Genomic DNA, 277276 nt, shown 5'->3' on the forward strand with positions numbered 1-277276 from the left:
CCCAACACACAAGAGTACCCCATTCCATCACCTAACGGTCCCACACAAACCACCAAGGTTACACAAGAAGGCAGAGGCCAGAAGGCCTTCCAGGAGACAGAGCCAATCGACAGCCAGGGCCTGCCAGGCCAGCTGCCAGTGAGGGAGTGGTGCGCCCAGGTGGAACCTGAGGGGACGCAGGAAGGGACAAATATTTTCATGTAAAAGGTGAATTTTTACCCCCGGGAGGTATTTCACTCTGCAAAGGGAACCAACAAAAACATCATTTTATTTTTATATTAAAAAATAAGTCTTACATATATAAAAACTGGCCAGAAAAAAAATTCACTTGTTACATAAGAACGTCATCTTATAGGTGGAGTCCATCCATCAAGGAACCTCTGTCCTGGGGAAGGAGTCAGGAACAGGGTCCCGGTGTGAGAGGGGGCACTGGGGTCCTGGCGGTGGGGACCTGCCTCTGGGCCCTGGAGTTGACAGCAGCAGTCGGCAGGCAGGCGAGCCCAGGGCCTCCCACGCTGTACCTTTAGTGATTGGATCGTGCACAGTGGATAGATCAACAAAGACATTCAGTGTTGGCCTCTTCCCAGCAGTCAGTCCTCACCATCTGAGTCCCAGAGGCGACAGAGACAGACACCCGTCACTTGTGCAACGGATTCAGGACCCTCCCCAGTGTGGTCCGACCCGAATCCTTCAGTCTAAGGGAGGCCCTTTCCCCGAGCCCTCTGCCCTTTAGCGGGGCCTCCGCGTCGGCAGCGGGACTCTCGGCAGACTCGGGGCCCCTCTTGGGAACCCGGGCGCTGCTGGCCCGCCTCAGGCTGCTGCTGTCCTTGGAGGCCGCATCCTCAGGGCTGCCCTTCACCCTCAGCTGCCGCTGGGAGACCGTCCGAGTGATGCCGGGGCCTTTGGCCACGGCAGGGGGATCCGTCCTCTGGCACCGAGAGGAGGAGGCCACTGTGTTTCGGGCAAAGCTGGGGACAGGGGGTGGGACGCGGGGGACACTGGGGGCGGGCGGGGCCTTGGGCTCTTCTTCGGGGCTCTCGGGGACCTTATTCTCCTCGGGCTTCTGCCTGGGGATGTTCCTGAGGGGTTTGGCGCTGGGCTTCTTGAGGGAGCCCCTGTGCTGCAGCGGGGGCTCCTTCCCCGGCCGGGTGCTGCTGCCCCGGGACACTCTCTGCTCCTCGGCCACTGTGGCCCCGGCCCCCGTGGAGGCCCTCCTGGGCGACGTGTCTGAGGTCCCCTTCACGGAGCTGCGGCGCGACAGTGTGTCTGTGCTGCTGGGGGCGTCCCGCCGGGACGGCTGCTCCGGCCGCTTCCAGCCCCCGGGGGCCCTGCTGGCCCTGGATATGGGCACCACCTTGCGCATGCTCTCGCTCTCCGAGGCCGTCAGGGTCCGCACGGGCTTGGGCGCGGCCCCCGGGCTCCGCCGGGCAGCTCCAGGCTTGGCGGCCCCCAGAGATGCCTCTTTGAGCGAGTTTCTCTTTGGTCCTGTGGCGTCCTTCCCTTTGCTAGGTCTGTCCCTGGGAAGGTCACCCTTGGAGCCCGGCTCGCTCTTCATGGAGGTGGGAGAAGGAGCCTCCCCCGGAGTGCTGGAGGCAGGGTTGGAGGACACCTGGCTGCCCCCCATCTCCCCAACTCCGGAGGACACAGAGCCGTCCCCTTCCCTCTCCTCCTCGGGCTCCCCCTGCCCGTGTCTGGAGTCGGCTCCCTCGGAGCAGTCCAGGGTCAGCGAGCAGTCGGTGGTGTCCGAGACACACAATGGCGGCCCGGGGTCCTTGCTCTCGGGGTCACTGCTACCCACAGACGCCACAGCTTCCTCGGGGGCAGCCGGGTAATCCTCCGGGGCGGGGCGGGGTCCTTCCTGGGGACCTCCGCCCACAGGTGTCAAACTGTCACTGCCAGCACCGAGGGACGGCGGGTTCCCGTCACCCAAAGATGCGAGCTCCACGGGGCTGAAGTCACTCAGGGTCAAAGGGGATGTCTCCTCCAGGACCTTGGGACCCTGAAGGCTGAACTGGGCCAGCCCGGTCACCAGCTCATGCTCCTTAATGCCCAGGGCCAGTGGCGGGAGTGGAGGGGCCCAGACCGGACCCAAGCCCACGGGCTCGCTGTTCCTCTTCCGGAGGAGGCCGGCCCCTGCGCGAGCGGCTCGGGGGAAAGCAGAGGCAGGTTCCTCGGGCTGCGGGGCTGGAGGCTGGCTCTGCTGAGCGGAGGGCAGCTCACTGGCTTTCTCTTGGCCCTCTGGAGACCGAAGTTCTTGTGCCCCACTAGGGCCTCCACCCCGTGGTTCTCCAGGCTCCATCCAGGCTACCAGGGGCCGGGCCTGCCGGGGGCTCCTCCGGGGCAAGCTGTTGAACTTGTTGAGCGCCTCGGGGCTGTCGGTGCCGCTCTCCAGGAAGGTCAGCAGCTCGCGGTCAGCAGAGGTGCCCAGGGAGAGGCGGGAGCGGCGGGTGTTGGGGGGCCGGTAGGAGGGACTGATGGGCCTGGGGTGCAGGAAAGGGCTCAGGTCCTCTGCACCCTTCTTGGTCAGCAGCTCGACGTCGTTCTCACTGCTGCTCCGGGCAAACCCGAGCTCCCCGCTCGCCCAGGAACGCCTTTTCTGTTCCTGCTCCTTCAGCCGCTGCAGCTGCCTCAGCTCCTGCACCTCCCGGTCCTGGTTGTCCTGAAGGGAGGGAGAAGAAGGCAGCGTGAGACGCGGGGCCTCCTGCAATCGCCAAGCCACCTACCCTAAGACTCAAAGAGAGGGACTTGCGTGGAGGACAGCCCTAGGTCACATCCCACGCTGAGAAAGACTGCACTGCTTTGTGCATATGCAGGGGTGCAGGCGGGTGGACGAGGACCTCCCAAAGAAACGCAGGGATCTGGCCCAGGGATTTGCCACCCTGCTCCAGCCATCTGTCTACAGGTCTCATTCCTGGGCTCCACTTCCAGCTCTCCAGCCAATACACTGTCCCTTAAGCACAGGCTCCGATTCCACATATGGACGCCACCTCAACTCCAAAGAAAGCCAACTTGTTCCCACAATCAGGGAAGAGGAAGAGGAGTGCATAGGCTTTACAAATCCTTCCACCTTTCACCCAGCTGCAGGCCGCCCAGTCCCTTTCAGAGAAACTGAGTCAGAACCAAACACACCTCATCCACCTGTGCAGTTCATTTCCAGCGGTCCCTCGGCATCTGCAGGGGACTGATTCCAGATCCCCATGGGGACACCCAAATCTTAGTTGTAGGGTTTGCATATAACCCATGCACATCCTCACATATACTTTGACTAATTATAATGCTCAGTGCAACGGGGGCATTATGTAGGCAGTGGTTATGCTGCGCTGTTTAGGGAGAAATGACGACAAAAGGGCCTGCACTCGTTTGACACAGATGTGCACTTTACAGGAAAATACTTCCAACTTGTGGTTGGTTGAATTTGCAGCGGGAGAACTGTGGAGTGGAGGGCTGGCTGCATCCGTGTCACAAATCATGGATCTCTTTTGGGTTGGGAAAGCCATGTAATCATGCAATCACACGGATCTCATGACCCAATTCTGTTATTGTTAGCAGTTTTTACTTGAAAATCAATTTCCTCCTACAGTGGACTTTCCAAGTTTCTGTGAGGTTCTGGCTGGAGACTCTTGGCTCCTCCTTCAGCTCTGGCCTAAGCCTCCCCCAGGGTCCCTAAGCCTCTCCAGCCTTCTCCAAGGTGGTGCATGGTGAGGTGGGGCCAGGTCCTGGCTTTCAGGACAGCTGGGCGACAACACCACACAGGTGGCCTCACAGGCCTGTACAACTTGGATGGGAAGTGAGGGCCTCAGAATGTCAGAAAGAGTCAATCTGGCCTCTGCTACCCTGTCCCCCACCCCATGACCTCCCACAGCTGAGTTCACTGCTTGGACAGAGGACAGTAAACGTGGCTACCGGCTGAGACTCCTTCTAGCTGGATAGAGGAAGGAGCTAAAGTAAAGCTGGGCTTGAGAGAAATGTGACCATTTCCCCCAGGAAGCTGGCTGGGGACAGGTCTACATGCAGGGTAGGAGCACCAGGCTCTGGGTTCCATCCCCAGTACCAACTAAGTTAATCAAAATAAAATACAGGGCAAGAGATGACTCAGAAGTACCTGGCTCTCCATCGCCACCTAATAAGAAGGAATGTGAGATTCTGTTTTAATCAACATTTTGTTAAAAGCCTGACTTGCAGCCAGGCATGGTATTGCACGCCTGTAATCCCAGTGGCTTTGGAGGTTGAGGCAGGAGGATGGCAAATTCAAAGCCAGCCTCAGCAACTTATCGAGGCCCTAAACAACTTAGCCAGACCCTGTTTCAAAATAAAAAATAAAAGCGATGGGGACGTGGCTCAGTGGTTAAGCACCCATGGGTTCAATCCCTGGTACCAAAAAAGAAAGTCTGATTTGCACAGTCAAGCTACCCCGAGCATTTCCCGGCTTTCCATTTCACTGGAGATCACTAGAGGGGGTGGCTGAAGGGCACCAAGTGTGGCCCCTGTGCTCAGGGCAGCAGCACTCCTTATGGATCTGGGAGTGACGGTAGGCTTCGCTGGCCTTCGTCATGACACCAGGCATCTTCCAATCATCCCACTGCAACAAAAGTGTCCCTGAGAGTGGAAATTCTCTTCTGGGGAGGGGCTGAGTAGGGCATTAGGATCTTTGGTAGGAGTGTAAACGTGTGATCTCCATCATGAAGTTTGCTAACAAGATGCTTTTACTGTGGGTGTTGGTTAGGGGCCAGACACTTGGTGATATGGACCCTGCAGGTCTGGAAAGGCAGAGCCTGGCCCCAGCCAGCCCAGCCCAGGCCTGTCCATGCCACCTGGCCAGATGCTCCTGAAACCATGGAGATGCTGAACTCTCTTTCCACCACGGGGAGAGGACCAGGTCGGCAAGAAGAAAAATAAACATCCAAACCACTCTGGAAAGTGTGCAGACATCACCAGCCAGCCGTACCTTAACTGCTTTGTTGAATCTGGTACAGAAATCTCTGAATATCTGGAAGCACTCATCCAGTTTCATGGTTTCTTTGTCTTCACAGAAGAAATCTATAAGTGTGTGAGCCTCGCCCTGCAGCTCCTGTTTCCAGTGCTCCAGCTCGGTCAGCTTTTCCAGCGCAAACTGCAGAAAACAAACAGGAATGCACTGAAATAAACAGGGTCAGCCGAAGAGGCGGGGCTCTGTCTGCTGCCCGGGGAAGACCGGCTCCCAGGGCTCAATTTCAGGTCTTGGATAAGGGAAGGCTTATTGTCAGGCCACTGCACTCAGAGCCAAAAGGAAAATAAGTCAACCCAAACAAAGCTGAGCAAGCAAGGTGACCTGCTGCCTGAGACCTAGGGGCACAGAGCAGACTGAAGCTAGGTGTGCGTGGGGTGCGCCTCGGGTCCCAGCTACCCAGGAGGCGGAGATGGGATCGCCTGACCCCAGAGTCTGAGGTCAGCCTGGGCAAGACAGTGAGATGCTGAAAAAAAAGAGAAAAAGAAAAAAAGACTGATTTAAGACCTTTACTCTGTAGAATGCCACTAACAAGTTTTCACTTTCAACATTACTGAATAAATTCCTCAGGTGTACGGGTGGTTGTATTAGAAAAACTCAGTGACGTACATGCCTACAATCCTAGCAAATGGGGAGGCTGAAGCGGCAGGATCTCAAGTTCAAGGCTAGCCTAAGCAACTCAGTGAGACCTGTCTCAACATTAAAAATAAAAAGGACTGGGGGTGTAGCCCAATGGTAAATCATCCCTGGATTCAATCCCCAGTACAAAAAGCAAAGCAAAGAGAAACTCATTCTACACCAGTTCTTCCTTCTATGGAAACTGACTCGTGCTAGCCAAAGGTTTAAAGTGAATTTGTACTGACAAGGTGTCCCTTTTGCCCTGTCGAGAGGGAGTCTAAACTTAATTCCAAATAAAATCTGTGGGGTCTGTGTTGCAGGACTGAAGCCCTCGTGCCAAAACTAGGGGTGCCACCTGAGTCAGCTGGGAAGCTCTGCCAATCATCCAGGCTTGCACTCCATGTGTAGTTAATAGGTTTGGGGAGCACCCTGCACTGATGTTTTAGCAACAGTCACCAGGAGATTCTGGAGGGTCTCAGGGCTAGGAATTAGTGACCCATACAAACCCCCTTCTCACTGATTTAGTTTTCCTTGTGTATGCTTCTACAATACCCAGGCTCCAAGGCCTGATTCCAGTCGGCAGGAATGAAGGAAGCTTGCTTTTTCCAGGGAGGTCCCAAGCCTTTTAGGACAGGATCTGCCACATCAAAGGGTCACGGGGTGCAGCTCAGGGACCTCAGGTTGCGCTGTCATGAGAAGGCAGGGTGGTGAAGGGGAGACTGAGTACTTGGAATCCCACTGAAGCCTTGTGATCCTTTCTTATTTACTGGGTGTGTGTAAAGAAGGGATGTAGGAATCATGTTACTCCATGAAATCCCATGTATCATGCTTTGAAGACAGAGTCACATTTGGGCGACATGTTTTGGAGTGTGGGGGCCACAGGCCTCGAGGAAGGCGGTCACTGTCTGAGCACGCCTGGTGAGCTACAGACCCAAGAGAAATTCCTTTACGGCTTGCCACTTCCCACCCGTTCTAACCACTTTATCTGCTCAAGGCCCTTTTCTTAAACCAAACACATTCTAGAGATAGTAGGAAACCAAAACTATTTAGGAAACCAAATACCAGAGAGAACAACCATCTGAGTCAGTAGCTCAAGGCAGTGTGTCCCTTGTGCTGTGTTTTCCTTCATGGAGAGGAGGGTATTCATGCAGGGATAAATCTCCGCCTGTCATTCTTATGCGGAAGACAGGCTTCCCAACAGGAATCTACCCAGGGGCTCAGCTCCACCTCTTAAGGCTCATCTGCAGAGCCTGCAGGGATCCACAGACACTGGAAAGGGAAGGCCTCAACGTGCCCACGTCACCCCAGCCCTGGGCAAATGGACCACACAGAATGTGGGACCTGAAAAATCACCGTGGCTGAGTTGCACACCATGAGTTCAACATGCTTGGGGCACAGTTCAAAGTTGTGCTGGCAGAGGACAATGACAAAGACATCAGCAGTTGGAGTGTCAACCAACTTTCCATCTCTAACTTGCCTGCTATGGACCAGAGTCCCATACCAGCCTGTCTCACCCAAGGGTCAAAATGCTGATGGGATCTGCAAAAAGATGCATCCCTGTCACCTTTCCACTCAGAAACCTTGACTGGTCCTTCTGCTTAGCCTCGCAAGAAGCCCAAGGTTCTCAGACTGGTGCTCAGAATCCTGCACAGTCCGACCCTGACCTACTTAAGAATTTTCATCTCACTCATCTAAGAAGTTGAGTTTAAAAAAGAAAAAGCCATGGTTATGTGGCATTTTTTATTTAGAGATAAATACGGCTACCAGGCCAGGCGTAGTGGCGTACACCTGTAATCCCATAGCCTTGGGAGGCTGAGACAAGAGGATTGTGAGTTCAAAGCCAGCCTTAGCAATGGCAAGGCACTAGCAACTCAGTGAGGCCCTGTCTTTAAATAAAATACAAAAATATGGCTGGGGATGTGCTCAGTGGTCAAGTGCTCCAAGTTTAAACCAACTAAAAAAACAGCTACCAGGACTGGGGATGTAGCTCTGTGGTAAACACTCTACCTGGTGTGTGTGAGGCCCTGGGTTAAATCCCTAGAACTACAAATCAACACCACAAAAACTAAAACTAAAAACCCCCACAACCAGGAATAAGAGTTTAACTAGTTAAAACAAGGTTGCCAGGAGGTGACGAGAAGGAAGAGCCATACTTCCTTCTAGACCTTTCTACATCAGGATTTAGTATTAGACAGAAGCTAGGGATACAGTTCAAGGGAAAGCCTTGCCCTAGCATGCTCAAAGTCTTTGGTTTCACTCTCAGCATCACAAAAAATAGAAAAAAATTGGTGTATGATATTAATATTTAAGATAAGAACTTGGGGGAACAATCACACTTTTTATTTTGTTTATTTTTTGTGGTGCTGGGGATCAGACCCAGAGGTTTGTGCATGCCAAGGGAGGGTTAATCTACTAGACCACAACCTCAGCCCAACAACAGCCCACACCAGCACGTCTCACACAAGGGTCAAATCTTTTCTTCCTTCCTCTTTTTTTTTTGGGGGGGGGGGGCAGGTAGCAGAGATTGAACCCAGGGGTGCTTTATCACTTAGCCTTGTCCCCAGCCCTTTTTAATTTTGAGACAGGGTCTCCTAAGTTGCGATCCTCCTGCCTCAGCCTCCTGAATCACTGGGATTACAGGTGTGCACCACCAGGCCTGGTCCAACAACCAGAATCTTGATGGGTGAGGGTCTCATTCTTGGATTCCTGAGCTTGTTCTACGCAGCTGACAACACTTACTACTGCTCTGTCTCTCTGTGGTCCTGCTGCTGCTGGTGGTATTCGTTTTGTTTTTGCACTTTGAGAAAAATGTGAAGTAAGGGAAAATTAGCATTTGGTTATATTTGAAAGCAAACAGAGAGCACAGGTTGAGTGATAAAAAATAAGCTTGTAGGCCAGTGTTCGCCAACAGGAGCTGAAGCTCAGAACACTTTGACAAGACCCAATCAACGAGTGCAGGCCCTGGTGTCCGGCCTCGGAGCGCACTGCTCCTGTCTGCTGCGGAGGAAGCCCAGCCACAGGGATTCTGCCTTTTGCAACTCACAGCACCAACAACCTTTAAGGCAGCACCCCGGTTCAGAGAATGCAAAAGCGTGAGATGGTGCCACTTTTTTTTTTTTAATGAGGAAGATAAAAGAAGTATGTCAGACTATGTGATTAGTGAGTCACAATGAGCTGTCACAAACATGTCCACTCGGCTGTTTTCTGTTGATGTTATTCGGAACAGCTCCCGACACACCCTATGGGGTTGTTGTATTTGGGTGTTGATAGGCACGGGGACAGGCACGTGTATATGTATGCTGCTCTCATTAGAAATCATGCCAATATGCAGCTTGTCTCTTCCATATAAACGAGGGAAGGAAAAAGAGCCAGAGTCCTAAGTGTCTGGTTGAGTTCTGTAGAACTCTGTGCTGTTGTCCAAAAGCTGATTGGTTTCGAACCCAGACTCGAGTTGCCAGGCACATTCCAAACATAAGTGCCCTAAGCTGATGCCCACTCACTATAGTCAGGAGCAAGGGGGTCACACACAATGAACAGCCGTAAGCAGAAGCCGCTTTCCTAAACTAATACCGAGCTTTAGACCACACCAACATCTTCTGTAAGAAACAGGCGTCGAGAGATGCCAAGTTCCTGTACTAACTTGGGGGGAAACATGAACCTGCTGCATCCACAAATATACCACACAATCGTCAGCAGCCCTGGGGGGGAGATGAGATCTGAGGGACTGGGGACTGCCTGCAGTCACCTACGAACCTGGAGGAAGTCTTCCATCTGCTGACGGAGCTCCGCGTCCCGCTGGATGTTTTCCTTCAGCGATCGCGTCCTGACAAAGAGCGAGTGCAGTTCTGCCTCCGTGTTATCCAGAGACAATCTAAAGAAGAGAGCGAGAGTGGGCAGAGGGCATGAGGAAGCCCTGGGTCACGTGGGAACATCAAACAGGACCCCCAGCCGGCCAGCCCTGGAAGCAGGAGGGGAGAGCCGCCCTGGGTGTAGGTCTGGGAGTCCCCACATGTTTCAGGAGGCAAGTCCTTCCCAAGAACACACCCCGGCTCAGAGGAGGCTGTCACTCTGCGCTTACAGGGGAGACAACCAAAACCACAGGCCTGTGAAGAGGCTCACAAGCTGATGTGAGCACGTTCATGCAACAAACGTGAAAAATTAAAAGCCACCAGGGCTCTGGAGACACGCGCTCTCCTGGGGTTGGAAAGCTCTAACCCAAGAGGCCCAGCCATGGATGCTGACAGCCCCAACGTAACTCAGGGTCCCGTAAAGACACTAAGCCCACCTCTCCCTGCTTCACACAGCCAGGCAGCCCGAGCTCTGCTTCACAGAGAACTCAAACACAGCCAACAGCCCTGCAAGTAAGAGGTTATGTGGACTGCAATGCTTCGAATCCCTAGAGCAAATGAAGATTAGTGGAACACGAAAGAGGGTCTTGCAACCTGGCAAAGTGAACAGGTGAAATTTATAAATGAAGCTGCATTCATGCTTCCGTCGTCGACGCTAACTTAACTTTGTGCAATGAAATTTTCCACCTTAATTGGTCCTGGATGCCCATCTGAGATCCAGTTGTACTTCACCTGTGTATTCACCTTCCTTTTCATATAAACAAATCTCACTGAAAAGGAGTCTTCTACGACCATGTCTAGCTAAACTTCTGATCCAACTCAGACCAGAAATCCCCTTTCAGGAAAGGTGGCGCACACCTGTAATTCCAGTGATTCAGGAGGCTGAGGCAGAAGGATGGCAAGTTTGAGGACAGAGTTTGAGGACAAGTTTGGGTAACTCTGTGAGACCCTATCTCAAAATAAAAAAAAAAAGAAAAAGAACTGGGATATGGTGTAGTGGTGCAGAGTACCCCTGAGTTCAGTCCCCAGTACTGTAAAAAAAAAAAAAAAATAATGATGATTTCTCCTTGTATTATCTTTTAGAAGGTCTCTATAGTCAGAGTAAAAATATTCCCACGGATTTCTTCTAGTAATTAAAAAGCAAGACAGTTTGTGACTTCTAAGCTATCCATTCTTCTTGGAGAATAATCAGGTGATCTGTAAACATGAATTATGAACTGTTTACACCTTTGCACTGATAATCCCCCTTTGGGAAAGACATGTAATCTGTGGTTAGATGTTCACAGAGTCAATAACAGTGAGATACTGGCCAATGACAGGCTGTGAACTATGGTTCACTTGTTTATATGCATATGGCCCAGCTCTGTCACAGCTGACTCTAGTCACTCACATAATAAGCACACAGTATGAACGGGGCTGATGCAAGGAGCGGTGCACTGAGCCAGCTCCTGAGAGCCAGTGTGGGTGTCTCTCCCCAGCTCTGCATTCAGTGACTCTGTGTCAGCAGCCTGATATCAGCCAGATCCCAGTATTCATGGCATGGAAACAAGCAAGTGCTACAAACCAGGGCTTTTTTTTTCCCCTTAGAGAACTAGTTATCAGAAGCATTTACCTTGGAATGACTATGTCCTATATGTTGAAAAACTCAGGACTCAAGATGGTACACACACAGAGATTAAGCCTACATTAAAGAAAGCATGCTTCCTTATTAGGGTTAGAAGCAAATTAGAGTGATGTAATTAGAGCTTTGTTTGGGAGATACTTTCTCTGTGAAGTTGAGTGACTAGTTTAAAATCAAATCCTTTCAGAGTTCTTGGTATGGTTCCAAGCCCTTTTAATGCAATAGAAAATAAATGTACCATGTTAGATTCTACAAGGAACAGCGATGTATGGCCCTGAAAGTTTGACTGATACAAACCAACTCCCAGGGTAATAAGCTGTGTTGTTTGAACCCTATCTTTTGGGTGTGGAAGGATTTGAAGTTCTTAATCCATATATATTTTTTAAACTGATGACATTTCATTAGAATAGACTAAAAAACTTTTAAAAGATAAAGGGTAATTACTCAAAACCCCCAAATTCCAAGGCACACACACATCTCTGTTAAGCAAATAAAAAGAAGGCCTGCAAGTTTAACAAGGGAAAACTTTTTAAAGTTCAAACTTGAATCCCAAAGTTATAACTGCTCAGTAGTTTCCCCAGAAGGGAGCTGAACCTAGCAGTTCTCCCAGCTCACCGCCTGCTTCCCACTTACCTAGCAGTCTCCTGAACATGATGCAGCTTTCCAGAAAAATTTAGAAGGTTGGCATCTTTCTTCTGGGCTTCCTGAAACAAGAACAGATTTTTTTTTCTTTCCCTCATTGGATGGATAAAACTGGAAGGAAATCATCTTCTGAAGGCTTAAAGGAACTGTGAAATCATTGCTCATTTTCAGCTTGCAATGTTTAAAGCAATTCACTAACATATGAACTCCGATCCTCTTAGTAAGATTTTCCAGAAGTCTCAAGATACATTTAACTCCCCAGAGCAATCGATCGTGACATGAAATGCAACTCATGTGCACGGGGACTCAATGGAAGGAGGTGGCAGCTTAGCAGGGCCCTTTGTTTTTCAGAGAACCCAATACCTCCTGCCTAAATACCATCATACCTACGAGTAGCCTTTCCATGACTGGGATGCCTCGGCTGCTAAACCAGTTTGCAAACTGAGTTTAGTCAGAAGGTACACAGTCCTGGAGGCGGGTGGATTCTTCAACTGGGGGGAGGGTGAGCAGAAGGCAGGTGGGAAGGAAGCCATTACTGACCCAGGAGACTTGCCCTCATGGGCAGCGACCTAAGTTAGTCAGAGCCACTGGACGCGTGGATCTGACAGAGCTTGCGTAAAGCACCGTCTGCAATCCGTGCCAGAGAAGGAATAGTTTCTTCTTCTTTTTTAAAAATAATATGAGATGAAATGCAGAGAATTTTTTTAATATTTATTTTTTAGTTTTAGGGGGACACAATATCTTTATTTTATTTTTATGTGGTGCTGAGGATCGGACCAGTGCCTCATGCACACTAGGCAAGTGCTCTACCACTGAGCCACAACCCCAGCCCCCAGTTTCTTTTCTTAATGCCCTGAACTTCTGAATCATGTACTCAGGAGTAGGGGAGGTGCTCAGGGATATAGTGCTTGCCTAGCATGCACGATGCCCTGGGTTTCCTCCCCAGTGCTGCAAAAACAAAAAAATTAGTATTGAGTTAAACATGGCCCTTTGTCCTCAGAAGAACATAGTAACAGTACTGTGTGTTATTTACAGTACTCGTGTTATTTATGGAGTGCTGATAGTCAGCCAGGCCCTCTATGAACCTAACCTCCTTTGGTCCTCTCAATTACCTGTGTTTTTTTTTTATATTTATCTTTTAGTCATAGGTGGACGTAATACCTTTATTTTATTCTTATGTGGTGCTGAGGATCAAACCCAGTGCCTCATGCTTGCTAGGCGAGTGCTCTCTCTCTCTGAGCCACAACCCTAGCTCTCAATTGCCTGGTTTTGTGGGCACTGTCACTAACCTCATCATAAGATTGAGGGTCAAAAGATTTAAGTAGCTTGTCTAAGGAGGTTTAAGTAGCTTGTCCGAGGCTATTAAAGGACAGTCAGAACCCCCCATCCTATCTGTTCTATCCTGTACTGGAGCACACACTGCAAACATGCAGAGGGCTTCCTTCCCCAGATTAAAATTGTGTCGGAACAAGGGAATCAATGGAGGAAAACCAAATCATTACAGTTACTTGAGATCATCTAACCAAAAAGAGAGAGTCCATGGCTGAGTTTCTACATTGCACTTAGCTATTCTAACATCACAAAGACCCTGTCCAAACAAGAAGCCAGCACCGGGGTGTACTCGGTGGCACAGCATGTGCTTAGCATGCAGGAGGTGCTGCGGTTCAGTCCTCAGCCCCCAGAGAAGCCATGGATGGGGTCAGTCCCCATACTCTGCATAGCAGGAGGGCACTCTAACACACAGCTCACAGAAGAAAGGAAAAGGCAATCTTTTTAAACACAACTGGTGACAAATCTGGTCTAGTGCACATTGGGAGTGTGTGCATCTTCAGTCCTCTATTATCTATTCCTATGGCCACCATTCTCCCCAAATAACCAATTTCCACAAAGATGTACCCCTATTTCTAGTTCTCTCTCCTCTCCAACCCAGCCTTCACAGTACATTTTGTCCTGAAAAACAAAAATCTGATCATGCCATTATGGTGTGCACAAACCTCTGTTGGCTTCCCACTGCCAAAGCATGAAACCCAAATTCCCCATCTCTCACGCCTGACACCTGACACCTTCATGACACGCTTCCCAGCTCCTGGCCTCACCTGTTCCACTTCCCTCCAGCCCTATAATCCTCAGCTGAGGAATTCACACATAAGCAAATAAGCCTCCTGCAAAGAGAACCCCCTTAGACCTCACCATGCCCTTCCCTATCTCGGACACCATCTCATTGCCTGGGAAGACCTCCCAGCCTCCAGGGGGACTTCATACCTGGTCCCTCTCCATATCTGTCATTTCTACATACCTGTGCGACAAAGTGCAGAAGATTCATCCCAGGTTTGTTGGATTTTGTGTCTGCCAATTTGAGCAAAGAAGATAGTTTAAATCCTACCGCATTGCCGGCATACCTTCCCTAAAGAAGGTGAAGCAAGAGAGAGAAACCAATTATGCCTGAAACCAACATGAAAGCTGAGAACATAACATTTTAACTTTTTCTGGATCTTACTTACTGCATTCATGATGTTCCCAGCCTGGAGCACCAAGTGTAATATTGAGTGTAGCTCCTCACAGGACATCAGCTCTGTCAAAAAGAACACATCAGAGTGTCTCAGAGGACACTTCCTCCTCACCAGCACAAGACAGTGGCCAGGTCCAAGTTCAAGTGTGCCTGAAGCAAGTGCTGACCTGCAACTGCATACAAGGACTGAACAAACAAACCAAGTAGCACATTCCACTCCAAACCAAAGGCACACTTGCTACTGGCAACCCATGTCATCCTGTTTGACTAGGGATCAGATATGCACGACAGTTAAACATCACAAAAGGGCTCACTAAGGAAAAACTTCAAGCAGTGGAAAAGACAGAAGCCTAATGAAAGGCAGTCCTCAGTGTTATAGGAACTAACTTTCTTCTCCTCTGTAGTTAGTTAATTTTCTTTCCTTCATGTCAACTAGTTTTTGAGACTGTGTTTACGGAACATGAAAATAAACAGCAAGCAGCATTTTGCTTACCAATGAGGTAAGAAGAGATAAAAAAAATAAACAAGCTGGGATGACATGTAAATGACTTGCAAAGCACCAACCCCTGGGGCCCTGGCATTCAGGGCATCTTTCCATTTTATTCAAAGCTGTGCATTTAATTTGGATTGGATGAAGATTTTAAGAAGGAAGCTACCTCTGTAATATCCCGGCTAGAGAGCTCCCTATTACCACCAAATCTCTTATATAGTTATGGACAGAAACTCAACAACTAAATTTCTAAAATATATTTGAAAAGTTAAAGAGAAAACTTGATCCTCAAAATTACAGTATATACAGTCAGTCAAACGTTACCTGTGATATTTTAAAGTTAATATTCTCCTGTACAAGCTACTTTTGGATCACTGCCTATATTTCGTTATCTAGGAAGGCCAGTTTGGGAAGGTCACCCAGATAAGAAGCATTTCTGCCGTGCCCACAAGTTTGCAACGTTTAATATGAAAACATGCTTTTCCATCACTATTTGAACAGAAAGAACAAGTTCCTGCAACAACCTTGGTATAGGGAGAAATTTTAAAAGTCCTCTGAACTGGAGGAAGAATAATTCTTTTTTTTTTTTTTTTCATTTTTAGCATCCTCTCTGAAATGAAGAAAATACTGTGGGCTGAAGAAAAACCTTTATCTTAACACAGGAAAACCAAATAGGAATAGACAGCCCTACATCATCAACTAGTAACTCAGAAAACGAGATGGAGGAAATCAGGCTGGTGCTGAGGAACACCAGGAAACGGAGAGCCAGGGAGGGCTGGAGGGTGTGCCTGGAGCTGAGCAGGGGACAGCTACAGTGCTGTTGTGGGCTGTGTCCCCAGGGCCACACACACTAGAAATGAAGGCCCAGTGCCCTGTGAGACATCAGAACAACTCCGAAAGGAGTCTGGACAGGCAATGATTTCGAGTTGTTCAAGAAGTGAAAATGACCAACTTGCCCCTTTCGGACTTAAGTGGCCGGCCAGATGCTGGGTCTGGAGAGGGTGTGGGTGGGAAGAGACACCACAGACCAGCAACATCACGAACCAGAGGCCCAGAGAGAAAGTCTGCTTCTGGAAAAGCTAGGGACAGACACCCACAGAGACCAGAGCAGGGAGGAGACACAGCTGGGCCGGGGTGCAGGCCTTGTGTGTGCCCAGAGACGCTGACCAAGGAGAGGGACAAGAGCCAGTGGCAATCAGCCAGGCTTATTCTGAAGCTAAAGATGGAACACGTGTTCTTTAATGGGAAGATAATAGGCAAATTATTATTCATTAGGAGAAAAAAGGTAAATGGAAATGAACTTTAAATGTATCCCTCGTTAACAGCTCATTTCCCTTTTTACGGCGTACCAGAAATGGGACTTTCCATTTCTAATTTCAAGTATAGTTTTCTAAAAAATAAACTACCAGCAAAATTAATAAAAACAGGTTGTATGCAGGTTCATGTATTTACTTACCTTTTGTAGCAGTTCTTAAAATTGTTATATCTGTGTACAGGGAAGAACAGGAGGGTAAAAATTCCTTCTTTAGCACCATGGCTTCAATCCGAAGTGAATAGCTGAAAAATATAAAAGGTTAAACTGCTGAATTCGACATTGGTTTAAAAACCTTACTCTGCACAAAACAACCATCAGTGATTTCATCCTTACTTTGGCACCTGAATTAAGCAGTGCAGAAAGGAGTCTGCCAGGGAGAGCTTGGACACGTCGCCACTGAACGTTTTCAGCTTCTTCACCTGAATGACAAATGGAAAGAGAGTCAGGAAAAAATCAGTTATGATTAAAAGTCAAGATTATTTTAAATTTCATCTTAGAATACTCCTAAGAAAACAGGATTTCAGGGCTAAGTTCAAATTAATAAAAATGTAGACCTTAGGAAAGACAGAAAAGGCAATCATCTTTGCTACCACTTTGTTCTTTTATTCATTTATTTATTTTTTATTTTTATTTTTGCATGCTTGGTTCCCAGGTTTTGTGCCTGCTAGGTGAGTCCTGCCCTACTTCTTTGTTTTTTAAAAGAAAAAAAATGAACTCACAAACTTGAAGGACATGAACTAGTGTTGCTCGTATGGATGCAGATAAACAGCGCCAAACGCAACACAGAGCTGAGGCGCTAGAGTCCTCAGGTAGGTTACTACAGGGACACACTGGGAAGGGGTCTGTTCTGAGGATGAACATTCCCTGGGAGTAATAATCTGGACATGAGATCATTGTTTGGAAGAAGAAAGAAATGACTGGAGAGTCATTACAACACTTTAAATACTAAGTGGAAAAAAATCTTATTATCTTAAGTATTTTGGATAGAATACACTTGGCTGGTTGGGTAAAGTCTAACACAGATTGCTCCACGGGCCATTTCCACTTCACATCTAACAGCTTACAGGAAGGGACAACTGCGTCTTTTTGTTTTGTTTTGTGGTCCTAGGGCTGGAAGCCAGAGCCCGGAACAGGCTTGGCAAGGGCTCTACCACAGAGAGCCCAGCCTGGATTATGGTATCCTGAGGCGAGTAGGTGAAGACTCCCCGTTATGACGGCCCTACTCACAACAGCTAGAATCAGCCTAGGTGCCATGGAGACGGATGGATAAAGAAAATCTGGTAAACATACACCATGGAGAACTATACTGCCTTAAAGAACAAAATCCTGTCCTTTGTAGCAAAATGGGTGGAATTGGAAGACGTTAAGTGAAACAGGCCAGAGAGTATGTCCGCTATCACGTGTGGAGGCTAAAATGGGAACCTGAACATATAACACTGATTAGCAGAGACTGGAAATTGAAGCTTGGAAAGGGGGATAAAGGGAGCCTGGATTTGATTAGCTCATGCTGTATACACGTTATCACACTGAACACCGCTAATATGTATAACTAACACATCTTAGTCAAAAATAAAACATTTAAAAAAGATTTCCCCCTATGAAAAGTCCAGTATGCACCGTACCATTTCCATTTCAATAAATTTTAAAAAGGGTATCAATGACCCCCAACTTCCCATGCACACACCTACGACCCACACAGGAAAAAGATGAAAGCCCCTCATACACTAGGCAGCAGCCCCCAGGTGAATGCCACTTTCTTTTGCTGCTCATTTTTATTACCCAAAATATATATGCATTGCTCTTATAAAAAATCATGCTAAATGAAATTTTTAAACATACAAATATTCCTTCCACCATAATAAAACAAAGAAGAGGAGTTCTGACAGAGGTGTATAGCCCAACAGCTAGCAGGAGGATGTGTAAGCAAAGAGAAAGTTCTCCAAATACATCACTGAGAAAAATCATGCCTTCCCCACACAGAAAACTGATTGAGCCAATGGTAAAACCACTTCTAAGGCCACTGTTAATAGAGCCTTCCAAAAAAATCCTTTATGGTAAGTAGTACCTTAGTACTCTTGGTAAAGTATATAGTCTGTCTTTGTAGGTACCTGTTGCCTGTAAGTACCTACTACTTTAAAATTATTATTATTATTATTTTTTTTTTTGGTGCTGGATTGAACCCAGGACCTTGTGCACACTAATCACACTTTCTTACCAAGGAACTACACCCCAAGCCCTATTATTCCTTATAAAGCTTAGTCTCTTCCATTCCCTGAATTATGATTAATAATATGATTTTAAGTCCTTTCAAAAAATAGAAAAATAGGACATTCAAAAACAAACAAGTATTTTTCAAGCCAGGCACAGTGGTGCATACATATAATCCTAGAGATGCAGGAGGACTGCAAGTTCAAGGCTAGACTTTGTAACTTACTGAGACCCTGTCTCAAAAATAAAAAAACAAAAAGGGCTGGGGATATAGCTCAGTGGTTGAGCATCCCTGGGTTCAACCCCTGGTATCAAAAAAAAAAAAAAAAAAAAAAAGTATTTTCAAAGATCTACAAACTGAAACATCTACTTTAATCATTTGAAAATATAAAATGTAACAGTGCAAAGTCACATCCTAGTGTTATGTCTGATTCTTAAGACTTATTTTTCTTTTCTTTTCTTTTTTTTTCAGTGGTACAGGGGATCCCAAGGCCTCATGAATGCTATGCAAATGCTTTATCACTGAGCTGCACCCTCCACCTTGATTTATTTTTATTATTTATGTATTTTTGCAGTACTGGGGACTGAACCTAGGAGCACTTTACTATTGAGCTACATCCCCAGGTCTTTTAATTTCACTTTGAGAATAGGTCTCCCCAAGTTGCCCAGGCTGGCCTTGGACCTGAGGTCCTCCTGCCTCAAGTTCCTAAACTGCTGGGATTATAGGCATGTACCACCCACTACACCTCGATTTTTTTTTATTCCCAACGAGTAGAAAATACCCATTTGTAAAACTGCATCTGCCTTACCAACAGAGCTACAAAGTGAATTTACCATTTTTAGCCTTCACGAATGTCAGGGCACAGGCACTTCTGGTTTAGCTAAACCAAATCTGTGGCTGTTTTCTGAACTGAGAAATCCCTAGGATGAATTCTGATCCCTTCTGAAACAGAGTCTAACAAATTGCTATATATGGCCAGGGGCAGAAGGAGGCTGTGCCTTTTGCAAAGATCCTATATGCAGCACGTACGAAGCTTCTGGAAATAATGGCACAGATTTTAATCTGAAGTGTAAGAACAGGTCATGCTAAGTAAACTTGGTAAATACTTCCATTAAACATGTGCTAAACTGTATCTGAGCAATGAGGAATCCCCATCACTCATGTCAAAGGCTAAAATGTTTATAGATTTCAAGAGAATGGTGACGGAAAGACAGTCTTATTTATGCCAGGTGTACAGTCCCTCGCTCTATTTCAAAAAGAGATTTATGTTCATTAAAGGGATTACTGCACCTTCCCAACGGTAGGGAAGTAAAAGAGGTGAACAAACCCTATAATTATTATGCATTCTCGTCATTATCAAAAAGCATTTATTAAACACTGTTAGGCATAATTTTGTTGGCTGGGCCAAGAGACTCTCATTAGGACCCTGGCTGGGCCCAGTTTCTGTCCTATTAGCAAGACCATGCTCCTTATGGTCTCAAGCTTGAAGTGGTAGGACTCCCCACAAATGCACCCACCTGACAGAAGACCCTCCGCTTCCTCCCTGCCATCCCCTCCTAACAGCAGCAAAGTAATAAAGAAAGAGCAAATGAACACGTCCAGGTGCCGGGGTGTAGCTCAGTGGAAGAGCACATGCTTGGCAAGAGCAAGGCCCTGGGTTCTATCCCTGGCACTGGGAGGGGGGCCTGGGGAGAGGGAGACCAGAGGAGGCAACTCAGCATCTCCCAGAGAACACAGAAAGTCTCCAGCACCTTCCAGCCCTGGACCCTGACACTGAGATGGCGGATGGGGTGTCAGCCCCTTGGCCGAGGAAGGGCTCACCAGGCTCGGTGGGGGTGGTCCATGCCTCCTCCCACCCCCTCTGGGGCACAGGCAAAGGTGGAGCAGAGCCCTCAGGTGCGTTCACTCCTGGACCCACCTTGCTCTGCAAGTGTTAACCACACACTGGAGGAAAGATGAACAAACACGTCAGAGAAAAGATTTGTGAAGGGCAGAGAAATTCCTGACAACAAATTAACCTTGGCTTGGCTGGCTGGCTCCTCCGCTGAGAAGGCAGGAGAGAAAAGGGCTGTTTCCGCTCATAATTTCCAGCCTGCTGATAAGATTATAGCATTATTCGAATGACACTCACACCAGGGCTCTGTGACAGCAGGTGATGAAGAGGCTGGGAGGCCACAGGGTGCAAGGCACAGCTTTGACAACCTTTGCCCTTCCTTCCTCAAGGGAGGTGGTGGAGGGCCACAGAAAGAAGTGCTGCAGGGCCAGAGGGATCAGGGTTAAGTGCACCCCTCCTCTAGGGCCCAGCAGTCATGGGACACCGTCTAGCCCGTGAGAACCCTGGATTCTCGTTTGTAAAATGAGGAAGGAGTCTGTTAAAATGTCACTGTAAGATTTAAATGAAAAGATATATAAAATAATCACAACTATAATTGATTGACCTCCTGTGTGTGCCAGGCACCGGGCTGAGCTGAGCACTTTAAATACACTGCCACTTCATTTCATTTTGCTATGTCTGAGCCGGGCGTGGTGATACAGCCAGGGGTTGGGAGGCTGAGGCAGGAGGATCAAAGCCAGCCTCAGTAACTTAGCGAGGCTCTAAGCAACTTAGTGAGACCCAGTCTCTAAATAAAATATAAAAAAGGGCTGGGGATGTGGCTCAGTGGTTAAGCACCCCTGGATTCAATTCCTGGTACTCCCCCCAAATAATAATAATAATGATAATAATAAATAATAATAATAATTATTATTATTATTTTGCTGTGCCTGTGCCTGGCACACAGGACATTCACTAAAGGTTCAGTCCTACTTGGTGCTGAAAATGAGCCCAGAACGTCACCCTGCAGCCTTACTAAATGTGGATACACACACACTTATGCATTTATAAGCATATTTCTGCCACATTCCTAAACCTCCTTTGCTCGGCCTTGCCTCTTCCCTGGCCTCATCCTCATCCTCCAACATCCAGGGGACCAAAGACTTGGCTCTGAGTCTGGGTGGTGCCAGGGCCACAGAGTGTCTGCACCAAGGCAATTTGTCCTTGGTGGGGGCATCAGTCACAGGGTGGCTTCAGCTTTCTCTGACAGCGCAGATCCCAGAGTGTTTAGGGAGGGGCGTCCTGGGGACTGTCAGGGTGGGGAGGAAGCTTCCAGCTGAGCGTGGAGGGTGTGGTGAGCCAAGCCAAGAGTCAGTGACATAAACAAGAAGTGGGACTGAGGGTGGCCCTGCAGCAGGAGGGTGGGGGGACAGCCAGCTGAGGTCTGGTCCCTTGGCTGCAAAGATGGCTGGGAAGCCCCAGCCAGCGTCCTACTTCAGTTGGCTAAGTGTCAGGGCAAGAGGGCCTGGGGGACTCTGGCAGACCTGGGGTGGGTTTTCCTCATCTGGCCCTTAACATCCTTCCTTTCTAATTAGATCCTACATTCAACTAAAAAATGATTTTCTCAAAGTTTTAAAAAGAGTTCTTTAAAAATGCGAGGGGTTTGACAGCTCATCTGCTTCTTTGAAAAACCCCTTTGCATTTTCTAATCACTTTTTGAATTTTAAATGAGAGATGAAGATGTTAACTAAAATCAGGTTCCACCTCCCACCTCTTCGTGGCACGAAGGCGGCACCCTCCCTCACGCCCAACTTAATCATTTAGTTAGACATTTAGCGCGTTTCACAGGCACTGTCAAATTTGATTCTTGCTTGAAAAATAACAAAACCAAAAACCAATGAGGTCAGTTAGGAGGGGGTATAGAAAGCAGTCCTAAGGAGGAGTCAGGGAAAAAGCCCAAGCAGGAATAATATTTCGAAAGCAAATAAATCTCTTTTTGTTTTTCTTTTTCTTTTTTTTTTTTTTGCAGTGCTTGGGATCAAATTCAGGGCCTTCTGCATGCTAAGCAAGTGCTCTACCCCTGAGCTGCATCTCTGGCTGGAAAGCAAATAGATCATCTTAAAATTCACATTAATTAAGTTCTATTTTTCATCAAAAATAAAGGAAAATGTCATCATGGATTTGGAAGGTTTTATAAAATTATTCTGTTTCTTCCTATCAAGCACCTAACAAAGAATTACCAAAAAAAAAAAAAAAAAAGAAAGAAAGAAGAGAGAGAGAGAGAGAGAGAGAGAGAGAGAGAGAGAGAGAGAGAGAGAGATATTAAGGACTGTTGAGTGTGCCATGAATTAATCTGGAGTTAGGTTAATTATACTTAATTTGCAAACAAAAAACTTGAGGTAAAGAGTGAGCCTCAGATTATTAGAGATACCCAGATAAAACTAGAATCCAGTTACCCAGTAATCTACACTTGGCATTAACTGAACATCAACCAATGTAAAAGAAAAAGCACAGTTATATCTCTTTTCTTGTTATTAATGACATTAAAAGTCAAGTTCCATAAATCATGTCTGGGAAAAGGAGTTGGGGTGAGGAAGGGGGACCCAGCAGTCTGGGTGAAAAGAATAATTTATACAAAAGTCATCTCTTTTCCTTATAAAAAACATCACCCTTTATTTTTACTTACATAGAAAATATATTTGTCAGATTCTATGCTGTTTTATTTAAATGTTTATGAGCACATGTGTAATTTCCTATTGAATTTTTCATCAAAAATAAAGGAAAGTGTCATCACGATTTTGGAAGGTTTTATATATAAAATTATTCTGTTTCTTCCTATCAAGCACCTACCCACTCAATAATTAAGTTAATTTGATCCAAACAAAATAAATAACCTTTATATTATGGTACTTTTAGCTACGACAGCAATTTCTACTTTTCACTAAATTAGGTGACATGATGTACTAACAGTTCACACAGCTCTCCTAATTACAGAGCATCTTCCAAAAATGATTGTTTCCTTTTTCTCTTTTTAAAAAGTCTATGTATTATAAAATAACCCAGGTTCACCCTAGGCAAAGGTCATCTTTAGACGATGGAAAAGAAAACTCAAAAATTTATTGAGCTCCCATGTGCCAAGCACCAAGCTGGGTTTAGTCATCTCGGCAGCCCAGTGAGGTAAGGGTCATTATCCTTGTTCTACAGGTGAGGAGACTGAAGTTCACAGGACTTATGGACCTTGCCCAAGGTTCTCCATAAGGTATGGCTTGATCTGAACCAAGAGACTCTGACTCTGTGGCCTGGCTGTTTCTATTGGGTCACCTTTTATATTTATGGGGGAAAACTCTGGCTCTGGGCAGAAGAGTGCCCTTCCCACGTGAGTTCTGACACGCGCAGAAATGCCAAGATTTTCTCGTCATTCTTCACACCCAAAACACACGCTAAATTCCTTACCTCTTCCAACTCTGGCAAAAGCTTCAGAAATTCTCGCAACGTCTCTGATCCATAATGCTCACTCTTTCCTTGATGAATATCTTCCACAATGGACTGAGGAGACCTTGAAAAGATAATGAATCACATTCCATGTCACGTGCTTGGAGTGTCAAGAGGGAACAGGCCTGTGGAAATTAAAACACATCCGCCTCCACCGTCCTTCCCATCCCAGCTCCCTCCCAGGTTCCTGGAGTCTTCTTTGGGGGAAGTAAAACAATCCCCTTTGGCTTCCCCAGAATTCCTACAGAGCCCCCTCCTTGTGAGTGCAACAGCAATTTGCCTCCTCAGTCCAGTCTCCACTGAAGGAGCAACACTAAAGATGAATCTAGAACTTCCATGACACAACTGGCCTGAATGGTCAGTCCTGGCAATTCTCCTTACTTCAAGCAACTAGATTACACTTTGACAGACACTAGCGGGCTCATCAAGCACTGCGTCTAAAAAGGACCAGAAGGTGTGAGGAATGTCTTTCACTCATATTGAAGTTGAACTTCAGCTGGGTCACACCCACAGACTTTGATGTTGACAGCCTGGATACAGATGACTAAAGCTTGAATGTGCGCAAAGAAATCTTACTTCTTAAATTGCTTAAGAAATATCCCAATGTTCATGTTCCGTTTTGCATCTAAGATGGTAATCTGGAAAAAAAATAGAGACACAGAAGATTATTAAAGTACAAATAAAAAGAGGAAAGAAGAGAATCAAACCCTGTCAAGATACAATACTAATAAAAGAATAATTATCAACTCATCAATCTAGTGATTAATAAACTTAATAATTTTATGAATATATTATTGATATTATCATCTTTCCAAACTTTCTACCCTATATTTTTAAAATATAATAATGATTTTAATATTACATAGTTTTTAATATATGACGTATCTCACAAGGTAGGGTACCTTTTGATATAAATAAAATATGGTAAAGCTATTCTAATGTATCAGATTTAGGCTGCAATATTTAAACTGTTCAAAATTAATAATACGGTAGGATGTTATCAGACTAGAAATTAGAATCTTTTTTTTTCTTCTTTTTGGTTGCTGAATACTGAACCTATTTCTATCTCTGGAGGTAAATGCATGGAGGAAAGATAATCTACAATGATGAGAATTTTTTCCATTTGTTTTTTGGTAGAGGGAGACTAGTTAAAATAGGAATGTTGTTATAATCCTCTTCCTTTCCAAATGTATGTGATTCATTGTGAACAAAAGAGAGTCAGGTTTCAGACTAAATCTCTGGGTCTGCTTCTAAGTTTATAAGCAACAGCGAGACTGGAGACTGTTAACCTACATTAATGTCACTTCCTGGATATAAGGTTAAATTTTTACATGAGTATGGGTGCCTTCTTTTGAAGACTAATCTTAAACAATCACATTATTTACCAACCTACGGGTTTATTTCGTGTTAACATGATCACCTGCCAGCCATAAAAAAAACTCCTAAGTTAAAAGGACAGACTGCCTGGAATCCTACCCAGAGATCGCAGTTCAAGTTCAGTGTGAAGGGAGAGGACGGAAAGGGGGAGAATTTTTCCTGTCAGACTTAACAAGCTTTAAGGAGGAAAGTTGGTACCAAAGAGAGGAATTTCAATTTACAAAAACAGAAAATCATGCTTTTACTGTAGGTCATAAATTGAAAGATCACAAGTATGAGCATGCATATTGATATAATTATACACACATCTGAAAAACTTCTATGCATTCACTTCTACCTACAATGGAGAGAGAACTCGTTTTATATTTCTCTAATGAAATCAATGCCTCCTGCTATATATAACCCTTGCCTTAAGCATCCTCCCACCCCCACGGCTCCAAGCCCCACCCTCATCCTGTCCGCCCCTCAACACTCTGGGGCTCTGTACAGTTGGCTTAGGTCCATAACCATTGTTGCTGGAAAAGCGATGGAGAAAATTACTCGTATTATCCCTATTTGACAGATAAGGAAACTGAGCCTCAGAGATAACATTTTATAACTTCCCTAAAGCAGTACTGGCATAAGAGTGCTAGCCTGGGTCTCTCGGATTCCTTTTCACTGTAGTTTCTGTTTTAGTACCAGTGGGCTTCCTACATAGTCCCAGTCCCAATGGGAAGGTTTCCACAGAAATGGGGGCAAATTTATAGAAATTTGCCATCCACAGTGTCTGGCGAAGTCCCCTGGTGACCCCAGAGTTGTATCTGTGGGAATGTTCAGATACACATTCTCAGCAGGTGTTAAGACAGCCTCCAGGGGCACAGCCCACCATGCTCCACCCAGGGTAGCCATGGCTTGGAGGAGCAGTTGACTCCACAGCGCTGGCTGTGTTTCAGGAACCGGTCACCAGTTCCTAAGGAAAAACCCAGGCTGGCCTTGACCGAGTACCTTACAGAGAAAACAAAGCCTTGTGTGAAAATGAGACAACTGATAACATCCCGGGACAGTCCTGCTCTCTCCAGGCATCCTCAGGTTTGCCTAGTGCCTGAGAAGTCTCTTTCTCCTACCTTATCACTCTAGCCTTCCAAGCACTGTTGTAAAAGTGTTTGTTAAAAGTCCTTAAAGACAGTTATCACGCCATGACATATGTAAATCAGCTTATCTCACTCCCCAAACACTGGCTGTCTCAGAGCTGGGCCATTCAGCAATTAATCCATTTGGGATTGGGTGACGATGTTTGGGAATCGTGGAATCTGTACCTGGAATCCCACCTTGTTGGCTGTACAAATTGCCCCCAAATAGGGATGAGGCAACTTGGCCAAGGGCACTGTTGCCCATCCCTCCCACCAGCTCCAACTGACTCATAATCTACTCTTCTGGACACACCAGGGCGTGTAGATGGGGCTGATGGCCCCAGAAGTCAGTGCTGCACCAGCAGGTTCAGGAGATGCACAACAGAGTCCATCAGCTCTCCCTGCAGAAGAGTGAGAACGCGGCAAGTGCCCCCTGCTCACTTCAAGGATCTCCCACTAGATTGTGAAGGGGACCTGGCTTTCAGTAACAGTGCCCCTGAAACGGCCAGGATGGCCCGGGTTGTGGGACATCCTCTGAGGCACTGAGTGAGCAGCGCATGCTGTGCAGGGCAGGGTGTATGCTGTCTGTGAGTGGCTTTATTCCACCTCTTGCTAAAGCTTTGGAATGAGATCACCCGGTTTCTTCTGCTGCCATTCTTGCAGCTTCACTGCCATCAATCCATTGCAAAATCTGTCTCCCATATCCTCCACAGGAAGAGGAACGTGTTTAAGTTGAAGTAAACGACAAATAACATTCTCTATTGAGAACTTTTTTTTTTTGTACTAGGTATTGAACCCAGGGGCACTTGACCATTGATCCACATCCCAGCTTGCCCACCTTCCCTCTCCCCACCACTCTTTGTTTTCTTTCTTTCTATAGAAACAGGTTCTTGTTAACTTGCTTAGGGCTTTGCAAAGTTGTTGGGGCTGGCCTCAAATTTGTGCTTCTCCTGCCTCAGCTTCCTGAATTGCTGGGATTACAGGGTGCACCACCGCACCCAGCTATTGCAACCAATTTTAAGTGCTATTAAGTACCCCCACCTTGTGCAACCATGACCAACATCCATATCCAGAACTTTCTCATCTTGCAAAACTGAAGCTCTGTGCCCATTAAAAACTTACTCCCCATTCCCCGCCCCAGCCCCTCTCTTTTCAATCTGAGTCTGAGTACTCTAGATGCCTCTTATATGCAGAATCATACTTTGCCTTTTTTTTTTTTTTTTGGTACCGGGATTGAACTCAGGGGAACTCGACCACTGAGCCACACCCCCAGCCCTATTTTGTATTTTATTTAGAGACAGGGTCTCACTGAGTTATTTAGTGCCTCACTTTTGCTGAGGCTGGCTTTGAACTCATCATCCTCCTGCCTCAGCCTCTCAAGCCGCTGGGATTACAGGCGTGTGCCACAGCGCCCAGCTATACTTTGTCCTTTTATGACTAACTTATTTCACTCAGCATAATGCCCTCAAGGTAGAAAAAGAAACTTATAAGATTACTTCTGTTTCAATAATTCAAAGGTGGCTCCCTTATTCTAACACTAAATAGTGGCCACTTCAAATTCTGAAAGGGAAAAACTTTAAAAAAAAAGTTTTCCTCTATCCAGATATAGAACTAGCATTTGGTATTTGATAGTTTTTTCTTTTCTTTCTTATTTTTGATACCAGGAATTGAACTTAGGGGCACTCAACCACTGAGCCACATCCCCAGCCCAATTCTGTATTTTATAAGAAAAAGGGTCTCACTGAGATGCTTAGCGCCTCGCCATTGCTGAGGCTGGCTTTGAAAGCACAATCCTCCTGCCTCAGCCTCCTGAGCCGCTGGGATTACAGGCGTATACCACTGTTCCCATCGGTTTTTTATTTTCTTTGTGGCTGGCTGTCAACTAGAAACAGTTGCTTATCCCACTTTAGGAGACAAATTGAAACCCCCGTTGAAGCACATTAAAAAATAATAAAAATTTTGAATATTCTATGTCATTCTCCAGTTCTGGTTGAGAGCAGATCCCAGAACTTCAGAACACAGAGGGATCATCACAGCAGTTGAGGAGGAATGACGGATCCCTGAATCGCAGTGTAGGAGAATAAAACGCCACTGCTTGTAAATTTACAGAAAGCAATCATCCTTCTGTCCTTCCCTCCTCCTCTTCTCTTATTCCAGCTGGAGATTTTATTATTTTCTATATGGTCCTCGTATGTTCAGTGTCATGCTCCTGACATCACAAGTGAATGACAGTAGATTTCTCAATATTTGCTTTTTCTTGGGGAATCCTCATTTTGATCTGCTGTCACCTCAGAAGTGTGTCTGCTCCCTTGGTCCAGCTGACTATTCCACTACCTTTTGTTTCCTTTGGAGGATACTAACTGGCCAAGACATCTATCCTTAAGAGGTGGTCAACTTGCAGAGGGAGACACAATGCTATTAAGGGGACCAACCAAGGGACATCTGTGACAGATGGACAGGAATCTGGCAACTTCTCATGGGATAAGATCAGCAAACTCTGAAAAAAAGGTGAGTCTGAGACCTTTTATTATGATCCCCAGTAATATATCTGTGTTATCTTCAATTACTTTATTACAGTTTAATTACTATTGTATCATCACATCTGTAATCAGTCTCAGGTTAATTTTTAGGTAACAAAGATATAAGGATGGAACTATTTCATAGCCTTCTTCCCCCTATTAAATGTTCTAATTTGCTACTGTAAGTGTAGTTCTATGTTCAGCCATTCCCAAACCCAAACCTTCCCTATCTTCCAGCAAAATCTCCTTCTGGGGTTGAATGGAACTTATTTGTAATGCTTTAGAAACCCTTTAAAGTATAAGCCAATTGCATAATGTCAGCTGTTTCTGTGGGAGGTCATTACCCTGTGAGGGGACATAATCTGATCCTCTGCACGTCTAAGCCTCGAGAATTACGGCCTGTGTTGAAACGTGTTGATGCCTTGATCGTAAGCTCAGGACCCGTCCTCTGCTGAACACGCTGTTCAATGTTCTCCTGTTCTCCTGGACGGAGGGTGAGGACTGTTACTTTTGACCCTGGACTCCACTCACTGCAGGGTGAGTTGGAAGGTTTATTGCTGATCTGATGTCAGATTACAACTCTATTGAGTTATAACTTCTCTAGAAGAAAATCTAATGAGAAAAATAACATGCATCCTGTTCTTTCACTGAAAAAAGTATCTCTAATACTTCCGGCTATATTGGAGAAAACACGAAAAATAGAAAATCATGCTGGATATCCTTCAAGTGCCAATGTTACCTAGCATGAACTTAAATAGGTCAATCTAACCTACTTATACCTGCACACTAAAGGGCTGAGGAGTTAAGATTATCTTGTGATACTCAGTCATGCTGATTTAATTTTCCTTTATGGTCTGCTGCCGCTCAGAGTTAAGACCAACAAGTGTTGCAAGTACAGATCTTGCTGGGTGCAGTGGCACACGCCTGTAGTCCCAGCAGCTCAGGTGGCTCAGGCAGGAGGATCAAGAGTTCTATGTCAGTCTCAGCAATCTAGCAAGGCCCTAAGCAACTCAGCGAGACCCTGTCTCTAATAAAATGTATATATTTTAAAGGGCTGAGGATGTGGCTCAGTGGTTAAGCACCCCTGGGTTCAATCCCCCAACCAAAAAAAAAAAAAAAAAATACAGATCACATACCTGTATGTACTTCAGTGTTATTCACACAAGGCAGAAGCAACCCAATTACCCACCAATGGATGAATGGATCAAGAAAGGTACAGGTGTACAATGAAATGTTATTTGGCCTTAAAATTCTGAAAAATGCAACAACATGGATGAAACTTGAGGACATCATGCTAAGTGAAAGAAGGCAATTACAAAAAGATGACACTAAATGAGGTCCTGAGGGGAGTCAAACTCAGAGAGAGTGGAGTGGAGTTGCCAAGAGGGAGCGCAAGGCGGACCTGGGAAGCTTCTGTCTGACAGGCGCAGAGTTTCAGCTTTGCAAGTTGAAATAACACCGGAGACGGATGATGGTGAGGGACACACAATAGTGTGGATGTCCTGAAGGCCACTTAACTATAGGCTTACAACGGTTAAGGCGGCAAAGCTTCAATGTGTTTTGCAATTAAAAATATTTTAGGGCTGGTGCTGTAGCTCAGCGGCAGGGCACTTGCCTAGCATGTGTAAGGAAGGCCCTGGGTTTGAACTGCAGGACCACCAAAATAGATAAATAAAATTAAATTAAAATTAAACTATTTATAAAACCATTCTTAAAAACAGAAGGTCAAGAAAGAAATGGGGCTTAAAAAAAAAGAAAAGTAAAAACGTACATAGGGTCCAGGTGTGGAGGTAAGCAAAGAGAAAGATGTTTTTGCCTGAATTTTAAATCTGGCCTGGAAATGGCCGTTTCTGCTCCTGCCACAGCTGGGGAAGGATCTGCACCTGTGTCTCTTTCCTTCACCTCTCAGCGGTTCTCAATCTCTCTTCAATTCACAAACATAAAGCAGCATGTTCCCCTCCCTGGAGGGCCTTGAAATGCTGCAGTCCACAAAGGGCGCCAGCTGCTCTGGGGTGGCTCCTCCCTAGGGACCTGGCGCTAAACCCTGGCGTCCAGGCTCTTAACTGAGATGCATCCCATCTCCACATGCAGCCCTCCAGTGGCTACTTCAGGATCATGGATCTCAGCAAGGACAGCCAGGACCACGTACAATAAAGAACCTCTGTTGGGGCTGGGGCAAAGGCCAGGGTACTAAGGAAGTGACTTCTTGCTCCTTCCAATGCTGAAAGGATACTTTAACAAATAAAGGGACTGTGCATAAGAGGAAGAGGCAGGAAGCACTGCTGGCACCACGGTGGTTCTCCTGATGAGTTCCTTCTCCAGTTTATTTTACACCTAAAGCTCCTAATCCCAGCGTTCCCAGGCTTTCATAATAAACCAACTCTTGGAGACCTCAACAGGGGATCACGCAACCAGCTTTCAGGGGCCCCAGTGAGCCAAAAGGAGGAGTTATGTTCCTGAGCCAGAAAGAGAAAAGAGGCCAATAGTGTTGGCTCAAGAATTCAAGAATTCAATAATGCATACAGCGAATGCTTCATCGGGGCCCTGCCCACTCTCTTATCTAGTCACCTCCATCGCTGACCTATTTTTCTCTGCTCCTTTACAACAGATTAAACAATGAAGGATTTATGTTATGTTGCCTCTCTCCCCTCTTTCCTTTTCTCCCTCTCCCTCCACTCGCTCCTTCCTTCCTTCCTTCCTTCAAAGCCTTCTTTCCTTTTTTTTAATCTCTGACTTTCTAATTTCTCCTAGCAAGGAAAGGGATTGGCTTTCTTGTTTCAAAGCTGAGAGTACTGACAAATATAATTTTTGGTTGAGTTTCTATACTGAATGGCAGTGAGTTAATATCTTATAATTTAATAGCTTTTATTTCCTCTCAAAGTAAGGCATTGAGTGTGAACTGGAAATATACTTTTTTACAAAATCTACCCGAAAAGAGCTTTATGCTTTGGCTCTCTGGAAATCTCTCTTCCACAATGGTCAGAATTTAATTCCGATATTTGAGGAATAATGACCATCCCAAACCACGTGTTGAGGGAAACTGCAGAGGAAAATCAGGGTAAAATGCTAGCAGTTGATGTCATTTAACAAAAGGCTCTTGATCCAGTTCATCCCAGATAACCAAGTTCAGGAGCCCATTTTTTTTTGTTTCAATGAAGACTAACAATCCTGGACTCCGGCAGAACTTCTCCACCCAGGAAACCATCCCAGATGTGCTAGAGACAGGGCAGTGCTCAGAGGCCAGAGACCAAGGCCCCTAACTAGCATGCTCTCTGCATGAGGTCACAGTCCCCGGGGATGTCTGGGAGGACGCAGCATGCACGCTCTCAACACTTTTCCACTGCTGGCTCAGAGTCCTCATATGAGGCTCTCTCCATCATCTCCAGGCCACACCCCCTTGCCTTCTCTTACTTCTTAGTGACGTTTGGCAACTGTTTGAAACATGCAGGAATCATATCTCGAATGCAAACCAACTGGGCATGTGGAGGACTGCCCCCCCCCATTCTTACCTCTTCCCGAGCGTCCCTAAAGGATGAATTTAAAGGTCCTCCTCTCCTGGGGAGGCAAGACTTGGTGGTGTCTTCCTGCTGCCCAAAGAGCTCCTCGATCGTCCTGGCATCAATCTGGTAGTGATGCTGCTGCCTGGCGGCCAAGGTCCAGATGTTGGTCTTGCCACGAACTTGCTCCTCTGGAATGGTTTTCCAAAAAAAGCTTCTCATCCTCTTCTTACCCAAGGAACTGTAGCCATTCATGTGAGAAGTGGGGGGTGGTCCTGGAGGGGGAGGGGGGCCAGGAGGGCCCCCAGGGAGCGGAGGCGGTGGGGGAGGAGGCAGCGAGGGGGAAAGTCCTTCCCCTGAGTACAGACATGGTGGAGGCGGAGGGGGTGGAGGAGGAGGCGGAGGAGATGCTGGGGGTGACTCCTGCCCAATCATGAATCCAGCTGTCGTAGCGATATTCCCATTTTCTTTATCACTGGCCAGGGAGACACAATTCATAACATGCATAGTACTGTTGCCTTCTAAGGAGATAATTCCTTGACCTTGGAGAAGCAGACACAAACATCAACCTTGTGTCATGCTTTTTTGCCAGCAAGTTGGCGGCCAGGAAAAGAGGCAAGTGTGCAGCGTGTCATCTTCCAAACCTGCCAAGATAAAGCAAGTTTAAAAGCTGCGCTGGCAAACACTTTCATACCAGTTATCCCCCGCAGAGGCCAGAACCAGTCCTCCTACATGGGTGGGCATTCACGTCAAGGAAGATATCCCAAGGGGCGTTAAGAGGAACTAATACTTCTCTGAATGTGAACCAAATTGTACCAGGAAACACTGCCAAAGTAGCATCAGTTAAGTCCAATTTGGAAACCTTCCATTAATCAATACAGCGTATGTGTATTGAGAGCCTCCTATAGGTTCAGCAAGTACTGCTCGCTCTGTGAATCACTACTTGTTCACCAACTAGTTCATTCTCTTTTGGGCAATGGATACCCAACCCCTAGGGAAACTGCCCAAATTGCTGAAGCATTAGGTGTGCAGTGACCCTGCCTTTTTCCAGTCTGGACCTGTCTCCTACCAATCAGTGGGCCAAAAGGCATCTTCCACCTTGAACACAACAGGTGGGGCAGTTGGAGATGATGAAATAATGGCCTAGCTCATTTCCCCGGAGTCAGGGTCACTATGTTCCTGCTCCACTGGGTGATGTGGCCTTCCCTCAGATAGAGAAAAGAAGGCCAGGCATGAGCATTGCACATTCTGGGTCTAAAGCAAGCCTGACTGCTTACATTACCAGACAGGTCCCTCCACCTGGCCAGAGTTCAGTGTTCTCGTTTGTGAAATCAGGGGGATATGTCAAATAACCTCTAGCATCCCCTTCAACGCTGTCATCTTGCATTTGTTAAGCCACTCTGTGGAAACCATTAGAACATGTCATCTACCTGTTCTGCTTCATGACACTAGCAAAGAAGAGATACACACAAGGGCATGCTGTCCAAATCACATCTGCCAAATGTGTGTCCCTTATCCACATAACTCACTCTGCTGGGTCCTTATGGACCTTTAAATGTTTGCTCTGGGGTTGCTATTGATCTGAAACTGGGTCAAAACAACTACGGTTCTTCTGATACAAGGATGCGCGTGATGGAGTGGGGGGTGGGTGAAGGAAATAAGTGCAAGGTGTCAAGAGAGCACCCCAACTATGGGGAGTGTGAGAAAGGACCACCTCCTCCAGATCACAAAGGGCCAAACTTACACACAGGGCTCCTGGCTGCAATTATCCTTTTATAGCATCAGTTGTCGGAGCCCAGACTTGATGAACACAAGTTAGTCAAACAATGCTGGATTACCCGGGGGTAAACTGTGCGATAACACTAATCAAACATTACGAGATGTTTTACATACAGCCACATATATGTCAGCTAGGATTGGCTTGGAAGTGAGAGAGGAGACTCTAGAACCCAGGTCTGCTACTTCCTACATACTCAACCCGAGCAGAGATAGGTTACTTAACCTACATTTTAGCATTTTTATCTACAAAATGAGGATGTACCTGTTTCACTGGCTTGTATAAGAAATGAGCTACTACATGCACAGTTCTTACCAAGATGCCTGGCACACAGCCAGCTATTATTAAAAACAATCACAAGCTGCCCATATGTATATATGATTTTCCTTTATTTTCACAGGCATTCCATTGGCTTTGAAACATGTTTGGGGTTTACAGATAAAATGCCAAGTTATCTCTGGCTGCTAAAAAATATATTTTTAATATTCCCATTTTTGTCTATCAAAGTTTGTGGTTTATGAGATTTGTTCTTTTTCAATACTTAGTGATTGCATATTAAATTATTTCTTCATTATAAGAACAAATATTTTTATGAAACATTTGAATATTTAAGGATGCTGGGAATTGAACTCAGGTATGCTGAGTATGGGCTCTATCACAAGCTACCCCCAAGGCCCCTGAAAATTTAAGTTTTGAAAATTTCTTATAATGTAAGTAGGAAATGTCATTTCCAACTATTCATAGGATACTCTAAAAAAGCTATTTTAGTCATTTTTAATAAAATTTGGTTGCATTAAGTACATTCACAGTATAATGCAGCTATGAGCCCTGGATAACTTCTAAATAAGAAAAGTATGTACCCAAGTTGACTTACAGTTCACTTGAGATGCAACTGGCTTTTAGAAGGAGTTTTCATAATTATCATTAGGAGCATAACTAGGCTGTTTTCATAGCTGGCATCCCTAAAGCAATGACTCATTGTCAATTACAGTTTATAGTTATATTTTAACTCTTCTTTTTTCAAGACTGTACAGGTAATTTTGGCAGTTTATCCTTATGCATTTTAAAATACTTCTGTGCATAAAATATTTCATGTATAGAAAAACTGCAAATCCTCCAGTTCACCTCCAATTCCAGATATGCTGACATATTTATATATTTTCCCTCTAAGAATGGTAATAGCTATGGAGCAATTCAGTAGTAGAGTGCTTGCCTAGCACCCTTCAGGCCCAGGTGACAAGTTAAAAAAGTCTCCAACCTAGAAAGTAATAAGTCATTCAGTGCTGTACACATATGTCATTAACCCCCCCCCCATGCAAATGTAGAAATACTGATAGTGAGAAAGACTATACACTCAAAGTTTGTACAACATCACTTTTAACACCAAAGCGCAAAAAGGTGCACTTTTTTTTTTTTAAGAGAGAGTGAGAAAGGAGAGAGAGAGAGAGAATTTTTTTTAATATTTATTTTTTAGTTCTCGGCGGACACAACACCTTTGTTGGTATGTGGTGCTGAGGATCGAACCCGGGCCGCACGCATGCCAGGCGAGCGCGCTACCGCTTGAGCCACATCCCCAGCCCCGGTGCACATCTTTTGAGTATTGTGTTTTGCGCAGAGGAAGTACCGAATTAAAAAAAAAAAATGTTGTTAGCTAAGAGTTGTCACTTCAAACTACTGCCCCATCTCTTTCTTTTTAAAAGTTAAAAGAAGATGTATCACATTGTTTCTAATAAGTTGCCTGGTTAATTTTTTCCCAGAGTAACACACAAGGGTCCTAGCCCCCCAACAGCTTCTCATGAATCAGTTCACCAGTAATGATCAGCTCTGATGCTAAAGCTTTTGATGCTAATGCTTTTACTACCCATTAACTTCAATAATGCTTTCCCCTCAGGCAGTATTTCCAATGTCAAAGAGGTGGTAGGCAAAGAGAGTGCAGACAGAATTCTAACTCTTTTTGCAGTCACATGAGTTAGGAGAAAGGATACACAAAGAACAATACAGATGCAGTGTACACTCTCAGGTACACCTGGAAAACGCAGGTGAAGCCACAGCCCTGACAGATGACGCTCACCACCTGTTTCTCACATCTTGCAACTGCCAGTAGGGACAATGGGATTAGACCTGGTTCTGTCTGGGACATGCCAAGTATCCCATCAATCTCCCTAGGATAGGCAGAGACAGGCTAGTATTTAACATCTCACCTACAGTATGGGGACCTCAGCAGCAGGGAGGATGGTTGCTGATGCTGACAAAGAGACTGCCCTGAGTCAAATGCAGAGCTGTCATGATTAGGCTCTGAAGCTGATAACTTGCTTTCAAGTCCTATAGAGTGCTAACCATGACCCAGCAGAGGTGGGCTTAAGTGATGGATGCTCCAGGGGTAAGGGCTGTAGTTCAGCTGAGCATCTTTTAACCATGTAAAATTTCAATAAGGCAATACTATGATCATGCATTTAACCAGAAGCATTTAATCAGCAAGCAAAGGCTTAGAATGAGAATGTTGCCAGGGGTCTTCAGAGAAGCTCTCCGTGGCCTCATAACCACTCTTTAGCACAAGCCTGCACTGCTCTGTCCTATGCTTAAGAAACATCCTGAGGTTCCATTCTTTTGAAGGGAGTGAGCAGGAGAGAAGAAAGTAGAGTATGGAGGCTTCCTCTCACTGTGCCTTTCCTGAAAGAGGGTCAGGCCAGCACTGTTGTTCAGCTTGACACTCACCCCCTTGGCCAACAATAATCAAAAGGAAAACCAGTGCCAGAAAAATCTTTCTCCTCGACTCCTGTGTCACAGATGATGTGGGGGCAGGAAGGACTGGCCCACATGCTTCTGAAGATGAACCTGGGCACAGAGAGCCAGGTTTGGTGAGAACAATGCACACCTATTTTAGCTGGGAGAGAAGAAAGGATGGGGAAAGTTCAGATAATTTTAAAATGCAGAATTTTTGTTCTCACTGCACTTCGTCCTTAAGAAGTCTCCTTCACCAGGACATGTCTTTCAAACCCTTTCTTAATTACTAAACAGGCAATGTCAGTCTGAGCAACCACACAACCGATCCCACTTAGAAAGTCCAATTTAGCACTCGGGCCAGCAGTGAAAGAAATAAAGACAAGGGATTTCCAAGACAGCGTGTGTAATCCCTCGCATCACATAAACATTCACAGCTGCCCTGACAGCAACACCCCAGAGCACAAGAACGCCTTTTCTGAATGTGCACTTTCAGTTTCTTCTCTTACAGTCCCAAAACCGAGGTGGAGGGGGGGGAGCACTTGAGTGCCAAAGGATGCTCTTGAGAGAGGGAAGGAAGCGCTAGCTACTGATTCCAGGAAGACAACTGTAGGTCAGCAAAGGGGGTCACAGACGGCCGAACTCAAGGAGTCCTTTCTGTGCAAACACATGTTTGAACACTGACACGACTTCTGGACTTCCCAAAGTCAATCTGGACACACGTTTCCTAGGTCTTTGCTTGGAGAGAGGTTCACCATTTCCTCAGTCTCCAACCCGGCGCCCCCTCCCCTGCCCGAATCACTCACCAAAATGCCAATGGCTCGGTCACCTTCCTGCACAACCCCGATTGGCAGGGGCCACCTAGCCGCGCTCGTCGGGATCCCGGGGGAGCAGGGCTCCGGGGCAGCGGGAGAAACGCGAGTGGGCGGTCCCGGGCCTCGCAAGCCCCAGCGACGTCCTTATCTGGGCCTGGCGGGAGCGCGTCGCGGCACTGATAACCGCCCACAAGGGCCGCCCAGGCTCTGCGGCCGCTGCCAGGGGCCCCGGAGCCCTGGAGAGGGGCGCGCTGGCATTGCGGGGACAGGGGGCCGGGAAGGGCTCGACCCTCGCCTCCCCGGGGCGCGAGCGGTCGTCTCCCCTCCTCCCGCAGAAGCCACTGCGACGGCCGCCCCGCCGGCTCGCTCCTCCCCAGGTCCCTCCGGTCGGGGCGGGCCGAGGGGTCGCTCCGCCTGGCCCGGCGCCCCCCACCCACGCTGACCCGAGTGCCCGCCCCTCGGCGGGGGCCGCGGCCCAAAGGTCCCAGAGATGGGGGAGGGGGTCAACAGGGGAGGTGTCGGGGGCTTAAAGAGAAAGAGGGGTCTTCCGGTCCGCGGCCACCGCTCCGGGCTACGCCCCCTCCTCGGACCTCGGCGAGAACTCTTCCCGGGGTCCCCGGTCCGGGAGAAAAACCTCGCGGTCGCGCTCCGCTTGGCCCAAAGGGAGCGGCGAAGAACCGGCGAGGAAAACGCCTAAGGGAGGCCCCTGGCGATTCCAGCCGGGGAGGGGGTCGGGGATTAAACCCGGAGCCCGCGTCCCAGACCTGGCGACGTCCCGCGTCTGGAGGATGGCGACCCGCCAGCCCACCGGTCTCCTCCTCTCACTTGCCCAAGCAAGGGGCGCCACTTGGGACGTGAACTTCCAGGGCCAGCAAGCCGGAGCCAGAACCGCCGCTCCTCGGCCCGCGGCGTGGACTCGGTCCCGCCAACCCCGCACCCACGGTCGCAGGGGCCGCTCGCGGCTGCAGGCGCGTCGGGTGCGGGGCTTCGCTCTCCCCGACGAGCAGGGACACCCTACAGTCGTGGGGAAGCTCCCTCGGCCGGCCCGGATCCGACCCGCAGGCAGCCCGCAGGCGAGCCGGTTCTCCCGCTGCAGGTCCAGACCCGCGCGTCTTCGCCTCAAGCAAAGGGTCGCCGCCCTCTGCGGCCAGGAAGGGGTGGCCACCAAAGTCACCCGGGGTTGGGGACGGAAGGAGCTCGAGCCTCCCCCGTCCCCTCCAGCCTTCGCGGGGAGGCAGGAGAAAGGCAGACCGCGCGCTCCCCGCCGCCCGTCGCGGCTCCGAGTCCCCGCGGCCCCACCCCGCCCCCTGGGCCGGTGGGCTCGGCGCTCACTCACCGCGTCCGCGCCCGGCTCCCGCCGCAGCCTGCAGCCGCGGTCTCCCGACGCCGCCGACTCCCGCGGGTCACTGCAGGCCCCGCCGCCCCAGGACCGCGAGGGGGCAGGGCGAGGCGGAGCGGGGCGGGGCGGAGCCGCTGCCTCAGGTAACAATGCTGCGGACCGGGCTGCTCCCCGCGCCGGCCGCGAAGGGCAGCACGCCCTTTCCTGCTCGGCGGCCTCCCCCGCTCCCCTCCACCCTCTGGGCGCCGCCGACGCCGCCACCGCGCTCGCCTTCACCTGCCCCGGGCTCTCGGGTCTTGGAAGCCGCGCTCGCAAGCTGTTCCCGGCGCGCGAAGAGGGATGCGGACTGTGGAGGGAGGTCGGGGAGAGGGAAACGGAGATGGCGCGGCTTGGAGAGGAGCCGGGTGTCCTAGTGGAACGGGCGAGGGAGGCGCCACGCTGGCTTCTGAGCGGGCAAGCGGCTTCCACAAAGGAGCCTCTGCCGCAGCCTCCCGGACACCCTCCCCTGCGCACACGCGCGCGCACACACCGCACACACTTCAGCAAGCACGCCCTCCAGCACACTCACGCATCCCCGCGCGCCGCAGAGCCTGTTTCTCCCTGGAGCATTGGGCAGCACTCGGAGGACTGTCCCAGCCCGGTGGCCGAACTTTGGCGGGCCCGAGCTTCCCCAGCGGTCTGCCCCTTCCTGGGGCCTGCCAACCTGTAAGTTTGTAGTTTTGTTTTTTTTTTTTTTGTTTGTTTTGTTTTTTTTTTTTAAATCTCAATGATGGTAACAGAGGAAACTTTGCGTTTTATTAAAAACACGAGCAGAAAGCAAAAGTCTCTTCCAGGCCTGGTTGAACGGACTGACGCGGTCTGGGGAGCACTCCTCCTGCTCTTCACTGGGGGAAACAGAGAAATCAGTTTAATCTTTTTTTTTTTTTTCCCCTCCAGTGACTTGTGACGCCAGGCATGAGAAGCGAGTCGTCAAAGAAAACTCACCTGGCAGATCGGCTGGCGGAAGTCACCTGCCGGGTGGGGAGGCGCCCTCTGCGGGGATGAGGTCATCGCCACCTTTGACTCGGTGATCCCAGATAACCGACCAGGCTTTTCCAGGCTCAGGTGCCTGGGGACTTCCTCCTTCTCCACCTGGTCCCCGGTGCCTGAACCCAAAGGACAGAATTCCTTGCATGCTCCTTGGATAGAAAAAGAGGAACTAGTAGTGTAAACCAAGCGACCAACCAACTAGACCCCAAACCTGCTCACCAGTAGCCCGTTTCTTGGTCATGGGTCAGGTGTACACCCCTCCGAAACGGATGCTAGTAAGATCATGGAAAGGCTCAAGAGTCGGAAAAGGTGATTAAAGACAGCCTGTGTTTTATACTGATATTAATCCCAAATGAATATTGACTCGAGTGGCAAAAGTTGACTGACAGGGTGCCACAAGTGAGGGGCGGTTGGCATCCTCTACCTTTCTTTCCCTGCTGCGAGGGGGGTCCACACCTGCTGCCTCTTCCCACTCCTCCAGCCCTGGGAACATGGCCGCCCAGCACTGTACTGAGCATGCGCTCTGAATCAGTCACCTTAGCCCTGTGTAGAGGCTCACCTGTGATCCCAGCTGCTGCGAGGCAGGGTCAGGAGGATCACTTGAGCCGGGAGGTTAGGCCAACCTGGGCAATACAGCCAGACCCCTGTCTCAAAAAAAAAAAAAAAAAAAGATATCACTAAGTGGTCAAGTTGGGCGACCCACCCCGGCCTTTCCTCCCTCTGATCTCTGCAGGGTCCTGCCATCTGCTTTTCTGGCCCTCCCTGAGGACCCTTCTTTTCCTTTGAGAGTGGTCATAAGCCTCTTCCAAGTCTTGATCTCCCATCATCCATTATTATCCCAAGCCAATTGCCTTTCACTCCAACCTGGATGGTCCTGCTTTGGTGGGGCTTGAAGCCTACAACTTGTGAGGGAGGTTTTTAAAGCACAACAATAAAAACTTACAAACAAATGCTAGGTATCTGTCCTTGGAAGGGCCCAGGGAAAATGAGGGACATGGAAACGGAAAGGTCAAAGCAAATTCACTACCATTTGAAAATTAACCAGCTAGTCTGGACCTCAGAGACAGATCAGCCAGTGGCCTAAAGCCATTTCAAGGACAAACTCTATTGGAAATACAGCTATATAAATTTGAACATTAAATGTACTTTTTCCTTCTCTTTTTTAAAGCATATTTGTAAACTCAAAGCTGAGCAGAAGTGACTTGACTTCGAGTTTTGATACTGAGTTAACTATGTTCCTTCCCTCACCACCTCATCGTTCTACTTCCCATTCCTAAGGCAATAGATACAACTTAGGGTTGTTTTGTTGTTGTTGTTGTGTTGTTTTTCTTCATAACTTTGAAAAACTTCATGCCATGGATAGTTTTTCTTTTGCAAGACACCTGTTTATCACCTTGTTTAAATGTAAATGTTCCCCTATGCTTTTGAAATAAATTTCCTTTTGTTTTTTTTTAATTGATTGTTCAAAACATTACAGAGCTCATGATATATCATCTTTCATACATTAGACTCAATTGGGTTTTGAACTCCCATTTTTACCCCAAATACAGATTGCAGAATCACAACTGTTACATACTCACATTATTACATAATGGCATATTAGTGACTGTTGTATTCTGCTACCTTTCCTATCTCCTACTATCCCCCCTCCCCTCCCCTCCCCTCCCATCTTCCCTCTCTACCTCCTCTGCTGTTGTTCAATTCTCTCCCCTTTTTCCCCCCCTCCCCCTTGCCCCTCATAACCTCGTATAATTTTGTGTATCATTGAAGGTCTCCTACCATTTCCATATGCTTTCCCTTCTCCCTTTTTCTCCCCCCATTCGTCTTTGTTTACTATTAGTCTTTTCCTCATGCTCTTCCTTCCTGTTCTGTTCTTAGTTGCTCTCTTTATATCAAAGAAGACATTTGGCATTTGTTTTTTAGGGCTTGGCTAGCTTCACTTAGCATAATCTGCTCTAATGCCATCCATTTCCCTGAAAATTCTATGATTTTGTCATTTCTTAGTGCTGCATAATACTCCATTGTGTATAGATGCCACATTTTTTTATCCATTCATCTATTGAAGGGCATCTAGGTTGGTTCCACAGTCTAGCTATTGTGAATTGTGCCGCTATAATCATTGATGTGGCCGTATCCCTATAGTGCGCTCTTTTAAGGTCCTCAGGGAATAGTCCGAGAAGGGCGATAGCTGGGTCGAATGGTGGATCCATTCCCAGCTTTCCCAGGAATCTCCATACTGCTTTCCAAATTGGCCTCACCATTTTGCAGTCCCACCAGCAGTGTACAAGTGTACCCTTTTCCCCACATCCCCGCCAACACTTATTGTTGTTTGACTTCATAATGGCTGCCAATCTTACTGGAGTGAGATGGTATCTTAGGGTGGTTTTGATTTGCATTTCTCTGATTGCTAGAGATGGTGAGCATTTTTTCATGTACTTGTTGATTGATTGTATGTCCTCCTCTGAGAAGTGTCTGTTCAGGTCCTTGGCCCATTTGTTGATTGGGTTGTTTGTTATCTTATTGTTTAATTTTTTGAGTTCTTTGTACATTCTGGATATTAGGGCTCTATCTGAGGTGTGAGGGGTAAAAATTTGTTCCCATGATGTAGGCTCTCTATTTACCTCTTTTATTGTTTCTCTTGCTGAGAAAAAACTTTTTAGTTTAAGTAAGTCCCATTTGTTTATTCTTGTTATTAACTCTTGGGCTATGGGCGTCCTATTAAGGAATTTGGAGCCTGACCCCACTATATGTAGATCGGAGCCAACTTTTTCTTCTATCAGACGCAGAGTCTCTGATTTGATATCTAGCTCCTTGATCCATTTTGAGTTAACTTTTGTGGATGGCGAGAGAAAGGGATTCAATTTCATTTTGTTGCATATGGATTTCCAATTTTCCCAGCACCATTTGTTGAAGATGCTATCCTTCCTCCATTGCATGTTTTTAGCTCCTTTATCAAATATAAGATAGTTGTAACTTTGTGGATTAGTCTCTGTGTCCTCAATTCTGTACCACTGGTCCACCTGCCTGTTTTGGTACCAGTACCAAGCTGTTTTTGTTACTATTGCTTTGTAGTACAGTTTGAACTCTGGTATCGCTATACCTCCAGATTCACTCTTCCTGCTTAGAATTGCTTTTGCTATTCTGGGTCTTTTGTCTTTCCATATGAATTTCATGATTGCTTTATCTATTTCAACAAGAAATGCCGTTGGGATTTTGATTGGCATCGCATTAAACCTGTAGAGAACTTTGGGTAATATCGCCATTTTGATGATGTTAGTTCTGCCTATCCATGAACAGGGTACATTTTTCCATCTTCTGAGATCTTCTTCTATCTCTCTCTTTAGGGTTCTGTAGTTTTCATTGTATAGATCTTTCACCTCTTTTGTTAGGTTGATTCCCAAGTATCTTATTTTCTTTGAGGATATTGTGAATTGAGTGGTTTTCCTTATTTCCATTTCAGAGGTTTTCTTGCTGATATACAGGAATGCCTTTGATTTATGCGTGTTGATTTTATAACCTGCTACTTTGCTGAATTCATTTATTAACTCTAGCAGCTTCTTTGTAGACCCTTTTGGGTCTGTTAGGTATATTATCATGTCATCCGCAAATAGCGATAATTTAATTTCTTCTTTTCCTATTTTTATGCCTTTAATTTCTTTTGTCTGTCTAATTGCTCTGGCTAGTACTTCGAGAACTAAATTGAATAGAAGTGGTGATAGAGGGCATCCCTGTCTTGTTCCAGATTTTAGAGGGAATGCCTTCAGTTTTTCTCTGTTTAGGATGATGCTAGCCTGAGGTTTAGCATATATAGCTTTTACAATGTCGAGGTAAGTTCCTGTTATCCCTAGTTTTTCTAGTGTTTTGAACATAAAGGGATGCTGTACTTTGTCAAATGCTTTTTCTGCGTCTATTGAGATGATCATATGGTTCTTGTCTTTAAGTCTATTGATGTGGTGAATAACATTTGTTGATTTCCGTATATTGAACCAGCCTTGCATCCCAGGGATGAATCCTACTTGATCATAGTGCACAAGTTTTTTGATATGTTTTTGTATTCGATTCGCCAGAATTTTATTGAGAATTTTTGCACCCAAGTTCATTAGAGATATTGGTCTGTAGTTTTCTTTCTTTGAAGTGTCTTTGTCTGGTTTTGGGATCAGAGTGATGTTGGCCTCATAGAATGAATTTGGAAGAGCTCCTTCTTTTTCTCTTTTTTAAAGCATATTTGTAAACTCAAAGCTGAGCAGAAGTGACTTGACTTCGAGTTTTGATACTGAGTTGACTATGTTCCTTCCCTCACCACCTCATCGTTCTACTTCCCATTCCTAAGGCAATAGATACAACTTAGGGTTGTTTTGTTGTTGTTGTTGTGTTGTTTTTCTTCATAACTTTGAAAAACTTCATGCCATGGATAGTTTTTCTTTTGCAAGACACCTGTTTATCACCTTGTTTAAATGTAAATGTTCCCTTATGCTTTTGAAATAAATTTCCTTTTGTTAAAAAGAAAAAGCAAATTCACTCTTTATTTTCCCACTGTCAGGGACTCTTGCTTCATATTCTATTAGTTCTAAAGTCCGAGCTCAGTATATAAAGTGTACTCATCTTTCTGTCAGAACTGATCCTCTTCCCTCCCTGCTCTACCTAAGTGTTCTTTTGGGTTTTATGTCTTGTCTTGTTTCTGCGATTTGAACTCTGGGCTCTCTACTGCTGAGCTATGCCAACCTAAAAGCTGGTTTTTAAAGGTCAAATGCCAGCTTTTCGTTTGGGGTCTCTTTCTCTCTCTCAATTCCTTATAGCCATGCAGTTGTCAAGTTTGCTGTTCTTTCCCAAGTGATATCTGTTAGTCTGAGCTTTATACCCACTGTCACCACACTCCCCCAGTTAGAGGAAGGGGGAACTGAGGTGTTTTGGCTGTTGGCCATGTTTCAGGCATCTTGAGTCTTACAATCCTGGAAACCCCACTTCCTGTATTTTTTTTAGCCTAGGGAAGTTAAATTGGATGTCTGCACCCACTACCTCAGTAGTGTTCTTTCCCCTTCCCCTCTCTCCTCCCTCAATCCATCTTGAAACTGCTCTCAGATTACTCTTTTGTAATTTCATCACACGACCTACATGTTTACATCACAACAAGTTCCATAGTTCACATGGCACCTTCAGGAAAAAGGCGGCGTTCTTCAGGCTGATGGTAGTGTTCTGCCCTCATCCCCCACAATCTGGTGGGTCCCCTTTTACACAAGCAGCATGGCATGCTGCCCCAGAATGTGTCCTGCTTGGTTGGACTCCTTTTTTGTATTATACACATTCGGAGGACAAAAGGTACTTGAATGAAGCAAACAAAGCACAACTCTCAAGAGTTCTTTTTTAAAATTTTTTTTTTAAGAGAGAGTGAGAGAGGAGAGAGAGAGTGAGAGAGAGACAATTTTTAATATTTATTTTTTAGTTCTCGGCGGACACAACATCTTTGTTGGTATGTGGTGCTGAGGATCGAACCCGGGCCGCACGCATGATGCCAGGCGAGCGCGCTACCGCTTGAGCCACATCCCCAGCCCCCAAAATTATTTTTTAATTTTTTAAAAATTGAGACAGATTCCTTGCCATGTTGCAGAGACTGGTCTCCAATTTACAATCCTCCTGCCTCAGCCACCAGAGCTGCTGGGATCACAGGTGTGCACCACCACACCAGGCTAGAGTTCATATCTTGATGCGTTGGTTCTAAGGCTGCAAATCTAGAAAACAATTTATTCTTCATCTACTCAACTGTACCCTCCTCTCACCTAAGTTTGCACCTGCCAGAAAAGAGCTTCTGTCCATTCACATCATTCACATCACAAAAATGTGCCAACCTGCCACGCGTGGTGACGCCCTCCTGTGATCCCAGCAGCTCGAGAGGTTGAGACAGGCAGACTGTGAGTTCAAAACCAGCTCAGCAATGGTGAGGCGCTAAGCAACTCAGTGAGACCCTGTCTCTAAATGAAATTCAGAAATAGGGCTGGGGATGTGGCTCAGTGGTCAAGTGCCCCTGAGTTCAATCCCTGGTACCAATAATAATAATAATAATAAAATAAAGTGCCAACCAGCCTGAAAGCCAGAAGGCTTCTGAACGTGAGCCTGCCCGAAGCTGAGTGTGGTGGTGGGATTTACTTCCTGGCTGGGTGGTGGCTGCTGTTGCCAGTGCTCTTGAGCAGAGGGCAGTGTGGCAGCCCTCACTTTCCCAAGCAGGTCAAGCCTCTCCAAGTGTGTGTACTGGTTATGAGCGTGGCCCAGGCAACGCAGGCCTGCAGCACATCTGTTCCCCTCCTCCCTGTGCGCTGCTCTTCCCTCCCCTGGCTCTCCTTTCCACAGCCTGTCTCCTTTCCCCAGTTCATTTTCTTTCTTCTTGCTTCTCTCAGTCCTGAGGAGCTCTGGGTTTCTGTTGTATCAAGTATTTTGGTGTTTCTTTTCCTTTTTAAATTTGATTTTATTTTTTCTTTTTAGTTATACATGACAGTATAATGTATTTTGACATATTGTACACACATGGAATATAACTTCCCATTCTTTTTAAAAAATATTTATTTTTTAGTTTTAGGTGGACACAATATCTTTGTTTTAAATTTATGTGGTGCTAAGGATCGAACCCAGTGCCTCACGCATGCTAAGTGAGCACTCTGCCACTGAGCCCCAGCCCCAGCCCCTAACTTCCCATTCTTGTGGTTGTACGTGATGTGGAGTCACATTGGTCGTGTATTCATATATGAACATAGGGAAGTGATGTCCATTCATTCTACTGTCTTTCCTATTCCCATCTTCCCTCCCTTCCTTCCCTCCCCCCAATCCAATGAACCTCTACTCCTCCCTCCCCCTCCCTTCGCCTATTGTGAGTCAGCATCCACATATCAGAGAGAACATTCGGCCTTTGATATTTTGAGATTGCCTTATTTATTTTACTTAACATGATAGCCTACCCATTTACCGGCAAATGCCATCATTTCATTCTTTATGGCTGAGTAATAGTCCATTGTGTATATATATATATATATATATATATACCACATTTTCTTTATCCATTCATTTGTTGAAGGGCACCCAAGTTGATTTCATAGCTTAGCTATTGTGAATTGAGCTGCTATAAACAGTGATGTAGCTGCTTCACTATAGTACGCTGATTTTAAGTCTTCTGTGTGTATACCGAGGAGAGGGATAATTGGGTCCATGGTGGTTCCATTCCAAGTTTTCTGAGGAATCTCCATACTGCTTTCCAGAGTGGTTGCACCAATGTGTCGTCCCACAAGTATTTTGTATTTGAAACTGTCATTAGGAGCCACTAAACAAATCCTAAGCAGAAGAAATAGCTTTAACATACAACACAACAGCATATCACTTCTTTAGTTTAGCTATCATCAAAAACAATTGTGCAAAATGCATCAAATTTCAGGATCTATTCCAAAGAATCCCTTGGAGGTTTTCAACAGACTTACTTGCTGAAGGAGTAACTCTATGAGCTGACTCCAATGTGTCCACACATTGAAACCAGTTCCTTGACTATAGCAGTGAAGCAACCAATTCGTTTTAAATCTTTCTCCTTCCCTGCCTCCCTTCCCTCCCCACTTCTTTCCTCCTTTGGCCTCTTTTTATGATACAGACTGAGATTTGCTTTACCTCATCTTTTCATGTTTATTCTTCTTAAAACATACATCTGACGAGGTCAGTTTGTCCAGTATTTAGATTATAGGTTGCATTACCTCTTAAAATTGGAAACTGCAGAAAGAAACGAACTGGGGCTGGGGATGTGGCTCAAGAGGTAGCGCCACTCGCCTGGCATGCGTGCAGCTGGGGTTCGATCCTCAGCACCACATACAAACAAAGATGTTGTGTCCGCCAAAACCTAAAAATAAATAAATAAATATTAAATATCTCTCTCTCTCTCTCTCTCTCTCTCTCTCTCTCTCTTTAAAAAAAAAAGAAGAAAGAAACGAACTGCCAACGCTACAGTTAACAGACTCTCAGACAAACGCAAAGGCTCATCAATCCACCTTCCAGCAACAGCCACTGCCTAGAGAAACTTCTAGACTCTGATTCCTTCAGAGGGTGGAAAGCATACAACCAATAAATCAGAAAAACTGTTACTGTCACTAGTATTGGTGTGACTTATTGGCAGAATGCAAATGTCATATTCCTGTAGTTTTCCAAACCACTTTTGAACTGACAAAATGATATTTTATTTTTGCAGGCTAAGAAATTTAAATAATAAGTGGCCTTTAAATATAGTACACAATGACTAGGCTCTGATCACTAAGAGGGTAAGCTTTTTTTTTTCCCCCTGAATGCTAAGTAGTGGTTTCAGAAAGTTTTAAATAGAAAATGCTTTCACCCCAGATGGTAATATCCATGGCAGCAGCAATAGCATCTCTTTTGCCCTAAGTTCAAGTTCTTCTCAATAACAGGACCTGAAATCCAAGGCTAACCTCAGCAACTTAGTCACAAACTAAAAAATGAAAAGGGCTGAGGATATAGCTCAGTGGTCGAGTGCCCCCAAGTTCCATTCCCAATACAAAAAAAAAAAAAAAAAAAAAAAGGTGCCTGGTTTGTTTGAGAGTGGGAGAGATCGGAATGGGACAGTGAGATCCCTGATGACCCTTTTCCCCACCTGTCTAAATTTATTTGGAACAAATTGTCCATTTTCTCTTTTAGGATGTGGGTATTGGGTGTTGGAAGCTGGGGGTGGAAAAAGAGACAAAGGAAAGAAACACTATTTATAGCAGCGAGTCTTCATCCAGAAAACCTTCAGTTAGACCTCTTTAGTTTACCATCAGTTCAGCGCTTAGAAAACCACTGATTCAGTATTAGTCACCAATGTAGGGTCTGGCTGTCACACCACTGAGCAGAAGAATAGCTTTAACATGCAACACAACAGCTTACCGCTTCTTTTGTTTAGTCATCATCAAAAACAACTGTGCAAGTCTGAGGAAGAGGAATGAAGCTAAAGAGTAGGTCAGAAGCCAGTTTCTTTTGCTACTGGTTTTAACTGTTTTCAAGTTGTTTACCCTTCTAAGAAGTTAAAAGAGCAAATAGTAATTTGAAACCCTAACCCACACAGTATAAGCAGTCCCCAAACAAACCCAATGAATCAACAGTATTGGTGTGTGTGTGTGTGTGTGTCTCTCTCTCCCTGGAGGAAGGTGCAGGGCCTATGGAGGCAGGCGAAAGGACCTGTTGTGATTTTGCAACTTGGAAGCCCTTTTTGTGCCCTTGGGAATTGAGTGTGTACTTAGGTCAGTGGAAAAGCTCCTGACAATTTGGTTGCACAAAGTTTCTATTTTTATTAAGCAGGTAAATACTTCAGGTATAATAGCAAAAAGTGAGGCCAGCCCATAATAATCAGAGTTGTTTTTTTTTGTTGTTGTTTTTTCTGGTGCTGATGATTGAACCCCGGCCTTGTGCTTGCTGAGCAGCAATGAGAATCATAATATTTTTCAAGCAGATTTATAGAAATAATGAAAATGGACCATTTTTGGAGAAAGTAAAAGGGGTAAGCAGTTTGCTGGAAATACTGTTCGTCAAGTTATGACTGGCCTTGGACATGAAGAGAATCCCTATTAAACACGGTGTTGCAATTAGCTCATGTTGCACCCTTTCGTGGGCCTGGCCAAACTAAAATTAAAGGTGATTCCATTGAGGTTAAACCTAGGACTCCTTTCATCTTCACTCCTAACTTTCTGACCTCCTGCTGACAAAAAGAGGGTCCTGCATTTCATCTGAGAGGTTTGGTCTTAAAAACTTGACTATTCAAATTTTAACCTGGATGAAAAAATAATTCCCTCATATTTCTAGATCCCTTTTATGTAGTGCTTTTGCACATATGATCAACTTTGGCCTGTTAGAAATTAAATTCATGTTCAGTAATAAAGTAGCCTAAAATTTCTGTACAAAATATTAGATTGGTGGTGATTTCTCAGGAATAAGCTAGAAAAAAAGAGCAAACAGTTTTACATTTAATTTTTTTGAAGTGTAGCTGGTTTTCTAAGCAATCTCCTAGGTTCCTACTCATTCCACCCAGCTGTTGAAGACAAAAGGTAAACAAATTTCTGAATTTTGGTTTTGAATATGCCAGGCTTCCTGTGAAATGCCTGATAATGTCACTGAAGGGTAAATGGCATCTGTTACATGGCTGGGGAGAGCAAGGGCTGCAGGGGGAACCACGGAAACACGGGACATTTCACTGACACTGTAAATGGAATTATTTTTATGCTGGAAATAGCTCCCTCCCTCTGACACACACACACACACACACACACACACACACACTGCAGTTTCTCTTCCTGGGAGAATTGAAAACTCTGTTGTCATAGATCATTATTTACCCCAAATTAGGGGTCACAAAGGCCCATTCTGTTTGTAATTTTGAAAGGAGTCTGAGGAAAGAAAAGCAGAGAAAATTCTAAGTGCTCACACACACATCTTCCTTCCCACCCCCATGCTCTCCATCCTGAGGATTTGCACGTACCTTCCAGCTCCACATTCTTTCTTTTGCAAGTGTGCAGTCTTCACGGTTTGTCTCAATAAGAGACTGATTTCCGAGGGTGGCTACTTGCCCGCTGGGCATAATCAGGTTCACCTTATCTCTGGTTGGAGGGGAAGGCAGAGAAATGAATTCTCCTGCAGCTGCTCCCCTCCACTGACCACGATGGCGAAGCAGGGGGAGGCCTGTGATCCCATACTTGTGGTACTGAGGCTACAGAATTCATCCAACTTCCTAGGCCCTTCGTTTTGTGTGGAGGATGGGTAGAGAGAAATCAGAGGGACTAAATGAGGAGGCCTGGAGGGAAAAGGGACAATGGAGAGGGAGCTCAGGACTCTTCCCCATTTTATTAGCATCCAGGTTTTTAACAAAAGTCACCCATTATTCTACATTTAACCAAACCTTTGGAGAAAACCAATAAATGCTCTGTGTGTGTGTGTGTGTGTGTGTGTGTGTGTGTGTGACAACAAGCCAATTTCTTTGCATTAGGCTGCAAAATCAATGCTGCAATAAAGGATTGACCTGCCAGAATTGTTTCCAAGTTCCAGAAAGCCTTTCCCCCAGATTCTAAGGCTCCTCTGGGTGGTCCTGACACACCCACACACCCGGGTCCTCACGTGCCTCTAGTTATAATCCACACTCTGGGTAACTAGTGATTACTTTCTTTTCCTTCTAGAATATAACAGTGCTTACTTAGGCTGACTTCCAGATCAAAATGAAGGTCATCGGTTAGACAGCAAAATCTTCTAACCAAGAGTTCTCCCCAGGGAACATAGAAGGTTCTGAATCATTCTGCCACTTCCACTGTCCACTAGGTAAAAAGGAGTGAAGCTTTCTACGTTGGATGGACTGGTGGAAGGCGGGAATGTGGATTGAAAGTCTATGAAGAGATAATATTGTGCTATATTGTAAGATTTGATTTTTTTGAAAGGTTTAGTTTGGCAGCATGGATAGGACCATTGTGACAGATCAAGTTGCTATAGCAGAATGGTAAAATGAACCCCTTTGGCCATACACACACACACACACACACACACACACACACACACACACACAGAAACCCACATCAGTATAGAATCAAGACTTGTTGAGAGCCACAGCCAATCGGAATGGCCCCTGGCATTTTGCTAGAAGTAATGGTTGAGAGCCATTAAGATGATGCTGGATTGATTCAATTGTATATTAGACCTTTACTGTCCGATATAAGGCAGCTCTTGATGCCTCGGCCCCGCTACTTTGGAGTTCCCGTTGAGTTCTCCCCGTTCCGAGAGTGAATGCCCCCGCAGCCTGGTGGTGTTCCAGGAACTCCCGGGGGAGTTCCGGTTGGTGTGTGGGGTGGGTGGCTTTCGGGAGAGTTCCCAGGGAGTGTGCGTGGAAGTTCGGAAATAAAGTTTGTTCCTGCTTGAGTGGCTCGTGATTTGTGCCCAGCCAGACTGCGGCATCCTATCTGGAGTCAAAGCTTCCATAATCAACCAGAGTATGTTTGTTCTCCAGCCAGGCTTGGGGATACATGCCTGTAATTCCAGCGGCTCAGGAGGTTGAGGCAGGAGGATTGTGAGTTCAAAGCCAGCCTCAGAAAAAGCCAGGCGCTAAGCAACTCGGTGAGATTCTGTCTCTAAATAAAATACAAAATAGGGCTGGGAATGTGGCTCAGTGGTCAAGTGTCCCTGAGTTCATTCCCTGGGAACCCCCTCCCCAAAACAAAACAAAACAAAAAAAGAGAGTATGTTCTTCATACTGCTACCTCTCTCTCCCATACCATTTATTCCTATGATTTGTGTCGACTTTCTCTCCAATAAACCAAAAAGTATGCGGGTGAGGCTGCCTTCTTCATCTTCAGATCTCAGTATCCAGGGCTCTAAAAGTGTACGAGAGTCAGTGTGTCTGACATTCAATCCTGAGATCCTCATCACTAGCAAAGGACACCAATGGATCCCGGATTCAGTCTGCGCCCAAGGCCTCAGCAGTGTGTGAATCATTACTGAAAGCATGGAGTGCTTTTGACATGCCGGCCACAAAAGTGTTCCAAATGGTTCTTGCCCTCCATGAGCTTTTATGGTCCTGAAGGGACCAAAGATTCAAGCTCTTTGAAGCAGCAGGCAAGTGGTGAAGACAACAGCCAGGCGTGATCACATTTTATAGTGAAGGAAGCAGCATCAACGTGCACAGGCCGGTTAAGTGATGCCTGACCCAAAGCAGTGCAGCCAGTGTCGCGCTGAAGACCAACCCCAGTCTGACACGGTTTGGGAAGTGAGTTTCCTCTCCTGAAACTTGATAAAAGTGGAGAAGCACTTCAGAACCAAAGCATGTAGCTCGAATCCTCCACTTTTTTTTAGGGCTACATAAGAGTTGGGGACCTGATTTTTAAACCAGGTGAATCTACGTATGCCCTTGATAAGACAGCTGTCCAGCTCTGTCACCCCTTGGGCTAAGCAGACTCCATAAGCCAAGTTTACAAATTCCAAATCCTGATGAAAAAACAGCAGACTCAGAATTAGTCATGAACGCAGTTTTGCTTATTAACTGGGAGATCCCACTTCAATGCTAGGGAACACGAATTCACATAAAAACGAACTCAAAGGGCCAAACGGGCAGAGTTCTTCCTAGAATAAGTCAAGGTCAATGCTGAGGTCAGCGGCAAGGAAGTCTGGAGTGGCCCAGACTGAGGCCGCTTGTTTTAGGGGGAAAAAAGGGCTTGTTTCCACGACTCCAGTCATGAGCACAAATAGTGACTCCAAAAGCTCGAAAACCTCAACACAGCACAACAGCCTATTATGTCATTGTATTTTTTTTTTTAAAGGACAAAAGGGCAAGTTGGAACCAGAGCCTGCTATGAAGTTTTAATGTGTTACTTTTCCCTCCCTTGTGAGTTTAGGCAATATTTCCAAGGCACAAAAAAGTTTCTTTCTTTTTTTTTTTTTTAAAGACTACTAACTCTTCATTTGCCATCTCTAACTAATTTCTCTTATTTTATGACTGGCTTAATTGGAGAATGCTAACTAAGTGTCACAAAGAAAATATGGTCTTTATAGAGAAATAAAATTTTGAAAAAATAGACATTTAGCTTGTATTTTTATTATTATTAGTGGCGATGGGGGATGGAACCCAGGGCCTTGCGCATGTCAGGTAAGTGCTCTGCCACTGAGGAAAAACCCTGGCACCTTACATGATTTTTTCAGGCTCACACCACAGGACATCTAAATGATGAATTAAGGGTCTATCCTCAGGTGGCCAACACCAGTTCAAGGAGAAACTGTTGATGCCCACTTGAGGAATCAACTGGACCTCTCTGGGAGGTTAGTGGCATCAGGTGATGAGAATCAACACGGGAAGATGACCAGTCACTCAGCAAATACTCATGACCGTTTAAATTTACATTCTTAAAGAAAAACACCTCACCTGATAAGCAGTGGTTATATAGTAACCATTGCCATGGTTAAAACTCAATTCTCAAAACACTGCCTGGGCTTTTGCTGCTTCTATTATGGATATAAACTCCTTAGGAAGTTTGAATTCATTGTATGTTCCTTGTTCTTTTCTGAGATAGGGGTAGGGAATAGGAAACAATTCATTTGGGGGCACTTTAAAGATCAAAGCTATTTTATTAATTTAAAAAGTACAAATTAGGCCAGGTGTGGTGGCTCATGCCTGTAACTCCAGCAGCTCAGGAGGCCGAGACAGGAGGATGGCAAGTTCAAAGCCAGCTTCAGCAATGGCAAGGCACTAAGCAACTCAGTGAGACCCTGTTTCTTAATTAAAATACAAAATAGGGCTGGGGATGTGGCTCAGTGCCCCTGGATTCAACCCTGGAACCAAAAAAAAAAAAAAAAAAAAGCGCAAATTAGGAAGAATTTAGCTGTCTCATAATTTTTTTTGTTTTTGTACTGGGGTTTGAACCCAGGAGTGCTTTACTACCGAGCTACATCCACAGTTCTGTTTTTTTTTTTTTTTTTTTTGAGACAGGGTTTCATTAATAATTGCTGATGTTGGCCTTGAACTTGCAATGCTCCTGCCTCAGCCTCCCAAACTGCTGAGATTACAGGCATGTAGCCACTCACTGAGCCTGGCCTAAAATCTTTTTATATTAAAAATGGTATTAAGGGCTGGGGGTGTGGCTCAGGCGGTAGCGCGCTTGCCTGGCATGCGTGCGGCCCGGGTTCGATCCTCAGCACCACATACCAACAAAGATGTTGTGTCCGCCGAGAACTAAAAAATAAATATTAAAAATTAAAAAAAATGGTATTAAAATGACCAGTGTGCAAATGAAATTTATTTTAAGCAGGCTTTATATGAAGCTACAATTATTTCCAAGAAAAGGGTAAAAAATTGAGACACAAGAAATTTTAAACTAAAACACAGTGTTTTATTTTGGAGCTTAACTTCTTTGGTACTTTCTCACAGCTGCTGAGAAAACATCAATTTGGAAATGAGCTGAGGAGAGAAATGAAAAGGAAAAAACCCTGAGTTTGGTGAGCTCACCTATTCCTACGTGGAATGTGCTCTTCAGTCTCATATCCTGAACTCCTTCTGCTGTGTCATTTGCTGTTCCTGAAGTCTTTAACGACAAACAGAAAATTGCCTAACTTCCTTGAGTCTGTTTCCAAACACAAACTGATGTCTTTCCCATGCCACAGGGGGATCCTGGTATGTGCAGGAGTGGAGCAGAGAGGCACAGGCTCTACCCCAAGAAGCCGACTGCCACTCTGGGGAAGATGGAGGAAATCCTTTTGCCTCTCTGAACCAAAGAGTCTTTTTAAAAAATTAAAAATTTTATAAACATTTTTTAAAAAGATAAGACTATTATTCTGAAACATCACTTTATCTACCCACCTACTTCAACAACTGCTAACATTTTGCCATATTAAGGTATCTTTCTCTTTCCTTTTCTCCAGCTTTCTCTCCACATACAGCAGTGTGTATGTATGAATTGCGTACTTTGACTCAATCATTTAAAAGTAAATTGCAGACACCAGGACACTTTGCCTTTAAATTCTTCAGGAACACATCTAATGCAGTTTTTTCCTTTTATTACTATAATATACCGTCATAACTTAAAAAATTAATGAGCTGGGTGCAGTGGCGCAGGCCTGTAATCCTAGTGGCTCAGGACGCTGAGGCAGGAAGGTTGAGAGTTCAAAACCAGCCTTTGCAACCAGTGAGGCACTAAGCAACTCAGTGAGACCCTGTCTCTAAATAAAATACAAAAAGGGCTGGGGATGTGGCTCAGTGGTTAAGTGTCCCTGAGTTCAATCCCTGCTACCAAAAAAAAAAAAAAAAAAAAAAAAAGTCAAAGTCCCTAGTAGCATCAAACGTAGACTCAAAGTTTTCAGTTGATCTTCAAATGTTTTATATAGCTATTTTTCAGAATGTAAGCTGAAGAGCAGTTCTCATTATTTTTCTTTTGTGACAGACTTATTGAAAAGACCCAGCCAATTATCTTGAAACATGTGCCAGATTCTGCATTTGTCCAGCTGGTTTCACATGGTGTAATTTAACTTGTTCCCTAGTCCCCCGTATTCTGTACCCTGGAATTTAAAGCAAAAGGTTCAGTTTGATCAAGATTAAGCAGTTCCATCAGTGTAACTCCAAAGTGATGTTGCATAATTTATATTGAATTGTATCTGGAGACACAAATCTCTTCCTCTTCCATGATTAGTACTATGAAGAACAATTCTTTGGTATTATGGAAATATGGTTTTCCTTCAATCTTTCTCCTAATGAGTTTAGTACTTACTGGTGATGTCAGTATGAATCAGTTATTTTAGTGGGGGTGGCAAAATAATGATTCTTCCAATTATTCCTTTTATTTATTTTTGGTACTGGGGATGAGGCCCAGAGCCTGTGCATGCTAAGCTGAGCCCTACCATGAGCTATGCCACGCCCCCTTTTATAAAATATATTTTTAAACTGGCCATTCTCCTGTAAACATTCTAGTGTCTTAGGTAACACCTGATGTTAATTTAGAATAAGTGCCCTGCCTCTGTTGTAACGCATTGAAATGAGCTAATGGTGCAACTGAGTACTCGTCTGCGTTTAGATTTTGAGCTAAAAAATTGAGTATTTCTAAACTTTGTACTTGGCTCCTTTAAGAACTATGCAAGAAGCTGGGGATACAGGGTGAATAAAACAGCATCCAACACTATGCCTTTCTCAGAGCTTAGCGTCTAGCCATAGTAAGTATATACTCCTCAAAGGAAAGAATTGTAATTATCCGCTCAAAACTCTAGGTACTTTTTTTCATAAAAAGCTTCCTTGGGAAGAACCAGAAATCATGTAGAGGGAGAACACAAGCAAAACAGCATATATAAATAATTTATCAGGAATGCTTTATTCCTTATGCTAAAAACTTTCTCAGGAAGACTAACAGGATTGAAAAGTTACTTTCCCTTTCTCTACTCCATGCTCTCCACCCACTTGAAAACAAAACCAAAAAAAGTTGAGGTACAGGAATTGAACTCAGGGGCACTTGACCGCTGAGCCACCACCTCAGCCTTATTTTGTGTTTTATTTAGAGCAACTCTGAGTTGCTTAGCTGAGGCTGGCTTTGAACTCGCCATCCTCCTGTCTCAGCCTCCCCAGCCGCTGGGATTACAGGCTTGTGCCACTGGGCCCTGCGAGTTTGCTTTTCTTAGTGGAACTTCAGACACTAAACTCTAAGACAGGATGAAGAATCATATGGCTTACATTTTTCTTCCTTTGTGCCCCCATGCTGCCTAGGGGTACACTTCTCTCCTAAGTAATTTATATAAATGACACACACATGAACCAAAAGCAAAGCAATATGAAAGTCTAAGACAAGGAAAGTTCAAGGCCAACAGAATGGTAGCCTGTTCCTTTTAAAAACTTTTAAAAATCAACAAACAATTCATTGGATTACAGGTGCAGAAAGCTCAGTCTTTTGACTTCATGGCAAACCTTTACTTGGGTCCAAACAAAACAAACTGTTTTGGGGTTTTGTGGCACATTTCATTTGTAATGTCACTGAAATTCCCAGCTCTGGCAGCATATTAATGAATTAACTGCACAGAAGGAATTACGGTTCTCAGGCTGGGTCTAATTTCCCTTCCTCAAATGAACAGTCTCCTTTTTCCCTATCAGGGTTAATACAGGAATAACAAGTAGTTGTCAATATACATAAACTCTATGAATCAAACTTTATTTTACACAAAGATGAACTTCAGTTTCCTGTACATTAGGCGGACCACTTAGCAATTTATTATAAAGAACCATTTGTGGTAGGAAACCTGCCGAACAGGAAATGTTCAAGTGGGAACACAGAATTTAATAAAAGTCCTCAAAAGAGAAAAGTTGTTTCTATCGTAGTTCTATTTTAATAAGTTTTTAAAAAATATTTTCTTAGTTGTTGATAGACCTTTATTTTATGTATTTATTTATACGTGGGGCCGAGAATCAAACCCAGTGCCTCATACTTGCCAGGCAAGTGCGTTACCGCTGAGCCCCAGCCCCAGCCCTGTTTTTTTTTTTTTTGGTATTGGGGACTTAACCCAGGAGCACTTAACCACTGAGCCACATCCTCAGCCCTTTTTAATTCTTTCATTGTGAGACAGGGTCTTGCTAAACTGCTTAGGGCCTCGCTAAGATGCTGAGGGTGGCCTTGAACTTTTTATTCTCCTGCCTTAGCCTCCAGAGTTGTTGGGATTACAGGAGTGCACCACCACACCACACTTAATAGGTTTTGTTGCATTGTAAAAAATAGTTAAAGACCTGTGGCCTAATGCAAAATATTACTGGACTTTAAATCAGAATATTGCCCACTTACCATTGGACAGCCTCAACCGACCAAAAAAATTGTGATCTTAAAGGGGAATCAGGTTTTCTTAATGCCTACATTTGGTTAAAACAGTAAAGCAGGATTTCAGGTGGTCTCAACTTTTCCAGGCAACTGAACAAGTAAAGGAAAGAGCTACTGGAAAGACGTATTTAGGACTATTACAAAATACAGGCATTCTAAGTAGTACTTCACAAATATTAGGAAAAAGTACACACACGTTGTACTGAACTAGCACCTTGGATAATTTGCTTTTATTTTCCACACCTATGGTCATCTCCATTGAAAACTAAACGAGATGGCACATTTTGAGGTAAATTATTCTTCAAATTAACAATTTCAGGATGAAAAGAAACGTCATAATTTACATAATTTTCCTTTACATAACACTTTTCAGGCTCATGATTTCTTTGAATGGTCAGAAAGGACAAACGTCTTACATACTTTATACTGTATCTAATATGAACCCGTGTGGAGGTGGATGGGTTACCTTTTTCAACAGGAAAGACATTTAACACATATATTGTACTTTCCTTTAGAAGGAACTTGACACAATGCTTCGGTTTAATTACGCAGGTGAAATAGCAGGACTTAAAGAAGCATTCATGTTTAGTTGCAAGCACTCATCTGACATTAGACTTGAGGATGGTGGGCTGGCTAATTTTATATATTCTGAGGCCTTTATCTGTAAAAAAGTGTTAGACAATCTCTGAGAAACATTTTCATTTCACACTCTATGGTATAATGTCATCAGTGTACTATGGATATTAAAAAAATGCTTAATAAAGTTTCTATTTCAGATAAATTGTTTCTGTAAATCCAGGTCCTTCCTAGACCCAAGATTTAAAAGCATTTGAATGGACAGTTCAATTTCAAGGACTAGTTTTCTTGAATGTTTTTGTTTTTTCTTGAATATTTTCTATTTTTATGAGAAAAGTCAGCTACTTCCATCTATCTTTTGCTCCGACACCTCACATCTGAAAACTCCCCAAATCTTGATTGTTCAGGTCTTATCTGACTGACGGTTTTTCCTTTCCACCTAAAACATTTATAAAGTGATGTCCTGTTGATTCTATGGATTTTTTTTTTTCATTTTTTGCATACTGGCTTTAAATAAAAGCTAACCAGGCACATGTGGTATGCTCTGGGAGGTGTAAACTGGCATACTCTTTCTTGAAGGCAAACAGGCAAAATACAACAAAGTCTTAGGAGTGTGCATATATTTTGAGGGTCCATCTTTACTTCCAGAAGTATAACTTAAGGGAATAATTAGAAGAGTGCAAAGATGAACATACGCCTGTTAAAAGTTATCCAAACCTGAGATTATGATATAAAAAATTGGTAATTAAAACATCCAACTTCAGGAGGGTTAGGTGGTTCCGTGCAGTACTTATTCACTTAAGAAAGTGGTTGTTATCTTTCATTTTATGAAACTTTTCTTATTTCTTTCTACAACAAATATGAATTACTTTCCTAACAAAGCAAATGTACCTCTGGCTAGTATGTTACTTTTCTTATTTCTTTTGCACACGTACCCACTACTCAAGAGTCATTGACATTTTCAGTTTATTCTGAAAAATCATTAATCCGTATGAAACTAGTTAGCTGTTTTGCCAGTACATTGTTTACTGAGATGTGGTGAGACTGGACAGGTTCAGTTTCCAAAAGAGATTCAAATTGAAGGAAAAGAAAACTGAGCAAAACAATTATAAGTAACAGAAGCATTATTTCTTGTTGCTGTTTTTTTTTTTTCTTTTTTAAAGTTCAGGGGGAAAATGCTATGTTCTCAGAATTTCTAAATAGTTATTTCTTATTTAAAACTCTGAGGGCAAGAGAAACAAGATACTGCAGCAAACACTTTTAATAAGAATACAAAATTCACACCAGAGGCACGTTCTGGGGAATGTAAATGAACTATCACAAGTAAGTTATTCTGCTGGAAGAATAAAATAAGGCTCTCAAGAGTACAAATATACAGGAGGGAATGATTGAAAATAAGCTGATGATTTACAATCACATTACATTGTATTAAGCACTCAAAACAGGCATATTAATTAAAAAGCCAGCTAAAAGGCATTGAACGTATATAACAAATTTACAGTCCACAAAGTTCATGGATAACAATAATTTTGAGTACTTCATTTCAACACAATAGAAATGAACAGGTGAGACACCTCTCAAAATATTACTTTATGTCTATGACAAAAATCAAAAGAACTTTACATTTAAAGAGGATTACATTATTGAGGAACCATACAGTTGGACATGGGCCAACCACGAAGAACACAAAACCAAATGTGCTGCACAGCTGAGACAGTACTGGCCTTCCCAATCATCATCCTCTCCTCTTACAGCCACACTGTTCCATGTGACCTTTTCATTACTCAAATGAAAAAGCCCTTCTGCTGCTCATTTCTTAAAAGGACTCAAGAGAAACCAAACGGCAAACTCAAATGTTGATTCCACTGTAAACCTCAAATGTGGTTTAATGAGGCCAAAGAAACTCAATCTTTATACACGTGCTCCTTCCCAAGGAACAGACACATCAAACATTATCTGAAAGGGGTTTCTTCATGGATTATGTACATTGGTTGAACAAGAATTACTGTATCTGAGAAGGCACATATCTGTGATTTAAGGCTTAATCGGTATTGTTACATATGGAAGTCAATGAAAGCTCTCTAGGAATTTACGACTATCAAAATGAAATTTACCCAAAAACTAGTGTTCTAAGTACAGATTTCTACTCTAGAAACCATCATGAATTTCCATTCTCAAGTCCACCTGTAAAAAAAAAATCTCTTTTAACCAGGTTTCGTTATAAATCAAAAGAAATTGCTAACATAACTGCCCAGTGACTCTGGGTGATACAAATTCATAAGCTTAAGGACCCACCACAGAAAACAAGTGTTATTCCTGTGTCTTTAAAATAAAGATGCTGAAGAAAATTATAATGGTAAAGATTCATTTTTAAAAAGGTGTTTACCACAACTCCATGAGCCAATCAATCATTCATTAGAACTGCCACCTCTGTGTGGATGCTGCAGGAACGCCATATAATTTACTTTGCAAAATAGTTTCTCTTCTCTTTAAGACAATACATGAAAATGAATCTCTTAAAGATGTTTAATATATTCATATATAAAATATCTGATGTCGATACAAATCATGTAAACCTCCCTCTGGAAAAGTTACAATTGGTCCTCGATTCCAGGACCAAAAACCTCAAATTTTTATCTTGTCAGTGCAAATCTATATTAGATGTTTTCAAACTACAGAAATAGCCATCAACCCTCACAATACAAAAGGATTTCTCAAAAAGGAAAATTACTGTGTTTGGATTAGAGAATTTATGTTTACATTAAAACTACCAACCTTCCCATCAAATTTAACAGTTCAATTGTTAAGGTATGAAAAGGGAAAAATTAAAGCTTTGTGCAAGAATCACTACAATGGTTGTTAACCCTCACCATGTCCCCCAACTCTGCTTAATTCTTATCAGATTAGGTTGGTTTAGAAATTCCTTTTTTTTTTCTTCTCCAGTTGAGATTTTACTGTTCCTCAAGCCAAGACGGGGCATCCACTCCAGGGGTTTTCAATTTGATATGGAACTGTTTCAGTGTCTGTTCAAGCTGCTTCTGATTCCCAGCAAAGTAGGCGGCGATGGCATTGTGGAAAAGGACCAGCTGATTGTGCAATACTTTAACCTGGGGACACGGCAGAAGGACAAGACCAAGCATTAACACCAAGGACACGAGATGGAAGGTGACATACTACACCCCTACACCGTCTCTCTCCTCAAGAAAAGCCACTTTAATAGAGACAGCATTTCACACATACCAAGTATATGGGTCACTGAGCCTTTGATAACTTTTTAATTACCCTAAAGGAAAAAAGTCAGTTTTAAGATGCTAAATATATACCCCGTAAATCTTCAATATACCTCTATGCAAGTGCTCTACCGCTGAGCTAAGTCCCAGCTCTGTTAATAATTTTCAAACATTATTGAGAGCAGTAATTTAAATATCACTAAATTTACCCTCAAACTAAGTATATTCAAAATCATGTGAGATACCTAAAAGGGAAATTATATATAATTACTGTACAATAAATGCTATATAGCAGGTATGGACACACTGAAAGCTACGGTTTACATAAAACTGTGTAGGCTGGATACTTTAAAACACTGCATTTCTTTGTAAAGAATCAAGCAATGGGAGCAAACATTGTCCAGAAAGTCAATTTATTCAAAGTTCTTATGACTTGGTTATTTCCAATTGCTTTTTATTTTAGTGATATCACAAGTAAGTTTTACCAAGTTAGATAAGTTTTAACTACTTCTATCTTAAAGAAATAAGCAAACCACCAGTCGCAGTGATGCATGCCTGTAATCCCAGCAGCTCGGGAGGCCAAGACAAAAGGGTCGAGAGTTCAAAGCCAGCTTTGGCAAAAAGTGAGGTGCTAAACAACTCGGCGAGACCCTGTCTCTAAATAAAATGCAAAAAATAGGGCTGTGAATGTGATTCAGTGGTTGGGTGCCCCTGAGTTCAATCTCTGGTACCCCTCCCATCCCCAATCCTCCCAAAAAAGAAATGAGCAAACCATCAAAAAGATTTATGAATTACGGGCTGGGGTTGTGGCTCAGTGGTAGAGTGCTTGCCTAGCATGTGTGAGGCACTGTTTTTAATTCTCAGCACCACATATAAAAAAATAAAATAAAGTCCATTGACAACTAAAAAATATATATATTAAAAAAATTATGAATCATTTCCTGAGGTCTTATTTATAATAACTGTAAAATAAAATTATTACTATTATAATTTTTTTTGGTATTGGGATTTGAACCCAGGACTACTCTGCCATTGAGCCACATCCCTAGCCCTTTTTATTTTTGAGTCAGCGCCTCAATAAGATGTTGAGGCTGGCCTCAAACTTGAGATCCTTCTGCCTTAGCCTCCTGAGATGCTGGGATTACAGGTATGCACCACTGTGCAACTGCTAGGCAAGTGCTCTGCCATTGAGCTATAGTCCCAGCCCATAAAACTGAGCTCTAATAATTTTTTTTTAATTTTTTTATTGGTTGTTCAAAGCTTTAATAATTTTAATGATATAAAAAGTCTAAATGAAAAAAATGTATAAAATTTTATACATGGTATGATATCTGAATTCACTACTTTTCTTTCTCGATTTCCAAAAATGTTTTCTAAAACCAAGCTGCTCTCAGTTGCTCTGCCACTATGACTGGTTGCCAGGGAGGCTCAAAGGAAAGCACCAAGAGCAAACTGCTTCAGCCAAGGGTGGAAAAACTCCAGTTATGTCCTTGGAGGCTAAAGCATTCTTTTTTTTGGTACCAGGGATTGAACCCAGAGGCACTTAACCACTGAGTCATACCTCTTGCCTTTTATTTTTTTATTTTGAGACAGGGTCTTGCTAAGATGCTTAGGCCCTCACTAAATTGCTGAGGTTGGATTTGAACTGCGATCCTCCTGCATCAGCCTCCCAAGCCGCTGGGATTACAGGTGTGCGCCACAGTGCCTGGGCTAGATGCTAAAGCATTTCTTGAATGAGAATTTAAAAAAATCCTACATCATGAAGGAAAAGATCGATAAATTAAATTACAATAAAACTGAGTTTCTGTTCATCAAAAGGGAGTGAAAAGACAAGCTATAAACTGGGTAAAGGTATCTGCGTAATATGTAACTGACAAAGGATATGTATCTAGAAAATGCGAAGAGCTCCCATAAACCAAAAATAGCCCCATTAAAACAGATTAGGGTTGGGGATGTAGCTCAGTGGTAGAGCATTTGTTTAGTATATGTGAAGCTTTGGGTTCTACTCTCAGCTCTATGAAAGAAAAGAAGGAAGGAAGGAAGAGATAGAGAAGGAGAGGGAGAGAGGAAGGGAGAAAGAGGTAGGTAGGTGGTGAAGAGGGAGATGGGGAGAGGGAGAGAAGGAAGGAAGGAAAGAGAGCATAACATTGTACAAAGGAGGAAACGGGAATGACCAACTACATCCAAAAAGACATCCAGCTTCATTAGGAAACAGGAAGATGCAAAACTAAAACTAACATGGGGTACCATTTTACACCCTCACCTCAGGAAAATGTAAAACAATAAAAACTCATATAAATATATTGCTGATCAGTGGTATTAACGATATATAATGACTTTTGAAAACAATTATTAACAGTAAAGTGAAAGAAACATGCTACAGAACACCAATTTAATTCCTAAAACTCTGCCCTAGAAAAACGTGCACAGGTACCCCATGACACATGCTAGGCATGAGTTCTCCCACTGGACCACATCCCCAGCCCTGTTTATTTTGACAGAGGGTCCCACTAGGTTGCTGAGGCTGGACTTGAACTTGTGATCCACCTGCCTCAGCCTCCTGAGTAGCTGAGATCACAAGTGTATGCCACCGTGTCTGGCTGAACTTAACATATTTTTAATCATTAAAAGGAAAAGATTGTAAAAGATAAAGTCTGTCTATATCATAACTTTTCTGAGGTCCTGGAGTGTTCACTACAGACAGCCCCACTGAAATATTACTTAAATTCATTCATCCAATAAATATTACTGAGGTTCTGTTAAACATAAGATGCTATTCCAGGGGCTGGACATGCAAGCAATCAACAAAAGGACAAACATCTCCACTTGCAATAAGTTTATACTCTTTTAAGGGAAGAAAGAGAAACAAGATAGGTCAAATGTACAGTATGTTTCAGAGAAAAGTAAAGCAGCAATGGGAAATGTGAGATGCATATGTCAGTGAGCATTTCGCCATTTAAAAAGGCAGGCGGCTAGGAGACTTCATGTGAGTGGCAGCTGAGAAGACCTGAGAAGAGAGGGGTTGCTTCAGGATATCTGGAACAAGAAAATCTAGACAGAAAAAATATTATATACAAAGGCACTGGGGTGGGCAGTGTGCTTAAGAAAAGGCACTGAGGCCAGCTGGGCAGAGCTGAATAAGGTCTGGTAAGAGATGTGGTTAGATAAGAAGTGGGACTAAATGGTGGAAGATCTTAGAATCCTTCTCTGAATGAGAGGAAAAGCCACCGGGAGATTCTGGGGGGGGGGGAGGGGAATGACAATATCTGACTTAATTTAATAAATATGCACAGGTGGAAGTAGAGAGGCCTGTTATTGCCACTGGGTGACGGATAAGGGTGGCAGAGGTGTGATTCCAACACGACAGGAAGGCGGAACCAGTGGGATTTGTTGCCAAAGATGTGGGGTGTGGGAGCAAGAGAACAGCCAAAGATGATGCCAAGACTTGGGCCCTAAGCAACTGAAAGGATGACGCTGCCATATATTGAAATGGGAAGATGGAGGGGGCAGGTGTGGCAGAGGGGAAGGGGACGATTGAGAGAGCTGGGTTCTAGATGAGCAGGGCGGGCTGGAGGTAACTGAGAGTCACAACATACAGATGATATTTTAAGCCATGTGACTAGAAAAGCTTATTAGAGAGTGCGTAGATTGAAAAGGGATCCGAGGACTAAGTCATCAGCAGCAAACCCGTACACTTACACCTCAACCCAAAATGGAGCACGGGTCTAAATGTCAGAACTAAAGCAACAAACCTCCAGAAAAAAACATAGGAGAAAAATCTTAATAGTCTTGAGTTTGAGAAGGAGTTTTAAATAGTACACACAAAGCATAAATTATAAAAAACAATAAACTAGACTTCATAAAAATATTTTTTTCTCTTCAGAAGATTCTATTATAAAAATGAAAAGGTAAGCCACATACTGGGAGAAAATATGTATCAAAGAACTTGATTGTAGGAGATATAAAGAAGTCTTAGGGGCTGGGGATATAGCTTAGTGACAGAATGCATGTTTATCATGTCCAAGGCCTTGGACTAGATCCCCAGTACTTTAAAAAAGAAAGAATTCTTAGAATTGACAACCCAATAAAAAATGAGCAAAAGATTTGAACAGGTAGTTCACCAAGGAAATATTCAGATGGCAAGCAAGCACATGAAAACATGCTCAAAATCTTTAGTTATTACAAAAATCCAAATTAAACCCACCATGAGATGCTACTGCACAACCACAGAATGACTAAAATTAAGAAGACTGACCATAACCTATTGGCAAGGACACAGAACATAAAATGTACACCCATCTTGAAAGTTTGTCAGTTTCTTACAAAGCTAAGCATATACCTATGATCTAATGCAACCATTCCACTTCTTGGGGTCTGAAGTGAGGGAATGAAGCCTATCCACACAGACTGGACATCAATGGTCATAGTAGCTTTACTTGTGACAGCTTAAAACTGGAAACAACTCAAATATCAACCAAGAGTGAAGAGATGAACAAATCGGGGTTTTCCCATATAATGGAACACTACTCAGCAACGAAGACACCCATACATGCAACACAGATGAGTGATAAGAACACTGTTCAGTGAAAGGAGGAAAAGACAGAGTGTGAACTGTTTGGTTTCATTTATATGAAATTTAGAAGATGCAACATTTCCCCCTCTGTGAAGGCTTTCACACTAGTAACCTATTTAGGTCACAAAGTCATTTTCCACCTGTTCTAACAGTATTATTTGGCCAATTTTTGTTTTGCTATTTTGGATGATTCCTGGCTCATCCAAGAATTGTTCACTGTTTTCACATTTCACATGCTAATTGTCTTCACATAGTAACTAAAGGACTTCCTTATTTTTAGTGTGAAAGTTCAATTTTCATAAATAGACTCTGATCAGTTACTTTACTAGAGTCACAAAAGATTTTTGTTTCAAATTTCAATTCCCAGTGCTTTATAATTACAGAACCAAAGCAGAGCATATAATCACGTCACATATTAGACATGTAGACAATTACAGAGAAAGAAAGAAAGAAAGAAAGAGGAAAAGGCATCAGAAAATTTAACTCTGCAAATGTCTACACAAGTCAGTTTCTTTCCTCACCCACTGAGGTCTGTGGGGGCTGAACACAGAGGGCTGGGCCAGCTCCTCTGGTAGCTAAGGAAGACTTGGAGCTTGGTAATGAAGCCTCACACTGGGTGTGTTACCTAGCCCCCCCCCCCCAAGGAAACTTAATCCATGGGACATCAAAGACAGGGTGCTTTTTAGGTCTGAGTTCTAGTTTTCACAACAAAATGATACGATACTCATATTCACCAAAACATCCTCCCAGTAATTGTGAGAAGGTTGGTGAGTAGAGCCTTTTGAAATACACACACACTCTAGAGCAGTCCTTGGTATTTAGACAGAACAACTAGTGATTCACAGCTTGCATTTAAAATGTAAAAACACAAGGAAAAAACTCTAACTGCAAAGTATAAAATTTCATTCCCATTTTAATATCAGAAACTGTTTTCCTTTTAATATGCTAATAGTTTTCACTCTAACACTAAAACAGATAAATCAATTCATTTTTCTATTAGTACTGATTTTGTGAATACTCATATTTGGTTTTGATGGTAATGTTTTCAAAATCAGATACAAACTTAAGAATGTTGACTCTTGTCCAGTCCAAATATTACTAAATAAAAAATAAAGGGAAACTAAAGTAAGTTAATAAGCCAATTTTCAGTATGAAAATACCTTTCAAACTTCATGAGTTACAAATTAGAATACTTTGATTTTCTATTTTTTAAAAAAAATTTAGTTGCACATGGACAAAGTACCTTTATTTTATTTATTATTTTATGCAGTACTGGGGATTGAACCCCGTGCCTCACACATGTTAGGCAAGTGCTCTACCACTGAGTCACAACCCCAGCCCTTCTGCCTAGTTTTGATTTACTAATTTGTACTATGATGTACATTCATACAATGTCCTCAATGCAGTTCTGCCAGATATGTTACAGATAATTCTCAGGATGTTTTGGTTATTAAGTAAGTAGAAATCATTGCCACTTAAAAAAGAATAATTAAGTAATATTAGAAAAGCAGTTGCAAGACTCTTTTTAAAGCAATTAATTTTTGCAATCTTGGTACAGGTCGAGCATCCCTAATCTGAAAATCCCAAACCCAAAATGCTCCAAAATCCAAAGCTTTTTGAGTGCTAACACACTCAAAAAGTGTCAAATTTGAAATGAAAATTTCTACATCTGTCCTCATGTGATGGGTGACAGTCAAATGCAGGCACACTAAGACTACTTATGAAATTACCTCCAGACTGTGTGTATAAGGTTATGTGAAACAAATGAATTCTGTGTTTAGATATGGGTGTCATCCTCCAAATATCGGGTTTATGCATATGCATATATTTCAAATCTGAGGAAATCTGAAATCTAAAAAGGTCAATCTAGGAAAGATTCTGAATTCTCAGTAGAATTGGTGTAGGGAGAGAGATGAAGAAAGTGAGGTGAGAAAGGTCAGATCCTACTTTAAGGAAAAAGGACAAAAGCCAAGAATGCTCCAGGAAATATTTAAGTTTTCACACTATGAGAACTAAGGAGTACACATAATCAGGAAAAGAGCCACATATTTTTAGTAAACTATGCTTTAATAGGGTGGAGCAACACTAACTTTTGAGAAGCACTTTCTGTATCACAGATAAAATATTATTCTTGCTGGATGCAGTAGTGCACACCTGTAATACAGCAGCTTGGGAGGCTGAGGCAGGAAGATCACGAGTTCAAAGCCAGTCTCAGCAACTCAGTGAGACCCTGTCTCCAAATAAAATACAAAAAAAGGCTGGGGATGTGGTTCAGTGGCCAAGAGCCCCTGAGTTCTACCCCTGGTACCCTCCCCCTCAAAAACAAAAACAAGGGGCTGGGGATGTGGCTCAAGTGGTAGCACGCTCGTCTGGCATGCGTGCGGCCCGGGTTCGATCCTCAGCACCACATACAAACAAAGATGTTGTGTCCGCCGATAACTAAAAAATAAATATTGAAAAATTCTCTGTCTCTCTCTCTCTCCCTCTATCACTCTCTCTTTAAAAAAAACAAAAACAATAACAAAAACAAAACCCAAACATTATTCTTGAAGTCAGGACTGGACTGCAATAGTTTAAACAGGAGTCTCCATTGCTCAGAACCCAGGGAAGGACCTTGTAAGAAAGGGAAGACTAGACACACTCTCTTGGCTTGGTTTTCATCGTGTAGATACCGCTACTATAAATATGGTCAATGTACCTAAAACCTGAAGGACTTTGTAAAAAGTATGGCAAGCACAAGCCTCACAAAGTGACCCAGTATGAGAAAGGCAAGGATTCCCTTTATACCCCAGGGAAGAGGCTCTACGATGGGAAGCAGAGCGGCTATGGTGGGCAGACAAGGCCAATCTTCTGCAAGAAGCTAAAACCACGAAGAAGATTGTGCTAAGACTTGAAATGTGATGAGCTAAACTGTAGATCCAAGAGGATGCTGGCCATCAAGAGACACAAGCATTTAGAACCAGGAGGAGACAAGAAGAGAAAGGGTCAAGTGATCCAGTTTTAAACTTTTTGATTTTTTTTTTCATTTAATTTTGAGGGTAAAATATTAAAACTAGAAAAATTACCTGTAGGGAATTAGTCACCTACTATCACCTATAGTAATATATTCATAAAAACCATTATTCTTATATCTACTTGGTATATAGTATATTATCTCCATAGTAGAGGGAGAGAGGGCAGAGTGAGAGAGAAAAAGGGAGGGAGGGAAGGAGGGAGAGAGAAAGAGGGCAGCAGATACAGAAGGAGGGACGAACCAGACTCAGCTGAATAACCTGTCCAAGGTTAGACTGCTAAGGAGGTAGACAGGATTTAGGGAATTTGGAAGTGTCTCATCCCAAGATGGGTTCACGCTCTTTCATCTACTCATGACTTGCTGCTATTCATAGGGCAGTAAGCATTTTTAAAAACTTAAAAAAAAAAAAAAAAAAAAAGAACAAGGGCAGCAGAGCACTTACAGGAAGGGTAGTAATGTAGAGACAGACTCACTTTAACCTCATTCCTAATTTTGTCTAGCCTTAACGTTGCAACTTAACATCCTTGGAACAAGGATCTAACAAAAGGATGGGGTAGATGAAAGGAAAGTGAATTCTTTGTATATTTATGAAGAATAATACAATACTAGGCTTTCATATACTCTTCCATGTATACAGAGTAGGGAAAAAACTTGACTAAACTATTAATATCCTAACTGGGAAAATTTAAAGTGGTTAAAAGTACAGATAAAACACAATAGCAAAGCAGAGATTTCAAACAGGAGCAAGAAAAGAGGTAACAATTACAGGCAAAAATGAGATGACAACAAATTTGACAAATTTTCAAAAGCTAACATCAGAAACAATTACAGTAATTTAGAAATACACTAAATCATTGTGAGCTCAATCACAAAGAACTTTCATAAAGATCTGCCAAACAATGAGCAATCCAGATCAGATATAAGCAAAACCACTATAGCAACATCTGTTGAGTGACCTAAACATACTATACAATACCTTAATTGTTAAAGGGCAAAACAAACTCCAACACTGACTCCTAAGACAGAAAGACAAAACAAGTTTTAAACAGAAACTGGGTAAAAAGTTTAAAAGGAGGACTGACATACAGTGTCAAGTGGAAGACACTGAAAGCTTCCTTCTGCCTGCATGGCACCTAGCATTAGAAGACAAACACCTTTTACAAAGTCACCAACTGAAAAACTTCAGAGATAAGCAGTACTCTGTTGACATAAAAAACATACGAAAGGCTCATTATTTTTCCAAATCAAATTTAGATTACATACATTCTTATTCAGAGAATTTTAAAAAAACACACATTTCCCAGTTAAAGTTATTAGTTTCAATATATTCACAACTGTTAAGTTCTTCAAAGTAATCACTGACTCTCCCAATAATTCTATGAAATAGGGGTTTTTATTAAGTATAGCAAAATATTGGGGCAACAGGTTGATAAACATGTTGGTAAGCATGTGAAGAAAATGTAAAACAAATGGTTCTTTGGTAACAAGTCCCCCCCCACCAACAGGTAAAGCTCAACTCCGTTCTTTACACCTATTTCAAAATTGACAGTTATGTGCTTCCCTGGCCCCTGCTGATTCTTTTCCCAGGAAGCAAGAGGCTGGAGAATAATAAGCAGAAAAGATACCTGCCTTGGCCTTTATTAAGTTTGTGGAGTATCATTTTATTAGTTCAAAATAGCTTTGGAAATGCTTGTCATGTCAAAGCAGCTACTGGTTGAGAAAGAGAAACACTATCAAAAATATGGGTGTGGGCATTGGAAAGGCAACAAGAGAAGGAAAGACAAATAGGAACTGAAAGTGGAGGTGGAAGAATAGACTATTTTTCTGACTCACTGGGATAGGTTTCAACAAATCACTGACAGGTAGAAAATTAAAAAAAAAAAAAAAAAAAAAAAGTCCTGTTCCAGTCAAACCACCTAGCAGGTATTTTGGGACCACAGTAACATTTTTCTTCATTAAATTCTATATTTTTTCTTTTTCATGCTTAACTTAGCATTTTATAATGATAGACAGGATTAGGCATAATGATATCCCTAAAACAAGTACCTTACACAATGAAATGAATAAAAAAAAAAGTCTTGAAAATTTAAAGGCATAAGGATAGAAAATCAGAATACTACAAGTTTAAGAGGAACAAAGAAACCTTGTTATCAAATTTTAAACGTTTAATCAAATAAAGTATAGATGACTCATGGAAGATATGGGGTTCAACATGAAAGTGCTGAGTCACTACTGAGAGAATTTCCAGGAAAGGTTAAAAGGAATACTGCAAAGTCAAATTTTTCAACACTGTTATTGTCTTTGGAGGTTTTACTCAGAAATACTAATCAATGGTTTTACTTTTAGCAAGTAGAAGCGACTGTAACCTTAACTAAAAAAAGTGCAGTAACGACACAGCCACATGCTATGGCACTTCTGCAACAAACTCAACAAATATGCATGACAAGTGATCTGCTCAAATCTCATGCTGATGACTTAAAAACAAACCCACATCACAAAACATGTTCTCTTGTGGAACAAACATAGCACAGCAATTATGGTTAGGAAGTAAATTTTTGTTAAGTGAATTCTTTTCAAAGTGAAAGGCACACACAATCTCCTCCCTACTAACACACAACAGAAACCCGAATCTACAACCCTACCATGTCCACTTCTGACCAAGGATCAGAAAACATTTAAGTACTTAATGATTGTAAAAAGCCCAGTCAAATGTAAGAACCACCAATTCATGATTATAAAGATATCATTCTGGAAGGCTTTTAAATCTTGCATACAAAATAACTTCTTCAAAAGCACCTAGACAGAAATCTGAACACAACGGACAAGAAAACACTCTGGAGAGTCAGCAAGGCTCGCTCCTCCCCAGCACCCTCTCTGACTTTCCTTCCTTCTCATCCTCAGATGACTGCAAAGTACCCTGGTTTGGGATGGTATGGCTTGGAGGAGTCTAATTTCAAAATCAATCCACAACCTGAAATTCTCCCCCCTTCTCACTGTTCTTTTTGGTTTATATACAGTTAATTTCTTCTTCCGTGTAGGTTTAGAAAAAAAGATTAAAAGTGGTAGAATAAGTAGAAGACAAACCAGCAGCACAGTAAACACTGACCGAATGTGAAAACACTTTCTCATATAAATGAAGAGCACTATCTCATGTTATTTGTCATTTAAGAATGTCATTTAATAATGATGTAGGTAGCTCATGTCTTAGCAAGTTAGCTATTTTTCTATTTTCTCCAGCACAGAATTGATCATTGGATTTTAAAGCAAAGAGGAAAATTACAGACTCTGACAATGTTTGAAAAATAGAAATTAATTCTGAGCCTCATTTTGGAAAAACAAATAGGCACGCTATTTAAAAAACAAACAGTTTTCAGCTGTACTTAGTTTCCTTTCTTTATAAAAAACTTATTTTTTAATAGGTGGAACATCACATGATCCCTGATTTTCCCTTTACAACATATACCATAGCCTGTATGTATGTAATTGTTTGGTTTTATGTACTGTGTGTAATGCCTACTTGTATGTATGCAACGTCTATTTTCCCTACTTGATTTTAGGCTCTATGAAGACAAGACTATTATACCTCTATTCCCTAACCTATGGCTGGCACATAAAAAGCAATAGATGAATATTTACAGAATAAAGAACGAAAATGTCAAAGGTGCCCATTACACACCAATCTGCTCCTACTACTTCACATATATTTTATTTTACCTGTTATCTATTTATCTCTTGAAACCTTCAGTTCACTCCATTTCTACTATTATCACCTTAATCCGCTCTGAGCTCTTTTCTAAACTACTATATTCATTCTTAGGTCCTACTATAATCTGTCCTCTGTATTTTAGAGCTAGCATATGCTAAGAATTCTTTCAAGGGCTTTCCACTGATAATAAACCTCTTAGTGTGTATGGTTTTAAGTCCTGCATGGTCTGCCCTCACTTACTCCTCCAGCCTTGTCCCTATGAGCCAGACATATTCACTTTTGGAACCTAACAACACCCCTGCTACCACAGGACTGCTACACACAGGCTATTCTTTCTATCTGGAATATTTTCTGCTTCTCACTTATCTAGTTAAGATGTTAATGTTCAACATCACTTCCTCATGGAAGACTTCTCTACTACTCTGAACTAACCACCAGTCATGGCTAAAATTTTATACAATTTTTTTATGTGATTTAACTAAGACTGTTTCTCTTTGTAGGCTATTAGCTCTTCCGGGTAGAATTTGTGTTTACTTTTGTTCACCAGGTATCATCAATATCCAGAATACTTCCTAGCACAAAATATAAGTAGATACTTTGTAAATGTTTGTTGAATGGATTAAAAGAGAGAACAATAATAACATCAAATTACATGATGAAATAAATATACTCAGGAAGTAAAATTGCATGAATAAGGGAACATTTCCCAGGATCCAAACATGGATGATTATATTTGACACAGTGTTGACAGATGGTATTGCTGGACACAAAAGAAACTATCTCCATAGTTACCTATTGCACTTAGAAATTTCAATCCATTTATTTTTTTATTTAAAACTAAATAGAGTCCTTTTACTACCTCTATAACTTAATTTCACTTGACCTATACAAGCATCTATACCAAGTACCACTGTTTGTGCCTCCAGTTATGGATATAAACATGACATTAAATCATTAATATGAATATTTTGAAAGCAATCAAAAAGTAAAAAGTTAGTTAGGCTTGTTTTCTTTTGACAATGGGGAAAAATATTTTAAGAATGTATCTGCTTGTTCATATTAGGTAATGATTAACATGCTTCTTAAACTTTAGCATCAATTACCATTTTTTAAATTTTAGAGGTTGGACTGGGGGTATGGCTTTAGTGGTATAGTGGTTGCCTAGCAGGCTTGAGGCCCAAGCCCCCCATCACTGCAAAAATAAATAAATAAGATAAAAGTAAACAAATTCAGAGGCTTATATTTTTTCTTCTCAAAGACAACTATTAGTAAGAAAAGAATATCTCTGTCCTTCCTTCAAACTTTTCCAAACTTTTATAGTGTATTTAAAAAAAAAAATACTAGGCTTTGCACCATACTTCCTATTATGGTACTTATCTGAATAAAATCTTATACAACTGTATATTGCTAATTCACGTTACATCAGTATGTTTACCCTTCTTGATTTTCTATTCTTTTTTTCTCCTGTCTTACAACTATATTTAATTCACTGGAGTTTTCTCTGAAAAATTAAACTTATAATAAAATACATTAGAAAGAAATATGTATTTTAAAAAGGAAATGATGTATAAAATGTTAGAAAAGAAATTACAGTATTCAGGAATATTATGGTACTATGATTATATACAGGATATTGTGAGTGTAAACCACTCTTTTCATATCAACCTAAGATTCAAAATGACTTGAATTTTTAAGGAAAAAAATGTTTTTAATTAAGTAACTATACTAATACAGAATAGATCCTATCTGTTCATGACAAAAGTAGATCCTAAGTCTGTTTTTGCCATCCATTAAGTTACTAAAATATCAAATAATGAAATAAGCCTCAACTTAATGGTTATAGGTAATTAAGAAAGATTACATTAGAGTATATTTTATCAATAAAAATACAAAAAAAAATCATGACTTTTTTTATTTATACCCCAAACTACTTTATTGGCTCTTTTGAGGCACAGGTCCCCACTTTCCCAAGATACTTATAACCCTAAAAAGAGATTTATCATCCCCAATTAAAAGGCAGTAATCTTGAGGGGACATTATTATTTTTTTCCCACATTCTAAGTAGTTTCAAACCATATAAAAATTGTTTTTAAAAAAATCAATACCAGGCTGGGCAAGGTGACACACACCTGTAATCCCAGGGGCTCGGGAGGCTGAGGCAGGAGGATTGCAAGTTCAAAGTCAGCCTTAGCAAAAGGGAGGTGAGAAGCAACTCAGTGAGACCCTGACTCTAAATAAAATACAAAATAGGGCTGGGATGTGGCTCAGTGGGCAAGTGCCCCTGAGTTCAATCCCTGGTACTGCCCCCACCCCCCAAAAATGAACACATTGCTTCCATTTTCTATGCAAACAGTAAACTGCTCCAGACAAAAGAAGCATTTCTGAGACAGGAGTGAGGTAATCAGGATCCCCCCACCACCTCCTCCTAAAGTTGACTCCAGCTCACTTCCCCCTGTCCCTCAGGTTCCTGCAGCGCACTTCTAATCTGGGGAAGAACATCAATGTGCACCTGGCTGAATGACTATGATATACTTAGCACCACTGCCAGGCATCAGGAGGGCTGAAAAAGAAGGTATGATACCTATTCTCACAAAGTCTACAGAGCACCAGTAATGTCAGTCTTTGTCCTTACTAAAACAGACTTGAAAGGACAATAACAAGTAAACAAAGTGCCTTTACTCACAAAATAGCTCAAGTTACATTATTTAAAAGTCTCCAAAAGGAGAAAACTGATGAAAGGAGAAACATTAGATGAGTGTAATTAACCATTTCTTTATTGCTATACAACTCAATGTTGTGTAGTAAACAAACAAGAGAATTTCGGAGATTAATAAGGATTGTTGAGGGTAAAAGCAAACAACTATATAATGGGGTGAAGAGACAGAAAATACAGATTATAAATAGAACTCAAGTTTTTATTAAGGGTAAAGACAAATACAGATAAGTATATCACTCAGTATTAATACATGTACATTGACAGACACTTGTGTATCTTCTATTTTATCCCTCTTTGTTTTGCCAGAGGGAAGGAAAGCCAGACTAAGTACATACTATAAACACCTCAATTTCTAAAACATAGCTCAGAAGTTACCTTGGAAAGAGCTCCAGGAACCATGCTGGGAGAACCAACAGAGTACCCCTCCCCCTAACAAAGGCTATGAAAAACTGCAAAACTAGGTCTTTAGAACAACATCAAACATAAAACAGCACTCTCAATGATGTCCCAGTTTGTTTTTTAAAAAAATCAATATATAATACATAAGAAACAGGAAGAAAATATTGTTAAAATTCAAGTACTAAGTAGATTATCTGACATCTATGCAGAAGTGACATTAAGGTACACATTCAGCTATAGTTTAACAAAAGAAACCAAACCAAACCAAACCAGATTTGAGGTATTCCAAGCTTCCAAAGAAAGCAAATAGGGGCAATAGACAGTTCCTAAGCCTAAAGGCTTGCTCTTTCTTTAAACTATTAAAAATAAAAGGGTAAAAATTGCTCAATAACAATAGCCAAAACAAAAGTTCTCTTAGTCTTCTACAAAGTTCTCTAAGTCTTCATCCAAATTATAGTTATTGCTTAAAACAACAGATTGACAATATCTCTTTATAGTTTTGAAGAGTTAGATAAAAAATATAAAAGACCAAAGTTTCTCTACCGATTTTATTTTAGACATAGCTGATTACTGAGTTCAAACTGAAATGACAACTTGATGACAGCTGTGGAAAGCCTAAACAAAGGATATCTCTGGATATTTCCTGCTATCATCTGAGTGCTGTGTACCCCTTCTAAATTCCCATGTTGAAATCTTCACCTTCAAGGCGATGGCATTAGCAGGCGGGGCCTTTGGGAGGTGATCAGGTCCCACAGGATAGCCTCCTCATGGGTGAGAGTAGAGGCCTGAGAGAGATTGCTTCCTCCTTCCAACATGTAAGGGCACAGCAGGAACAAGCCATCCATGAGCCGGAAGGCAGCCCTCACTACACGCTAGATCTGCTATGCCTTGGTCTCAGCCTTCTGTCTCCCTATAAGCTATGCAAGTTATAGTGCTTTTATACAGCAGAACAATTGGATTACAGAAGCAATTTTCTATTTTATAGTCAAAAAGAAAATGTGATAATGACATTATTTTCAAAGCAATGACTCCCAAACCTTTATCTCTGAGACTCTGACCCTGCTTATCCAAACTCCCAAACACACATTGTTAACTTCCTACCAACTGTTTCCACTTGAATATTTTGTCACCATCTCAAATTAAACACTGGGTCAAAAAAAAAAAAAAAAAATCCCTATCCTTTGTCCTTACTCCCTGCAAGCTGAACCAGCTTCCTATTTTGATTTTCCAATCCTGTCATTCTGCCTCAACTTCATATTCTTTCCATTCTGTTGTTATTGCAATGACCCATGCTGGGGATGTCACTGTCTGACAGCAGAGCACCCAGAGTTAAAAGAAAGGCAGACTACACTAATGAGATGAGCCAGGCTTTACCTGTTGTCTTTTGATGTGTTCATGTTATATGAACACAATGTGGCAAATTCATTTCCTGTTTTATTCCTTCTAGTTTATGCTAACTACAGCCCTACACTGAACCTTTTAGCTATTCCTCATTCATCAGTTACTGGGGAGGATGCTGTAATTTCTCCTTGAAATCCATACCTAACATTAATGAAAAAGTTTCAAATTATTCAGAGGAGCATCTGTCATTATTTATTTAAATCACATGCTACTAACATCAATCTTAAAATTAAGGGTTGAACATCAAGTATTTTTTGCCAATTGTTATATATGAAAGACTGGACAATATAGTTGATGACTCTTCTGACAGAAAATTAATATTTTGTGTTCTTAAAACTCAAAACAGGGCAGATGGCACATGCCTGTATTCCTAGTGGTTTGGGAGGCTGAGATAGGACTTCGAGTTCAAAGCCAGCCTCAGCAACAACAAGGCGCTAAGCAACTCAGTGAGACCCTGTCTCTAAATAAAATACAAAATAAGGCTGGGGATGAGGCTGAGTGCCCCTAAGCTCAATGGCCAGTACCCCCAAAACAAAAAACCCCCCAGATGCCCTTCAATAGATGAATGGATAAAAAAAAAAATGTGGCATCTATACACAATGGAGTACTATGCAGCAATAAAAAATGACAAAATCATAGAATTTGCAGGGAAATGGATGGCACTAGAGCAGATTATGCTTAGTGAAGCTAGCCAATCCCTAAAAAACAAATACCAAATGTCTTCTTTGATATAATGAGAGCAACTATGAACAGAGCAGGGAGGAAGAGTAGGAAGAAAAGAGTAACATTAAACAGAGACATGAGATGGGAGAGAAAGGGAGAGAAAAGGGAAATTGCATGGAAATGAAGGGAGACCCTCATTGCTATAGAAAATTACATATAAGAGGTTGTGAGGGGAATGGGAAAATAAACAAGGAGAGAAATGAATTACAGTAGATGGGGTAGAGAGAGAAGATGGGAGGGGAGGGGAGGGGGGATAGTAGGGGATAGGAAAGGTAGCAGAATACAATTACTAATAGGGCATTATGTAAAATTGTGGATGTGTAACCGACGTGATTCTGCAATCTGCATTTGGGGTAAAATTGGGGGTTCATAACCCACTTCAATCTAATGTATGAAATATGATGTCAAGAGCTTTGTAATGTTGTGAACAACCAATAAAAAAAAAAAAACCAAAAAAACCCTCAAACACTGATTTATACGGAATTCCTTCTTGTAATTGTTACAATACAGAATTAATACAAACAAAAATCTATATATCTCTTCAGGGTAACTTTATTTTAAACTCCACAGAAAGAAGTTGAAAGTAAAGAATAAATTTACCTTATTTTCTTCTAGAAATTTCAGTTTAATGGAAACATCATTGCGCATTTTATCATATTTTTCCTTGTGTGCTTGGAACAGATGTTGTGACTGCTCAATTTTTGGGAGGGTGTTTGCATCGCGTGGTCCAAGATTCAGTTCTTCCAAATCAGTGCGATAAGCATCATATTCGATCCTAAAAAGAAGAGAGTATGTGATGTATACAACAAAACAAAGAAAAATATGTTCAGGAGACGGGCTAGAATGCCGCAGTCTTGGCTGGGCACAGAATCACGAGCCACTCAAGCAGGAACAAAACTTTATTTTGAAAAAGCCGCCAAGACTCTGTAGGCGCCGGCAAGCCAAACCCGGTCCTCCCACGCGGGCCTCTACCGGAACCTCCCGTCTCCCGGAACCGGGGGTCCCCCGGACTTCCCCCGGAATTTCCTCCTATTATCCTTCCCCAACCAATGGGAACTCTCCATGAGTCCCGTAACATGAGTCCGGTAGCAGGCCAGGGTGAACAGCGGGAGTCCAATTTCCATATGAATGTAAATCTTAACATAATCATCTCAGTGGCTAGCTGGCGTCACTTTACAACCAAAGGTGCCATACATCGTATATTTGCTTGTGGCTCCTAGCACTAGAAAACATAATATTTGGTCTCATTATGTGATGATATATAAAGTACTCATAAAGGTTCCATACCTTATGCTTTTGAAATTGTTACTCCTTAAAAACAAAGAGCTATTAAAGTAAGAATGTGGAGGCCTAGAGATATGGCTTAGTGGTAGAGTGCTTGCCTACTACGTCAGAGGTCCTGGGGTCCACTTCAGCACCACACACACAAACAAAAAAGGAAAAAAGGAAGAAAAGGGAGGGGGAGAAAAAACACCTACAATGTGGGGAAAAGGCTGTTTCCTTCTTTTTTTGTACCAGGGATTAGACCCAGGATTGCTTAACCACTGAGCTGCATCCCTAGTCCTTTTTATATTTTATTTAGGGACAGGGTCTCACTGAGTCGCTTAGGTCCTGGCTAAGTTGCTGAGGCTAGCTTTGAACTCGTGATCCTTCTGCCTCAGCCTCCTGAGCCATGGCTTCCACCATGCCTAGCAGAAAAGCTGCTTAAACTCAAAAACTACTCCTCACAGAGTACACTATTAGCCAAACAAGTAATTTCCAAAATTTAAAAACCAGTTTAAAAATATAGATGTCAAAATCTAACAGATGTGGGGGGCTGGGGTTGTGGCTTAGTGGTAGAGTGCTTGCCTGGCACGTGCAAGGCCCAGGGTTCAATTCTCAGCACCACATAAAAATAAATAAATAAAAATAAAGGCATTGTGTACAACAAAAATAAATATTTTAAAAAATCTAACAGATGTGAATACAAGATCAAGAGTAGAGATGGAGTCCCTATGTTAACTGATTAATATTGATGAGGCATAGTAGGTGAGGAAAGTAGACACTAGAATGCTAAACTAAAACCAACAGACAAAAGAAAGTTACACTGAGACTCAGCAGACCTCAAAATGTGGTTTAGGTCAGCAATGCAAAACAGCAATATAATGGGAGCCATAACTGTAATTTAAACTTCTAGTAGCTAGCTACATTAAAATGATAAATTAATTACACCTGCTTTTAAACAATATATTTTATCCAATATATTTAAATTATTATCATTGGAAAATGTAATCAATTCAAGAAATTGTTAGTAAGCTACTTCACATTTCAGAACTGGGAACTAAGTCTTTGAAATCCATTATGTATCTTATATTTCCATAACATCAAAATTTAGCTATGTGTTTCGAGCTCTCAACAAACACATTGAGTACTATATGTGACAACACAGCTCTAGCTAGATTTCTATAGTATTTCTATAGTATTCAGAATGTGACAATGCCACCTTCCAGAGTACTTACCACCTGCATTCTGTGAAATGCCTTACCGAGTATTCTACCACCATTAACTAAACTAGACCTACTACCATTACTCTGTGATCCCACGGCAAGCACCTTATAATACCTCTATCACAGAACTCTTGTTAAATAGTGATTCATCTATCAGCATTGACTATTCAGTACTCAGCCAAGAAGTAGCAGAGAGACCTCTAGTTTAATCAAAATCAGAATCACAAAGCACATGCCCCCAAACTAAAGCTTTTTATTCAGATAGTATGAGTCACATCTCCAGTTTGGGAATTAGGAATACTTTAAAGATCACAAACTATATTGTATGCATCACTTGAGAAAGAGTACTTCAGTCTTTCTCACTAAGCCTAATTTATTCTGAACTCATACTGAACTTAAGAAACTTGATTTTTCAGGAATAAAGGAGGATCATTTATTCATTAGCTGATATGTTGATTCATTCAACAATTATCAGGTGAGCACCTTCTGTTTCACTCACTATGCTTTAATGTAGAGCTGAAAATTTGAGCAGTGAGTTTATCCCCAAGAAGCCTGCAGTCTAGAAAAGGACAAGATTGCACATGATTACAAAAAATACTACCATGAGGGAGTAAGGAGTAATGGAGGTCCAGAGGAAGAATTAAGTAAGTAGGTATCTGGAAAGGCATGTCAGAGTAGAATTAAAATGCTATAATTAAAATCTGAAGGATGGTAAAAGCTTACTTGCTTGATTAGGGCGGGGAAACTGGTAGAGTATTCCAGGAAGAGAACAGCCATGTGCAAAGGCATAGACACCATTACACATTTAGGAATTAATTCAGCATGTTACATCCTGAAGTCAGAACATAATGAGAGGAACTAATATCAGTCAGGTAAGTAGGACTGAGATGAAGCAGCCCTATGACCCTGCTAAACAGTTCAGATTTAACCCAGTAGGACAGTTGATGGGAGGTCACTGAAGGATTTTGATCTGACGTGAAAGGAACATGATTCTATTTGTTCAGCATAGAAAAATCACTCTAGTGGTAGTCTAAGGAATTCAGGATGGACTAGAATAGACGATTAAGAACAGAAGCAAGGAAACCAATTAGATGACCATGGACACGCAGTGGAGCTAAGAAGACAGCTACAATAGATTTAATTTAATTTGTTAAATCAATGGATTCAGCAGCCAAACTCTGCCCTTTAATAGCTCTAATGTCTTTAGCTAGTACTGCATATCTTTGCGTTCGAATTTTTCATCTATGAATGGGAATAAAAATCTCCACAAAACCATATATATATACATGATTTTACATATATGTATGCATATGTATATGTGTGTGTATATGTGTGTGTGTGTGTGTGTGTGTGTGTGTGTATAAAGGACACTTGGTAATAACGAAAACCTTCAGAATGTTTATTATTATGGCAAATTAGAAGCAAGATAGCTATGGTATAGTCATTTAGTGACATGGGAAGGAAAATGTTTATAATTGACTATTAAATAAGAAGTGAGAATATAAATCTATAAACATGAAATTAAAAAGAGGGGTTATGACCAGGAGCAAACATACTAAAGACTAAGAAATAAAAGGAAAAGATGGAACTGAAATAAATGGTATTATGCGGTAATTTAATCTAAGAAGAAACATCCTTCAATAGCCTTGGAGCATATATCTAAACAGCAGTGATTAATTCAAACATAATCAAAGTTAAATACTGACCTTATATTTCTTAATTTTTACATTCAGAGTTTGTAGAAGGTAAAAGTTCCCATAAGAGCTTCTCTAACAGTATGCATTACCACCAAGAAGGGAAGGGCACTAAGTTTTCAAAAAGCAACTCTTCAAGGCTGCCAGTCTGTACTGGGTCTGTATTGGCACAGTTAGTGATGGTTACTCTATGGCTTATGTAAAACTTCTAGAGAACAGGTGTCCGCATCTGAAAAGTCTTGACTACAATTGACTCCCTTGTTGGTGCTGCTGTGGAGAAGGGTTGAATGGGCTGTTATAAGATTTTCTAACACGAAACACCAGAGGGCTAGGAAATACTTGTACACAACACATAATAGGGAGCATTAAAAAGCCACCCGGGCATTCGCCTAAATTACCATTTTTTGTGCTGATCAAATAGATGACCTTTGCCCTAGAAGTCAGTAAATTCTGGTTTTGACAGAGAAGAAAATTCAGATACTGAAAAATTTTAATCTTGGATTCTTTTTGAATATTATCCTTTGGTAACCAATGTTTCAGTGTTAAAAGTAGCCAATTCCTTGGTACTTCATAAAAAGTCAAATCCCGAGCTAAGCTTAATGAATAAGATCATATATTGTAATTTGAATTAAAAAAGGATAAATTATGAAGTGAGATTGCTGTTAGTTTGTAAAGTACACAAAGAGGTTGTCAGAGGCTTCCTTTAAGTAACCGGCTATCAAGTACATAGAACTTGATTTATAATTTTGTTTAGAAGTTTCAAACAAACCTAAATATTATATATGCTCAGATCTTATACCATATTATACTTTAAGTTGGGCTTTTCATTATAAAATGTGAAAATCATTTTTCCTAATTATATACAGAATTTCATTTTATTTTTTATTACTATCTTTTTGTTGCCACTGTTTTTTCTTTTTGCTATGTTGGGTATTAAAGCCAGGGCCTTGTGAATGCCAGGCAAGTGCTCTACCACTGAACTACACTCTCAGTCTAAAATTTTAGATTAATCTAGTTCAAGCTTAACATCTACTGATCAAATGTGAAAGGGTAAAATGGGTCCCTGTCTTGGCTTTGAAATTGACTACTGAGAGCAAAGCATGTAACCTGTAGCTCCTTACTTCTCTTTTGTAATAAAATATAAATTGTTTTATGTATAAACAGTGGCTTATCTGATAATTCTTGCTTTTTAAAATAGGGGCTAATATTTTTAAAGTCATATTAGAAATAAAGCTTGAAGAAAAAGTTAAAAATATATTTAAGGTTTGCAAAAAGGAAAAAAAAGGCTAAAGAAAAAAACACTATATGTTAAGTGACATATTTCAGTTACTATTTCAGAATAGGTAGACAGATAATTATGAAGTTGAAAAACTAATCAGATTCATATGATTCCTAAATGGGAGATGGTGGAGGTTACTTTTAGAATATTACAAAATAATTTTTTACCTTCAAAACTCATAAATATAAGAATAATCAAAAAGACTAGAAAATAAGAAGCTTAAAATGATGAAAGCAATAAAAAATATTTTTATGAACAAATTAAGTCATTATGTAAGGAAAAGATAAACTTAGAATAAGAAACAGAATTTATAGAACTGAAATGTTTCATTCATGTACACAATGTTTTCTTTGAAAAATAAAAAGTGCATGAAAGGATTTAGATGGAGACTGGAAAATCAATTACTAGCAGTGTTACTAAAGGGGTTTCCATTAAAGGTATCTTCTTGATAAATTCCTTCAGGGTTAATGAAAGATAATAAATTCCTTCTTTTTCTTTTTTCCCACCTTTTAATTTTAATACCATGTTAGTAAATAATTCAAACAATAAAGAAAAGCAAAAACCCAAGACCTAAACCTAAATAAGCCACAAAGTTCTAACCAATCACATCTGTTTTTCTTCACTTATGTCTAAGTCAATAAGAACTTCCTATGTTAATGTTAAACTGAAAGTTACAGATACAGCATGGGACAGAAGAATTTCTTCTTGTGAAATGATCAAAAAGCAATATTAAAGTTTGCACCCTTCTTTAATTAGGCTATGAAAAGTATAACAGAAAATAATAATTTTAAGTGTTCAGGAAGCGGGTGAACTCAAAGGCGACTAGACTGATACTTAACATAAAAGTGACAAGGCATGTAGGGAAAAAACTGAGCCTGGAATTGAAAGCTGAAAAATACTATTACAAGTTTGCTACTTTTTTGGCATTAATAAATACTTATTAATATGCATGCTGTGCACCTAACAAAATGGTTGATAGGGAAATTATATATATGTACATAAATGAAATGGAATGTATAAAAATGCTCATTATAAATAGTTATCAAAATATAAAATAAAACATGAAAAGGGTTTGAAGGTTGGTCAACCTGGATAAATGAAAATCAGGAGCAGGTATTCACACATGATATTCACAAAATCCTGGTGACAGAAATGAGCTTGTGTATTCAGGAGGAACTGACAGTGCAGGTCTAGCTGCTGTGGAGCAGTGGGACTGCTTACCCACTGGGAAACACAGGTAATGCAGGTGAAAGTGGTAATGAGGATAAAAGGTAATCTTAGGCCATGCTTTAAGGGGTCCTGGAAGGACACAGGGCCTGTGCTCTTCTAAGGAAGGTGGAGCTGGGAGATCCTCCATTTCCCTATTCCCTAGCAGGCAAGTTTAGACACACTACCAAGGCTCCACTGGACATTCCCAAGGCAATGAATCAAGTATTCAGAGGTCTATTGGAAAGTACTCTGGTAGCTGTGGTACCATCAAGTAGCAGGGGCATAAAAATCAGGGTACTGATCAGATACTCGTAGGCATTATTTGGCTTTGGTTCTTGCCTATTTCCAGAATTTTGTTTTCCTCCCTTTATGATAGCTCTGTGTGTTATCTTATAATCTTCCAGTATATTCTTTTTTTACCCTTATTAGACAGAGTTGGTTTCTGTTCTTTGCAACCAAAATTTTAACAGAATTATGTGCCATCTGTAAAATAGACAATATGGAGAAACTTTATACCTACCTGGCACTTTCATATTGTTTCACAGTCATTAATGTATCTTCAATTGTTTTATTCACCAACGTGTTCACACTAGCAATGAAAAAATTAATGGCCCCAAGAAGAGTCTCTCCATTTTTAGCCAGCAGCTTCTGGGTATCTGCATTATAGCCAAATTCTTCCTAAAATAAAGAAGTCATCTTAATTTACCGAGTGGTAAATTAGTAGACATGACTTTGAAAATCACAAACATATCACTAATGAGAAAATATTTTCTTTAGAAATCTAGCAATGTAAGTTTTTCTTTCAGTCTTAAAATATATAAGAATTTACATCACAATTAGCTATTTCATTATCAAAAAAGTTTAATAAGCCAAAATTGTCATCAGCTTAGATGCATAGCTAAACATAAATGATTTTTAAAAGTTAAACTACTTTGTACTAGAATAAGCACAGCTGTTAGGAAGAAAAATATAGCAGATTATTAATCAAAGAAACTAACTTTTACAACCAAATTAGGTAAAAATTGGTTAAAACTTTCAGACATAAAATATATTGTAATTTTTTATGTTTTGACTGAATCTCCTCAAAGTACAAATATTAACAAGACACATTTCTGTGTAAACTTAGCGACCAGTTGACTCCCAAGCTTAAGCCTATCTATGCATACAGCTGAGGAAGGATCACTCAACACCAGATTTAGTTCATTCTCTGAATAAACCACATCAGCTCAGCAAACATTACACACGACTCCTTCAGACACGGCAAAAACTAACCCTAAATATTTAGCAGAGGAAGCTTCCCAGTCCACGTTTCATTAAAACAGATTACTGAGGAACACACATCTGACCAAATTAAAATACTGATCATATATACATGTATATACACATATACATTTATATGTGTATGCGTACGTATTTTGTGATGCTGGGGCTCAAACCCAAGCCTCATACATGCTAGGCAAGCACTCTACCACTGAACTACACCCCCCAACTCCAAAAGATCATGTTTTATTGTATGATAAATCTTCATCTTGAGAATTCTCCAGTTAATTATAAAACATTTATCAATTTCACCTGAAAAAAAAAACCTAACTAAAATTATTTTTCTTATGCGAAAAGTATTTTCTATTTAAACTAGATCCATGCAACTCTTTACACTGGATTTGGTTTTCAAAACTGTATAGACTTTGATTGCAAATATTGGTAGATATAGGATTACATTAAAAGAATGTCAATTAGTACATGTAAAAACTAAAATGAAAGGTAGGACAGCTGAAGATTTGTGACAAGTTTCTATAAGCCAGATTATACACAAAGTCTAAATAAATGTTACTGGAAATAGAAGAGTACAGGACAAAACAATTTTACAACTTTTAGAAAATATTAACATGCCAGAGACAGTGGCAGATATCAGTAATCCAAGCAACTCCTAGCAATTTGGGAAGCTGGGGCAGGAGAATGGTAAATTCAAGGCCAGCCTGGGCCACTCAGAGAGGCCCTAAACCAAAAATAAAAAGGACTGGGAACTCAGAGATAAGTGCCCCTAATCTAATCCATAGTACTGCCCTCCACAAAAAAGAAAATATTAATAGAACATATTACAACTCTATTTCCTTTGATATTCATTAAAAAGGGCAAAATTCAAAAATCAACAAATAAAAGGATGAAAAATATGGAAGTTAGATAAATTCAATAGTGGATAAAAGGACCCTTTCTACTCACTGTTCAACAAACTATGTATCATTACATGATACCCCTCCCTGTAGTACTGTGTTCATTTCTAAAAAGTTCTCAATACCCACAATTACACATTAAACCTTCAAAATGCCACAACCCCAATTTAACCACAGGAAGATGTATATAACCTAGAGAGCTATTCTTTTATAAACAAACAAACAAAATCACAGGAAGATGAAATTTCAGCAAATTGAAAAATTATATAATAGAATTTGGAATCCTAAATTTACACATGAGAACAATGGGCCTAAATACAAAGCAGAGAGGAAGAGTAAAGTGACACTGTTTTATTTCATGAATATAAATCCCACCTGTAATTCTGGGAAATGTGTTTATAACTTAAGATTTTAGAATTGAAGATATAGCTAGTGGGAGAGCTCTTGCCTAGAGCATACAAGGCCTTGGGCTGAATCCCCACTACTATGAACAACAAAAACAAATACTTAAGATTTTAATGTATAATTTGAAACTTCAAACGGCTAAAATAAAAAGCTAATTTTTTATAATAAGGCACATAAGCTATAGTAGTAAATGATATAAAATAATTAGAACACAATAATTAGAAAGAAATGGATATACTTATGTATATACATTATAGTAAATAAACTTTTGGCACTGAAAATAAGAGTATGACTCAAACTTGAGTTGCTGACAATTCTTAGTATTCTCAGATAGGGATATTTTATATATTATTATAAGTTGTTTTAGCAATTACAAATAAACATAAAATAATCAAGCATATTTACATCAGGAGTAGGGCTATAGTTCTAATCTGCTACTTAAGATAGAAGGTTAATGCAATTCCTAGAATTAAAAATTTAATTTCTAAATACCAATGTACCAGTATACAAACTGATACACAGACCAACAGAAGAACTAGAAATAAATCCACATATCTAAGCCAAATGATCATTGACAAAGGCCTCAAAAACATATATTGGGAAAACATCAGTCTCCTCAATAAGTGGTACTGGAAAAACTGGATATCCATATGCAGAAGAATGAACCTAGACCTCTATCTCTTATCATATACAAAAATCAACTCAAAATGTATCAAAGACCTCCTGAAACTAAGAAACTACTAGCAGAAACCATAGGAGAAACACTTTTAAGACACCAGTATAGACAATATTTTGAATAAGATCTGAAAAGCAAAACGAGACAAATGGCATTATATCAAATTAAAACACTAAGAAAAGGAAACCATCAACAAAAAGACAACCTATAGAATAAGAGAAATTCTATATTCGCCAAGGGATTCAAATTTAGAATATATGAGGAACGTAAAACAATAACACCATCACCCAACTAATCCAATTAAAAAAATGGCCAAACGATCTGAATAGACATTTCTCAAAAGACAACATACAAATGGCCAAGGAGTACATGGAAAAAATGGGCAACATCACTATCAGGGAGATGTAAATCAAAACCACGAGTTATCATCTCACCCCAGTTAGAAATACTATAAGCAAAAAACAAAACAAACAACCCCACACAGAAATGCTGGTAAGGATGAAGACAAAAGAGAGCTCTTATACACCACTGGTGGGAAGATAAATTACTATATCAATTATGGTATGTAGCATGGAGGTTCCTAGAAAAATGTAAAAAAAGAACTACCACATAACCCAGCAATTCCACTGGGGGGGGGGGGAGGAATAAAGGAAATAAAATTAGAATGTCAGACTCAAAAGGTTACATATTATATAATCCCATTTATATCAAATGTCCATAATATGTCATTCCACAGAGACATAAAATAGATTAATGCTTGTCAGGAACCAAAGGAAGTAAAGAATGGATGTGCATTTTCATTCTGGGATGAGAAAATGTTCCGGAATTTGATAGTGGTGATCGATGCACATCTTTTTGAATGTACTGAGCAGAAAAAACAAAAATCTCTTAAAGGAGATAAAAATGATTTTTATAAATGCCTACTTTCTGAATGCAACTTTGTAAGGATAAACTATGGTACATGAATTATAACTAAATATATTATATTATAAAATTCTGGAACATATCTGTGGAACAGATATACTACATACAAATTTGCCTTCTCTGCATGCAATGTCTGTGCCAAAATTACTTCCATGTAGCTAAATTACATAATGTTCAAATCGTTTTTGATTTTGGGGAAGGGGATGTAGTCTTTAAGTTCAGCGGTAAAGTGTTTGCTTAGCATGCATGAAGTCCTGGGTTTGATCCCTAGCACTGCGAAAAAACAAAAAAAGAGTTGTAGATCTGGGAGCATTATGTATTTTACATTTTCAGATTAGGGATACTCAACTGGTACAGTATGCATGTATTCCAAAATCTGAAAAATTCCCAAATCTCAAATACTTCTGGTCCCATTTATTTCAGATACATGTAATAAATATAAAGTACCTAGTCTGTTCCATTTAAATTGTGTACTCAGTAATTGCAGCTGTTATTACATTCAGTTTCCCAAATATTATTTCTGCCTGTTTAATGGCTTAGTCAAAATTGAGTTTCAGTATTTTTCATTATTGTGATCTGAAGCGAAATTTTGTTGTCCAAGGTTTTAGGACAAAGGGATTTAATGTTTTAACTTATTGAATTCTTCAAGTTAGAAGTTTGTAGTTAAGGGATGTCTGTACCAGTAAGCTTCAAGTAAGAAACAAAAAAACAAAAACACCTAGACATAAAAGAGATCACAAGATATGCCCACACCAAAAAACAAAACAAAAACAACTACAACAAAACCAAAACACACATGACTTCTTTCTAGGCTGCTTGAATATCTTTCCTTCTCTCTTACCAAAGTTCCATTTTCCGAAAAACTCCAGCTGACATATAGTCTAGGGTACAAATGGATTACTATGCTGACTAAAGTCAGTTGGACAGTCTTAAAAAATTACATGAAATACCTTAAAAGAATGTCTCAAAATTTCAATTATATAAAGCCGGGGCTGTAGACCAGTGGTAGAGCATGCACAAGGCCCTAGGTTCAATCCCCAAAACCCAAACAAACTCCAACTGTATTAAGAATTCAGCAAATCATAAATGTAACAAATCACCTCTTGGATTATTCCCATTACCATTTTCTTCCATCTCTCTCTCTCTCTTTTTTTTTTTTTTAAAAGAGAGAGAGAGGAGAAAGAGAGAGAATTTTTTTTTTTAATATTTATTTTTTAGTTTTCGGCAGACACAACATCTTTGTTTGTATGTGGTGCTGAGGCTCGAACCCGGGCCGCACGCATGCCAGGCGAGCGCACTACCACTTGAGCCACATCCCCAGCCCTTCTTCCATCTCTAATAGCTATTTTAAATAATCTTACATGGAGTTCTAGAGACTTCAAACTCAGGTCAGCAAAAGCATCTCCAAGTTGCCTTTGGGTGTGCACCATCTGGAAAAGCTGGGTTGACAATGTCTGAGCCAGTCTTAGAATGTTTTCATATTTTTTCTTGTTATCTCTTAATATATCAATCTGAGCTTCAAGTTCAAGATCCACAGTTCTTGAGCCACGGCCTAGCTTCTCAGAGATAATCTGTCGAGTACACTAAAAATGGAAAGATGTACTTTGTTTAGGAGAGGGAGAGAAAAGGAAAAACAAATATAGCAATCCAAAATACAAATGCTAAACATGTAGCATAAGTCTTTTTGTTTTTGTAATTGTAGATGGACAGCATGACTTTATTTTATCTGTTTATTTTTATGTGGTGCTGAGGATTGAACCCACATGCTGGGCAAACTCTCTGCCACTGAGCTACAGCCCCAGCCCGTCTTTTGTATTTTTAATTTCAAGTAAACTAACCTAACAAACCGAAAGTTGCCAGCCCTTTAGCAATTTATCAGGACACAAAGCAAATTTACCAGACATGTCTAAAAACTATTACTAATCAGAGAAGTTTTAAGATTCATCTAATTTATATACTGTCAGATGAATTCTCACATTTAAGTTTGGAAAAATTATTGGACATAATAGGGATAGTTGGCATTGTTTTAAGAATAATATTAAAACTGTTAATATAGGAATAACAAAGAATACCAAAATTCTATGCTCTTATTGGGTTTCAAAGGCTTTGTTTTAGTCTGTCTTCCCCCTATGTAGTTCTTGTGTATGAGTCTATAAAGTAGGAATGAAGGGAAAGAAGGAAGAATGAAAAGGGAAAGAAGCAGGAGGAAGGGAAAGAGAAAAAGAGGGAAATTACAGATTACTGAGTTCTCCTTTTACTTAGCATGATGTTTAATTATGTTATTCTATTCTACACCTGAAATAATAATACAGAAGATATAGAAACTTAAAATGTTTTAAAATGTATTTAATTTCAAAATACATGAAAATAAGTTTCCAAGTAACAATTTTTTTAAAAATATTTTTTAGTTGTTGATTGACCTTTATTTTATTTATTTGTATGTGGTGCTGAGAATCGAACCCAATACCTCACACATGCTAGGCAAGCGTTATACCACTGGGCCACAACTCCAGCCCCTCCAAGTAACAATTTTTGATGGAAATAGAAAATTATAATAAGGCTTTCATCATTCAATAATACATTTTAAAGGTAACTGTGTAGCGTATCAACATATTCACCATTAAAACTTACCAAAAATATTTTAAAAATATAGTATCATAATTTAAAAATTTGCTCTTTATTATGTTTTTCAAAGGTTTGATTATAGAATTAATGTTGGTTATAGAAATTAAAACAATGCATGAAATAAAAGGTAAATTCCCTTTTCCTTTAATCCCATTAAATAGGCATCTATCAATAGTTTTGAGTATTTTAAATTCTAAACTCAATTATATTTAAACATATAATCAAACATAAAATGTTTGGAATAAATATGAGATTATTCTGTTACATAGAAAATACTCTGAATGTTTCTTTTCTATTAAAATATCTTAAGCCCTTTTGTCATACATAAACCTGCTAATCATATATTTTTCCATTTTAAATTAAAACTAATTTCCTGACACATTCTCTTTTTTCATCAACTAAGGATCTTTAGGAACAAACTTTTTATTTTTTTTTAAAGGAATTCTTTTTCTTAAAAAGTAGAAAAAATCTTAACTACATAGAAAAATTATAATAAAAAAGTATAATAACCAGGTATGGGGGAACATGCCTATAATCCCAGCTACCTCAGAGGCTGAGGAAGGAGGATCCCAAGATGAAGGCCAGTCTGAGCAACTCAGCAATACTGTATCTCAAAATGAAAAATCAAAAGGTCTAGGGATGTAGCTCAGTGGTAGAGTACCCCAGAACTGAAGGGAAGAAAAAAAAGAAAAAGAAAAAAAAAGTACAGGTTAAGAATAGAAGAGAAATAACACTATTACGGGGAAAACATACAAAATTGTCCTAGGAGATGAAAATCACATAAAGAGAAAAGTTTAACTGGAGGAGACATGATGATTTTAAGGAGGAAAAAAAATCAGCAAGAAATAATTGCTTGAAATGGTAATAACATAAAAGAACTAGGTCACTCATTCTTACACTTTTCTTCTAGACCAGGATGTTCCCTATCAGAGACACTGAATTTATTCCCAAACCAAAGCATGTGGTTCCTTCCATAGCAACCCAGATTAGTATCTGTTGAAAGTTAAGAAGCCAAAGTCCATTAAAGTAGATTCATAAACTGGGCAAAACCAAAGAAACGTCACCTGTTATTTTGAGTGGCCATTTCCCCCCAAGAAATAACAGTTACAGAAAGGCAGGAGGGCCAAAGGTTTAATGAGGAAATGTTTTTGTTTGCTTGTTTCCAGGAAGCTAGGGCAGTAAGATACTGATATGAGGCAAATTAAGGTAAATCTGGACACCTGAAACAAGTTTTGAAACTGACCTTACAGAACCTATATTCCAATAAAGGTAATCATATACTCTTCAAAAAATTAAATAATCTGGAAATAAGAATACTATACTGGCCTACAGGCAGCTTTGTGAAGAAAGTTGCAGTGAGAAGATATAAAGCTGTTAGGCATTTTGCCACTCATTAGGGTCTCAAAAGGAGTTTTTTACATAATCCCTAAAGAGTAAATTTTTATTTAAATCAATTTCTAATGTATACTGATATTAAAATGAAAATTTGTAGACTACTATATACTATGGAGGAAGTCTAAAATAAAACAAAATTAAGAATCTAAGTTCTCTATCCTTTGTTAAAGTCCTTGAAAATGGAGATTATTTGTAATGAGCTGGTAGTCCCATATAAATTAAGAATTCATTTTGAAGATAACAGCTTCCAAATGAAGCTAAGTTAAAGGACTAGAAGAAAGGCAAAGTCAATAGCTGACCCATGTAGATGTCCCAGTTGGAGCAGGACAGATGAAATAAAGTGACACATGGTGTGAAAATTACCCTGCATGTCACTGCATGAACTTACAAGATAGTGACTGTGCAAGAGTATTTAAATAGCACCAAGAGCTTTTTTCAAATGCTAAAAAATAAAGACATTTAAGTGCAAGCAAAAGAAGAAATACAGAGCAACAACAGACAGATTTTAAGGTTATTACAATGAAATATAGAGAAGGGAGCATCAAAGGAACTTGAACAGGGAAAATAGGCCAACCAATAAATGAATGAGGCAATATGACAAGAAAAACAGGCAGTTTACAAGGGAGTTTAAAAGATACTGCCTTAAAGACAACAAAGATTAATTAATAAGAGTATGAATAAAAATGGAAAATTCTTAAATATCTTTTAAAAAATTTTAATATTTAGGAAAGAATCAAACAGCTATAAATGCTGAAACTGAGATTAATGTTAAAAAAAGACTTCAAAAAGTACTCTATTGTAGACAAGGAAAAAACAAAAGTCGAAACAATATAAAATAGCTTATTATTTACAATTGTTTCTACAGATGAGAAGAATAAAATAAATTCTGGATTTGAATTTTATGAATAAAATCAGGTAGATTAAAATAATGCTTCAAAAGATGGGTTCAAGAGTGGAACTCAAAATTGCTCCTATTACATTAGCTGTCTTTTAATTACCAGCCTGGTCTTGGGGCTAAAATTAACAATGAACAAATGAAGAACTAGATCTTCTTTTTGAGAAAAGCCTTGAAGTATTTCTAAAGGACAGAAGAAATTAAAGACAGAAATCATGAAAGCAGGAAGATCAAAGTCATAAACAGAATCAAGTTATTCAAGAATAATATACAGAGGCTGAGGTGGAGGCTCAGTGGTAGAGAGCTTGCCTAGCATGTGTGGGGCACTGGGTTTGATTCTCAGCACCGCATATAAATAAATAAAATAAAGATCCATTGACAACTAAAAAATACTTAAAAAAAGAAATAATATGGATAACAATCATTGTCCTAAATCAACCCAATCAGAACAAGTTCCTAAAGCATTATCCATAACAATGAATACCCAATAACAGGTACAATTTAGATCAAAAAGGTGTAAAAGAGAACAAAGAGAATCATATAGACCCAACAGGTCATTTTACTCTGAGCTTCCTTTGGTTGAGAGCTGTTTGTCAGCCTAGACACACGGGGCAACAAGCTCCAAAAAATCATTTGAGTTAGAACCCTCTTTTTCTCTTGTGACCTTGGAATATCCAAATTAAGTTCTGATGAGAATATTTTTCATATAAAAAAACACAACACCTCCTTCCCATAGTATACCATATACACCACATTTTAAATTTCAGGAAAGGATAAATGTAGAATCTACATAAAATTAATATTATGAGACAAATGTAGAATCTTAATAACGATTCAACTCAGATTAGTGTAGAAGTAAGAAATGGAAGAAAAGGAACATATAACATTCACAAATAGGAACAATTAGATAAGGAACAAGAAAAAAACTAAATGAAATGAGAGGAGGGTTCAAAGGAACTACATTTAATAAATAAATGAATAAATAAATGGAGTTTAGTCTGGTATGAAAGAAACAAGTGAAATAAAGGGGAATTCCATGCAGTCGGCAGACAACAGCATCGTAAACGAAGTTACTCAAGTATTAGAAAGCATAGATTGCTTAAGGAAATCTTTGGGTAATTTGGTATGGATAGGATCCATAGACAGAAAAGAGGAGTAGAAAAAGTTGGAAAAGTAGACAGGGTCAGATTCATGCCATTCTGAAGACAACTGGGGATTGGCTGAAGGATGTTAAAGCAACAGTGACCACATTAGGCAGATGTAGTCCAAGAGAATTTGTTGAGAATTTATTACAGGAAGGGTGGGGTGGGGGGATAGTTTGTGTAACAAAGACAAAACTATGGCTGTGAAGGCTGGGATGCAGAAAAGAGGAAAAACATGATGGAAAACTAAGGAGGCAGAATCCATAGGATTTAATGGCTCACTGAGTATGTGGGATCAGTAAGAAGATGGAGGAGACATCTGTGAATATTGGGTAAGCAGTTGTGATATGAAGGAATAGGGTAATTCCAATCCTTGAAAATAGAGCAATGACTTAAGAGAATGCCCTGCATAAGCAGGCATCGCTGGCATTTCTCAGCTTCTACACTGTCCCAAGCTAAGTAACTTCTGGAAGTTACGTGTTAAACATAGCATGTTTCAGGGAACGTTTACCATCTGCAGAAAACCTGTAATTTTGTTGAGGATTTCAGAACATATTTAAAAAATAATTAACTGAAAAAATAAATTCACTGTTTTAAGACACAGAGGAGAGATCTACTCTGTATAAAGAAACACATGATTCCTGAACTGCCAACCAACAGATCGACAAGCCAACCAACAGATCGACAACCAATTCACAACTCAGAGTGTGGCTGGCTCATGCTCTACCCTAAGCTGCTGGGGCTTTCAGCCACTTACCTGTTCCATGAATTTACTACCCTATCCACGTTGAGTTTTCAAAATTACTAAGTGAATTTAGGGCTTGGGCTATTTATAATACATGAAATATACTATAGATTAAGTAATTTGCTTATTTATTTTAAGGAGAACATAAGGAAAATAACCAAATACTCAAGCTATGCAATAACAATGTGGATAAAATTTTAAAACCTAATTAATTTACTGTGCTACCTATGGCTAACACTTAGTAATTATAAGAAGATACAAGAATTTCAAACCTTAGAGAATTAATATGCTTTCTCAATCTTTGGTTACTATAAAGTATTTAAAAAAAAAAAAAAGGCCTGGCACATGCCTATAGTCAGCTACTCAGGAGGTTGAGGAAGGAGGAACACTTGATCTAGGAGATGGGGGCCATCCTGGGCAGCACTGTCTCTTAAAATTAAAAATAAATAAAGTATCCAAAATAGCGGGGTGGGGGAGGCAGAGGGGGCAAATATATCTGTAATAGCTCTATGGCTAACATAATCCCAAGGCAGTAAGTATATTTCTTCAAATATGTACTATTTGGCAGTTAAGAATTTTAATAGCTTTTCACTATTTTTACTGACATTTTAAATTATATGTAAAGATCGATAATAAAACAAGCATTTAATTTTCTAATTGTACTTTCAAATTTAGATGGTTAAATTCTTTTCTATATATTCATATTCATAACATTGCAATATAATAATCTGAATAAACATAAATGAAGATTCTTAGACCCATTTAAGAAAAATTAAAAAATTACAAACCTTATAGGTGTTTAGACTCCATTTTCTAACAAGTTCTAACTTTTCCATTGCAGGATTTTTAATTTCATCTGCTAGAATTACTGGTCCACTTTTTGTCTGTGTTCGTTGGCCACCTGTATGATCATAACAAAAAGACAAAAGCACCATCCAGATAAAGACAAGTAGGGAAAGAAAGAAAACAAAATATTGATGCCATTTAACTAAAACTACTTTACAATTAAAAAAATAAAAAGGTTCTCACAAATTGTAGAACTAGAAATTCCTAATCACTTAAAAACACTTCCGTCCATGAAACTTAAATGTATGTCATGTAGTCTGTCTGTCTGGGGTGTTTTTTTTGTTGTTGTTGTTGTTGTTTTTGGTACTAGGGATTGAAACCAGGGCACTTTACCACTGAGCCACATCCCCAGCCCTTTTTTATATTTAATTTAGAGACCCGCTGAGTTGCTTAGGGCCTGGCTAAGTTGCTGAGGCTGGCTTTGAACTTGTGATCCTCTTGCCTCAGCCTTGGGAGCTGCTGGGATTACAGGCACGCACTACTACCATGCCCGGCTGTTATCTTTTAAAAAAAAAACTCTGCTGCAATCAACCTTCTTTTCTATATTGTTGCTATTTTCTTCACATAAAATAAAATTTTCACAACTTATCTTATAACCTGCTGACCCTTTAAAGAAACTATTTTTATCAATGAAAATCCTTACAGTGACCTCCTTCCACTGCATATACTATTTAGACCAGTTGCTATGATTTTGGATAAATTTTTAAAAATGATTCAAAAAGTCATTAAAAATTAATGTCTTCACCATGAAGAACGATAAATGTTTAAGAACATATGTTTAATATGACTTAAACATTACACAATGAATACATATATCAAATCGATCACATGGTACCACCTTAAAATGCACAATTTTTATATCATCAGTTAAAAAAATACATTTCATTTAAATAATAAAAAAATCTCACCACCAGTGTAATATGCTGAGTTGAAAAAAGACCTACACTGTACCTTTTCCTCAAGAGCCTCTCCCACAAAAATCTTTAAAAAACAAGGCATAATTAATAAAGGCATTGGAAAGTCCTGATGATATATTGTCTCAGCAATTGAGATTTTATGACAAAAAAGCAACTCTACCACTATACAATTTCTAATCACAAAATATTTTTCATAGTAGAAAAAAATGTTTTATAAACATTTATAATATCAATGACTTGGGATAGAAACTTTAAAATAATTTTTAAAAGCACAATGAAACACTAAGGAAAAAATTAAAACAAAAATGGTTTTAAAAACTTAGGATTAAGGCTGGGAGGTGGTGGGTATATTAGTGGTAGAACACCTGCCTGACCTGTGCAAGGTCTGGCATTGGACCCCTCTCTGAGAAATAAAACAATTTTCTTCTCTCACTGATCTTCCTATAGCCAGCCCACCTTTAACCCAGCTTTATCACAAGCTAAGACTGAGAAAAGTATATAAAATCAAGCACATTTAGGAATTTGCAAAATTCTCATAGAAACAAAATATTGTCAACATTCCATACCAAAAGAAACATGGAATTCATTTTTCCTGTTTCTATAGTCCAGCAACATTAAAGTGCGGAGCAAATTTAAAATGCAAAGATGGAAATCCTTCCCAAGGATTTTTTTTTTAATTGGGCATAACTGGCAAATTGTATAGTATTTTATTGCAATCTGAAAACTATTTGTAAGTTGAGGAAGAAAATAAAACAAAATCTTTTCCACTTCCAATATTCTGTTCCCAATAATAACCACCCAACTGTTGAAACTTTCTTTTTTGTTTAACTGAAAACAGGACAGAGCTGCAAAGCTGGAAGGTTAGGATCCAGTCAGTGAACCTATATTGCCCAGAGCAAAGAAAGAATGATTTAAAGCAAATCACATTTTACTATGATTCTAACCTTTAAAAGGATTAAATTTCAGTGAGATGCAGCTTAATTACTTTGAAAAGCCAGAAAGATAGGCTATGGCTAGAAAGATTATTTCCCTATTGTTTAAAAAAAAAAAGCAGCAGCCACCAAAAAAGCCAGAATAACACACACCTAAGAACACAAAGCAAGTGATTATGAAACTGAGTGAGTTTTAGCTTCAGCAGTAGCAAGGAGGCTTTATCCAATCAGTGCAGTGAATACCTGCAGGAACAATTAAATCACTTCCTTGTTGAGCCAGTCGACTAGCTGCAACCCTGCTAGGAGACAGAACAGATGGCAAAGGTGGTGCTGGGGAACCTGAAAAGGGCAGGGCAGACATTTAACCGTGAATATCCTTTTCCTCCTCCTCATACTATACATTTTGAAATTAGGTCTATTGCTATTTCCTTTAAAATACGAAAACACTGAGATTAATGACTGGAATTAATATATTTGCTTTCTTTCAGAAAAAAACTAATATTAAATGGAGTTCTTATATAAATTTTTCATCAAACTATCAAAAGCAAACAAAACACATACCCTATATGAAGAAATTTGGCAAGATCATATCTAAACAAAATTATTTCACCTGGACTCTGCTATTTTCAAAACCAATTAATAGAAAGTGATTAAAATTCCACAGTTGAATGATTTAAAGCTGAAGTAAATACTTCATAATGTGCTACTCTTTAAAATGAAGGAAAAACTTTTCAAGTAAATATCTGAAGGCACACAGGGATATGAAAGCATGCTTTAATATCTCTTACAGAAATGTGAATGAACTATGTCCTTCACTCGAGTCATGCAGGGCACCCACAGCAATTAAGTCACCTGGAAGCCTATCTAGAAACACAAAATCTCATGCCCTGTCCCATATCTGCTGAACCAGAATCCCTATTATCACAAGATCCTCAGTACCTAGTTCCTTTGTAGGACTTGGAAGTTTCAGAAGTGCTGATGTATTTTCTGACTGACCACCACTTCCATAGTTTTTAAAACATTCTCGAGATACTTTATAGATCTAGTGATCGTTATCATTAGTGAAACAGGCATATGTTGTTTTTTAAAAGCCAGTTGATTTTTAAACACAATCAAGTTTGATAACCAGAGGAAACAATAAAACTGTTGAATGAAACACAGTTTTAAATTCTGACCCTGGGCATGAAATTCTGGCTGTTTACCACATAGTGCCAGGAACACATTAGTAGCAAATTATGTAATATCTATGAGCCCTGTCATCACAGCATAAGAAATACTGACTACTTAATATTATTGCTAATGCTAAGTAGCAAACCAAAGAAAAGGGAGTAATCATTTAAAAGATGTTAAAAAAAAAGCTGAGAATATTTACTGTCTGTAAATGTTCTTCCCTAGTTCTCTGGAAAATACATAATATATAAAATTCATAACTAAATTTTCTTAAGAAAGAATCAATAACCACTTTCCTTACTTAAAATAGTGGTAACTACATATTTCAGACACAGTAAGTTCTTTTTCTTTTTTTTGGTATTGGGGCACCTAATAACTGAGCCATATCCCCACACCACCACCATTCCCTTTTTTTGGAGAAAAGGACTCACTAAGTTGATTAGGGCCTCACCAAGTTGCTGAGGCTGTCTTTGAACTTGCAGTCGTCCTGTTTCAGCTTCCAAACTGCTGGGATTACAAACATGCACTATTGTGCCTCGCAACAGAAACAGTTATCAATTCTAGTACCATTCTGAATTTGGACTAGATCTCACATTTTTGCAATAAGCCTACATATTGTCACTACATTTCAAAATGAGAGGTACGTGTGCCCTAAAGTCTGTTGTACTATAACATTTAAAACTAGAAAAGGAGATGAAAATCAACTAGGCCAAATTGTCAAATTAAACTGTAAGAGAAATGGGGCTCAGATAGATTAAAACAGTTTCTTATTAGAGACTGAAATGTTCTGAATCCACACTATGATATCTTCATTATTAGATTCAATGCAGAAAACATTAATTATAAGTTACTTGCTGAGTTGGAGGACATTTTAATAGGTTATCAAATCTGACCACCATTTTAAACAAAGACTATATCACTACTGTCCAAGGCACAAGGGTTCCTATTATAAGGAAGCATTAAATAAAAGAAGACTACCATAGTTCCATGTCTTGATGATCCCAGGAACAGAACTGTAGTTTTAGTTATTACAGTTTATTAATCTTGCACAAGAAATAATATCATGACACAACATGATATGTGTAATATATATATGTAACTTTCCAAACTAAAATGGCAAACTATGGCGTTGTGCTAAGGTAATTGGGATTTCCGCTGTTTGCTTTACCTTCAAAGGTAATTATCACTCTTTGCATCTTCAGTATTCAGTATTCTAATCCTTTAAACTAGTTCAAACTAACCCAGAGTTACCAAATGGGTTACCAAAAGCATTCAGCAATACCCATTAAAAATAACAGCCGGCATGGTAGTGCATGCCTGTAATCCCAGCGGTTTGGGAGTCTGAGGCAGGAGGATTGCAAGTTAAAAGCCAGCCTCCGCAACTTAGTGAGATCCTGTCTCTAAGTAAAATATAAAAAGGAGTGGGGATGTGGCTCACTGGTTAAGTGCCCCTAAGTTCAATCCCCAATATCAACAAAACAAAAGAAACCTCTTAAAAATCTAGGATCGGGGCTGGGGATGTGGCTCAAGCGGTAGCGCGCTCGCCTCGCATGCGTGCGGCCCGGGTTCGATCCTCAGCACCACATACCAACATACCGAGAACTAAAAAAAAATAAATAAATATTAAAAAATTCTCTCTCTCTCTCTCTCTCTCTCTCTCTCTCTCTCTCTCTCTCTCTCTCTCTCCTCTCTCACTCTCTCTTTAAAAAAAAAAAATCTAGGATCTTGCTAACTGACTAAATTTGGGGAATTAGCTCCATTTCATCTCAACAACAGAAATCAAAGAAAGGAATAAATGGATTCAATGATTGAAACCCCCATTAAAACAAAACCCAGAAACGAAGCACAAGTCACTCTTAGGAGCTTTGATTTATTCATGAGTTCCACTATTACTAATTCTGCCACATCTTTGTTGTTAGGAAAATTTCAATAATAATTGTTGATTTTAAGCTGAATTTAAGTATAATTTCTTCTAAACTTGCTAAAGATAGTGATAAATGGAAAAGTACATTGTTAATATTCTTCCTTTTTAAAAATATTTTTATAGTAGATGGACACAATATCTTTATTTTATTTTTATATGGTGCTGAGGATCAAACCCAGTGCTTCACACGCTCTAAGCAAACACTCTACCAATTGAGCTACAGCCCCAGCCCCATTAACATTCTTCTTATAGTAACTGTTCTGCGTAATAGAGTCACTAAGTTATCTTTCATTCTTCCAGAGCTAACACAGCACTAAAATATCTAACATTTTTCATAAGACTTATTTTCTAAATTATAAGCATTATGTCGCTCTTTATCATATTCATATATAGAGAGAGAGTGTGTGAGACAGATATGTCTATGTGTGTGTGTATGGAAGAGAGAGAGAGAAAGAGAAAGAGAAAGAGAGAGAGAGGCAGGCAAAGAGGCCCTCAAAACAACTACCACTTTCCAGTAAACACTCAACTGATCCACTTATCCCAGTATGGCAGCATGATATTCTCTCTATCTTTTGAGACAGAATCTTGATATGTTGCCTAGGCTGGCCTTCAAATTGCAATCCTCCTATTTAGTCTCCCTAGTAGCTGGGATTATAGGTATGTGCCACCACACCTTGCTCTGATTCTCTTTTTAACACTGATCAACAATGCAGTTTAGGTTAAGAAATGTTTTATAAATACAGTTCAAAGAGACAAATTACTGCCTTTATATGAAACACATTCTTTTTTTAAACTGGGGATTGAACTTAGGGACTCGTTAGCCCGGAGCCACATTCCCAGTCCTTTTCATTTTTATTCTGAGACAGGGACCTGCTAAATTGCTTATGTCCTCATTAAGGTGCTGAGGCTGGCCTCAAACCTGCAATTCTCCTGCCTCAGTCTCACAAGCCACTGGGATTACAGGCATGTGCCACCATGCTCAGTGTGAAGCACGTTTTCAATTCCTATTTGAAGGATTGGGTATATCTATAAGTAAGTGAAACTGACTAGCATTTTAATGTTCATGCACTGCCAATTAGAATGGCCAGTTGATTTCAATTATTCAATAATCCTGTTTCACTTGAGGGGAAAAAGGTTAAATCAAATGTCAGCTAAATAATTTCATTGAAAACACTTAAAATATCTGAATATTAAATTAATTTTTATTCTATGCTGACATTTAAGTTTTGAAACTGGGGCTGCGGGTGGTAGAGCACTTGAATAGTATGCTAAAGGCCCTGAGTTCAATCCCCAATACCACAAAGAAACAATAATTAATGTAAAGTAAGCCTTGTACCTCTAAAGAGATAACAATGCCATTATGCTTAAAAATGAAGCAGAGGTGCATTTTTTTTTTTAAGACCGTGTCTACATATAGTATGCAGGGCTTATGTGTATACTGTTAAGATACTGATATGCTTGTTCCCTTTTATAGCTTTATTTTTATAAACATTAAAAACAGAGAGAGGGGGAAGAGGGGGGGAGAGAGAGAGAGAGAGAGAGAGAGAGAGAAGGTGAAATCATGAGACAGTCTATTCACTTCACTAATCTAGGACAGGGGATATTATACTGGATTATCCTAAATGCCTATTTCTAGGACCCAGTAGCAAAGAATATATTTTAAAATCTAAACTGTTCTTGAATAAAGAATTGGCCAATAATACACTAAAAATATAGCACATTACTATGTGCAAGAGGGCTAAGTATTGCAAAAGCATGGAGATGTTTTTATCTCATGAAATTACAAGGTAGTATTAAAATTAGTGTACTTCATGAACATTGATTACTTTAACTACAGCTCTGTCAAGAAAACAATGTATTTTTTCACATTCAAATAGTGTGCATGGTTTTTCTTTTACTTACGTGATAATTATTTTAGGTGAGAACTTTAATGTTTTGATATAGGAAATATATACTCCTACAAACCAATATTTATAGTTATAAATTTTATGGTTACAAACTAAAGTAATCTAAATCTACATTTTGATATAATTTTGAGTTTTTCAGTATTTTAAAAAACAATTTTTAATAGTGAACATATGCACATTGATCAATTTATACAAAATTATTAAGACACAGCCTAAAATACTTAAGTTGAAGAGAAAAAGGATTGTGTTTATTAGTGTTTTATTACAGAATTAAAGGTCTCAACTCTTGTTCTTTATTAATGGAAGTGCAGTCAGTAAACTTCTTCCCTCCTCCATCCCAGCCATCTTTACAAATATATGGGCTCTTACCTTGATATGCTCCTGCTTCAATAACCCCCTCTTTGGTACTGTCAAAGCCATGAGATGTAATTTGAGTTTCTGAGAGACCAAGTCCAGATGGTAATGAACGCTTCAAATCCTTAGTAACATTTGAATAAAAGAAAAAAATCTTTGTAAAAAATCCCATACCACACAACACTTCAGAATTAATTGTGCCCTTTTAATCACATCTTAGACTATTTTTCTCTCTTCTATGTATTCCCTTATGCTGTCATGACATTCTATAATGATATATAATCAGCAGCAAATATAGCAAGATTTGCTATTAATTGGTACAGTGGACATCAAACATAACATACTTTCTTTATTCTGGAAGTAAGCAGCAGGCAGATATTAAAATTCAGCTTAAAATTTTAAAACTACCAATCTACCATGAATATTATTTTAAGGAACAGAATTAAGATCACTAACTAGGTGTGGTGGCACATTCCTATAATCCCAGCAGCTAGAAAGGCTGAGGCAGGAGGATTGCAAGTTTTAGGTCAGCCTCAGCAACTCGGCCAGGCTCTCAGCAACTTAGTGAGACTCTATCTCAAAATAAAAAATAATTTTTAAAAAAAGGACTGGAGACATAGCTCGGTGTGGAGCACCACTGGGTTCAATCCCCAGTACATCCCCCTCCCCCAAATCACTAAAATATGATGTCTAATTTTAGACACCCACCAGTGTATATATAATAATATATCATTATTATAAGCTTAGTCAATGTCCAATATAAATAAATCATTCATGTGCAATGTTAATTTCCCCTCAATTCCAAGGTGAGCTAGGTAAATGGGGGTTTCTCTGATTTTAATCATGGCTAGGTAAAGGAAAGAAATTTCCTTTAATTCAGATATATATTATAAAAACTAATATCAGTCAACCTAAATATAAATTAGTTTAACTGTAATAAAAATGATATTCCACAGTGAGTCTTACAATTTAAAAAGAATAGAAAGCCAAGGAGCACAATGTTATTTAAAAGGCACAAACCAGGGGCTAGGAGTAGCTCAGTGTTAGAATGCTTACCTAGCACTTATGAGGCACTGAGTTTGATCCTTAGCACCACATAAAAAACAAAGATATCTTTTTAAAAAGGCACAAAGCAAGTTAGCTAGAAAAAATGTTGTCCAGACCTTGTAAATTAAATCTCAGGGCTTAGTAAATGTTAGGCAAACAGGTCAAGATAAAAGTGCCTAAAAGCACCAAAAACTAAAACTGAAGCTACAGTTTGCTAGCTCTATGGGAAGGAAATATATTAATAATGCAGATTAAAACCTAGCCAATCTACAATGTTAGCACTTCAGAGCAATTAAACTTAAATAAGGCATTAAATCTAAAAGAAAAAAAAATCACTTTTCTATTTATTTTTGTTAAAATTTCACAGGAATTTGAAGACCATGACAAATTAAAATTAAATCTACCTAATGACTAAGCTAAATTTTTATACAGATTTTAGACCCATCATATCTCTTTTAATGTAATGGTAAAGCACTGAGCCTACAGCAGGGTTGAGGATATTTCTCAAAGGGAGGAGTTACACTTTTTAATTAGAATGAGATATATTTGTGGAGGATTTGGAGTGTTGGAGAGAGGGAGGGGGCAAGAGAGAGGAAGAATACATTCTCACCCTATCATAAAAACTATTCCAGGAGAAGGCAGGAAGCTCAGAGCAGTCACTGCCATGTTACTGGCATAGCATGGAGGCCAGCAACCAGGCTCCCATGGTCAATGGGGGTAAAAGAATTAGGAGACCAGATAAAATACTAAGGTAGAAATTTTGACCCTGATTGAATTAGTAAATTCTAAATTTTGAGCAGCAATTTGCTTGACTTGGTGAAAGAACTGCTTTAAGAATACTAATTTGGAGCTGGGTATAGTGGCAAAACCTGTAATCAATCCCATCTACTTGGTAGGCTGAGGAGGATCACAAACTTTGGCCAGCCTTGGCAACTTAGTGTGGCCATGTCTCAACCTTAAAGCACACACAAAAAACCAAAACACTAGGAATGTAGGTCAGTGGAAGAGCACTTGTGGTGCCCTGGGTTTAATTTCCACTGCAGAAAAGGAAAGGAAAAAAAAAAGTTAATTTGGGACACATGTAAGAATAACTTACAGAGAAACTTTTGTTACCATTTGGTTTGCTGCTATATGCCAACACCTGAATAGCAGGTATGTACTAAATGTGCTGAATGAATGAACAAACTGGATTTGTTGAATGAACTAAAGGATTTATGACAACACCATGTAGATTAAGAAGCTGCAATAGCAACTGGTTTATTTTTAAATTTAATAAGTATTTGTTTACTCTTAATATGTTAGATTTTCTGGGGAAAGAAAAAGATACAGTCATTGGCACCTCACTGGAGAAATGAGATATATATTAACATAAAAGCTGAACTTGGTGTCAAAGTAAAGACAATAAGTATCAGAGGAATTCAGAATCCACCATAAAAATGACATAGGAAAGGCAAAAGCACTGTTTGAGCTCTGAAACATAAAGATTTATTTACTGAATCAGCATCTACTTAGAACTAACTTTAAGCCACTCACTGCTGCAAATACCACAGATGCAGCAGTGAAGAAAACAGATCAAGTCTCTGCCCACACCGACTCACATCCTAGATGACAGGAGGGCAGAGGAAGGAGACTGACAGTAAAACATATGTAAGGCAGTAATAAGTGCTGCAGATAAGTAATAAGTAATAAGTAAACAAGTAATAAGTTCTTTTGGTTTTTTATTTCAAGGCAGTATAAAAGGGCTAGGGAGTGACAGGCCAAGGTTACTACTCTACATGTGAAGGAGGTAGCATATGATCAGAGGACTAAACAGAGTGAGAAAGAGAGCTGTGCTGTTGGAGGACTGTGCTATTTATCTAAACTGTGCTAAATGAAACTGATGTATACTGAAACTATACAAAGCAAAAACTATATGTATACAACCTCATAATCATAACAGCAATAAATATTTTGTAGACTGTTATTGCTCCCATTTTACTGGGATGAAGAAGTGTGTCATTTTATTACTAGCAATATGGTTAAGGCCAAGCTTCAAGAAACAACATTAACTATAAGGTATAGGAAATGTAAAGAGCTATAAGCAATTTATTAGCAATTTACAATTCATTTTAACAGTATGTTTTCTGAAATATTTGTTTAAAAAATACATCTCAAATATTTCAGAACCTGTTCAACAGAACTAAGTTCTCAACTTGTAACTTCCTATTATAAAACACATGAGCAGCCTTTATTCCATTCACTTGTTTCCTAATGTCACTTAAAACCTCTTGTCATAGCACATCCTTTTCAGCTATTGTTTTGAAGAGCACTTAGAATAAAAAAGAAGACATTCTTTACACTCAGTTTTACTTACTTCCTATTTTTAAATCAAGTCTCTGAGTCTGCTCACTTGGCTGAATAAGACATTGAATTTTGCCACTTTGTATTTTAATACCTAAGTCAATGGTTTTTAGCTTTAAATGTTAGTATTCCTTTTGTTCATATTTACATTTTAACTAGACAATCTCCTCTCACCAAAAGACAAACATTTATTACAAAATAAAATCCTGTCAAACAACTGAGGTATTTTTTAAACTTTCTAAGTTTGCTCACTGAGGTCAACTATTTTTGGACTGGCTGTTTCCATGGTTGTTACCTTGTTAATTCCTAACAGCTTCTCAGAAACTTATTGTCCAGTAAAGACAATAGTTCTCCTTAAGAAAAAAGTATCAGAGACACCTCTCAAAATAGAAGGAATTAAAATAATAAACATTATCTAAACACACTCAAACTATGTTCAAATGGTATCTTCGATAGTTGGGCTTGGTTTTTCTTGGAGCTTATTTGAAAGCACATTAGTCAGCTTGCATGTCTGTAATCCCAGTGGCTCGGGAGGCTCAGGAAGGAGCCAGCCTTAGCAACTTAGTGAGACCCTGTCTCTAAATAAAATACAAAAAGGGCTGTGGATGTGGCTCAGTGGTTAAGCACCCCTGGGTTCAATCGCTGGTACCAAAAAACATATATATATGTATGTATATAATTAGTCATCTGAATCATTTTCCTGTCACAGAACATTGTGTAAATTGTTGGAAAGAGAAGTATTGGGGAGGAGGGTAGCTAATAACGGGTTAAATAACAGATAAGATAGATATCTCTGGTTACATAAGTTCTAAGGAAGTTATGGGGACACCTTCCACCTTGGCACGCATGGCCCCTAGAGAAGACAACTGGAGTGTTGAGGATATTTATTATACTTCACTCAAAACCCTCCCACAGTCACCAGAGTTCCTTCACTCAACACACAAAAGTTCTTCCAGAAAAGTTCTGTCCTTAACATAAAGCAGCTGTAAAATGTGAATAGCACCAAGGATTTCCTATACCTAATCTGCCTAACAGAAGGAGCCGGATCAAAAGGTGGTGCATTATATGAATTGTACTGCATTCTGCTGTCATATGTAACAAATTAGAATGTGAAAAAAAAGGGTGGTGCAAATTCTGAAGAGGATTATCATTTTGATAGGCAGCTAAGTGCAACACCAAATGATAGGGACCACGTGAGAGAAATGAATGAATGATTTGTGACATTACACCCAGGATTCTAAAGTGTGTAGACTTTTTTTTCCTTTCTTGTATTACTTATTCCCTAAATCATGTAATATGGCTTCACAGTTCACAAAAAATTTAAATGTGCCTTCTTTACAAAACACTTAAAAAAATGTTAAAGTGTCTCAGTCATAAAGCTGTGTTTAGCTCATTATCTTTAAAAAATATGCTATTGCATTTATTTCCACAGTTTCTGGAGTATATTTCAAGGGCAATTAGCCCACTTATAATCTACAATATAAAATTTCTAATTTGCATTTTAAATTGCTGGCATTCAACTCAAACTTTAAGACTTTGCAAGGCCAAGCTTAACAACTGTCTAATAACATGGAATAAACCTGAAGTCAACCTTCTATTGTAGCTAGTAAGATAATGCTGGAGTATTCAGTATTTTTTAAAAACACATTTTCAAATGACTGGGTTAAAACAAAATATAACACTTTTGGAAGAAGCTCCAAATAAGTTTCTTGTATACTTTCAGTCCTCTTCAAAGAATACAAAAGAATATTCACAGTAATAACTTTCATAAAGCTCTGAAGGGGTCTCTCATTTCAAACAAAAGGAACTTGTTTCCATTTTGCATATTGGTTAGAATAAGAATGAGGTTAAAATATAAGTTTGGAATTTACAATTTAGTATGATAATTTACTTTTAAAGTAACATTATTCTGGGCTGAGGATGTGGCTCAAGCGGCAGCGCGCTCATCTGGCATGCGTGCGGCCCGGGTTCGATCCTCAGCACCACATACCAACAAAGATGTTGTGTCTGCCGATAACTAAAAAAATAAATAAATATTTAAAAAGAAATAAAGTAACATTATTCTGAAACCAACACATAAAGAATACAAAACGTTCAGCAAATTTGCTTTAAAATACACATCTTTAGTAACACTCAGGATACTGGAAATTAGTTACTCTTCCCCTTTTACTTAGGGTTAGGGGGAGAAATCTCGAATAAGGGAGTGATTCTGAAAGCATATATTGTGACAACCCAGGATCCTTCAAGTCGTTTACAAACTATACCAACTCTCTTCTCCCTTAGCTGCCTAACTCTACATTCTCCCAGTTTTATTTTTTTATTCCTACCCATATCTTCCAACATAGCTTGGTGTGCTTCATTAGGTCTCTCCTTGTTGACAATTCTGGTTTCCCTTCTCTAGTCCTGTCAGCCTAAGAACGGAATCTTCAAACTGTAGCCAGAGATAACTTTCTAAAATGGGTATCTGAGTGAGACACCCCATTTTTATACCATTGCCTTTTAGGTAAAGTCTAAGTTCCTCAATATGGTTTTGAGGTTTTGTGAAATCTACTCTCTACTTCTCTCTCTAGTCTCATTTCTCATATACCTGCCCCCGTTTCTTCACTCCAGCAACATGAATTTTCAGTTCTGTGGTCCTGCACCTCCATCAGCTGCCTCTAGTGGGAACATTCTTGATTCTTCATCTGGCCAGTTTATCCTTCAACTCTTGGGTCAGACAGAAATTCCCCAGGAAATCTTTCCAAACTCCTAACAGTTCTCAGACCATGCTCTACTTGGCCTTGCATATCATTTCCCACACAGTACTCAAAATTAACTTGTCTGGGGCTGGGGTTGTGGCTCAGTGGTACAGTGCTTGCCTAGCATGTGTGAGGCACTGGGTTCAATCCCCAGCACCACATAAAAATAAACAAATAAGTAAAGGTATTGTGTCCATCTACAACTAAAACCAAAATATATTTTTTAAAAAATTAACTTGTCTGTAGTCTCCCCTCAAGGCAATATGCTAAGACAGACCAGGAAACTTACGTGTTTGGTTCCCTTTTGTATTCCTGACATCTGACAGAGTGCTTATTACTTCATTTACTAAGAAAATTTCTCAATTTAAACATCTCACCTAATTCTTCAAACTGGACAAAACCTTCCAAAGCTGCTATATAATTTTTTACAGAAACAAACTCAAAATTTTCTGTTAAATGCTCTACGAATTTTGGTAAACTAAAACCCACTTCTATCTTAACAGCTATCTATAAAGAACATCTGTCAGAGCAAAGCAATTATTCAAACAGGCCTCCAGATCCCATTCCACTTGCTGATACACTGCAGCATCATTACCCCCACCCAGTGGCCCCTCTGCTTCTCTCCAATTACCTGAGTCAAACTGACTATGCTCCAACTTCCTACTTACCAATACTCTACTGTTAGGAGTCTGGGTCAGCATTTTTTTCAGCTCTCCACTGGTACCTCTAAACTACCAGTTTTCAAACATTATTTTCAGTAAAAAATCATCCGAGGAGCCTGTTAGAAACACAAATTCCTCTTCAATGCCCCTTGTGATTCTCATGAAGTTCAAATGTGGAGCCCAGGAGTCAGAATTTCAAGCAAGCAAGTCAGTGACTCTGATGTGGGTGAACCTTGGCCTATTTTGAGGAACTCCTATAGAAAACCGTTTTTCTGTCCTTGTACAGCACGGATCCTCACCCCAACTCCCATTTTTTATGTGTCAGGTCCCCCCGCGCCCCTCCCGGCTGGGGTCTCATTGCCATCTTGTCCACCTCAACATTGCCATCTACCTTCGTTTCAGGCAATACCAAGTATTTGTTGAGGGCTTTGGCATAACTCACTCTTTTCAGTATTCTGAATGTTTCCAAGCTTTTGCAGGCTACTGGGCATACTTTCTGGGAAGCATTATGTATTCTGTTAGCACTTTCTTCCAAGCTCTGAGCTAAAAATTTTTCAAAGATTATCAAAAATAAAGTTCACGAAAGGCAAAGTATATAGTATTTTGCTATATTTTTAACACACTGTATAATACTTAAAATAAAATTAAATCTATTGCATAAGCCTACCTATCTATGCTGAAGCAGAATGATGGAGTATAATAATAAAATTAAGTATAGGTATATAATTTTTTTTCTCAGAATATTTGTAGGAATGCCTAAAATTGGCAATGTGAATTGTAGTTGCTCAGAGCCAAAAAAGGATAAGGGTAGATTTAAAAAAAAAAAAAAAAAAAGTTGTACTGGTCTAAATATAATATAACCCAAACTATACCTAGTCTCAGATTTGATTAACTCCTCATCTCCAATGCTGTTCATCTTTCAAACACCATTCCACTTAAGTATCCTAAACATCAATGGCCACTCTTTGGACTTTGTTATTTGACTCAGAAGCAACACTTCTTGAATCTCATTTTAAGTGAATAAGTCTAATAACATCACTTTATGACCACACTTCTTCTATACACTATTCTACCTGATCAAGATAATAAATTTGATTTCTCTATATTGTCACTATGCACATATGCTGATAACACAGATGTATGATTTCAATATCTCTCCATCTCATTCATTCATTCATTCATTCAATGAATTCAAAAACATATTAGCACTACCTTTTGGAGGTTCTATGCCAACCCTCTTGGCATCACCCACTCCTGCCCACTTAGCTACATTCTAAATAGTACAAAATTTCAATAAGCATGAAATAACATAAAATCACATACCAATTTTGCACCAAATAAATGCTGAATTCATTCAAACAGATAAAAATATCAGTATGTATCTACATTCAAAATAATTTCCCCTAGAGGTCAAAAACTTATTCATGATAGCTTTTGCTTATATAAGTAAGGGCACAAATTTACAGATTATAAAGATAGGGCTTAGTCTTCCATTACAAATTATATATTTTTTCACAGTTTTCAACAGGAATCTCAATCCAGAATTAATTTAATGTATGTGCATATAATAAACATAGATTTAAAATTTTCACTGTGTTTTAGCTTAAAAGTAAATATTAAAATTAACCTAAAGATTGGTGAACTGGGTAGTAAGATAGGAGGAACAAGGTCTGTCGTGCTACCACCACAGTAAGGTGACTATAATGATAATGTATTGTACATTTTGAAAGCTAGAAAAAAGGAATTTGAATGTTTTTACCACAAATGAAAGATAATTGTTGGAGATGGATATGTGTGCCTTATTGTGAACATTAGACAATATATACACATACTGAAACATTATGATATCCTACGAATATGTACAATTTTTATGTATCAATTTTCAAAAGTGAATATAGATTTGAATAGGGTTAATGAACCTTTGAAAGACATTCTCCATACCTCTTAAAGTATCCTAGATATATATTTGATCAGAACTGGTTTTCTGAAAAAGCTAATGTCAAATCAATGTTGCCACTGACTGAGCTACTGAATGTTTTAGGTATAGTATGGACACATAGTACTATATTTCTGTATGATATGGAGACAAAAACATCATTGCATACTACTCAAACTCTAGTGTAGGATGACAGAAATAGAACAGATGTCAAATTTTAAGTCCATACACTTGAAATCATCATTTTTTTAAGCAACTGCAGCAAACCATAAACTATGTTGTGTGCACACAGTCTATGCTTTAATAGTGATTCCAACTTCTTAGGAAAAGTAGATAAATAAATGATAAATGAATGAATGAATAATAAATGAATAAAAAGCAGATAAATAAATTATAACATTGGGTTGGTGAGGATTGGAGATGAAAGTATATCCAAACTGTTTCTTATCTGTATCCTTTTTTTCCCCCAATCTCCAGGCTGGGAATGGAGAAATTGCTTAGGTACACAGAGGCCTTAAAAGATTAAAACAATAACATTAAGAGTGCATACACATCAAAGCAACAACTAATGCAGAGAAATCAAGGACACAACTTAAACCACATCTAAGATTACAATCTCTCTTCCCCCTTTTCCCACAGAATCCTAGAAACCTTATTTTTAATCCGAGCCCTAGCATGAATAAACATTTATTCACTCATTCATTCACCAAACAGTTACTAAAAACTGGTACTATATGCCAAGCACTGATGGCCAGGCTCTGGAAATTAGGCAATGAATGATAGAGGCATTGCCCTCACCACAATTATAGTCAAATCACATAAGCTTTTGGTGTAGCTATGTAAGGTGGGTAATTCAATCATAACCTCCAGGGCCCTTTTCCTCTCTTGTAAAATAAAGCAGTGAGAGCCAGGGTACTCCTACAGAACCAGTATCCCCGTGATTTAACTCAAAACTTACAGACCAAGGGTTCTTAAGCCCCAGAAAATCTAAGAACCCAATGGTAGGTTCAGTAAGTCCTAAACTCCCTCAATTTAAATGCAAATTTTGGTAGTTCTGTTGGGGGGTGGGGAGAGAGTACCGTTTTGTTTTTGTTTTTGTTTTTTTTTCCCCCTAGAGAAAACGTTCACAAATGGAAAAACACTAAAATTATGAATTTTTGTTTTGGGCTTCCCACAGGAAAAGTTCCATTTCAGCTATGTCTAATGAGGTAGTTTCTCTAAATCTGATAACTATACCTTAATTATAAGAAGTCTCAACCATGCGGAGCTAATACTTGCTTCTTCTTTTTAACTCATGGTGCAAATGGTAAATTTCTAATTTAATATTTTAACAAACACTATAACAGCATCCATTATAAATAGAATGCAGTTTATAAGTCAAAGAGAAATTTGAAGTTTTTGATGAAACTTTACTAATCTTTAAAATACAAGAATTATTTTTTATTTAGAAATAGAAATATCTTTGCTACAAAAAACAAAACAAAACCCATCAATAAGAACAACAATAAAACCCCCAAGAAACCCTGAAACACTGGGCTGGGGTTGTGGCTCAGTGGTTGAGTATTCACCTGGCACGAGTGAGGCACTGAGTTTGATCCTCAGCACTACATCAAAATAAATGAATGAATGAATGAATGAATGAAGGAAGGAAGGAAGGAAGGTATTGTGTCCATTTACAACTAAAAAAATATATATTAAAAAACAAAACACCACCTCATGTCCTCTCCTCATCTAGCTGTTGCCCCTATCTTAATAAGAGAAACAAATTTAGAAATATTCATAGATGAGGCAATGGTCTGGTTAAACTGCTGACAAGGCCATTTCAAGCACGAGCGCTTCCATTGTAATTTCTATAAATATGAGTGTTGAGTATAAGTCTAACCAGTGCCTTGACTAAGAAAGGAAGTCAAATGAAAATCAAACACCTGCAATGAAAAACAAAAACAAAAACAAATTGTTTTTTTTTTTTTTATAATTTCATTGCCTATGCCACAGTGACACCAGCTGGCCAACCAAGTTATGGCAACTTAATAAGTACCAATTTGATTTTGTGACTCTACTTTCAAAGTGCATTATACAGTATGCATTAAATAAGTCATCTTCAGATTTTAAATCGAAATATATATAAAAGATATGCCAGTACATTTATAATGTATATAATGTAGGTACATAATTTATGATCCACTTTTACATATAAGATCACTTTACCAGTCTATAGTCTACTGCTAAGCAATATATTTAATACTTATTTCCCTCAATGATTTTTTATTTCTATTAAAATTCTAAAAACTGGATTTGAGGTTAAACACAATTTCATGTTTACTGCTCAGAAAATTTCCTGTTTACTGCTCAGAAGTCAATGTCTAGATAAACATGGCCAATGAATCTTAATATACACAAAACACTTGTAAATTTGAATTTAATTAAAGAGTAATAAATGTTTAAGAGACTCTCATGATATGCATTTTTCTAATAAAAAAAGGTACAACAAACAATTTTTTATACTGCTGAATTTCTATAGGGAGAAGAGTTGGGACATACTGGTTGAAGTGGATCATTGCTTCTTTGGGGGTTTCTCCCACTGATGAATTTCATATCCAACAAAGAGAGACCTCCAAGATAACATCCTTTTCTCCTTATCTACTTCCTAACAGAAAGTGAAATAATATTGAGGTATAATTTCTAAAAGGAGAATTTGATATGAACTAGTGAGTAAATTCTCAGGGCAGCAAATATTGGCTGCACATAAGTAAATAACTTTTCCAGTGACACTTAAAGGCAAAGATTCTTAAAAAAAAAAAAAAAAAGACTTATGAATAGGCTTAAGGTACAAGATAAACTTGAAGAAGAAAAACACTGAAGAAATTAGTTACCAGGTATCAACATTGGGGCGGATACCTGTTCCAGTCTTAATTATTATAGTAAGAAAAATACTGTATGGTATTATTTCAAGGATACATAAAAAGACCAAGAAATAAAGCAGAGTTCAGAAATGGGCCCAAACATATCTAATTATTATAGAGCAAAAGCCCCTAATGAAGGAAGGATGGACTTTTCTCTCCATTTTTAAAAAAATATCTTTGTGTGTGTACACACACACACACACACACACACACACACTTTTTTTTAAATTTAGAGGCAGGGTCTCACTGAGTTGTTTAGGGCTTTGCTAAATTGCTGAGGCTTGCTTTGAACTTGCAATCCTTCTGCCTGAGCTGCTAGGATTATAATAGGCATGCATCACCGTACCCAGACTTTTTTTTTTATCCCAGATTTACTGACATATAATTGACAAATTAACTGTAATGTGTACATTGTGATGTTTTAATTTGTGAATATACTGTTGAATAATTACCACAATCAAGCTAATTAAGATATTCATCACCTCACATAGTTACCATTTTTGTGTGTGGCGAGGATATCTAAGATGTACTCTCCTAGCAAATTTCAAGTACATAATACATTATTATTGACTATATCTACCCTGCTGTACGTTAGGTCTCCAGAACTACTTTATCCTATAACTAATTGCAGTCTTGATCAACATCTCCCTAACCCTCACCTCTACCTACTGTTCTACTTTGTTTCGATGAACTAGACTTCTAGATTCCATATCTAAATGAGAACACACAATATTTGTCCTCCTGTGCCTGGCTTATTTCACGTAATGTCCTCCAGCCCTATCTAAATTGTCAGAAATGGTAGAATTTTCTTCCTTTTTTTTAAGGCTGAATAATAGTCTCATCAGTGTGTCTGTATAATCACTCTTTTTATCCATTCATCTGTCAATGGACATATATCTTGGCCATTGTGAAGAGTACTGCAATAAACTTGGGAGTGCGATGTCTCTTTTGATATAATATGACTTTATTTCCTTTGAATATATACCCATAAGTGGGATTGCTTTTTCTCTATCTTTACTATCTTGTGGTAGTTCTATTTTTAATTGTTTGAGGAATCTCCAAACTATTTTCTATAAAGGTTATTTATATTCCCACCAACAGTGTATAAGGGTTCCCTTTTTTCCACATCCCCACCTAAGATATTGACTTTTTGATAATAGCTATCCCTAACAGATGTGAAGTAATATTTCACTCTGGTTTTGATTTGCATTTTTCCTGAGGATAAATTATATTGAGCACCTATTCACAACTGTTGACTATTTGTATTTCTTCTTTAGAAAAAAGTCTACTCAGTTTCCTTTGCTTCCCCCACCTGCAACTACTAGGGGATCGAATCCAGGGCCTGGTACATGCTAATCAAGTGCTCTGCCACTGCTATATTCCTAGCCCTTTTTATTTTGAAACAGGATCTTGCCAAGTTGCTCAGGCTGGCCTCTAACTTGTAATTGTCCTGCCTCAGCCTCCTGAGTAAACGAGATATATGTGCCACTGTAGCCAGTTTTTGCTCATTTTTTAATTGGGGTGTTTATCTGCTACTGAGTTGTATGAATCCTTTATATAGTTTGGATACTAATACCTTTCATTATATGATTTGTAAATATTTTTTTCATTCTTTGGACTTTTCATTTTGTTGACTGTTTCCTTTGCTTTTAGTTTGATGTAGTCCCAATTATTTGTGCATCTGATGTCATATTCAAAAAAATCATTTATGAGACCAGTGTCATGGAGTTTTTCTTCTAGAAGTTTTTATAGTTTTAGATCTTACGTTTGGGTCTTTAACCCATTTTAAATGAACTAGATAGATATTTATGCAAGGGGGAAAAAAACTCTACAACCTCTACACTTCATACCATACACAAAAATTAACTTAGGATGAATCACAAACCTAAGTAAGAGAAGCAAAACAACAAAATTTTGAGAAGAAACAGAATCAATATGCTGAACAGGCAAAGCTTTTTTTAAAAAACAGGACACAAAAATCACTAACTGGAGAAAGGAAGACTGATAAACTGGAATTCATTAAAATTAACAATTTCTGGCCAGGTATAGTGATGCACAACTGTAATCCCAGCAACTCAGTAGAAATCAGCCTCAGTAACGTAGACCTTGTCTCAAAATAAAAAACAAAAAGGGTTGAAGATATAGTGTGATGGTAAAGCACCCCTATGTTTAACCCCCAGTAGCACACATACACACAAAACTAATAATTTCTTTTTTTTTTTTTTTTTTTAGAGAGAGTGAGAGAGGAGAGAGAGAGAGAGAGAGAGAGAATTTTTAATGTTTATTTTTTTTTAGTTCTCGGCAGACACAACATCTTTGTTGGTATGTGGTGCTGAGGATCGAACCCGGGCCACACGCATGCCAGACAAGCACGCTACCGCCTGAGCCACATTCCCAGCCCAAAACTAATAATTTCTGTTCACCAGATAGTATTAATAATAGAGTAAGTACAAAAGAAAGTCACAGGCTGGAAGATAATATTGTAATATATCCATTCAAATGACTTAAACCCAGAATATACAAAAAATACAAAAGAATTTTTAAAAAGCACACACCCAGTAGAAAAATGAGCAAAAAACTTGGAAAGCTACTTCACAGAAGACAGTATCCAAATGGCCATTAAAAATATGAAAACATGCCCAACATCATCAGTCATCAGGAAAATGCTTAGTAAAACCACAACGGGATACCATTATGCCTCCATCAGAATGACTAAAATTGAAATGTAAACAACCAGAACTGCCATTGAATGCTGGTAAATTGTCACTGGTTCAACCACTTGCTAAACTCATGACCCGGCCAGTTTCACTCTTGGGTACGCACCCAAAAGAAACAGGTACTTGTGTACACCCAAGGCCTGTGAAGGTAGTAACAGAAGCTTTATTTATAATGGTCATGGACTGGAAGCAGCCTATCAACCAAAAAATAGATACACAAATGGAAAACTAAAAAACAATTAAAGGAATAAAATACTGCCATAAGCAGCAATATGAATGAATCTCATAGATACAACATTCAGTGAAAGCCTGTCAAAAAAGTACAGACTAGTTGGGCGCAGTGGCACACACCTGAAATCCCAGTGGCTCAGGAGGCTGAGAGAGGACGACTGCCAGCCAATTCAAAGCCAGCTTTAGCAACAGCGAGGCATTAATCAACTCAGTGAGACCCTGTCTCTAAAAAAAATATAAAACAGGGCCTGGGATGTGGCTCAGTGGTTGAGTGCCCCTGAGTTCAATCCCTGGTTTCCCCCAACCCTGCCAAAAAAAGTATAGACTGCATGATTCTAGTGATACACAGTTGAAGAACAGTCAAAAGCAATCTATTGATGATAGTTAAGATCAGTGGTGGTTACCCTGGGAAGAATTACATTTACTGCCCAGTAGAGGGCATCAGGGAGTCTTCAGAGGTCCTGGAAATGTTCTTCATCTTGATCTGGACGGTGTATACTTCACATCTGTGCTTTAACTGTGTATAAGCCATACTCCAACAATAAAGAGCAACAAGAAAAAAAAATAGGCTGAAGGTGGCAGGTGCCTTTCCCAACACTGACTACTACAATTTGCGGGGTGGGGAAGAGGTGGGGGTGATGGGGATTGAACCCAGGACCTGATGCATACACACGCTCTTAATACTGAGCTATAACCACAACCCTTGCAGCATTTTGTATACATTGCATTTTTCTTGGATAAAGGTCCTTAGCTTTCACCAGATTGTCTTTTGGGATATCAGCTCCCTGATGGCAGGAATTTCTGTCCATTGTTATATCCCTAGTGCCTTGCCTGGTATCTAGCAATACTAGAAACATTTGCCAAATACATTTGTAAAAGAGCAGTTACCAAAAATTAAATGAAGAAACCACTAACAAAAAGCTTGGTATAATGAGTATTTGAACAGAATTTTATAATAGGTAAAGGTAATGATGATAACTTGAGTTTCCTTATGTGTGTCTTAGACTAACACCTCAAGTGTTTGTACACTCAGAATTTAAGTCTCTTTCTTCTATGAATCACTGTTGTGTTTTTGTTTTTTTTTTTTGGGGGGGGGGTCCACAGATGTTTGTAAGTAAAATAAACCACTACAGTTTGGATGTGGTCTGTCCTTGCCAAAAATCATGGAAATGTGGTTGCCAAGGTAGTCGTGCTAGAAAGTAGTGCCTATGATAGGGACTAAGGTCTTTCTCAAGAAACTGGATTAGTTCACTCAAGAGGAGGTTACTGTGAAGCATGTGGCTCCCTTTTTCCCATCCCTCTTCCATATGTGTTCACTTGCCACTCATGCATGTACTCCTGCCTTAGCCATCATCCATCATATTATGACATAACATAAGTTCCTTGACAGATGCAGCACCTTATCTTGAATTTCCCTACCTTCAGGACTGTGAATAAGCCTCTTTTCTTTCTAAATTATCCAAGTCCTGGGTATTTTGTTATAGCAATAGAAAACAGACTAAAGCAAAAGCCTCAAGCTTGAAGAGGAAAACAAAAGAAATTCAATGGAACTTTCTAATATCAATTAAACTAATCTAAAACAGAGATAAGTTTCTTCCATCCTTGGGGACATTTAGCAATACCTGAAAACATTTTTGCTTACCAACAGAAGAGTGTTACTACAATTCAGTAGGAAGAAGATAGAGATGTACTAAACAGCCTATAATGCACAGAACAACCTCTCAAACAGAGAATTGTCTGACCAAGCTGTCAATGGTGCTGACATTGAGAAATCCTGAACTAAAGTATCACTTCCTGTTAAACTAAAGGATTTTATTCTTAAATATATAAAGCAAAGAGTCCTATCTAAACTATAAATTAAGAATCTTTCAACTACTACTTTAAGTATCTGAATATTATTATTTTTAAAGTCGTACACATGTATCAAATGTCATTAAAAAGAATGTTTAGTGTAAATACTTACAGAAATAAAAACTATCACTATCATTTCTAAGAGTGTATTATTATTATCTCATGTAATATTAATATCCTCATGAAAGTAAATTAAGATTTTAATTGTAGAAAAAAAGTAGAACAGATTAAATAAATACTAGCTCAAGATGACACTGCTTGAAATGATAAAGCTGAAGTTTGAACCCAAATTATCTCCAAAGCTATGGTATTCCCATTAAGATATATTAAATTTAAATTTCAACTTAGAGGGAGATCAAAATAAAAAGCACTGGGCTAGGGAAGGGGGTACACAACTCAGGGGTAGAGTGTGTGCTTAGCATGCATATGGCCCTGGATTCAATACCTAATATCCCACCTCTAAAATAGACGGATGAACAAACAAACAAAAAATATCCAAAGTTTTAATTTGTTTGAGTCAAGGAAACCACTTTAGAAAATGAACAGCAAAATCAGGAGCAGCTACTTAGGAATTAATGTATTAATGACATACAGAAAAGAAATTAAACAATGTCAAATTTTAAAAGGATAATATATATTTAATATTTTTCTTATGACAAATAAAATTAAGTAGTTTTATAAAGTTATATGTTAATCAAACACACGCTTTCATTCTGGTCAATTACTGAAATAAACATCAAAGCTTATGGCCCTGGAGCTTAACCATGACAAATCACATCATGGTCAACCTAGACACCCCTAAAATAAAATACATTATTGATGGAAACCAATTTAAGAAAAAAGCCTCTATTAGTTTTTTGGGGTTTTGTTTTGGTTTGGTTTGGCGGGGGAGCTGGATATAGGGGACTGAACCCTGGGGCATTCTACCAAGGAGTTGCACTGCCAGCCCTTTTATTTTTTGTTTTGAGAAATGGCCTTGCTAATTGCTGAGGCTGGCCTGGAGGTTATGATCCCCTGGCCTCTGCCTCCAAGTTGCTGGGATTACAGGCATGTGCCACCATACTGGCTTAAGTTCTGTTACTTTTCATCGCAACATTTAAAGACTTATCATGATTCTTTGCATTAACAGAAAGAAAAGTATTCTTACCCTATTAAAGCCATGTTCATGAGAGTCATCAACTTCTCCATTACTGGTCACTGGAATTTCTGCTGCTGAATTTTTGGGAGACTCTTGAGCCATGGTAGACTCCTTTACAAAAAAAAAAAAAAAAAGACATAATACCAAATCATAAAAGGTAAATATTCATAAGACAATATTCATGTTTATAGCATTTACTAGTCACAAGTTTATTAATTCATTTTTATAACTGCAACAATAATAAACATGACAGTAATACAATTAAAAATGCATGGGGCTGTTTTCATCCCAACCTAAATTTCTTGGGGCTGGGGATGTGGCTCAAGCAGTAGCGAGCTCCCCTGGCATGCGTGTGGCCCGGGTTCGATCCTCAGCACCACTTACAAACAAAGATGTTGTGTCCGCTGAGAACTAAAAAAAAAAAAATATTAAAAAAAAAAAAAAAAGAATGAGTTACTTGCCACACGCAGTGGCACACACCTGTAATCCCACTGGCTTGGGAGTTCAAAACCAGCCTCAGCAACTCAAGTGACTTGGCAAGACTCTGTCTCTAAATTTAAAAATATTGAAAAAAGGGCTGGAGGTGTGGCTCTGTGTTAAGTGCCTCTGGGTTCAATCCCCAGTACCAAAAGAAAAAAAAAAAAAAAAAAGAATTACTTGTTACAGTTACCAGGAGAGCAGGCACTATCTCTGTCTCTTAATAGTGTTATAATAGACTACCACTTACAAGCTGATAAAATATTATACAAAGTTAAATTTGGTTGTTAACAACAGAAAAAATAGAGCCACTGTGGTGAGTTATCTAGAGGGCTTCTAAGTGAACTTTTGTCAAAAGAAAATAATCTTCCTGACATAACAAAAAAAATTTAAATCTCTGTATGTGGAGAATTAAGTTTTATACCAACTTTAAATTACAAAATCAAAATATTCCTTAATTTTATAATTGCAGGAAATAAAAACTTCTTTCAGAGAATAACCAATAACAGAATTTCAATTACAGTTGGTAATATTCTTCTGACCCAATTGTGATTTTTTAAAAAACGGTATGACTACAAATTAAAGGGACAATTTCAGGTTTTTAAAGATCTTGAAAATTATTTTCTCCCACTAAAATTTTTAAGACTGAGTAAATAAACTAAGTCATTTATGCAACTTCTCACAGAGAACAAGCACCTCCTTCTCTCCCAACCCCAACCTTTTTTAAAAATCATAATGACTTTATATACATATACCCCAAATTTTAATCATAGTACTCACTAGAATAAAGGCCTTGATAGAAACATCTGTTAAGGAGAGAATCAATAACTACCAGCATGTTTGTTCTAATGCTCACATCTAAATCTAGCTGCTATCCCAACTGCACTGCACAGAATTGCCAAAACCAGGCTCAATAACTAAAATAAACGTGTGTGTGTGTGTGTGTGTGTGTGTGTGTGTGTATGTGTGTGTGTGTATTTACACTACAGACTAGAATCTACTGCCCAAAATATTAAGAGGTTCTTCAAGTATTCTCTGTAAGATTTTTTTTTTTTTAAGAGATTAACTGTTGGGACCTCAGTGAAAAGGTCTGACTCCCCATGGTCTCCCCAGTCTAAAAAATCCCCATCCCCTCTATTTCCAGAAGCCTGGGCAGGTGGAGACCTGACAGGACTTCAGTGTGAGACTCCCTGAAAAGACAGGTCCTGTGAGGTGGATGTCCCTTCTGCTCAGAACCAGCCAACCTCTTTCCAATAGGGAGACTGTGGCTCCTTCCAAATACCTCCTACTGCTCAACCACCCCGCCACTGCACACTGTAGCCTGTCACCCTCAGTAGGTCATGACCTGATATGACATTAACAGACAGCAGCTTCCTAGTCCTGAGCACTGACAGTCCAAGAACACACCTCAGAATACCTCGGGCAGCAACACCACAAGCTTTGACAGCCTCCCTTAATCCACAGGAAAAGAATCCCTATGTCCTCACTACACAGCACCTCTACAGGGACACAACGTTCACAAGTACCTTCCAAAGGCCTCCCAACTTATGGGAGTCCTTTCCTCACATGACAAGGACTGCCCAAGGGAATAAATAAATGGCCCTTACATCTCCAAACCTGTGCATCTCAAAATTAGACTGGCACGACCATAGAAGAGCAGGTTCTCAGGCCTGGAGGGCCAGCTTATCACCACAGCTCCCAGAAACAGGGTTCAGGTCTCAACAGTGCATGGTGCTTCCTCCAGAAACAGGACAGACCTATGTCTCTCTCTCCATTTGTGTGTGTTGGGGAGAGTGTGTGTGTGTGTGTGTGTGTGTATACACACAAAATATTATACAAAACAAAAATAATCCCATAGAATCTTAAACACACATTTGGACATTTCACCCTCAATTGGCTGCCAGGGGACAAGAATTACCACGGGAGACCACTGCCACTTCCAAAACCCCTTGGTTGAATGCCACAACATGGGCAGCTCTCCTTTTTTGCCACCAGGGGGGCTGGTGGAGCTGGTCTCTTCACCTTAACTTATGCACACAGGAACCTCTTTTTTGTAAAATCTAAGCGGGGGTACACATGGCAAGTATGGTTGGGTGGTGGGCTGGGGACTTCCCCCCTGCAAAAATATATAAGATGTATGAGACCTGCTACATAACGGCAGAAGTAGTAAAGGCAGAGTAACAAGAAAAAAGAAGATTAAAATAACAAAGATACAGTTATTATATCCAGCTGAAGCATGATATGTAGCACACTACGAAAAGATGCTGTCAAGTGTCAGAAGTTTTGACGGAAAATAATCTCAGCACTACATAGAAATAGCAATTCTCAAACTTTGGTCTCAAAATCCTCTTACATTCTTAAAAATCATTAAAGACCTCAAAAAACTTCTGTTTATGTGGATTATATCTACCAATATTTACTATCTAGCATTAATGCTGAAGACTTTATAAATATTTATTAATCCATTTAAAGAAACAATTATCAAACTATTATGTTAATAAATCCTTTAATAAAAAATAACTGCTTTCCAAAACTACAAAAATTTATTGAGACAAATAGCACTCTTTTATACTTTTGCAAATTAATGTCTGCCTTAATAAGGAGACAGTTGGATTTTCATATCTACTTTTTCATTAAATTTGTTGCAGTATGTGTTTTGACAAAATTATGTGAATAAAAATCTGGTTCATGACTATGTCTCCTCAAAATAACTGGATATTCTTCTTTGATATTATACCAAAATTTGATAAGTGGTACTTTCTTAAACCTAAGCATAATATGAAATATAAAAGCATATCAAAGGACTTTTTATATTCTGCTACATTAAAATCCATTGGTCTTCTTTGTCTTCTGAATGAATCTTCCACATGTGCATAATTTGGTATCATCATACAATGGTCATTTTGGAAAATTCTGGTTCTGAGTTGTGCAGATCTTTCAAATACTGACACATTCCTTATATTAAAAAGTCCTATTTGTTATATATGCTCTCAAAAAAAATATCTTTAAGTAGAGGGAAATCATACAAATTGCCCAAATTTTTGCTTGAAATCTTGAATTTGATCACTGTTAACACTGTCCATGATTTAACTTGAAGTAACAGGTTTTCCAAAATATGTCTCTCAAACATCCAAATCTAAATATAGTCATAGTTTGCCTTTATGTTATTTTTCCAAGTAAAAAGATGATATTTCATTAAAAACAAAAACCCAGCTAGCTCAGAACATAATCACACATGTCCTCTAGGCAACTGCTGAGCTTTTGGCATGCAGCAGGAATGCTGTAAGCATACTTCTCATTTTGTCAAACAGAATATTTAAAAGACTTAATAAAAAGTTTTCTGCTCCATCCAAGCCATTCTTAAAGGGGATTGGTATTTTTCTTTACTGAAAGTTTATAATGGTGAAAAGAATATGACTAGTAATTCATCTTGGTCCAACTGCCTTGATTCCTGCTAAGACATGAGCAGTTTTACCTACCAATTCTTGGGCACAGGGCAAGTGTGACAACAATGACAATGAAATAACGTCTTAATGTTATTAAAAAGTGTTGAAGAGACTGCTATGGCTTGGATATGAGATGTCCCCCCAAAGCTCCTGTGTTAATGCAGGAATGGCTGGAGGTAAAATGACTGAATGGTGACAGCCGAAACCTCATCAGTCAGTCCTATTTTAAATGGACTGGGTGACGGGGTGGTAACTATAGGCAGGTGGGGTGTGGCTAGAGGTGGTGGGTCACTTGGGGTGTGCCCGGGAAGAATGTATCTTCCTTCAGGCCTCTTCCCCCTTCTCTCTCTTCCTGCTTCTGGCTGCCACATTCTGAGCAACTTCCCTCTGGATGCCTTTCCAAAATTATCAACCTATTATATGTTAAATCCTATATGTTAATAAACCTATTATATGTTAATAAATCTCACCTTGGGCCCAGAGGAAGAGGGTCAGCACACCATGCACCAAATCTTTGAAATCATGAGCCAAAATAAACTTTCCCTCCTCTTCAGTTGTTCTTGTCAGCTATACTGTCCCAGCAACCTAGAGTTGACTATCACTCTAACCTGCCTCACTTAATAGTCTTGGTTTTTTTAGATTATTTTGATATTCTGACTTTCTTACTGCTACTCCATTCAGATTACTTGTGGTTACTGGAATTAAGTTTCTGTGCCATGAAAATAAGAGATATACATTTGGTGTCTTCCCTCTCAAGCAGTGGCTTTTACAACATATGAACTTATGAAGCAGTTTTTTTCACCTCAACTGAAAAAAAAATTGTGGTTTGTAATTTCTTTTCCTTAATAAACTCTGAGGGAAAAATAAAAATATTACTTTAATTGTGAAGCAAACATTACTCGAAGGGGAATATTTACCCTGTCACAGGAACCACTGGCGCTAGTTCTAGATTTTTAATTTTTAATTCACAAATCAAAAGTGATTCCAACACATTTTTTTGATGCCAATATCCTTTCTGATGCCAAACATAATAACTTTGAACACTGAAAAAATATCCCTAAGCTGATGACGGCTAATCATAATCTGGTTATATGAGAACATTTTAAAGTGTTATTTGAAAGCAGAGATAACTTAAAATGGAGTTTAAGAGGTTGCCATTAGATTTATCATACTGTTCCAGTTCCAAACTTTTTTTTTTTTTTTTTTTTTTGCAGTGCTAGAGTCAAAACCAGCACCTCACACGTGGTAGGCAAGTGTTCCACCCCAAAGCTAAATTCCCAGCCTCCAGGTTCAAAGCTTTTAATTGTAATCATAATTTTTTTGGGGTGGTGCTGGGGATTTAACCCAAGGCTTTGCACATGCTGATCATGTACTCGACCACTGAATGATACTCCAAGCCAAAGTCATCATCTTGTAAGACTCTCAACATTTTGTTTATATTATTAAATAAAAAGCTATAGCTATTTTAGTGATCTATTTCGCTGCTGCAACTAAAAGACCTGACCAGAACAATTGTAGAGGAGGATAAGTTTATTCAAAGGCTCACAATTTCAGAGGTCTTAGTCCACGGAAGGTTGGCTCCATTCCTTGGGGCTCAAGGTGAGGCAGGAAGAACCAATTCACATGATGATCAGAAAGCAGAGGGAGACTCCACTGGCCAGATACAAAATATATACCCCAAAGCCATGCCCCCAATTCCCACCTCCTCCAGCCACACCCCACCACTTCAGTTACCACTGAATTAATCCCTACTAGGGGATTAACTCCCTGATTGGGTTAAGACTCTAACAACCCAATCATTTCTTCTCTGAATTTTCTTGCATGGTCTCACATGTGAGCTTTTGAGGGAACCTCACATACAAACATAACAGCAGAACAATGAAAACTGAATTTTTAAGTTCTATAAAATATAACCAGCATTGAAGTATTATTATTTCTCTTCTCATAATTCTTCTTCACTGGATAAAAGAACACTTTTTATTTTTTCTTCATTTTGTAGTAAAATAAATGTTGTATTTAAAAGTAGAGAGTAACCAGGTAAGGTGACTCACGACTGTAATCCTAGTAGCTCCTGAGGCTGAGATGGGAGGATCACAAATTCAAAGCCAGCCTCAGCAATTTAGTAAGGCCCTAAGCAACTTAGCAAGCCCCTGTCTCAAAATAAAAAATTAAAAGCTCTAGAGATGTGGCTCAGTCATTAAGCACCATTGGGTAGGTAGAGACTCAAGCTGGGTGTGTTGGCACATGCCTATAATCCCAGTGGCTCCAGAGGCTGAGGCAGGAGGATGGCAAGTTTGAGGCCAGCCCTTGTAACTTAGGGAGATCCTATCTCTAAATAGCAAAAACAAGTCTGGTGATATGGCTCAGTGATAGAGCATCCCTGGGGTCAATTCCCAATACATCCAAAGGCAGGAGGTAGGAGGGACTCTCAAAAAAATAAATGAAGAATCAACGTAAGGTACCATGAGTGATTTACTTGTGTTTTTAAAATCCAGTGTATTTCCCAAAGGCAGTCATAATAAAACCTCAATATTTGCTCTTATAAAGAGTAGTGCTATGTTATTAGATCATTTGATATCTACTAGAAAATTTATTTAAGTGGACTGTGACATATACATTAAGGTAGATGTGAATATCAAAGAATGTGCCTAAGGTATTATTATATCATGATGATACATCAAGTAGTTCTTTAATGTAAAGTAATTTTAGTACAATATAAAGTAGAAAATTAATATATGATCTGATTGTTATCTTTTTTTTAAAGAGAGAGAGACAGAGAGAGAGAGAGAGAGAGAGAGGGAGAATTTTTAAATATTTATTTCCTTTAGTTTTGGGCGGACACAACACCTTTGTTTGTATGTGGTGCTGAGGATCGAACCCGGGCCGCCCGCATGCCAGGCAGCACGCTACTGCTTGAGCCACATCCCCAGCCCCTGATTGTTATCTTTTATATGAAGAATAAGTTTTAAATGTAATAATTCCATTAATTATACTTAGAGCACTTTTTATTGTAAGCATGACAGAAATGGGCAAGGAACAATTAAAATTCTATATTTAGAAATAGTCTATTATAGAATTAATGTGATTTTTAAGATATTAGAAAAGTTGAGGGTTATTTCTGCATCAATTTTTTTTTTGCATAAAAGATTTCTTGTCATACTTTGGTAAAAATTTGATGAATTGTTTTCATTTTCAAGTCTTTATTTTAAAAATAAATATGTATCTTTGTGTGATTTGTAAGTGTACCAGCCAGTAGAAATACATGTGTTTCTTTATAAAAAGAGAGAGGGGGGAGAAGGAGAAGGAAATGACACCAGTATTTGGTCTCTATTCAAATCAGAAAGATATCAAGCTATCAAGTTATCATCACTTTTTCAAACTGCAAAATTATTTTCTTTCACCCTTCTAAAAACAGTTGGTATTTCATTATGTGCTTACTACCTTCTAGACAATGTGCAGAAGATATAATAGAAATATAAATCAGTTCTCTGCCTTCAGGGAACTTAAAGTTTTGGGAGGTAAAAAATAATTATAATTCAGTATGGTGAGCTCTGAGAGGAAAGCATTTATATTAACAATGTGTTAATCAGTAAGAGGGAAACTAATCAGAGGTGACATTCAAGCTGAAAGTAATAGGCTGACAGTACTGCAGTGAATGAGAGACTCAACAGAAGGAATGAAGAGAGGGAGCAGAGTGGAAACAGTCTAGTGTACTCTGGAATTTTATTTTTTCTTTTAAAAAATTTTTGAAACGGTATATTCTGGAAATTTTTAAGTAACTTGATTAGAACGGTGAATTAGCATTCATAAATCTATTCAACTAATTTCTTGTGCTCTATAATGTGTTAGGCAGAATTTCAGACTCACAGGACAATGATGATCAAAATGAACAAAACCCCCTATACTCATAAAGCTTAAATCCCATTTGGGACTGGGCATGGTGATGCACACCTGTAATCCCAGCAACTTGGGAGGCTAAAGCAGGAGGATCCCAAGTTTGAGGCTAGCCTCAGCAATTCAGAGAGGCCCTACACAACTTAATAAAATTGTGTCTGAAACATAAAAAATAAAAACGGCTGGGATGTGGCTCAGTGGTAAAGTGCCCCAGGGTTCAATCCCCAGTATCACCCTTCCACCCAATAAAAATCGTATTTGGGGAAACAAACAAGTATATACATCAGTCATAAATATTAATGGATGTGTGTGTATACAGATATGTGTACATACATATACACAGATAGAAGCACATACACACAAGCTCATGCTTGCTCTTGATAGGGTGATCAAGGAAAATCTCAGAAGTGGTATTATACTTTGTGAGACCTGAATAAAGTGGCGGAGTGAGTCATAAAGGCATGTAGGAATACAGCACTCCATGCAGAGGGAATAGTGAGTACAAATACCAAGAGATGGGATCATGCTCAACCTTTCATGGAAAGACAAGAAAGCTGTTTGGTTTGAGGGAAAGAATAGTATCAAATGTCAGAGACAGTCAGTAGGAAGAATACTGTAGGTTTAGAGACCATCAGAAGAACTGTGGATTTTATTCTGAATAAAATGAGAAGCCATCTAAGTGTTCTGAAGAGTAGAATAAAACAATCTGATTTGTATTTCAAAAGGACTGTACTTTTGCTCCTGTGTTAAACAACAGTTGAACAAAGGCAGAAGGAAGGACAGCAATTAGGAAGCTATTGGAGTAATCTAGGTAAATGATTCTACTGGAGTAGAGTGACAGTGGCTGGAGATACACAGACTGATCTGATTCCAGATGCATGCCGAGGCTAGAGCCAATAGGAACTCCTTAAAAGAGATGTGAAATCTCTCTCTCTTTTTTTTTTTTAATATTTATTTTTTTGTTTATGGCGGACACAACATCTTTGTTTGTATGTGGTGCTGAGGATCGAACCCGGGCCGCACGAATGCCAGGCGAGCACGCTACCGCTTAAGCCACATCCCCAGCCCGGAAATCTCTCTCTTAAAAACAAAACAAAATGAGGCCAAGAATAACTCTAGGGGTCTGGGCTGAAGAAGATGGAATTGCCATCAACAGACCCAGGTAAGACTCATGGAGGAGCACAATATAGGGAAAATATCAAGGATTTAATTCAGAACTTACTATGGTTTATAAGCCTACTGTACATTAAAGTGGAAAAGGTAAGTAAGCTATTGCACATAAAATCCCAGGGGGGCGGGGAAAGCTTGAAGCTGGGAAAAAGAAATGTAAAAGACAACAGTGTATAAATGGCATTTAAATCTCTGACTGGACGAGATCACCTAGACCAAGAAGTCAACATGCTTTTTCTATGAAAGATCAAGGAGTAAATATCTTAGGCTCTATGTACCAAAGATTCTCTGTTGCAAAATTCTACTCGATTTTGCTGTTGTAGTCCAAAAGCAACTCTAGACAATATGTAAATGGACTAGCATGTCTTTGGCCTGACCCTTGCCTTGAAGAATTGATATAGGTAGAAAGGGGGTCTGAAGACTGAGCTCTGGGATACCTCAAGCCCTAAGAAATGGGGAAATGAGGAGGAATTAGCAAAGGAATCTTAGGAGGAAAACCTCCAAAGTTATGAGAAAAACCCTAACAGGAAGTTTCTGAGGACAGGTTTTAAAAAAAGGTTTCTGTTGCACACTAATGGACCAAGATACTACTAAATCAGCCCACCCTGCAAAAAAACAAACCCCCCCCCCAAAAAAAAAAAACATACAAACTTCACACACTTTTAAAAACAATTGCTTTAAGGCACTAAAAGGTAAAGGAAAGCAGCAACTCTGGTGGGAAGTGCATGCTCACTTGGAGGAGGGAGACAGGGAGCTATGAGAGTCAGTTTCAATCCTCTCGGCTTTTAGTCTAAAGTTAAATACTCTATGCTGTACACCCAGCAACAGTCAGGGAGTAAAAAGAATTAGCAAAAGTCTTCCTACTGGGGAGTCTGAGGAAAAGTTAAGTCAAGGAAAAGTGAAGGGAAAAGAGAATTCTGAGGATCCCAAACTGCCTACCCACGTCTCTGACAACCCTTGAACTTGACTGGGTAGAACAGACTCAAATGACCTCAGCTAATGAGAAAAGATCTGAACTAAGACTAGATGTGCCATCAAGAAACAGTTTGTAATGTAAGCCCACTAAATCAAAGGAAACAATATCATTTGGGAAAAACAACCAATCTACAACCTCCACACATTAATGTTCACAATGTTCAGAATACAATTAAAAACTGCTAGACATGTAATGAGACAAGAAAATAAAACACATAGAAAAACAAAATCAATCTAGGCTGATTCTGAGATGAACCAGACATTGAAAGCAACAAAGATTTTAAAGAAGCTATTTAACAACTTTCAACAAATAAAATGAAGTAGTTTCAACGAACAAAAATATCAGTGGGAAAAATATCTCAGGGCTGGGATATAGCTCAATGGTAAAACACTTGCCTACCATGTGTGAGGCTTTGAGTTCAAATCCAAGCACTGAAGGAAAAAAAAAATTCAAGTACAGAAATATAACCAATAGAAATGAACCAAATAAAAATCCCAGGCCACGTGCAGTGGTACATGACTATAATCCCAGCAGCTTGGGAGGCTGAGGCAGGAGGATGCAAGATCAAAGCCAGCTTCAGCAACTTAGAGAAGGCCTAAGCAACTTCTCATGAACTGGTCTCAAAATAAAAGATAAATAAATTTTTAAAAAGGGATGGGGATATGGCTGTGTGGCAAAATGTCCTTGAATTCAATTTCTAGTACTGCCCCCCCCCCAAAAGGAAATTCTAGAACTGAAAAATACAATTAAAAAAAATTACTAGGGCTGGGGTTGTGGCTAATTAGTAGAATGCTCACCTAGCATGAGGCACTGGGTTCAATCCTTAGCACCACATAAATGTAAAATAACGATATTGTGTCCACCTAAGACTTACGAATTAATATTTTAAAAAAAAATAACTAGACTTAACATCCAAATGGAAATGACAGAGGAAAGGGTAAAGACAAATCAAAACAAATTATCCAACATGAAGAACAAAGAGTAAAGTAGACTGAAGAAAAAAAGAGATTGAGAGACTTATTAGATGACATTAAATGGACCAACATATGTGTAACTGAAATATAAGAGGAGGAGGGAGTATAAGGCACAGAAAAATATTTGAAGAACTAATGACTAAAAATTTCCCAAAATTAGATGACAAAAGTTGGGGTCTGGGGTTGTGGCTCAGCAGTAGAGTGCTTACCTAGCATGTGCGAGGCGCTGGATTCGATCCTCAGCACCACATAAAGACAAATAAAATAAAGCTATTGTGTCTGACTACAACTAAAAAAAAAAAAAAAAAAAAAAAGTTGGAAAAAAAGGTTGGAAGATACAAGATGCTAAAAAAACACAATGCAAAATAAAAATAAAGAAGTCTGTGCCAAGGCACATACATCAGAGTCAAAGACAGTCATATGCTGCTTATAATGGGGATACATTCTGAGAAATGAATCAGGCAATTCTGTCCTACCAACATTGTTAAGAGTGTACTTACACAAACTAAGCTACATTTTCACTAACAATATAATCTTATGGGACCACTGTTGTTGACTAAAATATGTAATATTGTAGGGTATTAATAAATTTAAAGCCAAAAAATGGAAAAAGCTAACTTTAAAAGCAGCAAGAGAAAAACATTATTATCTGGGAACAATTAATGGCTGACTTCTCACCAGAATTTACAAAAGCCAGAAGAGAACAGAACATTTTCTAAAGTGATGAAAAACAAAAAACTGTCCACCCAGAATACTATATCCAATAAAAATACCCTTCAAGAATAAAGGAGAAGCAGGTGTGATGGCCCAGCCTGCAATCTGAGGTAGAGTGTCCCTTTTTTCAATTCCCAGAACTGGGAAAAAATGAAAATGAAAAAAAAAAAATCAAACAAGGAAGGAAGGGAAAATAAAAATGTTTTCAGATAAAACTTAGATAATTTAGCAGCAGATTTGCATTGTAAGAAATACTAAAGGAAGTTCTTCAGTCTGAAGGGAAATAAAATCAGACAGAAACATGGATCTTCAGAAAAGAATAAGGAAGAACCAAAAGGGCAAGACATGAGTTAACACAAAAGACTATTTTTAAACTTTTTCCTCTTTTTTGCCTTTTTCTCTCAATTTCTTTATAAACCATATAACTGCTTGAAACAGATATTGTAACATCTTCTGGGGCTTATAATTTACCTAGATTTATTATATATAACAACTATATTGAGAAACAAGGAGGGAAGAGACAAGGGAAAAATGGACATTAAAAACCTGCAAGACTTTCATATTGTAAATTAAGCAACACATTATTAATTATAAGTGGAATACGAAGAATTTAGAATATACACCACAATCTTTATAGCAACCACTAAAAGTATAATGTAAAGAAGTACAGCCAAGTGGCCAGAAAAATGAAAATGGAATTCTAAAATATTTTCAAATAATAAAAGGTAAGAAAAGAGAATGGGAGGGGGGAAAAGGAGAGGAGTTTTTTTTTTTTTAAAAAGAAACAAAACCTAAAAGGGATATAAAGACAAAGCAGTAGAAATGTCTAGAAAACAAATAGCCTAGTGGAAGGTTAGATTAAATTAAAAGGAGAAAAAACTGGTGGTAGAACACCTGTTTAGAAGAATATTTTGTAGTTCAAGGTAAGTTCGACCCTGTCCCACACAGGCGGTTGGAATGGGGTTCCCCACGGTGAAATGGGCTGGCTGAGAAATAAAAGCAATGAAAAATATAACAGTGAAAAAACCACAGAACACAGAAAGTAATTCCAAAAGTCAAGACAGAACCAGCAAGCTGATCTGATGGATGGAGCTTCTAGACTTTGGCAAAATGGAGCTGTGTCTGCTTTATTTATATAGGGAAACATCAAAGGCCTTCCATAGAATGATCTTCACCAAAAAAGGTTCAAGATGGGCTGTTCAGTTCCTAACAGGTTACACCTATCTCCAGAGCTACTAAGGGATTTTCCTAGCAGAGATAAAGGTCATGTGCACTAGGCAATCTATTGCAGTGGGAGAGTCATGGATAGTTCCCAAAGCCAAACCTAAATCTACCTGGCTTCATGTAAGAGAAGATCGTCACGTATTTCACAGATGGCTTCCCGCAGGTAAGTAATAAAAATCTGAACTAAGGGTGTAGGGATAGAAAAATACATATATATTCAAGTGATACCAAGAAGGTAGAAGAGAGAGAGATAACTAGACTGTGGGAGATATAAAGGAATCTAGGATGACCTACCTCCTTCTCACCCCCAAATTTGTGGCTTGGGCACCTGGAAAGATGAACATGTCAATCACCAAAGTAGGAAAAGTAAAAGGTTCATTTGGCTTGAGAAGGACAGACAATGTGTTCAGTTGTAAATAACATGAATTTGAGAATGTCTGTGGAGTATCCAAGTCCATGAGAACACAAGGAATTCCAAAATGCAGGTCTAGTACCCAGGCTAAGAGGTACCTGAGAGTTATCACTGTAAGGGATGGAGATGGCATGAAATAGAAGGCAAGAGGAGAACCCAAGAAAAGCATCCTATGGAACATTAAAAGCAGAGGACACTGCAAAAAAGTTGCAGGGGCAAGGGGATAAACAGCTTCATGATGCAAACATAGCAGAGAAAACCACAGCAGTGGAATTATTACATATTGTTCTAATTTGTGACTTTAAATAGGAAACAAATGTTCTGAAAATGAAAAATAAAATGATAAACCAATACTATTTTATGCCATAGAGCAGGTAATAGGAATACTCAGTTGCCAAAAGATGTACAAACATTCTTATATTACCTATTTGTTATCTTAGATTCCCTACAACGAATGACCCATTTCGGGAAACACTACTTAATGACCATTACAGTACTGAATAAATTAACAGCCAATTTACAAATTAGCAGGATGGGGCTTAAAACCAAAAACTCCATGCCATCTGATAAAAATAGAAGCTCTTTTGTTCCCAGGTTCATGTTATTTGAGGTCCTTCATAATAGGGTCTAATCAACTATTCAGGCTTTATTTTCCCACAGATCCTTTACTCCTGAATCTTGTTATTTTTGGAATATGAAATACATTCTTCTACCTCCAAACATTTGCCTAAACTGTTCCCAGTGTTTTAAATATTCTTCCTTCTTAAGGATTTAATAAAATCTATCCTCCCTATAACTTAAGGCTCAGCATAAATGTTCTCTCTTCCGAGAGACTATAGTATAACAGGAAGGGTAAGGTCTTTGGAATATAAAAGATGGGTTAAAACCTCAGCTTAACAACATAGCAGCTGCAATGTGATCTTCTTAATCTGATTTTTCTCATTTATAAGTATGTTAAAATATATACATCTCGAATAACACTTGAGGAAATTAAGTGAACGTGTATCCAAAGCATTTATAAAGAGCAGCTAGCACACACACAGTAGGCATCCAATGAATAAATAATGATCCTTCCAGGGCAGTGGCTAGTAAGTGGTTAACAACTGATTCTCCAAATTAAAAAAAAAAAAAAGAAAAGAAAAGAAAAGTCCTGATCTTAGTTTTCACCTATTCTGCGTTGTCAACTGTGGCCAATTTCAAGCTTCCAACGTGACCTCACTGAATCCAGAGGCAGAGAGAGATGTACTGTCACACCACATGTAGTAGTTTAGAGTTACCATTAGACACAAATAACCTCAGGAGCACAGGAAGATACCATAAAATATTAAGAAGCTAGTACACTTTGAGTATGTCTTACTTTTATTTTAATATATGTATTTAATCTAAGTTTATAAAATTTTTGTAAAAGAAGTAATGGCTGTGTTCAAAAGCTGGCTCACAAATTTGTGAAAATTAACAATCAGTGTTTGTAGTCATTATAAGCCAGTTCTAGCCACAACTGAATTCTTCCAAGTTAGAAAATAAGTGTTAGGAATTCTATACAGATGAATCTTTGGAAATTATCTTTTAAAATCCAATACATAGATCTTACATTCTAGATTATATTACTTGTTTGGAAATTAATAAAAAAAAACTACACACATTCACTTTTCATTTTATAAAGCAACAACCAAATTATGTCCTTCTTTCATGCCCTGTTAATTCCAAGTACATTTTAAATCCAGTCATGTGTAAGGAAAAGATCAAAATTGATCAACTACTCTATGTGACTGAATGCTGCTGTATGCCCTAATAGAAAAAAATGCACTTATTTTTATAGACAGCAAATTGTATTTATATGTAGTTGAGTGCACTTTAAAAGCAGACTTAACCTTGTAACATGAAGAGTGATGCAAAATCAAAAATATGAGCACAGAACTGACTTGGAAACAATACTGTATATTGGAGAACCAAAAATGTGAAAGCTGGGGAACCTTTCAACCAGCCAAAGCTGGGGATAAATTAACAGTGCACAAACTTAATAGTGATTTTATGGTGGTATTTCACTCCTAAAGTGTATGTCAAGTTCTCAAGAGGCAATGGAATGTTTCACTCAGATATGCCAATGATTCTCAAGCTTCTGCATCTCAGAACTATCTGGGGAGCTTTTAACCACTCCACAGAGATCATGATTTAATGATGGCCTCCATTCATCCCTTGTATGAGTGGCCAGCAAGCTTTAAACTATTTTAAAAACCTCACCACGTGATTCTAAAGTGCAGCTGAGTGACAAGCACTGCTATAAACATACCCTAGACAGCAGAGGAAGGTGAACACAGCCAGATCAGCCATACAAATATCTATTACTGAAAAGTGCAGCATGCTACACAGGTCCTTAACCATAACCTTTGCCACTCTTTAAAACAAACAGAAAATTTTAGTATTGGGAAGTATCTGCAAAGCCATTTAGTTCAACATGTCATGCTGAGTAAAACCACAAATATGCCACTATATGCTCTTTAGAATAGCCAAAATTAAGTTAGCTGTAGTGACAAATGCTTGTCCAGCTCAGGAGGCTGAGGCAGAAAGATCACAAGTTCAAGGCCAGCGTGAACAATACAGTGAGACCCTGTCTTAAAATAGAAAAATAAAATGAAAAGGGCTGAGGATGTAGCTCAGTGGTAGAGTACTTGCCTAGCAGGCATGGAGCCCTGGGTTCAATTCCCAGCACTGCAAAAGAAAAACAAAAAATGGGGAAAAGAAAAAAAAAAAAAGAAGAATGGCCAAATTAAGAGAACTGACAAATCCAGTATCACCAAGTACGTGGAACAACTAGACTAATACATTGCTGATACTGATAAAATCACTTTAGAAAACTATTGAGCAATAATATTAAATATATGACTAGCCAATATCCCAGCAATTTTGCTCCTAGGAATACACCTACAAAAATAGGTGCATCTGTCCATCAAAAGGTATATATGCATTTGGGGTAAAATTGGGGGTTCATAACCCACTTCAATCTAATGTATGAAATATGATATGTCAAGAGCTTTGTAATGTTGTGAACAACCAATAAAAAAAGTATATCTTCCATTGAATTATTAAAAAAAAAGGTATGTATGCAGAGCAGCTTTATTTATAATAGCCAAAAATTGGTGACAATCCAAATGTTCACTGAATAAACTGTGGCGTAGTCATACAATAGAACAGGATGAACAGTGAGAAAAAACTTTATTCTCTGCATATGAAACCAGAACAAAAGAGTAATGTATGATTCAATTCAAAAAGAAAACAGGGCTGGGGATATAGCTCAGCTGGTAGAGTGCTTGACTTGCATGCACAAGGCCTTGGGTTCTATCCTCAGCAACACACAAAAAAAAGAAGGAAAACCAGTAATTAATTATAATAGTAGGCAGAATAGTGGTTATCACAGAATGGGCAAGTACTGACTCATGTCTTTGGAGTAGGGAAACATTTCCTAGACACAAAAGCAAAAACAATAAAAGAAAAACACTGATAACCTGGACTGCATGAAAACTAAAACTTTCCAGCTGGGTACTGGAAAGAGAATCCAGAGGCTGAGGATCCAAGTACAGCTCAGCCTGGGCAATTTAGCAAGACCCTTTTCAAAGTAAAATAAAAAGGGATAGGGATGTAGATCAGCAGTAGCATGCCCCTGGGTTCAACTCCCGAATGCCAAAAACAAAGCAAAACAAAACAAACAAACAAAAAAAAAACACCCCACTAAAAACTTCCAAATGACACCATTAAAAAAATTGAAAAGGAAATTCACAGACTGGAATAAAACAGTTCACACCTATACACACACACACGTACACATACACACACACACACACACTCTACACCTAAGACAACTCAAATATAAAATGGTCAAAACTTTTTTCAGAAGAAAATATAAATGGCAAATAAGTACATCAAGAAAACCCAAATAGTGCAGGACCCAGGCCCAGGATAGGTCTAAGTCCGCGACACACATGCCATTCCCTCCCACCTGGGAGCCCAGGCCTAACCCACTTCCATCTTGGAACACTGCAGACATTACCATAACCTTCCCCATGCAAAATAGCCTCCACCTTTAGACAAAAACAGGGCCTAGAAGCAACTGCATCTCGGGGCAGGCATCCCAAAGTCAGTGTAAGGCCCACCCTTTCAGCCCCATCTCTGAAAGACATTGCATCCATCTTGGGGCACCTCCACTGCTATCTCAAGATATCTCCCCTATTGTCACCACCATCTTTAGTTGCAGTAGCATATATCAAGGGACACTTGCAAGGTCTGGAAGCCCAACATCAAGTGAGGTACAGATAAACTGCACAGATACTACAAGATTATAGGGTAGAAACTGTAACATTTCAGATCCACACTGCAAGAAAGGAACACACATAGACAACATGAAAAAACAAGGGAGGAAAGTGCCCCAAACCAACCAGGACACTATAATAACAGAACCTATGGACAGCACAGTTGATGAAATGTCAGAGAAGGAGTTCAGAATGTTCATAATTAACATGTTCTGTGAATAAAGAATGACCTAAATAAGCAAATACAGGCAAAAACTGATCACTCCAACAACAAGATAAGAGAGCAAATACAGGTAGCAAAAGATTACTTCAAGAAAGAGAGACTCTGAAGATAGAAAGAAACCATGAACAGAACATCCAACAATTATGGGATAGCATCAAAAGACAAAATCTAAGAGTTATTGGGACAGAGGAAGGCACAGAGATTCAAACCAAAGGAATGCACAATCTCTTCAACGAGATAATATCAGAAAATTTTCCAAGCATGAAGAATGAATTGGAAAATCAAATACAAGACTCTTACAGGACACCAAATGTACAAAATTACAACAGATCTACACCAAGGCACATTATAATGAAAATGCCTTAGCATACAGAATAAGGATAGAATCTTAAAAGCCGCAAGAGAAGAATCAGATCACATATGGGGAGACCAATTCATATCTCAGCAGATTTTCCAACCCAGACCCCCAAAGCCAGGAGATCATGGAACAACATATACCAAGCTCTGAAAGAAAATGGATGCCAACCAAGAATCTTATATCTAGCAAAATTAAGTTTTAGATTTGATGATGAAATAAAAAGTTTCCATGATAAACAAAAGTTAAAAGAATTTACAACTACAAAGCCTGAACTACAGAACATCATTGGCAAAATATTCCATGAAGAGGAAATGAAAAACAATGATGAAAATCAGCAGGGGGAGTTATTACACTAAGGGAAAAACTAATCAAAGGAGAAACCAAGTCAAGTTAAATACCAAAAATAAACAAAAATGGCTGGGAATACAAATCATGTCTCAATAATAACCCTGAATAATAATGGCCTAAACCACCAATCAAAAAACATAGACTAGCAGGTTGAATAAAAAAAAAAAAAAGACCCAACAATATGCTGCCTCCAAGAGACTCATCTCATAGGAAAAGACATCCTCAGACTGAAGGTGAAAGGTTGGGAAAAATCATACCACTCACATGGACTGTGGAAGTAAGCAGGGGTTTCCATCCTCATACCAAATAAAGTAGACGTCAAGCCAAAGTTAATCAAAAGGGATGAAGAAGGACACTACATTCTGCTAAAGGAACCCACACACCAACAAGACATAACAATTATAAATATATATGTCCCAAACAATGGAGCATCTGTGTTCATCAAACAAACTCTTCTCAAGTTCAAGAGTCAAACAGACCACAACATAATAATTCTCGGTGACTTTAATACACCTCTTTCACCACTGGATAGATCTTCCAAACAAAAGCTGAACAAAGAAATTATAGAACTCAATAATACAATCAATAACTTAGACTTAACTGACCTTCAACAAGTGAAGAACAACACATTCTTCTCAGCAGCACATGGATCCTTCTCTAAAATACACCATATATTATGCCACAAAGCAACTCTTAGCAAATATTAAATACTGGAGATTCTACCCTGCATTCTATCAGATCATAATGGAATGAAACTAGAAAACAATGATAAAATAAAAAATAAAAGCTACTCCAACAACTAGAGTCTAAATAATATGCTACTAAATGAACAATGGGTTGCAAAAGTCATCAAGGAGGCAGTTAAAAAATTCTTAGAGATAAATGAGAACACTGATACAACATATCAAAATCTCTGGGACACTATAAAGACAGTACTCACAGGAAAGTTCATTGCATGGAGTTCATTCCTTAAAAGAAGAAAAAGTCAACAAATAAATGACATAATATTATATCTTAAAGCCCTAGAAAAAGAACAAACCAACCCCCATATTAGTAGGAGACAGGAAATAATTAAAATCAGAGATGAAATTGAAACAAAAGAAACTGAAAAAATTGATGAAACAAAAAGTTGGTTCTTTGAGAAAATAAATAAAATTGACAAACCCTTAGCCATGCTAACAAAGAGAAGGAGAGAGAAAACTAAACTCACTAACAAACGTGATTAAAAAGGAAATATCACAACAGACACTACAGAAACGCAGAAGATAATTAGAAATTATTTTGAAAACTTGTACTCCAATAAGATAGAAAATATTGAGGGCATCGAAAAATTCCTAGAGTCATATGATTTGCCCAAATTGAATCAGGATAATATACACAATTTAAACAGATCAATTTCAAGGAATGAAATAGAAGATGCCATTAGAAGTCTACCAACCAAGAAAAGTCCAGGACTGGATGATACACAGCTGAGTTCTACAAGACCTTTAAAGAAGAACTAACACCAATACTCCTCAAATTATTTTGTGAAATAGAAAAAGAGGGAGCACTTTCAAACTCATTCTTTGAGGCCAGTATCACCTTGATTCCAAAGATAGGCAGGGACACATTAAAGAAAGAAAACTTCAGACCAATATTTCTAATGAACATAGATGCAAGATTCTCAATAAAATTCTGGCAAATTGAATACAGAAACATATCAAAAAGATAGTGCACCATGATCAAGTAGGGTTCAACCAGGGATGCAAGGTTGGTTTAACATATGGAAATCAATAAATGTAACTCATCACATCAATAAATTTAAAGATAAGAACCATATGATCATCTCAATAGATACAGAAAAAGCATTCAAGAAAATACAGCACCCCTTCATGTTCAAAACATTAGAAAATTTAGGGAAAACAGGAACATATCTCAACATGGTAAAAGCTATCTATGCTAAACCCCAGGCCAACATCATTCTAAATGGAGAAAAATTGAAAGCATTCCCTCCAAAAACTGAAACAAGACAGAGATGCCCTATTTCACCACTTATTTAACACAGTTCTTGAAACACTGGCCAGAGCAATTAGACAGACAAAAGAAATTAAAGGGTAGGAAAAGAAGAACTCATATTAGCACTGTGTGCTGATGATATGATTCTATACCTAGAAGACCCCCAAAATTCCACCAGGTATCTTCTAGAACTAATAAATGATTTCAGCAAAGTAGCAGGATATAAAATTAACACCCATAAATCAAATGCATTTCTGTATATCAATGACAAATCATCTGAAAGGGAAATGAGGAAAACTACCCCATTTACAATAGCCTCAAATAAAATAAAATACTTGGGAATCAACTTAATGAAAGAGCTGAAGGATCTATAAAATCAAAATTACAGAATCCTAAAGAAAGAAATTAAAGAAGACCTTAGAAGATGGAAAGATCTACCTTGTTCTTGGATAGGCAGAATTAATATTTGCAAAATGACCATATTACCAAAAGCACTATACAGATTTAATGCAATTCCAATCAAAATCCCAATGACATTCCTCATAGAAATAGAAAAAGCAGTCATGAAATTCATCTGGAAAAATAAGAGACATAGAATAGCTAAAGCAATCAATAGCAGAAAGAATGAAGCAGGTGGCATCACTATACTAGACCTTAAATTATACTACAGAGCAATAGAAACAAAAACAGCATGATATTGGCACCAAAACCGACTGGTAGACCAATAGTACAGAATAGAGGACACAGAGACAAACCCACATAACTACAGTTATCTTATATTAGACAAATGTGCAAAACACATACTGGAGAAAAAGAGAGCCTCTTCAACAAAGGTTGCTGGGAAAACTGGAAATCCATATGCAACAAAATGAAATTAAACCCCTCTCTCTCACCATGCTCAAAGTGGATCAAGGACCTAGGAATTAAACCAGAGATACTGCGCTTAACAGAAGAAAACTTGGGCCCAAATCTCCATCGTCAGGTTAGGCCCCGACTTCCTTAATAAGATTCCTATAGTGCAAGAATTAATAAATGGGATGGATTCAAACTAAAAAGCTTCTTCTCAGCAAAAGAAACAATCAATGGGTAATAGAGAACCTACATTGGGGAGCAAAAATCTCTAGGATATATAAAGAACTCAAAAATCTTAACACCAAAAAAACAAATAACCCAATCAATCAATGGGCCAAGGAACTGAACAGACACTTCTCAGAAGATGATGTACAATCAATCAACAAATACATGAAAAAAATGTTCAACACCTCTAGTAATTAGAGAAATGCAAATCAAAACTACTCTAGATTTCCTCTCACTCACTCCAGTCAGAATGGTAGCTGTTGTGAAGACAAACAACAAAAGTGTTGGTGAGAATGTGGGGGGGAAAGGCACACTCATATATTGCTGGTGGAACTGCAAATTGGTGCAGCCAATACAGAAAGCAGTATGGAGATTCCTTGGAAAACTGGGAATGAAACCACCATTTGACCCAGCTATCCCACTCATCGGTCTATACCCAAAGGACTTAAAAATAGCATACTACAGGGACATAGACACATCAATGTTTATAGAAGCATAATTCACAATAGCTCAACTGTGGAACCAACCTAGATGCCCTTTAGTTGATGAATGGATAATGAAAATGTGGTATATATACACAATGGAATACTATTCAGCATTAAAAGAGAATAAAATCATGGCATTTGCAGGTAAGGGATGGAATTGGAGAAGATAATGCTAAATGAAGTTAGTCAATCCCCAAAAAACAAATGCCGAATGTTTTCTGATATAAGGTGGACTGACTCATACTGAGGTAGGGAGGGGGAGCATAGGAGGATTAGATGAACTCTAGATAGAGCAAAGGGGAGGGAGGGAGACGAAAGGAGAGGGCAAGGGGCAGGAAAGATGGTAAAATGAGATGGACATCATTACCCTAAATACATGTATGAAGACACGAATGGTGTGATTCTACTTTGTGTACAACCAGAGATATGAAAAATTGTGCTCTATATGTGTAATATGAATTGTAATGCATTCTGCTGCCATGCATAACAAATTAGAATTAAAAAAAGAAAAGAAAACCCAAATAAAAACTACAATAAGATACCACTATAATGGCTCAAGATAAAATAACTGGTAATAACAAGTGTTAATACATTGCTGGAGGGGATGTAAAAATGTATTTCACTTTGAAGAATTGTTTAGCAATTTCCTATACAAGTAAATACACATTTGACCATATAACTTATTCTATACCTAAGCACTGATCAAAAAGAAATTAAAACTAATGTTCTGACTTGTATGAATGACAATGATTTTGAATCTCAGAAATACCTGGAACCCCAAACTAGAAAATAAAATATCCACTAAAAGCTTAATAAACAAACTACAGCATATCCACAATAATGGAATACTCCTGAGCAATAAAAAGGAAAGACTTACTGACACACGACAGGACTCTGATTAATCTCACAACATATTGCAGGCACAAAAGGATACAGACTATTTGATTCCATTTATATAGAATGTTAGAACATAGTAAACTAACCTGTCATGACAGATCAGTGGTTGCCTGGGACAGGAGTGGTAGGGGAGGGGCACAAGAAACTTAAAGATGATAGAAACAATCTCTATCTATCTATCTATCTATCTATCTATCTATCTATCTATTTTTGGGTACTGGGGATTGAACTCAGGGGCACTCAATCACTAAGCCACACCCCCAGCACTATTTTGTATTTTATTTAGAGACAGGGTCTCACTGAGTTGCTTAGTGCCTTGTTTTTGCTGAGACTGGCTTTGAACTGGAGATCTTCCTGTCTCAAACAATCTATATCCTCTTGATGATTATGGTTCCCAAGTTTATACATTTGTAAAAATGCATTGGGCTATACATATAAAATGGGTACGCTTTTATTCTACATAAATTTTATATCAATTAACTGTTTATTTTGAAAAAAAAGGGTAAAATTCCATTATATCACCTCAAACAAAAAGGATTTTTCCTGCAAGCCCCAAATCCACCCACAGAACAACCACACCAGTCTGGTGGGGTGGGGTGATTCAGATCACAGTGCCAATCTACAAGGAGGGTCTGATTTGCAGTTCTACAACTCAGAAGCAAAAGAAGTTCCGTCATTTGCCAAAATACATCCAGCTACAAAAAATAAATTATGACAATACTGATTGCAAAAATGATTGCATCAACCTGTCATTTTTACAAACAATATTGCCTGACCCAGAATCTTAAAAATGTAAGTACTGCCTCCAAAAGAATATCTAAAATGCAACCACTAAGAAAAAACTCCCTCTGTACTCATCTTAGATCTTTTAAAACAGCAATAGAGGCATAACTGGTTTGCCAAGTCAGACTTCAGCCAAGTACTAAGTTTATGTTGTTCTTTTTGGCTACCCAGTCCCAGCCCTCTCTCAATGTTGGGAAAAGTCTCCATATTTTGAGCTCTGGAAAAAGGCAGAGCCTGCTTCATATAATATAAAACTGAAAATACCAGATTATCAAGACAAATATCTGGAAAACTGCAAAGACCCTTGCTTGGGGTTCCATTCATGGCTCCTCTGTTTTGTAGCTATGAACCTTACTTAAGCAAGATTCATAGTACTCTTTTTCCTTAGATAAATAATAATAGTATCTTCCTCATAGCATTGTTGTAGCATAAAATAAATGTGTGTGTGTGTGTGTACACACACACACACACACACACACATATTTTAATTTAAAACTAAGTGCTGAACATATATGATGATGATGATGATGATGATGATGATGTTTCCCAAGCTCTAGGGCACTGCCCTATTATCTACGCTTTGCCAAATCAGAGGCACTTGCACCATCAAAATGCTAGTGGTAATAACAAGGATAGATATGAGGTTGGGTACAGTGACGAATACCTGTAATCCCAATGTAAGCAACTAGGGAGGCTGAAATAGGAGGAATGCCAAGTTCAAAGCCAGCCTTGGCAACTTTGGCCCTAAGAAACTTAGTGAGAATCTGTTTCAAAATAAAAAGTAGAAAGAGCTGGGGATGCCAGGTGCAGTGGCGCAGGCCTGTAATCCCAGTGGCTCAGGAGGCTGAGACAGGAGGATCAAGGGTTCAAAGTCAGCCTTAGCAAATGCAAGGCACAAAGCAACTCAAGGAGACCCTGTCTCTATAAAATACAAATTAGGGCTGGGGATGTTGCTCAGTGGTTAAGTGCCCCTGAATTCAATCCCCAATGCCACCCCTGCCCCCCAAAAAACAGAGCTGGAGATATAGCTCAGTGGTAAAGCATCCCTGGGTTAAATCCCCAGTAAAAAAAAAAAAAAAAAGAATAAAGACAGCAAAGAATTTGGGGAAAGCAATAACTGAAGCAAGACCTCATTCAGCCATTGCAACATCCAGCTACCAGAGACAGAGGTACAAACAATACAAACTGCTACACCTGGAGCTAAACAATGGCAGCAATGGTGTCCTGAATGGACCAGTGCTCAATATTCCTAGTGTATAGCCAGGATTCTAGTTTCCCAAGCCTCATGACACTTCTATCCTCTTAGTAATCCTTTTTCTCAGTGGATGAGCTAAAGCTGATTTCATTTGCTGTCAACATAAGACTGGGACACCAATCTTACAAACAAGAAGTAGATAAATTTTAAAATGGTCTTCTTCTAATATCTTTGTGAATAGTTTTGATTTATTAGATAATTCTGAAATAGTGTGGCAATTTTTCAGAATATCAGAATACTATGAAACTTATTTTATAGCTTTATGGTTCCTTTCTCTAATACTAACAGTAATGATTAAAAGGTTGACCTTTTCTGAATGTTTATTATAGGCTAAACAATGTGCTAAACATATTACATGAATTACTTCATTTAGCCCTCACACCTGCTCTGTGGGATAAATATAATTTTCCCAATTTTACAGATGAGGTGACTAAGGCCTAGAAAAGTTAAGAAATTTAAACAAATTAAAATATTGCACCTTCTTACAAAAGAAGTCCTACGTGAATAATAAGAGGTAACATTTAGTGAGTACTTACATGTCTCACACACACATACACACATATTCAGGCATTTATATGAATCAAACCCACTGCTTTCTTGACTCCTAACAAAGATCCCCACTGAAGAAAGAGAAAGAAGAAAGAAGCCACAAATTTTCAACTCTAATTGTTCTAGTTATGGCTTCAGACAATGAAAGCCACAATACTTAGTGAACTGATTATGCATCTCAACTGAGACCATATTTTGTTTCAATATCAAAAAGCACAAATGCCATTTGTGATGGATGAAATTACTCAGATTTTTGTTTGCCTACAAAAAGAGAAAGCAATTCTATTAAATTCATAATTCAAAGTCTTTGAAATTTCCTTCTGTATTAGCAAAAATACAGCCTTTTGGAATGGAGGAACTTTAGACAGGGCAAAGGAAAGGGAGGAGAAATGAGGGGTAGCAAGAGGATAGAAATGATGGTGAAATTAGTTAGACATCATCACCCTAAGTACATGTATAAGACACGAATGGTGTGAAACCAATGTCTTGAAAAATTGTGCTCTAAATGTGCATTCTGCCATCATATATAACAAATCAGAATAAATTTTTTAAAGTAAATAAATAGATAAATTGTGCAAAAAAAAAAAACAGCTAATCTACTAAAAAGTCAACATAGTTCAAAAGTATTAGGTAAATAAGCCTATGCATAAAGTTACAGGAACTAGCCAAAGAGTTATTACAAGTAATGATTTAAGGTCCAGCTCTGCCCCTTTATATACTTTACATAAGTCACATTACTTCTGAAACTTTCGTTTTCCTCATTATAAAATAAGATTACTAATCTCGCTTATATAACTATTGTCAGACAAATGTGTAACTACTGTATAACATGAAAATACCATGTAAAGAAGCTACAAGTATAGTTAAGTTCAACAGGACAAATACTGGAATAATTTCCACCAACACTGGAACAGGCTGAGCATTCCCAATTCAAAATGCTCCAATCTGAAATCTTTTGAGTTCTGACATGATACCACAAATGGAAAGTTCTACACTTGACCTCATGTGACAGGTCACAGTCATGTGTAAAATACTGAACCAAACTAACTTCAGATTATGCATGTAAAATGTATATGAAACATGAATGAATTCTGTGTTTAGATTTGGGTCCTATCCCCAAGATACTCATTTATGTACATGCAAATATTCCAAAATCTGAAGGAAAAAAAAAAAAGAGCCCAAATCCAAAACACGTCTGGAAACATTTCAGAAAAAGTGGATACTTGACATGCATTCCTTTCTTAACCAGCATAGCTGTTCCTCAAAACCATCACCATGGGTACTCTGTACTTTTCTAAAACAAATTACAATCAGGACGGAGTTGGAATATGATTATAAATGTACTTGTTGTATCCCAATTTCCCCTTTATGTTATCCTGACAATTTCATAGTTTTAAGAGGCAAATGACTCTCAAACCTATTAATAAAGGAATAAAGCAAATGTGATAAAATCCAAATAATTATTGAACCTGGATGATAAGTATATGGAAATTCATTAAATTTAAATTTTTTCATTTTTTCATTTTTCTTACATGTCTCCATCCCTCCCTCCCTCCTTCTACCAGCAATGAACCCAGGGGCACACCCCAGACCCCTTTTTTATTTTTTTTGTTGCGGGTTGGGATACTGGGGATTGAACTCAGGGGCACTCAACCACTGAGCCACATCCCCAGCACAATTTTGTATTTTATTTAGAGACAGGGTCTCACTGAGTTGCTTAGCACCTCGCTTTTGCTGGTTTTTGAACTCATGATCCTCCTGCCTTTAGCCTCCTGAGCCTCTGGGATTACAGGTATGCGCCACTGTGCCCAGCCACCACCCCCCCTTTTGTTTTTTTTACTTTTTATTTTTGATTTTGAGACAGGTCTCACTAGGTTATCCAGGCTAGCTTTGAACTTACAATCCTCCTGCCTCAGCCTCCTGAATATCTGGGAGTACAAGAGTGTGCTGGTTGTTACACATATTTCTTTCTTTCTTTTTTTTTTTTTTTTTTTTTAGTGTCAACCCTGAACTTGTCTTTATTTTTCAATTACTGCTAACTGCAAACTGCAATTCAAATCTTCTTTCAACTTTCTCATCTTCTGCCAGTTGTTCTCATTTCTATGCCACACACAACAATCTTAGCTGCTAGTTGCCTCTTGAACCACATTCCTCATACCTTTTCCTGACTCTTGGTTCCAAGCCAGAGTCCTCTTCACCGTTGCTCTAACACACCAAACTTTTTTTCGCCCTTGCTGTTTCCTCTGTCTGGGAGATGACATTCATCTCATTCAAATATCTGTTCAAACATCATCTCAAAAGGGCCAGCTATGAACAACCTATGTAAATTAGCACTCTTCATTACTCTTTAGCTCCCCAACATGTTTTACAGCAGGAAATATTACTTTGCATTATAAAATAACATGCAGCTGGGCATGGTGGTGCACATCTGTAATCCCAGCAGCTTGGGAGGCTGAGGCAGGAGGATCACAAGTTCAAAGCCAGCCTCAGCAACTTCGTGAAGCCCTAAGCAACTCAGTGAGATTCTGTCTCTAAATAAATCCAGAAAACAGCTGGGGATGTGGCTTAGTAGTAAGGCGCCCGTGGGTTCAATCCCTGGTACCAAAAATAAAAATAACACGTCTGTTTTCAAAATGTCTCCCACTCATATGTCTACAACATAAAAGCTAACTCCTCAGCATGAAAAATTCTCCCTGAGACCAGAACTATCTTCTTTCCGATTATACTTCATCAGATAAATCAAATTTACTCACTCTTCCCAAACATGTTTCTAAATTTTCCTTCCCTCAGCCTTGGCTCAAGCAATAAGCATTATCACTCACATGCTCAAATTCTACCCAAGCTCTACGACAGCATAATGCCACCACTGCTGCTATTCCTGGTTGATATTCCTGTGAATAATCTGTATCACTCAAAAGGCATTACTATCCTGCGTTTTATTTATTTATAAATTTCCTCTATTGATCAACATAAGCCTTGAAAGCAGAATCTGTACCCAATTTATTTTTTCGATCTCTGAGTTACACAAAAGAATGCAAATATTTGCCTACATTTTTCCTCAGTATTAGAAATTGGTATATATACTAGTGTTACTATACTGAGGGACAGACAAAATAAGTCTATAATCCCAAGCCACACTGTCTTTGCTTTCTTTTGTTGTTGTTATTAAAAATATACTTATCTGCTTGTTTTCCCAATTTCCTGCTTCTACCTTTAAATAATTTTTTTCTACTTAGTTTCTTAAATTTATTCATCTTTTTCACTTTCATTTGGGTTCAAGTCATAACTCTGGTTCCTTAATAGCTATGTTAACCTTTCCAGTCTCAACTAATCTGTAAAATGGGGAGAAAAACGTCAACTGCCAAAAGTGTTATAGAGGCAATGAGATTACAAATGTAAAACCTACTACAATGCCTGGCAACCAATAGGCTCTCAGTGAATGGCTCAATTAACCTACCTCTCTTTCTACTTGTAAGCAATCTGATCCAGAGATTTGGAAAAGCAGATTCAAATCAGCAGACTAATAAGAGGGGAATTTATTTTTTATCTTTTAAGTGATAAAAACAAGAAGTTGTACACATTAAGAGAGCACCACCTGATGTTTCAATACGTGTATACATTGTATGCTCAGTTTAAACATATCTATTTCCTCATTTGTTATTTTATGGCAAAAAAGTTGTAAATCCTTTCTCCTAGTTTCTTTAGATACATAGTACATAATTATTACCCACAATAGCACAATAGAACTTCTAACTCCTACCTCCCTGTGTCTTAGTACTCACTGAGCAACCTCTCCATCCCTCCCTCTCCCCTATTCCCTCTAGTCTCTGATAACTAACATTGTACTCTCAACTTCTATGAGATCAACTTTTATATATTTTACATATAAGTGAGATTATCCAGTACTTGTTGTTCTGTGCTTGGTTAATTTCACTTAATAATCTACATGTTGTCTAAAATGACAATATTTCATTACAAATAGGAAAAAATCACAAAGCATTCTTAAATCTTACTTTGGTTAATTATACACTCCTATAATGCTTTAAATTGGGGCACAGATTCAGCTTATACTCACATACCTGGTCTGCTGTTATTACTACTATTATTATTATAGCATTCCCTTTGGACATGACATATTTGGGTATAGTTAAAAACACAGGGAATGGGCTGGGGTTGTAGCTCAGTGGCAGAGCACTTGCCTAGTACGAATGAGGTACAAGGTTCGATCCTCAGCACCACATAAAATTAAACATAAGTAAATAAATAAAATAAAAGTATTGTGTCCATCTATAAGTTAAAAAAATTAAAACACATACACACACAGAGGGAATGCCTAACATGGATTTTATGTTAACTTATGGACAAATTTGAACAATTCATTAATTTGCAGTGGTTTCCTTCAGACCACTGTTACCCAAACCTCACTCTCTGCCAAGCAGGGAATTTCTAGTTTAACATTTATCGGAGGAACATTCACACAAACAAAAGTCACATAAACAGAATACTTGCACTTATCATTATTCATGATGAATTATGAGCCCCATCACTGGCTGTGCTGCCACTCTGTCCTGTAGCTCACAAACACACTTTCCCCCTGATCATCTCTCAAGAGTACAGATTCAGAGATTGGGTCACTGAAAATCAAATCTGTGAAGTAAGACAAATAAGTACACATAATTCTCTACTTTCTCAGGATTACATACATCTAACAACACTGCTTTTCCAAATGATAAACAGCCAAGTCGCCATAAATTACAAAGAATTCTGAATTGTCTACAAATAATACATACTTGCCAAACAGAACTCATCTTTGATTTTCAGACTAAAAGTAAATTACTTGGTGCTAAATTCCTCACTGAGGTTTGTCACACAGGCAGTATCTTGCTCCAATAAAGCAATAATGCGGCTAGTACATCACTAGCTATATAAGTTACAAATTGGTAAGAAACACAGCTGAAGTAAGAAGGCCCCATGTTGAAAGCTACCCTCATCCATTCCTCTAGATCAGTCACCACTGCTCTGAAAGTTAAATTTGTTCAACAACAACAACAACAACAAAAGAAAAAAGAACAGCTGTTCTACTTACCTAAATGAATTACAGTGAGTCAATGTGGGACACCATGAAAGTGCTATGTGGTAAAATATTTAAGCACTACAAATATAATAGGCAATTATGACTGTGTTTCACATTCTATTTGACTTGAGTTCAATATAAAATTAATATTTCATAATATTTCTCCTTTGTCTAATGAATTAGAAGAGTGGTTCTTAGTTCTACAGGTGATTCTATCAGAAGAAAAAAACTGCATAAGGTCTACTGTCTACCACTCAGGTTCAACGAATCTGAAATTTGGTTTAAAAACACTATACCTGGATTCTGACACATAGCAAACCAAAGTGCTCTTGAGCAAAATATGAACCTACTACAACTATTATTTCAAGAGTAACTTATAGCGATTGTCACATTTCCTTTTTAAATAAGAATTATACAGCTTTTATGTTTATTATTTCAGATGGCTGAAGGCAAGTGTGACTTACTTGCCATTATGAAGAAACCTCTCCCTCCTCTTACCCTTTGTGTAAAAGAGTTTATTTATAGAATGGCACAAGTTTGAACAAATTAAGTTAGTCTGAAACCTTGATTGAGATGGACTGACTTTACAAAACAATATAACACCATCCAATCACCTCAGAATTAGACTTGACTTCTTCTGTGGCTGGTTTAGATGCACCAAGAGTAGTTGTATCATTGCTGCAGTCAGACATACCTAAAAGTAAAATGTGTTAAGCACATATTAAATCATTTAGTTAAAAGAGCTTTATTAGCCCACTGATATTCTTTCAAATATTCCACAGCATAACTAATTTATTTGTAGTGAGAATTTGCTTTTCAAAATTATCTACAATAATAAAAGTATCTATGGATTACAAGAAATAAATAATTCTAAAAACAAAAATTCAGGAAAAAGCACTTATACAGAATGATTACAAATAATTTCATAAAATCACTTAGATATGAAACAATTCAAAAGATAAGACTGACAACCTGATTTGACAGATGGAAAAACTGAGATCCAAAGATGTCTAAAGTTAAAATATTACCTGTGGCCTACACAAAACAAAATTCCAAACCAGAACTCAGACCTTCCCTACCCTGGTGGAGAGTGGTCTTTAATATTAATAACAGTGGTGACTGTTCATTGTCTAAGTGTAACACAAAACTCAGATTTTATTCAGTAAAAGTTTAATGAGCTATTTCTGCTTCTAATTTACTCAATAGGGAGAACATCAACTACATATGAAGAACTCTGCTAGGCACTAAGGGAAAAGAAGAGTAAAATCTATTGCAGATTCTAAAAGCAATCTCACACTAATCAGGGATTCATACATAAAAAATTATAAGACAATTAAAGTTACATACTATAATGCAAAGAAACAAATTTTTACTCCTGAAATACACTAGAGGGAACAATTTATTGTTTTCAAACAAAATTCAAGACATTAAGAAAATAATACAACATGACCAAGTGGGATTTATCTCAGGAGTATAGAACTGGTTCAATTAGGGAATCTATTATAGATACTATATTCAAAAACCTAAAGGGGGACATTGCTTTCTCCACAAACACTGAGATGGAGTAAATCTGACAAAATAAAACACCTATTCAAAATAAAATACTCAAGAAAATATGAATTTAAGAAATACTTTCTTGGGGCTGGGATGTGGCTCAAGCGGTAGCGCGCTCGCCTGGCATGTGTGCGGCCCGGGTTCAATCTCAGCACCACATACAAACAAAGATGTTGTGTCCGCTGAAAACTAAAAACATAAATATTAAAAAAAAAATTTTTTAAAAATAAGAAATACTTTCTCAACATAAAATATTTATCCACTTTAGTTCTACAACCATTATCTCAATTAATAAATAAAACAGGCATTTCCACTACTATCAGGAATAAGACAAAAACACCCACAATCTCCACTCCTATTCACATTGTATTAGAGGTATTAACCAATCTGACTAGTTAAGAGAAATCCCAAAGGAAATAGATACAGGTAAAATTATCTCTCTTTGCAGAGGATATGATAGTATGCTTGAAAGACCCCAAGGAATCAATGATAAAACTAAAAAATAATTCATTGAAATAGCAAAATACAAAATTAACAGATAAAAATCAAAAGCCTTCATACAAAAACTATATTCAAGGGACATAATGGCAGGGAAAATTTCACTTACAATAACAACCAAGAAGATGAAATACTGGGGCTGGGGATATAGCTCAGTTGGTAGAGTATTTGCCTCACATGCACAAGGCCATGGGTTCAATCCCCAGCACCACACACACACACACACACACACACACACACACAAAGATGAAATACTTAGGAACAAAGTAAGCAATGTATAAAACTTATATGAGGAAAAAATGTTTAAGCATGGCTGAAAAACACTGAAGACTTGAGCAAAGGGAAAGACATTCCCTATTCTTGAACAAGATGACCACATCCAATGATACAAAAATACATATATATTGCAGCATTCTTTGTAATTGTAAATTACTGGAAATGGCCTAAGGCGTCTACACGAAGGAAAGTGATTGAAAACTATGGTACATCTAAACTGTGTAACTGTAAAAGGGAAAAAAAAAGAAAAGAAAAAGAAGACAATCTTCATATGATATGGAGTGATTACCAGGACATGTCCTCTCTTATCCAGTTTCATTTTCTATAGTCAACTGTGGTCTGAAAACTTAAATGAAATTTTCCAGAAAATGAATAATTCCTAAGTTTTAAATTGCTGATATCATAAAGAACGTAATGACATATCATACCATCCTGCTCCATCCTACTCAGGATGAATCATCCCTTTGTGTAGCATAGCCACACTACATACAGTATCTGTCCTGTGTATGCTGCCTATCATTCAGTCACTCAATAGATGTCTGTTATCAGATTGCCTGTTGTGGTACCACAGTGTTTGTGTTCAAGTAACCCTTATTTTATTTAAAAAGAACTCCATACACAAGTCTTGCTACCAATTCAAATATGCCAAAGAGATGCCATAAAGTGCTTCCTTTAAGTGAAAATACTATAATATATTTTGAGAGATAAAGGCACCACTATCATATATCATTTATTATAGTACATTTTATTAGTCTATTTTATTACTATTGCTATATCTCTTACTGTGCCTCATTTACAAATTAAATTTTATCATACACACACACACACAGGAAAAAATTTAGTACATATAAGGTTCAGTACTATCCAAGGCTCTGGGTAGGGCAGGTAAGAAAGGGGTAGAAAGATGTAGGAAAATGAAGAGAATAGGCACAGGGTAACCGAGGAAAAGGAAAAGTGACATTTCTGGACACATATTTTTTTCTTTTTAAAAATTAATTCTGCCAGGTACAGTGGTGCAAACCTAAGATCCCAGTGGCTTGGGAGGCTGAGGCAGGAGGATCATGAGTTTAAAGCCAGCCTCAGTAAAAGTGAGGTGCTAAGCAACTCAGTGAGACCCTGTCTCTAAATAAAATACAAAATAGGGCTGGGGATGTGGCTCAGTGGTTGAGTGCCCTGAGTTCAATCCCCGGTACCACCCCCCCCCCCGCCCAAAATTAATTCTGACTGTTAGAGCTATAGCAATTTTCAAATATACTATAAAAAAGTTTTTAATTAAAAAACAAACAATTAAAACCAGCCAGCATGGGGTGGGAACTCAAAATAGTACAGACACACCAACAAATTAACTAACTGTATTATAATGAATAACCAAAAGAAAAAAGGGAAGAAAAATAAAGAAAATTAGTGTTGAGAGCCACAGCCAAAGGGGCCCCAGCAAACTTCCAGCTGCCAGCAAACTTCCAGCTGCCGGCTGATGATTGGGTCACAGCGGCCCCAGCAACATCTAGCTGATTGGCTCCTCTGCAGTGATGTTCATTGGGCTGTTTCCCCGCCCTTCAGACTGCCAGCTGATGATTGGTTCACAGTGGCCCCAGCAACATCTAGCTGATTGGCTCCTCTGTGGTGATGTTCATTGGGCTGTTTCCCTGCCCTTCAGACTGCCAGCTGATGATTGGCTCACAACGGCCCCAGCAACATCTAGCTGATTGGCTCCTCCACGGAGCTGCTCAGTGGGGGACTTCTTTGGCTCCGCCCATGCGACCCAGCCAATCAGCCTCAAGAGCAGGAGGATTGTGGGAGGTGGTGAGGTTTGTGTGGGGGTGAGAGGCTTGGGGAAGCTGGTGGTGGCAGTTGGGCTCTGAGGGGTTTTTCCTGAGGAGCTGTTTTGTTTGGCATTTGTAGTTCTAAAAATAAAGTTAGTTTCTTTTGACAAGTGGCTCCTGAATTGTGCCCAGCCAGACTGCGGCAAATTAGAAATGGGTTTCTTGGGGTTAAAGAAGTTATAAATAGGGTTGGGATTGTGGCTCAGAGGTAGAGTGCTTGTCTCACACTTGTGAGGCACTGGATTCGATCCTCAGCACCACATAAAATTAAATCAATAAAATAAAGGTATTAAAAAAAGATATGTTTTGCCGGGTTTCTGTTCTTGCGACTAAAAGGCTCAGGGGTCACTCTAGTTAAACTGGGCTAACTGGGTTGCACGAAATAACCACGCAAGTGACACAAATACCTTTTTCTTTGGGGTTGCTGTGATGGCTCCTCCGACCTTAAGGGTCTGCAGAAAGAGAGAGCGAGAGCATGCACTGACCCCTTTTATTGAGGAGAAGCTATTCAAATGAGGCAAGGGGTCAGGTTTCAGGGGGCTGAGTCTATCTTCATGATGTCCACTGTCAGCAGGTTGACTGACACCTGGGTAGGCCACACCCATGGGCACAGTAAGAAGAGGGGACACACACAAGGCACTTCCATGGAAGATTCTATCCTAAACAGGGCAAGGGGTGATATTACAAAGGAACAGGTGAGCATAGCTTCACCCAGGGGGCTGTAGCAAGACACACCCATTTCTGTGACTGAGCGCCTCAGCACCCAGCTGGGGAGTATAACTCAGTCACCCGTAAGGTTGGCCTCCCACAATGTTTGTTTAAAAAAAAGAAGTTATAAATAAAGAAAGAAGAAATGCTAAAATTAATTCTGTGGTGTTGGACTGGAATCAGAGACATCAGTATAAATTCGTATTTATTATATTTGTAATATATGCACATAAATATTTATGTGCATTAGTTTACTTTCCTAGCTCTGTTCACTAAGGAGCTTAGAAGCAAAGACTGTATAGTGACAATAAGTGTATCTGGTGCCCAGATTTTGGTTTCTAAATACTTCAATAAAAAGAATCAAGGCTCTTAGACAAAGTAGCTGATTCTAAGACTAAGGCAGGAAAATACAAAATGGGCTGGAACATCATCTTATGTCAGAAACTAAGAAAACTCTAGAAGAAAACAAAAAGGGTGAGGGGTTGTCCAAAGAACACAGGAGCCATTAGTGCTCCTTAAGAAACTGAGCAACAAAATTTGAGGCTGGAGTTGTGGCTTAGTGATACAGCATGCATGAGGCACTGGGTTCAATCCTCAGCACTACATAAAAATAAAAGTATGGTGTCCATGCACAACTAAAAATATATTTTTTTTAAAAAGAAACTGAGCAATAAAATAAAGGATAGCACTGAATTTAAAAACACAGAACAAGCATTAAGGAGTCCATAATGACATAAACAAGTAAACAGGAGAAAAAGTGACTCTTCCTTACAAAGGAACCTCAATTAAAATATAGAAAGGAAATAAGAGCAAACAGAAACATTATCAGGCACATATCACAAATGTTGCTGACAAGATCCTCTCAGTAAATGCTAAAATGCTAAAATGTTTTCATATGAAAACACTGTACAAACACAAATTAAGAGACATGCTAAAAATTAACTGATCTATTCCCTTCAAAAGTATCATGTTCGTGTAAGACAAAGACAGAGTAAGAAACTTACAAATTAAAGAAGACAATGGAGAAATTACTAAATTCAATATGAGTTCCTGGATAAAATCCTGGAACAGAAAAAGGGAGTAGTTGAAAATTTGGTTTAATTCTAATAAGGTCTGCAGTTTAATGAATAATATTATACCAATGTTACTTCCTACTCTTGATAATTACAGTTATGTAAGATATCAGCATCAGGGGAAATGGGGTGAGGAAACTTTTAATGAGTGAGAATTCTATACCCTACAACTCTAAATGCACTTAGGGTCTAGGGCCCCTGGGAAGAATTCTCTGTACTCTTTCTGTAAATGTTCTATTTAAAATTAGATTAATTTTTTTTTAAAATAACAAAAAATTTTGAGCAAAGGTAAAGGAATTACCCTTAGATAAAAGGTGGCAATCTCTTTGACTATGGTATCTTGCCTCAAAAGAGGAAGGAATCTGTAGAGACAGTGAAGAGTAGAATGTCAAAAAAAAAAAAAAAAAAAAAAAAAAGAACATTAAGGCAGTTCATTTTTGCAATCTTCTACTTTCTTTTAAAATAGAATGTATCATCTGCTCCCTAATATTAAAGTAATACCAATTAGGAAAATAGCTCTAGAAAAAAACCAAATAACTTGAGGCAGACAGGGAAACGGCACAAAACTGAAAATTGGCTTGGGATGTGGCTTATTAGTAGAGCGCTTACTAGAGTATATGCAAAGCTTGGGTTGGATCCCTAGTATTTAAATAAATAAATAAATAAATGGAAAAGAAAAGGAGGAGGAAAAAAATTTTCCAAGAATTGCAAGGAAATATACTAGATCTTACGTTATTAATATTTTAAATGCTCTGAATTACCTTACAATTATTTTGTAAAGATATGCTTGTTTATAAGTTTGATACTAACAGAAATAAGAGTGAAAAGATTTAAAAGTTAATGACTTGTAATTTGTGCTGTTTAAGATATACATTTTAGGGTTATAGCTCAGTGGCTGAGCACTTGCTTAGTAAAAGCAGGGACCAGGGTTCAATCTCCAGCAATGTCCCTTCTCAAAAATATATATTTTCTGATATTTATATGAGTTCAGTTATTTTTAAAACAAAAAAAATTAATTACTACTATAAAACTACCACTTATATTCAAACCCCACAGGCAGTTATACTGGAAGCCAAAAATGTCATTAAGTCATTTCCAGGGTTCATCTTCTATAATTAGCAGAGGTATTCCTGAAACAATGAGCATAAAGAGAAAAGCCTACAAAGAAAATTACTAATTAGCATCTGTAAAGATGTATACATAGTATCACCTGAAGTTTATAAGTCATCAAACTGGGGCTGTTTTGATTTTACTATGAAAAATCATCTTTCAATTTTGTAAGCTGAATAGAGTAGGTCTATCCAGAGGGAAAACATATAAGAACTTTTAATGAGGAAAAATTCTATATCCTATAACTCTTAAATGCATTTAGGGTCTTAGAACCTTGGGAAGAAAGCAGGAGGCATGAATTCTGCCAGATCTCCAGAGATAAGAGCGTAAAATGAAACAAAAGACAAAAACAAAAACCCACTCCATGTACAGTCAATGATGCCGCTGAGTTCAAAGACTCAGCCGTCTGATACTAAAATATCTATGGGATGAGAGTTGTTGAACAGAAATCATAATTTAAGTACTCATATACCATTAGAGATCTAAAATAGTATGCCCAAGACACAGGGAGGCAGACACAAACAAGAAAAACATGGCAGATCACACTGGAATATGAATTTAGTAAAATAAGTATGTTAAGGAAGCTAAAGCAAAATTCACTTGTAAGGGCTGGGGATGTGGCTCAAGCGGTAGCGCGCTCGCCTGGCGTGCGTGCGGCCCGGTTCGATCCTTAGCACCACATACCAACAAAGATGTTGTGTCTGCCCAAAACTAAAAAATAGATATTAAAAATTCTCTCTCTCTCTCTCACCTCTCTCTTTAAAAAAACAAAACAAAACAAAATTCACTTGTACAAAACAGTACACATAAGTCTTCAGAGAAATTTACTGATTTTTTAAATAATAAATCTTCACAGAAATGTCTTGAGTTATTCTTTGAATAGTTAAAAAAAAAAAGTTTGAGAAGTACTATAAATAACAACAACATATGGAATGAAGGAGTTCCAATTGGTGAGTCAAGGTTAAATACAGAACACTGAGCTGAAAGTAGCAAGACAGGCTTGCTTTGATCTAATCTTGCTGAGCTTCTTTGACTGTTCTGTGACATTCCGGAGTCTGGTTACCATGCTAAAGATTAAAGAAAGTGGCTCTATCTCTCTCATTCTCAACAGAACTATTAGAATATGTCTACCCTTTCTCATTCATGAAGAAATGGTAAGAGAATACTAAGGTTTGTTTTGATTTCATAATTCAATATTAATTTTCAAGTTGAACTTACTCTTACAGCAAAAAAAATAGAATTAAAATATATAATGACTCAAATAAAAAAAAAACACGTTTAGAGTTGAAAACAACATCCAAAATACAGAAGTCTTCCGTTTCATCAAAACAACTTAAAATAATTTTGTTTTTTATAATGACAGCTCTCCTAAAGAAAAAAAAAAATACTTTCCCTACTGTCCAATTCAAATGATAGTGGACTGAAAATGGCTTACCATGTAGTTCGTTCAAAGCATATTACATTTCCTTTCATAAACAGAATAACCAAATAAAAAGAAATAAGATAATACAGAATCACCTCATGTTTCTGTGTTTATATTAATTACTATAACTATGGTAACTATAAAAGCTGTTTTGACAGACATCTACAAGTCCTATAGTTCAAGTTACTTATTAAGATTAACACAAGGGCTGGAGATGTGGCTCAAGCGGTAGCGCGCTCGCCTGGCATGTGTGCGGCCCGGGTTCGATCCTCAGCACCACATACCAACAAAGATGTTGTGTCCGCCGAAAACTAAAAAATAAATATTAAAAATTCTCTCTCTCTCTCTCCCCTCTCTCACTCTCTAAAAAAAAAAAAAAAAAAAAAAAAGATTAACACAAAAGGGCTGGGATATAGCTCATGGTAAAGCGCTTGCAAGCACAAATCCCTGGGTTCAATCCCCATCTCCAAAAAAGAAAAGAAAGGGGGGAAAACCCAAAAAAGATAAACACACAAGATAAATTCAGATACTTGGACCAAATACAGTTAATTCTTAATTACATTTAGTAAAGAGAAATAATTTAGCAGTCAGTCTAACATATTCAATTATGCCCATCTCCACCATCATAATCAATTTCTAACCAAGTAACAAAATTAACTCTTTGGAGAAGACTTTTTCTTTTCCTCCTTCAGACTGTGTTACAGAGAAACTAAACGATAAGACTCTCCACGCCTGTAATCCCAGGAGCTCAGGAGGCTGAGGCAAAAGGATTATGAATTGAAAGCCAGCCTCAGCAACTAAGAGAGGCACTTAGCAACTCAGGGAGACCCTGTCTCAAAATAAAATATTAAAAAAGGGCTGGGAATGTGGCTTAGCAGTTACACACCCCTAGGTTCAATCCCCGGGACCACAACAAAACTAAATTGCTCTCTGAAAAGAAAACTGGCTGTAAATAAACTAAATTATACAGTGAATGGTGGCTGCATTCTTCACACATGGCCAGCTGAGTTCCAGAATATAAGCAGTGAAGCCAACCCAAAGAGAACCACTGTTCTTAGTGTTTGTTATAACTGAATTCACTCAAAAACCAAATAGGTTACCCATTATTGGGTATTATAAGTATGAATTGTTTTTCTCCCTTAGCAATGAATAATTGGAGAGTTACTTTGTTAGAAAATTACCAAAACCATACCAAATAAATTCATTCAAAATTCATAGATAATTTTTTAAAATATTTATTTTTCAGTTGTAGTTGGACACAATACCTTTATTTTATTTATTTATTTTTATGTGGTGCTGAGGATCAAACCTAGGCCCTCCCACGTGCTAGGCAAATGCTCTACTGCTGAGCCACAATCCCAGCCCCATAGATAATTTTTTTTCAATGGAAAAAATTCATGGTAAATAACCTGAATATCACTTAATAGATACAGATTATTACATGCAATGTGCATATACATCAGTTAGTATACAACCATATATTTCCTTGTTCTGTCTGATGTGAGGGCCTAGAAACAATGACATCTCAGTAGTAATAAGCATACACAGAGCTCAGGTATTAGTTTCTAATCATTCTCTAAGAAAAGGAACCAGGGCTCCTTGGAGAAATGGCTGATTCTAGGACTGGGGCAGATAATATACACCAAGATGAGCCTGGGGCATGTTGTTGTGTCAGAAAATTTTAAAAAAAAATTGTTCAAAAGTCAAAAAGAAAATCACCATAAACCTCACAATGATGGGGGTATGTCACAGGAATGTAGCATTAACTAAAAGCACTCCAAATGGCCAAAGCTAGAACGATATGAGCAAAAAAATAAAGTACTACCAGATTATAACTCAGAGTACAAAATAAATATCCATGAGTCAATACTTATTCAAATGAATAAATTAATAAATGGGAAGAAGAGATAAGTTTCCCTTATGGAATATTTCCCAAAAGTTTACATAAATACTTGACCCTAAGGAAATAGAACATAATTCCCCATTCTCCAATTGTGTACTTCACTAAGAGATTCTCTTCCAAGAAGTACAATATACAAAGGAGAGGGAAAAACAGTAATTTCATAGTGGATAAACGTGACAAGCCAAGTGTTCAAGGTTTGACATCAGCAGTGCTGAAGAGTACTGCAGTAGGATACTCTCAATACACGATGGAAATGGCACTGTGGTCTTCTTCCCCCAAACATATTCATCAGTCTCATCATGAGAAAAACATCAAATAAATCCCAGTTGAGGGAAAGTGTACAAATATCTGACTCATAATCTTCAAACCTGTCTAGAACAAGGACACAAGATAAACTGTCAAACCAAAAGAACACATGACAACTAAATAGATTATACTACCCTAGACGAGACCGTGGAACAGGAAAAGGACATGAGGGGAAAACTAAGGCAATGTGAATAAAATACAGATTTAGTTAACAATAATGTGTTAATATTGGTTCATTAATAATAACAAATATATCATAATAATAAAATGTGTTAATAATGTTAAAATAGGAAACATAATTATATGTCAATAATCTAATATTATTTAGTAAGTATATTTATTAACAAATTTATTAATGAATATGTTCATAAAAGGTATGGGATACATACAACCTCTATACTATATTCATAATAAATCTGTTAAATTTAAAACCATCTAAAAATAAAAACTTACTATAAATAATCAAAGAACATGTTATATTTTATATAACTATTAATAATCTGGTTCCGCATATTTGAAAAGCTAGTTGGCAATTTAACTCTTTTATTTTTTGGTACTGGAGGTTTCAACCCCAACCCCTTTCCTCACACCTTTTTTTTTTTTTTTTTTTGTATTGGAGATTGAACCCAGGGGCATTTAACCACTGAATCACATTTTTTGAGACAGTCTTGCTCAGTTGCTCAGGGCCTTACAAAATTGCTGAGGCTGGCTTTGAATTTTTGATCCTCCTGCCTCAGCCTCCAGAGCCACCGGGATTACAGGCATGCGCCACCATGCCCAGCCCAACCCTTTTTATTTTGCATTTTGAGGCAGGGTCCTCGACCTTTCAATCTTCCTTCATCAGCCTCCCAAATTGCTGGGATTACAGGCATGTGCCACAGTATCCAGCTAGCTTCTACTATTTTAATGACTATGTTTATAAAAATTCATATTCAAAATCTTATATTACAGGGCTGGGGATGTGGCTCAAGCGGTAGCGCGCTAGCCTGGCATGTGCGGGGCGCTGGGATCGATCCTCAACACCACATAAAAAAATAAAATAAAGATATTGTGTCCACCTAAAACTAAAAAATAAATATTTTTTTAAATCTTATATTACAAAACTCCATTTACTGAAATCTTTACAACATCAAATTAGAAAATTAATGAATTGATATTTAGGGGGCAGGTCCTGACCTAGGTTTTAGGAATCCAAAAACGGGTGAAAAAAAGACAACTAGATATTTAGATATTGTTCCTACCTTCATAGGGTTTATAGGCCACTGAAGAGAAAGGCAACCTTATAATCAAATAAATAAATGTCATTTGTAGCTTTGGAAATGTATGTTATTACCTTATCTAGGAGGTTAGAGTATTCCCTAAAGAAGCAAAACTTTAGCTAAGATGTGAAACTGGCATGACCAGGAGTTAACAAGTGAAGTGAAAGAAAAAAAGAATGGTCCAGACAAAGAGAAAAGCATGTGCAAAAACCGTGCAAAAACAGGAGGGAGCAAACAAAATACAAAGGACTAAACTAGGCCAGCATGGGTGAAGTGGGGAGTTAGGCAGAACATGGCAATCGTGAGGCTGGGGAACTATGCATTGTTAAGGAGTTTTATTTTTACTCTAGAAGCAATGGAAAGCCATAGAACAATTGAGGAAGAGAATGAAAATCAGACATATTTCAAAATTAATTATTGTGCCTTCAGGATGGATAACAGATTAAAGAAGAGCCAAAAGTAGCCAAGAGGCTACTGAAATTTCAGTCAAGATAATGGTAACAAGCTAAAGTGGTGTTAGTGGGAATAGGAATAGATTCAAATGACATTTAGAAAGTAAGATTAATAAAACCTGTAGACTCATTTATTGTCTCAGAGAAAGGGATATATGCATCACTCCTAATTTTCTTGATTATAAAATAAAAATATAATGGCATCTTTCACTTAAAAAAAAGGAACAAAAAAAGAGGACAAGTGTTTGGGGGGTTGGAGAAGAAGGAAGGGAAATCAATTTAGTTTGATACATACTAGATTTGGGATACCTTTAAGATATTTAAGAAGTTGTCAATCAGACAACAAGATATATAGATCTAGAGCTCAAAAGAGAAAACACTCAAGTCCTGAGAAAAGCTGACATCTTTATCCTAGAAAAGCAGATAACTATAATCCCCATGTATCCAAGAAAAACATTAGACTTAGACTTTGGCCATCTGGATTTAGTTAAAAAGCTGAGAGAGAACATGGCAATAATATTTCATCAGCTAAAACAAAAACTGTGAGGCACCATGGAGAACACAGGGATTTTCAAAATCTTACTTCAATAATATAATAATTATGTAAGGAATATATAGCATTTTAAAGTTTTAGCAGGCTGGCAAATGTTTTTGGTAATGCTCCAAACCTGCATTGTCCAATAAAGCAGCCACGAGGCAGCTACTGAGCACTGAAATGTGGCTGGTGCAACTAAGGAACTGAATTTTTTATTTTATTTTATTTCAACTAATTTAAACAGCCACATGTGGCTAGTACTATCATATTAGAGCAGGTTTAGGGCTTCCTCATATATTTCATCTGATTCCTAACAGCTTCTTCTCAAATTAATTGGGAAGAGACATAAGGGTTAGAGGGACTGGGGAGTAGAAGAAACTTTTATTCTATCTGTGATTAGAATTTTTCTTTCAAGAACATACAGTAATAGGGGCAGGGGATGAAGTTCAGCGGTAGAGTGTTGCCTAGCATGCACAAGGTCCTGGGTTTGATCCCCAGCACCAAAAGAACACAGAGTATATAGTACTTTCATTTTTATTTTTAATTTTAAAAGTAATCAAATGCTATATATAAAAGTAGAAAGTACAGAAAGAGAAAAATAAAAATCATCTATAAGCCCATCTTTAAGAAATAATCTAGTGCTGGAGATGTAGCTCAGTGGTGGAACATATGCTTAGCACACAGAAAGCACTGGTTCCAGTTACCACCAATTAAAAAAAAAAAGAGAGAGAAAAGAAAAAGAAAAAAAACAACAGGAGAAATAGTCTACAATTAACATTTAGCCATATATTAAGATGATCTACATTTTTAATCCTTTTGTTAGAATTACCTAAACACTAATGGCCCAATGGCCCAAGTTACTTTCTTTGAATTTTACTACATTTCTCTTTTAATCCACTTTTACTCAAAAACCTTGGAAATCCTGCTAAACTGCCATCATCTCAAAACTGTGAAGATAAGCTCTTGACAGTCCACTTGACCATTTCCTTTACCAGCACCACCACCATCCCCTGCCATCAATGACACACTTTAACTGGAACCTGATCACCACTCTCAATGTCCTGGAATTATTTAATCACTATAGTGATTTAGAAAGCCAGAGTAACACTCAATAAATGATAACTATTATGGAGCTCTAGGTGCCTAGAAACTGACTCAGAAAATGGAAATAACAATCAAAGCAGATAGGGTCCTGGCCATCTTAGAGACTAAAGGTCCCTTCCTGAACCCCTAAGGATTCTTTCTACCTAGCACGTGAATTCTTGATCCATTGACCTTGTACAAAGCACTTTACCTAAATCTCAATTTCTTCATTTCTAACGTGGCTATGGTATTTGTTCCACTAAATGACATGGCTGGAATAAAAATAGAACATATATGAAAGTGTTTTATAAATTACTACATGCTAAACAAACAAAGGTATTAAACATGGAGTAACATTTTCTTCTCTAGTGCAAACTTTCCAACCAACATGCCAAGAATGGATTACAGATGTGCTAAAATACTGTCCCACTGTTTTATCCCCAAAAACTTTCAGAAAGCTAGGGAGGGCCTCGCTACAGACATCACAAATGTAAATAATTTTGTATGTGTGCTATGATGCAGAAAAGTTTGGAAACCTTGCCCTAGAATTCTATCTCATGCTAGCAGAAATGGGGCTTGACCAACCGACTTTCCACTCTGCATGATTTTAGGCCTCACTCACAAATCTGTTGCTCTTACAGTACCGTTCCAAAATCTGTTATTGCTCCCCAAAGGATTAAAGAAAATCAATCATGAACATCTATTGCTGCTAGTCCAAAGCAATAGAGGATAAAAATGAAACCAAACAATAGCAGAAAATAGCAATGATAAAACTGTATTTTCACAAAAGAATGAGCAATTACTAGTTTTACAACTACCTTCAAAGCCCAAAACATTCTAAAAATTTAGTTTTGGTAACAAATCTTTGTCTTTTGAGAAGAGATATGATTTCTTCCAAATACTGAATCACTGTGGGCTAGGGATGTAATTCAGTGGTAAAGAATTTCCCTAACATGCACAAGATTCTGGATTCTATTCCCAATACCACCAAAACAAACAAACAAAGCCCAATACCCAGTTATTCAGACTCTGGTGACTAAGGTGAAGTGACAAAGGTAGAAAAGAACTTTACCATATGTCTCAATATGAGTTAACAGTAGTATCAGAAGTGGATTTCAAAGCAGATTGCTTCTCAGAACAGTATTCACTTAAATAAATAGTATGTTTGTATCAGTGACCTGAAAAATTGTGCTCTATAAGTGTAATATGAAATGACTGGCATTCTGCCATCATGTATAATAAATTAGAATAAATTTTTTTAAAAAAAGTATGTTTGTTAGGGGGAAAATAATTTATAAAAAGATCATATGTTCCTTTTTAGGAGTCAACTGCTAACAGAACTAAGCAACACCTGCCTATGACCATCTTAAGACAAAGGTTTAGAAGAGATAGAGGAGAAGGGAATGAGAGGTAGGAGAAAGAACAGAAAATAAAGAGGGAAAAAATACATACATATACTTTTGTCTTACAGAAAATAGTTGAGAATCTGATAGAGATATTAAGTGGCTTCTATGACTGTGTAAATGTAGTAGAAACCATGTTAGATCCTTTGTTTTATAAAGCCTTTTTCATACATCCCAGAAGTAATGTTGGCATATATCTTTTAGATTATCATGGACCTTAAGTCATTATCTTCCAAAGTATGTGGAAATAACTCACTTTTTTAGTCTGTTCATCTATAGGTATATTACCTTAAGTTCCCTGCTTAATATATACCTTTCTCTACCCCAAGAGAAAGGTATATATTAAGCAGGGAACTATACTGAAATTTGTTTATGCTTAAAGATGGGTTTTGATGTAAAAAGGTTATTATTTATAACTTATTTTCACATTTCCCACCCCTGTATGTCATTAAGGAACACAACACACCCATAGATTTATATCCATCTTCATGGGAAAACCCTATAGATGACCACTCTATAAGCCCTGTTCAAGTTCACTTCTTTTTGTCATACTTTTCAGTAGGACATTCAAGTAATTGTTCATCCACTGAAGAGCAATAAAAGAAAAGACCTTTTCTTAATGTCTGGCAGAAAATCAGGTGACATATCCCCAATTCATTCCTGAAAGAATGTAATGGAAGTATAGTAGCTGTCTAAAGTAGTGTGCGCCAGACACCTAGGATCAAATGCTGGCTCTATCAGTGTAATTCAGAACAGATTATTTTAGCTTCAGTTAGCCATTTGTATCAGTCTCTTCATCTATAAAAACAGGGGGGTTAGTCCCCTTACAAAGTTGCTAAGAGGATTAGATGAAATAACCATGTAAAGCACTTAGCATAAATTCTGGCACACAGGAGGCAAAACAAATGTAACTGTCACTATGGTGTTGGATATAATTTATCTTCTGAATTTGTCATTACCTTAGAAAGAAACTAATTTTAACATAACATTCTTTACAAAGTTATGTTAACTGCTCCTCCAAGTTAGGATGCTATATAAAAGGAAGATTATTTTGTGAGCAAAATAAAACCAGAAACTGGTTAGACAGATTCTGATAAGCTGTATAACTCCTCAAGTTCTAAAATTATATGACATAAAGTTCAAACCTTTAGAACTTTAACCTTCAATCAAAAAACATTTCATGGGTTGGGGAATATAGCTGTTGTAGAATACTTGCCTTGCATGCATAAGGTAAGCAACATACACACACACACACACACACACACATTTACTTGACAATCAATCAGAAAGTATGCACTCTAAAACTTGAGTTTGGAAAGATTCTAACTTACTTAAAAGAAAGAAACAATCATTAAGATATCTAACGTAGGATGGAGGGAGAGAGTTTGTCAAGTTAAGCAGCAACTTAACAAAGGCTTAGGATCCACACCACTGAAATATCTTATTTTTTCTTCCTTGCAAAGCTAGAGCCCAAGGTAAATACAAAGTGGAAAAACAAGAAATGAAAGAAAAATACAACCAAAATTTAAATCTTTTACTCAGGTGAACCTAAGCACATCAGTTTATTCATCCCTTGGATCACCAAAGCACTGGCTATAGTGTGCTTAGAAACCTCAAACCACAAAGCAGGAACTAAATAAATAGACAGTGTCACTTCCTTCTGTAAGTCTAGGAAGGAGTGTAGACACACTGAAGTTATGAAGTACTTGGAGATTTCAATATCAAGTTGGAATCCCTGCATTCTACTCACCTTGGCCCCAAACAAGCCACTTACAGTTTGAGAAAATAACAGCTCCACCAAAAGCTCTGTTTTCACTGACTTCAGCAAGACACTAAGTAGTGGTTTTAATCTATTTAGACATATATCTCTTTTGAGAATTTGAGAAAAGGAATGGACATTCACTCCAGAGGGGGATTGGAAAAAGGCACTCAAACAAAACCTGTCATATGATTTAAAGGACAGGGACCAAGAAGACCCCTGAAAATCCACAGACCTCAATTCATAGCCCAGAATCAAGTCAAATCATAAACTAAGGAAAACTAATATACTGATTTAAAATGGAACCAAAGTAACTGAGGCAGCGATCTTAACCCAGAAAATAAATTTAGAATAGAAATATTGTCCATTGTCCATTTTCCCAGATAATGGTGTTGGACTTTATGGCTGGGAAAGGGCGTTGGTTACGTTGAACAAGGAAAACAAAAACGGAAGAAAAGTATGATTAAAACAGTACTAAAATATAGTTGACTGTACTCACTCTGAAAGAGCAGTAATGAAACGGTCAATCCCTGCAGCTGGCTAAACGTAACCCATAAAGGCCTGGATGAACATAACCAATCTGGTGCACCTTTCTGTCAACGAAGTTAATTAAATGGCAAACGTGAACACACCCTTCCAGGTGAAAGCACACGTTGAAAAGTCCTGCAGATCTTCCATTGTTTCCTTATCAATTAAGAACTGAGGAAGCATACTCTGGGAGAAAATAGAGACAAGAAACAGAAATCCTAAAAGGGTGGTTAAAGGATCTGCTGGAAGTGTAAAGCACAAACTTTTTTGAGATCAAAGAGTTCAAGGGGAAGATAACAACAAAGCCAAGGAAGCAATAATAAAGAGAGGAAAAAGTCTAGAGTTTAAAAACTGTTCAAAAGAAAAACTTCCTTTCCTAGACACGTAAGCAGCAATAACTGGGCAAAGAGGGACGGACCAGAAGACAGGGCCACAAGTCCCTTTCTCAAACTCCAGCAATCCTTAGACGTCCTCACAAGCACAGTCAAGTCTTGGAACTTCCACGGGCAGGGCTCCTCCCTGCACCACTGCCAGGCGAACCTCTCCAAGGGACTATCACTATCTCCCTTCCTCTCAACTGGAGAGAGGAAGTGGGGAAATGCAAACAGGGGAGGAGAGAAATGAAAGTTGGACACCAAGCCCGAAGGTGGCCCACTCCGACACTTCATCACGATCTGGACCCTGCAGCCCTCTTCCACTCATTGCATGCAAACCGAGGGTGCCGACCCAAAGGGCCGTCCTGCTCCCTCAAGCGACTGTTTCTGGGATACACTTGGCAGGACTGCAGGAACCACGGGGCCGAAACCGAAGGCAGAACACTGGCCAGATAGTGTACAGACTAAGGATAGAAGTGGTCGGGGAAAAGTCCGGAGAAGTGAAGCCCGAGGCAACGTGTCCGCCCTCAAAGCATCTTCCCCCCGCCTCTTCCCCGGCGGGCCCGCACCGCCCTCACCTGTCTGCTGGGAACCCGGCACCTCTGCGGCTGCTCTCTGGAATCGCCTCAACTCGAGCAAGAAGTGAGCGGAAACGCGACCCGGACCTTTTCCTTCTTCCCCTCCCCCACGCACCTCGGATCCTCGGGGGCGGGGAACAACTGCAGCTGTCACAGGCTCACACTGACCAACCGCCGAGGACACTCGGACCAGCGACCTCTCAACCCAGCCTCCAGAACCAGCACCAAGAGCAGCGAAGCCGGAAGTGACAGGACCGGAAGTGGTGTGGTCCTTAGCTCTGGACGGCCTCTCTCTCCCTAAATCGGGCACGGCGCCTCCACGTCTCGATGGTGCCAGCGCGCTTCTCATGAATTTCCCTCCGCCCCTCTCCAGAGGCTGGCCCCGCCTCTCCGGCTGCGGCCCTAGCAACCACATCCGGGACTCCACTGGTGCCGTTGCCCGGGTAATTTTCTGGCGGCGGCTGAATGGTCGCGGATTCTGCGCTCGGCTCCTGAGGCGTCAGCCAGCGTTGGGAGCTAGCGGAAGGGCGCGCCGGCCTGCCTTGAATGGTCTCTGGGCTCCAGGAGCCCTCAGCGTCCCTTCTTTCTCACTCACAGGCCCCGGCCTCACGCGTTAGGCGTCCCCCCAACAGACGGTGCGCCGGGAGGGTGGAGGTGGAAGTAGCTTACCGCCACGCAACCACCGAAGAGCCAAAGCTGCTCAGCCACCGAAGAGCACGAAGGTTATACCAGTTCCGCGGGCGGGATGGGGGAGGGATGGAGAGAATGTGGGGACAAGGGAGCCGACGGGGTGCAGGCGTCTCCCCCTCGCTTCCCCCGTTCCCGGACAAGCCCCCTCCTGCCGCGCCCTCGCGCCCACTCCCTTTGGAAAGCCCAGATCCCCGACTCCCGTAGTCTCTGAGCTCTTGCTACCTGCTCCGTCTTCGTGATCTGTAGCTACTCTGCTCGCGCCCTGAGAGTGGATCCCCAATAACCTTTCTTGGCTGCTCCTTTCTTTTGCCACATGACCGAGGTCTCCTTTATTTGCTCTCCCCGTTAAAGTAGATCGCTATCGCTGTCCTGTCTACAGAAACCGCGGAGCAATTCCTTCTTTCAGCCCTTAGTGGTCTCCTAAGTTGAAGCTCTAACCTGCACAGGCACTCTCCCCAACGCCCAGCACTGAATGGAGGGAAACTGTGACTCCGCGGTGGTGCTAGACCTACCTGAAACTCATTTACACATTGTAGCTACCTTTGTCCCTACACACTAATCTCCCTTCAGATATCTCCTGCAGCAGCTTTAGGTGCTCATTTTTATTCTCATTTCGCTCGTAGAAATGCAAAGAGTAACTTTGCTCATGATGAAAGTAAGCCTTTTTTAGACCACACTTCTCACTTTCCTTGTCACATTTGCTAACCGAGACTTTTTTAAACACTAAGTGACCAGAAGCATAACTCCCCCTCTACAGATTTCCAGAGAGCTTCAGAATAGTGAAATATTGCTGTACAGATATCTTCTCCAGATTCGTGTAAAATAAATACTTGTGACACCACAAGTGTTTCTCCACCTCTTAAAAAAACACTACTGAAATCCTAAAACAAATCTAGTGTCAAGGGACTTTCTGTATCTTAAATGATTCTCTTTTCAAGAAAACAGTAAATATAAATGCCAACTCACACAAACCATAACTTAAGTTCTTTGGCTTACTGTGGATTTTTTATATTCAAAGCCATCCTCTTCTCAACCATAAGAAAAGGATTCCAATCTAGAATAGTGACTACTCTTATTGTGTAGGAAAAAAGTAACCTCAAAACTTGAAGCTAAGTTCAAGTGTTATTCCCAAAGTATCCCAAGGATGACTTGGAAGAAGTGCATGGTAGTGCCCAGCTGGGCTTGAACAGTTTTGGCAATGGGTGCATTAATGTTTGAGCTGGCTGTATCCTTAAGCATTTCTGCTTTCTGTCTCTTGAGTTTGGGGATACTTAACTTTGCTAAAATCTGTTAGTCTGTTAGAGGTTTTTCTTATGCTAGGAAGGTGAACAGTTGCTTGGGTAATTTGCTGTTAGCAGGATAGTTTTCTTGGAAGCTGCTGATGGTTTTGATAGAGATTCTCAAGAACTGGAACTGCTCAGAACTAATGCTAATTTATCCTTGTAGAAGATGCTATTTATTATGTCAGACACCCTTCAATACAGTGAGATTCTGGTACTGAGCATGAGTAATCCACATCCATGGTATTACAGTTCTGCAGGGCTATACACAGGGTTAGTCTTTCCATGATTTCTTCTACCCCTAGGAAATTAGAATGCAGGTGGCCCTAAGAAAACACAGAAAGGTACTTCACCTGATGATGGAAAATTATGAAAGTGTGTATGTCCTTTGTAGTAAAGGAAGCAGCAGCTAGTGCTTTTTGGGTCTGGGGAAGTTTTTTTATTTGGTTTTGTTGTTGTTTGTTTGTTGATACTGAAAGACTTATTTTAACCTAGCCCTGCTTAGATAGAGACATATTTTCTCTTTCCTCCTTAATTTCCCTCCCTTCTTACCTTCCCTACTCCCTTCCTACCTTTCTTCCTTCTTGCTGTCTTTTGCTCTAGATTGGGAAATTCTGCCTATCTATTATATTTAAAAAGAAAAGATTACTAGTTTTCTCTCAGTTGACCTGTTCAGAGAAGTAAGAAAAGGGGGAATAGCTACCTTCACTATGACATGGAGATTGTCCCCCATGAATATAGATACTGATATGAAGGTTTAGTTGCATAGCATTTTATTCAGCTTTTGAAAAATTAGATCTTATATATTCAGTAGGCTTGTGGAGAACTCCAGTAGACTGTCTTTCATTAGTGACCAGTAGCCTATCTTTCATTTAGGAAAAGAGGCAACAAGTTAAATATTTTTTTTTTTTTGGTGGGGGGGATACCAGGGATTAAACCCAGGGGCACTTAACCACTGAGCCATGTCTCCAGCCTTTTTTTATATTTTATTTAGAGACAGGGTCTCACTGAATTGCCCAGTGTCTAGCTAATCTGCTGAGGCTGGCTTTGAACTCATGATCCTCCTGAGTTGCTGGAATCACAGACGTGAAGAATATTATTTTTAATCATTTTTTAACATAAATGAAACATGCAAGTGACCTTTTAACTCTAATTTAGATATTGAATACTGTATATTGTTTATCAATATGATTTACTGAAATTGCTACTTCAGATCTTTTATATAGGAATTCTGGGGATGTCTCAAAAGTTTCATTGTTCATCAGAGGCTCTTTTCAAATTTAGTTGATCACACAGTGTAATCCTTTGGAATGAAACCCCCCCGTGAAGATGCTGAATAATGGAACTATTTAATAAGCCCTAAAATAAGTAAAGTACAAAGTAAAGGTGTATGGTGTGAGTTACTAGGACTTATTACATTTTTAAAAAGTTTTATAGTAGGTATATGTACAACTTCATTCAATTATAAAAAGACTATACTTGTATACCTGATGAATTTATTGATGTTAAGGCTCTCAGTATCACTTTTTTCTAAAAGTAGGAGAGTTCTCTTATGCACTTATTACAACAGAGGAAAGTTTCTCAGGTGATCCTGTCACATGCTTCTACTCAAAAACCTTGAGTGACATTTGTGACATGCTGAATGAATTCCTTATCCTAGCATTCAGTTCTTACCAAGGTCTGACCCCAATCTTACTTTCCAGTATATAAGTATAGTTCATAGTCAACCAAATGAATATTCCTTTTTATACATCTAGAGGGAGAGTGTTTATTTAGCCAACTAATAGATACAGATATTAACATAGATATGAAGGTTTAGTTACATATAAAACTTCTATTTACTTATTGGCACTGGAATTCAACCCAGGTCCTCATGCATGCTAGACAGGCACTCTAACTTGAGCTACATGCCCAGCCCACATAAAACTGTTTAATATGCTTCAAACTGCCCTATAATTTCCTTCTTCCATGTTTCACTCTCTAGTCTTACCAACAAAAATGTTTTCTTATCTCTTCTTACCTGCCACATACTTTTTATTTGAACTCAGATGCTACTTTATATCTTTTATCATGGCCACATCCCCAGCCCTATTTTGTATTTTATTTAGAGACAGGTTCTTACTGAGTTGCTTAGCGCCTCACTGTTTCTGAGGCTGGCTTTGAACTTGCGATCCTTCTGCCTCAGTCTACAGAGTTGCTGGGATTACAGGTGCGCACCACCGTGCCCAGTTTATAAATCCATTTTTTTTATCCTGCTTGTAAGAGTTAATTTTCCCACTTGTTTTCTCCCACAGCCCTCAGTTTGGCCCGTTTTAGTCTTTCTTATACTAGTTTCTCTGCATGTCTGTTTCCCATGATCCTTCTTGGGAGACTGAACTTTAGATTCATTTTGTTCTCTCACAGCACCAAGAATCTAACTCTGTTAAGTTCTAGAATACCAGCAATTGCTGGTATTTAGAATAATGCTATAGGCAGGATTAAGTGGACATAGTTGCTGTCTATTTGTGGAAGACAAAGAATGAGTGTTTTCTTCAGTTTGGAAAGTAGTTGATTTTCTGCAGAGGGCTATAAACTACTGATAAAAGGAGAGTAACTGGGCAGTCATGGTGGCACATCTCCATAATCCCAGTGACTTGGGAGGCTAGCCTCAGCAATTTAGTGAGACCCTATCTCAATAAAAAATAAAAAGGACTGAGAATGTAGCTCAGTGATAAGCATCCCTGGGTTTAATCCCCAGTACAAAAAAACTGAGTAATTTACTACACCTAGAAATTCTGAATGAAAAGAATGACAGGTTTATGTTTCTTCATACTGTTTTTTTTTTTTTTAATGATAACCTGGTACAAAAAGAACATTAGAATTGTAAAAAAATTAACATAAAGAGAAAAAAACTGAATTTAGGTACAATTCAATTATATTTAGGTATAAATTCAATTATCCAGGAACATTTGATATTTTGGTCAGTGTCTTTTTTTTCATATATATATATTTTTTTTCCTTAATAATTTATTATTAAGAACCTGTGTTTTCTGGCATTGAACACTGTGGGAATAGCTATGAGCTTTTGTCCTTATGTAATTTTTAGTAGTTGGTGATATATAGTTTAGTATTTTTATTTTTTTAATTTATTTATTTTAATTAGGAATATATGATAGCAGAATGCATTTTGATTCATTGTACACAACTACAGCACAATTTTTCATTTCTCTGGTTATACGTGATGTAGTGGTGCCTCATATGTAAAGTCATACATGTACCTGGGTTAATAATAATGTGCATCTCATTCCACCATCTTTCCTTCCCCCATACCTGCTCCCCTCCCCTTTGCCCAATCAAAGTTCCTCCATTTTTCCCATGACGCCCCCGCCCCCCCCCCATTATGGATCAGTATCCACTTATCAGAGAGAACATTTGGCCTTTGGAGGGATTGACTTACTTTGCTTAGCATGATATTCTCTAGCTCCATCCATTTACCTGCAAATGCCATAATTTTTATTCTCTTTTAAGGCTGAGTACTATTCCATTGTGTATATGTACCACAGTTTCTTTATCCATTCATCTATTGAAGGGCATCTAGGTTGGTTCCACAGTTTAGCTATTGTGAATTGAGCTGCTATAAACATTGATGTGGCTGTGTTACTATAGTAAACTGATTTTAAGTCCTTTGGATATAGACCAAGGAGTGGGATAGCTGGGTCAAATGATGGTTCTATTCCAAGTTTTCTAAGGAATCTCCAGTCTGCTTTCCAGAGTAGTTGCATTAATTTTCAGTCCCACCAGCAATGTATAAGTGTGCCTTTTCCCCCACATCCTCACCAACACTTATTGTTGCTTGTGTTCTTTATACCTGCCATTCTGACTGGCATGAGATGAAGTCTTAGAGTAGTTTTGATTTGCATTTCTCCAATTACTAGAGATGTTGAACATTTTTTCATATATTTGTTGATCGATTGTATATCTTCTTCTCAGAAGTGTCTGTTCAGCTTCTTAGCCCATTTATTGATTGAGTTGTTTGATTTTTTTAATTTGTTTAAAATTTTTGAGTTCTTTATATATCCTGGAGATTAGCGTTCTATATGATGTGTGTGTGGCAAAAATTTGCTCCCCAAATGTAGGCTCTCTCTTCACCTCATTGATTGTTTCTTTTGCTGAGAAGCTTTTTAGTTTGAATCCATCCTATTTATTAATTCTTGATTTTATTTCTTGCACTTTAGGAGTCTCGTCAAGGAAGTCAGGGTCTAATTTAGTGTGATGAAGATTTGGGCCTCCTTTTTCCTCTATTAGGCACAGGGTCTCTGGTCTAATTCCTAGGTCCTTGATCCACTTTGAGTTGAGTTTTGTGGTGGTGAGAGATAGGGGTTTAGTTTCATTTTGTTGCATATGGATTTCCAGTTCTCCCAGCACCATTTGTTGAAGAGGCTATCTTTTCTCCAATATATGTTTTTGGCACCTTTGTCTAGTATTAGACAACTGTATTTATGTACCATTGGTCTACATGTCTATTTTGGTGCCAACACCATGCTGTTTTTGTTACTATAGATTTGTAGTACAATTTAAGGTCAGATATTGTGATGCCTCCTGCTTCACTCTTCTTGCTGAGGATTGCTTTGGCTATCCTGGGTCTCTTATTTTTCCAAATGAATTTCATGATTGCTTTTTCTATTTCTATAAGGAATGACATTGGTATTTTAATTGAATCTGTATAGTGCTTTGGGTAGTATGGCTATTTTGACAATATTAATTTTGCCTGTCCAAGAGCATGGGAGCTCTTTCTATCTTTTAAGGTCTTCTTCAATTTCTTTCTTTAGTGTTCTGTAGTTTTCATTGTAGTGTTTCACCTCTTTTGTTAAGTTGATTCCCAAGTATTTTATTTTTGCATTTTATAGTTTTGAATTTTTTATTTTTAAAATATTTTTTAGTTGGTGATAGACCTTTATTTAATTAATTTGTTTATTTATATATGGTGCTGATAATCGAACCCAGTGCATCACACATGCTAGGCAAGAGCTCTACCACTGAGCCACAACCCCAGCCCTGTATTTTGATTTTTTAACTTAATGTATCGTGGAATTTTCCTTAAATTATTAAATAATCATTGTCCTTTAGAGATTCATCATATGACAACATATAGATATATATTCTTTATATTATATATTCTGTTGTACATTTAGGTCATTTCCAATTTTGTCTATGATTATATATCAACAATGTGAGGAATGTTTTTGTTTGATCTGGGAAACTCTAAGATGACCTTCAGTAACCCTTATCTTGTATTATGTAAACATGATAGGATAACACTCCCATGATTATGTTATGTTACACACAAGGGGATTTTGCAGATGGAATTAAGGTTACTAGTCAATTGACTGAGTTCTTAGAAAGGGAGATAATCTGAGTGGACCTAACCTAATCACAGGAGCCCTTTAGAAGCAGATAAGTTTGTCTCGCTGACAATAAAAGAAGTCAGATTCAAAGTGTACAAAAGATGGGACAGGAAGACTGTTCTCCTATGTGAAATGAAGAGGGCCACGGACAAGGAACTGACAGGGTCCTAGGAGCTGAGAGTGCTGCCAACAGCCGACAACAGCAACAACAAAAAAAGCAGTGGTCTCAGTTCTACAGTAAAGCAGATCAATTCTGCAGACAATCCTGATGAGCTTGGAAGCAGGTTCTTTCCCAGAGCCTAGCTGACTGACATCATGATTTCTACTTTTTGAGACCCTAAATAGAGGACCTAGTTGAGCCCACCTGGACTTCTGACCTACAGAAGTGTAAGATAATAAATGGTTGTTGTTTTAAGTCACTAAGTGTATGGTAATTTGTTACATAACAATAGAAAATTTAATACATTTGTAAGAAATTATTTTTATAGCTATAATTTCTTTTTTTTTTTAAAGAGAGAGTGAGAGACAGAGAGAGAGAGAGAAAATTTTTTTAATCTTTATTTTTTAGTTTTCGGCGGGCACAACATCTTTGTTTGTATGTGGTGCTGAGGATCGAACCTGGGCCGCACGCATGCCAGGCGAGCGCGCTACCACTTGAGCCACATCCCCAGCCCTAGCTATAATTTCTTTAGGGATAAAATCCTAGATATATTCTGAATAAAAAGTTATGCATGTTTTGTAAGGTTTTTGAATCATATTACTAATTTGCCCTTCATAATCCTTATACCAATTTATGTGCCTCCTGACAACCAGTTACTAGACTGTAGCAAACACCAGCCACTGCTATTCTGAGAAGCCAAAACAAAAAGTGTCTCCTTTTTTTAAAAGAAGATTTATATTTGTCTATTTCTAGTAGGGTTGGCCATTGTTTTCTTTACTGGAGTTCATTTGCTAAGTCTTTTGGTGAATTGCTTATTCTTCTTCTGTGGTTATCTTTATTAATATTGAGAAAATATTCCCTAACTTGTAGTACAGCATTTCTCTGCTGTTTTTTTTTTTTCCCCAAGGGGACAATGATTAATGAGTTTGAGAGAATGTGTACTTCTGAGAAGTTTTAGTCACTGCCATTAACCCCTAGGGGAGAAATATATATACATATATTTATACATAAATATATATACACATATAAACATTTACATATATAGATATATAGAGATAGATAAGACATATTACTGAGGGAGATCAGAGAATACCCATTTTGTTGATTAGGCAGTACTTTTCTAGGGAAAAAGTCTAGTTTGTCTGGATTGGCATTAAAAACGTGATTGTTTTAGGAATATATTGTGTTTCACCATGTATTTGCTATTTTTTAAAATATTTGTACATGGACACAATATCTTTACTTATTTGTTTGTTTGTTTATTTATTTATTTATCTGGTGCTGAGGATCAAACCCACTGCCTCACAGTGGCTAGGTAAGCGCTCTACCACTGAGCCACAAACTCATCCCCACAGCTTTGCTATTTTTGAAGGAAGTAACACTGTTAATTGGCCAGGGGAACTAATATCTTCCTAAAGATGTCATTCTTTTTTTTTTCTTTCTTTTTTTTTGTTTTTAAAGAGAGAGTGAGAGAGGAGAGAGAAGAGAGAGAGAGAGAGAGAGAGAGAGAGAGAATATTTTAATATTTATTTTTTTTAGTTCTCGGTGGACACAACATCTTTGTTTGTATGCGGTGCTGAGGATCGAACCGGGCCGCATGCATGCCAGGCGAGCGCGCTACCGCTTGAGCCACATCCCCAGCCCAAGATGTCATTCTTTTTGATATGATCAAAATAATCCATAATCTCTGATTATATATACAGATTGAGTATTCTTTACCCAAAATTTTTTGGACCAGAAGAATTTCAAATTTTGGATTTTTTCAAATTTGGAATATTTGCATGGACTCTATTGGTTCAACATCCCCAATCCATGCAACCCACTGAATTTCAGATTCTTGGATTAGAGATAGTCAAGCTGTATTATATTGCTCTAACCAGGATGGGGTAAGAAGAAATTCAGGTTACTTTTTCTGTAATCCTTCTTGTTTGAGATGATAGGATTTATTTCTGGCAAAATAAGGTGGAAGGGAAGGAGAGAGGAGTTGGGAGATGTCCTTTTTTCTCTTAGTAATTTTTGTCTTTTTTTTAAATACTGGTTATTGCTATCAGTTTCTGAACTTTGGTATCTTCCTAATAGGAGCAAAATATTGTTTTTATTTTGAAATATTTGCAGATTTACAGTAAAATATATCGTGAGAACCTATACTCAAGCAAGATTTTTCTTTTCTAGCCAAATGGTCAAGTCTTACTTAGAAAGGTTAGCTCTTCCTGTCAGTTGGATTGGGTTGCTATTTGTGTTTACAGAATTCATAATGGCCTATATTTCCATGGAGGCCTGATGTTGATACATACACACACACACACACACACACACACACACACCCCTATATATCTCATATATATATGATCGTATTTCATAAATATTATATATATATAGATAGATAGATAGATAGATAGATGTGTGTGTGTGTGTGTGTGTGTGTGTGTATGTATGACCAGTTTTGTCTTTCTCATTGATTATCTGGAATAATATAGATACTGAAGCAATTTGGAATCCAAAACCCTAGGCTACCATTATTTTGAAGACCTTGTAGCAATTTAAAAAATAAAATAAAAGAGCTCCTTTGTTGTAATTCCTATGATAAAATTACTTCTTTGTGTTGGACAACAAAGGCAGAAGAACTTTGACAAAAATAAAAAAAGGTAGACATGTCATCTGGGAAACCCAGAAGCCCAAGCAAGAAGAATAGGCTGCTCACTCTCTCCTACAACACAATACCCACGTCAAGTTGGCTTCTTGTTATCTGGGCCACAGAAGGCGCAAAGCTGGTAGATTCCGGTGAGGGAGCTATTGACTGGGAAGAGAGAAGTGAGCCCATCGGGAGCCCTGTGACTGTTCTCTCAGGACAACTGGGCTTAAGAAGTGCCCTGCTTTTGCTATATATTCAAATTGGGATTCTTGCTTCCATTTACAAGTAGGATTTTATAAAATCCCTGAACCGTCACACAGCTGAAAGGACATAAGAAAGAAGATGATGATGGAAATCATCACTCTACATTTGTTGGACTGGGCCCTTCCTTAAAGATCAAAAACTATATTAAGTGCAACCCTATGAGGTAGGTCCTGTGGTCATCGCCACATGACTGACAAGGAAGTTGAGACTCAATGACCTAGGATTCTGTACTGAACAGTGGAATCACTTCTCAATTCACATCTGTCTGGTGCCAAATCCCATGTCCTTATGAGAAATCCCTTTTTTTTACACTTAGGAAGTAGAGCTAGTAAGACCCCTAGTCATACTACTTCCTTCTCTTAGTCTAGGACTTTTTCTGCATTATGTCCTCTTAATAATTTGTTTATTCCTATGCCTTTTCTCCAGTATCTCTGGCCTACATACTTTCAACTCATGTGTCAAATTGATTCAAAAGTTACTGGATTTTTAAGCTTTTAGATAGAGCAAGCTTTTAGATAGATCTTTAAAAATGGAATTATCAATCCCTTAATTTTATTTATTTATTTTTTTAGTGAAGTGTTTCTACCAGACTCCTATAAAGGGGACACTGTCTCCCATGTGCTATTAAAAGTTGAGCCTTGTGACTACTGTCTGACTGTTTTTTTCTTTTAGAGAAGTCAGAGAGTGCAGTCTGTGACCTCATGTAAAAAATAGCCACCAAAGATCTATCCAGAATCATTTTTAGTTCTTTAATTTTGGTAAGCCCACATTTTCAAAACAGATTAAATTTGTCTGATTTCTTTCAGAAGTATATATTACAAAGGATTCAACGGCAAGTGAGAATTCAAATGCACGAAGCAGAGCCAGAGAGCTTTCTAAGGAGAAACTATTCAGGAGGTAAGCACTTCTCCTGGAAGCTTTGGTTATTGTATTTCAGAAACATCTTTCTATTCATTTCATTGTTATTAAGAGCATAATAATTTATACGAACATTCCTTTTGATATTCAATTGACATTGCTAAAATTTCTGCTTTTTTTTTTTCCACCCTCATTTTCCAGAGAGAGAAGATACACAGGCAAGTTCTGGAAGGATTTTCATTGCTACCCTTGAAGAGACTTGGAAATTAATGGGCAACATTTTACATGAAAATTTTTGAGCATTTTTTTCTTCTTATCTGGGAGGCCTTCTGCGGAGAATTAATAGGAGGTTGAATGCGCACATGGATAAAATGGATCATCTTAAAGGATTGCAGTTCCAAAAATATATCAGCAGGACTGGACAGGTTTGACATAATGAGATTTCTATTTTAGCTTGACTTCTGGAACTCTGAATAAACTATAAACTGAGCTACACAAGGTCTTGCAAAGGAAGTTTCTCTTCTAAAACATTCTAGTTGAGCATAACATTTTTCTTCTTCAGATCTTTTGAAAAGGGATTTTTAGTCACCAGTTTCGTAAGGGGCAAGACTATCAGACATTTACCACGTTTTAATATATGAAGTGGGATAGAAAACAGCAATCTTTATACTACTGAAAGACAATAATTGAAAGAAATGGACAGCAGGAAATAGAGGAGAGCTTTCTGTGTACGCACTGACTGAGATGGCAGAAGCTCCTGTGGAAGCCTCAACTCTGCCTGTAACGGTGAAGAAAAAGAAGAGTCTATCCATCGAGGAAAAGATCGACATCATAAATGCAGTGGAAAGTGGCAAGAAAAAAGCAGAGATTGCAGCTGAATATGGAATAAAGAAAAATTCACTGTCTTCTATTATGAAGAATAAAGACAAAGTTCTAGAAGCCTTTGAATCTTTGAGATTTGATCCAAAGAGAAAAAGACTGAGAACTGCTTTTTATACAGACCTAGAAGAGGCATTAATGAGATGGTATCGAATTGCTCAGTGTCTAAATGTACCAGTTAATGGTCCAATGTTGCGTCTAAAAGCTAATGATTTTGCCCAGAAACTGGGACATAATGACTTTAAGTGCAGTAATGGCTGGCTGGATCGTTTTAAATCCAGGTATGGTTTAGTATTCAGAGCTCAACCTGCAGAAGCTTCAGGTGTATCAGTAGACCCTTCAACTGTGTGGTACCAAAATATACTTCCTTATTATTTAAATGATTATCATCCTAAAAATGTTTTTAATATAAAAGAGACTGGACTGCTTTATCGAATGTTACCTACAAATACATTTGCGTTTAAAGGAGAAACATGTTCAGTTGGAAAGTTGTGCAAAGACAGGATAACTCTGGTGGTTGGTGCGAACATGGATGGCTCAGAAAAACTTCCTTTGCTTGTCATTGGAAAAAACAAAAATCCACATTGTTTCAAAGGTATAAAATCATTGCCTGTACATTATGAAGCGAACAGAATGGCCTGGATGACTTCAGACATATTTGAACAATGGATGCAAAAGCTTGATGAGAAATTTCAAGCCCAGCAACGAAGAGTGGTGATTTTTGTGGATTCTTCCCCTGCACATCCAGAGGTAAAGAACCTAAAGTCCATTGAGTTAGCATTCTTTCCATCATGTTTATCTTCCAAATTCGTAGCTATGAAACAAGGTGTTATTAAAAGTCTTAAAATCAAATATCGACATTGTCTCATCAAGAAATTTTTAAGCTCTGTTGAAGATAGTAGGGAATTTACATTTTCATTACTAGATGCAGTTGATACGTTGCATCTATGTTGGAGTACAGTAACCCCAGAGACTATTATTAAAAGCTACGAAGAAGCAGGATTCAAATCTCAAAAGGAAGAAAATGACCCAGCCAATGCAGAGAGAGACCCTGGTCTTGATTTGGTCACCCATGCTCTGGGAGCAGGAGTGGAATTTCCTGAAGGTTTGTCTATAGAGGAGTATGCTGCCCTGGATGACGACTTAGAGACGTGTGAAGCAGTACCAAATGATGAGTCAGAATGCACTGAAGAAAGTCAGCCAGATGAAGCTGGATTTTATACTTCAGATGAAGAAGATGATGGTGGATCTTTAGAAACTGAACTTCCTTTACCATCAAAAAATGAAGCACTAACCGCTTTAGATACTCTTAAAAAATTTCTTAGAAGTCAAGACATGAATGATGGACTTCATAATTCTTTAGCAGAACTTGAAAATTTTATTAACCCTTTACCACCTAAGTAATTATTTGTTATATAACATCTGAAGACTAAAAGCTTTTCCTGATGTAATTTAATATATAAGGTATGTAAAGGAGAAATACCATTTAAAGATAAAATATGAAAACCTAGTGATTTTTGGTTTAATTGCAAAAACGTGTGAATAGCAAAGCTCCCTAGTAAATAATGATTAATTAAATAAAAATACTGAATTATATTCAGTAAGGTTTTAGGGAGTAGAAAATATTTCAGAGTTATATATGTCAAACATGAAAAGAATGCTTTAGCTCTAATTCACACACAATGGATCATCATTGCTATTTTTTTTAAATTCAGATCATGTTCTAGAAGATTTTAATTTATCTACCTAGTCTAAGATACAAAATAGCTTAGATATTTATTTTTATAGACATATGCCATATGTATTCTAACTAGATTTTTAAGAATCAAATATTACAGTAGTTTTAATTTATTTTTCTTATATCTAGCTAACCTTTCTAAAAAGAAATTATGTAGAACTACTGAAAATAAATTCTGACATACCTATACACCAAAATGATTAAAAATATATCTTATTATTTTCAAGCTATAATAAGGGCAAATGAAATGACCATATCAGGTTTTGTCATCTATAATCAGAAGATATGGGTCTTTCTTAAATGTGTGTTTGTGTGTGTGTGTGTGTGTGTGTGTGTGTGTGTGTGTGAGTGTTTAATAGAAAAATCTTTGTTGAAACATTTATTAAACTCATGATTTTATATTTTAATAAGAATACTCTTAAAAAGTAAATGAGAAGATACATATGCACTACTAGGAAAAAATGTGGTGCTTAGATATTTTTCTAATGTTAATAGCTCAAGCTTTTAATTTATAATATTGAATTATTTTCTTGATTTTACTGAATCTTGTCAGGAAAAATGAAATATTCTTTCAGCATATTTGATGTAATCAGTCCTTTTTTTTCCTTCAAATTTAATGGATAACATTTTGGATTAAAATTTTGTTTGAAGAAGTTTTATCTACCAAATGTTTTTAAATACTGTGTAAAATTATTTAATCTCTATAAAATAGTCTTATAACAGTCAATAATTATAACAGTGTATCAGACTTTTTCTGTTATTAAATTTAAACACTATGCTTACTTATTACAGATAATTTAGTGTCCCTTTGGAAAGTATTTTGTAAAGATAAAACATACAGATTATTTTTGTTATGAATTATTAATCTGCCAACAGATGACACATTTGGAAGAAATTGTAGAAAGCATTTTTATTTTTCACTGTTGATTTACTCTGCTTTTGAGATTTACTAATAAGACTGACAAATGTTTTTGTATGTTTTAGAGTGAATTATCAATTGTTTAAATTAAAAAGATTTTATTTATGATTTACTTTAAAATTTTAATTTAGTAAAATTGTGGACTTAAAGGTGTTCTTAAGCCCCACTCATAACTATAATATCTCACATATTATGAGCCCTCAATCATTTTTTTCCTTCTCCACTTGATGCCTTTTGCTATTTGATTATTTCAGATATTCTGTAATATAAGAATTACCTCCATATTTACAGATGAGGAAGTTAAAACTTGGAAAGATTAAATGATTTGTTTAAAATTTCAGAGCCCAAACTAAAATCCAGTAGTTCCTCATCACCCGGTCCTACATTCCCTTAACTATATACCACAATGTTCCTAACCTGTTCTCTTTAAAAGAAAATTCCATTATTTTACCCTTAATTTAGAAGATTAAAAGACAAAGTATTCCAGAGAATACACTAGATTCATGCTAATAGCACTATTCACAAGATCTCATCCAAGTACACATAATAATGAAATACTGAGAGATATTCTGATTTGGTCATTCTATACCACTCTGTGTGGTTCTATTTAAATAAATAACAATTTCCAAAGTGCTGAAAGCACCCACTCTTTCTTTCCTATACGATATTATACATTTCTTATTGTAAATACTTCTGAGATGTAATAAATCTAAAGATGGTAAAGTTAGAAGTTACATAAAATTTGATTAAGAAAAAATGCCTGTGGGTTTAAATTCAAAGATAAGCTTTAAGTTGTTAACGTTGTTCACGCCTGTGTGGTTTATAAGATGTATACATTTAAACAATTTTTGGAATAAAAATTTTAGAAATTAACTTTTCCTAGGATGTAATCACTGCTACATACCTCACTCCTAATTTTTCTTCTCTATACATAGTCAGTACAAAGTAAGAATTAAATGTTTTCCCCCCAAAAAAAACAACTCAATTTACAATTTGCCTGGTTTAAAAATGTGGTATTATTTTCATTGTTCTTGCACTATATTTTTACTATTTAACAATGTGTTTTTGATTCTACTTCATCAAGAACAAATCTCTTGTTGAATTTGGGACATTATTTCACTACCTGTGGCTAAAGAACTTCTAGTGAAAGGCTTAGTTCAGAATAAAGTAGGACAATGAGTAAATCAAAGCTTGTGGGTTTCCTGTTGCCTGCTTACCTTCTCACCTGGACCTGAGCTCAAATCTCAAACCTTCCTTCTGTGTACAAGGCAGATTAATTGGGAGGGGGAGGAAAGGAGAGAAGGGAATGGAGGGAGCATTAAAACCAACACTTCAGATGTTAAGAGACACCCTGGGGCTCCAGCCCTGTAGGACTGGTGGAGAGGTTTGCCTGTAGGAGAGGCAGCACCACATCTGCTGCAGGTTCCCACTCCAGGGTTGGGCCTGATCTCTGGAGCTACCTGAGCTCAGCACAGCATGGCAAAAGACAGCCCGTAAGCTGCAACAGTTGCTAAGGAAGATCCCACAACTTTTAAGACAGAAAGGCCTAGGTTGGAGGCCCCAGTGTGCACAAGAGATCTCAGAAAAGGTTTCTTTCGGTGAAATAAATCAAGCTTTAGCTCTACTTAATTGTGAAAGACACCCATTTGTCTAAATCTTAATTTTATCATCCATAAAATAAGAGTCACAATACTTCATTTGTATTTATTTTGAGAATGAAAATTTTGCATGTTGCTAGGAGCCACAAGCAAATATACAATGTATGGCACCTTTGGTTGTAAAGTGACGCCAGCTAGCCACTGAGATGATTATGTTAAGATTTACATTCATATGCAAATTGGACTCCCGCTGTTCACCTTGGCCTGCTACCGGACTCATGTTACGGACTCATGTTACCAGACTCTTGGAGAGTTCCCATTGGTTGGGGAAGGATAGTAGGAGGAAATTCCGGGGGAGGTCCGGGGGACCCCGGGGTTCCGGTCGGCGCGCGGTTCCGGTCGGACACCCTCGTGGGAGGATCGGTTTTTGACTTGCTGGCGCTGAGAGTGTTAGCGGCTTTTTCAAAATAAAGTTTTGTTCCTGCTTGATTGGCTCGTGATTCTGTGCCCAGCCAAGACTGCGGCATTTGGCGGCCCGTGCGGGGAACGCCTGAAGCTTAGAGGTGAGTAAATTGCTCGCCCCTGAGGGAAGGCGACAGGATGGATGACCTTCTCAAAAAACAATGTGTTCTTGTTTTGATTTATTTTGTTTTTATTTCGAGCTCCCTAGCCCTAGAATTTTCTCAGGCGAACTGGGAAAAATGGTTGGCTCAAGGTTTGAAGTTATTCGGCCCTGAGAAAGAGAAAATTGATACAACCATTGTCTGCTCCGTTTTTGTTTCATTCTGCTTCGGCTTTGTTTTATCCTACCTTATTGGGTTAGGTTATAGTAGATTAGAATCCAATAAAAAACAAACCGAAAAACTGTTAAGTAAATTGTTAGAGGTCCAGACTATGGTAGAAAAAACGCTAGGTCAAGCAAAAGAGAAGGTCTCTCAAGCTAGTCAGACAGAGGAAAATTTAAAAAAAGCAAGCTTAGAGGACAAGCAGCCATCAGGTGGAGAATTACAACAGGAGGTTGCTACCAACTCCGTTCTATCACCAGAGGGCGTAACTCAGCCAACAGCTCCATCTACCGCTGAGCGGCCCTCAATTCCCGTAGTTGATGGACGGAATTCTGAGGCAGGACCCCAAAGATTAGCATGCCCTGTACTTGAGCAGGCAGGAGGGCAACGAATTCACCGTGCTTTAGATTTCAAAACAATAAAGCAATTAAAGGAGGCTGTAACGACCTATGGGCCGCAAGCTCCCTTCACAATAAGCATGGTCGAATCTGTTACCAACTTGGACATGACACCAGCAGATTGGGCTAACATGTGTCGATCTGTGCTAAACGGAGGACAATATTTGTTATGGAAGGTTGCCAATGAGGAATTTTGCATGGAGACAGCTAGGCGAAATGCAGAAGCTGGTTATCCTCAAAGAAATATAGAAATGCTTTTGGGGAAGGGACCTTATGAGGGTCAAAGACAACAAATTGAATATGACCCTGGTGTGTACGCACAAATTGCTGTAGATGCAGTTAGGGCATGGAAAACTTTACAGGGGCATGGAGACTTACAAGGTCAATTATCTAAGGTAATACAAGGAACTAATGAACCTTATGCTGAATTTGTAGATAGACTTATTCAGTCAGCCTCTAGGATATTTGGAAATACAGAACAGGTAATGCCATTTATAAAACAACTGGCTTATGACCAAGCAAATCGTTGCTGCAGAGAGGTCATTAGACCATGGAGACATGAGGATTTAAACACATATATTAAATTATGTAGAGACATTAATGAACAGGGGCAAGTCTTAGCAGCAGTACAACAGGCTTTAGATGCCAGGCCAAGAACATGCTATAATTGTAATCAAACAGGACATTTTAAAAGGAGTTGCCCCATAAGAGGAGGGTTTAACAAAGCTGGATATCAAAGGAATAGAATACCAGGTATTTGCCCACGATGCCGTAGAGGGAGACATTGGGCTAATGAATGCCGTTCTCAAACCACCATAGAGGGTATTCCGTTATCAAAAAACGGACAAGGACCAAGTGTTTACCCACGATATCGTGGAGAAAGGTATCAAGCTCCATTGCCAAAAAACGGACTAGAGGGCCCAATGCCCCGGGGCCCCAAACCACAAATATATGGGGCAATGGAGGAACCCAACAGCCCCATCAAGGTAGTGCCCAGGACGCATTATCCATTAAATCCCTCATCAGACAAACTAGAGGGAGCGCAGGGCTGGACATCTGCGCCTCTGCCAGAGCAGTACTAACCCCAGAGATGGGAATTCAAATCATTCCCACAGGAGTAAAAGGACCTCTTCCCCAGGGAACAGTAGGCTTATTATTGGGACGCAGTTCTTCTACACTAAAAGGACTTATGATAAGTCCTGGGGTAATTGATCCCGATTATGAAGGTGAAATAAAAATTATAGCTAGTTCTCCAAGAGGTATATCAGTAATTTCACCAGGAGATAGAATAGCACAGTTATTAATAATACCCAGCCTGCATGATAAATTTTCCAGTTGTAATGTAGAAAGAGGTTCCAAGGGATTAGGCTCCACAGGTGTAGATTGGGCTATGCTGTCTTTGAATTTAGATTCTCGCCCAATGCTAAAATTAAATATTCAAGGACATGACTTTAATGGGCTGCTGGACACAGGAGCTGACCTTAGTGTCATCTCTCGTCAAGAATGGCCAAAATATTGGCCATTACAACAAGCCACTCAAACGCTTCGAGGCCTAGGAGTGGCAACAAATCCCCATAGAAGTGCTATGGTATTAGATTGGAGGGATCCTGAAGGATGTGAAGGAACTATACAGCCCTATGTATTGGATCATCTTCCTGTAAATTTATGGGGACGAGATGTCCTAGATCAATTAGGATTGACATTAACAAATAACATCAATCCTAACGCGCCCACTACTAGGGCTAAACAAGGCTTTAGGAAAGAAAAAAGATTAAGAGAACAAGAACAAGGTATGACAGCACCTATTCAAATAGATCAAGAAATAAATAGACATGAATTGGGTTTTCAGAAAGGGCCACTGAGACAATCAAAATTACTTGGAAATCAGAAAGACCAGTGTGGGTTCCTCAGTGGCCCTTGACTAAAGAAAAGATACAAGTAGCCCATGACTTGGTCAGACAACAGTTAGCGGAAGGACATATACAACCTTCCGTATCCCCCTATAATACTCCCATTTTTGTCATTAAAAAGAAATCTGGTAAATGGAGATTATTACAAGATTTAAGAGCCATTAATAATGAGATGGTTATTATGGGACCTGCTCAATCAGGGATTCCTCAATTGTCTGCTTTACCAAAAACCTGGCATGTTTTAGTTATAGATATTAAAGATTGTTTCTTTTCAATTCCAATTCATCCCGAGGATAGTCCACATTTTGCATTTACTATCCCTGCACTGAATCATGAAGGTCCTGATCAGAGATATGAATGGAAAGTACTCCCTCAAGGGATGGCTAACAGCCCAACTATGTGTCAAATTTATGTTAATAAAGCAATCCAGCCACTTAGAAACCAAAATCCTGAACTACAAATATTTCACTATATGGATGATGTGTTATTGGCACATAAAGATAAAAACACATTACTAGAATGTTATGCCACACTTACAAACTTATTGAAAAACTATAATCTAGAGATAGCAATAGATAAAGTACAATTAAATCTTCCAATTAATTATTTAGGAGTTCTATTATCCTCAACCATGGTCCGTCCACCAAAAATTCAAATACGAGTAGATCAACTCAAATCACTTAATGACTTTCAAAAGTTATTGGGAGACATAAATTGGATAAGGCCTTATCTAGGCATACCAACAGGAGAGTTAGGACCTTTATTTGATATTCTAAAAGGTCCATCAGATCCAAATTCACCCCGCATGTTAACGCCTGAAGCAAGAAAAGTATTAAAAATCATTGAAACATATATGGAAAATATGCATTTGGATAGAATTGATATAAGTTTGCCTTTATTATTTATTGTACTACCAACAAAAAATATTCCTACAGGAGTATTTTGGCAAGAAGGTCCATTATTGTGGATACATTTATCTTATTCCCCTAACACTATTCTTACTAGATATCCTGAGGCTGTAGGACAATTAATACTCAAAGGAATAAAAGCAGCTAAGGGAGTGTTTGGGATTTCTCCCAATAAAATTATTACTCCATATACTATGGATCAAATTGATGAGTTAGCTAATGAGTTAAATACTTGGGCAATAATCCTGTGTAAAACTAGTGTTTCATTTGATAATCACTTACCATCTAATCCTTTGTTGTCTTTTTGGTCTAAGCATCCTGTAGTTTTTCCAAAAATGACAAGAAAAACCCCTATCATAAATGCTCCAAATATATTCACTGATGGGTCAAACAATGGTACAGCAGCAGTAGTTACTCCTGATCAAACTTTTACATTTTTAGTACCCAAACAATCAGCTCAAAAGGTAGAGCTTAATGCAGTATTACAAGCTTTTATGATGTTTAAAGATTCTGTATTTAATTTATTTTCTGATAGTCAGTATGTAGTTAATGCTATTAATTCCCTTGAAGATGCTGGTAGGATTTCCCCTTCCTCTACTGTTTTCTCTTTGTTTTCCGATATACAAAGTCTAATCTGGGACCGAAAAGATCCATTCTTCATAGGTCATATCAGGGCACATACAGGATTGCCTGGAGCCCTTAGTATGGGCAATGAACTAGCAGATAAATCTACACATGACATACATATTTTCTCCACAATAGAAGAAGCTATAAATTTTCATAAAAGGTTCCATGTCAATGCTAATACTTTACAAAAGCGTTTTAAAATAACTAAAGAACAGGCCAGACATATAATAAAACAATGTCAAAATTGTGTGACATTTTTACCACAAGTTAATCTTGGAGTCAATCCTAGAGGACTAATACCTAACCATATTTGGCAGATGGACGTCACACACTTGCCAGAATTTGGAAAATTAAAATATTTACATGTTACAGTTGATACCTCTTCCGGATTTTTGATGGGCTCCCTTCATGCCGGAGAAAAAACTAAAGATGTTATAGCTCATTGCTTACAAAATTTTGCCACTGTGGGCGTTCCAAAACAGTTAAAAACGGACAACGGTCCTGGTTATACTTCCTCCTCTTTTAAACAATTTTGCTCATCATTTGGTATTACTCACATAACAGGAATTCCATACAATCCACAAGGACAAGGCATAGTTGAAAGAGCTCATCAAACTATTAAAATGTACTTATTAAAACAAAAGGAGGGAATTGGAAAGGGGTATATATCCCCCAAAGATAAACTTAAAATAACCCTTTTTACTCTAAACTTTTTAAATTTAGATTCATCGGGACTTAGTGCTGCGGAAAGACATTTGTACCCCAAAAATGTACATAAGCCTAAGGTACTTTGGAAAGATATTCTAACAGGACAATGGAAAGGCCCGGATCCAGTGATAGTCTGGAATCGGGGCGCTGTCTGTGTTTTCCCACAGGATGAACAGCAACCAATTTGGATTCCAGAGAGATTAACTAAAACAATTTCTACAGAAAAAGAAGATGATTTGACTCAAATCCATAACAGCTGACATCCAGAGCTCCAGCTTGGCTATTCTTACATCGGCGACAGTGATTAACCAAGGTGTTTTTTTTTTTTTTTTCAGTATCTATTTTATTATTGCATTTTTCCACATCATAAAGTTCTATTTTATTTTTGAGCTCATACAAACCTAGGTTAATGTTTTTCTGATCAGTTTTATTTTTTGACTGTGTTTTATTTTTTTTTATTTATTTATTTATTTATTTATTTTTTGACTGTGGAGTTTTTAAACATTGCAATGGAGATTTCACCTAAGTATAGTTACAAGGCCTTTATTTACTATTGTCTTATGTGTTGTATGTTGTGTGCACACTTCTGTTTTGTGTTGTATGTCTGTATGTGTGTATGTCCATATTTCTTATATGAGGAGCGCTCATGAAAAAATGGATCCGAATTTTTTCTTTATTCACGTGATTTATATGGTTTAATTTAAATTAGGTGAACAGCTGTTTATGATTGTTGTTAAAGATGGTTAACAGATCTGTTTGTTTACTTTCACCATTCCTTTTCATTATATTTAATAACTCTGTTCAGGATAATGTCTCTTTAGCATCATTGCCAGAATTTCCATCTCCATCCCAATTCCGGTGAAGACTGAGATAAAACCAAACTACAGCTTCTATGATAGCTATCACAGTAAACTGTATAAACTGATGCATCAATGAATATAACTCAACAAGTAATGCTCAATCAAGGACTTGATTTACTTTGGGAGGAAATGGACATATTGATAGACTCCTCCAATTTGAACTGCTTGCAGAACTTGCCTGGACTATATATCAGTTGTATACATTGTAAAATATCATCTGGTGCACCGAATTGTGGTACTGCTGGCATATCTTTGCTGATGGTGTCACCAGTGATGCAATTTCCTTGCCAGCTCACCCCATGTTTATTGTGGTAATACTGGCATATCTTTGCTGATGGTGTCACCAGTGACGCAATTTTTCCAAGGAGCCATCAATTGGCTTGGTGTCGTGGCATTTCTGTATCCTCCTCCCTTCTACTAGTGATGGTCTAAAATTTGGGGGCCAACAGAGGTGAGGCAAAGAACCTCACCCCCCCACTGGCACCAAGGCAAAATTTGGGGGCCAACAGAGGTGAGGCAAGAACCTCACCCCCCCACTGGTGCATAGGCCTATCCACGAGCATGGCTGAATGCTGGACCGGTAGTCAGCGACGGGTTGCTCTGATTACAGTGGATTCAACCTAAGACAGGAAGCTGACGCCTAAAGGTCAGTTCTCCCATGACGGGTAAGAACCATATGTTAAATTGGACAACCTACCAGGCACGGTCCCTAGCCACATTGCTTGTTGCTTAATTAAACAGAAGGGGGCAGATGCTAGGAGCCACAAGCAAATATACAATGTATGGCACCTTTGGTTGTAAAGTGACGCCAGCTAGCCACTGAGATGATTATGTTAAGATTTACATTCATATGCAAATTGGACTCCCGCTGTTCACCTTGGCCTGCTACCGGACTCATGTTACGGACTCATGTTACCAGACTCTTGGAGAGTTCCCATTGGTTGGGGAAGGATAGTAGGAGGAAATTCCGGGGGAGGTCCGGGGGACCCCGGGGTTCCGGTCGGCGCGCGGTTCCGGTCGGACACCCTCGTGGGAGGATCGGTTTTTGACTTGCTGGCGCTGAGAGTGTTAGCGGCTTTTTCAAAATAAAGTTTTGTTCCTGCTTGATTGGCTCGTGATTCTGTGCCCAGCCAAGACTGCGGCAGCATGTGAGTGTATTTAGGAAACTCTAAAGGAATCAGATATTCTACAATTCTAAGCAATCACCAGAAAAATGCTTCTATGCTACTACTTCCAAATATGCCCAGATATTACACAGTGGTACTAAATTATTGATAACAGTGTTTTCTTTCTTTTTTTTTTCTTTCTTTCTTTGGTGCTGTAGTCCTGGCACATGCTAAGCACATACTCTACCATTGAGCTATGCTCCCCAAAACCCCCAAACCCTAGTGATAGTTTTATTGACATGTGAAATGAAATAAGGAAGCCAGCATTTTTAGAAATGTTCAGTTTAATTGAGAGTTCAGAAACTTCATTTTGGATGAGGAACAAAGATGACTTAGAAACCTTAATTTTTCCTGAGTTGATCCTTCTGCGAAGCAATACAATAAGTGTTCATCACAGAGTAGCCCTTTCTGTTGCCACGTTAGCTAATTCAATTGTCCTGTCTGGGGGCTGTAACAAACTTGTGAAACCTAGGGTAACCCAGAGTCTGGAGACACACTAAATAATAAATACACCACTATATCAGTCTGCTCAGTCTTCCATGATGGTACTGGAGACAGAATTAAACAACCTAAATTTATTTTCTCACAGTCTGGAGACTGGAAGCCCAAGATCAGGATGCCAGAGTGGTCCGTATCTGATGAGGGCTGTCCCCTTGGTCTCGGGCCTTTTGACACTATGCTCACATGACCTCTTTGTGTGAGTATGGAGAGAGACCAAGCTCTTTGATGTTCCTATTGTCATTTCTTGAGAACCACAAATAATCCTAATTACCTCCCCATCTCCAAATATTACATTGGGGTTTAGAGCTTGGACATATGAATTTGGGAGGCGGGGCACAAACATTCAGTTTATAACAACCACCTAGTATAAGTAAATGTTTTCACATATTTAATTCCCATTTGCTAAAAGCTAAAAGGGCATGCATATTTTCAGAACTCATTAATCAGCTTTAGGAAACTCTAAAGGAATCAAGGTATTAGCAAGAACTTTAAGATTTATGAAACATACACCTTGAAGAAATAGAAACATTTTATGGCTTTGAATAATATGAAAATGTCAGTTTCCCCTAAATTAATCCCAATCAAAATCCCAATAATTTTGTTGAAAACTTTACAATTCAAATTTTCATTTGTAAGAATAAGTGTGCATCAATATCTAAAAAAAAAATTGGAAAAATAGAAGTAATGAGTAGTTGACTACCAGAAGCCAAAACAGATGGATTATTTAGTAACTATTATTGGGGAAACTGGCTAACTCTACAGAATTTTTTTGGAAGTTATACACCAAAATGAGTCCTGAAAGAATAAGATTCTTATTAAAGGAATAAAGGAAAGAAACAAACTTGTAAATACTAGGAAAAAAATCAATGTAATTATTTTAATAATCTTGTAATAAGGAAGATCTTTTGAAAAGTATGACACTCAAGGAAAATAGTCAAGGGTAAAAATACTAATGGAGCCATACACAGTGGTTCTCATCTGTAACCCCAGGGACTGGGGAAACTGAGGCAGGAGGATTGCAAATTCAGCGTCAGCTTCTGCAAGACCCTGTGTCAAATAAAAAGGATCCAGGCATGTAGCTCAGTAGTTGAGTGCCCCTGGGTTCAATCCCCAGTTCCAAAAAACAAACAAATGGGCTAAGTGGGTGATATGTACCTGTAATCCCAGCTATTTGGGAGGCTGAGGCAGGAGGATAGCAAGTTGAGGTCAGCAGGTACAACTTAGCTAGACCTTGTCTAAAATTTTTTTAAGGGGCTGAAGGTCTAGCTCTGTGATAGAGTGCTTGTCTAACATTTTCAAGGCCCTGGGTTCAATCCCCAGCAACAACTCCCCCTTCCCCCAAAAAAACCCTAATGATTAATCAAAGTATGAAAATGTTTTCAACATCACTAGAAATCAAAGATGTTTCGAGCAAAACAATGGAATATCTTTGTCTTCTTTTATTTTTTTGAGAAAAGTTTGGCCTGTCAGACAAAAATTTAGAATAACAAATGAAGAGCATAGGAAAATGGGTGCACTGTTGTAAAGATAAATCTATTATGAATAGGTGCATTCTTCTGTTATTATAGCTGACATATGTTAACTGTTTACCAATTGCCAGATATTGTTCCAAGTGTTTTGCATGTTACCTTATTTAATCCTCAGAATCTAACTCCAACAGTTATCATCACTATTTAATTGATAAGAAAATGTAAATATGTATAGCTACAGCTAATATGTAACAGAACTAGGATTCAAACCTAGGATATAAATTTATACTAACCAAACAAAAGCGTTAAAGATATTTGTTGCAATGCATAGAGTTCCATAGTCCCATATCCAAAATTTTGGCAGCATATGTGTGCCAGAATTACTCAGACCTGGATGGGTGCGGCTCAGTGGTAGAGTGGCTGCCTAACAAGGGTGGGGCCCTGGGTCCCACCTCAGCACTAAAGGAAGAAAAAAGGAATTTCTCAGATTTGAAAAAAAATCTGTCTATTCTATATAACACCCCCAGTGGGTATCAGGGCATGCCACAATAAAAATGAATAATTTTGTAGTGAATCATATAAAGACACATTAAGTCAAATATGTAAAGGTCATAAATAGCTTACTAGCTTCATAGGTTTTATTGCCAAATAAGTTCACATCAGGTCAGCTTTTACCATCAAATGGAGTGTAAAAAAAAATTTGGGAGCTTTTTGTATTTCAGAGCTGCAGATAAAAAATTGTGGTCCTTTAATAGCACAAAACAAAAACAAAATACTGAAAACTATATTTCTTTCCAACATCAGGTTGGTTAAATATATTTTATTGAATTTATTTATTGAATTTATATTGAATGAAACATCTGGGCTCAAACTTTTTGTTTGTTGTTTGGTTCTGGGGATTGAACCCCACACCTGGCATATGTTAAGCACACACACTGTCCCTTGGCTGCATCCCCAGTTCCTAAGCTCAAACTTTTTAAAAAATTTCTCTTGCATGGGTATATATTCTAAGTTGAAGTTGCTGGCCTGAACTGAAGTGGATATTTTCTAAATTTGGCTTGCAAAGTGTGGAACTAAAATCTCCTCTTCCTATGATTCTCTGTGATGAATATCTTAAGTCACCACAAAGCTAGAAAATTCCTTGCCCGGTAGTACAGGAATATAATATCAAATTTGTGAAAAACTATACCTGCTGGTTTAATGTACTATGAATTACAAGTTTATCTTCATTCATTAGCCTGATTTAAGTCCTAAGGAATCGTTTCCTTAATTAGAACAAACCTTACCTAATGTGTCAAGGAGAAAAATCAAAGGAAAATTTCCCCACTTCATTCCATATTTACTTTTTAATTTTTTTTTTCTATTTGTCAACACTTGATATGGTTGTGTGGCTTTTTAAGGGTTGGACTATTGTAGAATCCTTTTATATCTCCCCACAAATATCTATGAAACACATGGCCAGCTGCTGGTATGATTAAATATTTACCCAATGGAAGAACTAAATAAAAAGTTACAGATAGTCTTATTTTTGTATTAGGAATAAAGACCAACTTTTGTTTTGTTTTCTCCTCATTTCCTCTTTGTAAGCTTCCGAACTCTCCTTTGTTAATACAGTCACTGCTGTGTTCTTGGCTGGTACCACACCTTATTTTCTAAATTGCAAAATAACTAGCTCAGCACAGAGATAAGAACTATTTTCATGTTACCACCTGTCCAAATGAGGAACCATTGCCCAAAGTAGACCCAGAATTGAATTCTCAATTCTTGGAATGCTTTGCAGAGAGAGATCTGCCCCACACTGTATATTGATTACTATTTTGTTATGCCTTTTCTATTAAAAACCAAGTCCTCCGCCTGTGCCCAAAGGTGATACTGGAAAAGAATTTAAATCCTATAATGTCTGAATAGTTACCAAGAAAAAAGGTTTGAACCAAAAGAAAATTTAGTGGAAAGATTGTTGTTTATTTTTCTATTGAATGAAAATGGGGGTTTGGGAGCAAGTAAAGTTTGTTTTAGTGGGTAAAGTGTAGAGCCAGCCTGAGGCAGGAGGATCAGGATTTCAAGGCAAGCCTCTGTAACTTAGCAAGACCCTGACTCAAAAGGTAATAATAATAATAATAATAATAAAAATGTGAAAAGGACTGGGGATATAGTTCAATGGCAGAGCATCTCTAGGCTCAACCCATAGTACCAAAAAAAAAAAATTGTTTTAAAAAGTATACTTCTTCATTCCTGAATTGTGGTCTGTGCGTTTTAGATCTACCATAGGGCGAATAATTTCTACGACATCTGCTTATACTCAGGCTTTGGAATTTCAGCTTTGAGCCTTTTTCTCCCCCCAGATTTGATCACTGTCGTCCAGATTCAATTATTCTGTCAGAGAAATCATACTAAATCCTTAAGAAGTCCAGTTTGATCTTATTTAATTTATTTAGCTGTTCAGGGGGATTTTACAAATAGAATTGGTTCAAGCCTAATGACTCTAATGACTAGAGTGACCGGAGGTGGGGGTGGGGTGGTCTGATTGTTCATCAAGGCCTTATCATGTTAATTATGCTAGGCACTAAGAATTTCAAAAGTGAGGGAGGAAAAAAAAAATCCCTCGTGGCATCGGCAGTGGGCAGTGTACGAGGAAAGCAGACAAGATTCAACACAACAAACACAACTGCAATAAATACACTGAAGGAGTGTGCCCTCTCCTATCGAATTGTATAATATGGGAATTTGACCTTGTCTCGGGTCAGCAAAGGATTCATGGAACTGTCTGGAACTGAGACCTGAGATTTGGTTGATAAACAGGAGTTTACTAGGCAACAGAGACCAGGGGAAGGAGACTGTTCTGGGACAAGCCTCTGAGTCAGGTGCAAACCCGTCGTAGGAAAGCAGCCAGAGGAGGGGCAAGAGTGGCGAGGGAGGCAGAGGCTAGCTCCTAGTTCAGACTGCATGAACATTAGCCGTCTTATTTCTAGGAAAAGAATATAAGAAGAAAAGTAGTCCAGATTTCTTGGACTCCTGGTTTTTTTTTAATATTTATTTTTTAGTTATGGGTGTACACAATATCTTTTTTATTTTATTTTTATGTGGTGCTAGGCAAGCTCTCTACCTCTGAGCCACAACCCCAGCCTCCCCGTTTTTGTTTTTGAAAGCAGAATAGTGGGACTCAGAGACAAAATATTAGAGAAAAGGGGAAGTCTGAAGAAAGTGGAGTTTCCTCCTGGCATTAAAAAACATTCCCTCCAGGTGTGAGAAGAAAAATGGATGCAGGGAAAAGCATGCTGGGAGCAGAGAACCCAAGGGCCTGGCTGCACACTTGAGATTACTGTCTGCCAGAAGGCTCGCTTGCTCCACTAGGCCTTAGCCCACCAGTTAAGGTGCTCGTGTAAAGGAGCGTGTATAGACACTTCATATATTCAGGAAGACTGCAGTCAAGGTCACTGAGAGGGACATGATCTGAAGGTCAAGGAGCTTCAGGAGCTGAGTGTCTCTGAGATGGCCAAGCCCCTCTGCGGTGAGCAGTGTCCATTGCCTGGGCCTGGGGCTGACATGAATGCTCCCACGTCCCCAGGCCACGTCCCCAGGGAGGACTTTCTTGACGGCAGCTTGTACTTTGCTTGTACATTTTAACTGCCCCAATAAAGGCAGTAGAGCCTCCTTAAATACATTTTTATTTATTTAAAGAATAAATGATTATCTAACATCATTTACACTCCTCGCCCCCCACCCCACCATTAGTATAGTACTGATGATTAGTAGAAATCCTTCCATACCTAATCTGGGAATAGAACTGTAACTGAGCCCATGTAAGATCACTCTAACTGCCCAGCCCCCAAAACTCATCCCCACAGCGTGAAACCACTTCCTTGATGCTAATAATGTGAATTATAACCTGGTAGGAATTTGTCTATATGGAACAAATATATAGTCATACTATAAAAGCCATACGTCTTTATAAAAATAATAAAATTAATTTTAAGAGTGACATATTAATCCCTTTCTGCCACTTCTTTATAAACTAATATGTATTTTGTATACATAAGGAAGCACAAGCTAAATAATAACCGTGGTTCTCCTAATGGTTGAGGTGTTTTTCACGAGGCAGCCTGAATTAGGCTAGGCCAATGCTCCCAAATGACCTGCCTGGAAATCATCCTTCTTGAGGATGAAACATCTCCGAGGCTGGGCTGGGGATGTATCTCACTGGCACAGCGCTTATGGCCCTGGGTTTGACCCCCTGCACCACATTAAAAAAAAAGACCTCCAGCTGATTCATGGTGGGATAGGGAGAGGGAGCATGGGAAGAATAGACAAACTCTAGATAGGGCAGAAGGGTGGGAGGGGAAGGGGGAGGCAGGGGGTTAGAAATGATGGTGGAATGTGATGATCTTTATTTTCCAAAGTACATGTGTGAAGACAGGAATTGGTGTGAATATACTTTGTATACAACTAGAGATACAAAAAATTGTGCTCTATGTGTGTAATAAGAATTGTAATGCGTTCCGCTGTCATATATAAATTTAAAAAATAAAGTTAAAAAAAAGACCTCCAACAATCTGATAATCTACCTGCAAATATATACACACACACACACACACACACACACAAACACATACACACACACACACACACACCAGGGTCCTCGGGATTTAACCCAGGGGTACTCAACCACTGAGCCACATCTCCAACCCCTTTTTATATTTATTCAGAGACAGAGACAGGGTCTTGCTGAGATTCTTAGGGCCTTGCTGCTAAGACTGGCTGTGAGCTCTGGATCCTCCTGCCTTATCCTCTAGAGCCTCTGGGATTAGAGGCATGTGCCACTGCGCCCAGCTCAAAGTATATATTTTAAGGTTCAAGCCTTAAAAAAAAAAAATTGAAAACACTTAAGGAGGCAAAAAGTGACAAAAGGCGAATCAACAAAACAAATTTTTTTTTAAAGAGAGAGTGAGAGAGGAGAGAGAGAGAGAGAGAGAGAGAGAGAGAGAGAGAGAGAGAATTTTTAATATTTATTTATTTATTTTTTAGTTCTCGGCGGACACAACATCTTTGTTGGTATGTGGTGCTGAGGATTGAACCCTGGCCGCACGCATGCCAGGCGAGCGCGCTACCGCTTGAGCCACATCCCCAGCCCCAAAACGAATTTTCCTTTAGAGAATAAATTATTCTTTAATAAATCATTCCCCCCCATTAGTATAATAATGATGTGTTGTTCTAGAGGACAATCTGGAACTCAGGTATTAAGAAAGAAGAGTGAGCTGGGTGTGATGAGTATGCCTGTAATACCAGTGGCTCAGGAGGCTGAGGCAGGAGGATCACAAATTCAAGGCCAGTCTCAGCAATTTAGAGGCGCCAAGCAACTTAGTAAGACCGCATCTTAAAATAAAAAATAAAAAAGGCTGAAGATGTAGCTAGCGGTAAAGTACCCCCTCCATCCCCAAAAGAAAAGTAAAATAAAAGTCTATCTTTTAGGGTATATGAAGCATAAAAGATAAGTTTCTGTGATTTCTCTTTTTGGATATTTTCTTTATCATTTAAACCATATTCTGCAGATATCCTTAGCATACAAATGACCTCTTCAAATTCTATTATCCTGGGGGTGACCCCTGTTCTTGATTGGGGTGTCATTCAGTGCTTTATGATGGGTACATTCAACAGGGACAGTAGTCTTTAAAATTACTGTCACTGAAAGCTTGTTTTTCTTCTCATCCCACTCACTCTATCCTCACCCTATTTAATTAATGAGAAACCAGATTTCTTGAAAATTGTCTACTCCACATGATACCCCAAGTTAGAAGTAGTTCTTTTAATTTTTATTTTCTATAAGAACTTTCACCACAAGCTTGGGCTACTTTTTTTTTTTTTCTTTCTATAATGTGTGTGACAGACACACACTCTGCTGAGCAGTTTGAAAACGTCTTTGAGTCTGGGAAAGGCCTGGTTCCTAATTAACTGCCCAGAGAATGGTTTTCACTGTGTGGGAACCAGTTAAGTGCTTCCGGTAGTTTTTGTGGGAGCTAAGGGAGATGATGCTACGTGTTTAATCAGGCAAACTAAAAAGCTAACACTTTTTAATGACTTGGCAGCTCTACTCCTATGAGGATTCCAGATGCTCAAAGCTCTCAAGAGCAATTTTGGAAATCATTGTCAAGTTCCACAGGCCCAAGGGAACATTGTATAACTTGAGCCTTTGAATACCACCTATGTGATTTCTTTGCTCTGTTTTTGTTTTTAGCTTTGAGATTGTTGAAGGTAGAGGGTTTTTGTTTTGTTTTGCTGACTTTGAAATAAATTTAAAAAGGCATTGTAACGTGAGACATTTTTAGAATCGAATTTGGGAGTATCTCCATCTCTCTTATTAAACTCAAAAAAGCAGGTGGGAAGAATGTAGTGTTTTAAATTTTTCTTTGAACAGTTCCCTTTGAGAATACAAATAAGCTTTGGGTTTTCCTCCCACAAAGTGTCCTGTATATAAAGTTAAATTTTCAAGTTTTTTTGTTTTTGTTTTTGTTGTTTGTTTGTTTTTGCGTTCTATGAATCAAACCCGGGGCCTTGTGTGTGCACTTGACTACTGAGCTATACCCCTGGCCAAAGAGACTTACTATTAAGCAACTCTACTTCACTTTTTCACCATTTATACAATCTTCATTATTAAAAGCTATACAAAATATTTAAAAAAATAAAAAACCTAGGTGCAGGGGAGTTTGAGATAATATCCTGCCTCTGACCTCTTTTTTTTTTAAAAAAAACAAAACAAAAAAAAAAAAAAACAACATTTCAGTGTTACTAGTAAATACTTAAGAAATTTTTAGAATCATTTTTCTAAACTTGTATATTAACTAAGCAATGTGAACTTCTTTTGCACATTATTTTTGTCTTTCTCCTTTGAATGCTATTTTTGATAACATTATTTTTAATAACTTGTTTGTTTATTTTTACAAAGAATTAACTCCTGTTGCCAAATCAAATTAATAGAACTATCTGAGGTCTGTGCCTCCTAGAAGCTGAACACAGAGTCTGGAATTAGTACCAGCTGAATCTCCATAATAAGAACTTGTTTACTGCAGCATTCTCTGATATTACCATGCTGTTCAGTGAAGCATAAGAAATATAGCATTCAAAAGCTGCAGACTACAGATCCCCGGCTAACCTCCTAGGAATGACGTGTTTTCTGTCTTCAGTACAAAAGAGAAAAAAATTGTATTAGTATAGCAGCTATTTCAGAACTGGGAAGTGGACTGTCACATGAGTGTAAAATATTACTCTGAGGACCTTCTCTGTCAATGCATGGGTCAGGTAGTGAGCCAGCATACAGAGGAGATGCAATCTGGTGTCTACCTTGGATCTTACCGTATAATTGGGAAGACAGAATAAGTGTTCTCAAGGATAGTTCACTACATGGTAAGTTTCAAATCAATGTAACAAAAGAATTCTAAGAGCTGCTGTCAGGAAGCTCCATGCAGAGATCCCCAGGCCTGCACAGGAAAAATGCAGGGTAGTAAATTCAGGTAAGAAAAACTGGGTAAAAGACCTTAGGCTGGAACGAATAAGGCACTGTGGAAGAATTCCAAAAGTTTTTTATTTTATATTTTCTGTGTTGTATATGAAAATAGTTCACATTTGTGATATTTCCAAATAGATTAGAGAAGGTAAATCTGTGGTTTCACCTAGTGCTTTGAGTGTACTGCAGATAAATCTGCGAAACTCCATCTTTTATCATGTGAAGCTCCAACGGAAAAAACTTCCAAGTGTGCATATAATCTTCACAAAGGAACTTTAAAATGATTAAATTAACAATTGCCACTATAAATATGAAATTAAAAGTGAGTCCTGAGCTCATGCTTTTTAAAATATATCTGGGGTGGGGTTGGATAAAAGGATTAAGTGGGAAATACTAGAGCTCCAAAGAGTACTGAGGTCAAGAAAATTATTTTGGGAGCTAGAAGTTTATATTAAGCATTTTAAGAAGTAGCTGCAAAGTACTATGGTTCATGTTACTCTTGTTCCTTGTCCCAGCAGCAGGTTGACTTAGAAGGAGCAAACCTGTATCTGTATGAAATGGCCTAGGAGCAAGCAAATCACCTCTCCACTAAATTGTTTGGTTTGCTTTTCAGTAATTCAGTTATACAGTAACTTGAATGTTAACCAACTTAAATATAAATATAAAAGTTAGTCTAGAGCTGGGCATGGTAGCGCAAGGCTATAATCCCAGCAGTTTGGGAGGCTGACACAGGAGGATCGTGAGTTCAAAGCCAGCCTCAGCAATGGCAAGGCTCTAAGCAATAGGGCTGGGGATGTGTCTCAGTTCGTCCAAGCGGTATTTCCAAAACTTACTCCCACTCCCTACCCCTAAATCCAACCCATTAGAACTTAAGGCTCCACTTAAAGCAGATTTCTGTTGTTAATAAGGTCTCATGTAAGTGAAAAATCAGTGAGTCACTGATACTCAAGACCTAGCTTGATTCCTGGATGGGATGAACTAGTTTTCCCATTATCCTCCAAACTTCTATTTCTGCCCTTAAACCAGGTGCTTATAATGTGCCTGGCATTTTATGCTCATTATTTCACATAACAGCCTAAGAGCAATAACCCTGTGAGGCGAATTTTTAAAATTTATAGTGTACGTATAATTGTACATGTTTATGTGGTACGGTGCAATGTTTCAATTCATGTACACATTGTATAATGATCATTCCAGAAAAACTCACTCCTAGCTTTGAGACTGGCCCCAAATTCCCATGAGACCAAAGAAAAAGAGTCAGACAGATGTAGGATCTCAAACAGTGCAGTTTATTGATAGAAGCATGGTCCTGGATGGCAGCAAGACCAGTTGGGTCCCTGAATTTGGGTCAGAAAGAGGGGTGTACTTTATGGGTTAGGACAAAAGTGACTTCATTCTGGCTGGAACGTACTTAGCTTATCTTCAGGTAATATCAAGGAGTCAGGCACGTTCCTGGCCAGAGTCTGGTTGTGAAGCTCCACTTAGGACTAATGGTTTTATCTATTCTAGTTTTCTGGGAAACAATACAGAAAACCCCAACAAGGGTTACTCAGGGCCATCGTGTAGTTAGGACTCAAAATGGCTGCAGACATGTCAAGCTGTATCCATATGAAGATCAAGGCAGATTATTCTGATTTCACATGTGGGAAAATTATTAAATGGTCAAGCCAGAATCCAACCTTTTAGAAGATGTGGCAAAGGCCATCTATATCTATATATTGTCCTACTCTTCTCTGCCCATCCAAATTTAGTGAAAGCCCACCTTAAATCTTATATTCTCTAGAAAACTCTAATTGCTTACACTGATCTCTCTCACCCTGGAATTCTGACAGCATTTTTTTATTGAGCTCAGAAGAACATCACATTAGCAAAACATGGGTTGGTGGTAGTTTCACAACCTAATCAGGGTTACTTTGTACATGGAATTGTTCGTAGAATTATATATAGATTAACTAATTTCATTCTCATAACCAAACTATGAAGTCAGTACTATTATTATTTCTATTTCACAAGTGAGCAAACTGAGAGAGAGGCTAAATCACTTTCCCAGGGTAAAGATTAGGTAGCTTTCTCAAGTTAGTCAATACTCTAGAACTTGAGGATTAAAGGACTTAATATATGTGAAGCATATAGAATGGTAAAATACATAGAATATTTCAGTGTTAATTATTATTACTATTTTACTCTATTCCCTCTTTGGAAACATTCTCTATCCCCATTCAGTTGATGCCTAGGAAAAAATGAATTATTAAAATTTGCCTGATTCTGGGTTTGACAGTTCTGTAGTTATTTCATTCATTCATTCAACAAATATTCATTGAGTACCAACCATGTGCAGGTACTGTTCTAAGCATTGGGGATACAGCAATAGAACAAAACAAATAATCCTCAAAGAAGGATTCCTTAGTTCCATTATTACAAATGATAAGACTGAGGCTCACACAGCTAGCTAGTTGAAGTATTAGGATTTAAATATAATTCTCTCAAACATTCCAGGTCTCTTCCTCATGCTACTTCTGCCTGTGATCCACCTAATATAAACTTTCTCCCCAATGGGACATAATGCATTTGGAAATTAGGAATCTGTTGTTTCCCCTTCTTATATTTAGGTTAAAGTTTCTCAATAGTGTCACCATCCTCCCAGGATAGTATTTATAGAATATATGTATGTTATGTCTTTGGCAAGGCTGCTCTCCCCACCCTGCCCAAAGCTCTCCAGCAAATGACCTATTCAGGAAAAAGTGGAGCTGCTCTGATTAGGGATGGGGATTGGGGAGGGTGGACAGCCCTTGAGCTCTACCTCCTTCTAATCTCCAAAGTGACCCCCAATGAACCCCTGTGTTAGTCAGATTTTTGTTGCTGTGAACAAAATACCTGACAAGAACAACTTAGAGGAGGATGGTTTTAGAGGTTTAGTTCATGGTACCCTGAGTCTATTGCTGTGGGCCCAAGGAAAGGCAGAACATCATGGCAGAAAGAGTGCAAATCCACCCATGTAGGCTGATTCAGAGAGAGGAAAGGACCACAGGGAAGACAACCCCTTCCAGGGCAGGCTCCCAGGGACCCATCTCTTCTGGCCACACCCTGCCTGCCTGTAATTGCCATCCATTAACCCATTAAAGCTAGGGTGCATAGGTTAGGTTACAGTTCTCATAATTTAATCATTCATGTCCAAATGTTTCTGTAATAGCACAGAAATCTGGGTGTGTGGGAGAGGATATCTCATATCCAAACCATAACAACTCCCAAAGAACTCTACTGTTCCACAGAACACAGGGAAGCCATTGTGGTCCAGGAGAAGTTGTTTTTGGAATTAGCCTTTTTAAGTAACATTTTGATTACTTATTTAACCAATACCCATATATGTATGCCAGACATTGATGAAAGCATTTCATAAATACTAACCACTCTTAACTTTCAATTTGAATCTCAATTTGCCACTTAAAAGCTATGTGATAACTGTCAAATCTGTTTACTTCTCTGAGCCTTCATTTCTTTACTAGTTATCTGTTATGAGAATAATAAAATCTACAAATTTCAAGAATCAAATAAAATGAGCCACATACCCAGTACTTTAGAAATAACAAATATTAGTTATCATTTTGGTCATTGTTGAGCTACCAAAGAGTTGGATGTTTCTCCTCTGAGGAGCTGCCAATCTTTGGTGACTGGTATAGACAAACCTGAGCTGAAAGGCCTTGGGCTGGAGAATCAGAAACTACATCTCAAGTTTTGGAAGAGCATGAAATATTAAGACTTCACTATAGTTAGTTTAGAATGGCTTGTGTGTGTGTCCATATGGACCAAAGAGGTGGGAAGAACTTGGAGCTAGTATATTTATAGAGGGCTTCCAAGAAGTTGGAATATGTATATCTTTTTCTTTTTCTTTCTTTCTTTTTTTTTTTTTACCATTTTGTAGTTATAGATGGACACAATATCTTTATTTTATTTATTTTCTTTTTTATGTGGTGCTGAGGATCAAACACATGCTAGGCAAGTGCTCTACCACTGAGTCACAACCCCCCCACTTCACCCCCATTATGTATATCTTGTCAGAAAATCCTCCTCTACTATAATGAATTTGTGTTCCTAAGGTGTCCTTGAGACCACTCCAGCATCCAAGGTCATACTGCAAGTGCTCAGAAAATGTCTGGGATTCCTGATTCCTAGATGACTTTTGCCCAATATCCCCCTTAAGGGTCATTCATGTGGCTGATTATCCTCAATAGCATGTTCACAATGAGGCCTAAGTCCAGTTTGGGGATTCAATCATTGGGGAGATAGATGATACTCCCTTTAAAAAACTCACCCTCTGAAGCACAGTCTAACTTGGGAGATACCAGAAAGGAAGCCAAGTGGAGTTGTATTTTTGAACTTGTTTGCGACACACAAATATCCTTGTCAGTTTCCAAAGGCTCAGTGAGTATCCTGTTCCCTGAAAAATCTCATACATTGCAAGGAGATGAAATGGCACTGAGAATAAAATGAAATGTCATCGCAGTGAAATGAAATGCCTGGAAAAGAGGAAAGGAGACAGTCAAGGATGATAGAGGTGACAGTCACAGGCTGAAGCCGTTTAGCATAAGTTAATTTACCAGTCGGCTCAGACCAAAGGGATGCTTATATAGGCTTACACGATGAAATATTAGACTCTGGTGTGGAGGTAGAAGGGCAGCGGGTTAAAAGGGCCATTTCCAAGGACGTAATATATCTTCTATGTGAATTGCAGACAAGACAGACCAAGAAGAAATTGACAAGTGTTTTTCATCTTTTTCAGGCGCCTGCCACCTTCCTGTCTATCGCAGCTCCTTCTCTGAAAGGCAGGACCCACGCAGTTTTGTTGCATCAAGTTCAACTCTGCGTCTCCGCAAAGGCTTTCATTAGAACCAGTGAGAGATACGCATATAGCTGCATTCACACAGAATGTGGTTAAGGTCAACTATCTTAGGAACGTATCTCTTTAAACACGATTATATTGGATATTAGTAAATAAGGCCTCTGGCTATAATTCAAAGAACATCTGAAATGCAAAGATGGAACCAGAAGACTTTGTTTTTTAAAAATTGAAATATTCAGAATGACAAAGAGGCAACTGAAGTGCTTTTCTAATCATAAGCAGGTGACATCATAATTCCTATTAAATAGGTGTCTGAAATTTTCACCATTTCTCCCTAAACATACAAGGAGGGAAGCCCAAAATTGCAATTGCACAAAAGAAACATAAAAGAATGTTTTAGTCAGCTTCTTTGCTGCTGTCAAAAGGAGCCAACCAGAACAACTGTAGAGGAGGGAAAGTTTATTTGAGGACTCATGGCCTCAGAGGTCTCAATCCACAGACAGCTGGCTCCATTCCTCAGGTCTGCAGGTGAGACAGAACAACAGGGCAGAGGAACGTGGCAGAGGGAAGCAGCTCCCATGATGATCAGAAAGCAGAGAGAGCGACTCAAGATACAAAATCCATACACCAAAGCCATGCCCCCAATGCCCACCTCCTCCAGCTGAGCCCCACCTCCTCCAGCTGCACCCCACCTGCCTCCAGCTGCACCCCACCTGCCTCCAGTTACCACTCAGTTAATCTCATTAGGGATTAATCCATGGACTAGTTCAAGGCTCTCACCACTTAACCATTCCCCTCTGAACCCTCCCACATAGTCTCACACGTGAGCTTTTGGGAGACACCTCACATACAAATCATCACAAGGAGATAACTTCAAGGAGACACAACAGTTGGACTATAAGTCATTCCCCCTGGAGCACCTTGAACAGAGCAGATACTTAATTGCTTTAAAAGAGGAGTGGGATCTTCCATCTGAGGGAAGACAAGGACTTTTGACACTTGCCAGTGACTGTAATAATCGTCACTGGTGGTGACTGTGCTTTTGCTACCAGTTTTTGTCAAGTGGTGGTCAGGCAGGGTTAAGGCTCAGAGAAAAGAAAAACCAGTGTCCTGGGCAGAACGTCTGTGTCCAATTTGGGTCCAGCTTTCACCAGCACAATTATCTGTTGGCCCAGCTGCAGTCTGTGTACCTGCTTGATGTCAAAGTGCCTGGTGGAAAGACAGGCCGGTAAGAGAGGCGAGGGCTGCAGTGGGAATATCTTGCCTGTTGACAGCTGCCTCTGGCAAAAATAGAAAAAGGAGGTGTAACTTGATTTCTGTAGTCTTGAAATTTTGGATTTAAATATAATAAAATGGAATTGTATCATATATATACTGCATTTTATGAGGGAAATCCATGGTGTACCTTTGCTTCAGTGCAAAACTTATTACTTTAAAGCAAAACAATACAATCACATTTTAGCCCATATACCCTTTAAGCTTGACTTTTAAATGGCAGATTTTCTTATGGTGAAATACCTTCACATTCTGAAATTTATTTCCATAATCAGTTTATACTTGAAAGCTAAAAGAAAAACAAATCACTGAAATATGAGACGTATTCAGTAAAAATTTTTAGAAGGCACAGGGCCAACCAAAAGTTGCTCTCCATATTTTGTAAGGTAAGAATCTATTTTTACTATTATTTCAGGTAAGAAGTAATACTTTGACATTCATAAAAAGGACACAGCACAAAGAAGGACAGTTGGAACTCTGACAACAAACATAAAAGATAATTTTAAAAAATATACATAATTATTGAATTTAGAAGAGTTACTGTAAGAAATTTTGTCATAAAATATTACACTGTTTATAATTGTCTGTTTGTTATATACTTATCAGATTGTGGTTAGATAGGCAATAGGATCCCATAATGTAAAGCAGAAATGTTTAATTCATTCTCATGTTATCTATATCATTCACTATTAAATCCAGCTTCTCATACGTTGGTTAATCAAAATGGAAGCAGACACTACTGTGCTAGAGCATATGTTTAACCTGTGAGAGGAACTAGGTTTGATCCCCAGCACCAAAAAAGAAAGTAATATTCAAAATGGCATCTCCCTTGGTTTGGAAATGTTTTGTGTCCCCTGACAGCTCTGATGCTACCTTTCATTCCTCTCTGGGCCCTGGGGAGTCTGGGGAATGAAGCTCCCATCCGTGATCCCTCATAGCTGAGGCCAGGCAACGGGGAGGCGCTGGGGCCAACTGAGAACACACATGGTTTATGGGGAAGATAACTTGGCCGACAAAAACTCCCCTTTGGACCAGAGCTGTTCTGCTGCCCAGCGTTTAGGAACCTCTATCCCCACAGGATATAGAAAAAGATCTAGTTCAGTTTTGATTGCTACTGTTCATTAGATAGTTGGCCCATAAAGAGTAAATCAATTTCCTTTCTGTTAAATGCATGATCTTCTCCTTTTGTCCATCTTCTGTGACACTTTTTGTTTTACACACATTGAAGTGAGTCGAATAAGGTCCTCTCAAAACATATGTCCACCCAGAACTCCAGAATGTGACCTTATCTGAAAATAGTGTCTGCAAAGAGGTAATTGGTTGTAATTACTTAAGAATCTCAAGATAAAGTCACCTCAGATGGAGAGTTAGTCCTAAATCCAATGGACTGGGGTCCTTATAAGGGAAGAAAGGACACAAAAAACAACTCAGGGAAGAGTGAGTAAAGACAGAGACAGAAAAAGATTAAAAATAAAGAAAAAAAAAGGAAAAAGGGTGTAGGGTATAACTTAGTGGTAGAGCATGCCTAGTGTGTGCAAGGCCCTGGGTTCTATCCTCAGCACTGAAGAAAAACATTTTAAGAAGTGAAGGACAAAGGCAGAGATCTGTAGCTGTGCTGTCTCAAGTCAAGAACTCCAGGAGCTACAAGAGGAAGAGGCCAGAAGGATCCTCCCCAAGAGCCTTCAGTAGTGCAGCCCTGCAGACACCCTGATTTTAAACGTTTGGCCTCCAGAATTCTGTGAGAATAAACTCCTGTGGTTTTAAGTCACCTGTTACAGCTGCCCTAAGAAATGAATACAAACATCGTCTGCTATTTATGATTCAGTTCTCTTTCTTCTATATCCTTTGCAAGAATGACATTTTTAAACTGATCAATAGATTTTTTTTAATAGAATCTCTGCTGACTCAGTAGCACTCCCCATTGCACAAACTCCTTGCTTATCTACAGGCTCCTTCGGTTGGTTACAGTTAATCATCTTGACTTCTCACACTGTGCCATTTATCTTGTTTTGTGCTTGTGTTTGTCCTCTTCCTAGTGCCCTCAGAAGTCCTGGAGTGTGCTTGTGTAGAAGGATGGGTATCTTGTCTCTTATCTCTTTTCCACTTAATGCCTGAGTAGACTCAGGACTAATTCAGTGGATTTACATTTAGAAAAATCAGTTCTGCTGGGGTCTTTTCTAAGCTGGTCTTATTTTACTTTTTGTTTTCTTACATCAGAGCCCAGGCATTTGCCTTTAGTATTTATAACGACTGTCCCATTTCAGAGATTCTTTTTTACCAAAACAATGTCCCCTTATTTGGTGACTGTCCCTGGCCCCTGAAGGTCTGCTCTTGTGCTGTAGTAATCCCCTACTAAATTCAAGGCTGACAGCAACTCCCACTGCTCTTTTTTAAACAGTTCACTTCAGAACTTAATCCAACAAGAAAAGCACACATTTATTGAGTAGTAGGTAAGGGCCTAACCCTGGATGACAGGATTTCATGTGCATGTGTTTTCATGTACATAACAAATAGAATAGAGAAAAATCCCTTAGTTTTCATTTCTGGCTCTCTAATCCTCTCTCCTCGAATGCTAGCCCTCTGTCTCCTAAGTCCCCCCAACCTCGGGGCACCATTGCACCAAAGAGAGGGTTGTTTCTTTGCTTAGGCACCAAGAGTTTCTCTAGCTAATGTGAAAACAAAGGAGAAGATGTTTTCTGTGCTCTCCCTGAGTTTTATTGCTGTGTTGGGGTAATAATGCAGAGAGGAAGGGTGAAACCAACTATGCAGCAAATACCCCTGGGCTGCCCTCTCTCCTATTACCTCCTGCCCCCGCCTCCTATATCCTTCTCACTCTATATCCCCCACCCAGTTCCCGAAGGTAGCCTGACAGAGCTGAGTGCAAACATCATTGGAGCAGAAAACCCTGGAGTTGTCAGTCTATGGGGTGATCCAGGGGGCTCACAGTGGTGGTGGTGGGTGCTGGAGGACTTAGGGTGGCACTTCTCACTAACCTGTACAGAAATATTGAACACTGTATCAACTGATATGGCCATGGTGATGGATACCTGTTAGTAACAAACCTGCCTCACTGTGTGACCAGCATTGAATAACTCAGCCCCATGAGACCCACTTTCCCTATGCCTTCAAGGAGTCATTTTGTCCAGTCCAGCTTATAGTATTATAATGAGTCATCATGATTAATACCTACTACTTAATAATCCAGATGCAAAATGGAGAGGGCCTTTTAATTAAGCTTTATGTTTACTAGGGCTAACTGTATGACTTTGGGCAATTTAGTTAATGTACCTGTGCCTGTTTCCTCATCTGTAAAATGAGAGATCACAGTAACACCAGCCTCATAGAAGTGTTGGAAAGAAGTGAATTAATACATGAGCAGTGGTGGGAGCAGTGCCTGGCACCAAATAATAATTTGGTGCACAGACTGGGCAGCTACCTAAGCCTTCCTAGTTGAAGTAAAGTCTCTGTGCTCTGTTATGAAAAACGAAAGCCCGAGGGTGATGAGAAAGGTTGTTTCTGCTTTCATTTGCTAGGTACTTACATTTCTAGATATTGACAGCCACCAAAAACATGCACAAAAGCAAAAATGATTACTTATTAACCCTTACATGCCCTTCAAAAACTTCTGATTTTTGAGAGTCATCCCCTTCCTTGACAAGGAAAGAGGGTGTTTTGTTTTATTGTTTGTTTTTTAGTACTGAGTTACCTGCATTCCCAGCCCTTTTATTTATTTATTTTTATTTTGAGACAAGGTCTTGCTAAGTTGCTTAGGGCCTTGCTAAATTGCTGAGGTTGACCTCAAACTTGCAATCCTCCTGCCACAGCCTCCTGAGTCACTGGTATAACATGCGTCAACACCAAGCCCAATGACAATCTTTTTTTTATACTATTCCCTTATGTGACCTTTGACAAATCATTTAATTTCTTTGAGCCCGATTTTCTCTTCAGTTAAACAGAGTCAAACGTAGGAGAATCAAGAAAGATAAGGCATAGGAAAGCATTTTACAAACCAGAAACATTGTTTTAACTATTATTGGAAGAAGGCATTTTTATGATTTATTAATTACAAAAGCACAAACTTTTCTTTAGGATTAGAAAAACTTCCATAAGGTGTGTTAATGTCACACACACACACACACACGAAAAAAAAAACTTATGGAGACATTTAAAAAGATGAAAAACTATGTAGCTTCAAGGTAGGTAGACCAGATGCCTGGAAAGATTTAATAGTGCTTATGTGTAGAAAAAGTTGTAGAGGATTATGTCCAACTGTTTTCCATCTTCATTGACAACAGGATAAATAAAAATGGGCATCAATAGAAGAGATTTAGTAAAACATAAAGAAATTCTGTTATTGAATATTTTTATATATTCATTTATTTTTGGTGCTGGGCATAGAACCTAGGGCTCTTGAGCCTCTAGTAAGGGGGTTCCATTTTTTAAAATTGAAATGCACTGCTCTAAAGGTCCATAGATTTGATATGTAATAAGGACATGTGAATGAGCGTATGGGGTCAGGTAGGGGAATTTACCTGAAAACATCCCAGATATTCTCAAACTGCCACTTTTCTTGAGAAACTTATATATATATATATATATTTTTTTTAGCCATTGTCAATTTAATGACTCGTGTGTATTCTTCATCTAAATTAGTATCCGAATGTGTTAAAGGGCTGTTGTATTGAGATCAGAAGCACTTAGGAGCCAAAAAACCTCAGTTGCCATCCTGAATTTGCCCCCTGGGTCACCTTGATTGCTATACCTTGGTTTCCTTCTCTGTAAAATGGAGATTAATAATGGTCCTTACATCAGGAGTGGTTGTAAGCATGTCTCCATGGAACAAATGCTCAAAAATCATAGCCAGTGTTAGGCTAAAGCAACCTCTTCATAGTTTCAAAGAGGTACTTCTTAGTTCTCGTACTTAGAGATTTGTTAGTTCTATCATCTCATGTTTTATGTGTCTGGCTTGTAATTTCTTCTCATCTCTCCTCTTTCTCTCCCTCTTCCTCTTCAGTACATCTCCCTCCTTGGTCATGCTCGTTGCCATTCTCTGAGCTCTCTCCAGCTCCATTACATCTGCCTTGAAGGGAAGTGACCTGGAGTTGTTCAAGTGTGATCTCCCTAAAGGGGAGAGATGGACTGAATAATGTATGAGGCTATCTTTGGCCAATATGAATCTCTGCAATGACTCAGGTGAAGGGAATTTTCTTTTTCAGACGGCCTCATCAGTTAGCAGAGACCTCTTTATAACACTAGAGGTCACTGTTAAAGCAATATTTCAAAAGAAGATGACTAACCAGCAATACAATTGAGAAAGAGTCCTTCAGAGCGCGATCTGTGCAGAGATATTATGCGGGTAGTTTGAGGGCAACAGCTGGGATTGAAATTCACTTCTAATCTCTTCTTGTTTCTCACCTCTGGAAAACAATTCCACTTTCCCTGAGTGGCGAGATCCACCTGGGAAGTACCGGAGCTCAAAGGCCTGCTCTGTCTTCATCTGCTGACTTCCAAATCAACTTCTCTAGATCTGACACCTAAGTCAAGCCGGTTTCTTAATTTTTGACCATCTTCAACCAATTTCAATTCAGTGACCTCCCTCCTCCGCCTGTACCTTCCATTCAAAACATGTTAAACCAGAATCCACTTCCCAGTTCCTTCTTCCCCTCTTTCATACCCAGACCGCCCCCCCCCCCCCCCTTAGGGCTTCATTCACCAAGTCCTGTTGATTTTTCTTCCTAATTGTTTTCTGAATACATCTTCTTTTGCAAAACTGGAATAACAATAGTTATGGGGAATAAAATAGACTATGAACCCCTGCCTCCTCCTTTAAAAACTCAGCTTTGATCATCTCATTATGCGACTATATCAGGTACTCTCCAGTCTTTTTTTAAAAATCAGTTTTGGATTATTTTATTACTCGTCTCACCTCACTCTAATATTAACCCTGTCATGATTGTTAGCAATTTCATGTTACCCAGGTGATCTTCCCAACTCGGCTGTCTCTCCCTTAATGATCCTGTCCTCCACCTGACCTCAGCTACTACTCCCATTGTTATTCATAGCACAGGCTACCACAGCCCAAAAGAACTTTATAGCTGGGCACTGTGGCCATGCATACCTATAATTGCAGCCACTCAGGAGGTTGAGGAAGTCAGGATAGCAAATTTGAGACCAGCCTTAGCAATTTAGGGACATCCTGTCTCAAAATAAAAATAAAAAGACTCAGTGGTACAGCACTTGCCTAGCATATTCAAGGCCGTGGGTTCAATCCCCAGTTTTGCAAACTACAAATAAACAGAATCTTTCTGTGATGATGCTTTTAACTTTTTAATGTTAATTTTTAAATTTTTGGTACCAGGGATTGAACCCAGGGGTGCTTAACCACTAAGCCACATCCCCAGCCTTTTTTATTTTTCATCTTGAGACAGGGTCTAAGTTGCTTAAGGCCTTGCTAAATTGCTGAGGCTGGCTTTGAACTTGCGATTCTCCTGCCTCAACTTCTCAAGTCCCTGGGATTACAGGTGGGTGCCATCCCCCACCCCCCCAGATTGGTGATGATTTTATATCTGTTCTGTCTAATCGGTAGCCTGGGTCATATGGTGCTTCCAAGCACATGAAATGTCACTAATGTGAACAAGGAATTGAATTTTAAATTCTATTTAATGTTTATTTAATTTAAATGTAAAGCTTCTATCTTGCTTACACTCTTTCTTCTTGTTCTCCCTCCTTGTTTCTTTTTCTTTCTATCTTTTTGTACAAGGGATTGAACCCACTTGAACCACTTACTTTTTTGGTACCAAAAAATGAAACAAACAAAAACATCAGTGACCTCCATAGTTCCAAACCTCTGAGTGTTGGAATGCCCGGGACTTTGTCCTTGTGCTCTTTCTTTTTTCTATTTACTCACTCCCTGGTTGATTTCTCTTAGACTTAGAACTTTACACATCATTTATTTGTGGACCATTCCTACATTATTATCTGCAGTGGAGACTGCTCCCCTGAAGTCAAGGCCAATATGTCCAGTTGGTTCCTGGACATCCATCTGAGGTCCCCAGTTGAATGCTGACGTTCCCGTCTCCGTCTATATGACTTGCTTCCTGTACAGTCTTCTCCAACTCAGGGAAGGGCAATTCCATTCCTCCCAGCTGCTCAAACAAAACCTTAGACGTATCCTCGGATTCTCTCCCTCTCTTTCTCTCCCTCTCTCATAGTATCCAATCTATCAGCAAATTTTATCAACTCTATTTCAAATTATAATCAGAAATTGGTCATTTCTCACCCCTCCCATTGCATCTATCTCATTCTGAGCCACCATCATTACCCCTTTTCTCTTGGATTATCCCAGTAGTGGTTTTTCAATCCTGCCCTTCCCCCCCCCCCTGCAATCTATTCTCAGAAGTCAGCTGGGGTGATCTTGTTAAAAATTGAAGTTGCATCATGTCACTCTTCTGCTCAAGATGCTCTGGGGGCTGGATCCCTTCTCACCTGAAACAAAAAAATCCTATTATGATCTTAGAGGTCCCAAAAGATGGGGACTCCATTACCTTTTAACTTTATCTTCAACTTGTCCTGCCCGCATTCACTGAAGTCTAGCTACAGTGGCCTTCCCACTATCCCTGGAACTTAGGTAGTTCCTGCCTCTGAACCTCGCACATGCTGTTCCCTCTGCAAGCAGTGGTCTTCGCCCAGCCATGTTTTCCTTGGTTCCCTCACTTCCTTTCAGTCTGTTTAAATGTCACATATTTTATTGAGGTCTCACATGGCTCTGCTGTCAAAAACTTCATGCCTTCCCCAACACTTTTTTTCTCTTTTTTCTGCATTTTTTTCCTCCATCGCACTTAGCATTATCTACTTACCACTGAATTTTATTTATTTATCTTGTTTAATGTTTGTCTTCCTCAGTTGAGTGGAAAGTCCATGAAGGCTGGGATTTCTATTATTTTTATTTCCTGCTGTATCTCAGTGCCTAGATGAGTGCCTGGCTTATTTATTAAGTGAACTAAGAAAACAATTCAGTAAATGTCCTTGTAACAGCACCTAGCATATAGTAATATTTTAATTAATAAAGTAATATTTTAATTAATCCTAGCTGATATTTTTATTGCTATAATTATCACCATCATGGATATCACGACTGGCTCACTCCTCTCCTCCCCATCCCTATACCAGTTTCCTCACGTCAGGCTCTCCCTATCTCTTGCCTAGATACCTCAGTAGTTCCAAAAGTTGTCTTCCAGCCACCAGTTTTGCTTCCTTTAGACTTACCTTCTACTTCCTGAATTATGTTTCATTTTATTAATTTATTTATCCCTCCATCCATCCATCCTGGGGATTGAACCCAGGGGTACTGAATTATATCCACAGATCTTTTTTTTAAGGGCGGGGGGGGGGGGCGGGGGGTTCTGGGGACTTAACCCAGGGCAATTTACCACCGAACCACATCCCCAGAATTTTTTGTTTTTTATTTTGAGTCAGGGTCTTACTAAGTTGCTCAGGCTGGTCTTGCAATGCTGCTGCCTCAGCCTCCTGAGTAACTGGGATTACAGGTATTTAGCATCATGCCTGGCAAATTCTAGTGTTTCTTAAAATCTAATCTATGATCTGCCCCAACCATATTCTCCAATTCTATTTGTTCACAGCTGATTCTGTTCCTCTAGGGGAACCAACCTTGACTAATACAAATAGGAAAACTGTTGAATAACGAATGGGCACAGGACCTGTGGATGCAGGTGTAGCCTCTGGAAGTGCCTACTATATGGGCAAGAAAAATGGTTTATGTTCTGTAGTATAGACAATCACTCCATGAGGGAAGGGACTAAGTGGGTTACTACTCACTTTCATATACCTAGCATCTGGCTCATAGTAAGAGTCTAACTGACGTTTGTTGAGTGGATGCTTGAAAGTTTACCTATCCCTCAGACAACGCAAGGCCAGTTTGGGTGAATGTATCTGAACATTATTCCTAGACACACCCTCTTTGACACACCCAGAAGCTTCTTAATCATCTGCATCTCTTAATCCAATCAAGTTGACAATTCAAATTAACTATTACACTACTGTTGTCCCTTGCCATCAAACTCAGAGTCCCTAGCATCTAACTCCCCTAAAATTTAACACCTGCCATAGAAGACATTTGCTAATGTAGGACCTACCCAGTGCCTGAAGCCCCGTCCTCCCTGTGCTCCCCCATGTGTAAGTCTCTGTGGAAGGCAAGACCCTGCTGTGACTACGTTTTTGGCTACAGTGTCTGTTATCCACTTGCCTATTTTTTTTTTTAATTTGTAGATGGACAATGCCTTTATTTTGTTTATTCTTTAGTTTTATGTGGTGCTGAGAATTGAACCCAGTGCCTCACCTGTGCTAGGCAAGGGCTTTACCACTGAGCCTTATCTCCAGCCCTGGGCCTGGTTTCTTGATCCAGGTTACCCTGCCTTGAATCAATTCTGTGAGCTACCTTCATCCTTCCATTAAAATTATTTCCTGCTTAATTAACTCAATTTCTTTTGCTTTCAGTTAAAAAGCTCTATTGACACAGCACATGTATACACATGCCCCTGTGGATTTTTTAAAGCTAATGTTGTGAGTTTTTACTATAGGACAAGCATCATACTAAGATTTTGCATGCATTATCTTATCTAATTCTCAGAACCACCCAGTGAAAAATGTAGTCATCAGCATTCCACAGATGAGGAAATAAACACAAAAGAGTTAAGTGCTTTGCCCAAGTCCCACTACTTAGGAGCTAAAGATAGGATTTAAACCCAGGGAACCTGATTCTAGAGCACCTACGCTCAGCACAATAATGTGTTGTCTAACCCTCCTGAACTAAATCTGCCTTCAAACCCATGCCTGCTGAAAGCGCAACTCTCACTTCCTCATGGAGCACATTGTCTGTTGAAGGGAGCCCTTCTCAACTCCATAGCACTCACTGTCAATGCCAAGTAATTCAACTCTTACCAATACATTGTGCTCCAATATATGGTACTATTACTTAGTTACTTCCTACAGATTTAATTTTTCTCATTTCTATCCTCCTAGAACCACCTTGCCGCCCCTGACCCACTGGGGCAGCTGAACTTAAGGTCACTCGTGTGAATTTCCAGGGACATCAAATAAAACACAGACACACACTTTACCTTTAAACACGCTTCAGGACGGCTCCTCCACTCTCTTGGCCTCAAGCTCCCCAAATGGGAAAGCCAGGGATAGGAGAGAGAGAGAGAGACAGAGAGAGAGAGAGAGAGAGAGAGAGAGAGAGAGAGAGACAGAGAGAGAGAGAGAGAACATTTGGAAGTGGGCTTTTATTGGGAGAATCCTCATTCTTAGAAAGTTCCATCCAAAAAAGGTAAGAAGGGGTGGAGTTACAAGGGACATGTGAGTGTAATTCGACCCAAGGGCTGTAGGGCCCCACCTATGTCTGAAGATGCATCCTCAAATGTCCTCAGACAGGGGACAAGGCAATATCCAAGTCACTACAAGATGTAGAGACATCAAAGCCTCTTGGCTCCAAGACGGAATATGTGAATCATTCAGAGTGGCTCTCCACACCACCTAATACTTTTACTTGCCATTTAGCACCAAAGAGCTAGGCTAGGTGTCCATGGCATGGTAAGGCTTAATAAAGATGAGGGCTACTGTTTTAGGGGTTCTGTTACTCTGTAACTGATATTTTTTAGTACCTACAGCACAGATTAACAGTGCATAAGCTTTAGGACCAGACTGATCCAGATTCTATTTAGTTCTGTGCTTAATGATCAGACTGAATGACGTAAGTTTGTGGAGCCTGTTTCTTGACTTGGGCTAATGGAGAAAATACCTAAAACGTGGTTGTGTGAGCATTAGCAGTATTAATAGATAAAGCCCAAGGTTCTCAGTATGATTTTACATTCTTCATCCTTTGCCTAAGGTGGTTCTCAAGAGATATCTGAGAATCATTTTCTTTAAACAAAATCAGATAAAGAGGGTATCACAATCTCCCTATTGACACTTTGGGTCCAATAACTTCTGTTTATGGGAGACTGTCCTGTGCATGCTAGGGTGTTTAGCAGCATCCCTAGCACTGGCCTTTTTAAGCTAGATTCCAGTAGCAATCCCCATTCTGAAATCCTTACTCCCACCCATTCTCAACAAACAAAAATGTCTCCAGACACTGCCAAATGTCCCTTAGGGAACAAGAGGCCCCTAGTTGAAAACCACCAAGTTAAGGGATATGAAAACATTCTGTTAGACATACAGCTTATGAAAATTACCAGTCTATGTACAATTTTTTTTTCAACTGAAAGTGACCTATTTATAGTTTAGATAAGTAGACAAAAGCATCCAGGTCAGGAAGAGGAAACAGCGTGGATAAAGAAAGCTTTATTTCTCCTTGAGGCAGTGTTATGGTTTAAATCTAAAATGTTCCCAAAGGTCTTTTGTTTCCAGTCTGTAGTGCTTTGGGAGGTGGTGGAACCTTTAAGAGGTGGAGTCTAGTGGGAGGAAGTTAGGACATTGTGGGTGTGTCCTTGAAAGGAACATTGGGAGGGCTGGGTTGTAGCTCAGTGGTAAAGTGCTTGCCCAGCATGCATGAGGCACTGGGTTTGATCCTCAGAATGACATAAAAAAAATAAAATAGAGGTATTAAAGAAAGGTAGATAAAGAAAGGAATATTGGGAGCTTGGCCTCTTCTGTTTCTTTCTTTTTGTTTCCTGGTCGCCATGAAGTGAGCATTTCTTCCCACCATATGCTCCCACCATGAGGTGTTGCAGGCCCATAGGCAACAGGGTCAATTGACCATGAACTAAAACCTCTGGAACCAGGAGCCAAAATAAACTTTCCCTCCTTTAGTTAATTTTCTTGAGTGTTTTGTCACAGTAATGGAAAGTGGACTAACACAGGAAGGAAATCCTTTCAATTTTTGCCTATAACTATCAGGTGCCTCCCACAGCAGGGCCAACTGGAGAGGGCAGGGGTAGGCAAGATCAAACACACTCAGTTCTTATGAGATAGTGTCAGAGCAGATAAACTGCCCTAAAAGTTGAATATATTTTTCTCTTCCTCTGTGAATTTTTAATTTATTTTTAATTTTAATTTTTTAAGAGAGATAATTTTTTAATATTTATTTTTTAGTTTTCAGTGGACACATCTTTATTTTATTTTTATGTGGTGCTGAGGATCGAAGCCAGAGCCCTGGGCATGCCAGGCGAGCGCGCTACTGCTTGAGCCACATCCCCAGCCCTCCTATGTGAATTTGAGTCAAGATATTTTTTTAAATGGAGGGAAATCTTTTCTACTTTTTTTTTTAACTGCAAAACAACACAGAAATTCTTGTTCGTAACTTGCTATATCTTGGTAAATGTTAAAAACAAAACAAAACAAAAAACAACCACCTGGTTTGATTAGTTTTAATCAGCTATTGAAATCATTCATAGAGACCCTGAACAGATTTCTAAGACGAGCATTTTGAAGAAAAGGGCAGCAGAAAGCTTTGATTACTAGTGTTATTTCTTGAGATGTCAAAGGATATTTTCTTTTCTTTATTTAATTAATTAAAAAAATGATGGTGGAATGCATTAAAATTCTTATTACACATATATATCACAATTTTTCATATCTCTGTTTGTATATAAAGTGTTTTGACACCCAATTTATGTCTTCATACATGTACTTTGGATAATAATGTCCATCACATTTCCCCATCCTTGCCAGTCCCCTGCCCCTTCCCTTTCCCTCCCACCCCTCTTCCCTATCTAGAATTCATCAAAGGATATTTTCAAAATTTCTGAATTCTGTTTAAAATTTCTTATTACAAGAAAAGGATGTGAATTTGTAGTTGAAAGTTTATTCCTACACATAGCTGCATTCATCCATTTACAAACATTTGTTTTTCTCTTGATCCCTTTTCTTTTTTAATATGATTTTTTAAGTATCTTTATTTTATTTACTTATTTTTATGTGGTGCTGAGGAACTGAACCCAGGGCCTCACACGTGCTAGGCGAGCGCTCTACCACTAAGCCACAACCCCAGGCCCTCTCTTGCTTGCTTTTCTATTTCTGTGCATTTGAGCATTTCAGAACTAAAAAACACTTTTGAGACTTTTAAAGGGTTTCTAAATCTTTATATCCCATGCACCCCTTTGACATTCTGCTGAAATCTGCAAACCCTTTTCAGAAGAATTTTTTCAATGCATAAAATTCCAAAAATGTCAATCATGTTGAAATACTGTTTTCATATATATTTTTATTATTAGTTTAAGTCATGATAAAATACACATAAGATAAAGTTTGCCTCCTTGACTATCTTTAAGTGCACCATTCAGTGGCATTAAATACAGCCTTAGTATCATGCGACTGTCACCACCTTCCATTTCTAGAACTCTTTTCATCCTGTGAAACTGAAACTTGATTCCTATTAAATGATAATTCCCCATTCTTTCCCTGCTGGTCCCTAGCGAGCACCTTCCCATTTCTTCCTCTACAAGTCTGACGGTTAAGTACGTCATATACATGGAATCAGAGAGTATTTGCCTTCTGGGAGCTTTCTTTTTTCCCCTCAGGCTGGGAATTGAACCCAGGGCCCCACACATGGTAGGCAAGTGAACTCCCACTGAGCTCCATCCCCAGCCCCTGTGACTTGCTTATTTCACTTTGTATAATGACTCTAAGCCTCATCCATATTGTAGCATAGATCAGAATTTCCTTCCTTTTTAAGACTGAATGATATTCCACTGTATGTATATAATACATTTTGTTCAGCCCTTCATCCATCCATTCATGCTTTCATCTGTCTAAGGTCCATATTTTTTGGCAATTATGAATAATGTTGCTATGAATGTGGGTGTACAAATAACTGCTCAACAGCTCAATCTGTGATAGCTCAGCTGTGGAACCAAGCTAGGTGCCCTTCAACAGATGAATGGATAAAGAAACTGGTATATATACACAATGAAATATTATTCCGACTTAAAGAAGAATGAAATTATGGCATTACCCAGTAAATAGATAGAACTGGAGAATATTATACTAAACCAAATAAGCCAATCCCAAAGAACCAAAGGCCAAATGTTTTCTCTGATATGTGGATGCTAATTCACAATAAGGTGTGTGTGTAGTGGGGAAACAGAGGCACTCTGGATCAGACAGAGGGACATGAAGGGAGAGGAAGGGGCATGGGAGAGGAATGATAGTAGAATGAATCGGACATTATTACCTTATATGCTTATATGATTACATGACCTGTGTAACTCTACAGCATCTACAAGAATGAAAAGTTACACTCCATGTTTGTATGTCAAAAGGCATTCTACTGTCAAGTATAAATGATTAGTGTATATATATATATATATATATATATATATATATATACACCATTTTATTGTATGCATCATATAACATCATGTTGTATCTATCCTTAGATATATACAATAAGGTTTATTTAAAGCAAAACAACAAACAAAAACAAACAAACAGACAAAAAAACTGCTGAAGTCCCTGCCTTCAATTCTTTTGGTTGTGTTCCCAGAAGTGGGATTATGGAGTCAAATGGTAATTCTATATTTCATATTTTGAAGAACCCCATGCCGTTTTCCACAGTGACTGCACTATTTTACATTCCCACCAACAGTGTGTGATGATTCCAATTTCTCCACATTCTCATCAACACTTGTTATTTTCTATTTTTTTGATTTTTAAATAGTAACTATTCTAATAAATATGAGGTAGGATGTTCAACATATTCTCAAAAACCTACTTGTAGCTGGCAGTGTGGTTCAGTGGTAGAATATGTATTTAGTATTCAAGAGGCTCTGGTTCAATCCCTAGCACACAAAACGAACAAACGAGATAATTTGTAATATAGAAGTTTTTTATTAACATGTTAAATTCTGATGGTAGGACTGATAACTACCATAACTTCAAAGTAATGAACTAAAAAATATTTCAAGATACCTGCACCAACTGCCCTCAGTATGAAGACACCTGTGATTACTGTTAGTGATGTGGCACAGCTAACCCAGCGTACTACAGCTGTGGTTTATGGCCTACATTTGCAATGGAAGGAAGTGTGTATTTTCAGTTAGAGATTAGTGAAAATAAAGTGCAATTTTTTTTCTCATACAAGTCAAGGCCCTGAATATCTTCCTTGGATAATTTGGGGTAATATGGATCCCAGGTTAAGAACTACTGATCTAGTTCCTCCCTCATTTTGTTGGTGGGAAAAGTGAAATCTCCAGGGGTTAAGTGTTTTTCCCAAGAGTCACGTAGCTGGTGTCAGAGCCAGAACTAGAACTCAATCTTCCAATCCTAATCTTTTTTATTTTTTTAATTTTTTTGTACTAGAATTGAACCCAGGTGCACTTAACCACTGAGCCACATCCCCAACCCATTTTTGTATTTTATTTAGAGACAGGGCCTCACTGAGTTGCTTAGGGCCTTGCTACATTGCTGAAGCTGGCTTTGAATTCATGATCCTCCTGCTTCAACCTCCCCAGCTGCTGGGATTACAGATGTGTGCCACTGTACCCAGCTCCAATTCTAATCTTGTGTGCAAGATCATTCACATTTGAGCCATCTCTGTGTGCACCAAAGCCCTTGGCTCATTCCCCTATACATATGAAGTCTCAGTAAATATAGAGAATGAATAGGATCATGGAGGAGAAAGACCAAAGCTATATATGAGATCAGCTCCATTTGCTGTGAATCTTAGTGTGGAGATATTTTTTTTTCCTATGAGGCCATAACAAGATAGAAATTGTTATTTTGTCAGATGAATAAAGAAAAAGGGATTAAAAATTAAAGATGTTGTTTTGATCCCAACATACATGAAACAAGTGTATGTCGAGCTGAATTCATGAAAACCTGGTCTTCCAGGAAGTCATCTGACTGTATAATATTTAGACATAGGTCTTAGTAAAGTGTCTCAAATTTGGAACTGTTTTTTATAATATCTGTAAGTTTTGTGTTTTAGAAGACATCTCAACATTTTGCATGTACTCCCATATCTGTTCTTACCCATTCTTTACAGCCTCAGACTTTAGCTGAGCACTCTTAAGAAAGGAATTGCTTCAGCCAGGAAGCAAAAGACACTGAAGTAAACACCCAGAGAAAAAGGGCTGGAGGTGGAGTTTAGTGGGAGAGAGCACGCCTAGCCACGTGAGGCCCTGGGTCCCCTGCCCCGCATCAAATCCCCAAAACTAAAACCAAAAGCAACCAACCAACAAAAAAAACCAAAGGAGAAGAAACCAAACCTACAGAGAAAACAACAGACTCAAACCTTATGTTTCCTTAGATCTTTAGACCGTTTAAAAAAAAAAATGTTATAGATGAACACAATACTTTTATTTTGTTTATTTATTTTTATGTGGTGCTGAGGATCAAACCCAGTGCCTCACATGTGCCAGGCAAGCGCTCTGCCACTGAGCCACAACCCAGCCCCTCTTTAGACCCTTTTGAACCAACTGAAATAATTTATCTTTAAATTTGGTCCTAAAACATATGATGAATTATGCTGAAATTGAAAAGTTATCAGTTCTCTAAAGCAGATGCCTATTAATAGGCCTATTAATTGATACATTTAGATGTGTTAGATTTATCATTTGTATGGTACAAACTCTGCTGCAGTTGAACACTTACTGCCAGGTTTATCTTCCACATTGGGCTGGTATATCCACCCTTCTCTTTCTTGCATTGTGAGGGAAACTACAGAAACTTTATGGTTTGTTTGATTGTGTGTTGGTTTTGTCAGTACTGGGAATGGAACCCAGGGCCTCTCACATGCTAGGCAAGTGCTCTACCACTGAGCTACGCCCCAAGTCCTCTAGAAACTTTTACTCTATTTACCTCGATTTATATCTCTGCCAACACGGAGAGGCTTCCCCATTTGTTGGCCAAATGTGTAGACTGATATTTGGTTCTAGAAATGAATTACCACTATTTTTGGTAAGTCTGTAGCTTTGGTGTGGCTAGTTTTTCTCTGAGATAAAAGGCCAATCTCTTAAGAATTTTTACCCAAGGCCAAGCAACTGGAGTTTTTTTGCCTGAACAGGTAGACTGTTCCATAGAAAGATTTAAACTCACTGGCAGGGAGAAATCTTGGAATAATTTGGCATCATTTTTATCTTGTTTCCTTGGCTTTGGGGAATAATAATCCTTTAAATTTTTAGGCTTTAACCTCCTTGGATAATTTTATGGTTCGCTCCCTGGTCTCCAAGTCATATCTAATTCACAAGTTCTATTTATCTGGCATGACAAGTCCTATTTCTACTTTTTAATATTTGACAATCTCAAGGTGTTTTAAGATGAATACATGCACACGTTTTCACCAGGCAGAGAAGTGACCTCCTGGGTTTGCCCAAGCCACATGTGGCAAGGTGCTTAAGCAACCTGCGGTCCCTGCAACATGTTCCACAAGAGCACTGAGCCCTCGGGCATGTACTCAGCTCTGATTTTTAAGGTCTGGAATTATCATTTTATTTGATCTCCCTCCTCATTGTTTTCTTTTTCTTTCTTGGCAGCAGAAGAGGCCTGCCTGCTAAAAATGATAAAATATCTATATGGCCCTGAACTCCTCTATGTTCTGCCAGATCATCATTATTCTGAGCAGGTGAATGTAAATCTCCCTTTTAAATCAGGCCTGCTGCTCTGTATTTCCAGATTGAAAAATAATAATCATAAAATCAGTAGGTGGGTTATGTCTAAACATTAGGAAATTGATTCCAACAGGTTGTGAAGCCTGCTGGGGAGCCTGGGGAGAGGTCTTAGTGGCATTTTAACCCTTGCAGCTTTGAGTTTCTGTTTCTGATGAGAGAGCGTTGCTGACCAAAGAGCAAATACCCAGCTGCATCTCCCCCACCCTCTGTGCCTCCACCTGTAGACAGGACCACAAATGGGAAGAGAGGGAATCACCCAAACCCTATTTATGCAGAATGATTTGAAAAGTGGAGAAGTTTTATCCTCCTTCACCACCCCAATCATCTCTTCCACAGATGTTTGCCATCCCAGTGTGATAGGACTGTCCTCCACCTTTGTCTTTGAAATGACCCCTATTCCTCAGATCTGATCCATCAGTGTGATCCGTGTCCTCATGTCCTTTCCTCCCCTCAGGCCAGCCACGTGCAAGGGAACAAGGGAAACAGACCCTACAGATGATTTTGGGTGCAGTCATTCATCCATCCAGTGCCAGCCAGTCAACAGATACTCATTGAGCACCTCATACTGCAGCAGTATTCCAGGTGCCAGGCTGCATGGTGTGGGTGAAGACAAGGAGGCTCATTCTCTAAAGGAGTTCTCTTACTAGTGAGCAGAAACACATCAACTTTAGAGTGTGCATGAACACCATAAGGAAAGAAAATGGCATCTGGGAGGGATTCCCTTCTGGGGCAGGCTCTGCCACTCTGGCCACGTGGCTAGAGCACTGTGGTCAAGACCTTGCTACCCTGGTTCTCTTTTTTCCCCGTGGTTTCCAAAGTGGCTCACTCCTGGAGAGGCCGTCCCTGACTGCCCTATTTAAGAATGCAGCTTTGACTTCCTATTTTGATTTACTTTTCTGTCACCTTTTAACAGATACTATGTCACCTTTTTATTTTTTATTTTTTAGTACCAGGGATTGAACCCAGGTGCACCTAACCACTGAGCCACATCCCCAGCCCCTTGAGGCTGGCTTTGAACTTGGGATCCCCGCTCTCAGCCTCCCAAGCTGTTGGGATTATAGGCATGCTCCACTGCACCTGGCTCCCAACCCTTTTTATATTTTATTTAGAGACAGGGTCTCGCTGAGTTGCTCAGGATCTCACCAAGTTGTTGAGGTTGGCTCTGAACTCGAGATCCTCCTGCCTCAGCCTTCCTGAGCTACTGGGATTGCAGACATGTGCCATTGTGCCCTGCCTATTATATCACCTTCTAACATGCACTATGGGCTGCATGCTTGTGTCCCCTGAACATTCATATGTTGGGACTCAATCCCCAAGGTGATGGTATTCAGAGACGAGACTTTGGAGGTGAGATTTGTTTTTATGGTTTTAGCTGTGATCATTTCTTTAAGTCTGTTTTTAAAAGATATATAAAGATTTATAAAGATACATACAGAAATGATATGCTTGTAGCAGAATTGCCTGTGGCATAAATGTTATTGGCACTAGGTGGTTGGCACTTGAGGGTTTATTACATCATTTTAACTACTTTTGTATATGTTCAAAATTGTTCATCATAAAAAAGTTTATTAAACCATTGGCTAAGATTGTATTGGATTATAACCTAAAGTATAAGATAAATATCCATGAGTCAATAGTGATACAAATAATAAAGTAGGAGACACAAATCTCCCATGTGGAACTCAAAATAATTAATGTTAGTTGATCACCCTTAGGGAAGTAGAGCATAAATCTCATTTCAGTGTGAGCTGTACAGAATGACTTCCCTCTAAGGAGGATAATGAAAAGGGTGAGAAAAAAAGAGTAACTCTGCAGTGGAGAAACCTGACAAATATTACCTGAGCCAGGTGATCAAGGTCAGTGTCAACAGTGTGTCATATTAACAGCATGTATCCTTGACACAATGGGATGAGAATGGCTCTGTGATTTCCCTCCTAAAAACATACCAACCCAGTTTAATCTCGAGAAAAATATTAGACAAACCCAAACTGAAGAACATTCTACAAAATGCCTAACCTATACACCTCAAAACTGTCAAGGTCATAAGAAACAAGTGAAGCCTGAGAAATTGTCACAGCCACAGGGAAGCAAAGGAGACATGACAAATAAATGAAATGTACCCTGGAGGAGATCTTGGAAGAGGACATTAGGTAAAAGCTGAGAGAATGTGAATCATATACGGAGGTCAGTTAATAATAATGCGTAAGTATGAATATGGACTCTCCAATAGTGAAAAAATGTTAGATAATAATAGGAGATAAGGCTGGGGAGGGGTGGCAGATAGCTTAGAGGTGGAGCACTTTCCTAGCCTGTGTGACGCTCTGGATTCTATCCCTAGCATCACAAAAAATAAATAAGTAAAACCAATAATAAGAGAAACAATCTTCACAGTAGTTCTGTAAATCTAAAATTGTCCTAAAATAGTCTATGTTAAAAAAAAAAAATCCAACCACCTACTTGGTATATATAGTATGATGTATTGAAGTTCTGAGAATCCTTCAATTCTACTTTTGATGTTATTTCTGCCCACCCTATCCCCAGTAATTCTGACAAAGGCTTTTTTATTTTGTTCATTTTATTTTTTTATGTGGTGCTGAGGATCGAACCTGGTGCCTCACACGTGTAAGGCAAGCGCTCTGCCACTGAGCTACAACCTCTGCCCCAAAGACTTTTTAAAAGTCTGATTGTGTGAGAGAGATTAAAAAGAGGAAGGTAGCGGAAAGGGTCAAAAGTAGGTATTTGGTAGTGATTCCTGTCTTCCTCAGTTTGAAGCCCCTCTGTTTCTGGAGAAGGAAGAGGTTGGTGGCTGCAAGCCTCAGCTTCTCTTGATTTCTACTGCAGGGTTGCAGATAGGCCTAGGGGCCTGCTCCCTTCTCACAGAGCAAGTCCACAGGGAACCTACTGTGTTACTGATACAATAACATCTCTTTCAAAGAATCTAAGCCTTGTCCCTTCTCCCCTGTCTCAGAAGCTCCTTCCACTTAAAACTGTGTCACTGTGAAAAGAAAACATTCTCTTGGAGGCTTCTCTTGAAGGACCTTGGCAGTAATTTTAATAGGGGGAGAAAAAAAAAGATAGTAACAGATAAAACCATATTGTGTGAAGGAAACATTTTTTCTTTACTTTTCCTCACAATAGGGAAGGAGAAGCATCACAAGACCGGAGAACTCACAGTTCTTCAGTTACGCATGGCTCCGCATGCTTGAAGGTCAGCTTCTTGCTCAGGCATTTGGGATTACCCAACTTGGTAAAGTTTGTTCAGAAAGAAACTGTGCTAGCGACGTGTGACTCTCATACACTGACACTACCTTTTTCTCCCTTCTGTGGCAGTGGGAGAATGCAGCTCAACATCTTGAGTCTTCCTGTCACTCAGCAAGAATCCTGGTGGGGCTTCAAAAATAACTTGACTGCCTTAGGATCACAGCCAGGTAGAGTGTGGTCCCTGGGGAGGGTCGTTCCTGAAGGGGTCAGCAAACTTATACAAAGCTAATGGGTTTTTGTTTTTTTTTTAAAGAAAGGAAATGTAGGAGTTGTTGAATCAACTTTTCAATGTGTTTGAAAGTTCCAGGTGTTAGTTTTCCCTGAATATATATTTTTTGGAGAAGCATGGAGAGTCAAGAGAAGCAGTCCAAGTGCACAGAGATTGAAAACCCCCAGCTCCCATTAATGGAAGCAAAGAAATCATCTTGCCTCCAGCAGGCAACCTCAGAGATAGGAAGAGGAGCCCTGGATGTCCCTGAGTCACAATGATCTGCCACTGCTAGGAGACCCGCAAAATGGAACCATGTCCTGTCTTCTCAAGGCAACATTTCTCAAATGGCATCAGAGTAGATGTTGGGAAAAGTATAAACGGCAGCCGTACCCCAGAGAAAAAACCCCAACATGGCGCCTAAGGACTTCTCCTTCCTACCTTCTTCTTCTCTGCAGTGGCGCGAAAAGTTCCCGCCCTTGTGAACTCTCCCGCCGGCGCCAATTTCAAACCTTGCTGGTGGGGAACCTTAGCCCCAATGAGAACTAATTCCTGGGAGCGGGAACTGATATCTGGAAGAACTTGCCAATAAACGGGTGGCCTGCCATTTATCTAAGCCCTACCATCTCCCCTTTAGTTCTATATAAGCACACAGCTTTTTGCAATAAAATTGGAATTCTCCCGGCAAAGTGTCTTTGCGTGGGGAATTCTTTCATTCTGGTGCCCCGTGTGAGGATCCGGGTGAGCTCTCTCCAACGAGAGCCCCGTCCCCTGCCCCGCCGAAGACTCTCCGCCCAAGTCCGCTGTTCTCAGACGCCAGCTCCCCTGCACTCACCGCTGATTCGGCCGTAGGTAAGGTCCCCCTGACCCTGGCTCGCCAACTCCCATCGGGCTACAGCTGGTACTGTGACCGTGATCGTCCGGCACACTCCAGACGCCCGTTGGGGGGAGGGAATTCCCACCACTAAGGCCTTCACTGGCCGCAGTGGACCCTCTTGTGATCCATTTCCCTTTGGGGCGTGAGGCTTCTGAGTTTACACGAAAGGTTCTGTGGTTTTTTTTCCTCCTCCCGCTGCCTGCTGCTGCTGCTACTATCTCCCGCCGGGTTACTGTATCTGGCCTTTCTACTCGGGGAAAACTGAACTCCCCGCCTGGAACTGCGTTCCGCCGGAACCGGAGTTCTGTTTTCATTACTGACTTTTTCCGCTGCGGTCGAAAACTTTCCTGACGTCAGGTTGCCCGTGGCTCCAACCCCATTGGGTCTCACAGATCGCACTTCACTGGTGACGACCAGGTAGTGCCATCTGCAGTTCCTGGCGACGGCTGGTCATTTTGGGGACGCCCACCTGACCCCCGCTCGCCCTGGGCTTCCTGGAAGCCGTTCCAGCCCGGGTTTTCCCTTTGCCTCTCTTGCTTACGCTTATTCTCTCTTTCTCTCTTTCTCTCTTCCATCTCTCCCTGTGACTATGGGCACCTCTTCGTCTATACCTGAAGCCTCACCTCTCAAATGCTTAATAAAAAATCTGGCCACACTCTCCCTCACACCAGACATCAAGCCCAAACTTTTAATCAAATTCTGTACCCAAGATTGGCCTACATATCCACTGGATAATGGCAATCATTGGCCTTCAGAAGGCTCCTTAGATCCAAACCTCCTTTGAGACCTTTTTAACTACTGCCAGTGTCTGAAAAAGTGGAGGGAGATTCCCTGCGTTGAAGGTTTTAGCCTTCTCGCACAGCACCCTGCTCTCTGCTCCTCCTGCTCCCCTTCTCAAGTCCTCCTTGCTTGCAAACCCCTCCCTTCCCCTACTTCTACTCCTGACTTCGCAGATTCTTCCTCATTTGACACAGCAGATGAACCTCCACCTTATCCTCCAGCCCCATCTGCTCCTTCTCTCCCGCTATACCCTCCTCTTCCTCCGCCTGGTTCCACGGATCCTCAACCTTCCGTTTCATCCCCCTCCCCTTCGCCCTCTTCTGCCTGCTCCACCTCCTCCTCCGCAGAGACACCCCCTTCCCCTCCTTCTCCTCCTCCGGACTCATCCACTACTTTTGACCCTACTGATGAATTTCCACCCTATCGCCCGGCTCAAATAGGTTCTCACCCTCAACCTTCTGCCCCAGCCCCTCCACTGTCTCCCCCACCTGAACAACCTGACTTCTCCTCTCCACTCACTAGATCAAAAACTAAACAAGCGCCTTTCCTCAAACCATTGCCTCTTTTCTGAGGTAGCAGGTACTGAAGGAATCCCTCCACCCACTCACTCCTCTCTTCTTCTGTCAGTGCCCACACCAGGTCCCACCAGGTCCTCTTACCAGCTATCCCAAAGCTCAAATGAGCTGAGGAGAGCCCTTGGACCCCTCTCAGAGATCTGGTGAAAATGGCCTTTAAAGCTGCTTTGTCATCATTGAAAACAGGTTACTAAGAATTGTCCCTTACAGGCTTTTTGGGATATTCATTCCCATCCTCCCCTCTGCTCTACCTGTTCTACTGCTCAAGTTTTCCTTGCTAGGGAAAATCCTATTCTTTTACATCACTCCTTCCTCATTCTCAGATCCACAGCTGCTCTCAGCCCTGCCTTCCCCCTCCCTACCCAGGCCCACAGAAAAGGCTTAACTGATCTTCTCCAGAAATCTTCACCATGGCTGATTTTAGAACTTTCAGCAAAAGAATCTCTACAAAAAAAGTTGAATGTAGATAAACTTCCTATTTTCATGTTGCCCTGTTTTACTTGGTCACTGGAAAAATCAGCACTCAAAAAGCTAGACACCTCCTTACTAGTTTTTCCACAAAATATGTGAACAAGGCCTCTGGCCTTGAGCTGGGGCTTCACAGAGAAGGCTACATGTCTAAGATAAGGAAGCCCAACTGGGCTCCATGATAACAGCTAGCAGGGGTGGGGAGGGTGGAGGGAAGAGGAGAGAAAGGGAAGAAAAAGCTCTCCCCCTCCCAAGTGTCCTTGAAGGGTTAACTTGCCCAGAACAGAGGAAAAAAAAAAAAAACACTGCTTTTTGTGAACTTCTGCAGACTGTGAACTTCTGAGCCCCTTCCCTTACATGTTGGGTACAAAATTCTGAAACAACCTAAACTTGGGGTTCAGGGGATTAATTGATTACAACAGAAGCAGTGCCCTCTGAATCTGGCTGCAACCAAATAAGACTGTTTCCCTATCTTCAGTGCTATCTTAAGTGCCTCGCCTTGTCTGTCCCTACAATTCTATATACCTAAACATTGTTCATGTTTTCATGAAATGGTCAACAGATGTGATTGATTGTGTGTTGCAAATAACAAAATATCTCTTATTAAAATGGAATAATTTGCCTAAATTCAGAAATTTACAAGGATTGTTTCAAAGTGTGAATAAAGAAGGAGTTAACAGATAGGAAAGAGAAATTACAAGGTTCTAAGTATGGGTTTAATAGAAGGAAAATGTGTTTCTGGATAAGAGAGTCTATTAAGTAAATAACAAGGTTTAAGCAAGTGATGAAGAAGGTCTGTGTATGCTGGCTATATAGGTTTAAGTAAGTACTAAAGAAGGTCTGTATATACAACTATGGTTAAACAACAACTGTTATTTTGCAATGTTGTAATATGTTATTTCTTTAAAAGCTAAACTTGATTAATATAAAAACATCAATAATAATTGTGGTACTATTACTCTTCTCTGTATATTAAATGTGTTCATATTTTCCAGGTATATAAGTCATTAAGATAGAAGCTTTAAAAAACTATATCAAGCTGGTGTTCTCCAAAAGGTTGCATGGTTATTTTAGGCTTATAAAAATAACTTATTGGAGATTTATTTATATCATTTAATGTTTTATAACTGGACCTGTTATCAATAAGATTAATATAAAGTTCTATACACTGGAAACAATTTAAATGTAATATACTGTATTACCTAGTGTTCATGTGACATCAAGCAACAGCATATATAAACTTTATAAAATTATATTTAAAAAAAAAAGAGATCAGCTTCAATACTAGAACACCTTACCTAAGATTTATAAATCTTAGCCTTACCTGAGATAAGGCTATGACTCCCATCTTACTACATGTCAGAATTACTCCAAAGTAGGCCAGACTTCAGCTAAAGCCCAATACTCTTAATTTAGGGTGAAACTGACTTTGCTGGATGTTTGAGATCAAGACTTAAGGTTAAATTAAAATGGCCAAGAAAACCAATATTTGGCTCTGGCCCTCTGAGTCAGTCTGAATCCAGGGAACAGGGAACTTCTCTAAAGAGCTTTGCAACTCTGGGCCACATAACCTCCTGATCAGGGAGATTATTGAGACCACTGGAGAATGGAAAGCCAATCAGTGCACTTGCTGTGAATAGGAGGGTCACTGGAGACAGGAGACATCCCTGATGCTTCCAAGGGAAGCCACATGGTCAAGCAAGACCTGGACCCATCCTAGCGCAAATGGCACTAGTAGAACTGAGAAGCTGCTCTCAGGTTCCCCCACGCGCGACCCCTATGAGAACTCAGCTGACTCTTAACAATAGATAGAAATAAAGTCAATTTTGACCAACTCGATCTTAAACACCTACCAAAAACAGTTAAGCCAAAACCAGTCATTCCTGGGAGTAATAAAGGACAAGAACAGCTAAAAAAGAGGAGACAGCAACTAAGCCAACAGGCTCCATGGGGAATGTTCAATCAAGTATGGCCTTGGCTCCCCCCCCTCACAGGACCCCTATTAGTCCTCTCTCTGTTTCTCCTAATAGGACCATGTCTATTAAATTGCCTACAGAAGTTCCTGCAAGATCAGATACACAAATTCACCAACAAGCTGGTCAATCAACTACTTCTTTAAGACTACCAGCCCTGATGCCCAAGATGGAGACCTGCGACTCATGACCAACTCCTCTGGCTCCAGAGACTCTGTGCCCTTCTAAAACCCTTTCTAACCCCTTTTTCCAGTTTTCACAACCCCTCTTTCACTTCATAGGAATTGAGAACCACTCTCCAGCAGGTCCACTCTGCTTATTCTGTCTGCTCTACAGTATCCCCACAAGAAAGCATCAAACCTAAACTCCCCCTGGTACCTTTTGTCCCACCTTAAAAAGGCACTTGTTCCAAATGTCCAGTCCTGGACTTCTACCACACCCACCAAACTCAAAATTTCTCGCCAACCCTCTTCTTCTTTTACTAATCATCATTCTCTCTCAAGTTTTTATCTCAAACCACAGATACTGCTTCTACATCCAAGCGACATGACACCAGGATGACACCACCCACTCCCAGTTTATGGGTCAAGGCAATTGCCCTTCCACTGGCTGCAATCGGTCTGTCACCCTTAACATTACTGGATTCAACCAAGCCACCTCCAATACTTCCTAGAGTCCCTGCTGCAGGACCACTGGCTGATACCAAGAATCTCCTCCATCCAGGACTGGTTTGATGCCATCAAGGACTTGTGGCTTCAAGAAACTTTTATGGACTTTACACCTACCACAGTAGTTGTCTGTAGCCAGTGAGTGTTATTTCTGGCTGCCCTGGTGTTCTCAGACCTGTCCCCCGAACATTCCTTCGCTTCCCCTTCTAGGTCTAACGCCGCCCACCATTAAGCACGAAGTAGCCAGAGGACTTTACGCCGACCCCCATGTCACTTAGAGAAACAAAAAGGGAGGAATGTTGGGAAAAGTATAAACGGCAGCCGTACCCCAGAGAAAAAACCCCAACATGGCGCCTAAGGACTTCTCCTTCCTACCTTCTTCTTCTCTGCAGTGGCGCGAAAAGTTCCCGCCCTTGTGAACTCTCCCGCCGGCGCCAATTTCAAACCTCGCTGACGGGGAACCTTAGCCCCAATGAGAACTAATGCCTGGGCGCGGGAGCTGATATCTGGAAGAACTTGCCAATAAACGGGTGGCCTGCCATTTATCTAAGCCCTACCATCTCCCCTTTAGTTCTATATAAGCACACAGCTTTTTGCAATAAAATTGGAATTCTCCCGGCGAAGTGTCTTTGCGTGGGGAATTCTTTCAGTAGACATTGGGCTGGGCAATACATCAAGTCATCGCTAAGGTTTTTTTTTTTTTTTTTTTTCTTTTTAGTTATACATGACAGTAAAATACATGAAGTAGTTATACATGAAGTAGTTATACATGAAGTATAACTCCCCATTCTTGTGGTTGTGATACCGCTGTTGACCGGTGACGAGTCCTTGCTTCCCCCGATGTTGAAGAATAACATCAAAGAAGCACGCCGAGGCAAGGTCAGAGTAGAAAGTAGAAGTTTATTAAAGGACAGCAGAAAAGACTTCTCCCGGAGGAAGAAGGGGACCCAAGAGGTGGAATCCGCGGAAGTGCGGTTGTTTCCCCTTCTTATAGTTTTGGTGATGGAATGTAGGTGGGAGGGGTTGGGACACCGGTGGGCCAGGCAGGAAGGACTTCTTTATCACTTCTTTGGGATGGGGTATCTTTAAGTTTGCTGGGGGCTGTTTATTAACACTTCTTTGTGAAGGGCTATCTTCAAATCTGTTGGGGGCTGTTTCCTGGGCTCCATTAACATTCCATTGTCCTGTGTTTTTCCTGAGTCATTTCCAGCATGGCCTCCATTTTAGATTTCACTCGGTATTAGACCCGATTTACCTAACTACACTGACTACCTAACTTTAAATCTGGCTTCATTCCCCCCTCTAATTTGGGAACTCCTTACTGCTGTAAGGAAAGGGGGCGAAGAAGATCTTTCTGGCTTCTTCAGGCTGACAAAAGGGGCGATGTTGGGGCAGCAGTTTGGAGTCCCCTTTTAAAAATCGGGTCTATTGAGTGGTCCATGATAGAAGTCCAATTGAGAAGTAATAGGCTGGAGGGCCATCTGAGTGATGGGTGGTCTATAAGAGAAACAAGAATTCATTAGTACTGGAACCATATTGTCCCACAGCACAGGAATATGCCAATGAGTATGATGGCAAAGACAAAGACTAACAATGTTTTCCACCAGGAAGTACCAAGAACCAGGAGCTAAGATATTGTCTCCATGACAGGGTTGCTGAGGACATGGCTTCTATCTGAGCATGTAAATCTTTAAGGATATTTGTCACATTGCCAGAAATGTCAGGGATGTAAACACAACATTTAACTTTTAGGGTTACAGTTGTCCTTCCCTTAAGATATAGTTTAATAATTTAATATCATCTGATCTTGCAAAATCCTTTTACTAGTATGACCTGTGTCTAATAGAAATCTTTAATTCTGTTACCTAGGGCTGGATACTCATACTAGCAAACACCAAGCCTACCTGTGTAGGTTAGGAATATCTGTGGGCCTTAAACTAAAAACTACTCTGGCAGTTCCTTTTGATAGTTATCAGGCATTCCTGTCTGAGAATCTCCTTTGTAGCCTCTAGTTTACTTATTTATGGAAGTTACATTTAACTATCATTATTATTAAAATGTCCAGGAATAGCTGTGTTTGGCTTTGACTGTCTTTGCTAAGTGTTTAAGATGAAGCAAGTCAAACTGACTTTTGTTTTAATCTATTGTTAACAGTCAGCTGAGTTACTCTGGGTGGGAGTCCTCGGGAACTTCACAGCAGCTTCTCAGTTCTGCTAGTGCCATTTGCGCTAGGATGGGTCCAGGCCTTGCTTGACTATGTGGCTTCCCTCGGAAGCATCAGGGATGTCTCCCTTTTTGATGACCCTCCTCTTCACAGCAAATGCACTGACTGGCTTCCTGTCCTCCACTGGTCTCATTAATCTCCCTGATCAGGAGGTTATGTGGCCTAGAGTTGCAGAGCCCTTTGAAGAAGTCCCCTATTCCCTGATTCAGACTGACTCAGAGGGCAAGAGCCAAATATTGGTTTTCTTGGCCCTTTTAATTTAACTTTAATTTTAAAACTTAATCTTAAACATCCAGCAAATAAGTTTCAACAGCCTTATACTAAGAGTACTGGACTTTAATATCTATCTCTCTATCCTGTAGGTGATAACTTCTTGTCTTAAATTAACCCAGGTAGTGAGCTCTTAAATTAGTACCTCTGCAAAACATTAACAGGCAATCTTAAATCATTTATAAGAAAACTACAAGATAAAATTATCAAGAGTAAAAACATTTAGTTCATATAATAGCTACCTTGAATTTTGGTGGAGTATATCCCCTGTTTGAGATCCTGGCAATCGTGACAAAAACCAACTTTTGGACACAACTTTAAGTGTACTGAAATCTAGCCTACTTCTTTCATAGTCACTTTCACATGAGATGGGACATAGAGCCTTATCTCAAGTAAGGTGGGGCTCTTCATAAATCTTAAATACTATAGTTCTGAAGCTGATCTTTGCTTTTTTTTAAACATCATTTTACAAAGCCTACATAAATTGTTGCTTAAGTTCACATGAATATTAGCTAACACAACATAATATCACATCTAAAACATGAATTAAAGGAAGGCTGGAAGCTTCTAACCTCTTGTTGGAAAGTAGCAAAGTACTTTTGTGTTTTGCAATAAAACCTTTACATAGATTAGGCTCTCATTAACTTAAAAATACATTTAAATTGTATCTCAGTGTAAAAAGTAACATGGAACTTTACATAACTTATTGATAATAAGTACAGTTATAGAACACAAGTGATATAAATAAACTTCCAACATGTTTTTCTTTTAAGCCTAAAATTACCATACACTTTTAGAATACCAGCTTGATATAATGCTCTTTCTAAAGCTTCTACCTTACAGACTTGTATACCTGGAAGATATGAACACATTAATGGCACCAATTACATTGATGTTTTTATATTAACCAAGTTTAGCTTTTAAAGAAATAACAGCACAATTCTCTAAAACGACAACACTTGTTTAATCAGCTGTTTAATGTCTTTAAGATTACTTGCTCAAAAACTTACACAGACCTTCTTTATATCATTTATTTAAACCCTCTTAATTACTTCATCATATAGACTCTTATCCAGAAATCTAGAACCTTTTAGTTTCTCTTTTTATCTGTTAACCTCCTTTTCTTCACATTGAAACAATACTTGTAAACTTTTGAATTTAAGCAGATTTAACATTTTATTAAGGCCTTTTTGAACACCTAGAAAAACTTATAAGCTTAATTTTAAAGACATCTTTACTTTCATCTGTTTACCCAACTTAAATTGAGCCATTTGAATCACGTGAATCAAAGATATTTGGATCCATTTTTAATTTTTCATGAGCGCTCCTCATCTGTCAATTGTCATATCATTGCATGATATATGGACATACACACACACAGATATACCGACATACAACATGTAACACAAGTGTAACACATAACACAAAAGGCCTTGCAACTTTCTCAGGTGAAATCTCATTGCAATGTTTAAAAAAAACTCCAGTTGATCAAAAATAGAACTTATCAGAAAAACATTAATTTGTCTGTAGGATAAAAATCATGAGCTCCAAAAAAAACATAGAATCTAAGAAAAGGCAAAAGTCCTAGAAAAAATTGACCGGCCAGTAATTAGTAAATGCCATACAATTTACTCTTTGGTTTAATCTAGTTTGAGTTTAGGTAAAAGACACCTTTACTTTTTTTTCTTTGGGCCTCAGATTTGTCTCCTACTGAGTGCTCCAGGCTTCTTCTATTTGCATATCAATTTAAGTCCTGGCTGAGGTCTGGAAGGAACTGGGAAAACTGGAATTTTGAGCAGAAACTTCATGTCTAAGGCATTTTAACCATAAGTCACAATTTTCAGGTTTGGAAGTTGAAAATATGGTACAATTTACAAAATTTCATCTTTATATCTTCCTACACTAGAAAAACTTGCTCACACAAAACTGAAAATAGGATCTTTCTTGATAATATAAAAGCTACCACAGAAGAAATTCCTTCAGGATCATTAAGCTACTTTCTTTGTTCTGAAGTTCCTAAAGTAGTATTAAGTTACATTAAATCACCTGGAAAAAATCCACACACTACCATGTGTATCTAAAATTAAGCTTTGAAAATTCCCAAGACTGTTGCTAATTAATGTCATTTCAATAAGCCAGACCAACGTTTTACTTCAACACTTTTTCCTAAATCTTACACACTGAGAGAAACAGATACCAAATCATAATTTACTATCCTTGTCCAAATCAATGTACTGTATACCTAGTGAAATCTCTTTAGGCTACCCAGTTCAAAAATTGATGAAAAAATAAAACTGAATGATTGGGAGTTACTTGCCAACTTGGAAGTATTTAATTTCTCCTGCATGAATTATCTGAAATCAAACTAATCAATTACCTAACCCTAACTTTTAACTGCAAGATTACGCAATGCTTCAAACTCATTTAGATACCAGATGTTACAATGAAACATCTTTTAGACACACATTTAGCCTAGATTATCTCCAAGAAACAATCTATAATAACCTTTAAAACAGACCAGATAAGAAAAACTCTCTCCAGGTTTTGAACTTCCATTTAATTATGACTCCTATCAGTGGCACCTTAGATTTCCCCATGAGTGGACCAGATGTTTTCACATAAGGGCAACTATAGGTGTAAAATTAAGGGTCTCAGTGTGACTGACTTTACTGCATTTATGTGGAGTAATCCTTACAGTGAAGGAAATTATGAGGAAATTTCCCCAAAGCGAAAATGGCTCTGGCAGCTGCTGGGAATTCCTCAGTTTCCCTTTCACTTGCAAGATTAGCTCCTTTGGATAGATCCAATCCTAGGCAATCTGGCATATCTCCTAACTTTCCAGTAGAGTCAGTTTTTATCTGCCTTAGGTCTTGAAGGGGGAAGGGGGTATGTACTTTGATCGGCCCAAATTTTTCTCTTGATTCTTTTCCTCAGTGAGTCCAGGATTTTTTCCTTCACATGGCAGATATCATAGTTAAGTCTACTTCACATTGTTGACATAATTTAGGATTTTCCGTTAGAGCAAAGAACATACGGCACCTCACACCATTTACTTTTTTTTGTAAATTTTATCAAACTGTAAAATTGCATTAAAATTGATATTTCCCTCTGGTGGCCAGGTTTTTCGTATTTGAGGCCAGGCCAAGAAAATGAGGCGCTTTTTCTTGAGCATCTGAGGTTCAAATTTATCCCAATTTTTCAATACGCAGGTTAGTGGTCCACCTGGCGTATTGGAGAGAGAGAAGCTCCCTTCTGAGTGAGAAGAAAACAGGACTCAGGCGCCCACGCTGCACCGGAGAAAACTGTTCTCATTAGGGACGTCTCCCTAAGTTTGAGCTTCCTAAACGGTCCAGAAAACCCGTCTCTCACCTTGCTTTGCCAAGGGGTTTCTGGTCCCCTTTAGCAAATTGCTAGGGTCTCAGTTTGCCCTGTGCCAGAGACCCTGGGAGGATTCAGACTTAAGGGCCTTACTGCTTTCCTCCCGACCACTAAAAACCCATTGCAAAAGAGAATCCTGTGCTCTTTTGTTGTTGTCTTTGCTCTGTAGACTAAAGGAGCCGCCTAAGTGTTAAGGGATATCTACTGGTTGTAAGGTAGCAGATTACCGGAGGAGTTGATTCTAAAAAATGCTTCTCTTAGCAGCTTAAGGAACACAGCACATTTTAAACATTGGGGCGGTAAAACAGACTATTGAAAGTTACCTATGCATCTTAGGGAACCTGGGCAGATTTTACTAATTATCTCATGCCTTTCTCAGTCCTGCAACCTGAATTGCTAACATTTCTGACTTGCGAAGGAAGGGAAGCATCCAGGAGGAATGGATGCGGAGTTGGGAGTGTTGCGCGTAGCCCATACGGAGGCAAATGTGATTGGGGCTTTCCCTCAGTGCCATTCATCTACCGATCACCCTAGATACCCCTGAGGGCTGTCGGAAGGGGGCTCAAGAGAAAGGAACCTTAAGAATCCTCTGAGAGTAGCCCAGACCGGAATTCCGCAGTTGTTCCAAACTCCTTCCTCCACCTCCACGCATCCGAGGCAGATCGGGATTAGGGACACTGTGTACTCACACCAATTGCTCTCCGGGCCCAGACAGAAAAGTTGGAATCGGCTTTGGCAGAACCCAATATGCCTGCTCTGTATTGAACAGGTGATTGAGAGCTGCTTAGGCCGGGAAACCTCTCACCCGAGTCTTGTAGAGTGGCGGCTGCACTAATTGCGTTTAAGTAGCCGTCGGGTGCCCACCTTATCCTCCAGAAAGAAAGAGAGAAAAAGATGCACCTCAAACAGACATGGGGTGCATGCACTTACCCCGGTGTAGATCTCGGTATGGGACCTCCAATATGATACCGCTGTTGACCGGTGACGAGTCCTTGCTTCCCCCGATGTTGAAGAATAACATCAAAGAAGCACGCCGAGGCAAGGTCAGAGTAGAAAGTAGAAGTTTATTAAAGGACAGCAGAAAAGACTTCTCCCGGAGGAAGAAGGGGACCCAAGAGGTGGAATCCGCGGAAGTGCGGTTGTTTCCCCTTCTTATAGTTTTGGTGATGGAATGTAGGTGGGAGGGGTTGGGACACCGGTGGGCCAGGCAGGAAGGACTTCTTTATCACTTCTTTGGGATGGGGTATCTTTAAGTTTGCTGGGGGCTGTTTATTAACACTTCTTTGTGAAGGGCTATCTTCAAATCTGTTGGGGGCTGTTTCCTGGGCTCCATTAACATTCCATTGTCCTGTGTTTTTCCTGAGTCATTTCCAGCATGGCCTCCATTTTAGATTTCACTCGGTATTAGACCCGATTTACCTAACTACACTGACTACCTAACTTTAAATCTGGCTTCAGTTGTACATGATGTGGAGTTACACTGGTCGTGTATTCATATATGAAAACACAGGAAAGTTAAGTTGTTTTGATTTTCTGCAATTTTCCTCATTTGATCAGAAAGTCATTAAATGACACTGTTTGGAAAGAACTACAAGCAAATGAGTGAGGTAGGAAATGTCTTCCTAAGCCTGACATTGGAAATAAGAAAATATCAATGAATTTGACAAAGGAAAAACCAAAAATGTCTGTAGATTTTTAAAAACTGCTATAAACAATACTAAAAAGCAAATAAATGACAGCCTTCAATAATGTTTAATACACCCAACAGACAAAAAAATTTAAAATATTAAGGACTCTTATAAATAAAAGAGAACACCTAATAGAACAATAGGTAAACAAATGAACTATTTATAAACAAAAATTCAAATAGCCAATGATTTTATGAAAAAATTGTATAAAACTAATAAATAAGGAAATGTATATGAAAACAATAACAAGGAACTATTTTCACCAAATAAGTCACAAAGGAAAAAAATAACCAGCATTGGTAAAGTTAAACAGCAACGCTTCCACATATGCAGAACACAATTTGGTATTTCTGAGATTTGGTAATGCTATCAAAAGCCTTAAAAGCAAGTTTTCCCTTTGGCCTAGGAAGCATCATAAGGAAATCATTAAATAGGTGGACCAAAGTGTATTCAGGGATGTTCCACTCAGGATTGTTTATGATAGCAAAAAACCCTGAGTCAGGATGATATCCAACAATAGGGAGTTGATTAAGTAAATTATATTATAGCATGGATTAAGGGTTGAGACATGGACACCGAGACTGCTTGGTTTCAAATAGCGTGTGACTCCTCTGTGCTTCGGTTTTCTCATTTGTAAAGTGAAGATAATTACATTATTGTGAGAAGTGGGTTACTCAGTATAAAGTGCCTCGTATATTCTGTTAACTCTTAATATTTTTATTCTTTCTGTGGATATGCCTTTACCATTAACTATGTTGTAACAGAACATCTAGAAACATGGGGAAATGGATGTGATATATTAAGTGAAATAAAAAATAGATTACAAAGAGTATCTGTAATATGATTAAAAATTTTAAATGCATAAAAATTATAGGCAAATTAAAAAGGCTGGCAAGGGGCTGGGGTTGTAGCTCAGTGGTAGAGCGTTCACCTCACATGTGTGAGGCACTGGGTTCAATCCTCAGCACCACATAAAAATAAAATAAAGGTATTATGTCCATCTACAACTAAAAAATATTTTTTTTAAAAAAAAAAGCTTTGCAAAACTAATTGTTAACAGTGTTTATATCTGGCTAATAGAATTTGGGATGATTTTTATTTTTTCTTAATCCTTTTCAGTATTTTATAAATTTCTACCATTACAATATTTTTTATTTTAATCAGAAATGTTAAGTAAACAAATAAAAAGAAAGAAAGAAAGAAAGAAAGAAAGAAAGAAAGAAAGAAAGAAAGAAAGAAAGAAAGAAAGAAAGAAAGAGCTGGATATGGTGGTGTATGGCTGTACGTGGCTGTAATCCCAGCAACTCAGGAGGCTGAGGCAGGAGGATCAAGAGTTCAAAGCTAACCTCAGCAACTTAGTGAGGCTCTAAGCAACTCAGTGAGACCCTGTCTCCAAATAAAATATAAAATAGGGCTGGGGATGTGGCTCAGTGGTTAAGTACCCCTGAGTTCAATCCTCAAAGAAAGAAAAAACCTTTTTTCTTTTCAGCAGTAGGGATTGAACCCAGGGGTGCCACTGAGCTACATTCCCAGTACTATTTTTTTTTTTTTTTTTTTTTAAATTTTGAGACAGGGTCTCACCAAGTGATTGAGGCTGGCCTTGAACTTGCAATCCTCCTGCTTCAGGCTCCAAAGTCACTGAGATTCCAGGCATATGCCATTGCTCAGCACAAATCCATTTTTAAATACACATGACTTAGTGGTCGGCCTGTTGCTCATTCTCTTGTCTGACAGTGTTAGAATGAGATGGGACCTTTCTTCTACCCATTCTTTAAAGTCTTTCATTTCACTACATCTTTTAGTTGATAGCCCTGCCTCTTCCTTTCCCTGGACAAAGGTTGGGCTCTGCTTTGTCCTGAAGCAGTTGATGAAGGTAATGGGATTCTGGGTCTTGCTACAAGCACATACAAGGAAATGGCATCAGGGACTACTGTCTCCAGGGTGGAAGTGGAAGAAGTGGGGGCCACTGCTGGGTATGCAACTGCTGAGCAATAGAAGGTTGCAATGCCTTGGCAGTGGGTCCCTGCTGGAGCAGGGCCTGATGTATGATTCAGGTTAGAATGTTCTAGAGCCCTCGTTTTCCTCTTATCATGCATACTGAGAATATTTACAGGCTGACTGCTGTGGCACACACCTTTAATCCCAGCTACTCCAGGGGCTGAGGATGAAGGATTGCAAGTTTGATGCCAGCCTAGCCAATTTAGTAAGACCCTGTCTCAAAATAAAATAAAAAAGGGCTGCTGGTATAGCTCAGTGGTAGAATGCGTGCCTGCTAAACACCTGGCTCTGGGTTCAATCCCCAGTATCAAAACCAAATAAATAAAAGGACAAGTATACAGGTAGCATCCATCTTCACCTCTGCATTTGGCAACCTTGGGAAAAGTCTTTAAATGACTTGGTATCCTGTACTTATTGCCCAGAATTCCTAAATGAGGATTTTACTCATATCTCCGAGGGGGAGAACAGGAGGGGAGAGAGGCCCGAGATTTCACTTGGTTAAAGGAAGCCCTGACAGTGAGTTGTGCAAATAAAACAAGTTTTTCCGTCTCTTTGGCTGAAAGCAAGAGAAGAACTTAGGCGTGTCTGAGTCTCTGAGTCACAGATGGGTTAGTTTCAGCCTCTCCTGAAGCTCTCTCGGTGTTTTGTTTCGGGAGGCTGGCATGCTGTGGGTACTCCACAAATTCTGTTGACTGGATGAACAGATCGATGATCAATTGAGAGGGGGAATTAATGAGTGGATAGTTGGATGTATGATAGGAGAATGAGGAGCTAGAAGTTGATTGGGTGAATTCCCTCATCTTTCCCCTCTTTTAAACTTGCCAGGGGAAGGGGGTGTGCCACCCACCACCCACTTGCACACGCCGCTGGTCACAATCTCTCCTGCTCTCAATGCTGAAGCAGAGGCAGCCACCGACTAAACCAAACTGGAGAAGGTCATTTGGTGCAAATAAGGCAGAGGTTGTTTGTTTGATTGATTTTTAAATAGTTGTGAGTTTAAAACAAGTTTTCCATGTCAAGTCTCTGAGAAGACGGACAACTAGCAAAATTTCCCAATCAAATCTCAAATCCTGGGTGTGGATGTAAACCAAGCTGGAGTGCAGCAGCAGAAATCTAGGCAGACAAGTGGTCAGCAATCAGAGGAACCAGGGCTATCAGGGGTTCTGGTGTTCAGGACTAGGGCAACCAGTTTCTTGAGATCTCGGGTTCTGCCTGAAAATTTACTTACAAGCCAGAACACAGAAATATGCCACTGAGAAACTGGGCGTAGGCCACTGATTCACTCTTGGGAAATGGAGCTTACAGAGAAAACCCTCATCACAGCTGGGGAGGCTCCAGGAGAAGTAGGGTTCACCAGAGAGCCTACTGAGAGCCAAGGGCTCCCTGCAGGCAGAGCAGGTGGGCAGCGTTGGGTGCTGGTGTCCTGTCCCCCTGTGCCCCTCCCCCCATCCCCGCCTGTCACTGGAAGATAGATTCCAGAGTCCCCTGTGAACGCACTCTACCCCAGAGCTGCACCCACATTGCCTCCCAGCGATCTTTGACCATTCCCATTCCAAAGGTTCCAAATACCAACTTCTCCAGTTTCTCTCCCCTGTGTGTGTGGAATGTAAACATTTCTGAGCCTCACAGTTCAGCATGTGGGCCCTAATCTCTGCCTCCAATTGCTCATTACAGTGACTGGCACGTTATAAGCATTTCTTAAAACTCTGCTTATTTGAAAAGTGCCTTGTTAAAAAGGCACCCCTCCACTCCCTGTTCTTCTCACTCCTCTCATCCACTCCAAGAATTTCCCCGCTATTAAATAAAATTTGAGGGAGGCCATGAATTTGAACTGGGCACCTGTACTAACTGGGTCTAACAAACTAAACCAATATAAAATTTAACCTTGGTAACTGAGCTCTGGTTGCTTGCGCGAGGCCCGGTAGCCAGTTAGCTAAGTTGTGACCAACTAACTGGTTGCTTGACTCAGCTGTCGTCATTAGTTTTCTATGCCTTATGACCCTTTTTCAGTAAATGATCATATTGTTGGTTGGAGTTCTCAGAACCGTTCTGGTTCTGAGAGCTGTTTGTTTCATGAATCAGTTTTCTTTCTTTGCTCAAATAAACTCTACTTGACATGATTGGCCTAAGAGATTTTCCACTTTAACACCAGCACCATTGCCTGCGGACACCCCCAGTACAGCCCTGGGATTGGAACAGTGACGGTCCACTTTGAATATAACCCCTGCTCCCCAGCCCCTGTGACCTCGTTTTAAAAGAACATATTTCTTTCTCTTCCTCCTTTATCTCTCCCCTTCCTAATCTTGAGGAAAATAGGATTACCTTTCTTTCCCATCCTAGGCAGGGTATCTGTCCTTGAGCCCTTGTGTACCCACTGCAGGGACAAACTAATCCAGACTCTGGGGATGGCATCAGAAGACCTCAGAAATGACTATCTCCCAAGTTAACAAGAGAATTACAACTCCAACAGGGAACACGTGCAATGGAGTCTTGGATCACTTCTTTACAAGTCCCTTGCTCCCTGTGTTTCTCCTTTGCTAGTAAAGCAATAAAACTTCTTTTTCATTTTCCCAAAACTGCATCCTTGTTATTTGATTAGCACTGGGGACAAGGACCAAACTTTTGGTAACAGAATCTGCTCAAGCAGGAGGGGCCTGTGTTTTAGTCAGCTTTTTCGCAGTTGTGACTAAAAGAACAACCAGAACAACTTTAGAGGAGGAAAAGTTCATTTGGGGGCTCATGGTTTCAGAGATCTCTGTCCAGCAGGCTCCATTCCTGGGACCTTGAGGTAAAGCAGAACGTCCTGGAGGGGGCGTGTGGCAGAGGGAAGTAGCTCACGTGATGATCAGGAAGCAGAGACTGGGACTCCATTCACCAGATACAAAATACATACCCCAGAGCCACGCCCCCAACGCCTACCTCCTCCAGCTACCCCCCATCTGCCTATGAGGTGGTCAATTCACTGACTGAATTAAGGCTCTCATAACCCAATCATGTCTCCTCTGAACCTTCTTGCCCTGTCTCACACATGAGCTTTTGGGGACACCTCACAGCCAAACCACAACAGCCTGTTTCCTCCAGAATTCTGAGAATTTAGTAGAAGGGGACAGGGAGGGACCTGTCCCTCCCACTCTTGTAGCCCCAGAGAGTGGTACAGGGTGGAGTACGACAGTCTCAGGTTTCTCTTTGCAGGACAAACGAAGGAACCTGCTGTGGGTGACCTGGACTGTGTCCTTCTCCATGAAGAACGGCTGCCGACATTTTCACAGAAGTGGCTCAGCTTAACTAAAGCCAAGCTCATGGCTGGGAACTGTCATTCATTCTTCCAGGAAGTCTCCAATGGAGGCACAGCCTCTGCTGTCTTCCTATCACCCCTAAGGTACAGTCACCCCGTCCTGGGAGTCTTCCTTCCCTGCTCCCTCACCCAGCTCCCTTTCCTGTTCCTGGAACCCTACCTTGGCTCAGGCTGTCACACCCAGATTGACACAGTGGCCTCCTAGCGGCTGTTCTCCCTTGGAACCTACCCTTTCTGTTCCTTCAAAGCACATTGTAACTGAATCAGCCTTAAAATACCATCTTAGATCTTTCTTTGGTGATACTGGGGATTGAACCCAGGGGTTCTCTGCCACCGAGCTACATCCCCAGCCCTTTTTATTTTTTATTGTTTTTAATTTTGAGACAGGTTCTCGCCAAGAGGCTGAAGGTAGCCTTGAACTTGCGATCCTCCAATTCAGCTTCTTGAATTGATGGGGTTATAGGCGTGAGCCACTGTGCCTAGCTCTATCTTGATTCTGTCAATTCAGAGCCCTCAATTAACTACAAACGTAGTTCAAATAGTACTAGGGTCAAGGAAGGCCTCTGGCACCACCCCACCCCACCCACCACGCCTTTACCTCTCCTGTTCATACCTTCAGTCAGGGTCACTGAGCAACTTCCTTGTTCAAAGACACATTGGGTACTCCCTCCCTTGTGTCTGTCTGGTCATCTCTTTCACTGGGATTACCTTCTCCCCGGAAGCTGCCACTCAGATGTCATTAGCACCACCTGCTGCTGGCCGCCTTCTGCGGTGGTTAGCAGTGACCCTTCTCTTCTCTGATCTCCTAAAACAGTTCGTTTGTAGTTCCCAATGTGAATGAGGGGATATATCAGCTTATGTCTTGTCCTCCCTCAAGGGAAGGGACTGTGTCCTGACAGACTGTGTCCTGACAGTACCTGACAGATGATAAGAGATAAACTTTCATTTGCATGATCGAATGAATGACGTTATCAAAACTTTACAGCCAGAAATCTGTGATTTCCACAGAAGCCATTACCAGCTCATGTCCACCCTTGACAGCTCCGTGACGGTCCCTATGGGAAAAAGATGGAGCACTGTGGTATCCCTGGCTGGTTTGGAATAGCTGCAAGGGCTCTCCAGGAGAGAGGAAGGCTTGCATTAGTCTGCACTTGGTAGAATTTTATAGGTAGTGGTTAAACGCTTGTTAAAAAGCAATTATGATCCAGAAGCAGGGGCACATACCTGTAATCCCAGGAGCTCAGGAGGCTGAGGCAGGAGGATTGCGAGTTCAGAGCCAGCCTCAGCAGTTTAGTGAGGTCTTAAGTAACTCAGTCAGGCCCTGTCTTTAAATAAAGTACAAAAATGGGTTGGGGATGTGGCTTAGTGTTTAAGTACTCCAGATAAAAAAAAAAAATGCAATTATGAAATGATTGACACATGTGATGGGCCCCTTGAAGAGTGGTATAGAAGACCAACAGCATCAAATCATCTGGGAGTTTGCTAGGAATGCAGACTCTCAGGCCTCCCGCCTCTTCTATTGAATCAGAATCTGCATTTTACATGACCCTCTCATGATTTGAATCACATCAAAGTTTAAGAAGCACTGCCCAAGCATTCTACATCTGCTTCTTCCTTCCTTCCTTCCTTCCTTCCTTCCTTCCTTCCTTCCTTCCTTCCTTCCTTTCTTTCTTTTGCTACTGGGGATTAAACCCAAGGGTGCTTAACCACTGACCATATCCCCATCCCTTTTCTATATTCTTCTAGAGACAGGGTCTCCCTGAGTTGCTTAGGGCCTTGCTAAATTGCTGAGGCTGGTTTTGAACTCTCAATCCTCCTGCCTCAGCCTCCTGAGCCACTGGGGTTACAGATGTGCACCACTGCTCCCTGCTCTAAATTTGCCTCTTAAAAACATATTCCAAGGACAGTTTATAAATACTGTCAGTGAGCTACCTCTGCAGGGACATGGCTTCTTCTCAAGGGTGAATAGTGCAAGATGCAAAGAAAATGGTATCACCACTGAATGGTCCCATTCCTCCCGTCCTTGTCTGGTCCTCTCTCTTCCTAGCTCTTGTCAAGAGATGATCATTATCTGAGAGACCACTGGGGTGGAAGTGGTGGGGAAGAAGGGCCAGGAAGTGGGTGGGCTTATGGAGATGCAATGCCAGTTCTCCCCCAACCCTTCCCTAACTCTGCAAATGACTTCCTGCCGCTCTCCCTGCAGCAGAACAGGGGCCATCAGAGCAATAAGCCTTGGCAGCAAGAAGCTCTGGGTGTTTTCTGAAGGAGTGCCAGCCTGTGTGCTTTAAGTGAAAATCTTCCCCAAGCTTGGGACAATTTAATTATTAACCAACAGATGAAAGGATAAAAAAAATTGTGGCACGTGATGGAATAGTACTCAGCAATAAAAAGAAATGGAATTGCCAGGTACAATAGTACACGCCTGTCATCCTAGCGACTGGTGAGCCTGAGGCAGGAGGATCATGAATTCAAAGCCAGCCTCAGCAACTTAGAAAGGACCTAAGCAACTTAGTTGCTATCTCTAAACTTAAAAAAAAAAAAAAAAAACATGAAGAGGGCTGGGTATGTGGCTCAGTAAGCACCCCTGGGTTCAATCCCTGGGACCCAAAACATTTTTTTTTTGATACATCCAACCATATAGATAAATTTCAGCATATTTTTTCCAAGTAAAAGCAGAGAGGCCAATAAATAAATAAATAAACATTCTATAAGACTGCATTCATATAATATTCTAGAAAACACAAACGAACCTATATAGTGATAGACAACTATCAGTGATTCTTAGGAACTGGGGACAGATAAGGGTTGGAGGGCTGGATTGCCAAGGGGCATGGGAGACTTTGGGATGCTGGATATATTCTCTATCTTGATTCTGGAGCTGATGGTTTCCTAAATGTATATGCACGTCAAAATTTATAAAACTGTATAGTTTAAAATGTGCAGTTTATAGCAATTAGAGAAATGCAAATTAAAACTACACTGAGATTCCATCTCACTTCAGTGAGAATGGCAATTATCAAGAATACAAGTAACAATAAACATTGGTGACAATGTAGCAGAAAAGGTCCACTTATACATTGCTGGTGGGACTGCAAATTGGTGCAACCACTCTGGAAAACAGTATGGAGATTCTGTGGAGAACTTAGAATGGAACCACCATTTGACCCAGTTGTCTCACTCCTTGGTATATACCCAAAGGACTTAAAATCAGCATACTATAGTGACACTGCCACATCAACGTTTATAGCAACTCAATTCACAATAGCTAAGCTATGGAACCAACCCAGGTGCCCTTCAACAGATGAATGGATAAAGAAAATGTGGTACATACACACAATGGAGTGAATATTACTTAGCCTTAAAGAAGAATGAAATGATGGCATTTTCAGGTAAATGGATGGAACTGCAGACTGTCACGATTCATGCTAAGTGAAATAAGCCAATCCCCCAAAACCAAAGGTTAAATATTCTCTCTGATATGCAGATGCTGACTCACAATGGCGGGGAGGGAAATGGAGGTTCACCAGATTGCACAGCGGGTAGTGGGAGGCAGGGAGCGGGTATGGGAATGAAAGACAGGAGAATGAATCAGACACAACTTTCCTACGTTCATTATGAATACACGACCAGGGGAACTCCCCATCATGTTCAACCACAAGAATGGGAAGTTATACTCCGTGTATGTATGATATGTCAAAATACACTCTACTGTCATGTATAACTAAAAAGAACAACAACAACAAAATCTATACTCATAATACCTCCCAAAATAAAACGTGCAGTTTATTTTATTTTGATTATACTTTAATAAAGCTGTCTACAAAAACAGAGAAAGTGCTTAAATTGGAATGACACAGGAAAGATTAGCATGACCCCTGCACCAAGGATAACATGCAAATTCGTGAAGCATTCTATTAAAACAAAAACAAAAACAAAAACAACCCAGGGGAGAGGTGGGGTGGGGTGGGGAGAAAGCTGTTGGTCCAAATAACCAAGAGCCAGAAAAGAACCACAAGAGAAGAATAATGGGCAGAAGCCTGAAGCTAAAGCAAGGAGAAACCAAAAGCAAGAGGACTATCCTGGCACCGTCTGGCCTCTGTGCAGGGGGCAGGCAGCTGCCTTGGCAGGGGCAGACCAGAGAGAGGCACCTAGACTCTAGTCCTCCCTGGCCCCAGGATTCTTTCCACACCCAGCGGCAGGCTGGCTCCGGGACCTTCTGGTCTGGAGAGAAACCACGTTCCCAGGCTGGCTCTGATAGGAGCCTCGCTTATCAGAGAAACAAGGGCCGCTGGGGCTGGTGCATTTTGAGCCACATCCAGCTCTCTCTTTCCTAAGCCAAAGTCAGATGGCTCTGAATGACATCTGAAGCATTGCTTGCAAGAACGGTGACCCCACAGCACTCAGAAATTTTTCTAGGGGGATCGCAGGAGGAATGGTGGATAACCTGAGCATTGGGACTTGCTTAAACTCGTGCATTGAACCACAAGAAAGGCGGGTCTGCCTCCAATTATTTCACCATGGGTGTAAAATGGCTTATGGTGACCAGTGACTACCATGTCCTATGTGACACAGATTATATGACATTGTTTTTAAAGGGCATCGCTGACAGAGCATCTTCTACTTGAATTTAACCAGCCACATGGGCTGACTTTTTTTTTTTTTTACATTAATGTCACCTCTACTAACTAAGCAGTAATAGCAGTTTCCTCCAGGGCTAGAAGCCACAGGAAAACTGTATTTATCTTCAGTGGCTTTAGATGACCTTGCTCCTATAGAAAGGGAGAGAAGCAGTGACATTCCCCATCAGGGAAGGTTGAATAGAGACGGCCTCATGGGAATTAGCATGCCTGAAGACAGGCTCTGAACTCTGGCACCATAGTTTTATGGTTAAGATATAATTTATGTGTGATAAAATTCAACCTTAGTGAGTCTTCTTAAAAATTTTAGTTCAGTAAGCTTGACGAATGTGTAGTGTAACCATCATCACAACTAAAATACAGAACAGCTACCAGGATTTCTCTACAGCTCTCACCTTGCTGTAGTCAACCTTCTCCACCCTGAGACCCAGGCAACCATTGATCTGTCTCCTGTCCCTAAAGGTTCGCCTTTGCTAGAGCATCATATTAATGTCAACAGTAGGTAGACTTTTGAGCCCCTGGCTGCATTCATTTAGTAAGTGTTTCCAAGGTTCATGAAGGTTGTAGCATGTGGCAGTCATTCTTTTATTTTTATTTTTTTAATTGCTGGATAATATTTCATTGTATAGACAGACGTACCACAGTTGGTTTGTCCATTCCCAAGTGAAGAACACTCGTCTTGTTTCCGACTTTGGGCTGTTTTGAATAAAGCCACTGCTACAGTTTGGAGCTAGAATGTTCCCCAAAGACCCATGTGCTAAAGGCTTGGCCCTCAGATTGGAGCTCTTGTAAGATGGTAGATTTTTCTTTTGGAGGGGGCATGTTGCTGGGGATTGAACTCAAGGGCACTCAACCACTGAGCCACACCCCCAGCCCTATTTTGTATTTTATTTGGAGACAGGGTCTGAGTTGCTTAGTGCCTCACTTTTGCTGAGGCTGGCTTTGAACTCGAGATCCTCCTGTCTCAGCCTCCTGAGCTGCTGGGATTACAAGCACACCACCGCACCCAGCTAGATGATGGAAATTTTAAGAGGTGGAGACTAGTGGGAGGTCTTTAGGTTTTTGGGGGTGTGTTTTAAGGGGACTGTGGGACCCTAGTCTCTTCTCTCTTTTGTTTCTCTGTCAGCAGGAGGGAGTGTTGATCCACCATGGACTCCAGCCATGATGGGCTGCCTTACCCAAAGGCCCACCTGACCATGGACTGGGACTTCTAAAACTTTGAGCCAAAATTAACCTTTTCTCTTTTTATAAGCTGATTATCTCCGTTTTTTTATTATGTTGGCAGAGAGCTGACTGCCACGGCCACCATTAGCATTCATGTAGAGGTTGTTCTGTGAATCTAGATTTTGATTCCAATTAGGAGTGGGGTTCTTGGATCACATGGTCAGTGTGTGCTTTCCTGTGGAGAGGACGCCGAACTGTTTTTCAAAATGATTGGACCATTTCACGTTCCCATCTGTCATACAAGAGAATTCCAGTTGCTTTGCATCTTGGCCAGCAGTTGTTATTTATTGTTAGTTGGGTTTTTTTTTTTTTTCTTTAAGCCATTCTAATAGACATGGGGCAGCTTCTCATTGTGGTGGTTTTATTTTGCAGTACTCTAATGGCAAAATTTTTGCACGTCTTCTTTTTTAAATATTTATTTTTTAGTTGTAGTTGGATACAATACCTTTATTGTATGTATGTATGTATGTATGTGGTGTTGAGGATCGAACTCAGGGCCTTGAACATGCTAGGCAAGCGCTCTGCTGCTGAGCCACAACCCCAGCCCCTGTTGAAGTCTTTTTGTGCTTGTTTGCTTGTTGGGGGAGAAGTTTGTTTGGACTCTTGCTGCAGTGGCTGAGGTTGAGGTTCTCCACACAGTAGGGCTATTTCTCTGGTACCTGCCTGAACAAGCGGTCTTAGAAACTCAAAGTAAGACAGTGTACACTGAGAAATCAGGGAGGAGGAGGGAGATAACAGAGACCCGTGTAAGGCTACTAAAAGAGAGAGGGTCCAATTACAGTGTGGATAGTCAGCTTGACCGTGTTCTTAGATGAATCTACAAGACCCAGGAGCACAAGGAAGCCCTGACTGGATCCCCAGAGAAGCAAAGGTGTGCTCCGCTTGGCACTCGGGAGGTGAGACACATTCTGCTACTCCAGAAGACAACTCAGAAAGGGAGGAAGCAAAGGGACGCACAGCCTGCTTAGGAGTCATGGAACGTATCAAATAGGGAACTGTGACCAGAAGACGACACCATGCCTCCCTGTGTCTAGCTCCTGTCCAGGGCTGAAGAATATGCACCCTCCATCTTCCTGAGCCCATTTCCCCAGTGGGCGGGATCTGATGGTTTTGCTCCTCTCTGCTCACACAGATTATCTCTGGTTTTATTATGTTGACAGAGAGCTGACTGACACTTCTAAAGACAACTGTGCATTCACTTTTTTAAAAAATATATTTTTAGTCGTAGATGGACGTGATACCTTTTTTATTTATTTATGTGGTGCTGAGAATTGAACCCAGTGCCTCACACGTGCTGGGCAGGTGCTCCACCACCCAGCCACAGCCCGTGTTGGTTCCACAGACATTGACAGAACTGTTAGTAGACACAGGAGCCGTGCCAAGGGCTTGGTGTGTGAGTGCTGACCAGCATCAACCTTCTAGTCAGGCCATCTCACCATCCTGCCCTGCCCTCCTTCCTGTGGACTCAGTCCACACAGACCCTCTGAGGAAGAAAGGAAGCGGCAAGCCCCATGTTTTGTGTCTTCTATGTACAGTAAGATGCGACTACCACAGGAGACCAGGGGAGGCACGAGAAAGATGTTGATGATATTCTCAGGTGCTGGACACAGGAGGTGCAGTCGCTGTGCAGGCCACAGGGGAAGGTTACTGTAGTGGCCAGGAGGCAGCAGACAGGAGCCAGGGGAAGCATTAGGCCAGTGGTTTCTGGGGAAGGGCAGGGCAGTGTAACCCTTTTAGGGTGGTCAACTTTGAATGGTTTTAGTGGGCTTTAAGGTATAGGGGGGTCCCTAGTTGCCTGCTACCTGACCCTGGGTTGACTAAAGCCAAGGACTGTGGCCTCCTGGGAGGCAGGGGCTGGTGACAGAGTCTGGCTCTGGATTGGTTAGTTGCATTTGAAAGGCATGCTCCCGACTGGTTCCTTCCTACCTCCAAGAAAAGGCTCGCCCCTAGAGGGGCGTCTCTCCCTAGGCAGAAAGATTAAGATGTCTAAACCTCATAATATACAGAAATAGTTTTAAATATTTACAACACACCATGGAAAACCTGCTTCACTGCCAAAGACTTGAAACTGAATATGAATTTAATTCCCGCTGAGAAGGGAGGCTGGCAGGAGGGCGGGCACCTTCCACACACAGAGGAAGGGCATCTGAGAAGAACAGCTCAGACAGGGCCAGGAGACAGTGCGGGATAAATATCTTCGACAAGCATCTGAGGGGAAGGCAGCAACGGGCCATCCTCTTGGCCACCAGGTGCCCTGTGACAATAGATGCGGTGCTCCTGAACCTGCAGGGCAGGTGCTTAAATCATCCTTCTTTGTCAACTCCACTCCCACAAGACAGTCTAATGGTGACAGATCTGGCTCTGGAGAAGAGCTCAGAGCGCCAGAGGCTGACTCTCCCAGAGAAAGAATATGAACCAGTTTCATTCCTTTTACTCTGGCTGAGAGCTCTTTAGAAAACAATCATCCATTTAAGCCACCAGCTCCAGGCTGACCCAGCAGGCCCGGACAAAGGGCGACTCCTTTGTTCCCCTCAGGACGGTTGTCTGGGTGAAGCACTTAAGGGTTGGGACCTGGGCCAGAAACAGCTTTCAATCTCATGGGCCTGTTCTGAAGATTCATAGCATTTTATATGCAGGCTTAGAGATGTTCTAGTTTCAAATAGTTCTCTTTGCCAAAATGACTCCCTTTCCCTCTGCTCTCCATATATTTGCAGAGAAGAAGATACATTCCTTCTCTTTCTGGTTCCAGTGGCATTAGAGGTCACAGGTCAGTCTGTTCTTGGGGATACCTGAAAAGCCACTTGCTCCCTTGAATTGGGTGCAGGGTTTGGCAAAGAACACTGGGTGTGACAGAGTTCAGGCTGACCCCGGACCTCACCTGAGGAGGAAATTTCACTGGACAAAGATCTCAAATGGAAGAGCCTGGATCTGAGTCTTGTTTCTAGAGAAATCCTGGCTTGACATTGCAGAATCTTTCTCCTTTGAACCTGCACAGCTTTGAGCCTCCACTACACAGGGTCTCTGGCAGACTTTCCTGGGTAGAGAATTGCTAGAGAATTTACTACTCTCTTGAGGGCTTCCAACTCCAGCTATTAATTTGTGAATGTTGTTTCTGCACTGCTGCAACATAGGAGTTTTGTTCACTGATATTCTTTAAGTTTTTATTATGCAATGCATGCTATTGTCATCAATCATTTAGATTTATGAGTTGGTGTATTCCATTCTGCAATCCTGCAGAGCCCCAGAATCTTGAGGAAATCATTATTATATATGTTTCGTTCTCAGATGTCCTTGAATAGGGTTCTCACTAGGCATACAAAATGTGAGCCCCAGTGGGGGGCTTGGAGCCAATTTTGTTTTCTCTTTGAAATGGACGTAGGTAGGAAGCTGGGTTTCCCCGACTCCCTTTCTTTCTGCTCCCAAAGAACTCTTATTTTCTGGCATAGAGAAGAATATAGAACTAAATATTTAATTAGGAGTATAAACACCAGGGCCATGTAGAGAACTTGGTGTGAAAAAGAGAAAAAAATTTGAGGATGGGTGAAGAAAGCTTTTTTATATAAGGTAATACACTCTCATGAAGAACACATCATACAATTTAGAAAAGCAAAATGGAAAAAAAAATAGTTACCCATAATGCCACCACCACTGTATAAATCACAGTTAACATTTCAATGTATGTTTTTCCAGAGCAGGTATGTTACATAGGTAATCACATGTGTGTTTACATGTAATTTTTAATGAAAAATGATATATTATGCATATTCATAATTTTCTTTTTAAAATTCAAATATATAACCTTTTTTGGAGGGGGACCTGGAACTTGAACCTAGGGTACTTTACTGCAGAAAAAAAGTCCTTTTTAAAAAATTATTATTTTTATTTATATATGACGGGGAATGCATTACAATTCTTATTACACATATAGAGCACAATTTTTTATATCTCTGGTTGTATACATAGTATATTCATACCATTTTGTGTCTTCGTACATGTACTTTGGATAATAATGATCTTCACAGTCCATCATCATTTATAACTGCATGCCCCCTCCCTTCCCCTCCCACTCCTCTGCCCTATCTAGAGTTTGTCTAATCTTCCCATGCTCCCCCTCCCTCCCCCACTTATATCAGAGAAAACATTCGGCCTTTGGTTTTTTGGGATTGGCTAACTTCACTTAGCATTATCTTCTCTAACTCCATCCATTTATCTGCAAATGCCATCATTTTATTCTCTTTTATTGCTGAGTAATATTCCATTGTGTATATATGCCACATTTTTTTAATCCATTCATCTATTGAAGGGCATCTAGGTTGGTTCCACAGTTTAGCTATTGTGAATTGTGCTGCTATAAACATTGATGTGGCTGTGTCCCTTTAGTATGCTGTTTTTAAGTCCTTTGGGTATAGACCAAGGAGAGGGATGGCTGGGTTAAATGGTGATTCCATTCCCAATTTTCCAAGAAATCTCCATACTGCTTTCCATAGTGGCTGCACCAATTTGCAGTCCCGCCAACAATGTATGAGTGTACCTTTCTCCCCACATCCTCGCCAGCACTTATTGTTGTTTGTCTTCATAATAGCTGCCATTCTGACTGGAGTGAGATGAAATCTTAGAGCAGTTTTGATTTGCATTTCTCTAATTGCTAGCAATGATGAACATTTTTTTCATATATTTGTTGATTGATTTTTTTTATCCTCTTCTGAGAAGTGTCTGTTCAGTTCGTTGGCCCACTTATTGATTGGGTTATTTGTTTTTTGGGGTTATTTGTTTTTTTGGTGTTTAGCTTTTTGAGTTCTTTATATACCCTAGAGATTAGTGCTCTATCTGATGTGGGAAGGGTAAAGATTTGCTCCCAAGATGTAGGCTCTCTATTCACCTCACAGATTGTTTCCTTTGCTGAGAAGAAACTTTTTAGTTTGAGTCCATGTTTATTAGAGATATTGGTCTGAAGTTTTTTCTTTTTTTGATGCGTCTCTGCCTGGTTTTGGAATCAGAGTGATATTGGCCTCACATAATGAGTTTGGAAGTGTTCCCTCTTTTTTAATTTTATTTCCTGGAATAAACTGAAGAGGATTGGTATTAGTTCTTCTTTAAAGGTCTTGTAGAACTCAGCTGTGTATCCATCCAGTCCTGGACTTTTATTTTTAATTTTTATTTTATTTTATTTATTTATTATTATTATTAGTAGTAGTAGTAGTAGTACCAGGGATTGATCCCAGGGATGCTTAAGCACTGAGCCACATCCCAGCCCTTTTTATTTTTTATTTTGAGAGGAGGTTTCAATAAGTTGCTTAGGGCCTCACTAAGTTGCTGAGGCTGGCTTTGATCTTGTACTCCTCCTGCCTCAGCCTCTCCAGCTGCTAGAATTTCAGGTTTGTGCCACCATAAACCTTTAATTTCAGCAGTTTTTTAAAATTTTATTTTGAGACAAGGTCTCACTAAGATGCCCAGGCTGACCTTGAATTTGTGAACCTCCTGCCTCAGCCTCCGGAGTTACTGGAATTTCAGGCTATGACAACATGCTCAGCTTCAATTTTTTGTGTCAATATATACATCAGCACGTGCATGTATCACAATCTACCCAGTGAATTTCCTTCTACTTGAGTCTTTGTGCCAAATTAACTAGCTAATAAGTCCTAGGTACTTCTGGTATCAAGGTTCAGAAAAGATCATAATGAGTTAAAATAAATTAACTGCATGAGTGGCAGGTGGGAAAACTAATTAGGAAGAATGGGGAAGAAACATTCAAATAGTGTGTCAAGGGCTCAGCAAAAATTTGGGTGAGTTTAATGAAAATCAGATAATGGATCTACAATAGTTGAATCTACAATGTCAACAAATAATATAATTTTGAAGCTGGCTATTCTATTTGTGTGTGGTGGTGGTGATGGGGATTGAACCCAGGGCCTTGTGCATGTGAGGCAAGCACTCTACCAGCTGAGCTATATCCCCACCCCTGAAGCTGGCTATTCTAATTCTTTTCTTTGTCAAGTTGTGGAATTTTTGAGCCTCAGTTTCTTAGTCTATAAAATAGGAACCACTGTTTTTGTATCAGAGTGACTACAACATTTTATTTTATTCATTTATTTTTTTAAAGAGAGAATGAGAGAGGGGGAGAGAAAGAGAGAATTTTAATATTTATTTTTTAGTTATCGGCGAACACAACATCTTTGTTTTGTATGTGGTGCTGAGGATCGAACCCAGGGCCAAACGCATGCCAGGCGAGCGCGCTTTGAACCACATCCCCAGCCCCAACAACAACATTTTAAAAAGTCTCTGAATTGTGCTTGTCATGGAATAGATGGTCAGTATTTCTTGGTATCCCTGCTCCATTTCTACCTCTTTGGGTTGCATTGTTCTGGAGAAGTATTTGGAAGGGGAAATGGATCTTCGTCAAGTTACTTTCCTTCTCAAAAATCTCCTTTTTCTCATCTGGAAAATGGGAAGACAATGTCTTCCTGAGACCTCAAATGATTGTTTCAAAAACCAGATACATTTAGGAAGGTGAAAAATATTTAAATAACAAATTATGTAAATGCAAGTCAAGAGCCTAACAGAAGTTAGGGTAAGAATAATGGAAACTGGGTATTGGATCTAATGATTGAATCTATGATGTCAAAGAAAGATAAAAATTAGAAGCTGAGGGGCTGGGGATGTGGCTCAGGCGGTAGCGCGCTCGCCTGGCATGCCTGCGGCCCGGGTTCGATCCTCAGCACCACATACCAACAAAGGTGTTGTGTCTGCAGAGAACTAAGAAATAAATATTGAAAATTCTCTCTCACTCTCTCTTAAAAAAATTAGAAGCTGAATAATTTTATTTAGAAAATTATTTTTTGTTTTTGTTTTTGGTACTAAGAATTAAACCTATGGATGCTTAACCATTGAGCCACATCCCCAGCACTTTTTATATTTTATTTAGAGACAGGTTCTCACTAAATTGCTCTGGACCTCACTAAACTGCTGAGGCTGGATTTAAATTTGCAATCCTTCTATTTTAGCTTCCTAAGCTGCTGGGATTACACATATACACCACTGCACTTGATTCCTAATTCAAAATATTCTAGCAGGTAGTAGGGTGATGTATAAAGAATCCCTGTTAAATAAAAATGAGGATTGTTTTTATTGATCCTTGAAAAGAGTCTCCCTTTGGGTGTTGTAAATCTAAAATCCCCAAGCAAGTACTATCAGTGTCTTAAAGATGTAAAGACAGAATCAGCCAATGGAAGAGAAAAAATTCTGGTGAAGTGAGAAGCACTTATGAATGTGGGGTGCTAACAGTTTTGATCTGGAGTGTCCTCCAAAGACCCATATGTTAAAGGCTTGGTCTTCAAAAGGTGGTGCTATTTGGAGGTGGTGTAACTTGTAGAAGGTGGGACCTAGGGAGAGGAAGTTAGATCATTAGGGGCGTGTCCTTGAAAGGATATTGGGACCCTGGTTCCTTCCTCTTTGTTTTTCAGACACTTTGAGGTGAAGACCCCGTCTGCCACATGCTCCTGTCATAATGTACACAGGCCCAGGCAACAGGGCCAAGTGACTGTGGACAGAACCTCTGAAACCATGAGTCAAAATGAACTCTTTAGAAGTTTATTATCCAGGTATTTTGTCACAGTGACAGAAAGCTAACACTATTATTTGTTCTCCTTTTTTGGTCCTTAGTCCAAACTAAGAGCAGGTCACCCACCCTACGCGTGCACACTCCTCATCTACAGGAGGATTATTATTAAGTTGTCTCAGCCTTCTAGGCTGAATAACTCTGCTTCCTCTCCCCTCCACTCAAAGGCCTCATTGTACTGCCCTTTAGTCATCTTTGTTTCTCTTCTCTGAACCTTTTCCAGATTCCTCAGGCACAGCCTCTTGTGGCATCCGGTCCTCTCGGTTCTGCATTCCAGTACTGAACTTGGAACCCGAGTCACCATCAGAGCTCAGAGAGGGTGCTGGGAGAGGGACCTCATGGCTCCTATGCCCCTCACTGTACACTTCACAACAAAGCACTGCTCTGGCAAAGCTCAGATGTTTTCCCATTTTACACCAACTTCCCTGGTTATGTGTGTGTGTGTGTGTGTGTGTGTTTCATTTCCCTCGGTATACCATTCTTTATTTGTGCCTAATGATCTTTTCTATTCACTCAACTTCTTCAGTTTCTCTAATAGAAAGTAAATTTAACATAGTTATATAGGCCACAGAGATTTAGAATATACATGCATAAAGAGATTGGAAGGAGAAATACCCGGAATCACATTAATAATTTTCTCTAGGAAGTGAGATTAGAAGTGATTTCATTTATTTTCTCTGTGCTTCTCTGAATAGTTCAGTTTGCTATGATTGACACATCTATTGTTTTTTTTTTTTTTTCAAAAGTAAAATTGAAAAATTAGCTCTCTGCATGCTCACAGGTCAACACAGGAAAAATGAAATGCTGGTGCCCCGCGTAAGACTTTCCATTCTGGAAGGATCCAAAGCTGCGCTTGGCTGTGGGGTTTATCCAGGGTTGTCCCACTCTGAGCACTGAAACGAGGCCATCCAGAACAGTTGGTCACCCTGCCTCCCGGCCCTCCCTAAGAGCCACCAGGTCTGCTCTTGGTGTCTATAATGGCATCTTGCTTGGTCATTTCTCAGAAAATCAGCTCAGTTGACCTTGGTGATAAGAAGACACCTAGGAACATCCTTTGTGTCATTTGTTTCAAACGAGGCCTAGGGCTCCTCAAAAGGCAATTGTGGAGGTCCAACTGAACAGATCTGCCTCCCCGGGAGAGGGAAGGAGAGCAAAGCCTTGGGGAGACCATGAAAAGAGGGTGGACATGGGAAAGCTGGTGTTGCTCAAGGAGCTACCAACAGTGCTGGGCGGAGTGCTTTTCAAGAGGGGCAAAGAGAGGAGGGCAAACACAATCCTGGCTTGGACAGTAATTATCTGGGGACTTTTGTTTACTGTGTCTCTCCCTTTTCTTAATTACTTATTAGTTCCATCTGTAAATCGAGGTTGGTACCACCTAAATGGGCTCCTGCACAAGGCACTTGAGGACAGTCTCCTCCTTCCTTAGCAGGACATCAAGGGCTCCAGACATCATGAAAGTTTCTCTTTTAATTTTACCACAGGAATCCAGAGCAGTGCCATATGGAAACCCCTCTGGGTAGCACAGAAAGTGAATATCTGATGGAAACATGATGTCCTCACCGTCTCCTGGATCTGTCCTCCACCGAGGGGGCAATCTCAATTTTAAATATAAATATACATAAACACACAGTGTAATTATATATATTATTTATATATAAATTACATATAATACGCAGTTATTACATAGGTGTGTGCATGCGTACATATATGTGTATGTGTGTAAATTCTTCTTACACACACACACACACACACACACACATACATTAGAGGATTCTCTCTAGACATCTGGTTTAAGCGTTAGGGCTTGAGCATTTTTTTATCTTATTTATTTTAAAATTGTACTTATTTATTTATTTTGATACTGGGGATTGAATCCAGAGATGCTTATCCTCTGAGTAACATCCCCAGCCTTTTAAGATATTTTATTTAGAGACAGGGTCTCACTGAGTTGCTTAGGGCCTTACTAATTTGCTGAGGCTGGCTTTGAACTTTCAATCCTCCTGCCTCAGCCTCCTAAGCCCCTGGGATTACAGGAATGTGCCACTGCGTCGGCTCCCTTTTACTTCAAATAAAATATTTGTCTTATCTGGAGATTTGAGTTTATGAATGTTTCATTCTAAATCAGTGATTTCTCAACCTAGTGTGGTGGTGCACATCTGTAGTTCCAATGACTCCAAAAGCTGAAGCAGGAGGATTGCTTGAGCCCATGGTTCCAAGTCTGTTTGGGAAACGTAGCGAGATCCTCTCTCTCTCTCTCTCTCTCTCTCTCTCTCTCTCTCTCTCACACACACACACACACACACACACACACACACACACAAAGCTAAGGCCTAAATCAATGATTCTCTATTGTGGCTCTTCAGGAAAATCACCTAAGGAACTTCTAAAATGCTTGAGCCTTGACACTTAAATCAGATGTCTAGAGAGAAACCTCCTATGTGGGTATGTGTATAAAGAAAGATTTATGCACATACTCATATGTATACATATGCACACCCCTATGTAATAATTGTATATTATATGTAGTTTATATATAAAATAATATATATGTTATAATTACACTGTGTGTTTATATATTATTTAAAATTGGGATTGCCCCCTTGGTGGAGGACAGATCCAGGAGAAGGTGAGGACATCATGTATCCATCAGGTATTCAGAAAGCCCAAGAGACGTCAATCAAGGCTGTCAACCCTGGCCTGTGTGGCCCACAAGAGGCAATTTGGCATCCAAGTAGAGGTTACTCAAGGGTTACATGCTGCAAGATGGAGCAGGTATGTAACCTGCTGGAGAAAAGAAAAGAGCTGTACGGGTGTTTTCTCCATCATTTCTCAAAGATTCAGAGCCAGGTCACTGGGGACATGAGCCACAAGTGTAAGGCCAAGGGAACCACAAACAACTAGAGGCCTCTCTGGCCCTCAGCTGTCAGCCCACAGGCTCCAGGTTAATGGTCCAATCAGATGCCAGTTCCCTTCCTCCAGGGATTCTGATGTAATTGGTTTGTGATAGGGTCTAATGTTTCCACATTATTTAAATGTTTTCTAGGTGATTCTAGAGTGCAACCACCAATTTTTAGCTCTGATGGGACAACCAAACTGCTGGGGAGTAGAGAGTGGTAAAGGTGTTACCGTCCAGGGGTGCGGTGTTCACTTCTCCATTCAGCAAAGAATTGAAGAACAGCACACAGAGATGGTGAGCAAGAAGCAGGTTTACTGCAAGAGCAGCAGAGATACAGAGGAGACTTCTCTGAAGAGAAGGGGCCCTGGAGCTGGGAATCCAGTTGGGAGTTGGGCTTGTTCTTTTTGTGGTCTCTGGAATTTCCTCCTTCCCTCCTCTCCTCCCCGTCCATGTCTCCTCACTATTGCTGATTGGTGCCCCCTTTGTCCATGGGTCTGTCTTAGCTTTTCCTATTGGCTCACACGTTTAGTTAGACGCATGAGTACAGAGTGTCTGTCTGACTGGTCCCCAGCTTGTGTCCAGGAGCACTTTTGTCAAGCAGGAAGTTGACCTCCTCAGAAGACCCTCCCCATGCTCCTTGTCCTGGCCCTGCCCCGAGTTCCTCAGCCACCTTGCCCTGGCTGCCTAGGCCCTGCTATGTCTCCCTCAAAGGGACTCAGGGGACCTGTGTTTTGTCCAGCAAAAGGGAATGGAATGCTCCAGGTGCCATTTTTGTTGTTTGTCCTTTTTGCTTATGGGTTTTTCTCAGTTTTACACTTTTTCTGTTTTAAAATGTATACATATTTTTTCCCAATTCTTAAGTTTTAGCTACACCAAAATTGCCAGGAGAACTTATTAAAACAGGTTGCTGGGCCCATCCCCAAGTATTCTGATTCAGTAGCCCTGGCATGGGGTCAACTATTTGCATTTCTAGCAACTACCCAGGTTATGGTGGTGGACTCTTTGGGAAAAATTGGCCTGGGCTTATTTTTTCCTTTCATCTTCTCATGCTTTGTATCCTGGATTTAATGTTTCAGTGAGGTTTCAGTTTTCCTCAGATTTTGGTTTCCTCTCCTTATTAATCTAGATTTTTCTTATCACCTTTAGTTCCGATTCTTATTCCATTTTGTTTTACCAGTCCCCCCTCTCCCCCACCCAACTTTTTAAAGCGGTTCTCAAGAATACAGTGCATTGTTATTAACTGTAGCCACCATGGTGTACAATAGCTCTCAGACTTATTCCTTCCAGCTAACTGAAATTTGGTAAACTTTGACCAAATATCTTGCCAATAAAAAATCCACCAGTAGTTTTTTAAAAATTTGCCCTTTTTTTAAAAATTTGCCCTTTTTGACCAAGGTAGACATTCTTGGTTGTCCACTCAAAAAGAAAATGACAGAACGGGAATCCATATCCCTGATGATATTGTTCTGCTGCTAGACCAGTTCTGCTGCTCAGAACTGCCTCATCTCTAGGCTTTTTGTTATGTGAGTCTTGCTTCATTGTTTATGCATTTAAAGTCAGGTCTTTTATTACTTCAAGGCCAAAACATCCTAAATGACATTGTGGTGCTGGGGATTGAACCCAGGGCCTTGTACATGCAAGGCAAGCAGTCTACCAACTGAGCTACATCTCCAGCCCTATTTTTGACCTTCTTGAAACTTCTTTTTACTTGGAGAGCTCCATGCTTATAATTTCTGTGTTTTTTTTTTCTACCAACTGGTCAAATGGCTGCAAATCCTTTAGCTCAGATTTCAGAGGGCAAGTCAAAAGGTTCATAATTATCCTTCTAAGGTCAAAGCCCTCAGGTTCACTCCTGTGGGTCACTAGACAGCTTTAGGACAAGCGCCACCTTTGGTCCAACCAAGGGCCACTTCAGGACAACAGAATATCCTGAAACATCTTCCCTGAAACTATCAGAAGTTAGGAATAAAAGGCACCATGCAAGCATTTTGACAAGAATGATTTAGAAATAACTCCAAAAGGAAATACATCATGGTGAGATAGGAGATGGTGCTTTTATTTTCTGCCCTTTACTTTCTTTGCATTTTCTATTTTTTTTTTTTTGTACCAGGGATTGAACCAGGGGTGCTTAACCACTAAGCCACATCCCCAGCCCTTTTTTTTATACTTGATTTAGAGACAGGGTCTCGCTAAGTTGCTTCAGGGCCTCACTAAGTTGATGAGGCTGGCTTTGATCTCACCATCCTCCTGCCTTTGTCTTTCCAGCTGCTGGGATTACAGTTGTGTGCCACTGCACCCGGCTTTCTGTTTTATTTTTTTTCTGGGAACATGTAGTACCCGAAAAATATTAAAATGTCATATTAAAACAAGAATTGTGCTGGGGGTAAAGATCAATAGTAGAGTGCTTGCCTAGCACGTGTGAGGCCCTGGGTTCCATGCCAGCACTGAAAAAAAAAGTATAAATGAAATAAAATATGAATTGCAAGTAATTAGAAAGGAAGGACAGCCACTTATTTGGGTATAGCACCCAGCGTTGTGCATGTGTAATTGGATGCCTTCCTTTCTCGTCCATGCCTTTTAGGGCCATGATCTCCATTCCAGAGTTGGCAGATATAAATGGCGCCAGATAGCCTGTGTACACACTGTAGCCTATTTTGGTCCATTCAAATGTGGAACTGTAGTAATAAACCTATTTGGGTTAGTGTCAGGTGACAACTACTCATATGAGTATTTGTGCTATGACTTCACTTACTATGTACCGAAACAGGCGCCCACAGGACAGCCTGTGCGAGATGCTATTTTCATCTGTTTCTATTTCCTCAGTAGGTCACGTCATCCAAATTGTAGCCAAGCACTCAATCCTCAATGAAGATCCACCCGCTTTAAAGGCAGTACTTTTAAAAGCAATGTGTTTCATAATCTGGGCAGGGGGAATAAATGGTGTTTGAAAGAGAATGTCCTTCATGGAGTGGACTTCCTAAAATACTGATCAGGTCAGGTTGCTACTGCCCTTAAAAATGTCCAGAATTGCTCATTTCTCCCTCCACCTCTAGAACCTTGCTCCCAACTTCCTTTTCAGCCTTGTTGTCTACCTTATCTTGTTCCACAGCCCACCTTCTAGCCACCTGGGGATGAAATTCCCTGGGAAAACCAAGCACTTTCATATCTTTGTATATCAAAAATTCCTCCAGTGAGTGTGTGACTAAATGTGACCAAGAACTACTACCAAAAAGAAAACACTCTAGTTGTTTACTGATAATTGGATAATTTTCCATCAGTTTCTTCCAGTTGCTACACCCTGGAGCTATGACTTTTCTACTTTAGCTCAGTGTACCTTCTGCAGTAGATCCCACATTCACCCAACCATCTAGTTCCAACATGGCGTCCAACATGGCAGCCATGTGCCACGTGGGGATTCTGCAGGACCGTTGGCAGAACACAGAGCTAGGGCCTATGACCTGGATTTCACACTGTGAACCCTTGGGCTAGACTAGGCCTCTTCTTCCTCAGCAGTCTCTGGGAAATAAAGATATCTGCCCACCAGCCTCAAGGTTGGCATCATTGAGGAGCAGGTGGGTGTGGAAACATCTTGTCTCCTGTAAAGTACACACAGTGGGAAGTGTTAGCCTCTCAGTAACTGTCATTATTTGCTTGTGCTTAGCATAGAGATTCTTCTGTTGACACTTCAGGCTGAGATTACAGTTGTGTGCCACTGCACACAGGCTGGATAGTTCTTTGTCCTGAGGAGCTGGTCTGTGTGGGAAAGGGTATCTACCCTCTGAATGGTAGAGCACCACCAAGTCCTGAAAACTGAAAATGTGCCCAGGCCTTACCAGACGTCCCCTGGAGGTCAAATGCCCTGCTGAGAACCATGGCCTACTGTAGCTTTTAGAGCTTTTCTCTGGTCACCCTTCCAAAACCCAATCCACTGTCTCTTCTGGTCCTTAAATAAGCAAGGCTTCTTTTGATTCCCTATTAGGCATACCTTTCTCTGCCCCTGCCAACATTTTATAAAGGTGGATTTGCAGTTGATGCATGGATTTAGGAGCTTCTCTGGACTCTGTGCACAAAATCTCCTGCAACAGTGCTTCATGTTCTAACACTGAACTCAAAAAAATATTTCCTCTTTTCTAAAGTCTCTCTTCCATGTCTGCTTATTCGATAACCCTACTTTTGACATGCAATTTGGAAATATAGATTCTCTTAAAAATCCAAGCTCTTTGTAGCCAGGTGTGGTGGCACACACCTGTAATCTCTGTGGCTTGGGAGGCTGAGGCAGGAGGATTGAGTTCAAAGCCAGCCTCAGCAATTTATTGAGGTCCTAAGCAACCCAGAAGACCCTAAATAAAATATGAAAAAAGGGCTGGAAATACGGCTCAGTGGAAAAGCACTCCTGAGTTCAATCTCTAGTACAAAAAAAAAAAAAAAAAAAGAAAGAAAGAAAGAAAAAAAGAAAGAAAGAAAGAAAGAAAGAAAAGAAAAAGAAAAAAAATCCAAGCTTTTTCATTGAGTTACCTTCTCTCTTCACTGCTGGTACCACCAACTACCTGAAGGCCTGAAAAATCATTCCATAATTGAAAGTTTCCTTTTCTCCTCATACATTTTTGTTTGATTTTGTTTCTTTTTTTTGTGTGTGTGTGTGCCTGGCCCTTTTGTTTGATTTTTAACATTAAGAAGATAGGGGTTGGGATGTAGCTCAGTGGTAGAGCACTTGCACACAGGAGGCCCTGGGTTCACTCCCCAGTGCCCCCACCACAAAAACAAAACAAACAAACAAACAAACAAAAAAGAAGAAGGTAATACATAGTTTTTGTTGTTGTTGTTGTTGTTTGTTTTTGTTTTTTTCCTCCAAATAGTACAGAAATACATTAAGGACAACACTGGTTTTTTTTGTTTGTTTGTTTTGTTTTGTTTTGTTTTTATTCCTCTCCTTGGCCTCCCTTCCCCTTTCCCACCCAACTTTCAATCTCTCTCTCCAGAGATGCACCTTCATGCCTGGTGAGTGTCATTCCTCTGTTTTCTATGCACTGGCAAGCATAATTTTTCTCATTGCTTTTTCAACATGCTAATGTTTGTATGGGAAGACGAAGCTTTGCTTATTTCGTCCCTAGCCAGAACAACACTCAGTCCCTAAAGATGGTGGAAGAGGAGGTTTAATTGATTGCCAAAGCCCTGCAGGAGCGTGGTGCATGCTGGAAAGGAAGACAGCCTGCTCAGCCTTCAGACACCTCCAGACCAACCCCTCCAGGTGTTCACACACAAACCCCACATTCAAGCCTCAATCCTATTGTGTCTGACTTTTTTCTTTCTTTCTTTCTTTCTTTTTAAGGAGGTAAGTGTTTTGCAAAGAACCCTGAGGAGAGAAGACAGACAGGTTTACGCAGTGGAAAGAAACAACTTTACACCAGGGGAGGAGAATTAGGGAGTGTGTGTATTGGGCTCATTCTACTGAATGTTTCCCCTTGGCCAGGTTCAGAATTAAATTCTTGACAGGGAGATATAAGAATTATTTTATTTGTGATTGATTCAGGAACTTATGACCATTTACAAATGCATGTGCCCAGGTACAAATAAGATAATTTTTTAAAAATTTCATTTGAATGAAGGTCTTTCTTTCTTTCTTTCTTTTTTTTTTTTTTTTTTTTTTGGTACTAGGGATTGAACTCAGGGGCACTCGACCACTGAACCACATCCCCAGCCCTATTTTGCATTTCATTTAGAGACAGGGTCTCACTGAGTTGCTTAGCGCCTCACTAAATTGCTAAGGCTGGCTTTGAACTCGTGATTCTTCTTCCTCAGCCTCCCAGGCCACTGGGATTACCCGCATGTGCCACTGTGCCAGGCTTCTTTCTTTAATTCTTTTGTTCACTAGTTCTAGGCTGTCCTGCAGGCAGTGCTTCTAGGAGAAGAATTCATAAAGTGAACTTGGACACACACTTTGCTTTGTGGAAGCATATAGCCAATTAGTGCAGAAAGAGCTTGTCCAATTTATGTCATCAGAATATAAAGCGCTAAAGGTCATGAGGACAAGATAGCACTTAAATTGTCCAAATGCTATCTTTATTTTTCCCTCCAGTGGACACCTCTGTGAACACAGGCTCTCACATACCCACGCACTGACTCGGCAATCCTCAATTGTCGTGGCATTGGCCTAGCATGACCAGGCCGTATGTAACTGCTGGCTTGGACTGAGTGGGAGTCCCTGCAGGAGAGACAATGTTAAGTGACTTCTTCCCTGGGCTTCAGGATGACCTTCCCCAGGGCTTCAGAGATGGCAATGTTTATTTCCCTGTCTTACTGATGTGGGGCCAAGCCACGTAACACTTGCTCTGACCAAAGATACATGGATGGAAGAACAGCGTGGCCCATGTGGGGAAAGCCTCTGAGAATCGTCACAGGCCTTGGCTTGCCTCTGTCGTGCTCCTGAGATCTTCGTCTTCTGTGCTCTGCCAACATGGACCCCATGATGTGAAGCCAATTCCAGTAAGATCAGAGGACTGGGATCCAGCTAAGTACAGCCTAGAACAGCCAAACCTCAGCAGACCTGCGACACACCCTCAAGATTGGTCTTTTCTAGACCTCTTAGTCTATGATTGTCTGCCATGGAGGTGTTCAGGATTATTCGTTGTATAGCATTAGTGCAGCAATAGCAGATTGATGTGTCTCTTAGGGTTATTCATTCAGGAGTGGCAAACCTGAATGGAGAAAATCAGAGAAGAAAAGAACTGTTTTTGATCTCAGGAGACGGGAAGGCTCAAGAACCTGGCTGGGTTGTTTGTAGCAAGTCTGTGTTTCTAGAAGCTGAGGTTTACCTCTCTGAAAATCGTTATATGAACCTACCCCCTAAGGAAGAGGCCTAGAATCTGAGTTCTGTGCCTAAGAGATCATCTAGCCGGCCTCACTGCTTTACAGATGGGGCAAATGAGGCCAAGAGACTCGATAGTGGACTCACTAAGACTGGGGCGGCCTTGGTCAGCTTTTCACCACTATAAAATACCTAACAAGAACAAATTAAAGGAGGAAATTTTATTTTGGACTCACAGTTTCAGAGGTCTCAGTCCATGGTTGGCCAACTCCATGGCTCTGGGCCAGAGATGAACCAGAACATCATGGCAGAAGGGTAGCCATGGAGGAAAGCTGCTTCAAAAGTGAGGGGAGAGGGGCTCAGAAAAGATGCACCCTTCCAGGGCACACCCCAGGGACCCACCTTCCCCAGCCATGTCCCACCTACCCACAGTTACCATCTAGTCAGTCCATTCAAATTAGGATGGACTGATATGCCTACAGCTCTCGAAACTCAACCACTTTACCTCTTAATATTCCTGCATAAACACAGGAGCTTCAGGTCCAAACCATAACAGGGACTTTTACTTTTGATTCTCAGTCTGGTGAACCCACAGTCTCTCACCATATCTGTCCTTTCCTGGGAGAAATTTATATATTGTTACTGAAGCTATTGTGACCATAAGTGGCAAGATAGTAGAAGAAATTCAATAAATATCATACGTATTTAGGGGCCCTGGACTTACCTCAGCCCACCATCAAATTAGACCATTTGGTCTAGAAAAAGGAAGACACCACTAAAATGCAAAAATACCATCAAGAGTTAATACTTAACTTTTGATCTAAGGGCCAAAGCTGCCTTTTAGAGACAACCCTTCCGGCCAATTCTTTGGCATTCCCAAGGCCAATCCTAGAGGAAAACTGTAGAACATACAGGGATGGGGAGGGGGCGTGAGAAGACTGAGGTCCATCTGAGTAAGTGGGAGTTACTCAGCTGTGGTGTCTATAAGTGACTGCATTCGGTTTGCTAACCCAGGACCTTCTGCATGCTAGGCCAATGCTCTACTACTGAGTTACACCCCCAAACCCACCTTAATAAAAACTAATCACCTTTAATAGAAAATAAGCACTGGAATTCAAAATTGATGCCATAATAGAAAAATAGAGTAAGTTATCATTTCTCCATACCTGACTTTGTGACCTGTGAACTTTTTAACTAGAATGTGTTAGCAGGATTGTAATACCAGCTGCTAGTACTGGGAAGAAAGCAGGAATAATACTGCTAGCCATTATATATAGAAAAAAATCTAGAAGGATTAAGTATAAAAAGGTCTTGGTTTGCTTTCTTTTTCTTTTTTTCAGTATTCAATCTAGGGCCTCATGCTTATCAGGCAAGTTCTTTACCACTTAGCTACATCTCCAGTCCTTTTTATTTTGTTTTCAAACAAGGTTTCCTGAAGTTGGCTAATCTGGCCTCCAACTTGTGATCCTCCCACCTCAGTCTCCCAAGTAGTGGGGATTACAGATATGTACCACTGCACCCAGATTGCTTTTGGTGCATTTTGAATATTTGTGTTATAAATGTCGTGTGTTTATAATATGAAAAAATATATGTATTTCTGTGTGTGTGGTGCTGGGGATTAAATGCAGAACCTTTTATGCAAATGCCCTACCACTGAGCTACACCCTCAATCCTACTTTAATAAAAAAAATAATCACCTCTCACTTTCTATTGTCCTCTCTCTCCTGATACAAAGTCCTTTCAAGTTTCTCTTATTTGTCGCACTACCCATATGTATCCCCTGGCACTGGAATTGTTACTCCTACCATTTTTCCTAATTCTTTTTTCTTATGATTCAAGAATTTATTAAGTCATTCATGCAAAAGATACTGATAATTACATTAGCAAAAGATCAATATAAAAGCAACCCCACAATTCTGCACCTGTCCATTTAAAAATTTTTGTTCTACTGGTTTAAAGGTCATTTTTTCTCCTAATTATTTTATAATTTGCTATATCCTCCAAGCCCCTGGGCCTTTGTATTTTCTAGTATTGTTGTTTGAGAGTTAAGGTGGCCAGGACGCCACCAACTGTGATTCTGGAAAGTGTAATTAAACAGAAAACAACAGAGAAACCATTGAGATCACTAGTTTGCCTTCATGATTCTGGAGGGGACTTTGGTATAGATACTATGTATTTACTAATGATGGATGTCTTACTTGCAAAAGTAGTTTTTTTTTAAAAATTTTGAAGTTGTAGATGGACAGCATGCCTTTATTTTATTTGTTTATTTGTATGCAGTAACCAGGATAAAACCCACATGTGCTAGGCCAATGCTCTGCCACCTGAACTACAGCCCCAGCCCCTGGTAAAAGTATTTGAAAGCATTATGGGGGAAGAGGCAGTGTGATATGATCAAAACCGAAACAGCTGTACAAGGAAGTTTAGTTCCTTTTAACAGGTGTGGGAGGCCACAGATGAGTAAGGCTGGGCAGTCAGGGTGGGGGTCAGAGGTGCAGCCAGATCGTCTTGGTGTGTTCTGATGGGGGCTGTGTGGGACCCCAGTGGAGCAAGGGTACTCACCCCAGCCTGTGGGTGGAGCAAAGGAACTTCTTAGAAGTTCTCCTGAGCTAAGTCCTGAAGACCAGTCAGAGTCAGTCAAGGGAAGAAATGTTCCTAGAAGTGGTGAAGAAACATGGGCAAGTGAAAATTACACAGCCAGGCTTTATTGTTCGTTCCAAGCTCCCTGGAAGCCAAGGCAAAAAGTGAAAATGTGACATGCTGTGTGTTTCTTACTGTTTTAGTCAGCTTCTGAGTTGCTGGGACTGAAACACCTAACAAGAACAATTTCAAGGGGGAAAAGTTTATTTGGGGCTCGTGGTTTCAGAGGTTTCAGTACAGATTCCATTGCTTTGAGCCCAAGGTGAGGCAGTAAGTCATGGGGACAGCACCCAGCAGAGGAAAGCTACTCAGCTCCTGGCAGGGTCAGTAGAGGGTAGGAGGAGGAAGGGTCTGCAGGAAAGGCACACCCTTTCAGGGCGCGCCCCCAGTGACCCACCTCCTCCAGCCATGCCCCACCTGCCTGTAGTTACCACCCAGTCATTCAAACGAGGATGGACCAATCAGGTTACAGCTCTCATAATCTTATCACTCTATTTCTGAACAGTCTTCCGTTAACAGGAGCTTTTGAGGGACACCTCATGTCCAAACCATAACACTTACTTTTTGAGAAAAGGAACATACTATTCCAGGAGCTAAAAGTACAACTCTTGAACGGTGATTTTTCAGGTTTAATTGTGTATAAAAATCTACTTGAGTATTATTAAAAATGCAGAGTTCTGGGCCTCAGCCTCAGGGATTCTGACCCAGTAGTTCTGGGGTAGAGTCTAGGCCTCTGCATTTTAATAAGGACTCCCAAATAACTCTGATGCAGATGCCCCTCCTAAAGTCCACTTTAAAAAAATACTGCCATAGGGTGGGGTAGCTCAATGGTACAGCACTTGGTTAGCATGAATGAGGCCCTGGGTTCAATCCCTGGTACCACACACACACAGCAAAACAAAAATTGCCCTTAAATGAATTTTATTCACTTATTCATTTGTTTCTTAATCATTATCTTAAATGCTGAGGGTAGACTAGAGAACAAGTCACTGAAGCCACCTGCCTCAGGGAGACCGGTCAACCAGAGGAGACCAAGAACCAGGAGCTGACATTGGGTTTCTTCCCAGGTCCCGCCCAGAGGGCCACCTCATGCCTAGTGCCACCTTAGCTCCTAGTGACAATGCTTTCCATTCTGTGGTGGGGCAGGCCACCTGCAGATACCTTGGAGGCCTCAGGATGGAGGAGGTGCAGGCTGGGGCCTGTGGAGGAAGCCCTTAGGATTCTCCCAACTTGGTAGCAGTTTCTCTGAATGAAGAGCTAAAGAATATGTGAGGGCGGCGGGCAGCCAGGAGGCGGGGACAGACTCCAGGGGCGCAGATGGGCTGAATTTGGCTGTGGAGGCTCAGCTGCTCAGCTTGAAAGGCAGTGAAATGTCTGTCCACCCCTCTCCCAGATGCAGCTTCCTGTACTCTGTGGGGTTCATTCTCACCCTGCCATGCCAGTGCTCCCTCTGGGCAGTCCTTCGGTCCCTGGGACCTTTGTCTGCCTCCCCTTTCCTTCCTATGACTTCAGAATGATTTTCAGGTGCCACCTGGAGTTCTCATTACCTTGTCAGAGGGGACTCCTTCCTGTTAATCAAATCCCAAGGGGCTGTCGGTCACCACCAGCTGCCATTTGGTCAGTGAAAGAAGCCCTAGACTGTGTGGGGGTGGGTGGGGGAGGATGTGTGCCCATTTTATGAGTGAGTGTGCATGAGGGTGGATGTGGAGTGACTGCATTACACATGGCCAGTGGCCAGCTCATACATAAAAAGTCCAACATGGACCTGTGATCTGCAGTAGCCAGCCCAGGAAGCCGATCCTGGAAGGCAGGAATCGGCTCACTCTCCGACAGCTTCCCTCATTTCCATCCCCACTTCTAATTTCAGAGAAGCCAAATACAGTTACTGGAACCCACAGGCAAACTTGTTGCTAGTCCCCC

General features: G+C 39.7%; 4 protein-coding genes and 1 pseudogene across 14 annotated transcripts; 3 read left to right on the forward strand and 2 right to left on the reverse strand.

Moving 5' to 3' along the window:
• Nucleotides 1-308: 308 nt before the first annotated feature.
• FHDC1 (FH2 domain containing 1) lies at nucleotides 309-37478 on the reverse strand. The gene is made up of 12 exons (XM_081303670.1): nucleotides 37348-37478; nucleotides 32056-32687; nucleotides 24118-24179; nucleotides 23503-23605; nucleotides 16361-16446; nucleotides 16169-16269; nucleotides 14215-14285; nucleotides 14010-14117; nucleotides 11705-11775; nucleotides 9356-9473; nucleotides 4946-5110; nucleotides 309-2659 (listed from the first exon to the last, which is right to left on the reverse strand). Exons 2-12 carry the CDS (start codon nucleotides 32548-32550, stop codon nucleotides 638-640), a joined length of 3402 nt encoding a protein of 1133 aa, XP_081159796.1. The 5' UTR covers nucleotides 32551-32687; nucleotides 37348-37478; the 3' UTR covers nucleotides 309-637.
• A 666-nt stretch (nucleotides 37479-38144) lies between these two features.
• On the forward strand, nucleotides 38145-39749 carry LOC308654380 (uncharacterized protein; the record flags this gene model as incomplete). Its single annotated transcript, XM_081303671.1, has 2 exons — nucleotides 38145-39400; nucleotides 39632-39749. The coding sequence occupies 2 exons, from the start codon at nucleotides 38145-38147 to the stop codon at nucleotides 39639-39641; spliced, it is 1266 nt and encodes a 421-aa protein (XP_081159797.1). The 3' UTR covers nucleotides 39642-39749.
• A 17464-nt stretch (nucleotides 39750-57213) lies between these two features.
• Nucleotides 57214-171286, reverse strand: ARFIP1 (ARF interacting protein 1). Of its 9 annotated transcripts, none has more exons than XM_081303987.1 (11): nucleotides 170912-171045; nucleotides 153899-154009; nucleotides 152881-152960; nucleotides 121641-121742; nucleotides 104084-104192; nucleotides 98957-99052; nucleotides 96807-96919; nucleotides 90578-90799; nucleotides 85561-85718; nucleotides 78973-79147; nucleotides 57219-61718 (listed from the first exon to the last, which is right to left on the reverse strand). In XM_081303987.1, exons 3-11 carry the CDS (start codon nucleotides 152956-152958, stop codon nucleotides 61563-61565), a joined length of 1209 nt encoding a protein of 402 aa, XP_081160113.1. In that variant the 5' UTR covers nucleotides 152959-152960; nucleotides 153899-154009; nucleotides 170912-171045; the 3' UTR covers nucleotides 57219-61562. The 9 variants fall into 9 exon arrangements, with proteins under 9 accessions (XP_081160110.1, XP_081160113.1, XP_081160114.1 ...); XM_081303988.1 differs by having other exon boundaries at nucleotides 152881-152959; nucleotides 153902-154009; nucleotides 170912-171039; XM_081303983.1 differs by lacking the exon at nucleotides 153899-154009 and having other exon boundaries at nucleotides 170912-171052.
• On the forward strand, nucleotides 69067-69418 carry LOC308654856 (large ribosomal subunit protein eL42-like; annotated as a pseudogene). Its single transcript has one exon. The product of its transcript is annotated as a large ribosomal subunit protein eL42-like (transcript).
• Nucleotides 171262-186844, forward strand: TIGD4 (tigger transposable element derived 4). 2 transcript variants are annotated; one of them, XM_081303993.1, is made up of 3 exons: nucleotides 171262-171354; nucleotides 182128-182218; nucleotides 182381-186844. In XM_081303993.1, the coding sequence occupies exon 3, from the start codon at nucleotides 182924-182926 to the stop codon at nucleotides 184460-184462; it is 1539 nt and encodes a 512-aa protein (XP_081160119.1). In that variant the 5' UTR covers nucleotides 171262-171354; nucleotides 182128-182218; nucleotides 182381-182923; the 3' UTR covers nucleotides 184463-186844. The 2 variants fall into 2 exon arrangements, with proteins under 2 accessions (XP_081160119.1, XP_081160118.1); XM_081303992.1 differs by having other exon boundaries at nucleotides 171333-171633.
• The last annotated feature ends 90432 nt before the right edge of the window (nucleotides 186845-277276 follow it).

Source organism: Spermophilus citellus, assembly GCF_964194105.1.
Source record: "Spermophilus citellus genome assembly, chromosome: 8".
Lineage (NCBI taxonomy): Eukaryota > Metazoa > Chordata > Mammalia > Rodentia > Sciuridae > Spermophilus > Spermophilus citellus.

Coding starts and splice junctions, on each gene's coding strand:
- ARFIP1 (XM_081303986.1), bottom strand. CDS start 171,260: ATGAGAAGCGCGCTGGCACCATCGAGACGTGGAGGCGCCGTGCCCGAT. Junction 90,800..96,806: donor GGAGTCTAAACACCTATAAG/GTTTGTAATTTT, acceptor TTCCATTTTTAG/TGTACTCGACAGATTATCTC. Junction 85,719..90,577: donor TGAAGTCTCTAGAACTCCAT/GTAAGATTATTT, acceptor TCTTTATTTTAG/GAAGAATTTGGCTATAATGC.
- TIGD4 (XM_081303993.1), top strand. CDS start 182,924: ATGGCAGAAGCTCCTGTGGAAGCCTCAACTCTGCCTGTAACGGTGAAG.
- FHDC1 (XM_081303670.1), bottom strand. CDS start 32,550: ATGCATGTTATGAATTGTGTCTCCCTGGCCAGTGATAAAGAAAATGGG. Junction 14,286..16,168: donor TTTAAGAACTGCTACAAAAG/GTAAGTAAATAC, acceptor TCTTTTTGACAG/AGCTGATGTCCTGTGAGGAG. Junction 5,111..9,355: donor AGATGGAAGACTTCCTCCAG/GTTCGTAGGTGA, acceptor TGTTTTCTGCAG/TTTGCGCTGGAAAAGCTGAC.